At 40.0% G+C, this 288,358-nt stretch overlaps 2 protein-coding genes, 2 long non-coding RNA genes and 1 other non-coding gene across 9 annotated transcripts in view; 2 read left to right on the top strand and 3 right to left on the bottom strand.

Moving 5' to 3' along the window:
* Nucleotides 1-23,470, bottom strand: part of LOC123590286 (histone PARylation factor 1) — a 30,045-nt gene extending 6,575 nt beyond the window's left edge. The window contains exons 1-6 of the mRNA XM_045463271.1: nt 23,349-23,470; nt 18,768-18,927; nt 16,317-16,506; nt 15,058-15,156; nt 6,964-7,114; nt 1,718-1,805 (exon numbers count right to left, since the gene is read on the bottom strand). Of these exons, the coding sequence (XP_045319227.1) occupies nt 1,718-1,805; nt 6,964-7,114; nt 15,058-15,156; nt 16,317-16,506; nt 18,768-18,927; nt 23,349-23,396 (736 nt within the window). The 5' untranslated portion in view covers nt 23,397-23,470. The remainder of the gene's footprint in view (nt 1-1,717; nt 1,806-6,963; nt 7,115-15,057; nt 15,157-16,316; nt 16,507-18,767; nt 18,928-23,348) is intronic.
* A 38,556-nt stretch (nt 23,471-62,026) lies between these two features.
* Nucleotides 62,027-62,136, bottom strand: LOC123596561. The gene has a single exon (XR_006711736.1). It is a non-coding gene; the product is annotated as a U6 spliceosomal RNA (small nuclear RNA).
* Nucleotides 62,137-96,126: 33,990 nt separating this feature from the next.
* On the top strand, nt 96,127-241,678 carry LOC123590277. The gene is made up of 3 exons (XR_006708699.1): nt 96,127-96,297; nt 111,128-111,243; nt 241,593-241,678. It is a non-coding gene; the product is annotated as an uncharacterized LOC123590277 (long non-coding RNA).
* MFAP3L (microfibril associated protein 3 like) lies at nt 221,117-278,513 on the bottom strand. 5 transcript variants are annotated; one of them, XM_045463188.1, is made up of 5 exons: nt 278,399-278,513; nt 277,978-278,077; nt 254,828-255,247; nt 240,996-241,828; nt 221,117-221,560 (listed from the first exon to the last, which is right to left on the bottom strand). In XM_045463188.1, the coding sequence occupies exons 3-5, from the start codon at nt 255,114-255,116 to the stop codon at nt 221,456-221,458; spliced, it is 1,227 nt and encodes a 408-aa protein (XP_045319144.1). In that variant the 5' UTR covers nt 255,117-255,247; nt 277,978-278,077; nt 278,399-278,513; the 3' UTR covers nt 221,117-221,455. The 5 variants fall into 5 exon arrangements, with proteins under 5 accessions (XP_045319144.1, XP_045319127.1, XP_045319150.1 ...); XM_045463171.1 differs by lacking the exons at nt 277,978-278,077; nt 278,399-278,513 and adding an exon at nt 277,308-277,427; XM_045463194.1 differs by lacking the exons at nt 277,978-278,077; nt 278,399-278,513 and adding an exon at nt 258,238-258,258.
* LOC123590281 lies at nt 242,710-247,738 on the top strand. The gene is made up of 3 exons (XR_006708701.1): nt 242,710-244,586; nt 245,706-245,896; nt 247,312-247,738. It is a non-coding gene; the product is annotated as an uncharacterized LOC123590281 (long non-coding RNA).
* Nucleotides 278,514-288,358: the final 9,845 nt, after the last annotated feature.

Raw genomic sequence — 288,358 nt, 5'->3', positions numbered from 1 at the left:
TCGAACTCACGGACCGCGAGATCGTGACCTGGCTGAAGTCGGACGCTTAACCGACTGCGCCACCCAGGCGCCCCGAGGGTACTACAATTTAATACTTACCACGCCTTAAGTTTTAGTGACTCCTGTATCTACAACATTCTCAGCCTTTCCCAAACAAGACCATGATTCTACTTTATAAAGCTGCAAATGCACTAGCACACAGGTAGGCAGAAGATTAGAGCATAAGGAGAAGACTGAACAGTAAGTAGCTAGAGCCTATATGCCTTCCCCATTACAGATGGATCACCTCTGACTTCAAAGAGGATAGGGACAGAGTAGCCTGTCCAACAAATAAAGCGTGGGCTACCTATGTAATTAAATTTTTTCTAGTATCCATATTAAAGAAATATGTGAAACTAACATTAAGATATTTAACTTAACCCATTATATCCAAATAGTAGCATTTCAACATATAATCAATATAAAAAATTTTGTTTTTATTTGTTTTTATTTTTATTTTTTTTTTAAATTTTTTTTTTCAACATTTATTTATTTTTGGGACAGAGAGAGACAGAGCATGAACGGGGGAGGGGCAGAGAGAGAGGGAGACACAGAATCGGAAACAGGCTCCAGGCTCTGAGCCATCAGCCCAGAGCCCGACGCGGGGCTCGAACTCACGGACCGCGAGATCGTGACCTGGCTGAAGTCGGACGCTTAACCGACTGCGCCACCCAGGCGCCCCAAAAATTTTGTTTTTAAAGTTAAACGAACTAAAATCAAGCAAAATTACAAATCTAGCTCCTCAATTGCGCTAGCCACATACAAAGTGCTCAGTAGCCATGTGTGGCTGGTGCTTATCATATTTATTATACAGCTCAGCCATATTCATTTTCCCCATAGAAGTCCCCGAAAGTGGTAGGGGCATGGCAAAAACAGTTACACATGAATAGTCGTGATAGATGACATTCTAATCTTGGCTGGAGACTGCACAACAAGGTTTGAGAACAGCTGCTTTAGAGAACTGATTAAAAATGCAAATTTCCAAGTGCCAACCCCAGAGACTATAAACCAAGGTGCTTAGTTCTGTTCTGAGAAATGGATGACCAATATTATATGTGTTGGGCAGGAATACTTGGTTCTTCCTTGAGGAAGTGCGAATTCTGCTTTCTCTCTAAATATTATCCCTCTAAGAAAAGGATGGTAAATAAAGGAATGCCAACAAGGCTCCTCAAAGTAAGGGAATGGAGGAGAGGAGAAAGTTGAGAAGTGATTTTTTCCCCCTTTATTCAAAATAGCAATAATTAGATTTTGTGTATAAACAGTCCATTTTCAAAGAGTTTTTGTACTTATAAACAAAGTAGTTCAGGATCTCGGGCTTCTGAAAGCTAAACAGTCTTATATACCGATGAAAATTTTTTCAGATAGGACTAAATTTTGGGCAAGCACTATGCTAATAAGCACCTTACACACGCTTTACACTTCAAACATCCCTATACATGAATGGTATTCACCATTATTAACCATTTTACAGATGAAAAAGACAAGGTTTAGTGAGGTTAAAAAATTTGCTTGAGGTTACACAGCTATAAACCCATTTTTAATTCAGACGTGACACTAAAACCTGAGCTTGTTCTTTATCCCTAAGATTTAGTGACTGTCCCACAAAAGGCATACTTACTTACCTACTTCTCAATAGAAGGAAAACCTTCCTCATATGTTTACATAAGAAATACATTACCATCTGTTTCAGGGAGTTCTCTGTACCCAACATCATTTTTATCTACTGGGACAACCAAGCCTGCACCATGGAAGGTCTTTGTCACAACCTAAATTTAAAAAAACATAAAATCAATTGGTAAACAGACAAAATAGACATGGTAGATAACAACGACAAACTCGCCAAAATAAATGCATACACACAAACCCTCAACACTTCACAAAAATTTTTAATGTTTGTTTATATTTTGAGAGAGAGACAGAGCACAAGTGGGGGAGGGGCAGAGAGAGGGGGAGACGCAGGATCTGAAGCAGGCTCCAGCTTCTCAGCTGTCAGCACAGAGCCCTGAGCTGAAGTAGGATACTTAACCCAACTGAGCCACCCAGGCACCCCAAACCCTCAACACTCCTGTCCAAATGTAACATTGAACATTTTATTTCAGTAAATTTGGAGTCCACAGCAAAAATTTCTTCAAAATTAGCTAAAAGCCAAATCCACGAAGAAATGACAGAGCAATGAAAATGGCTTTTACTAATCGTGGCATCCACACAGAAGTCTGTAGCCTGATTTGATAAGGAGGAATGCCAATGCATCCTATCCAGAAGAGGCAAGCCAGAATATTGTTTCCTCTTAGGCCCATGTATTTTCTAGGTAGGAAGCATAAGGAACTGAGCCTAAGAGGACAAGGAATAGTTTCTCTTAGCAGGAAAATGTGGTGGAACAGAATTCCTCTTGTCCATCTTGCCAAGTTCAGGTCCCCCATTTTCACCTGGAAAATTCAAGCTTGTTTTGCAAACTTCCCCCAAATAGAGCAGTTTCCAGTTTTGTGGTGCCCTTTCCAGAAGCACAATAACATAACTAGTGATCTTTTATTAAGTGGTAATCTTCAAAGACAAGAACAGGCCCAACCACAACTACCACCAAAGCCCTTCCCATCGACATTCTTCTTTTTATTCACAACAGTGGCCTTATTAGGTCTTTCCTCAACAAAACAACCACTTCAAATGTTACACTTATTTGTGCAGGCCAGTGAAAATTCCCAAGGCAGAAGGACACAAGCCCAAAACTTGTTCATTTTAAAGTCTTCTCACCTAAGTCTCTATATCTTAAAACCTATTTTATATTTCACTCAGATGACCCCACTCTCTTGCACCTTTCATTATCTTTCTTTTTTAACATTTTTTAAAATGTTTATTCATTTTTGAGAGAGAGAGCTCCCGCGTGCGCATGCAAGTGGGGGAGGGGCAGAGAGAAAGGGAGACACAGAACCTGAATTAGGCTCAGGCTCTGAGCTATCAGCACAGAGCCTGACTCTGGGCTCAAATTCACGAACCATGAAATCACGACCTGAGCTGAAGTCGGACACTTAACTGAGTCACCCAGGTACCCCTCATCATCTTTAAGTAACAGAAGGGACAGATTATTCAAAAGAAGTTCTCAGGAAACAGCTCACCATTTGGAAAAAACAAAGTCATATTTATATCTTACTCTTTATACCAAAATAATCTGCAGTTGGATTTCAGGATTAAATGTAAAAATAAAACCATAAATCTACTAGAAGAAAAGGCAAATATTTTTAATAATTTTAGAGAAGATTTATTTATAGATTTAACTACATAAAATTTAAAAAGTCATGTAAAAATCAAGAATAAAAGATACTCATAACAAATACCTGCAATAAATATAATAAAAATAAGATTAACGTGGGGTGCCTGGGTGAGTCAGTTAAGCATCCGACTTCAGCTCATGTTATGATCTCACGGTTTATGAGTTCAAGCCCCACGTCGGGTTCTATGCTTAGAGCTCAGAGCCTGGAGCCTGCTTTGGATTCTGTGTCTTCCTCTCTCTCTGCCCCTCCCCCACTCATGTGCTTGCTCGCTCTTTCTCTCTCAAAAATAAACAAACATTAAAACAAGATAAGAGTAATGTCTTCAAACTATAAAGGAGTCTTAAAGGGAAAAGACTAACATCCAAATTAAAACACAAGTAAGAAAATGTAAATTCTAACCCTGACAGAAAAATGGCCAACGTTCAAGCAGTTCACCAAAGAAATACAAATGGCCAGTAGATAAGTGAAAAATATTTAACGTCCTTTATAATCAAAGAAATGCTTATAAATGACATATCATTTTATGCTCATGCAAAAGGAAAAGGCTAATAGGGACTGCTAACACACAGCAGTGGCAAAAGTATAGGGAGAACAGGCACTCCTACATTGCTGGTGGGAATGTATGTACCCTCGCTTAACTTGTAGTGGGTAGTTTCGCAAACAAAGAAAATAAAAACTCCACAAAATGAAAATAAAAACTCCAACAAAGAAAAACAATACACACACAGCCACTTTAAATGACTATGGACCCGGCAATACTACATCTAGTAATTTCTGAGGAAATAACCAAATGAGTGTGCAAAGAAAGGTGTAATAGTTATATATGGCCAGGTGTGTCCTATTTGTGAAAAGTTTTAAGCAACCTAAACTATGAACATAGCACAGTGATCTACAGTCACTCAAATATTTATGAAATGGATCTTCAATTTAGCAATATGAAATGATAATCAATTTTAAGTATAAAAAAGGTCATAAAACAGTATTGATAATGAAAGAAAAAGAAAGTGATATAGCTACTAGCTTCATCTTCTACTCAGGCTAATGCAAAACAAAACCATGGGATGGATATATTTTCACATTTTTCATAGATGATTAACTGCACCTCTTTTCCATAAAGAGGTATCAATTATTAGCAAAGCACCAGAATCCCAGTTTTATTATGAAGACTAGGGTTACAAATTTAGGAAAATCTTGGGCAAGGGTGGGGGATATTCTGATGCATCAGAATCAGAGGATGGAATGACAGAATGATGTACTCTCATTTTACAGCAACATTAAATCAGTGTTCATTTTAAAAAATGAAATCTAGGTATAAAGGTAAAATGGCATATGGCCAATCAGTAAGATGGTGTGGAAAGAAAGCTAAATATGAAAGACGTGAATTTGGGTCTCAGGTCACTTAAGATTTTCGACAGGGAATAAAGCCTCTGTAAACCTCGATTTACTGATCTATAACACAGGATGAGAATTCCTTTGCTGATTTGTTGCAGAGGTCGAATGAGGTAACTCCTAAGGGCTTTGTATTCCAAAGCACCATAAAGTACCATTAAGAATAAAAACAATGATTTCTAGTGTAGCATATAGTGCACTAGTATGCCAGAATGGATATATTACTCTCATACAGAAGGACAAAATCACTAATTCACATATACGAGTGGAATTGAATTTTTTGAAACTAGAAATATATTAATTAAATGAATATCTGACAGCAGAAGTTCTTTTTAATAGACAAGGAACCAAAAAGCAGAATCATCAACGTATTGTATTTGGGAGGATAAAATAATGGTTGTTTTTTAAGTTCTGTTTTTCCCTTTATGTTTTTACCAGCTAATGTTATGGAAAGAAAAACATGTACTAAAAAGAAACCTCATGGGGAAGGGAGCCAGGATAAATACACCTATGAAATTTAAACTCCAATTATATCTTATAGTTATGGAGAAGAATTAAATCTCATTTGAAATAAATTACAGTTGATGGTAGAAAAATAAGGCTCTGATGAAAGAATTTATTATAAGCTCTTCTGTCCACAAATATGCAGTATTTAGTCAAGCAAATTAGGAATACATAATTACAAGGCAAGAAATGCTACCGTTCCTGGGGTGCCTGGATGGCTTACTCAGTTAAGCGTGGGACTCTTGGCTTGGGCTCAGGGCATGATCTCACAGTTTGTGAGTTTAAGCCCCCATCAGTCTCCTCTCTGATAGGGCAGAGCCGGCTTGGGATTCTATTTCTCCCCCCCCCTCTCTCTCTCTGCCCCTCCCTTGTTCACTCTCTCTCAAAATGAATAAACTTAAAAAATTTTAAGGGGTGCCTGGGTGGCTCAGTGGGTTAAGCATCCGACTCTTGATTTCAGCTCAGGTCACGATCTTAACAGTTTGTGAGTCTGAGCCCGGCACTGGGCTCTGCACTGACAGTGCGGAGCCTGCTTGGGATTCTCTCTCACCCACCCTCCTCGTCTCTCTGCCCCTGCCCCGCTTGCTCTCTCAAAATAAATAAATAAACTTAAAAAAAAAAAAATACTACTGTTCCTTTCACTCATCAGGTAGGAGAGGCTCCCTATGTAAACTAGGAAGGGAAAATGGCAACATAACATCTTGAAGTAATTTAAAAATACCTCCATTGCAATGACTTTCATTCAAATGTACATTTTTAGAAATTATTTCTGGTCTCTAGGATTAAAGGAAGAATTGCTGAGACTGCAGTTTAGTGAGTGTAACTTATCTGAGTATCACCCCTGCTGCAGAAGATTTTCAATGACAAAATAAATACATTTAACTACTTAGTTACCAGTACTAGTTTATCCAGAAATAACTAGAACTAAATTTGGCCTAGAACTTTCAGATGAACCGGCCACAGTAGATAATGCTGGGAGACGGGGGTGCCCTCATTTCACAGTGGTAAATGTCCTTCTTCACCCGAGGTTATAAGAATAAAATCCTATAGAATTCTCATTTACCCCAAAGCAGAATTCTTCTGTCTTGTCCATTAACTTACTCTGAAATTTGTTAAGTGAAAAACCAAAAGGATTCAAAACCCAGAAGTCTTTGCCATTTACAAAACACTCCACTCACACTGCAGGTGTTAGAAGTGAAGCAAAAGGAAATGCTGATGGGGTCAGTAAGGAAAAAGGAGATAGGACTGCTTATACACACATTTGCTGCAGAAAATGGACAAATCTTAATACACATTGTCTCTCAAAAGGAAGTAACTTTGAACCCTTAACTAAACCACTCTAAGGCAGACCTTTACAAAACTATTCCCCAGAAAACACCTTGTACTAAAGCAACCGCCGTTAGTTATTAAAGAAATTTAAGTAAACGCAGTACACAAAGCTGCTTTCACTCAACTGTATGAAATGAGTAACTGGTAAAACAAGATTAAAAGAGTGAGAGGTACTGGCATGAGCTGGTAACCAGAGCAGCACTAGCCCATCCTGGGAAACAACTTCTGAGAACCACCCAAGCAGCCCTGCTCACGGGCTGTCCTCTCTCTAATGACCCAGACAGGGCAGCCCCACAGGAGCCCCTGAGGGGGTATCCAGCTCTTCTTAGGGTGGGGCAGGAGAAGAGAAGGCTAATGTGCAGGTGGGAAGGAATCAGGACAGGAAAATCTCTATTAAAAAGCAAAACAGTCTGAGACTGACAGATTTAAACCATACTTTCTTATCTCTCTGTTTCATCTTCATGGTTCTCTGTTCCAGTGAGTACCCCAGTTCTCTGGCTGCTTCTGTGAGTTTTTCATCTATGTTTTTCAAGAGACTAGTTTTCTTTTTATCTGTTACTTCCTTAAGTTTTTTCATCAGAAATAATCTGAAAAAGAAGTAAAAGCCCTCATTATTATTCAGGCCACTGTACTAAGTATACAGATCTTGGGAAGTTAAGGGAGTATGTTAGAGACATCCAATTCCATGCAAGAAAAAGACTGCAGTTCTCTCAAATGTCTAATAGATTTCTTCAAGAGAAAAACAATTATTAATAAAAAGCTACCAGTCACAAAAACAGCAAGCATGATTCAAGTCTGCATGGTCTCTATAATGTATTGTCTCTATAATAAAGATAAAAGACTAGGGTGCCTGGGTGGCTCAGTCGGTTAAGTGTCTGATTCTCAATTTCAGCTCAGGTCATGATCTCACAGTTTGGGAGTCTGAGTCCCACATCACTGCTTGAGTCAGTCTGTCTGTCTATCTCTCTCTCTCTCTCTTGCTCTCTCTCTCTCTCTCCCCCCTTCCCCTGCTTGTGCTCTCTCTCAACAATAAATAAATATACATTTAAAAAAAGATATGAGGTATTTAAAAAGTTGAGATTAGGGGGGCCTGGGTGGCTCAGTCGGTTAAGCGTCAGACTACAGCTCAGGTCATGATCTCATGGTTCGTGAGTTCGAGCCCTGCGTCAGGCTCTGTGCTGACAGCTCAGAGCCCGGAGCCTGCTTCAGATTCTGTGTCTCCCTCTCTCTCTGCCCCTCCCCTGCTCATGCTCGCTTGCACGCTCTCTCTCTCTCCTTCAAAAATAAATAAAAACATTAAAAATAAATAAATTAAAAGGTGAGATTAAACCAAATTTAAGCCATATTATTGATAATAACATACAGCATACTGCCTTGGAGAAGTGTGGTAGGACACAAGAAAATAGTAATATGGATACCAAAAAGGATTTTTTAAAAGGAGCCAGAAGATACTTGCAATACTGAGGATCAGCAGACTTTTTCAAACTGTTATCTACAAATTTGTGTTATGATAAATTTAGAAAATGTAAAAGGCAATAAAAGCTATTTTATAAGCTTATACAAAAGCACAATTCAAAATAATTTTAAAGTATGTGAAAAATATCATACATCAATGCCAGTTAGGGAAATAATTACGTTTTATCATAAGCAGGTTAAGATTTTGCCAGCAGAGCAGAAGGTTCAGGGTAAAATGCAGCAGGAAGCAGCACTCAGCTGGACACACAACTCAACCCCCTTCCTCTATAGCCACCTCCAGACTCTCAAAAGGAAACTTCCTTCTATTTACTACTAACATCTGACAGTTTGCTATGGCTGTAAAGAGTTTGAAACATTTAGAGTGGGTATTCTTATCCCCATTTTACAAATAAGGAAACAAGCACATAGGATAATCAACTTACCTAAATTCATAGAATTAGTATGAGTGGACTGAAGTGCAGAGAAGCCAAGACCACCAAAATCATTGTCTTCTGATTACAGCACACATATTACACCTAATGTTACCTTCAATCTTAACCAGCTGTGTATCAAGAGAATGTATTTACATTAACCATTATAAGCAAACTGATCATGTCAGTTCTAGGTAAATCAATCTTTATAGTTTCCCTACCCTGTGTGGCATATGGGCATACAGGCCTTCAAGTACTCTGTGCCACTTGCTTTCATACTTCCATGCACATACTGTCCCCTTGCCTAGAACACTCTTCTTCCCATTCTTTGTAGTAAGTTCTTATGCATTCATCAAGGTCTAGGTAAAATATCCTCTCAATGAAGACTTCCACCACTACTTAAGGTACTTAGTATCTGTCTTCTCATACTTAATCACATTATTATGACTATTTCTGTATCAGTTTATTAGGCTTTGGTCTCTCAGCTTCAAACCTACTCTCCAATACTTTGCTTTGTGATGCCTAAAGTTGCAATATGCAAACAGAAACAATCACTGTAAACATTTGTACTCTGTTACATTAAATCCAATGGGATACTCTGAACCTTGAATAAATCCTTCAGTGGTGTTTGCAAAATACTGGTTCACTAAGTTATGCAGATCTTACAAATATTGAAATTTTTCATTTTATCAAATTCTCTCCATTACAGAAATTGAAGATGACACAAACAAATGGAAAGATATTCTATGCTCATGGATTAAGAACAAATATTGTTAAAATGTCCATACTACCCAAAGCAATCTACAGATTTAATGCAATCCCTATCAAAATATGAACAGTATTTTTCACAGAATTAGAACAATCCTAAAATTTGTATATAACCACAAAAAACCACAAATAGCCAAAGCAATCTTGAAAAAGAAAAACGAGGCTGGATGTATCCCAATTCCAAATTTCAAGTTGTATTACAAAGCTGTAGTGATCAAAACAGCACAGTACTGGCACAAAAACAGACACAAATCAATGGAACAGAACCGAAATCCCAGAAATAAACCAATTATGTGGTCAATTATCTTCAACAAAGGAAGCAAAAATATGCAGTGGGAAAAAGACAGTCTCCCAACAAATTCTTTTACATGCAAAAGAATGATACTGGACCATTTTCTTAGGCCATATACAAAAATAAACTCAAAATGGCTTAAGGACCCAAACATGAGACCCTGAACCATAAAATTCCTAGAAAACAGGACAGGCAGTAATTTTTCAGACATCGGCTAAAACAGCAGCTTTCTAGAGGTCTTCTGAGGACAAGGGGGAACAAAAGCAAAAATGAACTATTGGAACTCCATCAAAATAAAAAGCTTCAGCACAGCAAAAGAAACAACCAACAAAACTAAAAGACAACCTACAGAATGAGAGAAGGTATTTGCAAATGACATATCTGATACAGGGTTGGTATCCAAAATACATAAAGAACTTATAGAACTCAACACCGAAAACACAAATAATCCAATTAAAAAATAGGCAGAAGACATGAACAGACTTTTCCCCAAGGAAGACACAGAGATGACCAACAGACACATGAAAAGATGCTCAACATCACTTGCCGTCAGGGAAACACAAATCAAAACTACAAGGAAGGGTGCCTGGCTGGCTCATTCGAAAGGGCACGTAACTCCTGATGCCAGGGTCTTGAGTTTGAGCCCCATGTCGGGTGTAGAGAATACTTAAATAATTTTTAAAAACCTACAATGAGATATCGCTGCACACCTGTCAGAATGGCTAAAATAATACAAGAAACAGTGTTGGTGAGGATGTGGATAAACAAGAACTCTCATGCACTGTTGGTGGGAATGCAAACTGGTGTGGCCACTGTGGAAAACAGCATGGAGGTTCCTCAAAAAAATTAAAAATAGAATTACCACATGATCCAGTAATTGCACTGCTTGGTATTTACCCAAAGAATACTAATTTGAAGGGATATATGCACCTGTATGTTTGTTGCAGCATTATTTACAACAGCCAAATTATGGAACCAGCCCAAGTCTCCACTGATAGATGAATAAAGATGTGGGGTGTGTGTGTGTGTGTGTGTGTGTGTGTGTGTGTGTGTGTGTTTATACATATATATAATAAAATATTATTTGGCCATAAAAAAGAATGAAATCCTACCATTTATAACAACAACATGGATGGATCTAGTGGGTATAATGCTAAGCGAAATAAGCCAGGCAAAGAAAGATAAATACCATATGATTCCACTCATATGTGGAATTTAAGAAACAAATGAACAAAGTGGGGGGGGGGGCCAAAAAAATCCCCCAGACTCAACTATAGAGAATAAACAGATGGTCACTGCAGGGGAGGTGTGGGGAAGGGGAATATGCGAAGGGGATTAAGAGTATACTTATCTTGATGAAAACTGAGTAATATATGGAATTGCCGAATCACTATTGTACACCTGAAACTAATGTAACGCTGTATGTTAACTACACTGGAATTAAAATTAAAAAAAAAAAAAAAAATTCTCTCCATTACATCACAATGTGAAAAAATCACGTTCATTAATATTACCACCATCTCACTAAAAAGTCTTCAGGTAGTGAGAAGCAATTAAGCTCACAACGGTAGTTACAAGCTTCCTTAATTCTAATTTTTGCTTTTGAAATCTCAAATTTTATCACTGACAACAAATACAGTCACAGTTGTTTTCTTTGGCTCATTTGAGAAAATGTCTGCCAAGTACCCACGTCAGACTATCCAGACTTTGTCAGTCACTCTCTCAAATAAACGAGAAAAGTTCAGCTCCCAACTGTATCTCTTAAGGCCGTTTTCCTTGAGATAAACGTTAACATTTGAGGATGCAGAAGGGCTTTCCACGTGCTTCCCATCACATTACACAAAATGTTAAACAGATTGTGTACTCGATGGTAGAGATCTAATATCTTTACTGCTTCATCACTGACATTCTTAGATGACATTCGCATTATATTACTGCTGTGAATGACAACTGTAAATCTGGTGCCATTACCTTGATTCCTGTCAAGGTATCATCAGTATTACCCACCATTACCTTTATGCCACTGATGCAAAAATGACGTATTATCACAAATAGTTTTGACCTCAGAGTCCTCCTAAAAAAGCGTCAGGCACCCCTGGGAGTCTACATACCAATGTTTGATAACTGCTTTTCAGGTTCAAACCTGAATATACATCAGAACCTCCTGGGTTAATGGTTAAAAGTACTTTGAGCTAGTGTTTGAAAAATCACTGCCTACAGTAACAAATCCATATGACCCTGTATAGAAAGGCAGGGTGGCAGAGACCATGGGGGCAGCAGGCAAGAAGAAAAAAGATTATTTAACAAGTTGACCCATGATCTATTGGCCACATTTATTATTTTACTAAGTACCAAATGTTTTACATAGTATTTGTGCCTGCACAAAGTAAGCATTCATCAAATGAATGTTCATTCATTTCTAATGCCCATTTACACTTAATTAAAATTACAGAAGTATAATTACGGATTACATTTAGATACACTTATAACATGTATTTAAAAAAAATATTCCTGGAGTGCCTGGGTAGCTTAGTTCGTTGTGCGTCCAACTCTTGGTTCTGGCTCAAGATATGATCCCACAGTTTCCTGGGTTTGAGCCCAACGTCGGGCTCCATGCTGACAGTGTGGAATCTGTTTGGGTTCTTTTTCTCTCCCTCTCTTTCTGCTCCCCACCCCCCTACACTGTCTCTGTCTCTCTCAAATACATAAACTTAAAAAAAAAAAAAAAGTTTAAAAAAATTTCCTGAGTGTTATTCGAGATGTACTGAAGTGGCATCTCTAGAAGTAAGACCTACAGAGCTTAAGGTAAAGTACTCTTAACCATAACTCATGAGGTCCTGATATGCAGTCAGGTTTAAAACCATTAACTAGCAGTTATCAAAGAATGGTCTGAGGACAGTATGGGGTCCCTGAAACCTTGCAGGAGGTCTTTGAGGTCAACACTATTGCTATAGTTATTTTAGAGAAAAACAAAAGAGAGAGAGAAAAAAAATCATTCTTTTTTTTAAGTTTGAGAGAGAGAGAGAGAGACAGAGAGAGAGGAGAGAGCACATGCACGGAGGGCAGGGGCAGAGAGAGGGAGAGAGAGAATCTCAAGCAGGCTCCTTGCTGCCTGCACGAAGCCCAGTGTGGGGCTCCAACTCATGAACAGTGAGATCATGATCTGAGCCAAGATCAAGAGTCAGTCGCTTAACCAACTGAGCCACCCAGACACCCCAGTATTAAAATTCTTTAATCTTTACTAATGTTTGGTGGCTGAATTTGCATCTCTTTGGTATTAAATTCTGCACAAAGAGAACTAGTTTCCCTGAGCATAAAAATGTTTATTACAAATAGTCTTCCTTAAAAAGATCTTACTCAGGCTGACAAAGAAATAAACTAAGTGCACTGATTGATTAGTTGATTTAAGTAAAGGAAGGTGCCAATAAACTAAAACAGTTATAATACCTGAAAAGTATTCTAACCTTTTACTTCTAAACTGAGATAAATTATTGAAGGTAGAAAACATTCTTTGTGTGAAATAACATTAGGTACTCAAAGAGTTCCTGGTCTTCACCTAAATTATACAATTGTCACCAATTTTTGTTTCCTTTTTGGTGTTCTCCAATAAGCTAAAACAAAACAAAACAAAAACCCCCACAAAAACCAGAACAGTCTTGGATTATTTTACTACTGTATCTTTCTTTTTTAAAAAAGAATTTTAGGTGATGGGGCACCTGGAGGGCTCAGTTGGTTAAATGTCCAACTCTTGATTTTGGCTCAGGTCTTGCTCTCATAATTTGTGAGTCTGAGCCCCGCATCAGGATGTGTGCTGACAGCACAGAGCCTGCTTGGGACTCTTTCTCTCCCTCTCTCTCTGCCCCTACCCCATTCACACCATCTCTCAAAATGAACTTTAAAAAAAGATTTTTACTAAGACTAATGAAAAGTCCTGCATTTTTGCGTGCCAAATTATTTGTAGAATGAATAAATTATTTATGCAGCATCTACTGTGGGGCAGGTACTGTGCATAAGGAAAAGCCTCCACTCTCATGGAACTCGTATGTTAATGCAAGAGACAGGTTAATACAAGTAAATGGCAACAGTTTCTAATAAAGATAGCACCAATTTAAATTGAATAATCTGAAGAGTTTAAAAGAATATATAAATTGTAAATAACAAGAAACACTGTGGAAAAAACTGGGAGGTATCAGAAAGACAAACAGCTTTTTTTCTGACATCCACCATATAGTTGCTCTTTCAGACATACCAGTATGCACGCAGCAGTCTAGAGAGGGCACCTGTTGACTTAGTTTGAATTGTTTACTGGAAATTTGCACTACTGAGTCACAGGGAATAGAAGTCTTTTCAAGTAGGGTATGAAAAGAGGTCACACAAAACATGACCTATTTATATGGAAGGTGACAAAGATTGCTTTCTTCATTTTATTACAATGTAAACTGCACAGCTGCTGCCAGACAGCTTCAAATCAAGTCTGTGGCTGGCACAGTATATGGACTGGCTCACGCAGCTCCATTCAAAGCCCCTTTCCCACAAGAGCTTGCTACATTTCCCACACTACTCTTCAGCTCCGGCTCCACAGGAGGCCTAGCTCCTCTCAAACAGATACAATTCCTTGAAATCTGAAAGGCAGAACAGATACCAGGTGGAGGCTGTGCGTCTGTTTCCAGCAGTGACTCATTAGAGGCATCAGACTATTCAGGAGCAGCTACAGCTGAGATGTCGGTGCCTGGTCTTCAGCTTCTATCTGGGCTGAGAGGCGGAGGCAGGGCAGCCCTTTTACTCCCACAGGTTCAATCACAGACAATGACTGACGAGAACGACCTGTGGCAGCAGTTCTTGACCGCTCCCCAACAGCGGCACAGCTATAAACTCCACTGCCGAGCCAGCTCTGCCACACAACTGGCACGTCTGGAGGCCCCACTGGCCCTTCCAAAAATTTTATGAGCGCCCGACTTTCTTTTCTTTAATTCCAGTATAGTTAACGTATGGTGTTATATTAGTTTCAGGTGTACAATATAGTGAGTCAGCAATTTATGAGCACCTGCTTTTACTGTATTAAATCTTTGAATTGTACACAATGGGTTCTTTTAATGAACTCTTAGTGATGGTGTTTAAAATAAAATGCCTAAAAATCTTTTGATTTTGCCATGGGACTAATGAAGTCAAGATTAGATAATATTTTCCTTAAAGTAATTTGTTTTATAAGATGGGTACTTTTTTGGTGAAAAGTAGCCAAATAGAAGTGTGGATACGTGTCTGACTTCGACTCAGGTCGTGATCTCGCAGTTTGTGGGTTTAAGCCCCACAATGGGCTCTGTGCTGACAGCTCAGAGCCTGAAGCTTGCTTGGGATTCTGCGTCTCCCACTCTCTGCCCCTCCACTGCTCACACTCTGTCTCTCAAAAATAAACATAAAAAAAAAAAAAAAAGTGTGGATAAGAATATCTGCAAACATCATGGAAGTGATCTCTTGAAATCTAAAATTTTGTAGTTACCTCAATGTGCCTCAGTGATGGACTGACACAGTACAAAAAGTATAAACAAATATTATAAATAGGAGAAGGATTAAAAAATTTTCTTACTTGACCGCAGCAAACACATTATCTCCACTTTGAACAATTATGCAGTTTTTCTTTGCTTCATTTGTACCAACATATACAGGAAGTTCATCAGGAGAATCCCTGTGTAAGCAAAAGATATTAAAAATTTAGTTGCCCATCATTTATCAGGCAAATAGAATTTTAGACCTATAGACAATTTATGTCTGCAGGTTTTTAAGAAATTGGGACAAATTTGCCAGGTTTAAGCTCTAAGTTTCTTAGGAATATCTCCAATAAATCTTGCTCATATAACAGATCTAAAATTAAAATTCTTAGGACCTAGTTACTTTTATATCTAAATACAAAGAAAGGGGGAATAAGGCCTGTCAAAAGTAGGGAAAATTACAATCCTCTCTACCTTAGTTTTATAGTCTGTGAAAAAAGGTAGAGAAACAAAAAGAAACAGGACAAGCAGAATTATAAAACATGAGAAGGACAGGGATACAATTCATATATATAATCAAATCATTTTACTTTACAATAAAGGATACCAATACACAGCAATGAAGTGACTCAGCCAAGGTCCTAGTAAATTAATGGCAAAGCCAGAAGCAGAATCTACGTAACCCAATTCCCAGCCCTTTGTGCATTCTACAGTACCACACTTCTCACTAGGCAGGTTTCCTCTACTTCCTGTATTATCCCACAGTCGATCTTCAAACAGCATCTCTACTGATAGAAGTGGCCAAGGTATTTTTTCTCTCTCAAGGTACTTCTATTTCTTAATAGTCTAAGCATTTTGCATATCCATTTAATCCTTTTAACATTCCCATTAAGTATGTACAATTATTATCCTCACCTTACTAGAGGAAACTGGGTAAACAGAAACTGAGTCATAGAAAATCACAATCATTAAAGGTGGCTGGCACATGGTCACTCAGATAATAGAACCAGTCTGACTCCATAGCACATTCTTATTTCTATGGCCCCTGGAAGCACAGGGCTAATTTACGCCACGACAGCTGCTCTAAATTAACTTTCTTGGGCCACAAGAGTGTTTCTGAACCCAAAAGGTAAAAAAGTTTATAACCACAAAGGAAAAACCAGTGAGGTTCAACCCTGAAGAATTCACTCATCTTAGGGTAGGCTACAATGATATTATCAAGAACATTAAATGCCTATGTATCCACCAAAAAGAGGAAAACATGCCCTTCACCTTGAGTCCAGTGAATGTCTACTTATATTCTTATACTATGTATACAGCCCAGTAGCTGTATTTTACAGAAGAAAAGATCCTTTACCTGAAATACCCCATGTGGAACTGAGTTTTATTATCTCCAATAATAATGGTCTGGAACTCAGGAGGATCATAGTAAAATCTCCAGTGAAGGTTAAAATTCAGGTTTGCTGACTTTTTCTTCATTTTATGTTTTCCGGCAAGGATATCATAAGGACCCACTAATCGAAGTCCAAGGCTTGTGGAAAGTGAATCTATAAAGTAAGTAAGTTTATTGAGACAATAACTTTCTGAAGGCAGACAGGAAAGGCCTTTCATTCATAAACTATTTCTAAGAAATTTTCTTAAAAAAAAAAAAAAGAGCTTCTAAAATCAAAGAGCTTCAGTTACATTTGAAGACATACATAATGAAAAATCAGAGCAATGAAAATGTGGCACTCACATTTAAGATTCTCTCTTAAATTTACAACTGATTACATTTCAAACATTTCTGCTGTCTCTTATTTTAGACAAAGCCAGACTGTTTTGTATTCTCATGGGCATATTAGAGCTTCAAGTACTTACATTGTCTCATTACTATGTTGTTATTAGCCTCAAATGTTTGTAGCACACCCATATTAAGGAAGAAATAAGATGGACAGTAAGTGAATGTGCATGGAGGGTAAATAATTTATTTAATAAAAAATATATTTAATGAAAACATTTCCTTTCCCTTCTTCCTACACCTCAGCCAACTATCACTCTCAATTCCCTTGCCTTTGGCCAACCCTAATTCTGGATGATTGCATCTCTTCTCCAACCACAGATCACAAAGGGAGAATGCTACATAAAACCAGTCAGTGTGCATGTCAAACATATCTTTTTATATCAGATGGGTCCTTGTTGCTTCTTTAAGAGAGAATAAGCACTCCAGGCAGGACCTGGATATGTAAGGAGATGGGGATTGAGAGAGGAAGAAAATTCTTGGAAGAGGTGACAATACAAATAAAGGCATAGAAACAGTTTATTCAGAGGGGAAAAATAGTTCAGCTTATTTGGAACTTAGGGTAGCATACACTGATTTTTTTTAAGTTTATTTATTTTGAGAGGGGAAGAGGAGGGGCAGAGAGAAAGAGATGGAGAGAGAGACAGAATCCCAAGCAGGTTCCATGCTGACAGCTCAGAGTCCAATGCGGGGCTCGAACTCAAACTGCAAGATCATGACCTAAGCTGAAATCAAGAATGGGACACTTAACCAACTGAGCCACCCAGGTGTCCCTACGCTAATTTTTAAAGTAACAAAAAACTAAAGTCATCCATCTTATTAGCCAGTCAAACCTTGTTTAGCCAGGAAAACCTTGTTTAGCCAGGAAAACCTTGTTTTCCTCCTTCTATGAACATACAGATATTTTAAAGACAATTATGCTGTTTTATAATGGTTGTTTTCCATTCTGTCCTCAAACTTTCTGAATATTTTTCCATGCTATCAAAAATTTTTTCCTAATCTTTAATAGCTGTATGATATTCCATTATTGAGACATTAACCATTTCTAATTTTTTTTACTCCTCTAAACAATGCTTCAGTGAACATCTTTGCTAATACATGTTGTACAATCATATTTTTAGAAAAGTTGCTGCACACTTTAAGTGTTTTGCTGTATTGCCAAAATTGTTATCTACCAATACACATTTCCATCAGCAGTATATGGGAGTGCTTCTCTCCCACCTGTTAAAACATATAAATAGCACAAAATGGTGAAAAGTAACTGTCACAATTATCAGTTTTTTGTGCATTCTTTCACAGACAGTACATAAGCACAGAGAAAGTACATAGGAATACGTGTGTCCTTGACTTCTAAAAAATATATATGAACGGGATGGGGGGGGTCACCTGGGTGGCTCAATAGGTTAAGCGTCCGACTGTTGATCAAGATATCACGTCATGATCTCACAATTTGTGAGTTTGAGCCCCGTGTCTGGCTCTGTGCTGGCTGTGTGGAGCCCGCTTGGAATTCCCCCTCTCTTTCTGCCCTTTCCCTGCTCGTGCTCTCTCAACATAAACTTAAAAAAAAAAAAATACAAATGGTAGCATACTCTACACATTTTTTTTTCACTTAACATATTTTAGGCACAATACTTTATTATATAAAATCTACCTTGTTCTTTTAAAACTATGAATATCCATCAATAGATGTGTTACTGTTTAAGCCATTTCCCACTTTTGTTTCAATAAATTTGATTGAAATGAACATTTTTAGTTCATCTAACCGCCAAGTTCCTAGAACTGCTAAGTCATACTAAAACTCCTGCAACAAATCAAAGTACTTGTTTTCCTTTAAACCCTCATCAAAACATGTTGTGAAATTATTTACCTTTGCCAGTATAACGGGATAGTCACATATTATAGCATTATTTTTCTATTTCTCTTAGAAATATCTTTGAAAAAGTTCCTTTTCTATGAACTGTTTAGATCCTTGTTCCAGTTTCCTACTGTTTTTTCCACTCGGAGAAGCAGAATGATTCTGGAGCAACTCACCAGCTGGCTTTTCAGGATCAAGCTCTTCACAGAACTTCCAGAAGTGATAGAAATCTTCAGGCAGAGAAAGCTTATAATGATTTTCTACTTCTTGTCGAAGGTCACTGGAGACATCAGCTTCACAGGATTTACTCTTCTTCACATCAACTGTGTTTTCACACTGAAAGTCAGTATACAAAACTTTGTTTCTCCAAAAGTAATTTTGGCAGCTTTCCTTGCATAACAATATTGCTCATTTCTGTTCACCCAACTCTGAGATACACATTTTCCTTAAAACTCTACAAATGGTATTTCTGAATAAAATCTAGAGATTCTTTTGGGCAAAGAAAAAAGGAAAACAGTTTATAATATGCAGCAGTCAAGAAGGATACACACAGTAAGTCTTTAAGTATATTTCTCTAAGATAATTGAAATACAAAAAATAAAAAAAAAACAAGTATAAAAGGTAAAGAACAGGAAGGGGAATAAGGAATAGGAAGGTTTTGCCTTCTTTGGGTAAATAGGTCATCATGCCCTTTAAGTAGATTCAGTAGTTAAAACATTTCAGAAAAAGGTCTTTAACACCAGGACTAAGCTATGACACTCATCTTTTAATATCCCTGCAATATGGTCATTATGTAAGTATGGTAGGTTTTATAATGCCTACTTGATAAATTTCCATAAAGGTTATGGTTAGTTGAAGGTTACGTATCTTTAGTTTTCTCAGTAGCAGTTTTTTTCTTTCTAGGAACCTTGATCCTTTCTTTTTGGATTAAGTTTCTTTTTACTCTTCCTTTCCACCTGTATCAGTGCTTTTCAATTAGGCGCGATTTTGCCTCCCAGGGGACACACTTAGTAGCCATAAATTTAGGATAGGGTGCCACTGACATTCAGTGGAATAGAGGCCAGGGATGCTGTTAAGCATTCTACAATGCACAGGGTCAGCTCCCTCAACAAACACTTACCAGGTTCAAAATGTTCATAGTGCAAGGCTGAGAAATTCTAACCTAGACATTTCTCAGATTTTATTTTCCCAGTAGGCTCAAGTTTATCGATGTTACTTTATGTATCAAAGTCTATAAAATTTATTTATTGATCAGTTGACACACACAAGAATGTTCTTGGGTCGGCTCAGTCGGTTACGCGTCCAACTCTTGATTTCAACTCAGGTCATGATCTTACAGTTTGTGAGTTCCAGTCCTGATGGGGCTGCGTGCAGCCTGCTTGGAATTCTCTCTCTCTCTCTCTCTCTCTCTCTCTCTCTCTCTCTGCCCCTCCCCTGCTCATGCACAGACACATACTTGCTCTCTCAAAATAAACATTTAAAAAAAAGTTCTTGATAGCGCTGTTTCTAAGAGTAGGAAATGCAACAAATGAAAATGCCTATTGACATGAGGATGTAAGGTTATAGGATTTCAAACAGTGGAATATTCTGCTTAGTGAAAAGAAAAATATAGCCACACAGAATATAGATCAGTCTTAATACAATGTTGAATGAAAGAAAAAAGTCCTTGAAGTTTATATGCAGCATGATAGCCTTTTTATGACACTCAAAAACAATAAATAAGTTTGAGATAAAGCTATAAAAAGAAGGCAAGACAAAACATAAAATTGAGGATGGCAGCTACATAAATGGGGGTGACAGGAAGCCAGGCAGAAAAGATAGATGATGAACACAAGTATAGCTATTGTGTTTTAGTTCTTGGGTAGGGTAAAGGGTTCACAGATATTTTTTATATTATTAAATAAGGTAAAGAGGACCATGCATTGACCAATAATTTTTTTTTAATGTTTATTTATTTTTGAGACAGGGAGAGACAGCATGAACGGGGGAGGGTCAGAGAGAGTGGGAGACACAGAATCTGAAACAGGCTCCAGGCTCTGAGCTGTCAGCACAGAGCCTGATGTGGGGCTCGAACTCACGGACCGCGAGATCATGACCTGAGCTGAAGTCAGATGCTTAACCGACTGAGCCACCCAGGGGCCCCGGTCATAAAACAATTTAAATTGAAGAAAAAGGCTATTGAAATATGCATCTAGGAGCACCTGGGTGGCTCAGCTGGTTAAGCATCTGATTTCAGCTCAGGTCATGATCTCATGGTTCATGAGTTCTAACCCCACACTTGGCCTCTCTGCTGTCAGTGCAGAGCTCGATTTGGATCCTTTGTCCCCCCTGTCAGCTCCTCCCTTGCTCCTGCACTCTCTCAAAAATGAATAAACGTTTAGGGGTGCCTGGGTGACTCAGTCGATTAAGAGTCTGTCTGACTCTTGATCTCGGCTCAGGTCATGATCTCATGGTTCATGAGCTGGAGCTCCACACTGGGCTCTGCACTGGTCAGCGTGTAGCCTGCTTGGAACTCTGTCTCCTTTTCTCTGCCCCTCCCCCACATGTGCATGCTCTCTCAAAAGAAAAAAATTTTTTTAACGAGTAAACATTAAAAAAGAAAAGAAGGGGTGCCTGGGTGGCCCAGTTGGTTGAATGTTCGACTCTTGATTTAGGCTTGGGTCATGGTCTTGCAGTTCCTGAGTTCGGGCCCCACATCGGGCTCCATGCTGACAGTGTGGAGCCTGCTTGGGAATCTCTCCTTCTCTCTGCCCCTCCCCTGCTTGCTATATCTCTAAATAAATAAACATTTAAATACATTAAAAAAGAAATATGGATGCAGAAATGAATGTTGATAATAATAGTAAAGATAACAATAAAAACAATAATAAATAATAAACGAAACTTATCATGCACTTACCATTTGCCAAGTCACTGTTCTAAGCACTTTCTATAAATTAACTCATTCAATCCTCACAATTGCCTTATGAGCTAGATACTATTATCCACATTTTACAAATGAGAAAAATGAAGTAACTTCCCTTACGTCCCTAACTGAAAGTAGAACGGTTAAACCCAGATGAGCTGGCTCCAGAGCACAGATTCATCCACTTTATGCTGCTTCTCCAATTACATACAAAAGAGTAAGAACATATGGGCGCCTGGGTGGCTCAGTCAGTTAAGCGTTGTACTTTGGCTCAGGTCATGATCTGGCAGTTCGTGAGTTCAAGCCCTGCCTGGTCTCTGTGCTGACAGCTCAGAACCTGGAGTATGCTTCAGATTCTGTGTCTGCCTCTCCCTCTGCTCCTCCCTTGCTCAAGCTCTGTCTCTCTCTCACTTAATAAATAAATTAGGAACATATCAAGTCCTGACCTATCCTCCCTTATGTTTTCACAGCAGTCTTTGGTTATGCTTTCAAAGACTGGTTCAAACTTAAGATGTTAGAAAGAAAAGTCTTAATCTACCTTGCTGAAAGACAGTTTTGCTTAATGGTTAGGTTGCCTGGGTTGACTCTGGACTCTTCTGCTTTCCAGCTGTCACCTTAGCGAAGTCATTTAACCTGTGCCTTATTTTCTTATCTACAAAAAGGGCATGTAATACCTATATCACAGGTTTGTTAGGAGGAATAAGCTGTTTGTGAAAATACACAGTAGTTGTAGCAGATAATAAATACTAGCTATTACTGTTAATTATGGTCTCTATAAATTCATTTTCATCTTTGTTTTATTTCTAATACTATCACTCAAAGCAGTTTATAGCACCTTCAATGGGAGATAAAGATTTTTTCAGCTTTGTCTTACCTCACACGCTAATTTAGTAACCTCAAATCCCCAATAACTAGAATTTAGTGCAGCTGTCCTCTTCATTGGCTACACTCATCCTTTACCCCTGTGTTCCTAGAAAGCATGACCCAATATAAATAATGCTCAGAACTTGGCCCTCTAACAATTAAGCGAACACTGTCCTGCTTTATCCAGTTTATAATCCAGAGGGAGTCATTTTTCTGAAAACTTTCCTTATCACAATGACATTTCTTTCCTGCCTGAGTCTCCTAATTGCTACAGCAGTAAGGAACTTCTGAAATCGTAGAACAGGATGCGAATTTGCATTTAATTTATGCCCCGTCCCCCATTAGTGCCTTTATAATCAGGTCCCTCTTTCCCATCTACCAGACTCCAGTCAGACAGAACTCCGCTGTGCCCAAACATCCTCTACACTTATTTCTCTTTTATTTCTTACCCCTTATTTCTCTCTCTGCCTTAAAAAGCCATTTCCAGCTTAAGTTGTCCTAAAAGATTTCTTTAACAACCTCCTGGGACTTAGATCCTCCTTCAATGTTTCCCCAGCACTTTCTACGCAGCAGCGTTACAATACCAAACAACAAAAAAAAGTTAAAGTAAAATGTTCATCTGTGCCAAGTTGGGGGCCATACATGGGGGCAGTGGCAGCATGATTCATCCTGAAACCGCGGCGCCCGGGCAGAGCCTGGCATATAATCAGTTTCCAATCAACATGTTGCCGACTGAACGACTGAACCACTGGTTGTCTTACGCGGCTTCCCCCAGGAACCGCAGCACCGGGAGGAGCGCACAAGAGGAGAAAGGACTACTTCTCTGGTCCAATCCCCAGCAGAGCGGGAAATAGCAGCCAGGGGCAGACAGTCGTTCCCAGGCACACAGCAACCACTCAATGACCACTGGAGAAATGCAATGTGCTGCCCCTTGGTGCCCTATTACCCAGAGAGCTCGGCAGAGCTCACACACCCACTGTGGCAATACCTGCTGCCCCTCCCCGCCGGGTCTGCGTTTCCCGCCGCCGCCGGCCATTCTGTAGTCGCAGTGCCTGTGGGCTCCCGCGTCCCGCCGTTGCTTCCGAGGGCCGCCAACTGCTTCCGGTTCAAGAGACACCAATCAGAAACCCTGTGCTGCCAGGGCCACGCCAGAGGGAAAAGCCTCCGCCGTTGCCCCGCCCCGCCCCGCGAGGCCCCAGAGGAGGACGGCAGAGGCCCCGCCCACTTTCCCACAGGGCGCGGGGGGCGGTGCCGCTTAGATCCACCCTTATTGCCTCACCGCGCAAGCTGCTGTCGCGCAGACTAGCTGCAGGGATGCTCCTGAGACTCCAGAGTACCGAATTTGGATCCGTTAAGGTGATCCGGACTTCCTCTTTAGGTGTTTACTAGTGTCAAGGCTGGATGTATGGCACTGCCATCACCCAAACCCTCGTTTTTCCTTGATTTATATTTATTTAAAGCATTAAATGTTGTCTTCCTCTTTTCCATCTCTCTACCTTCTCCACTATACTATTGCTACCTAACAGTAACTCTTATTCTCAATTATCTCTCAGAAGGAAATCAGTTTCTCTCATTCTTTCTTACAATTTGGACTGTGTTCTCTACACCCTGCTATGCAAAGTGTACCCCCAGGAGCATCAACATTAGCATTTTGAGGAGAGCTTGTTAAAAATTCGGGACCTAGGGTGCCTGAGTGGCTGAGTCAATTAAGCCTCTGACTCTTGGTTTTGGCTCAGGTCATAATCTCACGGTTTGTGGGATCCAGGTCCATGCTGACAGGCCACAGCCTGCTTGAGATTCTCTCTCTCCCACTCTCTCTGCTCCTCCCCTGCTCCCAGGTGTGCATTTCCTCTCTCTCTCTCTCTCTCTCTCTCAAAAATAAATGAACTTTAAAAAAATTCAGAATCGCACACTTACTTTCTCTAAAAGATAAATGAACTTAAATTCAGAATACCACACTTACTGAATCAGAATCCGCATTTCATCAAGATCCCCCATTGATGCGTGTGCACATCAAAGTTTGAGAGGCACTGCATTCAAATGATCTCCTGGTGCCTCCTCCATTGCTGACATTCTGGAAGGTCTTCTGCCTCATTCCTGAAAGGATTCTTTATTTCCTGAATCTCTATTTTCCCTTTTCTTGATTTTATACCATAGCTTTGTGGAACCTATCCTCCGTGAGTGATTCCCTCCCCCTTTTCATTAGACCTTGCATGTCTGTACTGTCTTTATTCTGGCTGAGTATAGAATTCTCTGTTGAAAATAATTTTTAGTCAGAATATTAGAGGCCTTGCTTCACTATGTTTTAGCTTCCAGTATTGTCATTACCTGATGATTCCTATTCTTTATAGGTAACTTTCTTTCTTTCTTTTTTTCTTTCTTTCTTCCTTTCTTTCTTTCATTTTTTTTTTTTTAAACAAGCTTAAGATTTTTTTTTTTTTTAAGTTTATTTATCTTTGGGACAGAGAGAGACAGAGCATGAACGGGGGAGGCGCAGAGAGAGAGGGAGACACAGAATCGGAAACAGGCTCCAGGCTCTGAGCCATCAGCCCAGAGCCCGACGCGGGGCTCGAACTCACGGACCGCGAGATCGTGACCTGACTGAAGTCGGACGCTTAACCGACTGCGCCACCCAGGCGCCCCTCTTTCATTTTTTGAAAACAAATTTCTTATCTTATAATTCTGGAAGTCACAATATAAAATCAGTCTCACTGTGCTAAAACCAAAGAATAGGGAGACATTTACCTACTTCATCCTCAAGTAATTTCTTTATGTGTAACCTGTTTCTGTTTTGTTTCATCTCAAGAAGTTTTAGGATTTTCTCTTTATTCCCAATGTTCTCAGACACCGTCATGTATCTTGGTTATGGGTGTTTCCTCATTTTTATGGAGCTGGTATTTGGTAGGTTGTTTTTGATCTTGAAACATATGTCTCGGTTCTGGAGATTTTTCTGGTGTTATCTATGGCTAATTTTCTCTATCTTCCCCCTTCCTCATTGTATGTCTTCTTTTTTGGAAATTCATTATTCAGATGTTTGACCTTGAATGATGTTTTTTTCTTATTTGTTCTATTTTCTATCTCCTTTTTCTTCTTGTTCTACTTTCTGGATAATTTTCTCGATTTAATTAGACAAATATATCAAATTATTATTATGGGTTTTTTTAAATGTTTATTTTTGAGAGAGAGAGAGAGAGAGAGAGAGAGAGAGTGTGTGTGCAATTGTGGGAGGGAGACAGAGCATCCAAAGCAAGCTCTATGCTGAGAACAGAGAGCCCAATGCAGGCCTCAAACTCACGAACCCAGTAGATCATGACCTGAGCTGAAGTCAGACTCTTAACCGAGCCACCCAGAAACCCTGATATCAAATTATTTTTATTCTTTTATTATATAGGCATGCCTTGGAGATACTTTGGGTTTGGTTCCAGACCACAGCAATAAAGCAAATATCACAATAAAGTGAGTCAAATGAATTTTCTGGTTTTCCAGTGCATATAAAGTTAGGTTTATACCGTACTATAGTCTACTAAATATGGAATAGTATGATGTCAAAAAAATGTACACCCCTTCATTTAAAATATTTTATTACTGGGGCGCCTGGGTGGCTCAGTCGGTTGAGCGTCCGACTTCGGCTCAGATCATGATCTCATGGTCTGTGAGTTCAAGCCCCGCATCAGGCTCTGTGCTGACAGCTCAGAGCCTGGAGCCTGTTTTGGATTCTGTGTCTCCCTCTCTCTCTCTGCCCCTCCCCTGTTCATGCTCTGTCTCTGTCTCAAAAACAAATAAAACATTAAAAAAAAGTTTTTAAAAATATTTTATTACTAAAAAAATGCTGATTATCATCTGAGCTTTGAGTGGAATCTTTTTGCTGGTGGAGGGTCTTGCCTCAATGTTAATGGCTGCTGATGGATCAGGGTAGTGGCTGTTGAAGGTTGGGGTGGCTGTGGCAATTCCTTAAAATAAGACAACAATGAAGTTTGCTGCATCAATATGTTGCTGGGTGAACTGGGGAGATCTCTGGGCCCTGAGGCCTCTGTCCAGCCCATGCCCAGGATGTTGCTGGAAGCTCTTGGTCTCATTGCAGGAAAAGAATTCAAGGATGGACCAGACACATTGGTTGAGTGGCACAAGTGAAGAGTCTATAAAAGAGACAGTACACTCTGGAGCTGTGAGGGTGGGCAGCCTCAAAGAGAGCTGCCTCCCCAGGACTGGTCTCTATCCTTTATTGACAGTTGTTAACTAAGGCGTGGAATATTTATTACCTGGGTAGGGGATTTTTTGGGAGCAGGGTTTCATGTATTTTCTCCCTTACTTGGTCAGGGTCTCTGGCCTTCTTTATCTTGGGTCTGTCTGGTTTGATCTAGCTCCTTGTGGCTTTGTTTGTGGAATGCTACCAGGACAGGTTGCTAACTTTTCTGATAAAGGGCCTTGACTTCTCCTTTGCTGGCCTCCAGGCATCTTGGGAAAGTCTAACTACCTGCCTACTCTGGAATTCCCCCCTCAAGGGCCCTCTGGGCCCTCAAAATCCTCCAAGGGAAAATGGGTGACAATCCATCTTATGTAACTACTTCATGCTGGTATGGGGCATTGACCCTGCCAGAGGGTTCCAGAAGTCCTTGCTATCTAGGTTTTAGGAAACCTGGAAGGACAGTGGAGTAGAAGGAAGCTGTAGATTGTTCAAGGGGGTGTTGGTAGGCTTCATCTTCATGGGGGATATAGGTTGGAATGCCTGGCACATCATCATCTGGAGATGAGATTGTTGGAGTCTGGAAAAGACAAATATGACAAGAAAGTTAAACAAGGTCCAAGAAATAAAAGTGACAATATAGCCACTAGTGGACCTAAAAAGGGCAAGAACCAGGGTATAGATGGAAGCACCTCACATACAGCACTCCAAATAGCACTAGAAGTATCAGCTGCTTTGGTCATTTGATGGAGCCTTTTGGCTTGGTCATATAATTTTCAGATGTTGTCTTCCATCTGTCCAGTGCTGTTGACGTAAGTGCGACATATTCTGTTAATGACAACACATACCACACCTTGTTCAGCCGGTAAGTAATCCAAAACCAGCCTGTTGTCCAGAACCACACTGGCCAAAGACTGGTGTGGCTTGGAGAGATCTGAGCAAGTGGATGCAGTGGTGAAAGTGAGTTTATCTAACATTGCTGTCAGATTTTGAAGAGTGGTTTCATGGAATACAAATCTCCCGCAAGGGGCTAGCACCAAGGGTACCTGCTATTCCAGCCAATACAAGGCCTATTGCCCTTCAGGCTTTAATGTGGGATCAGGTAGAATTACATATGCAGACTCCTGGGGGAACCACACACCCCGGTGTGTAACTGCCCCAATGTTTGAGGTTATCAATGCAAAGAAATCCTCAGGCCAATACGGGTTGGCTCCTGTGGGTTGTGAGAAGGATGTCCACAGATAAGGAGATAATTGGGAGGGGCATGTAAGGTTATTGGATAACTCACTATTTCCAGATTCTGGAGCTGCAGGACCCACCTGGAATAGTTATTGTGTATGCAGTGGGGGTGGAGAAGTTCTAGGGAACATATAAATGTAATTGAGAAGGGTAAAATTAGAATCATCGTCAATGTGGAGTGGTGTCCACGTGGGCCATGATCTAAAACATGGGTATAATATTGGGGTTTCATGTGGATAGCCGGATCTGGCACAAGTCCACTGGGTGGTATCACAATCTGCATTATTTTAATTTTCTTAGCAAGCATACTACGTTTTGTGCTCAGCACATTAAACTGAGATATTGGAAATGATTTGATGGTCCATGATTTAATCTTGAGTTATCCTGTGAGGAGGCGGTGTTATTTGCAGCTGACCTATCTTTTGGATTTGTCTGTGATGTTATTTGGCAGCATGGACTCAGAACTTAAGTAAAATCAGGGACTAATTCCTGAGATGTCTCGAGTAATGAGAGTGGATAAGTCCACACATGTTCCAATTTGGGTCAACAAGCATCTCTTCTAGGGGAAGAGAACTAGGCCCAGTATAGTTTTTTTTTGGAGGAGAGTTATACTGGGAGAATGAATGAGATAAAACAAGGTGTAAGAAGTGTCTTCTTGAGAATGTAAATGGCAGATCTAACAGCTGGAAAGGTTATTCCCCTGGGAGATGATTATGTTGGAAAGATTTATGAGAGAGTTTTCCCTCTACCCCTGTGAACCTGTGCAAGTTAGAGCGGTGGTGAGAATAAGATAAAATGTGATTTTTAGGACTATGTCTGAGGATTAACAAGGAAATCAATTTAAAGGTCCATGTAGGCAAAGGTTTGCAATGAGGAGAAGCAGTAAAAGAAAAATAAGGCAATAGCTAACAATACAAAACAAATATTCATAGTAAGATGTCAACCACTTACCTTTTTGAAGATGTCTTGTAGATCTCCCACAGGCTTAGGAATAGGATGGAATTTCTTTAGTCTTTGGTTGTGGGGAGCCTGGAGCCACTGGTTTTATTCTAGACAAACTAACCCAGCTAGTTACACCTTGAAGCTTCACTGCTGTTAGCGTGCGAAAAAGTCCTTAGCATTGGGACCTGGCAGAGCCCCTTTCATTTGGGGTCTAATTGATCTGAAAGTGAGCACTTCCACCAAGTTTTTAATAAAATCATGTCCCTTGTCCCCTGGCCTGGTCTGGGCAAGGACAGGCTCTTTCTTAGGCATGAGCAAAACTTTGTTGCTATAGTTTATGATACCCTGCTGTATCTGTCCTAGATCGATTAAATGTTTTATAAGTCCATGCGTTTCTGAATCAAGCAGCAGATCTGCTGGAACGAAAGCTCTCCCATACAGCATTTCAAAGGCGTTAAGTTGGAGGACTCTTTTTGAGGCCATTCTCATTCTCAAGAAGGCTATGGGCATGAGTTTTGTCCAGGATTCTGAGGTTTCCTGGCAGTTTGGCCAAGATTGTTTTAAGGGTTTTGATTAAATCAGCCAACCTTTCCTGAGTATTGGAATCTCCAGGCAGCATGGAGGTGGTAATGAATTCTCAAAGCAAAAAACAACTGTTGAGTAAGCTTTGCAATAAAGGATGGGCTATTATCACTCTATGGAGACTTTGGAAGCCCAAAGCACAGGATAATTTCCTTTAATAGGACTTTTAATACCTCTTGGACTTTTTCTGTTCTAGTAGGATAAGCCTTTATCCAACCAGTGAGGGTGTCCACAAAGACCAGGAGGTATTTATATCCCTGAGATGGGAGCATTTGTGTGAAGTCTATCTTCCAGCCCTCTTTGGGGTGTGTGCCTCGCCTTTGGATGGGCTGGAGGAGTGGGAGGTGGTCTAAGCCCTCCTCCAGAGGTGTTCTTATAACATAGATCACAGGCCTTGGTGATAACTCTTCCTTGATAATTTGTGACACGCCAATTCCTAAAAAGACTCTATCAACTAAGGAGGTTAATGCATCTCTTCCCAAATGAAAGAAGTTGTGTGTTCCCTTGATAATTTTCCATTGTGATGCCTAGGGAAGCATTACCTTTTGGCCTTGTGTCCACCATCCCTTAGGATCTAGTTGGTAGCCTTTCTGCTGAGCCCAGTTATTTTCCTTTCTGTACATTGGGGCCTTTGTTGGAGGATTGGCCCGTGAGGGAGTAAGGCTGCCCGTCCGTATTGGGAGTGCTGCCAGGACTCCATTTTTAGCCTCATTGTCTGCTCAATTGTTTCCTGCAATAATATCAGTGTTTCCCTTTTGATGACCCCTGCATTGGATGATGGCCACTTCTGGAGGTTCCTGTACTGCTTAAGAGATCAAGGATCACTTGGTGATGTTGTACAGGGGGAGTATTTGGCAGTTAAAAGCCCCTTTTCTTTCCAAATGGTAACACAAACATGGAGAACAAGAAAGGCATACTTACAGTCAGTGTAGATGTTAGCTCTTTTGTCCTTTCCTAGTTGTAAGGCTCTAGTGAAGGCAATAAGTTCAACCTTTTGTGCCAATGTATTGGGGACAGATCTCCTGCTTCTATGACCTGGTGAAAGTCTACCTGGTAAAGGTCTGGCTCCTTTAATCCCTTTTAAAAAACTGCTGCCATCAATAAATCATATATTGTCTACGTTATCAAAGGTTGGTGTTTTAAATCTGGCGTACTGGAGTAGACCTGTTCTGTGGTTTCCACACAGGAGTAAGTTTTCATCTCCTTTGCGTGGCAGGAGAGTAGCCAGGTTAAGAATTTGACATAGTTTAAAGGTCACCTCTCGAGTAAAGCCAGATACTAAAGTAAGGTGCCCTCCTGTTAGCCAATATTTCTTTTAATATCTAGGGCTCCCTGTAACTGGTGTGGAGTTTATACTTCCAGAGACTGACCTAAGGTTAACTGGGTGGCTTCCTTTACCAGAAGTGCAGTGAGCAGTGACTGCCCTCAGGTACCCCGGCCATCTGGCTGCCACTGTGTCCAGTTGTTAGAAAAATAGGCCACTGGTTGTGGGGTTGGCCCTAAGTTTTGAATAAGTACCCCCAGGGCCACCCCTTGCCTTTCAGCCACAAACAATGTGAAGGGCTTTTTGAGGTTAGGAATTTTCTGTGCAAGGGCTGTTGTGAGCAGGCTCTTATTTTTTGAAAAGCCTCTTGTGTTTTCTTGTACATTTAAGCAGGTCAGCGTCTGGCCCCTTTAAACCCTCATACAAGGGCTTGGCTATCCGTCCAAACCTTGGAATCCAGATTTGGCACAAGCCTGCCATCCCCAGAAACATTCTAAGCTGCTTTTTTGTTTGTGGTGGGCCTACATGCAATATAATTTCTTTGTACTTCACAGAAAGTACCCACCTTCCCAGCGTCAGAACATCCCCCAAATAAGATACTCCTCTTTGGAAATAATGGGCCTTTGTCGGGGCAACTTTATACCCTCGTTCTCCTAGGAAGTTTAGAACTTAGATGGTATTTTATCTGATTCTTCCTTAGAGGGGCTACAGATGAGTTCATCATCTGTGTATTGCAAGAGAGCTCAGTGGCTAGAGTGAGCTGACTGCTCTGGCAAGAGCATTGTCAAATGGGTGGGGACTGTCCCTAAAGCCCTGTTGCCAGACTGTCCGGGTATATTTCTGAGTTACATGGGTAGATAGAGTAGTCTATTTAAAAGCAAACAAATACTGAGATTTCAATGTAAATGTATGCAAAAGAAAGCATCTTTAAGATCCAGGACTGTGAACCAAGTGGTGCCTTTAGATATCTGGGTTAAGAGTGTAGGGATTAGGCCCAATAGGGTGGAGAGGAAAGACAGGCTTATTTATTGCCTAGAGGTCCTGGACCATCCAGTATTCCCTGTTTGGTTTTAAAATTGGGAGAATTGCAGGGAGACTGGCAAGGGACTAGAAGGCCATGTTTTAGGAACTTGTTTATTAAGGGCTAGAGGTCTCACTGGGCTTTAGGTTTAATGGGTTACTGGCATTTGCAGGGGTATTCTTGTCCTTTAAGGTGATTTTTGCAGGTATCGTAAATATTGTTTTCTTGGAATTTCTTTGTTCCACATTTGGGGATTAACTTGGTCCCAGATTTGTGGGTAATATTATCAGGAGGGTCTTCCTTGAGTGGGAGCAGAGGGGGATGCAAGCTAACTGGGAAGAGGGCCCTTGTTTCTGGGAGGTTGAGAGTAGCTCCAAGGGTGAATAAGAAATCCCTTCCCAGATACATGCACCCCGATGTTTATAGCAGCACTATCAACAATAGCCAAATTATGAAAGAGCCCAAATGTCCATTGACTGATGAATGGGTAAAGAAGATATGATATATATATATATATATATATATACACACACACACACACACACACACACACACACACACACACACACAATGGAAGGTTAGTCATTAAAAAGAATGAAATCTTGCCATTTACAACAACGTGGACTGACAATAAGTCACTCAGAGAAAGACAGCATACGATTTCATTCATATGTGGAATTTAAGAAACAAAATAAATATAGTGGGGGAAAACAAGAGGCAAACCAAGAAAGAGATACTTAACTGTAGAGAACAAACTGATTGCTACAGTGGGGGGTGGGGATGGGTTGACTAGGTGATGGGAATTAAGGAGAGCAATTATTGTGATGAGCACCCGGTGTTGTATATAAGCGTTGAGTCATTAATTTCTACACCTGAAACTAATAGTACATTGTATGTTAACTATTTGGAATTTAAATAAAACTTGAAAAAGAAAGAAAGAATGAAATCCCTTCCCAATAGGGCTTGAGCATTCTGGCATGACCAGGAACTTATTATGAGTTACAAGATAATTTCCCCATGAACAAAGTAGGGGTTGGGTGAGGTATTTTGATTTTTGCTTTCCCTCTAACCCAATAATAGACTGTGCTTTGGAGGTCAGGGGTCCTGAATGGGAAATGACTGAATATGTGGTTCCTGAGTACATCAGAAATCTGACAGGCTTACCTGCCACTTCAAGAGTTACCCATGGTTCTTCCCTTGGAATATTGATGGTCTTTGTTGGGACCTCTAGGAAACTTGGGCCTCATCAGTCACTTAGAGCCGTAACTGGTGAGGGATCAGATCTTGGCTCCCTTCAGACCCCAGGGCAGTCCCTCTTTCAGTGCCCTTTGCATCCATATAGGGGGTAGAGCACCTTTGGGGGCATTCTTGTTTCCACTAGTCCAGGCACCCACAGGAGAAACAAGCTTCTTTATCTTGTGGTCCTTTTTGGGGTTGGTTTGGGTGGCCCTGAGGTGTATCAGGTCCCCTAATGGCGACAGCTAAAAGTCTAGCCTGCCTTTGTCCTTGTTGTTTCTTCCTTTCCTTCTCAGCCTGATTTCAATTGTTGAAGACAGGGAAGGCCACATCTATAAGCTGGTTAAAGGGAATTTGGGGCCTAAAGTGATCTTTTGGAGCTTTCTGTGATTATCTGCGGCTGATTGGCTTATGAAGTGGGTGGATTAATTGCCCTTCTAGAGTGTCTGGGTCTACATTAGTGAATTTTCTCAGCCCTTCCACCAAGCGAGATTGGAAGAGGCCAGGATTTCTGCCTGGCTTTTGGGTCATTTCCCTGATATTGTCATAATTCACTGGCTTGATAATACATCTTTTCATGTCCTCCAAAAGACATGGTACCATGTGGTCCCTAAAGGCTAGTCCGTGCTGCCTTTCCTGAAAATTCCAACAGGGTTGGAATCTGAGGTACTACTGTCATTCCTACCAGATATCTCTTAGGCTGGACAGCATGAAGGGCATCTACATGAGTTTGCACTTCCGCCCAGATGCAGAATGTTTCCTTCATGGTTCAGCAGAGAGAGAAGGACCTTAAGGTCCTAACAGGTTAGGTCAAAAGACGGAATCAGGCTCCAGAAGTCCTCAGTAAATTTGCTGGTATCCTCAGAAAACTGACCTAAGTGCTTAGGGCACTACCTGAGATCTGACATTGAAAAGGAAACATGCACTCTTGTGGTCCCCTGAGGCCCACCTTCACTTCCTTAAGGGGGCACAGCTGCTCATTCTCTTGACCTACTCTGGTAAAGGAGGATAGATTGGTTGGTAGGGGGTGGGTGGAGGAAGTGGGGTTGGGGGAGTGGTGGATAGTTGCTCAGGTAGAGCTGACAGCATTAGGGTGTTACTCTCCTGTCTTGGGTTGTTGCCCAAAGGGAGCTACTGTGAGAGTTTTTTCCTTAGAGTCAAGTCTAAAAGGCCCTTCCTCACTGTGCATGTTCTATATTTGTTCAGGTCATCCCTGAGGGCTGTAACGGCCTGGACATATAGGATCTCTGCCCATTTTTTCTGGCCTCTTACAGAAGAAGTTAAGTAGAAATATAGTGTTATAGTTAAGACTTCCATTTTCTGGTCAGTCTTCCCCATCTTTTAGCCTATACTGAGGCCAAATACTGTTACAAAAGAGGATAAGCCTTTTCCCCTTTCTGTTTTTTTAACGGAGGTTGATCCCAGTGTCTCAGAATGCATCTCAGAAGGGAGTCTTTGGGGATGGAGGTGGAACATCTTATTGCCTTCAGGGAGAAGGCTGACTCCTGTGATGAAACAAGGAGCAACAAAGTAAGGGCTCCCATTATTAGAAACCTAGAGTCCTATTTTCCTGGGGAAGGTTAGCTCCCTCCTTCTTGGGAACCTGATAGGATCTCAGATGTGAACTCTCCTGGAGAGTTCTGATGGCAAATGGACCAACCTGCTACTTCCTTTTTTTTTTTTTTTTTTTTTTTAATTTCTTTACAGAGCACAAGCAGGGGTGGGGCAGAGAGAGAGGGGGACACAGAATCTGAAGCAGGCCCCAGGCTCCAAGCTGTCAGCACAGAGCCAGATGTGGGGCTTGAACTTACGAACTGCGAGATCATGACCTGAGCCTAAGTCGGACACTCAACCAACTGAGCCACCCAGGCACCCCTCAACCTGCTACTTTTGATGGCATCCCCAACCTGCTGTCTGCTTGTCATTCTGTCATCACAGCTGTGGCCAGCATGTTGTGTGGCAACTGTGCTGGCCCTGGCATCTCAGAGCCCATGCTTGGTGCTGGCATCTGCAGTCCTTGAAACGGAAGCCTTCCCAAAGACCTGATAATTTAGCTCTAATGTCCCACGGTGGATACTTTGGGAATAGGCATCATCATCATGACTCCAAGTTCTCTGAATATCCCACTGTCTTTGTTCTGATAGGCCTCTCAAACAGTTGGTGACCAAAAATGGCTACCAGGGTTGGAAGTCCCTTTCATTGAATATTTCTTGTCTGACCCATAGATATCTGTTGATCTCTCCCACTTTGCTGTCAGTTCCTGTGAAACTAACCTCCCCCCCCCCCCCCCCCGCCAAATCTCTGTATCCCTGAATTATTTGGGTTGAGTCACATTTAATTAAGTGGTGAATAAGGCAGACTCACAGGAGTAAATCTCAATAGCTGGGGTCCTTTGCCAGGGAGTAAACTGGTTTATAGCCTATTTTATGGTATCTTGCACAGATACAACAGTCTGAGCGGGCGGGCAATCGTCCAGGACCTTTGCAATAGCGGGCAAAACTTCTCACGGGACCTAGTGCCCCCTCTAGGGGCAACATCTCAACAAAGAATATTTTGGAAATAAGAATGAGAGGAAGCAGCTGAAGCTAGACAGAGGTGAAGGTCAGGTCAGAGTGTCCCATGTCTAAGAAACAGATTTTGCAGAGCTAGAGACAGCTTGGGAATATTAGTCACCTAGGGATTGATGTAATGGATCTTGGTGTACTGTTTGTGAGTTGGTGGCCATGAATCACTCTTCTATGTATCTCAGTTTCTCCCAGCAGCTGTGTGAAACTGCCACGGGGGCTCAGATCCCTGGATGATCGATCAGTCCTTATGTGTGCATCCCTGGGTGAGCCAGAAATTAATTACCATGAGAGGGGGTTCCCCATAGGACTGCTACACATCTCCAGGAATGACCTCAGACACTTCCCCTAGGTTCTTAGTTGCCTAAGAACACCTTTCTATGGGATGGACCAAGTGTGCCTTTCTTCTTTGGAGCTGAAAATCAGTCTCTCATAAATGCTCCCAGACTGTCTGCTTCCCAGGTAGATTGGAAAGAAAGAGTAGAACAAAGGAGGTATGGTTCCTTCTTCTTTTTAAAAAATGTTTATTTATTTTGGAGAGAGAGGGCGTGCTGGGGGTGGGGCTGTAGAGGGAGGGTGGGAGGGTGAAGGGAGGGGCAGAAGGAGAGGGGAAGAGAGGATCCAAACTGGGGTTTGTGCTGACAACAGAGAGCCTAATGCGGGGCTCAAACCCACGAACCATGAGATCATGACACGAGCTAAAGTTAGAGGCTTAACCAACTGAGCCACCCAGGTGCCCCAAGGAGGTATGGTTCTTGAGCAACTTTCCAGCACAAGGGAGGTAAGAGTTGGAAACTCACTGATGAAGAGTGTCACTCAACATGTCTTTTTGTGGTCACAAAAAGATGTTGCTGGGTGAACTGGGGAGATCTCTGGGCCCTGAGGCCTTTGCCCAGCCCATGCCCAGGATGTTGCTGGAGGCTCTTGGTGTCATCGCAAGAAAAGAAATCAAGGATGGACCAGACACATTGGTTGAGTGGCACAAGTGAAGAGTCTATAAAAGAGAGAGTACACTCTGGAGATGTGAGGGTGGGCAACCTCTAGGGAGAGCTGCCTCCAGGATTGGTCTCTATCCTGTATTGACTGTTGTTAACTAAGGTGTGGAATATTTATTACTCAGGTAGGGAATTTTTGGGAGAACAAGGTTTCATGTCTTTTCTCCCTTACTTGGTCAGGGTCTCTGGCCTTTATCTTGGGTCTGTCTGGTTTGATCTGGCTCCTGTGGCCTTGTTTTTTTTAAATTTTTTTTTTTTCAACGTTTATTTATTTTTGGAACAGAGAGAGACAGAGCATGAACGGGGGAGGGGCAGAGAGAGAGGGAGACACAGAATCGGAAACAGGCTCCAGGCTCTGAGCCATCAGCCCATGGCCCGACGCGGGGCTCGAACTCACGGACGGCGAGATCGTGACCTGGCTGAAGTCGGACGCTTAACCGACTGCGCCACCCAGGCGCCCCTCCTGTGGCCTTGTTTATGGAATGCTACCAGGACAGGTTGCTAACTTTTCTGATAAAGGGCCTTGACTTCCCCTTTGCTGACCTCCAGGCATCATGGGAAAGCCTAACTACCTGCCTACTCTAACAGATAGACTCTCCCTTTCATTTGAACTCTTAGAGACCATTGTAGGGTTATTAACTGACTTGATTTCAATATTGTGTCTCAGGAAATAGGGAGGCTTGAGGAGAGGGAGAGAGATGGGAACAACCAGTCAGTGGGACAATCACAACACACACAACATTGGTTAAGCTTGCTGTCATATGGGTTTGGTTCATGGCACCTCAAAACAATTACAATAGTAACATCAAAGATCACTGATCACAGATCACCATAGCACGTATAATAATAACAACAAAGTTTTAGATGTTCTGAGAATTACTAAAATGTGACACAGAAACACAAAGTGAGCAAATGCTGTAGGGAAAATGGCGCAGATGGCCTTGCTAAATGCTGGGCTGTCACAAACTTTCAATTTGTTAAAAAAAAAATGCAGTATCTGCAAGTGCAATAAAGCAAAGGGCAATAAAATGAGGTATGCTTGTACTTTAATTTCTAAGTGCTCTTTTTATTTTCTGTTCTTTTTATAGCATCATGTTCTTTTTTTTTTTTTTTAATGGATGTAGTGCCTCTTAAGTCTGAAGACATAAATTATAGAGTTTTTAAAATGTTTTCTACATAACCCTGCATTGATGTTGATTCTTTTCAGTCTTTTTTTGGTTGGTTGTTTATATGTGGCTTCTCTGTCCTTTATGCAAGAGACGTTTCTCAGCTGTGTGGTGGTCCTTGGTGTCAATTCAAATATAAAAGCCCTGCTCTACAAAGGTGCTTTGGGGACATGGGCAAGGGCTTGTCATCTGCTGAGCAAATTGTAAGATGATGGGGCAAGGGCCCACTTATTTGTCTTCTTCCTGAGAGTAACCTTCTCATTACTTGCTTGGGGGATTTACCAGTTTTCTTGGAGCCCAAAGGGGAAAGGAGGCTGGAAATCTTGATAATTTCTGTATATATACCTTCACCTAAACCTCTATTCCATATGGTATCTTTGTTTTCAGCTGTGGCTGGTATCCCTGAATCATGGTCCTTCAGGTTTGATGTCTCAGAAAAGAAATAATTCTGCAGGTTCCAGGTTGGGAATGTGCAAGTGGAGAATGTTTCCCTGACCTTGTCTGGTGTGGTGGGGAATCTAGGAATCTAATTGCCTCCAGGACTTTTAACCTTCTCTTTTCAGCTCACACCATCTGGGATATCTGCTGCTTTCAATTCCTGAGCCTTTGTGAGGTTTTGCAGTGTCAATTAGGTTGCTTCCAGGCCTTGCCTCTGAAAACACTTAGGTTTCATTTTCCTCTGGGCTGTATGAGTCTTCATCAGTCCATCTGTTTAGTGCTGTATTAATTTCCTAGGGCTGTCATAATAAATTACCACAAACTGGGTGGCTTAAACCAATGGAAATTTATTTTCTCACAGTTTTGGATGCTAGAGATCTGAACTCAAGGTACCAGAAGGGCACCTGGATGGCTTAGTCGGTTAAGCCTCCAACTTTGGCTCAGGTCATGATCTCATGGTTTGTGAGTTCAAGCCCACCTTGGGCTCTGTGCTGACAGCTCAGAGCCTGGAGCCTGCTTCAGATTATGTGTCTCCCTCTCTCTTTGCCCCTCCCCTGCTCATATTCTATCTCTCTCTCTCTCTCTCTCTCTTTCTCTCTCAAAAATAAAAAAAAAAACATTAAAAAAAAGGGGGGTATCAGAAGGTTGGTTTCTCCTGGGGACTCTGTGGGCTCCATGACTCCCTCTTAGCTTCTGGTGGTTGCTGCCAGTACTGGGCATTCCTTGGCTTGTACATGCATCACCCCAGTCTCTGCCTCCATCAGCACATGGTGTTCTCCCAGGGCCCAAATATCCCTCTTTTTAATAAGGACACGTTATTACATTAGGGTCCACTCTAATGGGTGCCTAAATGGGATGTCTCCGTATCAGATGGGTGCCCCAAATGTGGGGCAACGATCCATCGGGTGGAAGCCAGTGGTGGGGGAGGTGAAAGAATTCACCCAAGGCAGAACAAAGGAGGAGGTAGAAGTTTATTTGAATATACCACAAGGGAGTGACAGGCAGGACAGCAGGGGAGAGACTATTGCAACAACAGCAGGGGAGAGACAACAGTGGGAGGGGGCTACTTTAAAACACACACACACCTTTTTTTTTATTTCAGAGAGAGAGAGAGAGAGCACGAGAGTAACATGGGTCAATCCCATGACCCTGGGATCATGACCTGAGCTGAAATCAAGAGTTGGATGCTCAACCGACTGAGACACCCAAGAGCCCTTTAAGGAGAGAGGGTGAGGAGGTATGGCCATGTATGGAATATTCCCTTTTTTGGTAACTGTGCCTAGTTGTCAATAGCCCATTGGTCAGTTGGGGCCTATGGATATTTCAGGTTGGGTCCCCTGATGGGCCTGTCTGTATTTAGCCAGGTGGTCACCATAGCCCTTTCTGTATTCCATTGCTCAAGTCTGTTTGCCTAAAAGTGTCTCCCACAATTATAACCTCATTCTATCTTGATCATATCCGCACAGATCCTATTTCCAAATAAGGTCACCTTCAATGTATGTTTTGTGGGGACACAACTGACACATGTCATTCAGTTTCCAGATTAAAAAAAAATTTTTTAATGTTTGTTTATTTTTGAGAGAGACACAGCACAAGTGGGGGAGGGGCAGAGAGCGAGGGAGACACAGAATCCGAAGCAGGCTCCAGGCTCTGAGCTGTCAGCACACAGCCTGACATAGGGCTTGAACCCACAAATTGCAAGGTCATGACCTGAGCCAAAGTCAGACGCTTGACCAACTGAGCCACACAGGCATCCCCAGTTTCTAGATGTTTGTGGGCATTTTTCTGTTGTCTCTTTTCCTCTTATCTTTGTTCTTGTGGGTCTATACCTCCTAACTTTCTTTTTCTTTACCTCCTCAGTTTTTTAAGTTTATTTATTTATTTTAAGTTTATTTATTTATTTTGGGAGAGACAGAGACAGCATGAGTGGTGGAGGAGTAGAGAGAGAGTGAGAAAGAGACAGAATCCCAAGCTGGCTCCACACTGTCAGCACAGGGACCGACATGGGGCTCAAACTCACAAACTGTGAAATCATGACCTGAGCTGAAATCAAGAGTTAGACACTTAACTGAGTGAGCCACTCAGGGACCCCAGTTTATTTATTTATTTTGAGAGAGAGACAGCACACATGAGCAGGAGAGAGGCAGAGAGAGAAGAGGGATAGACTCACAAGCTCATAGTACAGAGCCTGACATGGGGTTTGAACCCAAGAACCTCTAGATAATGACCTGAGCTGAAATCAAGAGTTGGAGGCCGAACCCACTGAGCCACCCGGGCGCCTCTCCTCAGTTTTTGTTTTAGTGAGGTATCATACAAAGAGGAGGAAAGTGGATATTTTTAATATGCTGTGTTAACTGGAGGGTTTATTACTGCTATTTTTAGTTGAATCCTACCAGATTGGCAACTGAAACCCATAAACATGTACTTACTATGCATACTTTCAAGTTTACAACCAAAACTTTGCCCTGAATAATAGTTCAGGTAATTTTGTTTTTTTTTTTTTTAATCGTTAAGATAATTTTGCAACCATTTTTGATAGAATGTAAATGAAGTTTCTTTTTTAATTCAACGTTTGAAATTTAGTGTCTTTCATTCAGTTTGCACATTTATTCCACAATAATTTTATGGAACTGATTTTACCAAATTTGGTGTACTTTTTTAGAGTATCAGTGCCCACCATCCTGAAACAAAGCAATTATTGATAAAGGTTTTCAATTATCATTAAGTATTTTATTTATACAGGCACAGATATAGCAATTTTTGACTTTTTGACAGGATTCAGTGAGATTTAGCATATCAAATTGTTATATAATAATGTAGTATTTACCATACACTGGTACTTTTCTTTATGCTTTACATGTATTGACTGATTTAATCCTCATGTCAATCCTTGGGGAAATTACTATTTTTATAGCTAGGACAGCTAAGACTCAGAGGGGTCAAATGGGTTGTTCAAGTTCACACAGCAAGCATGGAGGTGGAATTCAAAGCCAAGTAGTTTGACAGTCCAGAGTACTCTCAACACTATGTAATATTGGCTCTGTAGCAATCAGTGGGATTTAGACAGCTACGTAATTGCACTGAATGAGATCTGTAGTTCAGAGAAACACTTGTGTTTTTAAAAATTCTATATGAATTAACATAGGAAATTCATATGTAAAGGATGCATCTTTTTGGATATAGCCTTTGAACATCCCCTTCTCAGGAAGGTGAACAGAGCTTTGGGTCCCTTTTTTTCCAAAAAAGAGGAAATGAGGCTATACAACAATTAATTAGTTTCAGCTGCCTTCTTTAAGTTGGTTGACAGATTGCTTTGTCACTACTTGGGGGAAAATAACTTTCTTGCTTCCCAGGATGTGGGAGGAGGTCCTGAAAGGACGTGACCTCTGTTTGACTCTCAGGCTAGAGCTGGGCAATCAGAGGCTCCTCATCCTTTCTTCTGTCCTTGGAGTGTGCATTATGCTTGCCTTTCCACACTAGCAGCTGCACCAAGGACATAGCCTTAAGATAGTAATGTGGTGTTGAGACCATCTGGATGTGTATGTGACTAAGCCCATATAAGGTCTCTCTATAAACTTCAAGATTCTGGCAAGCAGTTGCAGAGATCTGCTTGTCTTGCAGCCATCCAAGACAAACCTCATGTGTGAGTTCCCTTGCTTATTAAACCTGCCACCTACCAATTGAGTGGTTGTGGTGCACTCTGACTGGATGGGGGCTCGGGGCACGGGTGGTGAAAAGATCTGCCTGAGGCAGAACAAAAGAGACAGAAGTTTATTGAATACCCGGCAAGGGAGCAGTGGGCAGGACAGCAAAGGAGAGACTGCCATGAGGCGATGGTGAGGGTCTATAGTTATAGGGTGGAGTGAGGAAGTATGGGAAGCTATGGAATTTTCCCTTCTTTTGGTAACCTTGGGAACTGTGCCTGGGTGTAAGTAGCCCATTGGTTAGAGCCTATGGACATTTCCAGGTGGGTCACTTACTAAGCCTGTTTGCATTCAGCTCAGTGGTCACTGTGGGTCCTTTTGCCTGGCTCAAGTTTCCATTGCTCAAGCCTGTTGCCTAAAAGCAGCCTCTACAGTAGTCTGTCTCTTATTATTTTTAAAAATGTTTTTAAATTTATTTGGGGGGAGGGGCAGGGAGAGAGAGGGAGAGAGAGAATCCCAAGAAGGCACCATGCTGTCAGCACAGAGCCTGACATAGGGCTGTATCTCACAACTGTGAGATCATGACCTGAGCCGAAATCAAGAATCGGATGCTCAACCGACTAAGCCTTCCAGGTGCCCCTGCCTCTTATTCTTAAGAAATAAAAGTGTGTTAGTGAGACAAAGCCAAGTTTCCCTCAAATTAAGCTACAATATGTCTATAGATTTGTATAAGATTGCTGACCTTGCTGGGGGAGAAAATTATATCTATTTGGATTATTTTTCTTTTTTTGCCAAATCGGGGTGATGTAATTATCATCACCATACTTTAAAACAGATGTTTTATTGTTGGTGTTGGTGCTGGTGGGCTTCTGTAGAAAAATCCTCTATATGAAGAAAGAAGTGATTGGTGATTGCTAGTGATGTGGAAAACGTTGGGGTTTGGAGCCTATGCCCTGGAAAGAATTCTTGAGACATATTTGGTGCAAAAAGGTGGTTTTATTAAAGCATGGGGACAGGACCTGTGGGCAGAAAAAGCTGCCCTGAGATTGTGAGATTGCAAGGAGTGACTGATTACATACTTGGGAGTTGGGGAGGTAAAGGCCAGGGGGGAAGTTTCAAAAAAGACTTTCATATGCTGAAGAAGATTCACAGGAACCTGGAGGCTTAGCTATTGTCAAGCTAAGGTTGTTTTTCCTTCTAGCAAAAAGCATTAACATTAAGACAGTAGGGAGTTTCTGGAGGAATGAATATATATATTTATATATACTCTGCCAGCCTCAAGTATTTGTCATTGGGCTGCAGGTTATAAGTAAATTTAATTTTATGTACATTTCCTTCTGCCTTTGTTTCCCACATCAGGCAGGACCTTTGATTTTCCCTTAAATAACTATCATACACACACACACACACACACACACACACACACACACACACATTTAATGAGAAATGTTTGTAAAAGAAGGTACATGGACATGGCGCTGTAGAATTCTAAAGAATGAAAATTCAGATATGGGCTACTAGAATTATAGAGTGACAAGTAAAATAAATGTCAAGATGGCATAGTTCCAGGTTCTAAAACCAAGTAAAATGATAAAAAAAAGACAAGGATCCTAACTACAATACAGTTTGAGAAAACACACACACACTGCTGCAGTAGTCACAATGAAATGGAGAACTCTTTTACAGCCAGAAGTTGCTGGGTTTAGGTTGTAGGCTATTAGTGATGAGGTGTTGGGGTGATGGTGGGGGTTCATGAGGTTTGGGGCTGATGGCCAAGGAAGAATTCTTGAAGATGTCTTTGGTGCAAAAAAGGTGATTTTATTAAAGCACAGGGACAGGACCAGTGGGCAGAAAGAGCTGTGCTGGGGTTGTGAAGAATGACTGGTTATATAACATGGGGTTGGGGAGGTAAAGGCAAAAGGAAGGCCTCCAAAAGGACTATGATATGCTAAAGACGACTCCTAGGATACCTGAGGCCTTGCTGTTGTCAGGCTAAGGTTGTTTTCCCTCTAGTAAGGAATTAACATTAGGACAGTAGGGGTTTCCTGAAGAAATGTTATACTCTGTATTTGCCTCAAGTATTTGTCTATGGGATGCAGGTTATAAGGAAATTTATTTCTACCTGCCATTTCCTTCTTGCCTTTGGTCCCCATATCACTATGGAGGGGTGATGATGTTGGGGCTCTAGGAAACTGAATCTACAGGTTTCTGAAGATTAGGCTATTGATAAGATTGCCTTTTCTTGTAACTTACTAAGATATTTGTAAACTGATGGATATTCTCGTACTGTAGGACTGTGATCTGTATCACTTAACCATTTGTTTTCTTTCCTTTCCTTTGTTCTTGGGCAGCCAGGAGTGCCTGAGGGATATCACACACATCCCACAAGGGAGTGGGGTGGTGTGAGGTGCGGGGGCATGGGGGGGAGGGGTGGTAATGCTAGCTTGTATTTTGCGCTCAGCCTGCCTTATGGTCCCTCGTCATTAGTGAAACGTGGATTAATAAAAGAATATGTAATCAAGCATTCCCATGTATTCTTTAAAAGAGTGACTGATGCTATTATTCAGCTAACTTTAAGCTCCTGATGAAAGAAATTTTTAACAAGTATTAAATAATAAATTTTTACATGCTTTCAAGACCACAGATGTCATCTAGCTTCTTAAATAAACACTTCTTGCTGCATTTGTTCTGAGAGCTGCTGCAAATTAAAGACAAGACAGGATGCCACTTAGGATCACAGGTCTTGGGACACAGCCATAGTCGGCATTGAAGCAGTATTCAGGGCATGACAACCACATAAAGTGGCACAGGTGTAAGAATTACATCCTTAGACAAATCAATTCATAGGGCTCCGAATGGGGGAAATCATTCATCCTAGCAATCAAGGATGAGATGAATCCTGGTGACTAAGGCCATTGCCCACCTCTGGAGAATGACACCAGCTTTGAGAAGGCCCGGAGCCCCTAGGGCATTTAGATACCCAGCCTATCCTATAAAAAGGACTCCTTTCAGGAACTATTGATCGTTGAAGACCCAGTTAGGGACATCCAGGTGACTGTGTTAAGTCTGGAGGAAATGGAGAGGTGGGAAGGGATAATTTTTGTCTAAATTGCCAGATTACAACACAGCAGAAGCTTCAGGCAGAGTTGATCCCAGGCGGCTGCTACACTGATGGGCTGCAGATGAGCTGTTACATTAACCTTTGACACCACACGCAATCCTCTCTGTGACCACTTGACCCTGGCAAACTACCTGACTAATCAGTAACCAAACTCTGGTCTGCCTGACTATGCTTGATGGACATCAGTAGCCCTGAGACTGTGTAGCCTTTAGTTAGCACTAGGTGGATGATCCAAACACATCCAAAAAAGCCTTCAAAGGGTCCCAGATCTTCACATATACACTGGATGAAACTGATTCACCAATCCAATTTTTATATCTTGGAATCTAGTTCCCAGAACAAACAAGCACTCAATATTTGCTCACTAAATATTAGTTGAGTGGCTGATCTGCATTAGTATTCAGAATAGCAATCACCATTATTAAATAGTTACTCATCCTTCCTTTCCTCCTTTCCTCATTTATTCGTTTGAAACATTTATTAAGCAGCAGTTATGTGTCAAGGCTATGTTAGGCACTGGGGAAACCAAGATAATGCAATTGCTCTGTTCCAGGAGCTCACAGTCTACTGAAGAGTCCTGTAGACTTCATGTAGTCAGCATTCCTGATATTCACATCAAAGAGGTATAAAAAATATGTAAGTCATTATCATACCCCAGTCTTCCAGACACCCTGCTCCAGATCAGTCTCCTTAAAATAATGACTCCAACCATTTTATTCTTTGAGTATCACAGAGTTGATCAGACCTAAAATTCTGAGCAAATGTTGTTACTGTCAGGAAATAATAAATGACACAACAACAAAAGGCAGTTTGGAAAAAACAAACTCAGTTGATACAAGTTTACTAGTTGATGTTACAGGGAACTTCACAAGCAGCGGCCAAGATCAAGAATAGGGAAAATAGCCTGGAAATAGGAGGTGGAGCAGTTACTAGAAGGATCCAATCAAATTCTAACAATAATATCTATCTTGTATAAGGCTGTTCTCCTCACCCGCTAAGTTAGTTTTTTCTGAATATAAATTTATAATACACATTAATTTTAGAAAATTTGAATAGTGTGAAAAAATAAAAAGATAATTACTATATCCCACCTCTTAGGAGCAAACTCAGCAAATATTTAGTATATTCAGTGTTTTCCTACATGTTTCTTATATTTTTTTACATAATTAAGATATACTACACATACAATTTTGTAATTGCTTAAAAAATTAAGCTTTATAACAAATACTATTAAAATGATTCATAAATATTTCAATGGCTACATAAATATGCCATTTGACAACATAACTATTCTCTTAGTAGTATGTTTCCACTATTCTAATTTTTCATTACTCTAAATAACTATGGTCAACATCTCAATACATAAAGCTTTAAAATATTTTGGAATATTTAAAAAATTTTTTTTCTTTTTAAAAATTTTTAAAAAATTTATTTATTTTGAGAGAGAGAGAGAAAACACGAGTGGGGGAGGGGCAGAAAGAGATGGGACAGAGGATCCGAAGCAGGCTCTGTGCTGACAGAAGCAGTATATGAGAGTGCTCTTTTGAAAATAGCATTGAATATTTTCATTAAAAATAATTTTTGCTAGGGGTGCCTGGGTAGCTCGTTTGGTTGAGCATCCAACTCTTGATTTCAGCTCAGCTCAGGATCTCACCATTGTGGGATTGAGCCCTGTGTCGGGCTCAGCACTGAGTTTTGAGTCTGCTGGGGATTCTCTCCCCACCCCCACCCCCTGCCCTTCCCCTGCTTTCACGCACTGTCTCTCTCTCAAAATAAATAAATAAACATTAAAAAAAACTTTGTTAATAGTTTTGTATTTCTTTTGAAGTTGAACAGAGATAGGTAGGTATCCACCAAAAGTTTGTGCCCACGTTTCCTTACCATTAATGTGTCCTAGGTAGGCGGCAGATATCCAGGCAGGCACTTTACTAACGCTGCATCTGAGTATGGCCAGGTGTTTAACCGTTGCTGATGGAATGTGAATAAAAGAGATGTATGTCATCCAGGCCAGATTTTCTCAAGTGTGTGTGCCTTCTCCACTTTTTCTTCCCCCTCCGATAACTGGATGATGAGGCCCTCGGGGATATAACAGAGCCACGATGTAGAAGAAACCTGGATCTGTCAATCATTGTGGGGAGGAAAACCACCTGACAGGGACAGCTAACTTGATTGAACTGCTTTATGAGCAAGAAATAAACTTTTATAATACTGACCCATTAAAATGTCAGCATTGGGGCGCCCGGGTGGCTCAGTTGGTTAGGCGACCGACTTTGGCTCAGGTCATGATCTCGCAGTTTGTGAGTTCGAGCCCCGCGTCAGGCTCTGTGCTGACAGCTCAGAGCCTGGAGCCTGCTTTAAATTCTGTGTCTCCCCCGTCTCTATCCCTCCCCTGCTCACGCTTTGTGTCTGTCTCTCAATAATAAATAAACATTAAAAAAAATTAAAATGTCTGCATTAATTTGTTATGATAGCTAGCATTGTCCTCTCTTATATGGGTATCCACATAAAAGATTATCAGATATAGAAGGCAGCAAGCTCTCCTTTTTATTATTTATTTATTTATTTATTTATTTATTTATTTATTTTTAAATGTTTATTTATTTTGAGTGGGGGAGGCTAGTGGTGGAGGAACAGAGAGAGAGGGACAGAGAGAATCTGAAGCAGTCTCTGCACTGTCAGCACAGAGCCTGACACAGGGCTTGAACTCACAACATGTGAGATCATGACCTGAGCCGAAACCAAGAGTTGGACACTTAACCAACTGAGCCACCCAGGCACCCCTCTTCTTTTTTATTTTTTTTAACTGTAGAAGCCATATATATATATATATATATATATATATACATGTCATAATGAACATAATGATTTACTTAAAAATTAAGAATAAAGGGGTGCCTGGATGGCTCAGTCAGTTAAACATCCAACTCTTGATCTCAGCTCAGGTCTTAATTTCGGGGTCGCAAGTTCAGGCCCTGTGTTGAGCTCCACACTGGGCATGTAACCTACTTAAAAAAAAAAAAAGAAGAATAAAATTGATGTTGAGGCACCTCAGTGGCTCATTTGGTTAAGTGTTGGACTCTTGGTTTCCACTCAGGTGGAATCTTATGGTTCTTGGATTTGAGCTCTGCGTCAGGTTCAGGGCTGAGTGTGGAGCCTGCTTAGGCTTCTTTCTCTCCCTCTCTCTCTGCCTCTCCCCTGCTAGTGCTCTCTCTCTCTCAAAATAAGTAAATAAACTTAAAAAAAAAAATTGAATAAGAGGGGCGCCTGGGTGGCTCAGTCAAACTTCCAACTTCAGTCCAGGTCATGATGTTGCAATTTGTGGGTTCAGGCCCCGCATCAGGCTCTGTGCTGACAGCTCAGAGCCTGGAGCCTGCTTTGAGTTCTGTGTCTCCCTCTCTCTGCCCCTCCCCCGCTCGCACTCTGTCTCTCTCTCTCTCTCTCAAAAGTAAATAAACATTAAAAAAATTTTTTTAATAAAAAAGTAAAAAAATATTTGAAAGAGAATAAAATTGATGTCTAACACCCATTGCATTTTTGTATACCCATCTATCCACCCATCAGTCTGTTAAAATATCATTTAACAGATATTCACTGGGTGTGAGATACTGTGTGAGATACTGTGAATTGGTCTCTGTAAGTTCCTAGACATATCCACAAAACCCCAAGATGATTTAGCCACTGTATACCACCCTACCTAGAATCAGTGGAAGTTCACCCAAGCAGACTTACCAGGAGCTCTTTCCTCAGGAAGGAAGTGAATTTTCATAATTATCCAGTTCATGCACTTCGGTATAGGTTACATCAGGGTTGGAAAGAGGGCGGCCATTGCACATGAGGGCAGTTTATGGGAAGAGGGTTCCACAGGCCGGAATGAACCAGTAATGTACTGGTTATCAGAGTGGTCCATGGAAGCTTTGAGGCAAGAGAGATAAGAAAGCATCATTAGAGAGGTAGCCAAGACTGTAAGATGTGTGGAAAATTAGATGAGAAGTAGGTCTTGCAGTTGTGTTTCAGGTCCTCAGATATTCAACAGGCAACATAAAAGAAACCTTCTCTGGTCCATAACAAGGAACACCAGTAAATAAGTCAAGTTTAGAACAATATGTTTGTTTTCTTTTCTATTACTTTCTGGTTTTGAGTTTGTATCTTGATAAATTGAGGTCTGCTGTCTTAGTCTGTTCGGGTTGCTATAACAGAATTTTGCCCTTACCCTGCACCGCCCCCCCCCCCCAACTTATGTCTTTATCATGTGTCATCAACTCAAAAGTCTAAGTCCAAAGTCTCATCTGAATATCTAAATCACATATGGGTGACACTCAAGATATGATTGATTCATCTTGAGGCAAATTCCTCTCCAGCTGTGACCTGTGAAGTCAAATGTGTTATGCGCTTCCAAAATACAATTAATTACAGGACAGGAATAGGATAAACACTCACATTCCAAAAGGGGGAAATAGGAAAGAAAAGGCTTGAGCAAGTCCAAACTTCAAATGTGAAATTGTTATACCTTGAGGTTTGAAAATAATCTTTGACTCGATGTTCAGCCCTATAGGACCTTTGGGTTGGAGGTTCTGCCTTCCAGACACACAGGAGTGTGGAATTTGCCAGGTGGAATTTGAGTCCCCAAAGCTCTGGGTGACCCTGCCTCTATGGTTTGCTTGGCACAGCTTATGTTGTGGTTCTTATGGATTGGCGCTGTGTGCCTGTGGCTCTCTTGATTGGGACTGCACAGTGGTGACTACCAGTCTGGGGTAATGAGGTAGTATTCACCCTCATGGTTCTGCTGGGCATTGCCCTAGTTTGGGCTCTCTGTGGTGTCTCCACTTCCATTGTGGTTCTTTGCCTGGACCCTGAGGTTCTTGGAGGCATCCTTAGAAAGAAATCTAGGAGAAGGCAACCATGTCCGCTAGGCTTTGCTGAGCCCAGCTTATGCTTCACCAGGGCCTGCTGGACCCCAGCCTGGGGTGCAGAGGAATAGGGTGTTGGAGTGGGGGGAAGCAGAGCCTATGCTGTAAGATGGCACCTGGCGGTGGTGGCCCCTCTTTTGAAAATGTTCTGCCCCATTGTACTCTGAGTCTGTACAGGAGGGGCAGTTCTGATGACCTCTAATGCCTTTCCATTGTCTTGGATATTGGTCTTGGCCTAAAACAATAACAGAAGATAACAGATAACAGAAGTAACAGAAAATATAAATATTAGGTCTTTGACCCTGGTTCCTGCACAGGGCTCCTGAAACCCTTGTAAATTGCTAAGTAATAAGAGCACCATGAGCATTTTTTGTTCTAATGAGGTGACTCTGGGTGGGCTCCTAGATGTGAGCTGATCACTAGAAAGACCAAGCCATGGTTAGAAGCTTGGAACTTTCAGCTGAGCTGGAAAAAGAGTTAATAACTGATCATGCCTAATGTTAAAGAACAGAAATTCAAGTGAGTAAATTTGAATATCTAGTTGGCTTTATTAAGTGATTTATGAATCATGGTAGCATCCCTTCTAGCAAGTAGAGGGGAGCTCTGAGGAGTTGAACAAAATGGAAGGTTTTTATGGGAAGTAGGATAGGGCACTAAAGTCATTAATAAAAGAAAAGGAAGGATTGTTCCAAGCAAGATCATCTTTCCTTAGGGGGAAGTCTTATGCAGATTACTTTATATTCCTTAGGGAATTGAGAGGGCCCTGGCGACAGATTGCTTCATTGGTGCTTATCAGAAAATTCCCGACTGACCACTTAAGATTTACATTTCTGGGCGAGGTTGAAACTGCAGTTAGGTTAGGTATTAAGCTCTGGTTTAGTGACATGGCCTGAGTGATGCCATTTTGGGCCTGTGGTTTTATTTTTAACATTATGTAAGGAGACCTCCATAAAATTCTAGTAGTAGAGGCTTCCGAGAGCTTCCACGTTGGTGAATGAGTAGATACTGGGAGGGCGGCACACCCCAACTCCACAGGGACAGAAGCTTCTGTACTCAGGACCCTCCCAGACCTCACCCAATTCATCTCTTCGTCTGGCAGTTCTTCTGTATCTTTTATCATATCTTTTAATAAATAGGTAAATGGTAAATAAGTGTTTCCCTGAGTTCTGTGAGATGTTGTCAAATTAATTGAATCTGAGGAGAGGATTGTGGGAACCTCAGGTTTATAGCCTGTTAGTCAGAAGCAAGGGTGACAGTGGAGACTTGTGATTGACATCTGAAGTGGGGTGGGAACAGTCTTGTGGGAATGGGCCTTTAATCTGTGGGATCATATGCTATCTCTGGGTAGTGTCAGAATTGCGTTAAGTTATAGGACACCCAGCTGGTGTCTAGAGAACTGCTTGGTAGGAGAAATCCCCCCCACATTTGGTGTCACAAGTGTTGTGAATGTGGCAGTAGTGTTAGAGTAAGGTAGACACACAGGAAGGAAGACTGGGTGTTTCCCAAACAACTTGTGTTTAGATGGCTGACTAATCTCCCCATTATCTGGAAGAATAGCTCCAAGCCTCTGTGGAGATAGCTGATTGATATATTTTTTTTTTTTTAAAGGGAGGTTTTTTTTTTTTTTCAACGTTTATTTATTTTTGGGACAGAGAGAGACAGAGCATGAACGGGGCAGGGGCAGAGAGAGAGGGAGACACAGAATTGGAAACAGGCTCCAGGCTCTGAGCCATTAGCCCAGAGCCCGACGTGGGGCTCGAACTCACGGACCGCGAGATCGTTACCTGGCTGAAGTCGGACGCTTAACCGACTGCGCCACCCAGGCGCCCCAATAGCTGATTGATATTAATCTCTTTATCAAATTTGGCCATGCATTATGTGTTTTCTCCTGAATAGGCTTTTTCCCATTTTTTCCTATATAGATGGGGTGATAATTTTCCAAATCTTTAAGTTCTGCTTCTCTTTTAAATAACAATTCCATTTTTAAGTCATTTCTCTCTTCTTGCATTTTACCATAAAGCAGTGCAAGAGGAATCAGGCCATTCCTTCTATACTTTGCTTAGATATTTCCTTAGCCAAATACCCAATTTTATCATCACTTTCCAGTCTACCTTCCATAAAACATATGAACACAATTCAGCCAAGTCCTTTGCCACTTTATAACAAGGATGGTCTTTGTTCCACTAATATGTTCCTCATTTCCATCTGTAATCTCATCAGAATGGCTTTTCTTGTCCATATTTCTACCAATGTTTGTTCAGGATTATGTAGGTATTCTCTTAAAAGACTGTGGCTTTCTCTTCTTTTCTTTCTGGATTCATACCAGAATCAACCTTAATGGTCTGTTCTTGGCAATGTAGACTTTTTCTAGCATGCACCCCAAAATTCTTCCAGCTTCTACCCAATACTTGGTCCCAGAGCTGCTTCCACATTTTTTATGTGTTTGTTAAGGACATTACACTCTTGTTGTCAATTTCTGTCTTACTCTGTTTGGGCTGCTATAATAAAATATCACAAGTTGATGACTTATAAACAGTGTAAATTAATTTCTTTTAGTTCTGGAGGCTGTGAAGTCCAAGATCAGGGTGCTGATAGATTTGATGCCTGGTGAGAATACACTTCCTCATTGATAGCCATCTCTCATTATAATCTCACATGGGAGAAGAGGCAAGGGAGCTTTCTTATGCCTCTTTTATAAGGGTACTAATTCCTAAACACCATCCAAATACCCCCCTCCCACCTCTAATACCATCACACTGGGCATTTAGATTTGCAACATATGAATTTTAGGAGGACACTGATACTCAGTCTACCGTATCTGCCAGATAAATTGTTTCTGGATAAATGGAAACTTCTTTTCTCATTTAACATTTGGGAAATTTGAGTCATGGAAATAGGTGGTTTTCCTTTTTTAAGGTACACATATTTTCTCACTGCTGCAATAGCTCCTAAATTCCAGGCCTTTCCTTCTGTTAAACTACGGCCATGAAATTGATAAAAATGACTTCAGACACTGTCTGCAAAATAAAGAGGTAAATTCTTTTCCTTCTATCCTTAGGCTTTATTTTCTCTTTCTAAGGGAATATATATTTGTCATAGAGCTGTTTATTCCCAGGGCTCTTAGACTCAAAGCACATTGCCATGGCTATAGCTGCAGTAAAACTGCTTCTTTATATGCTTTTCTGCTTAGATCAGGGAAATTTTGTTGGATTAAATTAGCCACAGGAGGGCTCTATTGCAGTTTCTGGGAAAAAAAAAATCTACAGTTGTATTTTTCTGGCACATAATTGTATCTCTGTAGTTTTCAGTGGGTCAGACCTATTTATAAAGGTGGAATAAGAAGCCAGGCTATGTAGCCCAGGTACATTTAGAATGTTCATTAAAAATTTCAAGGAAATTTCTAGAAAACGAGAGTATACTTCTGTTGGAAATAGCATAAAAATGAGGCTTGGAATGATAAACTCTGATTTATTTATTTTATTTTTATCTTGGGCATTTAAAATTCCATCATAAGGGGCGCCTGGGTGGCTCAGTCGGTTAAGCGGCCGACTTCGGCCCAGGTCATGATCTCGCAGTCCGTCAGTTTGAGCCCCGCGTCGGGCTCTGTGCTGACAGCTCAGAGCCTGGAGCCTGTTTCAGATTCTGTGTCTCCCTCTCTCTGGCCCTCCCCCATTCATGCTTTGTCTCTCTCTGTCTCAAAAATAAATAAACGCTAAAAAAAAAAATTTTTTTTTAATTCCATCATAATAGTTCATATTTAGGATATGTAATTTATAGGTGTTTGATGCATGAACAATACACTTGCAGTTATGCATTTTTCTTTCTGTCAACCCAAAAGACTTTTATTATAATCCAGTCTGACAGGCCAGATGTTGCATGTCTTTATTTTCATCTATAACAGTGCTTCCTAACATGTGTCTACAGGACGATAATAGCTATTACAAGAAGAAAAGTATGGGGACTTCCAGGTGAAATAAAACTGAAGGCAATTCCTTACTGCAGAACTTACCAGTACCTCTGAATCTCCTAAGGAGGCATTTCGTGTATATTTGCTGCTCTTCTTTAGTGACTGAAAGCAAGGTTTCAAACATTTCTATATCAGAAAAAAAAAATGTCTGAAAAGAGAACCCCAAATCTGAGACCATACCTAGAGAAATGGGGAGAACCCCATGGGAAATATAAATTATTCTATGCCTGATGCTTTTGGAATTTCCTCCTGTACCTCAGTCACAGGAAAAGACCTACCAACCCCTGTAGGAGTTACAGTATAGGGCCAGACCCAGTAACAATCTAGACACTCCGAGTTTTAAAGTTCTAACTCATTCTGCAGCTGTTAATGGCTGCACTTACCATTTCATTTCTTTCCTTAAAATTAAAAAAAAAATTAATGTTTATTTATTTTTGAGAGAGAGAGAGAGACAGACAGACAGACATAACAGGAGTGGGAGAGGAGCAAAGAGAGAGGGAGACACAGAATCCAAAATAGGCTCCAGGCTCTGAGCTGTCTGTACAGAGCCCAATGGCGAGCTTGAACTCATGAACCACAAGATCATGACCTGAGCCGAAGTTTCACATTTAACCAACTGAGCCACCCAGGCGCTGCACCCCCCCCCCCACTATTTTTTAATGTTTATTTATTTTTGAGAGAGAGAGAGAGGGAGAGAGAGAGAGCAAGTGGGGGATGGGCAGAGAGAGGGAGACACAGAATCCGAAACACGCTCCAGGCTCTGAGTTATCAGTACAGAGCCCAATGCAGAGCTTGAATTCATGAACCCCAAGATCATAACCTGAGCCAAAGTCGGATGCTTAACCAACTGAGCCACCTAGGCGCATCTCATTTGTTTCTTTTTAATTTGGAAAAAGAAAAAAAGATAGTAGCTAGGTAGTCTAGTAAATGCAAAATCTCAGTGATATGACTATGTTTGAGGATTAAAAGTACATTAGGTCTAGGGCGAAAATGGTCATGTAGGAGAGAGTTGAAGGAGCAGCACAATTAATTGTTGTGTTTTGAAGAAAACTCACTAGACCCCCTCATTTCGCAAGGATATTACTCTCTATAAGTCAAACATAATGATAGATAATATACACCTAAAAAAAATAAAAAGACTTTTTTATTGGCTAAATGGCAGCTTATATCACACTTCCTAAGACCTCACTGAAAATCATAATTGACTGTTTTTCTCTGAGCAGATAAATGAGTTTTTCTTAGTTGTGATGGATCTTTCCTCTAGGTCACCTCACTGTTATTCTCTAGTATTTCCCCTCTCTCACATGTCTCCCTGCTCACACTCTTACCCTCTAAACACACTACAAGATTAAAAAAGCAGCCTGCCCTACTGAAGACTTTTGATTGGCATTTTTATTTATTTGGGTTGTGGAAAAGGAGAGTCATGTCATGAGGATGAGCTGTCCAGACACCTGAATGCAGGACTGTGTAAATAGAAACTCTCCTCATATAGGAGTTGTCAGATCAATTCCTAGGGGCATAAGAAAGAAAGAGGTGAAATAAACACAGGCTTGAATTCAAGACAAACTTGTTGTGGTCAGCACTAGGGGAGATGGTAGACACAAATGGGACAAATAGCTGCCAGACATGCTCTTCTGTTAGAGGTTCTTCCTAAAAGCTACTCACATTTGTAGATAATTGAGTCCACGTTCCATCAAACATTTCTGTCATCTTCCAATACCTCATACTGAGCTTATTCCCCCCTGTCAAAATGGGATGTCCTGTTAGCCCATTCTTTGACCACCCTTTACCTTTCCTCACTTTGTTTTCTTATTTGTATTATTCTCCACCTCCACCTCCCATTTTAGAAAGTACTCTCCAAGGTTCTGAAGTAGACAATGTTTGAGTCCCTGATCTTCTCTTCTCAGCTATGGGAACTTGAATGAAATTACTTGATATCACTAGCTTTTAGGTTTCTTATATGTAACTACAGATAATAATAGTACCTATTTTGTAAGGTTGTTGTAGCGTTTAATAGAAATATGTGCATAAAACACCATATTGAGCTATTATTATTATATGGCCTTCAAGTTTCAAATTCACATTCTATGTCCTCATGAAGTCTTCTCCAATCCATGTTGGAAAAGATAGTTTCCTTTACTAATTTCCTGCAGCATTTACTATTCTCATGACCATAGGGTCATAGTATACACGGTGTTGTGGTCTACTTATTTGTGTGCATGTTTTCTCATCTGAACTAGATGGAAAATTTCTGAATGGCAGAGAGCTGTCTTTTGCAGTATCCTTAGCACAGTGCTCTGTAAATAGAAAACATACAATAAATTGTAATTAAATCAAAAGACCAGATGGGTATTTTATTTTATTTTTATTTATTTTAAAAATTTATTTATTGTTTAATTTACCTCCAAGTTAGTTAGCATATGGTGCAACACTGATTTCAGGAGTAGATTCCTTAATGCTCCTTGCCCATTTAGACCATCCCCCCTCCCACAACCTCTCCAGCAACTCTCTGTTTGTTCTCTATATTTAAGAGTCATTTATGTTTTGTCCCCCTCCCTGTTTTTATATTATTTTTGCTTTCCTTCCCTTATGTTCATCTGTTAAGTATCTTAAATTCCTCATATGAGTGACGTCATATGATATTTTTCTTTCTCTGACTAATTGCACTTAGGATAATACCCTCAAGTTCTAGCCACGTAGTTGCGAATGGCAAGATTTCATTCTTTTTGATTGCAGAGTAATACTCCGTTGTATGTATTTATATATATATATATATATATATATATATATATATATATATATATACCACATCTTCTTTATCCATTCATCCATCGATGGACATTTGGGCTCTTTCCATACTTTGGCTATTGTCAACAGTGCTGCTATAAACATTGGGGTACTTGTGCCCCTTCAAAACAGCACACCTGAATCCCTTGGATAAATACCTAGTAGTGCAATTGCTGGGTTATAGGGTACTTCTATTTTTAATTTTTTGAGGAACCTCCATACTGTTTTCCAGAGTGGCTGCACCAGTTTGCATTTCCACCAGCAGTGCAAAAGAGATCCTCTTTCTCCTCATCCTCACCAACATCTGTTGTTGCCTGAGTTGTTAATGTTAGCCATTCTGACAGGTGTGAGGTGATATTGCGGTTTTGATTTGTATTTCCCTGAGGATGAGTGATATAGAGCATTTTTTTCATGTGTCAGTTGGCCATCTGGATGTCTTCTTTGGAGAAGTGTCTATTGATATCTTTTGCCCATTCTTCACTGGATTATTTGTCTTTTGGATATTGAGTTTGACAAGTTCTTTATAGATTTTGGATAATAACCCTTTATCTGATATGTCATTTGCAAATATCTTCTCCCATTCCATTGGTTGCCTTTTAGTTTTGTTCATTGTTTCCTCCACTGTTCAGAAGCTTTTTATTTTGATGAAGTCCCAATAGTTTATTTTTGCTTTTGTTTCCCTTGCCTCTGGAGACGTGTTGAGTAAGAAGTTGCTGCAGCCGAGGTCAAAGAGGTTTTTTCCTGTTCTTTCCTCTAGGATTTTTATGACTTCCTGTCTTACATTTAGGTCTTTCATCCATTTTTGAGTTTATTTTTGTGTATGGTGTAAGAAAGTGGTCCAGGTTCATTTTTCTGAATGTCGCTGTCCAGTTTTCCCAGCACCGTTTTCTGAAGAGACTGTCTTTATTCCATTGGATATTCTTTCCTGCTTTGTCAAAGATTAGTTAGCCATATGTTTGTGGGTCCATTTCTTGGTTCTCTATTCTGTTCCATTGATCTGAGTGTCTGTTTTTATGCCAGTACCATACTGTCTTGATGATTACAGCTTTGTAATACATCTGGAAGTCCAGGAGTGTGATGCCTCTGGCTTTGTTTTTGTTTTTTTTCTCTCAAGATTGCTTTGGCTATTTGGGGTCTTTTCTGGTTTCATACAAATTTTAGGATTGTTTGTTCTAGCTCTGTGAAGAATGCTGGTGTTATTTTGATATTGCATATTCATATTGCATTGAATATGTTAATTGCTTTGGGTGGTATCGACATTTTAACAATGTTTGTCCTTCCAATCCAGGAGCATGGAATATTTTTCTATTTCTTTTGTGTATTCTTCAACTTCTTTCGTAACCTTTCTATAGTTTTCAGTGTAAAGATTTTTCACCTCTGGTTATGTTTATTCCTAGGTATGTCATGGTTTTTGGTGCAATTGTAAATGGAATCAATTTCTTGATTTCTCTTTCTGTTGCTTCATTATTGGTGTATAGGAATGCAACCGATTTCTGTGCATTGATTTTATATCCCGTGACTTTGCTGGATTCCTGGATCAGATATAGTAGTTTTTTTGGTGAACTCTTTTGGGTTTTCTACATAGAGTATTATGTCACTGCAAAGAGTGAAAGATTGACTTTCTCCTGGCTGATTTGGATGCATTTTATTCCTTTGTGTTGTCTGATTGCTGAGTCTAAGATTTCTAATACTATGTTGAATAACAGTGGTGAGAATGGACATCCCTGTCATGTTCCTGATCTTAGGGGGTAAGCTCTCAGTTTTTCCCCACTGAGGATGATATTAGCAGTGGGTCTTTCATATATGGCTTTTATGATCTTGAAGTATGATCCTTCTACGCCTACTTTCTTGAGGGTTTTTATCAAGAAAGGAGGCTGCAGTTTGTCAAATGCTTTCTCTGCATCTATTGAGAGGATCATGTGGTTCTTGTCCTTTCTTTTATTGATGTGATGTACTATATTGATTATTTTGCAGATATTGAATGAGCTCTGCATCTCAGGTATAAATTCCACTTGGTCGTGGTGAATAATTCTTTTAATGTATTGTTGGATCTGGTTGGATCTGACTAGTATCTTGTTGAGGATTTTTGCATCTATGTTCATTAGGGAAATTGGTCTGTAGTTCTCCTTTTTAATGGGGTCTTTGTCTGATTTTGGAATCAAGGTAATGCTGGCTTCATAGAAAGAGTTTGGAAGTTTTCCTTCCACTTCTATTTTTTGGAACAGCTTCAAGAGAATAGGTGTTAACTCTTCCTTAAATGTTTGGTAGAATTCCCCTGGAAAGCCATCTGGCCCTGGACTCTTGTTTTTTGGGAGATTTTTGATTACTAATTCGATTTCTTTACTAGTTATGGGCCTGTCCAATTTTTCTATTCTGTTCAAATTTTCTATTTCTTCCTGTTCAGTTTTGGTAGTTTATATGTTTCTAGGAATTTGTCCATTTCTTCTGGATTGCCCATTTTATTGGTGTATAATTGCTCATAATATTCTCTTATTATTGTTTGTATTTCTGTAGTGTTGGTTGTGATCTCCCCTCTTTCACTCTGAATTTTATTTATTTGGGTCCTTTCCTTTTTCTTTTTGAACAAACTGGCTAGGGGGTTATCAATTTTGTTAATTCTTTCAGAGAACCAGCTTCTGGTTTCATTGATCTGTTCTGTTTTTTTGGTTTCGATAGCATTGATTTCTGCTCTAATCTTTAATTATTTCCTGTCTTCTGCTGGTTTTGGGTTTTGTTTGCTGTTCTTTTTCTAGATCTTTAAGTGTAAAGTAAGGTTGAGGTATCTGAGACCTATCTTCCTTCTTTAGGAAGGCCTGGATTGCTATATACTTTCCTCTCATGACTGCCTTTGCTGCATCCCAGAGGCTTTGGGCTGTGGTGTTATCATTTTCATTGGCTTTCATGTACTTTTTAATTTCCTCTTTAATTTCTTGGTTAGCCCATTCATTCTTTAGTAGGATGGTCTTCAGTCTCCAAGTATTTGTTACCTTTCCATACAACAGCCAGTGTTCATCCCAACAAGTGCCCTCCTCAATGCCCACCACCCACTTTCCCCTCTCCCCCACCCCCAAAATGGTTTAGTGTTGATCTGGCTACATTTCAGGGATGAGAGATGCAAAAAAATCTTCCATGTTGTTCCACCATCTTGGCCCCTGCCAAATGGGTATTTTAATGAATTGGCTGAATGGATCATGATTTAGGTAGTCAAAAACCAGTTTGGCTGCTCTTAATCCATCACTCACGTGGAAGAATAAAAGTGTTGGAGCAGTAAAAAGGACTTTTGGAGAATTCAGCTCCTGGGGACCCAAAGATATCTAATGAGTGAATGCTTAGGTGTGGTAGTGGGTGTCCAGAAAGGAGAGAGCAGCAACAAGCCCAGCATGCCTTATCCAAGATGCAAGACTGTAACCTTTTAATTAAGATTGAAATTTTAACTTATTGCACCATCCTGTACATATTCATTACTGAATAAAGAATAATTTTTAATGACTTGACATTGCTGGAAGACTTTTTTAATTTGAGACTGATTAAAAGAGTTTTTATCCAAATACAAGGGGAAGAGCTTGCCCCAAGAGTGAATTTGTTTCTTTTTTTTTTTTTTTTTAACGTTTATTTATTTTTGAGACAGAGAGAGACAGAGCATGAACAGGGGAGGGGCAGAGAGAGGAGGGAGACACAGAATCGGAAACAGGCTCCAGGCTCTGAACGGTCAACCCAGAGCCCGACGCGGGGCTCGAACTCACGGACCGTGAGATCATGACCTGAGCCGAAGTCGGATGCTTAACCGACCGAGCCACCCAGGCGCCCCCCAAGAGTGAATTTGAATGGTCATGTAGGAAAACAAAGTTGTTTTCTGATTTTACTCCAGGGGTCCCACTGCTAACGTAATGGTTTTGAGAAGTGGACTTAGTGTCAACCTTGGTTTGTAGAACAGCAACTAGAGGTAAAAGAACTTGCAGAGAAAGGTACAAAAGCTGTTAGAGGGAAGTAGAGGTCATGAAAGGGTGACCTACTCGTTGCAGAAAGGGAAAGAAATGCTGTTGCACGGCCATCAACTCAATTCCATCCAATGGCCTTGATTGATGTAGAGGATGTGGATGGTTACATATATGCGTATCTTTTACTTCTCTCTCTTCACCCCACACTGAGGGATAGATCTCGCTCATCTCCTCCTACAGTCGCCACCTTGAGTCACTGCCCAGCTTTTGCTTCTTGGGCCCTATGGCACAAAGCAGGAGCAAGCACTCTAATTTACCAGACCAATTTATCAGGAAAGTTCTGATTCTCCCAAATCTTGATTAGATTGCTTAAAGAAAAAAAAAGTTTCTATTGAGATGTAATTGTCAGTTGCTATGGTATTCTGTGCAAATACAAGTTCTTTTATTCTGTGGAATGCTTTCAGAGAAGTCATCACACAGTGTCTGTCACAGAATGAATTGCTATTAAAACCAGTTTGTTTATAGGTTACACCTCTAGCTGGCAAGCCCTTGAGATTTTATCATTTATATTAGCTGCACCTGAGATCCATTTGAGACCAGCACTCACAAATTATCACACGTGAAAACACTCTCAGTTAAGTGTTTATTGGGATGGGCTTGGGGAGGAAAAGATGCATTTTTGGGAACTGGCAAAGATAGGAACTAGGTAAACTTGTTTTCTTTCCATGCCAAGGGATTTGAGTTATAATTATGGGAACAAGGTTTGATTATAGCATCTGAATAAGTGGCCAAAGGTAGTAACTAAGTTGATATGTTTTTTTTTTCATCTCTTTGACTTCCTTTTTTTTTTTTTTTTTTGGTTCCTTATTATTGCCTCTCCAGTCCCCACTGGCTCCTATTATTTCCTATTTTAGAGACTTGGCAGAGTTTGTAATTTCTGGGTAGTGGCCCCTATTCCAGATTTTCTGTCCTTCTATGGTAATTTACCATTGCCAAAAGAACAGCTAGGGAAGATATAAATCCAGCTCAGGCTATTGAAGAGTGTTAATGGCCAAATGCATGACATTTGGGGCTTGAGAGAACTGTTTTTTAATTGTGATGGGAAAAATAAACTTTGGAAGATAGTAGTGTGGCATAGGTCTGTCTCAGCTTGAGCCAGAGCCTACGGCATTAATTCTCACTAGGGATTTGGCTTGGGGGAGAGTGGTATCTGCGGTGAGGGAAAGATAGGAATGCCAAAGACAGCCTGATATTTGTTAAGCAGTAACATTTCAGAGCACAGATTCTATAGACAGAAGGCATGGGGTCAGGTCCCAGTTTTAGCATTTAGTGCTTAATCTCCTATACTCCATTTGCAAAATGTGAGTGTTAGTAGTAAGTCTCTTTCAGGGGTGTTTCAAGTTAAGCTGCATAAAAGACTTCAAGTGGTGCGTGACACATTATGTCTTTTGTAAGTGCCAGCTAATAATATTATTATGTTTCTTTAGTCCTCTGCAGTGGACTCCTTTCTGAGCCAGGTAGGGAGAGGGACTGCAGGAGGGATTCTGGGAGACCCAGGGACTCTGGCAGCACTGTGTTTATTTCCAATCAAAAAAATGTACCCTAGAGAGGGAAAAAGAACTCTTTGCCTGACACTTTGAGGAACATACCAAACATGATTCTTTTTTTTTTTTTTTTAATGGAATGCTTCACGAATTTGCATGTGATCCTTGCACAGGGGCCATGCTAATAATCTTCTCTGTATCATTCCAGTTTTAGTATATGTGCTGCTGAAGCGAGCACCCAAACATGATTTTTGATTCAGTGACAACCCTGGGCTTTAGAACCTTCAGGGTTTCCTTTGGGAACATCAGGAGACAGTACAGCTTTCATGGTGGGACGAGCACCAATGTCCTTTTTGGTAAGGCAACCAGTGCTGGTGAGGGCAGTTGAAAGGGAAGAACTGGAGAGGCCTGTTTGTGCACACAGAAGTCAAGCCCTAATGCTCTCAGAGATCCAATAAGGGGCACCTTCAGGTGGCAAAAGTCCTGTATGCAAAAGCTGGCAAAGTCTTGGGAAACTCCAGTTACACAAATAAAAGAGATCTCACCAAATACACTGATTCTCAGGAAGAGTGTCTTGAAGACTTTTACATCTTTTCTTACTATCTTATCTTTTTTAAAAAAATTTTTTTAACGTTTTTATTTATTTTTGAGACAGAGAGAGACAGAGCATGAACGGGGGAGGGGCAGAGAGAGAGGGAGACACAGAATCAAAAGCAGGCTCCAGGCTCCGAGCCATCAGCCCAGAGCCCGACTCGGGGCTCGAACTCACGGACCGCGAGATCGTGACCTGGCTGAAGTCGGACGCTTAACCGACTGAGCCACCCAGGCGCCCCTCTTTTTTTTTAATTACAAGGAAAAATTGATTAGAAAATTGTCTTCTTTTTAATGGTTCAGGTGAAGTGTCATATGAAAATAGCATTTTTTTTCTATCAAATGTGATCTCTTGATATTTTATCTTTACCTGCTACCTAAACCACATGGTTGTTTCCACAATATCTGGGATTTCAACATATTATTAGTTCTGCCTATGGGAACTGGAAAACAGGCTGAGAAGGTATTTACTTACTGCCTCTACTCAGGGTTTCGAGCTCATTCTTGTGGATGCTGCCTTTAATTTACCATCCTTGCCCTCCATCTTTAAAAATTTTTTTTTAATGTTTATTTATTTTTGAAGGAGAGAGAGACAGAGCATGAGCAGAGGAGGGGCAGAGAGAGAGGGAGACCCAGAATCCCAAGCAGGTTCCGGGTTCTGAGCTGTCAGCACAGAGCCAGACGTGGGGCTCAAACTCACGAACTGTGCCTGAGCCGAAGTTAGTTGCTTAACTGACAGAGCCACCCAGGCGCCCCTTGCCCTCCATCTTTAATATTACTCAATTAATAGTGTCATTGGAAATGCTGACACAAATATTGTTAGCAAAGCCAAGATAATCATTGGAGCAATGATTGATACCTCTGTGCTTGCTGATGATATAATTTACTTAGCAGGTTTCATCTCAATGCTAGGTAAACATAAAGCTGGTATGAACATGAGCCTGGGTATGCATCTGTCATGTGTTCCTTGTTGAATGAATGAACTGGCTGTTGGTGCCTGAGGATTGATCTTGTCTTTGCCTAGTCAGGCAAGATCTGTGATCAGTGTCTTAGAGTTTAGCATGTAATTGCTCTCTAAACAATTGCTTCATACATTCTAGTATTCTTTTTCCAGGTAGATGATCATTTCTTGGAAGCAAGAGTCTTTTTACACTTCATAGTTATTTCTGCAGTATTTAGCACAGTCCAGAACATATAAAGGCTTAATAAACATTTAATTGCTTCTGGAAAAAAAAAAAAGGTGCAGCAAAGGAAAAAAAAGAGTGCAACCAAGCAAACATTTTCTCCTTTCAGTTCAGGTAGCATTTATATTCCTCTTGCTCATATGCTATTTCTGCTGTAAGAAGGGATCAGCCTCCTCTATTTCCCTTACTTCTCCACACCTGCCGTCAGAATGTGGCTGATGTGGACTTTTTCCACACTAGAGAAGATACTGCTGCCATGTCGATAATATTGAAAGAAGGAGTGAGGATTTATAGGAAAGTTGGTTGTAAGAAACACCCTTTGCATTGTGAAACTCAGATCTATTGTGAGTCAGCAGTGATGGTGAAAATACACAGAATGCAATGGCAGTCTAATGGGGCTGAATAACATCAGACTGATGCATAAAATGAACATGTGGTGGAACAGAATGCAGAAATGAGAAACAAGTTTCTACAGATGGATCCTTATTAATTTATACAATAAGTGTACCTCTTTGTGTCCCCATTTCGTTGGAGCAAAGTTTTGCTAACCATGCAAATATAGACATTTACTTGCATAATTTCCCTTGTGTATTTTTACATACACTACATTTTGAAAATGCAATTGAGAATTGGATTTTTCTCACAATTGCTCTCTTTTACTGTTTTGACACAGAAATTATTGTTAATAGGCTTCTCCATGAGGATTATGCCTTTCTTTCCAAATGTTGAACACAATGTTAAATGAAATGAGCAGGCCACGCAATTCCTTAAACACAAAAGCTATTCAGCCCTCCTACTCTTCTACTTCTGTGCAAGTGCTCCCTCTCAATCCTTTTCTTTTTCCTTCTGACTTTTACCAGTTCTGGGCAGGAGATCTAGGTCTGTTGATACCTCTCAACTCCCATCTGGGGGTGTGTTTTAGTTTCTGTCTGCCATAATAAAATACCACAGACTGAGTGACTTAAACAACAGAAATTTATTTTCTCACTGTTTTGGAGGCTGCAAGTCCAAGATCAGGTGCCCACAGTGTTAGTTTCTCCTGAGGCCTCTCTGTTGGCTTGCATTTGGCTGCCTTTTCACTATTTCCTCATATGGTTGTCCTGCCTGTGTTTTCTGTGTCATGATCTTCTCTTCTTCTTTTTTTTAATGGTTACTTATTTTTTGGGTGCCTGGGTGGTTCAGTCGGTTAAGCGTCTGACTTCAGCTCAGGTCATGATCTCACAGTTTGTGAGTTCGAGCCCCACGTTGGGCTCTGTGCTAACAGCTCAGAGCCTGGAGCCTGCTTCAGATTCTGTGTCTCCCTCTCTCTCTCTACCCCTCTCCCATTCATGCTCTGTCTCTCTCTGTCTGAGAAATAAATAAACATTAAAAAAATTATTAATGTTTACTTATTTTTGAGAGAGAGAAAGAGGGGCGGGGGGGGGAGGGGGAGGATCCAAAGGGGGCTCTACACTGACAGCAGAGAGCCTGAGTAAGGGGCTCAAACTCATGAACCATGAGATCATGACCTGAGCCAAAGTCAGACACAACCAACTGAGCCACCCAGGCCTCCCATGATCTTCTTTTCTTATAAGGATGCTAGTTATATTGGATTATGGCCCACCATTATGACCTCAATTTAACTTAATTTAACTTAATTATCTTTTTAGAGGCACTGTCTCCAAATGCAATCACAATCTAAGGTACAGGAGTTAGGGCTTCAACATTTGAATTTTTCGGGGACACGTTCAGCTCATAACATGGTATTACTTGAAAATGTTGTGCCTGTCTAGTCTTGTTCTATTTAGAATAAAGATACATAAGGTCCATGCATTATTTTTGAAATATTAGAATTAGATGCATCTTTCAAATACATAGAAATTATCTTGTTCTCTTAAATGATTAAACTAGTAATTTTCAATGAAGGCAGGACAGCTCCTGGTAGCATTTTAGAAATTTTTTGGAAGTTTTTGGTTGTCACAATGATTGAGGGTGCTACTATGTAAGGCATAGCATCTGATTATTTTTGTAGCAGCTGTGTATCAAACTACATTTTAAAAATTACAACGTGTGGCACACCTGGGTGGCTCAGTCGGTTAAGCGTCTGACTTGTCTCAGGTCATGATCTTGCAGTTGATGAGTTCAAGCCACACGTTGAGCTTTGTGCTATTGGCTTGGAGCCTGGAGCCTGCTTCAGATTCTGTCTCTCCCTCTCTCTCTGCTCCTCCCTTGCTCTCACTCTGTCTTTCTCTCTCTCTCAAAAAGAAATAAACATTAAAAAAAAGACTTTAAAAAATTAGTTTGCTTTCTTTTTGTTTATATTTTGTCATTGTAAAATAAATTACATTTTATAATTTATATTATAATTAGGGCATTATATTAATTCGTAGGTAAGTTACCTATGAATTTTATATCAATATCATAATGGTGGTATTATAAAATATTTGTTTTAAAAAAGAGGTGTTGGATGGGGTGCCTGGGTGGCTTAGTGGGTTGACCATCAGACTTCGGCTCAGGTCATGATCTCACAGTTTGTGAGATCGAGCCCCATGTTGGGCTTTGCACTGATAGAGTGGAGCCTGCTTGGGATTCTCTTTCTCTTTCTCTCTCTCTTGCTCGCTCTCTCTCTCTCTCTCTCTCTCTCTGTCACTCTCCTGCTCTCTCCCTGTCTCTCAAAAATAAATAAACATTAAAAAAATTTTTAAAAAGAGGTGTTGGGTTTGATAAGGTTGAGACTCTCTAACTAGATGTTAACTTTCTTAAGGGCAGGGATATCTCTTACTCATTTTTGTTTCCCAAATTCTAAACCATCTATGGTACACAGAAAGTGTTCAATATATAGTTGTTAACTAAGTGAATGCTTTATTCAGATATTCTTTTATTGTTACCATTGTGGAAATGTTGAAAAAGGAGACATTTTAATATCTATCACAATTAATGTTTTCACTGATTTTTGAATACCTCTGGGTAATTTACTATTCATTAATAAATGGGAATAAAAGGCACACGGGATTGGTCATAGTGGTAGAAGGGGAGGCAGAAACTTACATATCTTAGTGGCCAGAGGACAAGAAGATTTCCAGAAGGAGGGCAGTATTATATAACTCAATTCGTTGTTTTTGTGGAGATTAGTTTATAGACTGAGAATTGCCTTGGTTTGCAATCAAATGAAGTTGATTTTGAATGTTTCCCTAAGTGGAACTTCTTGTAATCCCCATCCTTTGAATTCTCCAAAGAAAGGAAAGAGGAAAGATGATTAGGAGTCAGGCTTAAGAACCTCCTATTCCTTACTCCTTAGTAGGAAAACAAGCAAACAAATAAAAAAACACCAGTTTCGTAATTCCAGTGTCACAGTTGTGTTCCCTGGTTAGTCGACTTTGAGTTCAGCAGGTAGAAAATTGATCAGGGAGTACTCTCAAGATTTACACCTGTAGATGAGAAGGAAGGGTAGCAGGATTGTGCAAAGGAAGAAGCTGAACTGTAATGGAATCTTGACAAAAGTCTCAGTTGATCCCGGAGGGAGCACTGAAACCAAAGCTGTTTTGTTTTTTATTTTTTTTTAATTTTTTACTTTTTATTTATTTTTGTTTTGAAATTTATTGTCAAATTGGTTTCCATACAACACCCAGTGCTCATCCCAAAAGGTGCCTTCCTCAATACCCATCACCCACCCTCCCTCCCACCCCCCATCAGCCCTCAGTTTGTTCTCAGTTTTTAAGAGTCTTTTATGCTTGGCTTTCTCCCACTGTAACCTCTTTTTTTTTTTTTTTTTTCTGTTTATTTTGTTTTATTTATTTATTTATTTATTTATTTATTTATTTGAAATTTATTGAACCAAAGCTGTTTTGAATTTTTCTAGATTTCAGGGGTAGAGGTTGGACTTTTATTATTTTTTTTATTTTTAGTTTTTTAATATTTATTTATTTTTGAGAGAGAGACAGAGACAGAGTGCAAGCAGGGAGGGGTAGAGAGAGAGGGAGACATAGAATCCAAAGCAGGCTCCAGGCTCCGAGGTGTCAGGACAGAGCCTGATGTGGGGCTTGAACCCACAAGCTGTGAGATCGTGACCTAAGCTGAAGTCAGATGCTTAACTGACTGAGCCACCCAGGTGCCCCGAGGTTGGACTTTTAGATGCCATACTGACTGGTCACTGGGAGCAGGCTGCCCCAGGAAGAGAGTATGACCTTGAGTGAGCTGACTTTTCTCAGTTGAGAGTGATCTGCAGAGAGGGACTCAAATGAGATCAGTGAGCCGCCAGCCCTCCCAGCAGTCGGGGGCCTGGGGACTGCAGTCCTGAAGGGGCATCAGGCAGACTCATCACAGTGTCCACTTCACCTCAGATCTGCTTTCCCAGAATTCTGCTTAAAACTGGCAAGTGCACAAGAGATTCAAGCTTGCAATATTCAATGTTATAAGTAAAATGGGGTCGTGATACGGTTAGTCTGTCTCTGACTTGTGAAATCTTCCTATCTTCTCTACGGTCTTGGTCTTTCTTTCTTTCTTTCTTTCTTTCTTTCTTTCTTTCTTTCTTTCTTTCTTTCTTTCTTTCTTTCTTCAAGACCAATATGAAGAATGAGACATATATTAACATCTAAAAATGGTCAGTTTAATGCCCCATCTAAAGCAGATGGAAGAACATTTCTTTCCTGTCCTAACAAAGGTAATTTCTCTCCTATATAGAATTGAGGTGATAACGATGTATGATTCAGTGTGGGAATTGTCAGGACAATGAAACAATTTTGCTTAAACACTTTCCTCCAATCTGAGTTTGAAATGAATTACCAAGTTAAGCCACCAAACTGCATACTCAACTCCTTGTTCTCTTCATATTTCGTTTTCTGTTTCAACCGGAAGTTTTATTTTCTCCCCTCTTCTTGTCAGATACTGTTAGGGAAATCCTCATGTAATGTCCTTAGATGATCTCCCACATTCAAATATGTTTTCCTCAGCTGAAAGACTTAGGCTCCTCATTCAAACTAATTCCAGCTCTCAGACAATTTAGAAGGCTGGTGTTTGTTTTCCTGACTAGAAGCTTTCTGCTTTGGGGCCAGAAAATCTATTTTGATTTCAATCCCAGCAGCTGAACAATTTGTGATACAATGGGCATAAAATAAGCAGGAAATTCAAAGTAATATTTCTCATGGTTTCGTTTGGCATAGGGGGCTTTCATTCTCTCTTCACACTAAGCATTTCTATCTATACAGAAAAACATGAATTCTCTTTTCACTTCCCTTCATTTGTAGACCAGAATTATGGTCTACAGATTATTTTATATTGAAGATAATGTTCAAAAAGACATGTCCCATTTGTGTCCTGCTCAGGGCTTAAGCTGTTTCTTGAACATCCAATGTGTTAAACATAAATGTCTTTATTGGTTGGTTGTCTCTTTCTATTCAAACCTTAGGCTTTGGTTTTTCCATGTCAGTTCTCTTGGTGTGACTTTGGAAGGCAGACAACCTTAGGGTCGTAAAATGACACAAAATAGGACCTGGCAGGGCACCCAGCAGCTTCAGAGAGAGGAGGTGGCGGAAGCTGCAGATAGGTATTTTTCTGTTTGGCTGTTTCTCTGACTCTTTAATTCAGCAGCATTTGTGAGATTCACCCAGAGTTTTGCATATAGGTGTAGATTTTTCACTGTCTTTGCCATGTTGGGGGTCGTTTTAAGCCTTCTTTTCCCCTACCTCTAGCTTCTGTTTCATTAGCAAATGCTGGTCAATGTAATCTTCCAGTATATTTCTAAAATCTTTCTCCCTCCAGCCATCTCCTCAGACCCCATCCAGGCTCTAGCCAACGGTACTTGCTGGACTGCGACAGTTGTATTTTGATGAGTATCCTCACTTCCCCTCTTGCTTCCCTCCAATCCTGTCTACACATGCAGCCAGTAGGACCCCCCCCCCCCAAAAAAAAAGCAGATTGTAGCGTGTCATGTTAGTCATGGACTTGAAACTTGAGAAACATTTCATGGATTCGCAGTGTGTATCCCAGTGGGGATAACGCTCAAAGCCCATAAGTACGTAGTCTGCGAGGCCCTGCAGGACTGGCTTCTGCCTAATACTGCCCCTTTACCCTCTCCTGCCACTTTCTCCAGCCCCATTATGTGTGTCCAGTTCCTCAAAAGTAAAACACTTCCCTGTTCTCAACTTCGATGTATGCTGTTTGGGGCGGAGGGGGGGATGTTATCTTTTCCTACTTGAAATAGTTTCCCACCCTTCCTTAATCTGGCCAATTTCTACTCAGTCATTTCTCAGAGAGGCTGCCTTCCCTGATGTACCTGGTTCCATTAAGTCTCCTTGTCATTTTCACTGACAGTGGTTGCCACATCCGACATATTACTGTATGATTGCTTAACGCTTCTCTTCCCAACGAGGCTGTGGGCATTTATGGGGGCAAGTCTGTTTTGGTTTTGTATCTGCAGTGTCTAGCACAGTGCCCAGTATGTAATGGCAGCCCCCAAATATTTTTGGAATGAACAACTAGTTAAAATGGAGTTTCAGGGAGTCTGACAAAATTTACCAGAAAATGTATGAAAAGGGACTTTTCATTCACACCCTTTGACCTGAGACTTCTTTATCTGAAAATAGATAAATTTGGTATCGGGATTTCTGAGCACATTGTACCACAACAAGTCAATGTAGGCAACCATTTGCTTAATGAGCTGCTTGGCCAAAGCTCAACCTTTCATTTTAGAGAAATATAGCCCTTAAATTAGAAGCAGCATGAACACTAAGCCAGAGTTCCAGTCTGAAACTTTCAAGCTGACTACATCCATATGAATCACATCTATAGGCAACAACACTCATCCCAGCCCCCTGTTTATGCTCTCCTTCTCCACCACTGTAGCAGATAGACAATATATAATTTAGTAAGTAAATGTGCAGCGAATAAAATGACAGGTTAAGAAGCTGATCAAACTCTGGATTGCCGATGGCTTCTTAGGCCACAAGAGGGAGCTGTTTAAATTCTTGTTAAACATGAACAATTGAAAGAAGGGATTTGGCAATCACGAGGTTGGCCAGATGGACACCTATTTATATGATATTGACTCTGGAATTCCACTTATTTTTAAACTATAAAAATTTCAATTCTTTTTATCTGCGATGTAATTTGCATTTTAAATGGTGTTGTTAAAGGCAGAGAATTGTTTTTGCTTTAAAATCTAAGTTTAATTTAACTAGTGTGGAAAGTATAAGTATTCAACTAAGTGACCAAGAGATGAAAATACCTTTCAAAGTTAATCTTATTTTCTAAATACTTAATAAACAGCCTTAGGAAGGAAATAAGCTTTTCTTTAAAAAGTTGTGGTTTCTTTCAGGAATTAGTCTAGAGTCTATTTAAATATGTAAATATCTGTGCAAATTATCAGATTTTTAAAGAAAATTTTTTTATGTTTGTTTATTTTTGAGAGAGAGAGACAGAGAATGAGCAGGGGAGGGGCCGAGAGAGAAGCAAGCTCCAGGTTCTGAGCTGTCAGGGGCTTAAACTCACGGTGAGATCATGACCTGAAGTCAGATGCTTAATTGACTGAGCCACCCAGGTGCCCCAGTCATCACATTTTTAAAAGAAATGTACAAATTGTGGCTTGAGAACTTATTTCTTAAGAACACTAGAGTCTAATTATAGACATATTTACATACCATGGATTCAATTATACGGTAGCTATAGACGTGCCAACATCCTGTTCACCCAGAGAATGCAGTTGAACTGCCGAAAGGGACAGGACCCATGGGCAGAAGTATCTTTTTCTAGTGAGAAGCTAGTCAGGGGGCCATACGTGCATTGTTCGGCATCAAATGATGAATCGTAATAGTAACACCACCAGTAACATTCACTGGGTGTTTATATAGGCTGCTGGGCACTCTGCTATAGCCTAGTTCATTAATTCCTCACAACCTTGTGAAGTAGCCACTAATACTATTTTTATTTTAGAAATGAGAAAACTTGAGGCTTAGAGAAACAGTGACATCACAAAGCTATTGAGTGGAGGAGCCATGACCTGAATCCCCTTCCAGGGTTAGTTTCCCTAAATGAATTCTACTCAGTTGGCAAATCTGACTGTGGGTCAAATCATTGGTCCTTTGGATAGAATGCTTCTCACCCCATAATGGGTTAAACCTGTAAGTCATTATCCTTATTTTGAACACCAAGATTCTGCCAAGATTCTCTTCTTCCCCTAAAATGTTTTGTCCTAGGACGGGAGAGGAAAGATTTTATAGTTGTATAAAGGGCAGCTCTATCTGCAATGATTGTCAGTAAATAGAAAATGTGTTGAAGATGCTGGTTTTCTGCTGATTCACCCATGTGATGTCAAGCTACATGGAAACACAAACTTACCTGAATCATGAAGAACACACACCATTTAATGCTAAAAGAGAAGTCATCAAAAATACTCTAAGCACATGACTTTTTAAAAAAATTCCTATATTTTCCTGTAGTTGTCTAGAGCCTGAGTGTGTGTTTTGAGTAAATATTCAAGCATGTCTATTAGCAGAAATCTAAATATCATCTTTCTAGCTCAAGGTGGGGCTGTGGCTCATAAAGTACAGGGGGAGTAGGAAGGTCTGAATCCTTTTGTTAATGATTGTCTGTCATCTGCCTGCATTTTCTCTTTACTCCTACTCTCAACCCTATTCCTAGCTGGGCTCTTTCAACACTTGAAAAGTACTGCTGATTTTTCTTATGAGAGTATGAGAAAATGGCATTCCTGAATATAAAAATAAATTACCCATTCTCATTCCTTAATTTTTTGGTAATGTCTCCTTAGGTCTCTATTTAAGTTTTCCTTAAGAACTAGGCACAGAATTTGAATGAGTTTTTAAGAAGGTCTGAAAATCATAGTGCCTAAAGATCTCTGTATTTTCTATTGTTAATATAGGGTCAAGCTTGCTTGCTTTTTAATTTCAGTGGTTGACCAAAAGTCGGCACCAGGACTGAGACTGGGACATAATTTAGACCTCAGAAACATGTGTTCAAATATGGTAGCAGATATGAGAAAGCTCTCTGGAAACAGGCTGAGGGTCACATTTTAGGCATCTATTCCCCATAGGATTGCCAGTTTAAAAACAGGCTGGTCAATTAAATTTGAATTTCGGATATGCAATGAATAGTTTTTTTTTTTAGTATAAGTATGCCCCAAGTACTACATGGAAGATATTTTTGTTCAAAATTATTCATTATTTAGGGGCGCCTGGGAGGCTCCGTCAGTTAAGTGTCTGACTCTTGATTTTGGCTCAGGTCATGATCTCACAGTTTGTGGGTTTGAGCCTTGTGTTGGGCTCTGTGCTGACAGTGTGGAGCCTGGTTGGGATTCTCTGTCTTCCTTTTTTCACTGCAATCTCTCTCTCTCAAAATAAATAAATAAACTTAAAAAATTATTCATTATCTTAAATTCATATTTAACTGGGCATCTTATATTTTTATTTGCCAAATCTGGCAGTTCTGCTTTTCCTCTCCCTGCCGCAATAGTTAGTGGAGCTTAGTGGTTCAGAGCATAGGCCTTGGAACCAGAGTGCTGGGATGACTTGCTAGCTGTGTGACCTTCAGCAGATTACTTAGCTTCTCTGTGCTGAGTTTTTCTTATCTGTGAAATGGGGATAAGAATAGAATGCCTCCCCTCCCCCACCTCAGAGTTCTGTCAGCAGCATTTGGCACAGAGCACAACTTCCTTTACCAAAATAGTTACACTTCTTTTATGAAGGTTTCTATGTCATCAGAACTCTTTCATTCACCTATTTTAAAGGGTTGTAGATGATTGAAGATACAGCATTTTGTCCTATAACTGCCGAGGAGAGGTCTTTGAAAGGTCCTCAGAAAGAGGGGGTGGGAATGTTTATCTTTCTTCTTAATACTCTGATCACATACACTTTTGGTTGAGCTTATAAATTTATTCAAAGATCCTGAGCCTAGAGAAAGTGAGTGACTTGGTCAAGGTCAAGCCTCAGCGGTATATCAAAATGAAGGACCTATTCCTTGGGTAGGTGGGGCTTGAAAGCTGGAGGTAAGGATGTATGTGATGTATGGAGGTAAGAAGCCTCTTGTCATCTGTGTGCATGTGGTTGCACCACTCTCTAGGAGGCCAGACGCTCTCACTTACCCACAGGTAATGGCAGGGAAGGCATAAAGAACTCCCTCACTGGGGTGTGAGTATGGCAGCAGGCTCAACAGCCCCCCAGAGGCACCTGCAGGAGTTAATGAATCTTCCCAAGAGTTCTTGTTCACCCCCAGGGGAGAGATTTGAGTACCAGGGAGAATAGTTATTCATGTAGAGCCCCAAATATGTTAGAGGGACTGTTGAATATAAATTCAAGGTCTAATAATTTTTATTGTCTATTAATAGCTGATATATTGAAGGTTTGTGAACACTGAATATTGAGAGCTATATGTCTCCAATATTGATGAGGCTTTCATGCTGTCATCAGTTTTCAACTTGGAAATCATTGAAAACAGGACAACAAGAAATAGAACTTTTCTTTCCATCCTATTATTTACACTAAAGATTGCTCTGTGGGGCCATCAGAATAGCATGCTACAATTCTATTTCAAGCAAAGCCTAGAAAAGAGAAAAGAAAGCTCAGCCTATTCTTTGGGCTTAGCTTTGTCCAGAGAGGAAGAGGAGGACGAAGACCAAGGCCAGATGTGAAAGTCTGTCTGCCCCTTAGACATGGAAGAGTCTAGAACCAAGGCTAGAACCAGAAGATATTAGAAGTGGAGTGAGGCAGAGCTGTAATATTCTACCACCACCTGTCAGCTCACAGGCAAGGAAACCCAAGCCCAGGACAGTCTGGAGACTTCCACAAGGCCATATATCTGACTAGTGGAACCTTATTGTCTTCTTTCTCTGGTTGTTGTTGATTTGTGACTGTGGCTACTCTCCACAAATGCCAAGCTGATATTCTCTGAGCACTTTGAACCTGCTAGAGGAGAGGAGCTGGAGGAAGGATGCAGCACCCTCACAGGGCTGTGTGTACCTTCAGAAAATGGGGAAATGGGTGGGATTGTCTTAGAGTCTGGGTGGTTTTTACAATCAATTTATCTCTTCTATGAAGTGTGCATGAGTGGGTGATGGGCATAGTAGGAGGAAGTTGGGACAGGGAGAGTTTCAGTGGACACCATACAAGAGAACAAACTGGTGGTTATCAGAGAGGAGGTGGGTAGGGGATGGGTTAAAATAGGTGATGGGGATTAAGGAGGGCACTTGTGATGAACACGGGGTGTTGTATGGAAGTGTTGAATCCCTATATTGTACACCTGAAACTAATATTACACTGAATGTTAACTAACCAGCATTTAAATACAAACAAAAAAAAGAAGTCTAAGATGGTATTCTTGCCCATGCAGTCTTTATAACTACTTGAGGGAGGCAGAACAATCACACGTGGAACCATGAGAGGGTGATGACTCACTGTGTTACAGGCAACCAACTCTTAAGTGATGTTTAGAAGCTAAAATGTAGCCCATTTTCTGATCCTCAGGTGAAACAGCTTCTGTGAGTCACTCCAGGGAGGAGAGCTGTTTTGTCTCAGTAAAATGTCATGATGTGGCTTGTAAGGAGACTAGGAGTCTTAAATACACAGGACTCCTATTCAACTGTAGTCCACAAATTTTTATAAACTTAAAAGTTTTGTTTGTAAATTGCTTTCCTACAGTTATATGAGGAATATGCTATAAAATATTTTTCCAGTGGAATTTTCATCATGCTTACCATTTTTTTTTCTTTTTCATTTTTTTCTTTTTCAATCAGTTTTTAGATGTCTACTCTTTCCTCTCTTTCCTCTTGTGTCTTCTAGGGCCAGACATATGTTTGTAATAGGATCCTTTAGTATCACTTAAATGCTAGTTGAAGATTCTGTGCTGGATGCTGAAGGTTTTACAAAGATGAGAAAGACATGCCTTTCCCTGATGGCACAAGATGCCATGGGGGAGGAGAGGGCAGCAGAGAGGAAGGAAGAAGGAGGGGATAAGACAGGTACATAGATTCCTTTACCTCAAGGCAGGGCGTCAACAATGCCATAAGAAAGGTATCCAAATATGCCATGTGAACCAGAGATTAAATCCACTTTGGGGCAACCTCAAGATGGAAAGAGAAGAACTGGGAAAGACTGTGTGTCAAAGGTGGCATTTGAAGAATGAGTAAGCACAATGTTGCGAAGTGATGAGTGGATTAGGAGTGAATGAATAGCCCAGTCTGGCTGGAAAGTGGGTTATTTGAGGGGGTTGGTGGAGATACGACTGAAAAAATGCTCTGAGAGTACTTTGGTTGAGGAGGCGTTTGGACTTAAGCTGATAGGCAACAGCAAAGCCTTGAAAATCCCTGAGTAAAGGAGTGATATGCAGTAAATTAACTACCACTGCTTTTCTGCGTAATGCTTTTATTAGAAGTAAACAAATGGCAAACAAGCTAGCTGATATGGAGATCTTACGTAAAGAAAGGCTAAGTTGTGTTGTAGAACTAACTGTATCTCTTATACTTTCTACAGGTTTGTAACTTTATATATAAATGTTCGTATTAATGGCATGAGGGCTATAAAGTACTATTTATGAATCATTGAAGGAAGATGCGTCAAGGTAGATGAATCAAGGAATTGTGCTAAGTGAAAGATGTCAGATTCAAAAGATTATACACTGCATTAATCCATTTATATGACATTCCTTTTTTAAAGTCTATTTATTTATTTTGAAAGAGAGAGAAAGCAGGAGTGGGGAAGGGGCAGGGTGTGTGTGTGTGTGTGTGTGTGTGTGTGTGTGAGAGAGAGAGAGAGAGAGAGAGAGAGAGAGAGAATCCCAAGCAGGCTTTCAGCACAGAGCCTGATGTGGGGCTCAATCTCATGAACCATAAGATCATGACCTGAGCCAAAATCAAGAGTCAGATGCTTAATCGACTGAACCACCCAGGTACCCCCATTCATAATGACATTCTGAAAAAGGCAAGACTATAGAGATGTAGAACAGATCAGTGGTTACCAGGAGTTAAAGGTGGGCAGAGGGTATGAGATCATGACCTGAACCAAAGTCAGCCGCCCAACTGACTGAGCCACCCAGGTGCCCCATGTTAATTCATATTTAATTAATGAGAATATTAATTATCTAACTATGGTTGTAAGAAAAAACTTGCTACATATTCTCAAACACTCAGGAATTTTATTAGAGATCACATTAGCCCCATTATGTAAATAGATGACACTCATGAATAGCATATTAATTGTTTTTACAGTGATTGCTCTTGAACTCTTGCATTTTGATATTTTTAACACATTCTTCTTCCAATCTTGTTTATGTTAGAAATTTGCTTAATAAACTTTTTCATTATAATCATATTAAATATAAGCCCCAGATCAGATTGGATCTCACAGAGTTTGATTTAATGATATTCAAATAAGTGAAGTGTGTTTTTGAAATCTGGTTGTTATAAGTACTTTTCTATCACTAGGGAATCTCAATGATAGTTGACCATTTTTTCAAGGTATAATGACTACAGCATGTAATTGAAATCAAAATTTCAAGTCACATTATCAGTGTGCTGAGGATGGAAAGTAAAGGGCTTTGTTGTTTATTATAGACCAGGATAAAAAGGACTGACCTATTATAGTTTAGAAGTTCCAAAATGATTTCATTCTGTTTCCTTTGAAACTTCTTCCTAGTTACTCTAACTCACTGTTTTTGACTAAAATAGTGGTTGATGACTCTTTTAAAATAACACATTGCCTTTTGACCTAAACCTGCATTTACTTTGTAGAATCATAGGTTTTAGAATCTGAAATCTGAGGTGCTGTGCTCTTCAAGTCCATCATGATTACAGTTTGCATGTCAATAGGGGTGGTACTCCCAGTCAGACAGGGGCCCCCAACCAAATCTAACTTCTTTGAGGGTCAAATGGTGGTAGCCACAAAATACATAATGTCCCATGGCCTGGGATGGAATGACCAGTTTGGATGTCCATTGATGTTTTCACTTTTGTTCTCGTGAATGACTGTCACTGTTATAAAGGGCACATATATGTTAGAGCTATTTTAAAATTAGTAAAATTAGGTTGTGGAGATTTTAAGGTCCTTATAATGTTCCAGGACACTGTCTTCATCAGACATAATTTGAACACCTTCACTTGTAAGCTTGGTTTTCTATGTCATAGTTTCTATGTCTGCCCCATTGTCATTGGGAAAAACCCTGCTTGAGCCTTCATTGTATTCTGACTGCCCCAGCCCCCCACTCTGTGTTCATTCCTTCATTTACAAGCTGCAGAGCTCACTGAAAACACATGTGTATTTAAAACTCTCCAATGGATTCTTACTGTTTTCAGGATAAAATCCAAAATCCTCAACAGGACTCAGAAGGCTGGAATGATCTGGCCCTTGGCTGCTCTAACAGGTGCATTCTTACTGCTTTAATTCTTCACTGTGTTAGTTCTTCCTTCTGCAGAGTGTTGGCACAAGTTGCCTCCATCTGGAACGTGCTTTCTAGACTGCTCTTTATATCCTTGATTGAGTGTGCCTTCCCAAAGGCAACCTCCCTGAACTCCCAGGCTGAGTCAGTTTCCTTTGGTATTAGTATCTTTTATTTCTCCTTATCAGCACCTGTCAAAATTGCAATTGAGCAATTATGAAATTATTTGTTGATTGTCTTCCCTGATAGAATTAGCCCCACACTCCTAGGGAACATTTCTGTCTTGTGTACTGGTGTTTCTCCAGAGCCCAATCAAGTGCCTTGCTTATAATGTTTGTGCAATGAATATTTGTTGAGCAAATAACTGAAAAACCAAGGCAACTGTAACTTTAAGTAAAATTAATTTTTTTAAGTTGGTGCTATTTATTAAGTCTGGTGATTAAATGAGAAGTGGCACAAGTTGATTTCAGCCTGTATGTCTGTGGGTCTCAAATATATTGTGTACATGCATCACCTGGGAACCTTTATAGACATGTAGCTTCTTAGACACCATTCTCAGAAACACCAATTTCTATATTTGGTACAGTGGCCAGGAGTCTGCATGTGTAATGAGAATCCTGGGTGATTTTGATGCAGGTGTTTGAGAACCACTCTTTGAGAAGCACTGCTGTGAGGCAATGCTTTTCACATAAAACCAGCCCAAGGGTTTGGATATGGTGATCAAATCCACTATGGCCACCTTAGAAACAGGTTTGCAATCTTAAAGAAAATTTAAAAATAAACCTCTTATAATTGAGCAGTAATTAAGAAGTGGAGATAATTGAAAGTCATTCATCATAAAGTTGGGTTAGAATGCTGAATCTAAGTAATGAATCAAAGGGCCTGTTACTGTTAAAATTAGTAAACCAATGAATGTTGATATATGTAATAAATATGTAAATCATTTATGATGACAAAATACTAATCTTTCCAAATTGATCCTTTACAGAAAACCCAAGTCTTTCTCCCACTTGCCCATAACAGCATGGGCAGCAGGGATACATAGTTCTTCTTGACAACTATCAGTCCACTGTCTCTACTCTCATCTCTGGCACATACACCAGTGTGTGTGTTTTAGGCAGGGTGGCGATGGTTTTATACATCTTCTAGTATTATCACCCATTTCCACGCCGGGTGATGGTGATTCAAGTATCAATGGCAAGAGAAAAAAATCCAGAGGAAAAGATTATGGTTTTTACTCTTTATTTAAGGTTGTTCCACCTAGGGCAAATACCAGGGCTGATTGGATCTTCTGGGCTTTTGTTTTAAAGGGATAATGGAAGAGGAATAATACGAAGGGTACAATTAAAGGAACATGCTGCTTCTGATGGGTCTGTTTCTTCATTACATGTTTTGTTAGAGGTCCCATAAATACATTGTCTCTCATGTGTTTTCAAGGACTTTTAACATGGTAATTATCTGGGCAAATTACCATCCTATTTAAATTAAGCATTCTTAAGGAGATCAATTCACTGTCTCCAAGCTAAATTCCATGTAACAATTATCGCCTGAGAGATTTCATGAGAGCTCCCAGGTTTGTCAGTGCTTTGTACTAATGATCTGATTCCAGGACTCGGCATCCAATTTGTATCACATAGCCTGCTGGTTGCATTTTGAGTTAAAAGAAGAAAGATGACATCAAAGGTCGTGTTTGAACCGTCACTGTGAATATCTCTGTTCTACGATGCATTTGTATTTAAGCCTTTGGATCGTGAGATAACACATTTGTTGAGAAAACCATTGTTTCTTCTTGGACTTCTCTATCAATGCCTCTCTAAAACAGTAATTGTGTGTGTGTGTGTGTGTGTGTGTGTGTGTGTGTGAAAGAGAGAGAGAGAGAGAGAGAGAGAGAGAGAGAGAGAAAGAATATAGTGAAATAGCCTTTATATTTCATTAACTCTTTTCAATGAGATGATCTCTTTCATTTAGTTGGAGGCCTGCCTCTGAAATGAAGATGTCATTGGACATGATTCATCATTATCCTTAAATTTATCCATAATAATCTTTCAGTTAGCTGGTGTTTTCAGACTATTAAATGTCATGGGGTGTCTGGATGGCTCAGTTGGTTAAGCGTCCAATTTTGGCTCTGATCATGATCTCACAGTTTGTGATTTCAGGCCCTGCATCGGGCTCTGCTGACAGCTTGGAGCCTGGAGCCTGCTTCAGATTCTGTGTCTCCCTCTCTTTCTGCCCCTCCCTTGCTCTCCCTCTCTCTCTTAAAAATAAATAAACATTAAAAAAAGAAAAGTCATTGGAGGGACAATATGGCAGGATCTGGTGTTCAGCTAGGAAAGATACAACCCTGGGAAAATAAATTTCCCATGTACTTTTCCATTCAAACTAACCTCTTTAATCTTCGAGGGGCATGGCCACCCTGCTGGAATCCTAAGCCCTTTCTGTTTGATAGAGATCAAAAGCTGGGGCAGTGATAATGGTGGTGGGAATAAGCATATAAGAACTATAGCCGGCATAGGTGTGAACAGGCCTTTTACAAGCAAACAGGCCTCCTGTGGGGTAGAGAGCCTATTTCATAAATTTGGGTTTCTGAGGAAAAAAGATCTCAGGCTTCCTTGTATCAGTTTTGCCAATGAGGAGCTATCCAAGGTGCTAGACTCTTCCATGGGAGCTTGCTGACCATTTAGATCTGACCCTCTACAGCTGTTTTGCTGCTCTGCTTGCCCTGACACTTGCCATTTTGTCAAAAAGGAGTCAATGCCTACTGCCTGAACCAAATTCTTTCCTGCTTGACCTGGTTCGACCTATGCCTGACCTGGCCTTACTTAACCTCTGCCTCACCTGACCTGTGCCTGTTATAGCTGTGACACTATCTGCTGTGACAAACACCCTTGTTATACCCTAAGTCAATGGTTCCCAAACCTGGCTGTGCATCAGGGTCATGAATAACATGAATCAGAATCTCTGGGAGTGGGTTCTGGGAATTTGAGGGTCACTATGCTAGATTAATTTCTTGGTTTTCTTACCATGTTTTATTAAAATTTTTTTTTTTAAGTTTATTTATTTATTTTTAGAGAGACAGAGACAATGTGAGTGAGGGAGGGGCAGAGAGAGAGGGAGACAGAGAATCCCAAGCAGGCTCTGCGCTGTCAGCACGGAGCCCAATGTGGGACTCAAAGTCATGAAACTGTGAGATCATGACTTGAGCAGAAACCAAGAGTTGGGTGCTTCACCAGCTGAGCCACCCAGGCACCCCACCATGTTTCCTTTTTTTTAATGTTTACTTATTTTTGAGAGAGAGACAGAATGAGAACGGGGGCAGGGCAGAGATAGAGGAGGGCATAGAATCTCAAGCAGGCTTCAGCCTCTGAGCTGTCAGCACAGAGCCCGACTGGGGGCTCGAACCCATGAACCACAAGATCATGACCTGAGCTGAAGTCGGGGGCTTAACTGACTGAGCCATACAGGCATACCCTGCCCCCTGCCACCATGTTTCCTTTTAAAGATGAGTCTAATTTGTCTGATTTTTCTCTTTCATTGAATGGAAAATATAGTATCTAAATTTTTTCAGAGGAAACAGGTTTGCAACGTTAAAGAACATTTGTTTCTTCCCAATTCCATTTGTTCCTACTGTTATTTATATTACAAATATTGGCATAGTAAATGGCCATGGGCATAAATCATTATCTCCATCCCTTATTATTTATTTGCCTAGCATAAATTCCTAGGCATGTGCTAAATGGAACCAAGAATATTGATGTCAAGATAGCTGTAGATAGTACCTACTTGCTCTTAAAAATGGTATCAATTTAAACAAAAATTTCACCATAACCTCAACTGCACTGAAGATTGTTATTAAAATTTCCAGAAATTTTTAAGTAAAAATCATATTTTATTTTAATTAATTTGTCTTTGATTATTAGGGAGGTTTGATTTTCTTGATCCAAGGCTTCAAGTAAAGCTAGGCTCTGCCCCTATGTGCATATGACTTGGTTCCACTTTCTGGCTTTCCTTCTGACCAGAATTATGCAGAACTCTCCCCTTGTCAATAGAGTAGTTCACCTGGTTTCCCTCACAGCCTACCCCTCTTGGATGATTCTCTTTCACTCTCTTCCTATAACCATACTTTTCCTATTCATTGACCTCAGTCTTTGCAAGATTATACCCTTTGGTGTATTGAAATTCTTTCCTTCAGTCAATAGATTTTTACTGCATGCTTCTGTGCCATATATTGTTCTAGACTGAGAGAAAACAGCAAACAAAGCAACAAAAATCTCTGCTTTATGGAGGGGGGGGAGCAATAAAAAAATTAACATAGTAGCTTAGATGGCTGTAGGAAAGGGGTGATAGGAAAGTTAAGGTGGAGGGTACACTGTGTTAAATACAGCAATCAGGGAAATCTTTCCTGAGAAGATAATGTTTGAGTAGATTTCAAGCTTTCTTTATGTTTAGAAGGAGCAAATTGTGTCATTGTCTGGGGAAATGATCTTCTAAGGTGATGGAACACCAAGTACAAAGGCCTTGGGGCAAAAATGTGCTGGTATCTTCAAGCAAAAGGAAGTAAGACAGCATTTATACTTGAAAGTCCTGTTTTGGAAAGATTTGCCTGGCTTGGGGTGCAGGACAGATTAGAAAAGAGGATAAGACAGAAATTTCTAGTGGTCACCAATGTCTGTTATTTACTCCAAAGAATACAGATAGATTTCATTTCCCTGGCTCGTTTGAAGTTAGGTGCAGCCATGTGGCTGAGTTCAGGTCAATGGAATGCTAGTGCAAATGATAGGATTCACTCCAGGCCTGGCCTACAGAGACCATGTGCACTCCTCTGTCTCTCTTCCTTTCTGCAGCAACTCTAGGGATGGTACACCGATGATAGGCAGAGCTGCAAGATGAAGGATATGTTGGGTCCCTGACACTCCATGTGGAAGGTCACCTGTAGAAAACTTTCCTTAGACAGTTGGTATGTGATTGAAAAATACACTTTTTTTTCTTTTTATTAACTATAGTCATCATGCTGTATATTATATTTCTGGGAGTTATTTATTTTATGACTGGAAGTTTATGCCTTTTGACCTCCTTCACTCATTTCTCCACTCCACAATCTCTATCTCGGGCAAACACCAATCTGTTCTCCATAGCCATGAATTTTTGTTTGTTTGTTTGTTTTGAGATCATATGGTATCTTTCTCTATCTGAATTATTTCACTTAGCATAATGTCTTCAAGATCCATCCATATTGTCTCCAATGGTAAGATCTTATTTTTTATGATGGAATAATATTCCATTGTATATATATACACCATATTTTTTTTATCCATTCATCCTCCAATGGATATTTAGGTTGCTTCCATGTCTTGGCTATTATAATAATGCTGCAGTGAACATGGGGTACATATAGCTTTCTGAGTTATTGTTTTCATTTCCTTCAGATAAATTCCCAGAAGTAGAATTGCTGGAACATAAGGTATTTCTATTTTTAACTTTTTGATGAACCTTCATACAGTTTTCCATAATTTCTGCACCAATGTACATTCCCACCAACGGTGCCCCATGCTTTACTTTTCTACATGTCTTTGCCAACACCTGTTATTTCTTGTGTTTTTGATAATAGCCATTTTGGCAGGTATGAGGTGATATCTCATTGTGGTTTTAATTTGCATTTCCCTGATGCCTAATGATGTTTAGCACCTTTTCATGTACTTGTTGGTCATTTGTATGTCTTCTTTGGAAAAAGTCTATTCAGATTCTCTGCCCATTTTTTAATTTGATTTTTTTTTACTACTGAGTTTATGAGTTCTTAATATATTTTGGATATTAGCCCCTTCTCAGATACATGATTTGCAAATATTTTCTTTCTCAGTAGGTTGCCTTTTTTATTTTGTTGATGGTTTCCTTTCCTGTGCAGAAGCTTTTTAGTTTGATGTAGTCCCAGTTGTTTATTTTTGCTTTTGGTCAAATCCAAGAAATCACTACCAAGCCAGATATCAAAGAGTTTACCTCTTATTTCTTTTATGAGTTTACGGTCAGGTCTTACAGTCAGGTCTTAATCCTTTTGAGTTAATTTTTGTGTATAGTATAAGATAGCACATCAGTTTCTTTCTTTTACTTGTGTCTCTGTTCAGTTTTTTCAGCACCATTTATTGAGGAGACTCTTCTTTCCCCATTGAATATTATTGGATTTTTGTTCATAAATTAATTGACCATATATATGGGTTTATTTCTTGGCTTTCTAGTCTATTCTATTGATCTGTGTGTCTATATGCCTATACCATATTCCCAATTACTATAGCTTTGTAATATAGTTTGAAATCAGGGAACCTTATGCCCCCAGCTTTGTTCTTCTTTCTCAAGATTGCTTTGGCTATTCGAAGTCTTTTGTGGTTTCCTACAAATTCTAGGATAATTTGTTCTATTTTTGTGAAAAATGCCATTGGAATTTTGACAGGGATTGCACTGAATCTGTGGTTGTTTTGCAGTATGGATATATTAACAATATTAGTTCTTTCCATCCATAAGCATGTAATGTCTTTCTATTTATTTGTGTCTTCTCTGATTTCTTTTATTAATACACTCTAGTTTTCACTGTACAGGCCTTTCACCTCCTTGGTTAAATGTTTTTATAGCTATTTTATTCTTTTTGATGTAATTGTAAGTTTTCTTAGTTTCTCTTTCTGATAGTTTGTTATTACTGTAAAGAGATCCAACAGATTTTTGTATATTGGTTTTGTATCCTGCAATTTTACTGGATTTTTTTTTTGTTCTAACAGTTGTTTTTTTTTTTTTTTTTTTTGTGGAGTCTTTAGGGTTTTCTGGATATAATATCATGTCATCTGCAAACAGTGACAGTTTTACTTCTTCCTTCCCAATTTGGATGGCTTTTATTTCTTTTTCTTGCCTAACTGCTCTGGCTCGGATTTCTGATGCTACACTGAATAAAAGTGGTAAGAGTGGGCATCCTTATCTTGTCCCTGATCTTAGAGAAAAAGCTTTTGGTTTTTCACCATTAAGTATGATGTTAGCTATGGGCTTCTCAAAGGTGGCCTATATTATGTGGAGGTACATTCCCTCCATACCACTTTGTTGAGAATTTTTATGACAAATGGATGTTGAATTTTGTCAAATGCATTTTCTGCATCTTTTGAGATGATCATTTGATTTTTATCCTTTATTTAGTTAATTTGGTTTATCACATTGGTTAGTTTTGTGGATGTTGAACCATTTTTGCATCTCTGGGATAACTCCCACTTGATCATGGTGTATTATCATTTAATGTAGTGTTGGATTTGATTTGCTAATATTTTCTTAAGCATTTTTGCACCTATGTTCATTAGGGATATTGGCCTGTTTTCTTTTCTTGTGGTATTTTTGTCTGGTTTTGTTATTAGGGTAATGCTGGCTGAAAAACAAACTTCTATTGTGTTAAATCATGAAAATATGATTTTCTCCTAACAATTTTTGCAAATAAAGTAGGAAACCACAGACAAGATGATTAGCTAGAAGTTTCTTAAGGGAGAATTATCCCTCTTTCTTTGAAGAAACTCACAAAGACTTAAGGGATGTAGTAAGATAAAATCACTTAAAAATAAGTAAGAAAGAGTAGAGAAAAAAACAAGGTAGGAAAGTAAGATAGAATAAATGTAGTATCCAAAAGATTAGGTAATAGGGGCAGATAGAGTGGTTGCAGTAGGAACGGAGAAGAAAGAAATGGAGTGAATTCATGGCTATTCATAAGAAAGAATGGAAGAATGAGTGGTGTCTTATATATGTAAGTCAAAGATGACACCATGGTTCTAGGTTGGAGTGTCAGCAGTTTTAGTGGGATATATGCAGTGAAATAGATGTTTTTAGCATATACTCCACTCAGACTGCTTTGGTGGAGTGAATCAAGTTCTCTTTTTGGTTAAATCCTATTTAAACTATTGGACACTATTTAAAATCTTTGGGCAAAATTTACATGCCGTTTCTATCTTAATTCTCTCTTGATACCACTTTTTTCTGTTTTGATTTTTAATCCTACCTTGCTCAGCATCCTTCAGAGGCTCCTCTTTCTCTACTGCTACTTAACTGTGGGTGTTTTCCCAGATTTGGACATTGGTCCATTTCTTATTATTCCATCCCACAAGGGGTTGTGTGTGTGTATGTGTCTGTGTGTGTGTGTGTGTTTATATACATACACACACACACACACACACACACACATATATATATATATATATATATATATATTTTTTTTTTTTTTTTTTTTTTTTTTTTTTTTTTGTAAAGGACCAGATGGTAAATATCTTAGGCTTTGTGGGCCATATGGTCTCTGTTTCAATAACTCAACTTTGCTGTTGTAGTGTGAAAGCAGCCATAGATACTATGTAAACAAATGATCATGACTATATTTTTATAAAAATGTATTCACAAAATAGGCAGTGGGCCAGATTTGATCCAAGAATCCAAATTTGATAACCCCAAATTTATACTGTCTTGTTGGTAAGATGTCAACTCCTATAACTTCAAATACCATCCATGTGATAATGGCTCCCATATATATTTCCTTAGCACAAATTTATCTCCTAAACCCCAGAATACTATGTTCTACTTCTTACTAGACACCTGAATCTGGAAACCCTTATTTTTAGTTTGGAACACATACCTGTTTCCCTCACACTCCTCAATGAAGCAATATGTGTTCTTTTTCCTGAATTCAGAATCACAATGAATCATTTCCTCACCAGCTAGTCCAAACAGAGACCTGTGATTTATCCATCATTTCTTCTCAGTCTAATTCAACAACTTCCTCTTTTTTTTTTTTTTTTTTTTTTTACTTGAGAGCGAGAGAGAGCAGGGGAGAGGGGCAGAGGGGGAGAGAGAGAGAGAGAGAGAGAGAGAGAGAGAGAGAGAGAGAGAGAATCTTAAGCAGGCTCCACAACCAGCATGGAGCCCAACTCTGGGATCATGACATGAGCCGAAATCAAGCGTTGGATGCTCAACTGATTGAGCCAAATTCCCTCAACAACTTCCTCTTTGACCTCAACCCTGCTCTCCATTCTTGCTCCTTGAAACCTATTCTTCAGTCTGCTTCCAGAGTCATCTTTCTAACACATAATATGATTAAGTTCCTCCAATATTTAAAATTTTCAGTGAAGCGGGGCACCTGGTTGGCTCAGTTGGTTGAGTGTTCAACTTCTGCTCAGGTCATAATCTCATGCTCTGTGGGTTTGAGCCCCTTGTTAGGCTCTGTGCTGACATCTTGGAGCCTGGAGTCTGCTTCAGATTTTGTGTCTTCCTCTCTCTCTGCCCCTCCCCTACTCTCTCCCTCTCAAAAATAAATAAACATTAAAAAAATTTTTTCAGTGAAACCTTAGAATAAACTCCAAACTCCTTAGCATGGCTTTCAAGACCCTCCATCATCCAGCCCCTGCTTACTTTTGTAGCCTTACTTCAAGTTGTCATCTTGCAGCCCACACTATAGCCACAGTGAAATATGGGGAAGATCTCAGATCTTTCAACTATACGTTGTGCTATCATGTTTAGGCCTTTGCACATGCTGCCTTCTGTGCCAGGAACACCTGCCTTCATATGCCAATGACCCAGACTAATTTTCCTGTAGCCACTCCCACTCCTTTCTCTGGTATCCATTCTCATCAATCTCCAGCCTTGGGTTTTCTTCTGGAAGATTTCCATGGACCCTTAAGGGCAGATCCAGGTTTTATTGGGCATGAAACTTACACAATGTCAGGATTCCTCTTTATGCTCAAGAATACAAGAACATCTTTTTTTTTCTTTTCAAAATTTACAAAAATGTATGACCATATGAATATCTTAGCATGTGAGTATATTGCCTTTATCTCTCCTGCTATGGGCTTCACCTGTATGTTCTCATCAATGCCCTGGACATGTCACCTTCACAACTCCTGTCAGACAGCACTGAATACACGGTCTGTTCATTTCTCTGTGCTCCATGCTAAACTATAAACTCCTCAAGAACTAGTATGATGTGCCCAGCACGTAATAGGTTTTTAATAATTGTTAGTATAGTAAGTGAAAGTGTCAATGAATGCATGCAGGGTATACAAAGATAGGTGGAATCCTGCCTTGACTTCCAAGTTGTTTATAATGCAGTAGTGAAGAGAAGGTCATTATCAAGGAGATGAGTTGTAGAATACATAGTTGTTCAGAGTTTAATGTAAAATCCTTTGCCTATTAAAAAATACCCAAAGTGTATTGAATTCACATTCTAAGTTTCCTTTTGATTACCACAGACATTCAAGAAAATGCTCTAGTTACTATAAGTCTGATTTATTTTATTGCATCAATATACTCAAAATATCATTATTCTTTTTCATGATTACATCTGAGTATGGAGAAAGAGGTGAGAAGTGCTAACATCTGGCCAGGAGACCTGGTCACAAAATGTGAATATAGCATATATTAAAAGACAAAGACAATATGTTTGACGGATTATAAACTGACGGGCTTGAAAAGGGAAAGTGAAGAGAAAAACTTTCAGCTATGAGTCTTACTTTTTCTCAACCAATATGACATTATAAAATAAATGATTTAAATGTGAAATGCTGATAACACTGAAGCATTGCAATTATAATTAAATTATGTACTGTATATTATTGGATCAGGAAATGTATCTAATGTCAAGTGACAAATGGCATGCTCTGTGGCTTTCAGATATGAAGTGCATTTTATAAATCAGGAATTATTAGAAATTCTTTGGGTAAGTTAGTAAACCTAATAAAACCTGGGATTCTTGAGCTGAATCTCTCATCTCTTCCCTATATACATACTCTCAAGAAAGCTTATGGTTTTAAAACCTATTAATATGCTAACAACTCACATACTAATACTTCTTGGCCTCACTTCTTTACTGGATTCCCAATTGTCTTTAGACTATGGATACCCAATGGTCTACTTAACATGTCCACTTGCATAGCTAAGAGGCATTTCAAACTTAATATATCCTATACAGAACCTCTGATTTCCCCCCACTCTACCCCTTTTCAGGAGATGGCACCACTTCCATCGATTACACTAGCACCAAACCAAGGAAGAGATCCTTTGTTTCTTTCATTCTCTCATTCCCCACAGTCAATCCATCATAAAATCCTATTAGTTCTGTCTTCAAAATATACCTCATATCTTCATGCAATCAACTCCTGATTAGATTTTTGCAACAACTTACTAACTGATGTTTTCACTCTTGTTCCTATAATTCATTCTCTATATAACAGAATAATCTGTTTTAAAAATTAAAGTATAGTTGACACACAATGTTACATTATTTTCAGGTGTACAACATAATGATTCAATATGTTATATATTATGCTATGTTCTCCACAAGTGTAGCTATCATGTGCCACCATACAACACTATTAAAATACCATTGACTATATTCACTATGCTGTACCTTTAATCCCTACAATTTATCCATTCGATTAATGGAAGCCTGTACCTCCCACTCCCCTTTACCCATTTTGTCTATCTCCCTATTCCCCTTCCCTCTGGAAACCGTCAGTTTTTTCAGAGTAATCTTTTTATTTAACTTTATTTAGCTTTTAAAAAACATTTCAGGGGCGCCTGGGTGGCGCAGTCGGTTGGGCGTCCGACTTCAGCCAGGTCACGATCTCGCGGTCCGTGAGTTCGAGCCCCGCGTCGGGCTCTGGGCTGATGGCTCAAAGCCTGGATCCTGTTTCCGATTCTGTGTCTCCCTCTCTCTCTGCCCCTCCCCTGTTCATGCTCTGTCTCTAACTGTCCCAAAAATAAATAAACGTTGAAAAAAAAAATTTAAAAAACATTTCAAATATTTATTTATTTACTTATTTATATTTAAATCCAAGTTATTTAACATACAGTGTAGTTTTGGTTTCAGGAGTAGAACTCAGGGACTCATTACTTAGATATAACACCCACTTCTCATCCCAAGTGCCCTCCTTAATGGCCATCACTCATTTAGCCTATCTCCCCATGCACCTCCCCTCCAGTAACCCTCGGTTTGTTCTCTGTATTGAAGAGTCTCTTATGGTTTGCCTCCCTCTCTGTTTTTATCTTATTTTTCCTTCCCTTCCCCTATGTTCATCTGTTTTGTTTCTTAAATTCCATATCTGAGTGAAATCATATGGTATTCATCTTTCTCTGAATGATGTATTTGGCTGTGTATAATACACTGTAGCTCCATCCATTGCAAATGGCAAGATTTCATTCTTTTTGATGGATGAGTAATATTCCATTGTATATATATACCACTTCTTTGTGCATTCATTAGTTGATGGACATTTGGGCTCTCTACATAATTTGGCTGTTGTTGATAATGCTGCTATAAACATCGGGGTGCATGTGCCCCTTTAAATCAGTATTTTGATATCCTTTGGGTAAAAATACCTAGTAGTGCAATTGCTGGATCGTAGGGTAATTCTATTTTTAATTTTTTGAGGAGGCTCCATACTGTTTTCCATAGTGGCTGCACTCACCACAGTTCCACAGTTTGCATTCCCACCAGCAGCATAAGAGGGTTCCCCTTTTTCCACATCCTCACCAACATCTGTTGGTTCCTGTGTTAATTTTAGCCATTCTGACAGGTGTGAGGTGGTATCTCACTGTGGTTTTGATATGTATTTCCCTGATGATAAGTGATTCGAGCATCTTTTCATGTGTCTGTTAGCTATCTGTATGTCATCTTTAGAAAAATGTCTATTCATGTCTTCTGCCCATTTCTTCACTGGATTATCTGGTTTTTTTGGGGGGGGGGTTGAGCTTGATAAATTCTTTATGTATATTGGATATTAACCTTTTATCAGGTATGTCATTTGCATATATCTTCTCCCATTCCATAGGTTGCCTTTTAGTTTTGTTGATTGTTTTCTCTGCTGTGCAGAAGATTTTTATCTTGATGAGGTCCCAATAGTTCATTTTTGCTTTTTTGTTTCCCTTGCCTCTGGAGACGTGTCTGATAAGAAGTTGCTATGGCTGGTGTCAAAGGGGTTACTGCCTGTGTTCTCTAGGATTTTGATAGTTTCCAGTCTCACATTTAGGTCTTTCATCCATTTTGAGTTTGTTTTTGTGTATGATGTAAGAAACTGGTCCAGTTTCATTCTTCTACACATTGCTTTCCAGTTCTCCCAATACCATTTGTTGAAGACACCATCTTTTTTCCATATGGGATATTCTTTCCTACTTTGTTGAAGATCAATTGACCACAGAGCAATCTTTTAAAAGTATAAATCATATCATGTCCCTTCTCTCCTGATAAAAATTTTCCAATGGCTTCCCATCACAAACTTCCTACATGAGCTGGCTCTCGCCCACCTCTCTGACTACATCTCCTTCCTCTCTCCCCTGCCCTTTTTCACTACATTCCCACCACATGAGTCACACCAAGCCATCTCAGCCTTAAGGCTTTTGCTTTTGCAGTGTTCTCTTCTCCATATCTTCAAATTTTGGGCTCTTATTCTTTAATAAATAATAAGAAAAAAATGAATGTTACCATTTCAGAAAGGTCTTTCCTTGTTATCCTAAGTAATTTCAACCATATCATCTCTTTTTGCTTTTTGCAAGTATTTACCACTAATTGAAATTATTATGTTCATTTATTTGTTTCCTAGTTTAATGCCTAACAATCCCCACTGAACTGTAAGCTCCAGAGGATAAGATCTTTACCTATTACTCACCTTTCTATAGCCAGTGCCTGGAATAGTGCTTGGCTCACAGTAGGCTCTCATTAAAATTATTTGTTGAGTGAATAAATGAATGCCTGAAGAACAAATGAATGAACGAATGAAGTGCCTAGCCTATGCATAATCTTTGTACCAGGGTTTGGCTTTTTATACAAATGGATAGAATGATCATTTATGCCATCTGTATGTCTGTGGGAGGAGCAGCTTGGTAGAGTGGGGAAGACAGGAGCTCTGGAAGACAGACCTGGGTTCTGAGATTTGGTTCTGTCTCTATCTCTACCTCTCTCTCTCTCTCTCTCTCTCTCTCTCTATCTCATCTATCTCTGTGTGTGTGTGTGTGTGTGTGTGTGTGTGTGTGTGTGTGTGTGTGTGTACACACACATTGTGCAGAATAATGATTAATTCCTTAAAGGATAACTTTCTAGCATGAAACAGAGTCCTTAACAGTTTTATTTTATTGATATTAATTAGTATTAATAGGGTAGATTTATAGAGCTCACATAAAAAAATGATCTCCTCTTAGAGATTTAACCCTGGGGGATAAGAACCAACAAGTTTGCCATTCAAGAAGTCCCTGAAGTTTGTGATTAACAAATAGGTCAAGGAGGAAGGCATCGAGGGACACTTTCAAAGTACTCTTAAATCCCTCAAATGTCAATCAATAAATGGAATCCTCCAAATGAGGCCATTTCCACTTAGAAGACTGTTGTACATTTGCAATATTTTTCTCTCCCTTTTCTCCCAGAAGAGCTAATGAGATGTATTTCTTTAGCAGCAGCTCTCAGGCAAGCCTGTTAGTGACTTTTAATTAAGATCAGTTTATTCTGCTCCATATTTTGAGAGTTTTTCTTTTGGCATTTGATAGGTGGACTAAATTACAAAATTAGAATTTTACTTTGTAAGGTATCTTGATATTATTTAGTTCAAGCTCCCTTGTGCATCTTTCTCATAGATATGAAAATTATACTGTCAATTTTTAATACCATTTTCAAGTCTTAGAAGGATTATATTTTTTATCAGGTTTATAAGGTTTTATCAGGTTTGGGGAATTAATAAGAGGCCAATATAAGTATATGCTTTTTCACAGAACTTCAGGTTTCCTATACTATATTACTAACTTAATATTTCTATTGGTGACCCCTGTTTAATTGCACAGTAAGAATATTTCCAAATTTCCTCAGCTAATACACAGAGCAGAAAATCAATTTTATGACCAACATTTGACTGAAAAGAGAAATCAGAGTATAAATAATTATTACCATATAATTCACTTCACCTTCTAAAGAATTCAGTTTGGAAGATATTGTTATATCTCCTTATTCTATACCTGGAGACTTCCATTATATATTTCCATATTATGTATAATATGGTTATGTACCACCACATTATTTGTGATGAAACTAATGGTACAGAGAGCTTTAATAACTTGCACAAAGCCACACAACTAGCTAATTGGCAAAGGCAGAACTCCAAACTAGATCTGACTTTCTGCATTAAACTTTGATGGTTCTGCCCAGTCAGAGAGCTGAAAGGGATTTGAAGATGACTTAGTCATATGACTTCATGAGGACCCTGGGGCTAGAGAGACTGTGCACAGCTCTCAGTCACACACAGCTGGTTGGTGGCAGAATTGGAGCCAGAGTTGGCCGTCTTCTGACGATGGAGCGTTAATGCCTCATGAGGTTGAATGAGGCCAGAATGAAGGAAATGGGAATGTAGGGATGTGGGAAAATCGTCCATACTTTATTAGCAGTATTAGCAGCAAAGGAGATGCAATCAGATTTGCATTTTATTTTATTTTAGTTTTTAGTTTTGCATTTTGGAAACATCTCTCTAGCATGGCATAAAGAATGGGTTGAAAGGAGCAAACAGGTGAGAAATGGTAGGGCATATCCTAAGACAGTGTCATGGGGGCAAAGCTAAAAGGGATGGATTAATGAGGTATTTTAATATATTCTTTCAACGAGTGGAGAACAGAATTGGTGGCTTAAAGCAGACCTGGGATTAAAAATTGGATTTTCCTAGCCTGTGAATAGCAGCAATTTCAGTGGCACTTTTTTACACTTTACTGCTGTGTTTTATTTAATTTTGTCTTCTCAGATGGATGGGAAGCTCCATCCGTCTTGCTCATGATTATAGCTTTTGTGCTTAACACAATCCTTGACACACAGTAAGCACTTAAATGCTGTTCAGTGAATTAAACGAATATTTCAGCCTTCTGAGATGTTTCAGGAATGAGGCAGTGTCTTAATGGATATTTAACAATTTAGTGGTAAAGCTTTATCCTTCAGCTTGATGGTACCTAAAAATATTAAAGTTCAGTGTCATAAACAGTAAAGTGAGTATAAATTTTCTTTTTCCATGATGATTCTTACATATTCAGTTGCTCGGTCACTTTCATTTTCATGGGTTATTAGATCCTCGAGAGTAGCAAAATGCTGTATTCGTCAGATAACAAGGTAATGCCACTCCACCAAGACTATCCCAACCTCCCAGTTAAGAATGGGAAATCATGGGGGAACCTGGGTGGCTCAGTCATTTAGGCATCTAACTTCGGCTCAGGTCATGATCACATGGTTCATGAGTTTGAGCCCCAGGTGGGGCTCTGTGCTAACAGCTCAGAGCCTGGAACCTGCTTTGGATTCTGTGTCTACCTCGCTTTCTGCCCCTCCCCCACTCAAGCTCTGTCTGTCTGTCTCTCTCTCAAAAATAAACATTAAAAAAATAAAAAAACACATTTAAATAATAAAAAAAGAATTGGAGGTCCTATAATTCCACTAGTCATGAAAGATGTAAAGAAATGTTTTTGCAGCCTGCAGACTTAAGCCTTATTTTTAGAATAATTCTAAGGAGCAGAGCATTAAACCTTTAGGTTTCATAGAAAGTATTCAGCAATTCTGGGCAATGCAAAAGAAGTATAGAGGAAGAAATGGTCCTTGTTCTCAGGTACAATATTAATAGGTTCTTATCTGGAATATATTTTTTGCTATTAGGAGATCTGTTTTCTGAAAACAGATCAAACGATGCTGGCAAGAATAATTTAGTAGATGAAAATAAGGGAAAGAGCAAGAAGTATTGATCAAAGAGAAAGTGTTACAAATAAAAGGCTTTTTCCCTGAATGATAATAATAAAAAAAGATGGCATTTGACTGAGCAACTAACTGATAATCTGGACTACTAGCAAACCTCTGATTTTTCCAGTGCATTAGATACTTAAATTGATCATGGGAAAACATTGTTGTCATTTGCACATTTATGATAACTGTTCTTTATTACATGCTCAAAAATATTTTGGACATTGCAGCTATTACAGAAAATTTATTATATCTCTTTGATTCAAGGCAAGAACAGGCATATTTTATTTTTTGAGACATTACAAAGAGCAGTAAAAGTAATATAAATATACTGCAGTGAATCAGAAGAATGGAAGTAAGTATAGAATTAGGGAATCTACTTTGTGTCCCTAACATTAATTAGGACTGACTGCATCCATACTGTCTCGATTGAAGAGCACCAGTATTATGTTTAAAGACTTTAAAGGGAAAAGACTGCCCTGTTTCCACAGTGTTTTCAGTTTAAATAAAATTGAGGGAATTATATGAACCAGCTAGAGCTCACATGGCTAAAGTATGAAGTGTCCTCAGGCTTTATCATGGTACCTCCCTGTCTTAGTCCAGTTGGGCTGCTGTAACATTTTCATACACTGGGTGGCTTATAAACAACAGAAATTAATTTCTCACAATTCTGGAGACTGGGAAGTTCAAGATCAAAGTGCCAGTAGATTCAGTGTCTGGTGAGAGCTCGCTGTGTTCTAACATGGTAGAGAGAGGTGGAAAGCTCTCTGGGGCCTCTTCTACAACGGCACTAATCTCATTCATGAGGGCTCCGCTTCATGACTCAGTCACCTCCTGAAGGTTCTACTTCCAAATACCATTATACTGGGAATTAGGTTTTAACATATGAAATTTGAGGGGACTCAAACATTCAGTTTGTGGCAGTCCCGTAATGAAGAAGGATGTGTGTGACTCTGCATGTGTGCGTGTATGTGTGTGTCTGAAGAGTATGCGTGTGTGTTTAACTGAGACCAATGCTCCTGTACAGGAACGTGAGTAACTGAGAGCTGACTATATTATGATTACTAGCATTACATCATTACATTATGATTACCATTAACAAAGGCTGAAATCATAACAAGGACTTGGAATTCTCTAAAGTGACTAAATTAAAATTGCCCATATGGGTGAGGATGCATAAATATCTTTTATAGGCAGAATAGCTGGCTGTCTCTATGGGTTTGATACCATTCGGTGCAGTTAATGTGCGGTATCCCGTGCAGATCTTACAAGAGCCCTAATGAAGTTGCTATCACCTGTCTATTGAAAATTTAAAAAAAAGAAAACTGAGGGAAGGGTAAGTTAAATCCCTTGCCTGAAACACACTATTTGTTAGAGTCAAGCCAGGTTTGAACCAGGATGGACTTGCCTTAGAGTTTTAAGGTTTTGAAACACTATTGTTCTCTACCTCCTAGGAACTTTTTGATGAATTACACCAAAGAACATTTGTGTAACAATGGTGTGTAGAACACTGGAAAGGCGTCATGATAATTTGGTAAGTGTCCTAGGATCCAGCAATAACTCTCGAAGGCTAGCTAGGGGGGGTACTTCACTGATTTTGAGCACATTCCTAGAACTGACAGCACATGAGGAAGACGTCAGCCATGAGGAAGCCTATAGAGTTTGAGGAGAGGCATAGAGCCACTTTCAGTGTCTTTATTGGTAATGAGATACAATATGTTTTTTTTTAAATTTTTTTTAACATTTATTTATTTTTGAGACATAGAGAGAGAGAGAGCATGAACAGGGGAGGGTCAGAGAAAGAGGGAGACACAGAATCTGAAACAGGCTCCTGGCTCTGCACAGAGCCCGATGCGGGGCTTGAACCCACAGACTGTGAGATCATGACCTGAGCCGAAGTCGGACGCTTAACCGACTGAGACACCCAGGCGCTCCAACAATATGTTTTAATAATCATGAGCACGGTAGGGGAACAAGACTTCACCAAAACAACTGTTTATATTTTTTTTCTTAGTTTAGAAAATGTATTTTGTAACATGAAAGATTTAGTTGACTTTGCTAATTTAGCTGTAAATTTTCTCCTTTTTAATTTTATTTTTAATTTTTTAAAATTTACATCCAAATTAGTTAGCATATAGTGCAACAATGATTTCAGGAGTAGATTCCTTAGTGTCCCTTACCCATTTAGCCCATCCCCCCCCCCACGGCCCCTCCCATAACCCTCAAAACGTTTGTTCTCCATATTTATGAGTCTCGTCTGTTTTGTCCCCCTTCCTGTTTTTATATTATTTTTGTTTCCCTCCCCTTATGTTCATCTGTTTTGTCTCTTAAAGTCCTCATATGAGTGAAGTCATATGATTTTTGTCTTTCTCTAACTTCACTTAGCATAATACCCTCCAGTTCCATCCACATAGTTGCAAATGGCAAGATTTCATTCTTTTTGATTGCCAATAATACTCCATTTTGTGTATATATATATATATATATATATATATATATATATATGTACACCACATCTTCTTTATCTATTCATCCATTGATGGACATTTGGGCTCTTTCCATACTTGGCTATTGATGATAGTGCTACTATAAACATGGGGGTGCATGTGTCCCTTCGAAACAGCACACCTGTATCCCGTGGATAAATGCCTAGTAGTGCAATTGCTGGGTCGTAGGGTAGTTCTATTTTTAGTTTTTTGAGGCACCTCCATACTGTTTTCCAGAGTGGCTGCACCAGCTTGCATTCCCATAGCTGTAAATTTTCAATATGATCACTATGTCATTTATGTTGTATCTCAACTAAGGAAGGTGTTTTTCTAGTTTTTAATTTTGTAAAAACAACATATTTCATTCATCATTTTAGATACTTTGGCATTTTTACTCCCCTTTTCTGTTCTTTAACCTTTTTGAGATTGGTCTTAAAGAAAGGTAATTTATGTCTTAAAATTATCATTTGAATAATCAGTATCTCGGTTGTGAAGTAATAGCCAAGCTGGAGTTCTCCATTTACCTAGCCACCAGGTTTCCACAGGTGTAGTTGAGCCCTACAACTCCATCCCCACTACCCACACCATCCTGGAGCACTCTGATCGTGCCTTCACAGTAGACAATGAGGCCATCTATGACATCTGTTGTAGAAATATTGACCACCCAACCTATACTAACCTAAATAGGTTGATAGGTCAAATTTTGCCCTCTATCACTGCTTCCCTCAGATTTGATGGAGCCCTGAATGTTGATCTGACAGGATTTCAGATCAATCTGGTACCCTATCCTCACATCCAGTTTCCTCTGGCCACATATGCCCTACTATCTCTGCTGAGAAAGCCTACCATGAACAACTTTCTGTAATAGAGATCATCAATGCATTCTTTGAGGCAGCCAACCGGATGGTGAAGTATGACCCTCACCATGGTAAATACTTGGTTTGCTCCCTGTTGTACTCTGGTGATGTGGTTCCTAAATATGTCAATGCTGGCATTGCCACCATCAAGACCAAATGTACCCTCCAGTTGTGGACTGGTGCCCCACTGGCTTCAGTGTTGGTATTAATTACCAGCCTCCCACTGTGGTACCTGGTGGAGACCTTGCCACAGTACAGTGAGCTGTGTGTGTTGCTGAGCAACACCACAGCCATTTCTGAGGTCTGGGCTCTCATGGACCACAAGTTTGACCTGATATATGCCAAGCGTGCCTTCGTTCACTGGTATGTGGGTGAGGGCATGGAGGAAGGAGAGTTTTCTGAGGCCTGTGAGGACATGGCTGCCCTTGCGAAGGATTATGAGGACGTTGGTGTGGATTCTGTTGAAGGAGAGGGCAAGGAAGAAGGAGAGGAATACTAAAGTTAAAAAAAGGACAAAGGTGTTACTTTTACAGAGAAGCTTATTCTGTTTTAAACATTGAAAAGTTGTGATCTGACCAGTTAATTTGTATGTAGCAATGTATATTCTCACATACAATTACTGACCTGTGCTTTAAACACAGTGCTTTGTTATAGACCCAAGCTGTCCATTTCTCTGATGAGTTTGAATACAGTATTCCCTGTCATAAATGAGAAAAAAAAAAGAGAGAGATGCCCTTTTTGTAAGCTATCTTCTGGGTCTGACATCTAAAGCACTTTGTAAAAATAACAAATATCTTACCATTTTTGGCCCCTGAAAGTGGTTTTCAATTAGTTAACAATATATTCTGGCTAATATTTACTCCATGTTTTAAGTATGGTATAATATTTCTAACTGTAACAATACTAATAGAATATTAGCTAATATTTTATTGATAGTTTATATTTCTGTTCAAGGAATCTTACCTTTTCTGATGTTTCCTTCTATGTGGAGGAAACTCCACTCATTATAAAACTTCTAGCTCTTTCCATCCTCTCATTAGTGTCTCCCCAGGGAAGAAGAATGATTTAATCTGTTTGGTGAGTTTAGAAGGAGAAATTGGGCACATGTAACTCAGCTTCTTCCTCTCCCCCTTCCTCAGGGGAGAAAGCTGCCTGCTGGGAGCCAACATTCTCCTCAGCTTTTCCATGCCATCAGGACAGGCTTGAGGTGATGTAGTTTTGTCTGTGATTGGACTGGTGAGTGTCTCACTCTAGGATTTGGTATTAGGAAGTCTGTCTGCCTGCAGATGTAATCTTTGTCCATCAACCTAGGCTCTGTCAGTAAAACATGGAATATTTTGACAAAAGCTGACTCTTTGTCTTATTTCTCAATTGGTTCAGAACTCAGGGTGATAGAGAGGTCCCAGTTGTCGGACTACCTCACAGCCCCAAACATCTCTGTGTCAGCGGGCCAAGTCTTAGGACATTAACAAGAAGTGCAGTTTGTGAGAACAAACTATATGTGAGGATTGGGGTTTCTAGCTTGGTGTGTGCCTTTAGCCTTGGTGACTCTGTAGGTGCTGAACATGTTTGATTTTCACCATGGTGAGTCGCTGAAACTTGACGCAGCTTTGTCCCCCGTCAAGAGGCCACTTATACAGGTGATCATGTTTCTGTAGAGGTAGGGGTGTAGGCGCCAGGGTTTACGCTGAGGCATGGGCCTTTGGCAAATGTGTGAAGATCTTTGAAGACAGACTGCTGAGGATGCAGGTTTTATTTTAAGCAAGCAAGGCTGAGGCAAGCATTTGATTACAGTGAAGAGTCTTTCCACTGGGCCTTTAGCTGTTAGGGAGCAGGATGATATTTACCATTTGAAAAATGCAATGCAGCTGACATTTGCATGAGCCAAAGAACAATAGTGAGGGTCCACCTTGGCGCTAACGTGCCAGATCTCAGTAGGCAGTGTGTATCAGCTGCCCTAATTTCTGTTCTTGTGTTGTTTTGACTAACTTCACAGCCAAAGAAGGGAACAACTGATCTTGAATTCATGTGGTTTTTTCACAGCACAGGAAGCCAGCCATAAAAGACTATAGACTGGTTCTACTGGTATGATGTTCAAAAGCCAGGCATAACTGATTTATAATGACAGATACCAGAATACCTGGTTTCTTTAGGGGGCTATCAACTGAATGGGAGCTCAGAGGAGCCTTCTGGGTTGTTGGAAATGTTCAATACCTTGATCTAGATATTGGCTACTCAGTTATATATATATATAGATAAAAATTGATTGAAGTGTGTACTTAAGGGGCGCCTGTGTGGCTCCATCAGTTAAGCATCTGACTTTGGCTCAGGTCCTAATCTCACGGTTCATGAGTTTGAGCCTTGTATTGGGCTCTGCACTGACAGTGCGGAGCCTGCCTGGGATTCTGTCTCTCTCACTCTCTCTCTCTGTCCCTCCCCAACATGCACTTGCACGCACACTTACTCTCTCTCTCTGTCTCAAAATAAATAAACTTAAAAAAAGGTGTACTTAAAAGTTGTGTACTTTATTATTTTTCAATTTCAAAAGAAAGAATTTATCTGGATATAGATGCGCACGGAGGACTTCTCAGTGAAAACTTATCAGCATGTCCCCAGTCTAAACTATGTGCCTCTTTTGGTCCCTTAGGTTCCATAGACTATACAGCCTATTGGGGGAAAGATCTTATCAGATTCTATAATTTCTTACCATTTCCAAGTTTACTTTTAAATTTAAATTTATTTATATTTGATGCCTTCTTGGTTCCTTTTGGCTATTCTGGAGACTCAGCTGGTGGAAGTGGTGGAAGAGACTCATCAGGTGTAGGGTGCTGACCCTAACATACCCATGAGTGTTTCCCCATGAGTAGGTCATGTGTAGGGTGTAGGGTGCTGACCCTAATATGTTACTGAGTGTTTCCCACATGACTAGGTCAATCCAAGGTTGGTGTTTTAAGTGTCCCATCTTCTAGTAGGTTGAGTCCTCTGTCCCTGGGTCTGCACCAAACATAAAATATATACGCTATATTGCAAATTCCTGCACATATCAACACTCATCTAAACCAGAGGCTGGCAAACTTCTTTATAGCACCAGATAGTCAATATTTTATGCTTTGTGGGCCATATGGTCTTAACTTTTCATGAAAGCAGCCATAGACAACACATAATACAGACAACACATAAATAGATGAATGTGGCTGTGTTCCAATAAAACTGTATTTCCAAAATCAGGTGATGGGCTAGATTTGGCCCATGGGCCAGATTAGGTGGACTAATGCCTGGTCTAAACCATGAAATCATCCTGAAAAATTGACAGGGAAGAAATTATTCCGTATTTTTTGTTTTGTTTTTGCAAATAAGGAGACTGAGGCTTGGCAGACTGTATGAGCTTCCTGGTTTATTCATAGACTAGTGAGTGATTTCCAATGAGAGCTCAGATGAAGAATTATATTCGTGGCACTGACATGGGCTGTGTTTAAAGCCCTGTAGGGTGAGGGGCATGTCAGATAGTGCTTAACATTCAGTTATTAATATTCAATAACTATTTTATTATTTGAACAATTTTGTGTGAATTTGGGCCTTGAAATGGCTTCCTAATCAGGCTTCTTCATGAGGTTATAATCAGGCAATAGGCAGTGTGTTGATAAATAGCAAATGAGAAATCAAAGCTAAGATTCTGGTCTTTTCCAAGCTAGCTGTGTAACTCTAAGTCACTTAACCACTCTGGATGAAGCTTCATGTAGGACTCATTCCTAGGTATCTAAATTTTAAAAAAGGTCACCCAAAGAAGGCAGCATTCTAACTTCAGTGGAGCCAAATGATACACAGATGAAGGAGGTGATTCAGGAAAGCATCTCAGATCAAACCATATCACTATCTTTACCTTGTTAATTAAGAGGTCCATGTGATGTAAAAGTCCCTGTCAATTACATCCCATCCTTCTGAAGCCAATAACAGGGCAGAGAGAGTTTTTTTCAGATCAAGAAATAAGATTAGAGGAGACTGGGTGGCTCAGTTGGTTGAATGCCAGGCTCTTGATTTTGGCTCAGGTCGTGATCTCATGGTTCATGGGATCAAGCCCTGAGCTGGGTTTCGCACTGACAATGTGGAGCCTGCCTAGGATTCTTTCTCGATCTCTCTCTCTCTCTCCTTCTCTCTCTGCCCCTCATCCACTTATGCTCACATACTCTCTCAAGATAAATAAATGAAATTCAAAATAAAAGAAATAAGATTTGTCATTGTTAAATACTCTCCTCATCAAAGGATGTAAATATACACTTCCTTCTCCTTAGTGCTTCTGAGCTCGGCCCAAGAATTAATAGACACTCATTTGTTCCATAGTTATGTAAAGGAACTGACAGGAAATTGTTTGAACTGTTGCTTTATTGCCTTTGCTTAGATTTTATCCATTAAACCAGAATTCACAAAAAATGTATGCTATACCATGGTGACCCCAGGGGCTGCATGTGAACTGTTCATGGTTATTACTTTGTTCTTGGGATGCCTCTTAACTTTCAGAGGATGTTAAATGTAGCAAAGATACTTAGGAAAAAGGAAGGAGAAAATTATGTTTTTGTTGTCTAAATTATCTGTTTCCTTGCTGCAAAAAATATTTCAAGGGGAAAATATTTGCTCTTACATTATTCTTCATTATGAAAGAAATGCTCAGCCAGTCTGAACATCACAGTGTCACTGGGGACCTCCATGGGGAAGTGAGATATAAGGAAAGAGAATGACAAAGGGGTGATGAAAATTCACTTCTTCCTTCATGAGTTCTTTTAGGGCCTCGTAACTCACTTAGGGCCAGTCCTGCAAGACATAAATACTCTTCATTTGCCTACTCTAAGGGCATCTTGATGGAAACATATTGACTATTTTTGTTCTCCTCCAAACTATTCCCTATCTGAGGAATCTTGCTCATGTATTAATCTGATCATGTCCCTCAGTTACTTTAAAATCCTTCAAGTGTTCCTCATTGCCTAGAGGAAAAGGTATATACTCCTCAGCTTGGAACATAGTCCTTTCATGATCTGGCTCTCATCAATGTTTTAAATATTCTATTTCCACATGCATCTTGAACTGTAGCCATTCCAAATGGACTCTAGCTCAACCTGCCAAACTATTTCCAGACTCAGTGCCTCTGCCCATGCTCTGACTTCTTAGAATACCATTTCTCTAAGTATCTCCCTAAATCCACAACCACTCTGGCTCAGATATCACTATTGGGAGAGCTTTTTGACTTTCATAGCCTGAGATAGGAATTTTCTCCGTATGTCTGCAAAAGGATAGATTTTCCTTGAGTGTCAACCTCTCTCACGAGAGTTAGTGTCCTCTAGCAAGGTCTATTCACTTTTGTATACTTAGTGCCTTACATAGTGTAGAACTTTTTAAATTAAGTTTATTTATTTATTTTGAGAGAGAGAGGGAGAGAGAGAGAGAGCCCAAGTCGGGTAGGGGCAGAGAGAGAAGGAAAGACAGAATTCCAAGCAGGCTTCGCACTGTCAGCACAGAGCTCAACTCAGGGCTCGAACTCATGAACCGTGAGATCATGACCTGAGCTGAAATTAAGAGTCAGACGCTTAACCAACTGAGCCACCCAGGAACCCCCCTACATAATGTAGAATTTAATAAATGTGTGTTAGAAAGAATGAATGACTATTTTTTTTGGAGAAAATAATTTTAGATTTCTAACATCTTGCTTCATAGTGTTGATATTACAAATAGGGGTTTTATTTTTGTGTGTGATTTTTAGTTTCACTTTAAAAATTTATTTTATTATTTTATTTTTTTATTTAAAAAAATTTTTAAATGTTTTTACTTATTTTTGAAGGAGAGAGAGAGAGAGAGAGAGAGAGAGAGAGAGAGACAGAGCATCAGTGGGGGAGGAACAGAGAGAGAGGGAGACACAGAATCCAAAGCAGGCACCAGGCTCCGAGCTGTCAGCACAGAGCCCGAAGCGGGCCTTGAACCCACAAACCGCGAGATCATGACCTGAGCCTAAGTCAGATGCTCAACTGACTGAGCCACCCAGGCACCCCCAAAATTTATTTCTAATTAAGGCAAAATTGACATGTATGTATACTTTTTTAGATGTCTAACATAATGATTTGATATTTATATATAGTGACATGATCACAATAAGTCTACTTAATATTTGTCACCTTACATAGTTACAAAAATTTTTTCTTGTGATGAGAACTTTTAAGATCTATTCTTTTAGCAACTTTCAAATATGCAGTGCAGTATTGTTAACTACAGTCACTCTTCTGCCCATTACATCACATGACATTTATTTTACAACTGGAAGTTTTTACCTTTGACTCCCTTCACCCATTTTGGTCCCCCACCCCCACTTCTGGCAACCACCAATCTGTTCTCTGTATACACATAGGAGTTTTTAGAGTATAGAGACTAGTCTCATTCATCTTTGTGTTTCTTCTTTTTTTTTAATTTTTTTTTTAACGTTTATTTATTTTTGAGACAGAGACAGAGCATGAACAGGGGAGGGGAGGGGCAGAGAGAGAGGGAGTCACAGAATCTGAAACAGCTCCAGGCTCTGAGCAGTCAGCACAGAGCCCGACGTGGGGCTCGAACTCACGGACCGCGAGATCATGACCTGAGCTGAAGTCAGACGCTTAACTGAATGAGCCACCCAGGCGCCCCCATCTTTGTGTTTCTTCTACTAACCTAGTGTCTGGTGGTAACACTTAATAAATATTTGGTGGATGAATGGAAGAAAGAGTGGTTAAATGGATGATGTGGTAAAACGATCCAATGGATACCCAGGGCTCAACCTCCATTCATCACTGTATATGACAAAAGAAGTCCTGAAGCCTGTCTGCAATGCCAAAGTCTCAGAGCTCCTCTCTCTTTGGGTGAACGTCTAATGAGATGACAAAGGAGATCAGAGCTATTGCTTAAAAGCTGGCCTGGGGTTAACATAGTAAAACATGCACTTGTGAAGGTCTTAGTTCATTTATTTATTTAACAAATATTTGTGGAACCATGAATTCTAATCTGAAGCTTATGAGGCCAGATGTATATCACAATTCAGATTTTTTCAGATTTTAGAATAGTAATGTATCACGTAGTATGTAAAATGGGGTGTAGGGCAGCACCGTGTAATAAAGTCCATTAATATTTCTGCAGAAAAGTGTATTTACTTTCACAGTACATGGTAGGATAACTGAAAACTGTAAATAGGCTTATGCCAGCTCAGGTCAGGTTTTGACTTCAAATGAGTTTGGGTCAAATCCATTTTTGCTGCCAACTGTGTTATGAAACACTTTCCAATTTCAGAGCTTTTTGGGTTTTGGAATTGTGGATAAGGGATTGTAGAGCTGTAACAATGTTCCTTTGAAAAAAAATTTCCTTCAGAAGAAGAAATTTAGAAAAGTATCCAACAAATATATACTCCATCAGCGATTCCCAGTATGGTTTATTAAATAAAAGTCATCTCAAGAGATATTATTAACATCCAAAGAAACAATGAATTTAAGTGTATTTTTTATTAAAAGATAAACCTTGATATCTCATGTGTTATTCTTAAGCAGTAGGAAAGTAGATTAGTGGGATAGAGGGTTTCTAATTCCAGAACAGCTGTTTCTTGCAGTATTTACTATGGGAAAATAAAATCATTGAAGGGCAGGGCCAGGGGCAGCAGTCAAGGAACAAAAGGAAATAGCTGCAATTAGAGGTTGTGCTGTTCCAGGGTCTGGTAATTAAATTTTCACTGCACCTGTGAATGCTCCAGAATTATAACATTTTCCTGTCATTTAACACTGGACACTCATTTATCTCTGCAGGGTCCATTCTTTCACAGCCTAAATAAATAAATAAGCAAGTAAGTAAGTAAGTAAATAAAAGTAGATACAAGGAACAACTATATTGTGTAAATGACAGAGAACAATATTTTCTCAAAAAATTTAAGCCTCATTGTCCCTCTCCAGGTAGTGTCTAGAATCTTACCACTAGGTGAAGCCCTCATTAAAAGCTGTTAAGAAAGGGACGCCTGGGTGGCTCAGTTGGTTAAGAGTTCAACTTTGCCTCAGGTCATGATCTTACGGTTTGTGAGTTTGAGCCCCTAGTCAGGCTCTCTGCCATCAGTGCAGAGCCTGCTTGGGATCCTCTGTTCCCCGCCCCCCCCCCCCCAAGCTCTCTGCCCCTCCACCTCTCACGCTCTCCCTCTCTCACAAAAATAAATAAACATTGAAAAAAAATTTTTTAAAGCTGTTAAGAAAAATACACAATATTTCCTTCAATTGTTTTGGTTCCTAAAACTCTTTAAACTGTTCATCTCTAGTCTCCAATTCTCTTGGCTTTTGTGGGGAAATGAAGACTCTGTAGCTGAGCTCCTTTTTCAAGGAGCTTCTTCAGACCTTACCAAGGCGTCCTGTTTCACAGAGAGGAGCTTGACGCACATGTAAATCGTGCGTCCTCACATGGATTGGGATTTTGTGACAGTTGAATGGTGCAGAGATCATTGGATCTCAGCAGTCTCTCCCTCCTGTTTCTTCTTGTCCTGGTTTCCTCTGTCCCTGCTCACCCCACCCTGCCTGGCCTGCCCTGGCCTGCTCACTCCATCCTGTCAGCCTCACGCTCTTTCTTCATTTAGCCTCTGCTTTGATCAGTGACGGTTCATTAACTGAAATCGTCAGGGTTGACCTGGAGAATATCTTGAGTCTTTTACCAAAACAATATTTTTCTCCTTGCACCATCTTCATGGAATTGTCAGTCAGTCTCTGTTCTGAGTTTTCGCATAAGACCAGACACAGCTGATTCTCCTTGTTTATGTTGATAGGAGGTTAACCATGACAAAGGGAAGAGAAGGAACTTTTCCCACCATACTTACACTTAGAAGGGGCAACAGGGAAGATAGATGCAACCATTTTTGTATAAATATTCAGACAAATAAGAATGCACAGCATACAATCTGCCCCTCCCCCATCCCGCCCTGGGCTTCTATCTCTTCATTTGCAATGATGATACTGAGACTACTTTTAGGAGGAAAGAAAGGATCATCTGTGTTCAGGGCATGTATAGAAAGGGAATTTTTTAGAATTTAAGCATTGTCTCCAGTAAGAGATGAAGGGCTTTGCCCTCGTATACAGATTTCAGGGGTCAAAATAGGTGGAAGACTGACTTTCACAGAGTTGGGTGATCTTGATAGAACTAGACATTCATCTATGTGTGAGGCTGGCCCTCACTGAGAGCATATCTCTCTGGGCTCCCAGCAAGAGCCAGTAGTAGAAAGTGTCAATTGCACTGGGAACAAGCTTGTACTCAAACTCTTTCATAGAAGGTGTCACTTATTATTGAGCATTTGTTAAAATTTGAGCACGACTCCCAGGTACCGAGCTAAGCAGTTCACATGGATTCTTTAATCTCATTCTCACGATGCTTCTATGAGAGGGAGACGGTTAATATCTCCCATTGGGCAGACGGGGCCCCTGCGGCCTAGAAGAGTTCAATAGCTCCTACAAGGTCACATGGCTGCTCAGTAGGGACCAGGCAGGCTGTCCACAGAGCCCCACACTCAGCCCTGTCATGTGTGTGGTGCAGGAAAGCTCTGAATCATAACCTTTTGCCTGATCCTGTGCCAGTTGGAAGACAGAAGAGGGCAGAGGATAGTGGCAGCTGAAAGAGAAGATGACCTTGGTCTTTTGACACATTGAGCTGGAAAGGCAGTGTCTGTGTTCTTAGTCTGTGTAAACAACTGTCTGATAATAAAAATGCACAGATCAGTGAAAGCAAACATTTTAAATAACCCTGCAGAATGGAAAGAGAAGCAAAGTGAATGGATGACTCTTTAGGCTTTGTCAATCACTGTAGGCTGAGTTACTTGTTTTCTAGACAATACAGAAAACTGGTGCCAGGGTGGGGCCTGAAGTCTGCCACATAAACTTTGACCTCGTTTTCTTTACACATCTTAACAAGTTTGACAATGTAAATAGTTGAACAAGAAAAACAGGATCCAGGTCCAGGTGGAGGGTAGGAAGCAGCAAGTGAGGAAGTGGAGCAGAGATGAGAGTTCGGCCCTCCCGGGAAGGAGGTCTGGGGGCTCTTAACCTTCCTTGCGGGTACAGACAATTATGCTTTTTCTGTTTTATTTAAAGTGCTATAATACTAGAGGTTCAGTTGTCTCTTTCAGTTAAGATTGCTGCTCCTGGGGCACCTGGGTGGCTCAGTCGGTTAGGCGGCCGACTTTGGCTCAGGTCATGATCTCGCGGTCCGTGAGTTCAAGCCCCGCGTTGGGCTCTGTGCTGACAGCTCAGAGCCCGGAGCCTGTTTCAGATTCTGTGTCTCCCTCTCTCTCTCTGACCCTCCCCTGTTCATGCTCTGTCTCTCTCTGTCTCCAAAATAAATAAACGTTAAAAAAAAAAATTTAAAGAAAAAAAAGATTGCTGCTCCTAAGCCCTTTAAGAATGGAAATTCTGCCCCAGACATGGGTTGAGAAAATTCTGGAGAGAATGAGGTCTAGCAGAAGCTGAGTGGAATGGGTTCTATGAAGGCAGCTGGTCAACCTGAATTGGAGACTTTTCTGCGGCCAGAGGGGAGGAAGGGATGGAAGAGGACTGGGAAGGAAATCAAGTTATTGTCCCGATTCTGCTAGAGGAAGAACAGCACAAGAAAACCAGTTCCTTGGTTCCCATTCTTTCCAAGTTTTATGTATTTCACAAATGCAGTCTATTTAGGATTTTCTTGTACGATTTATAATTTAAGACTGAAATCTCTTTTGAGTGGGAGTCAGTGTGTAGCTGATAGTTACTAATATGTTGCGTGTGTCCTGTCAGGAAGTCAGCATCACTCTGTTGCAGTAAAGCAATACTGAGAAACATTTCGTGGCTTATGGCTGCGTTGAAAGTGGGTACACTTTGGCATCAACAGCCTGGGGCTTGAATCTTGGCTCTACAAGTTACTACTTTTTTGTGTCCAGTCACTTTCCAAATCTCTCAGAGGAAAATGATTTCCTCATTTGTAATTGAATTGAATTTAGTTTAATTTAATATTTAATTTAATTTTTTATTTAAAATTTTTCCTGATTAAAGAAATTTTTTTTAAGTTCATTTTTTTATTTTGAGAGATACACACATATACTTCTGGGAAGGGGCAGAGAGAGAGGAAGAGAGAATCCCAAGCAGGCTCCATGCTGTCAGCATGGGGGGTAATGTGGGGCTGATCCCACAAACCGTGAGATCATGACCTCAGCTGAAACCAAGAGCTGGATGCTTAACCAACTGATCCACCCAGGTGCCCCATAATTTTTTCCTCATTTTAAATGGACATAAAACCCACCTTGAGTGATTGGGATGGAGATGAAATGAGGTGAATAAAAGTGCCAAGATGTTCAAGCACTAGTAGGTATTAGTATCGGTGAGCAGGTCTCTGACAAAAACAATATTTAGATCCAAATTGTAAGCTCCAACTTAAAGCTAGCAAAAGGAAACAGAGCATGAATATTTTAAAAATCATTTATGTTTGATGTAGAATGCATTGTATATCTTTCCTCAAGCTGATTTACCTTGCTCATTACCTGCCACTCTGGCTAGTATGGGACTAGCTTCTTTCTCAGCCACTGCTGATAGCTTGTTTGGTAGGGATGGTGGCCTGGAAAGTATTTTGAATAGTTTGGGGATAAATGTGTTCAGGGAATTCAGCTACAGTGAGAGTGAGCCCCAAATTAATTATCTATAAAGAAGAAATCTTTTGGAAGTTTTTTTTTTTTTTCTTCTTTAGATGTTCATTGCTTACTCTTAGTCTTTTTCTCACTTGTCTTGTGCTCTGTAATCTTGTCAGGACTAAAACAAGTTTTCTTCCCCTGACTGCTCACAAATTGCAATACAATTGTGTCTCTTTGATGTTATACAGCATGTTGTATCCTCTCCCATAGGCACCGGGAGATTCTGTTTTCTCAAATTTCACTTTATCTCTTCTATAATATCCAGGAGAAAAATGAAACCACAGCAAAGTGTTCTCATTGATCAAGAATCCTTTTAATGACTACCCTTTTGCTTCTTGGCAGTGTGATCTCTTGGCTCTGTGACCCTTAGGGTTTAGATCATCATTGTCCAAACCAAAGTAACACTCTGCAGTGCTTTAGAAATTGAAAGGCGCCTCATTTGTTTTGGTTCTACAAAATGCCCTTTCATATTAATAAGCAACAAACAAACAAATAGAACCTGGAAGGTTGCCTTCAGCACCCATTGCTTGCTTCCTACCCTATTATCCTGGGGTTGTAAATTCTGTACAATACACTTGAGACACCCTATAAACCGCAGTGATTACGATAGAACACCTCTCCTCTATCACTGGATTGGTAAACAGCTACACCCCAAATAAATTAGTTTTAAGTCTGTATAGCCCTTCAAGCTCATGTTGAATAAGTAATTCACACAAAAATGACAAACAGTGGCTGTTACATCATCTTAGAATGCAAATAAGTGGCTTGTGTGAATGTGAATGGGAACAATTACTGCCGCCTTATGTGGTAACATACTTTAAGCTGAAGGGAGCCAGGGAACTTGTGCTGCCACCTCCCTGTGACCAGATACTGATACCCTTTTTCAAGCATCATCCTCAAGAGAGCCTTGTGGAGAAAAATGTAAGGCCTTTCATCGATCGAGTCTTTGAAGTCTCTCTGTGATGAGGCCACTACCTTCTATTTTATAGTAGTTATTTATAAAGAAAAGTCTTGTTTTTAAAGTAGATCTAGAAAATGAGCATCCTGTTTAAAACTCAGATGCCCTATTTGTAAACTATCTTGTCTACACCAGAGGGTGGAGAGAATGGCTTTCCCCCCTTAGGCCTGCCAGGCAAAGCCTTGTTAATGGCTCATAGTTGGGCCTGGATCACACATAGATAGGATTTTGACCTGGAGTCGGACTCATCAGTTACTACGTGGTTTACAAAGAAGTCATCTGCTGTAATGGATATGTCTTTAGCCCTTTACAGGAAAAATTAAATGCCTTAGTTCTTACAGAAGGTATATTATTTCTATTACATGTCATTTCATTCTCCTATGAAGTAGGTATCATCTGTTTTCACAGATGAAGAAATGGAGGCCAAAAGTCAATAATCTGTCCAGTTTCACACAGCTGATCAGTGGAAAGACTGGGGTTTGAATTCTAATCTGTTTGACAGGTAAGCCCATGTTCTTTCCTCTGGGAAAGGTCGTTTGTGTGAAGTTCAGGGCGAATAGGAAATTAATAAATTATTGTCTCCATCATCAAAAAAAACTTACACTCTCGTTGGTGAAATAAGACGTACAAACAAGTTACAGAGAGAAGAGATTAAATAAGTTTAATTGCATGCAAAAATGTCAGTCAACTGCTTTAAACTATGTACTTCACTTGGCAGGCCATCCTGTCCTGCCATGCAATATAGTTTGTCCAGTAGAGCAGAGAACTGGCAAACTACAGCCTGGGGCCAGATCTAGCCATGCTCATTTGTTTATGTACCATCCATGGCTGCTTTCTTGTTACACTGGAGGGGTCAGTCACTGCACCCAAGATCGTATGGCTCATAAAGTGGAAAATATTTACTATCTGGCCCTTTACAGAAAACATTTACCAATCTCTGGTGTAAAGTACAAAAATGCACAAATAGCAGTAATGAACACATAACAAATGAATATAGCAGAATAAGCCATCTGCTAGAATGAATGTCTTCAGTTTACACCTTTACAGGAAGAATTAAATGCCTTAGTTTTTACAAAAGATATATTATTTACATTACATGTTATTAAAATTATAAATACATAGATATTTTAAGACTGGCAAAAATATATGGGTTCTGGATTAGTTTACCGATTGATTGATTCATTCATTTATAGCTATTTCAAGTAGTAAGTTTTGTTGAAAAACTAAAACCAAAAATGAACAGGAGAAATGATAGCATGCCTCACTCAAAACATGTGTAATTTTAATGAAACTAGTAGCCAAGTGCAAAATGAAGCAGGATGTTAACCCTGATGACTGGAGTTCACATCTATTTATTTTACATATGGGGAAATATTTTACATATAGATTGCATTCTCTTGGCTCTATAAACAACATCCTTAATTACCTGAAGGCTTTGCATTCTTCAGCCTGGTGACTGTTTTTCAAATTTCATGTAATGATTAGTCAGAGTGGAAAAACAGGAAATAGGGCAACAGTGTGACACAGAGGAAGTGGCTCAGGGAGCCTGGAGTTCTAATATTGGCTATGCAACTCACTGGCTAAACCAGACATTTAATCTCTCTCTGCCCTTATTTCCTAAAACCTGCACATGGAGACACACAGCTTGTGTGTATGGGAGTAGGGCCTCCAAACTTTATTCCTACCCACCTTCTGTCTGAAAACCTATTGTACCCCTCCCATGTCCTTGGGATCCTTAACAGCAGAATGAACCCAAGTGAGTTATTAATTTCAGTATCTGTTTAGAGACTGTTCTAAAAGCATTCCAGCTTCTTCCTGGCTGTAAAGGGAGGTATTTTAGGGGGTTGGTTGGGATGAACCAGGAAAGAGGGAGGCCATGGGGTGTTAAGAACTAAACTCTTCACTGTGTGAACATCTGTTGTTCCCCGTAAGCCTGGTTAGGGAAGAAATGGGAAGGGAACCTTCACTCTGATCTAGAGAACTTCTAAACTCTCCATTTCCAGAAGTGTCTGCTCCATTCAGATGACCAATCAGGGCCTGGCTTGAGTATCCAAATCACTCAGTATGGTCTAATCCAACTTCTACCAGATATGACTGGTCAACCTGAGGCCCTTGGCCTTCACCTGTAAGCTGCCTGCTCCAATGAGTTTGGAAACTTAGTTCCTTGGAATCTGTGAATACCTAGCCTGAGAACTCCCTTCTTAAGTACCATGGTCACTGTTCTTTGTCTCTAGTGTTGAGCTGGGCTCTTAGATTTCCTTTTAGGGTTGTTTTCTAAATCCCCAACAGGGTTTCTGGTCCTGACTTTTTCTTAGCACTAGGGGAAACTGGCCTCATTTGGCTAGTCCTTGTGAAGTCTGGTGGGCTTTCAGTTCTCTTTCAGGACAATTCTTCATATGAGAGAGAGAAAACCTAGTGTATTTTCCATAAGGGATTATTTGGGAGTTGTTAGTTTAATGTTTTTCAGTTCGTATATATCATAGACTTTATTAACTGCTTATATTATCTGTTGCTGAGGGAGGTATATAAAATTTCTATGAGACTGTAGATATGTCAATTTCTCTTTGTAATTCTGTCAACATTTTGCTTTGAAAAAATTGAAGGTACAATTTGGATGCACACAGGTTCGGGATTGTTATATCTCCTTGGTGAAATTTTCCTTTTTATTAATCTTTTGTTTCCTACCATTTGTTTTCGCCCCAAAGTCTATGTTGCTTAACATTTGCCTGGTATATCTACTTTTTACCCCCTACTTAGTCGTGATTCACTTTATTTTGCTGGTATAAAAAACATGGGCTTTGCCACAGCAAAATTTGGAGTTCTCTGCAATGACACTAAGTGTGGATTTTAATTTAATTTTAAATTTAATTTTAATTTTTTTTTAACATTTATTTATTATTGAGAAACAGAGCATGGGAGGGGCAGAGAGAAAGGGAGACACAGAATCCGAGGCAGGCTCCAGGCTCTGAGCTGTCAGCACAGAGCCCAATGCAGGGCTCGAACCCACAGACTGTGAGATCATGACGCAAGCCGAAGTTGGACACCCAATCTACTGAGCTACCCAGGTGCCCCAACACTAAGTGTAGGTTTTAAAGATGATCAGGGAACTGATCAGAAGGCTGATATTCCAAGGTCAGAGTAAGAAAGCTGTGTCTTGGAGATGGCATTAAATGTGGCTTTAGCCAAGCTACCCAGGGTGGTGGCAAAATACCTTTGATTAGTAGCAGCCTGGTGGGCAAAGGAACAGAGACGTTGTCATAATGGAAAGAAAGGATCAGATGCACAAGCACAGAGTTACAGTGCCTAGCCACCTTGCAAGGAGAGAATAGGATTTGCTGATTTGTTTCCCTGGTGGTCTTGTCTCAGATAATGGATGCCTTGTCCAGATGATGACACCGTGTAAAGCAGTTGCTACCTCCTTGGAGCATTTGACATCTATATCAATGAGTCATTATGGTTCCCAGTAGCCAAGGATACCTTGGAATTGGGCTTACGTGTCACCCCTTTATGTCTCTGAAAGAGTGCTATCTTTAGTATCTCATTCTCCAGAAATGACCCCAGAAGGAAGTCAAGGAAGGAAAAGAAAGAGATCTGCTCCAAGAACTTCATCATGTCCTCAACCAGATGGCCCAGTTTGTTGTCCAAGACCAGTTCCTGTCCCTATCCTTTTCCTCTCTGCCCATCCTAAGCACCAGTATCATCTGTAGTCTTTAGCCTTTAGTCATTTCTCAGAGAAGCCATAGTGTACCTTTTCTATTCATTTATTTCCACTTTTCTGTATTCATATGTTTCCAATGTGTTTTAGCTTATAGCTGATTTTTTTTTTTAATTTTTTTTTCAACGTTTATTTATTTTTGGGACAGAGAGAGACAGAGAATGAACGGGGGAGGGGCGGAGAGAGAGGGAGACACAGAATCGGAAACAGGCTCCAGGCTCCGAGCCATCAGCCCAGAGCCCGACGCGGGGCTCGAACTCACGGACCGCGAGATCGTGACCTGGCTGAAGTCGGACGCTTAACCGACTGTGCCACCCAGGTGCCCCAGCTTATAGCTGATTTTAAAAGTTTGATATAAAAATATCCTCTTCTGAACTATCAAACTTATCCATTCATATTTATTATGACTATTAATACACATGATTTTATTTATTCTACCTCCTGTTTGTTTTTATTTTACCATTCCTTTTTTTTGGCTGCTTTTTATTTCTCCTTCCTTAATTCTCTTTATCACTTCTTTTCCCTATTACAGTTTTGATATATGTTTTATCTCTATTTTTGTGTTAAACTTTAGAATTTTAACATGTGTGTGATTGACTTAACAAAGACCAAAGTGATATCTCTACCTTTTATGAGAACTTTAATTCTACTTTCCCCACTTCATTTTCAATATTATTTCCGCCCCCCCCCCCCCCAGTATTTTAGGTCTACCTTGCTTGTAACCCATCTTTAATGTTGTTTTTCTGTTTTTTGTTTGTTTTAAAGAATATACTTATCTAAATTTACCTTATGTTTACCAGTGACATGGCTCACTTTTCCTTCAGCTTATTCCTTCCTTCTTGGTCCAATTTTCTTTATCTTTTGATTCTTTCCATAAAGATCTGTAAATGATAATTTTTTTGAAATTTGTTTTTCTGAGTTGCACTATAATTCTTCAATCATAGCTTAGCTGGGACTAGAACTGTAGGACTTTGAAGACATTAGGAATGTTGCTATTGGAAAGTAAATGTCATAGCTTTGCGGGTAATTTGTCTTTCACTCTGTTTTTGTTACTTTTATGGTTTGCTCTATCTGTGATATACTGTGGTGTCACTACCATTTTTCCAAGTGTGGGTTTACTTCTATTTATCCTGTTCTGTGCTCAGAGAGCCCTTTAAATCTGAGGACTTAACATCTTTCTTCCATCTTGAGTCCTGTTTCTTCTGAAACTCAAAGTTAAAAATCTCTCTCTCCCTGTCTCTCTTTGTATATGTGGGTGGGTGTGCCTTTCAGTTGTATAGTCTACAGTTATTAAACTCTTTTCATACTTTTTACAATTTCATTTTTTGTGTTGAATTCTAGTGTTTCTTCAGATCTGTCTGAGCTGCTTAACCTCTCCATTAATGTCAGCGATTATATTTTTGCAAATCAAGCACTAAATAAATGTTAGCTATTTTTATCCTTCCTTTATTAACTTCTAACATACTTATTGTGTAGTGTGTAGGTTGTTCTAATGTCTTGTGTTCTTGGATGTGTTCATTTTCCTGTGGTTGCATTGGCTGACTTTCCCGTAGGGTGGATTGTTTCTTTGTGAAGTTTGTAATTTTTTAATGATTGGCTCATTTTTAGCTGTTTGTTTTTAAAGTGGGAAACTCAAGTGTTTTTTTGGGTTCATGTCTATTGGTTCTGCTCAGGTTATCACTGGTTTGAGGTAGATTTTTACATTAAATTCTCAACTCTGGAATTTAGACCTGCCCATGGTGCAAGGCTGAAGTTTTTTCCAGGACCCTTTTTTGTATGTATGTATGTATGTATGTATGTATGTATGTATGTATGTGTTTATTACGCATGTGTGTGTGTACCCAGAATTAAAGATTTTGTGGGATTTGGAGTCCTTTACTCTCTATGTCTGCATGGTAAACTTTCAGTTTGCGACCAACTGTTCATTTGGCCTTTTCTCACAATTCAAACAAACAAAACTCGTTCCTTATCTTATTTATCCTGAGGATGGTAATGAATTGGCCCAGGAGCTATTGAAAAAATAAAAGCCAAACCAAACCAAAGCAAAACAGAAACTGACTGCTATAGGACTGATGTAAATAATAGACTTTCTTGTATGAGATACTTAGCTAAGCCTTATATTCATTAACAGTGAAAATGGAGTTAAATTTTTTTTTATATCAATTTGGAGCTTTGAGGTAGTGAGAATAATCTGAAATGATAGGCTTGCTAAAAATACCTGGCATTGTGATTTATTTAGATTTTTTTTTTCTTACTGCTGTCAATAATTAGGTGGCTGTTTCTTAACCTTTCTTAGCGACAGAAAAGTACACTTACATGCAAAGATTTCTATAAATTTTCAGGGAGTCCATGGACCTCTTGGAGCCCACACAAAGACAACAGGTAAAGACTCTTTGAATCATGTGGCATTTGAGTTAGAGTTAAAATAAATTCATCATATTTTAACACCCTTAGAGTTTCTGAGGGGCTTCCATTCAGGGCACCCATCTTCTCCACCCAGTATCCCAACGATTTCATAATAAAAAAATAATGTGTAAAGTCTAGGGGCACCTGGGTGGCTCAGTCAGTTAAGCATCTGACTTTGGCTCAGATCATGATCTCATGGTTTGTGGGTTTGAGCCCTACATTGGGCTCTGCACTGACAGCTTGGAGTCTGAAGCCTGCTTCAGATTCTCTCTCTCTCTGCCCCTCCCCTGCTTGTGCTGTCTTCTCTATCTCTCTCAAGAATGAGTTATCAATAAAAAAATGTGTAAAGTCTAAAATAATCTCCTTATTTTGAATAAAGGTTAGGTTGGAAGATATGGACTAATAGGGTGCCGAGTGTTTGTCCTAACTGAACACCAGGATTAGCCTGATTTACCCACCTGTACCCTGGCAGTCTGGACAGGGCTGATGTCTCTGCCTGGGAAGTACTAAGTACCAAGTACTTAGGGTAAGTGTTAAGGCAGGGAAACACTAATAAGTAAGAAGGCAGGGAAGATCAGAAGAATAGTCCTGTTTTCAGAGAAGGAAAGGAGTGGAGCTCAGCTATAGATCAGGTATATTTTCCAAATTTACCAATGGCAGAGAAAATAAATGATAGAGAGAACCTTGGGGAGAATCCTTCCAGGTGAAGACCAGGAGAGGGCATATTATTTCCCCTCAGCAACTCTGACTGTAGATGACAGGTGCTAAAGTATATGTAAGGGGGACTAGACAGCTTAAAAATCTGCTATGAAAAATCCTCAACAGGAGTGATTTATACTCCATTTTGCTTCCCCAAAATGGATGGTGCTGGCTGTGCAGCTCTACAGGCCAACAGGCACATGGGGAGGCTGATTATGAAAGGCATGTCCCTGAAGTCACTTTGTCTCCTTGGCAATATGTTCTGTGGCCACAGCTCAGAACACAAACTTCCCAGGTCCGTTGTCCTTATGATGAGAAATTGCGTGCAATTCACCGAATACCTTGAAGGGATACTCTTCTTTATTCCCCAAGTTTACATTTTTAAGGAGTTTATAGTAGGATTCCAGGGGCTGATAAAAATCACAGAAAGGTCAAATCTGTCTATCTTAGCACATTATCCTTTTAGTTGGATGCTAATGAGGTGAACCCATTGCTTTCTAAATTTTATTTTATTTTAGATTTTTTCAAGTTTATTTATTTATTTTTTTTTGGGGGGGGGGGAAGAAGGGGAGGGACAGAAAGAGAGGGAGAGGGAGAGAATCCCAAGAGTCTCTGCATGGTCAGCACAGAGCCCGAAGTGGGGCTTGAACTCACCAACTGTGAGATCATGACCTGAGCCAAAATCAAGAGTTGAACACTTAACCAAGTGAGCCTCCCAGGTGGCCCATAAAAATTTATTAATTAAAAAAAACTTCTTCTTATTCACTTTCCTGAAATTTTAATTTTTTCCTCATGATATTTGGCTTATACTCCTTTAAGCCAAAACCCGTGACCACTTTACACTATTTCTCACTGTCCCCTGCCTTAGGTCCTTTACAAACTTCAGTCCCTTTCTCCTCTTTGATTCTCTCTCATCTTTCTCATTTAGTGACTCATTTCATTATGTCCCTAAAGGCCTGTGAAAGAGGTCATGTATCTATTAAGAACCCTTTAACACATGGTGTGGCTGGTGTGGATCTGAAATCTTTGGCTCTGATGTCACTTAGGTTAGCATTACTGGGGCCCAAACAGCTCCGCTACCTTTGGAAGGACTCAGTGCTTTTACAAACCAGGACCGCAGAGCACAGCCTTGAGTCCCTCTGTCAGGACCCCTGCCACTCATGCTCAGTAGTAAGCACTGAGTTGTTAGGGTTAATACTTGTTTAGAAGGAAACTGAAATGGCGTTTCCTGGATTCCAAGTCCCTCTTTTGGTTTCATTCCTGACAGAACTCCAATTTTTCTCAGACTTCTAGCTTGCTCCCTAAAGCAATATAGGAACTTGGTGCAAGAGGCAAATGTGAAGTGTAAGTTTTGAGGTATTTCACTCTATAGTTTTCAGTTGAGTCTTAACTTTATTTTATAGATGAGGAACCTGAGGCTTAAAAAAAGTGGAGGAGCCTGGATTTGAATCTAGAACTATCCGACACTGAAGCCAGTTCTTTGCACTGTTCTATGCTGCCCTCTTATTTTAATCTTTCATGATTTTTTGAGGTTGGGTCTCTGTTTATCTTCACATCATGTCAGTCAAGACAGGTTGTAAGAACTGCACTACATCATACCCATATATATATTTTTAAGTTTATTTATTTTGACAGAGAGAAGGAGAAAGAGAGGGAGTGCACGTAAGTGGGGGAGGGGCAGAGAGATTGGGAGAGAGACCATCCCAAGCAGTCCCTGCACTGCTGGCATGGAGCCCCTGATACAGATCTCGAACCCACAAACTGCGAGATCATGACCTGAGCCAAAGTCAAGAGTTGGATGCTTAACCAACTGAACCACTGAGGCCCCACTGTACCCATATTTTTATCTAAATAAACCATGCGGGAACTATTTCCTACCTAATTTCAAGTCTGTTCAACCCATCTCACAAAGACTTGTTCACTGGCTTTCAGAATCTGGAGAGGAAGCACAATTTTTGGTTTTGATTTTGTAGAAAGGACAGATTTATGTTTATTTAGTTTCCATAATCCTATTTGGGCAATTACAATATAAAAATTATATATATATATAATGACTTATCATACATTCTCAATGTAAAGAATTGAAACAGCATGAGACATTTAGAGTAAAATATCAAAGTCTCCATTTATCATCAGTGCATTAGGTTTTATACCTATTTCCAGATGTAACCACTGAAAGCAGTAAGGTATTTATTGTTCCATGGGGCACCTGGGTGGCTCGGTTGGTTAAGCTCTGACTTTGGCTCAGGTCATAAACTCCGGGTTCATGAGTTTGAGCCCCACGTCTGGCTCTGTGCTGATAGCTCGGAGCCTGGAGCCTGCTTCAGATTCTGTGTCTTTCTCTCTCTCTGCCCCTCCCCTGCTTGTACTCTCTCTGTCTCTCTCAAAAGTAAATAAACAACAATAACAAAAAGGTATTTACTGTTCAGCACTTTATATTAGCTTTATGTGCATATACACACATATACACTGTATTTATTCATTGTTTAAGGTGAAGTTAGATTATGCTTATTGTTTTGGATTTGCTTTTTTCGCTTAATAATAAGTCTTGAAGATGTTTACATGTCAATTCAAATAGATCTACCTCATCCTTTAAAAAAAATTTTGTTTTAAGTTTATTTATGTATTTTGAAAGAGACAGAGACAGTGTGAGCGGGGGAGGGGTAGAGAGAGAGGGAGAGAGAGAGAATCCCAAGCAGACTCTTCACTTGCAGTGAGTTCGATATGGGGCTCAAACTCATGAAACTGGGAGATCATGACGTGAGCTGAAGCTGAGAGTCAGATGTTTAACAGATTGAGCCAAACAGGCACCCCTACCTCATTCTTCTTAATGGCAAAATAGTATCCCATTCCTTATTAATACTAAAATTTCCTAAGGTGTGTTCTATGGTAAAAAATAATTGGGAAATACAAGATCAAATGCAGTTAACTAGAGTTCTTTACTATAGGCTACCAGAACCTTAAGTATGGTAATGTGCATGGTAAATCTCCAAAAGGGTTTATCTGGATGGAGTGTTTATCAAACTTAATGTGTTTGTCAAACTTTAATTTATTTGCTTTAAAAGCTTCTTCAGGGTAGATACTGCTTGCATGGATGCGGCAAATCTAGGAGGTTAGGCTAATACTTAAGATGCCAGATTTTAGCTGACTGGACCCCAGGGGTGCAGTAAACAGGATATAATTTAACAGGAATTAAATGTTGCACACTAGTTTCAAATATCAGCAGCATAAGTATAAAATGTGGATTAATGATTTTTAGAAAAAGGAAAGCCTTTACAATTGTATATGAATGCAAGTTCCAATATGAACTATCAAGCTGATGTGGCTGCTTAAAAAGCTAATGAAAATTTAAGATGCATAACTGGAATTGCGGTGTTCAGATCAGCCAATGTAATTATTTCACCATACTCCTGTTGGTCCAGCTTTGACACCTCAGCTTCTCATAGGGAAAGCTCCACCTCTTAGCACCAAGAGCCAATAAAATACCCTTGCCCTTAACTATGAATCATCCTTGGAGAAGGAAAGAAGAGGGCAGAAAGAACAGATAGGAGCCTGCAGATAACTTAGAAACCCAAAACCATACTTTACATAGACATTTTAGTTTGAAAGGGTTTTCTCTTACTTCTCTTAATTCAATGCTGTAGATATTATTTCCTTCATTTTACAGATGAAGAAATGAGCTTTAGCCACAGCTAAGTCTTTTTTTTTAAGTTTATTTATTTATTTTGAAAGAGAGAGAGAGAAGGGGAGGGGCAGAGAGAGAGGGAGAAAGAATCCCAAACAGGCTCCCATTGCTGTCAGCTCAGAGCCCGACATGGGGTTGGATCCCACAAATGGTGAGATCATGACCTGAGCGGAAATTGAGAGTCTGATGTTCAACCGACTGAGCCCCCCCAGGTACCCCAGCCAGAGCAAGCTCTTGACCTTACTTCCTTTGATGCCAAGTTTAGGTTTTTTTCAACTATACCCCCATCATGTTTGTATATGTGTATTTTTAAGCTTTCCTTCCTGATTATCAAATGCTTCCCAACTTCACTGTCTGAATTTTTGCCACTCTCCCAGAATACTCTGGATAGCAATTATGTTCATTCAAACAAAACTAATCTGATTTCTGACTACTCACACACTCTACACACTTTTTTTTAATGTAAATGATGAACTGGTCACTGACAACTGGATTTGAATGTACTTTTCTAATTTATTCTTCCACTTCAACTTGGTCTCAGCTCTTTGCCCCTCAGATGGGGATTTGTTGCTATCCATTATTTCCAGACCCTACCTTCAGAAATCATCCCTATCACTTAACAAAAAGTCACTCAATTACTTAGTTGAGGTGGCTGAATGCTTATTTTTCTGTATCTTGCTAGCTAAGAGTAGTCAACATTAAATTTTCTGGAGTGGTCTTTGGTGGTATCCACTAAATCATTAATGGCATAAACAAAAAAATAATAACACTAAAAACTAAATATCAAAGTAATGATGAGTAAATTTTAAAACATTCTACTGCCAGTAGATAAAACCTGTTTCTCCACAAGATACTGCTGTTTTATGATTATTAAAATGTTGGTACAATCCCAAGATTGTTTTTCTTCCCTTTTTGAAATCAGTTTAATGGAAAACACACAAATTTATGGTTCATAAAAATTTCAAAAAAATATAATTTCTGAAAGTAGATAAAAAACTTTCTTTTATTTTCCTGCATCAACAATTTACATTTTTTTAAATCAAAGTTTACAATATATGTTCTAAACAGATATACTGGTTCTTCAACTGTGCAAAAACATTTTATTCCACATATCACCTGAAAGAAGTGTTAATAATTGAACTTTTTTGTAAACTTCATGGAACTGAAGTTTAAACCTCAGAAACATATAGATTTTTTGAGAAACATTTAATTATATTTAAAACAAAGAATATTGGAAGATCATGGAAACAGATTGAAAACTGACTTCTTTCTTCTTTTACAAAGTGTCCAAATAGCTCTAGTGCTTGTGACTGGCATTGACATAATTGATGTACCAAATCACCTTTAAAATATTTACCCAAACATTTTGGGTACCTTACATAAAATCTCTCAAACAATGTCAGCCCATAATTTGCTATTAAATGTAACTGTATGCTAGGTGCTGTGGGGGAAGCAGGAAGCTTAAGGTGATGTCCCAGAGCATGAGAAACTTTAATCTAGTTGAAGAGATAAGGCCATGCCTGGCAACAAAGTTGGAACTCATTACATAATTGTTAATCAAACCAAAGAATTTTTCCGCATCCATCAAGGAAGCAACTCATGTAGTGCAGACATTAAATGAGAAGGAAAAGTAAGTTTGTGTAGAAGGTGAATTTTGAGCAGGGCTTTGAAGAATGGGGAGGGTGGCAACAGCTAGAGAAGATTATGGAAGTCCTAACAAGGAAGTGAGAATGGCCAGAAGGAGAAAAGGGAAAGAAAGAGATACTACGGGGCGCCTGGGTGGCGCAGTCGGTTAAGCGTCCGACTTCAGCCAGGTCACTATCTCGAGGTCCGTGAGTTCGAGCCCCGCGTCGGGCTCTGGGCTGATGGCTCGGAGCCTGGAGCCTGTTTCCGATTCTGTGTCTCCCTCTCTCTCTGCACCTCCCCCATTCATGCTCTGTCTCTCTCTGTCCCAAAAATAAATAAACGTTGAAGAAAGAGATACTACATATTTGTAATATCCTGGACTCTGTTTATTGTCTCATTTAATCCATACAGCAGCCTATGAAAGGAATAATGTTTTGCCCATTTTTCATCTTCAAAATGAAAGAGCCATTTTGGGTCACCATCAGTTTATCCTATTTGCTAAGCAGCACACCTTCCTCATCTATATAAATCTTTTTCATATTTCATAAATGTCATTGAGTTTGGCCCTTTGTTAACTTGATTTATGAGGTCTTGGTTTCCTCATGGCAATTATTTCCAAATTTATGAATGAACAGTCTTGTCAATGTGGACCTGTGCCTAAGTAATTACAAAAATGTGGTTTTTTGGCCTCTGCTGGAAACCCTTACCTTCCTATGACTTGGCACATGCCCTCTTCCTGAAAAGAGAGATATTTCACCAGTCCTCAATTCAGCTCTGGCATTAATGAAAGTGCAGAATAGCTTTCAGTAATTAGTTAGAACCATAAATTTTGTTTAGCTCACATAGGTAACTCTGAATTGGCTATATTATATAGAGATGGATGCCACAGAAATTTGCACGATATAGGTAGACTTCATTGAGAGAGTAGAGTCCTAATGTCCCTTCTTTACTGTCTATCTTAACCACCTTCATTTTGTTTCAAGCTTACTTAGTGACTCCTGCTATGGGAACCAAAGGCCTCTAATGGGAATTCAGGTTATACTCTGCTCTAAATTTCTTTTCTTTTAATGACTTCTCTATGGGACTTTCAAAAATTCATCTTCATTATTACCAGGAGGGGCATTCTGCATTAGTCGATGATTATTTGTCTATCTTCAGAGTTCATACACTTTTAACTACATTTTAAAAAATTACCTAATTTTATGCTGTGGCATAAAAATCTGTGCTGTCAAATAATTCTTTGAAGTGATATTTTTATAAATTTATTTTAGAAAATTTTAATGTTTATTTATTTTTGAAAGGGAGGGTAGGTGCAGAGAAAGGGAGACACAGAATCTAAAGCAGGCTCCAAGCTGTCAGCACCGAGCCTGACACGGGGCTTGAACCCACGAAACATGGAATCATGACCTGACCCGAAGTCGGACACTTAACCGAAGTGATTCTTTTAAACGATAATAATATAATTAATTTCATTTCAGAAAAAAACTTCTGTTGACAATTTATTACTATAAAAATATTGTGGACAGAACAGAGAAAGTAAAAAAGACCCTGAAATCTGGTGCATATTCTTTCATAATTTTTCATGCAAATAACAAAAATGTACACATAAATGGGATTATATTTTCTGTAATTTGCATGTGGTCTCTCAATAAGCCATCATAGACATATTTCTGTAACAATACATAATGATTTATTTTATGCATTTGAATGCTGCATAATATTTTATTGTATGTATCACAATTTAATCCTATTGACAGAAAAGTTGGTTGTTTCTAAGTTTTCACTTTTTAAAAAAATTTTTAATGTTTTGTTTATTTTTGAGAGACAAACAGTGTGAGTTGGGGAGGGGCAGAGAGAGAGGCGGACACAGAATCCTAAGCAGGATTCTCTCTGAGCTGTCAGCACAGAGCCCAAAGTGGGCCTGGAACCCACAGACCACGAGATCATGACCTGAGCTGAAGTTGGACACTTAACTGACTGAGCCACCCAGGTCCCCCTAAGTTTTCACTTTTTTAAAAAAAGGTGTCATAAATTATTTTATATACACGTTTCATCTATTTCTTTACACTTATCTTTCAGATAAATTCCCAGAAATTGAGTTTATGGATTTAAGGATATTCAAATTAACATTTTGATAGTGCTAATTTGCTCTCTAGAAATTTTATGCCAATTTATATTCTAACATTATGTAAGTGTATCTATTTCCAAACACTCTTTAGCACTTGACATTAAAGTTTGTCAAAATAATTGGCAAAAACTTATACCTTGGTTTTGTTTTCATTTGTATTTGGTTCTTATTGATGTTGGGCATATTTTTGTTTGATTGATGTCCATTTGTATTTCTTTTATGAATTGTATATCTACATTTCCCCCCACTGCTTTAACAGAGGTGTTTACCGTTTTCTTATTTTTAAGACCTCATTGTATATTATGGCTCTTAAGTCATTGCCATAATGTTGCAAATATTTTCTTTAGATTTTCATTTGTCAATTTTATTATTAAAATATGGCAATTTTTACATTTAAATTCAATATATGTGGGATTTATTTTGATGCAATAAAAGAATCTAACCTATTCCCCCTCCCCCCCCCCCCCCCCAAATGGCTCAGTTTCCCAGCATCATTTATTGAATGATTCATTATGGTGGATTGATTGCAATAATGGCCCCAATTTTTTCACTCCTCCTTGATTCAAGCATGTTTTAAAAGTTTATTTATTTATTTTGAGAGAGCAAGAGAGAAAGTGTGTGCAAGTAGGAGAGGGGAAGAGAGAGAGGGAGAGAGACAATCCCAAGCAGGCTCCATGCTATCAGAGCAGAGCCTGACATGGAGCTTGACCTCATGAACCATGAGATCATGACCTGAGCCAAAATCAAGAGTCTGATGCTTAATAGACTGAGCCACCCAGGCACCCCTCCCTGTATCCAAGCCCTCCTCTACTGACTTCGAGCTTAGACATATGACTTGCTTTGCCCAATGAAACAATAGCAATGCAAGCTGAGACTTGAAAAATGCTTGTGTATTGAGGCTTACTTGTTTTCTGTTCTTAGAACTCTTATGTTATATAAAGCAGCCCAGGTTAGCTTGCTGGATGATAAGAGACATGTGGCCTGATCTCCCCTGTCACTCTCAGTGAATCATAAGATATATGAATGAGACCAGTCAAAACCAGTCATCTCCATCTAGCCCATCAGCTGACCACAGACCCAGAAGCAAGCTCAGCTAAGATCAGCCAAGCCTGGCCTAGACCTAAAGAACCACCTAGCTTACTCCAGCACAAACTGCCAAACTACAAAATTATGAAGTAAATAAATGGTTCCTATTTTAATCTGTTGCACTTTTGGGTGATGTGCTTCTCGGTGAAAGGTAACTGGTACATACATCCGTCTTCCCCATACTGATTTAAATACCACACCTTTCATGCTCTAAATTCCCATTTCCATACATGTTTGTTTCTGAGCTCCTATTCTGTTTCTTTGATCTATTTGCTTCTTCCCCTGGTAATTTCACACTTTAAAACTTATTGTAGCTTTGGGTCACCTGGGTGGCTCAGTTGGTTAAGCGTCCGACTTCCGCTCAGGTCATGATCTCGCCGTCCATGAGTTCGGGACTCACATCGGGCTCTGTGCTGACAGTTCAGAGCCTGGAGCCTGTTTCAGATTCTGTGTCTCCCTCTCTCTCTGCCCCTACCCCGCTCATGCTCTGTCTCTCTGTCTCTGAAAAATGAATAAACCTTAAAAAAATTTTTTTAATTATTGTAGCTTTATGGCATATTTTACTATTTGGTGTGTTCATTTATCACCCACTACCATGATTATTCCTTTTTATTTAGAGGAAACTTGTCAAATTATCAAAAAAAAAAAAAGTCTTGTTAGGATTTTATTTTAATTGCATTAATTTTTTTGGAATATTTTGAATTTTAGTGCAGAAGTTTGTGAAGTTTCATACCCACTTTATGTTATTTAGCAACATTTAACATTTTTCTTCATAATATTGTATCAGTCAGGGTTTAACCTGAGTAGTAGAGCCAGGAGGAAGTATATATTAAAAGATTTATTGCAAAAAGTTGGTTTATGCAATTGTGAAGCCTAGCTAGTCCAGTCTAAATCTGTCAGGCCATCAAGAGGGGCAGGACAGGCTGGGACTCCGGGGCCTAGGCTGAAACAGCTATTCACAGATAGAGTTCCTTCTTTGGCAAGACTCAGCTCTGCCTTTTAAGGCCTTAAATGGATTGAATGAACCCACTCAGGTTATCTAGAATAATCTCCTTTACTTAAAAGTCAGCTGAATATGGACTTTTAGTCATGTTTACAAATGCCTTCAAAGTAACGCCTAGATTAGTGTTTGATTCAATACTAGGGATATTAATTTAGTCAGGATGACACATGAGAAACACCATAACATTTATATTTTGTGTTTTCTCGTTTTAGGCTTTTCATTATATTTTCTGTTCATTTTCAACAGAAAAACAAGTTATTTAAAAAATGTTTTTCTTGTGCCTTATACCCATAAGATTTTTATTGTTTACTAGTTTTTTTTTTCTGTTTTCAAACACAAATATTTTCACTTGCAATATTTTTGTTTTTACAATATTTTCCTGCTTTACTTCATTGGTTAGAACTTTGAGAAAAGTCTTTTTTTTTTAAGTTTATTTATTTACTTTGAGAGATAGGTAGAAGAGAGAGAGAGAATCAGCAGTGGAGGAGCAGAGAGAGGGAGAAAGAATCCCAACAGGCTCTGCACTGTTAGTGCAGAGCCTAACACAGGGCTTGAACTCATGAACTGTGAGATCATGACCTGAGCTGAAGTCAAGAGTCTGATGCTCAACCAACTAAGCAACCCAGGCTCCTCTTGAGAAAGATCTTGAAGGATAAAATAATAAGACTTCTGCTTCTATGGACCTTGAAGGTATTATACTAAGAGGAATAATCAGGCAGAGAAAGATAATCGTATGATCTCACTTCTATGTGGAATCTAAAAAACAAACAAACAAACCCAAACTCATAGAAAAAGAGCATATTTGTGGTTATCAGAGGTGGGGGATGGGGATGAGAGTAGTCAAAGGTACAAACTTCTAGTTATAAGTTCTAATGATGCAACGTACAACATGATGACTATAGTTAACGCTGCTAGATGGTATATTTGAAAGTTGCTAAGAGACTAGATCAGAGAGTTCTTATCACAAGAAAAAAAAACCCATTTTTTCTTTTCTTTCTTTTGTATCTATATGAGTTGATGGATGTTAACTAAACTTCTTGCAATAATCATTTCACAATATGTGTAAGTCAAATCATTGTGCTCTTTACCTTAAACTTACATTATATGACAATTACATATACGATGATTTGACTTAGGATTTTTCTACTTTGCCATGGTGCAAAAGCAATATGCATTTAGTAGAAACTGTACTTTGAATTTTGAATTTTGATCTTTTCCGTGGGTTAGCAATATGTGGTATGATATCGTGATGCTGGACAGTGGCAGCAGGCCACAGCTCCCAGTCAGCCACGGGATCACAAGGGTAACAACTGATATACTTACAATCATTCTATACCCGTACTACCATTCTTTTTTTCACTCTCAGTGCAGGTGTTCAATATATTATGTGAGCTTTTCAACACCTTATTATCAAATAGGCTTTGTATCAGATGATTTTGCCCAACTGTAGGCTAAGGTAAATGTTCTGAGCATGTCCAAGGTAGTCTAGGTTAACCTATGATGTTCAGTAGGTTAGGTGTATTAAATGCATTTTGATTTAAGATTGTTTTCAATTTACGATAAGTTCATTGGGATGTAACCCCATCATAAGTCGAGAAAGGTTTTATCTCAATAATACTGGGGGAAAAAAAGAAAAATGACTAGTGACCACTGTTCCTGATAGAATGACCCAAGGGACAGTACTATCAAGTAAATTTGAATTTTTTAGTTCAATAAAAGGCTCTGACCATAGAATAAGGGTGGGGTTGCGGGGGGGGGAAGACTCTGCTTGTAGGAGTTTCAGACTAGGTCATTTAGATTAATCCTTTTTTTGGAGCCAGATAGCAAAATTTGTGTAAAATGTAAAAAACTTCTTAAAAGACTCGAACAGCTAAGAAGATGGTAAGGAATTACAGGAAAAGAAGCTAGAATTTGAGCCAGGTGTTCAGGTCCACTTTTGCCCAGAGAGTGTTTCCTGCTCAGGAAGAGACAGCAGAGATGAGCTGTTTTTCAGGAGCTCCATAGGGCTAAAGTTGTAATCCAGGGCCTCCCAAGAGTAGATGCCTTGGTAATACATTCTTCAGTTGGGGCTGGCCTCTCAAATACTGGCCTGTTGGTGTAAAGAGAATCAGAATCTAGTTCTTGCATAGACGTCGACCCAGATATCAGCAATCTTAGTGGCCACTAAAATTCCAAGCCTATATATATATGTGTGTATATATATATATATATATATATATATATATATATCTCACATCTTCCTTATCCATTAAACAGTTGATGGACATTTAGGTTCTTTCCATAATTTGGCTATTGTTGTTAATTCTGCTATAAACATGGGGGTACATGTGCTCCTTTGAATCTGTATTTTGATATCCTTTGGGTAAATACCTAGTAGCGCAATTGCTGGGTTGTAGGGTAGTTCTATTTTTAACTTTTTGAGGAACCTCCATACTGTTTTCCACAGTGGTTGCACCAGTTTGCGTTCTCACCAACAGCATAAGAGGGTTCCCCTTTCTCCATATCCTCACCAACATCTGTTGTTTCCTGCATTGTTAAATTTAGCCATTCTGACAGGTGTGGGATGGTATCTCATCATGGTTTTGATTTGTATTTCCCTGCTGATGAGTAATGTTGAGCATCTTTTCATAATGTCTGTTAGCTATCTGTATGTCTTCTTTGGAAAAATGTTTATTCATGTCTTCTGCCCATTTCTTAACTGGATTGTTTATTTTGGGGTGCTGAATTTGATAAGTTCTTTATAGATTTTGTGTACTAGTCCTTTCTTAGTTATGTCATTTAGAAATATCTTCTCCCATTCCATAGGTTGCCTTTTAGTTTTGTTAATTGTTTCCTTCACTGTGCAGAAGGTTTTTTATCTTGGCAAAGTTCTAATTGTTCATTTTTGCTTTTGTTTCCCTTGCCTCTGGAGACATGTCTAGTAAAAGTTGCTGATGGCCAATGTCAAGAGGTTGCTGCCTGTGTTCTCCTCTGGGATTTTGATGGTTTTCTGTCTCACCCTTAGGTCTTTTGTCTGTTTTGAATTTATTTTTGTGTATGGCGTAAGAAAATGGTTCAATTTCATTCTTCTGCATGTAGCTTTCCAGTTTTCCCATTATCATTTGTTGAAGAGACTGTCTTTTTCCCATTGAATATTCTTTCCTGCTTTGTTGAAGATTACTTGACTATATAGTTGTGGGTCCATTTCTGGGTTTTCTACTCTGTTCCATTGATCTATGTGTTTGTTTTTGTGCCAGTACCGTACCGTCTTGATGATTACAACTTTGTAATACAGCTTAAAGTCAGGAATTGTGATGCCTCCAGCTTTGCTTTTCTTTTTTTCAAGATTGCTTTGGCTGGTTGAGGTCTTTTGTGATTCCATACACATTTGGGGATGGTTTGTTCTAACACTGTAAAAAAGGCTGTTAGTATTTTGATAAGGATTGCATTTAAATGTGTAGATTGCTTTGGTTAGTAGAGACACTTTAACAATATTTGTTCTTCCAATCCATGAGCATGGAATGTTTCCATTTCTTTGCATCATCTTCAATTTCTTTCATAAGTTTTCTACAATTTTCAGAGTACAGATCTTTTACCACTTTGGTTAGCGTCATTCCTAGGTATCATGGTTTTGGTATAATTGTAAATGGGATTGATTCCTTGATTTTTTTCTTCTGCTGCTTCATGATTGGTATTAGAAATGCAACAGATTTCTATACATTGATTTTATATCGTGAAACTTTGCTGAATTCATGTATTAGATCTAGCAACTTTTTGGTGGAGTTTTGGGTTTTCTGTATAGAGTATCATGTCAACTGTGAATAGTGAAAATTTGACTTCTTCCTTGCTGATTTGGATGATTTTATTTCCTTTTGTTGTATGATTGCTGAAGCTAGGACTGCCAATATTATGTGAAGCTAGGACTTCCAGTGGTGAGAGTGGACATCCCTGTTCCTGACCATAGAGGAAAAACTCTCAGTTTTTCCTCATTGAGGAGGATATTAGCTATGGGTCTTTCATATACAGCCTTTATGATATTGAGGTATGTTCCATTAATCCCTACTTTGTTGAAGGTTTTTATCAAGAATGGATACTGCATTTTGTCAAATACTTTTCCTGCAACTATTGAGAGGATATGATTCTTATTCTTTCTTTTATTAATGAGGTGTATCATGTTGATTGATTTGCCAATATTGAACCAGCCCTGTAGCTCAGGAGTAAATCCCATTTGATTATGGTGAATAATTCTTTTATTGTAGTGCTGAATTTGATTTGCTACTATCTTGTTGAGAATTTTTGCATCCATGTTCATCAGGAATATTGGCCTATAATTCTTCTTTTTAGTGGAGTCTTTGGTTTTAAACCAAGGTAATTCTGTCCTCATAGAATGAGTTTGGAAGTTTTCCTTCAATTTCTATCTTTTGGAACAGTTTAAGAAGAATAGGTATTAACTCTTCTTTAAAGGTTTGGTAGAATTTCCTTGGGAAGCCATCTGGCCCTGGACTTTTTTTGTTGGGAAATTTGTGACTAGTGATTCGATTTCTTTTTTTTAAATTAATTTCTTTTTTTAATTTACATCCATGTTAGTTAGCATATGGTGCAACAATGATTTCAGGAGTAGGTTCCTTAATGCCCCTTACCCATTTAGCCCATCCCCCCTCCCACAATCTCTCCAGCAACCCTGGGTCTCTCTGTTTGTTCTCTATATTTAAGAGTCTCTTATGTTTTGTCCGCCTCCCTGTTTTTATATTATTTTTGCTTCCCTTCCCTTATGTTCATCTGTTTTGTATCTTAACGTCCTCATTTGGGTGAAGTCTTATGATATTTGTCTTTCTCTGACTGACTGATTTTGCTTAGCATAATATGCTCTAGTTCCATCTACATAATGGCAAATGGCAAGATTTCATTCTTTTTGGTTGCTGAGTAATACTCCATTGTATATATATACCACATCTTCTTTACCCGTTCATCCATTGATGGACATTTGGGCTCTTTCCATACTTTGACTATTGTTGATAGTGCCTCTATAAACATTGGGGTGCACCAATCTATCCCTTGGATAAATACCTAGTAGTGCAATTGCTGGGTCATAGGGTAGTTATATTTTTAATTTTTTGAGGAACCTTCATACTGTTTTCCAGAGTGGGTGCACCAGTTTACATTCCCACCAGCAGTGCAAAAGAGATCCTCTTTCTCTACATCCTCACCAACATCTGTTGTTGCCTGAGTTGTCAATGTTAGCCATTGTGACAGGGGTGAGGTGGTATTTCATTGTGGTTTTGATTTGTATTTCCCTGACGATGAGTGATGTGGAGCATTTTTTCATGTGTCGATTGGCCATCTGGATGTCCATTGGAGATGGAGAAGTGTCTATTCTTGTCTTTTGCTCATTTCTTCACTGGATGATTTGTTTTTTCGGTGTTGAGTTTAATAAGTTCTCTATAGATTTTGGATACTAACCCTTTGTATTTGGATATAACCCTTTATCGTTATACTAATGATATGTTGTTTGCAAATGTCTTCCTTCACTGTGTAGAAGGTTTATATTTTGATGAGGGACAATAGTTTATTTTTGCTTTTGTTTCCCTTGCCTCTGGAGACATGTTGAGTAATGTTGGTGTGGCTGAGGTCAAAGAGGTTTTTGCCTGCTTTCTCCTCTAGGATTTTGATGGCTTCTCATCTTATGTTTAGGTCTTTGATCTATTTTGAGTTTATTTTTGTGTATGGTGTAAGAAAGTGGTCCAGGTTCATTTTTCTGCATGTTTCTGTCCAGTTTTCCCAACACCATTTGCTGAAGAGACTGTCTTTATTCATTGGATATTCTTTCCTTCTTTGTCAAAGATTAGTTGGCCATACATTTGTGAGTCCATTTCTGGGTTCTCTATTCTGTTCTATTGATATGAATGTCTGTTTTTATCACAGTACCATACTGTCTTGATGATTAGAGCTTTGTGGTACAGCTTGAAGTCTGACTGATTCGATTTCTTTGCAGTTTATTGTTCTGTGTCCTTGTTGATTTTCTACTTAGATGATCTGTTAATTGATGTAAGTGGGATGTGAAAGTCCCCTACTATTATTGTATTGTTATCAATGAGTTTCTTTGTGTTCATTATTAATGGATTTATATATTTGGGTGTTTCAAGTTGGGTGCATAAATATTTCAATTGTTAGATCTTCTTTTGGATAGACTCCTTTATTATTATACTACCCTTTTTCATCTGTTGTTACAGTCTTTGGTTTAAAATCTAGTTTGTCTGATATAAGTATGGCTACTCCAGCTTCCTTTTGATGTTCATCAGCATAATAGGTAGTTCTCCATCTCCTCACTTTCAATCTGCAGGTGTCTTTAGGTCTAAAATGAGTCTCTTGTAAACAGCATATAGATGGATCTTGTTCTTTTTATCCATTCTGATACCTCTGTATTTTGATTGGAGCATTTAGTCCATTTACATTCAGAGTGGGTTATTCATAGATATTAATTTAGTGCCATTGTATTACCTATAAAGCCATTGTTTCTGGAGATTTTCTCTGTTCCATTCTAGTCTTTGTTGTTTTAGATTTTTCTTTTTGACAAAAAGAGTCCCCTTTAATGTTTCTTTCAAGACTGGTTTAATGGTCATGAACTCCTTCAGTTTTTACTTGTCTGGGAAACTACTTCTATTCTGGATGAAAGCCATGCTGGATAAAGTATTCTTGGCATATTTTTCTCATTTAGCACATTGAATATATCTTGCCACTCCCTTCTGGCCTGCCAAGTTTCTGTGACGAGGTCTACTGCTAACCTTATTTGTCTTTTCTTGTAAGTTAGGGATTTTTTCCCCCTTACTGCATTCAGGATTCTTTTCTTATCTCTGTATTTTGCAAATTTTACTACGATATGTCTTTGTATTGGCCTGGTTTTGTTGATTTTTATTTATTTATTTATTTATTTATTTATTTATTTATTTATAGAGATTTTTAAAATATGTTATTTATTTATTTATTTATTTATTTATTTATTTATTTAGAGAGGGAGAGAAGGAGAAAGAGAAAGCAGGGGAAGGGTAAAGAGAGAGGGGGAGAGAGAGAATCCTAAGCAGGATGTCAGCACAGAGCCTGATGTGGAGCTTGAACCCACAAACTGTGAGATGATGACCTAAGCTGAAATCAAGAGTCAGACCCTTAACCGACTAAGCCACCCAGGCACCCCTGTTTTGTTGATTTTGATGAGAGTTCTCTGTGCCTCCTGGACTTGGATGTCTGTCCCCAGATTAGGGAAGTTTTCAGCTATAATTTGCTCAAATAAACCTTTGTTTATATCCCTCACTTCTTCTGGGGCTCCTATGATACAAACATTATTATGCTTTATGGAATTGCTGACTTCCCTAAGTCTACATTCATGATCCAATGATTTTTCCTGCTTTCTTCTTTTCAGCTTCATTATTTTCCAGAATTATGTCTTCTATATCACCGATTCATTCCACTACTTCTTCCATCCTTGTGGTCATTACATCTAGTTGATCTCACATCTCAGTTATAGCATTTTTTAGTTCAGCCTGATTAATTCTGAGGTCTTTTATCTCTGCATTAAGGAACTCCCTGGTGTCTTCTATGCTTTTCTCAAGCACATCTAGTATACTTAATATTGTTGTTTTAAGTTCTGGATCAGGCATATTACTTATATCTGTTTCAATTGGATCTCTGGCTGTGACCTTTTCTTGTTCTTTCTTTTGGGATGAATTCCTCCTTAGCATTTTTTCTAGGTCTCTGTCTTCTGTGTGTTAGGAAAGCCTGTTATATTTCCTGCTCCTGGGTGGAATGACTTTATTAATAAGAGGTCATACACTGTCCAGAGCCTGGCGCTACAGGAACTGCTTCTGGTATATGCTGTGTGCACTCTGCTCTTATGTTTTGGCTGCCCTTTCCCTCAGGTCAGTCCTGTGCAGAGTTTCTCCTTGCCTGCAGTGGGGAGTGTTTGGACCTAGTCCAGTGCATGTGCACTGGTCTGCTTGTTAAAATAAGCCTGATCCAATTTCCCCTAAGCTGAAGCTTTGCAGCACTCTATGGTCTATATATTTGGTGCATGTGGGGGATTGTGCTGGTCTTCTGAGGGAGAGATCCTCTGCTCTTGTTCTCAGGCACACTTGCCGTAGTTCAGAAGCACCTGTAGAGTGCAGGGGGGCAGGGCTTGATGTAAGCAGCTCAAGCATCCACTGAGGGTGCTGTGTTGTTCACTGAAATCTGTTGGTACCAATGGGCAGGGGAGAAAAATGATGCCATCCCACTCCCTCATTCCCAGAGAAGGGAGTTTGTGCCCACCACTGTCCAGTAATCCCTCAAAGAAGAGCGAGAAATTTTCCCTCATTTGTACCAGGCATCCATCAGATCCCTGCCTTCACTGTCAGGCTGTCTGCCTGCTCAGCAGTGCAGTGCCCTTGTGTTTTATATCAGTTACACTGGCTAAATTTCAAAACTCCAAATTTTAGGGACCTGGCATGGCATGGACCTTCACTAATCCTCTGGAGGAGGGTCTCACTGCATGGGGTTCATGCCAGTTTTTTCCAGAAGGGCAGTTGCACAAATGTGCACAGCTGCTTGGAATTTATAATAGAGCACAGCAAGAAGTTGGCATCCAGGTTAGCTGCCCTTAGCATGTGTCTGCCCTTTGCTAAGGAAATGGGCATTGCATGGTTCCCTCTGGCTCTTTTGTTCCTTGAGTTGCAGTGCCACCGCTCCCAAGTGTATTCCAAGAAGGGGAACTGCCTTTCCCAGTGCAACCCAGAGGGTCCTCAAACCACATTCCCATGCATCTGCTCTACTCCACAGGAGCACCACTACACCTGCCAGGCTCCACACCTGCCACAGTGCAGACATCTACAACTTTAGTCTGTGAGCTCCACTGGTTGAAAAAACTCATGATAATCAGCCCCTTTTGTTTTGCCAGTCAATGGTTTTGGGGAAGTGTTTTTCTTGTGCAATCCCCTGTATACTGCCTGCTCTCTCCCTCTCACTCTCCTCCAGCTCCCCTCTGTAGCACCCACCATTCTTTTTTCCCCTAGATCACATCTACACACCTTCTACCTTCCATGATGTGGCCTCTTTTCTGCCTCTAGTTATGTAGTTTGTTCTCTCAGACCTCAGATGGATTTCTTGGGTGTTCAGAATGATTTGATATTTATCCAGTTGTGTTAGAGGGACAAGACTCCACACCTTCCTTCCTCCCTTCCTACCCTAAGATTATTTTTTAAAATCCCTATTATCCTTTTTTGTCATTTCATTTTTTGAAGTTTAAGTTGATAGTCTGTTTAGAATTTATTTTGAAGTAAAGAGGAAGTAATCTAATTATTTCCCCGAGATGGCTATAATAACTTGTAAAACATGACTTAATGAATCTTTTATCTCAACTGATTTGAAATACTGCTTTTTATTCCCATTTTTATTTTGATCTATGTCTTGACTTTCTGATGTATTCTGTTGATCTATCTTTTCATTGCCAAAATCAAGCACTTTGGATTTCTCTAGATTTATAACACATTTGAATATCTATATTTTCTATTAGTTTATGATCCTGACATTATTATTATGTTTATTTCTACTTCATTTCATTATGGTTTCATACTGTTTTTCTTTCAGAATTACTGTGATTATCTTTGCTTAGTGCACAGTAAACTTTTATAAATGTTACATGTGTAGTTGCAATAGAAAGCATGTTTGCTGATGAAAATTTTCATGTATAGCTTTGAGGTCAAGAATGAGAACTGGATTGTTTCTATCTTCTGAATTCTTATTTGTGTGTTTATTTTCTGAAAGCTCATTCATATTCTGAGAGAGGTATGTTAAAATCTCAGAATATCATTCTGGATATATCACACTTCAGCATTTTTCCAGCTTTTCAATTTTTTAAAAAGTTTATTTATTTACTTTGCGAGAGACAGAGACAGTGAGAACTGGGGTGGGGGGGGTGGAGGGGTGGGTGCAAAGAGAGAGGAAGAGAGAGGGAATCCCAATCAGGCTCTGCACTATCAGTGAAGAGTCCATTGTGGGGCTCAGACCCACAAACTGCAAGATCACGACTTGAGCCGAATCCAAGTGTCGGACGCTTAACCAACTGAGCCACCCAGGTGTCCCACCAGCTTTTCAATTTAATGCAGTGTCACTTGGTGCAAAAATATTTCTGATCATTATGCTACTTTGGTGGGTTGTAACTGTTATCAATAACTGTCCTTTCAATCCAATTAAATTCTTTTTTGCTTCAAGTCACTTCTGTTTTCTTCCTTCTTGCCTTAGTTTGGTTATATTCTAATCTATTCCCTTATGTTAATGTATTTATGTCATTTGACTTAGGTGTCTTTTATAAACATATAGCTGGACTTTGTTGCTGCTATTAATATAGGCCTTTAACTGATCCTTATTTGTTTTGACTGCTGGCATGATTGGTCTTACTTCTGCCATCATATTTTAGGCTTTTTGTTCTGTGTTTATAATGCTTTCTTGAATTTTTCCCTCGACCCTTCCTGGATTTATTACATTTTCTTTCTTTCTTTTGTAGTAGACTTTACTTTTTAGAACACTCTTAAAGTTCATAGAAAATTGAGCAGAAAGCACAGAGAGCTCCCATATACTCCTTCTCCTCCACCCCTCCACGCCACAGTTTCCCCAATGTTAACACCTTGTACTGGTGTGGTACATTTGTTACAATTCGTGAGTGAATATCAATACACTATTATTAATTAAGGTCCATAGTTTACATCAGAGTTCATTCAGTGTTGTATACTTCTATGGACTTTGGCCAGTGCATGATGGCCTATATTCTCCATTATAGTACCCTACAGAATGGTTTTGCTGACCTGAAAATCTACTGCGCTCCATCTGTTCTTCTCTCCCCCCTTCCCCCCATCTCAAGACCCCAACAACCACTGATCTTTTTATTATCCTTAAAGTTCGCCTTTTCCACATTGTTATATAATTGGAATCATACGTTGTGCTTTCTTTTTAAAAGATTTATTTTTTCTTCCATTAAAAAATTAAGACTATATATTTTTAGAGCAATTTTAAGTTTACAGCAAAATTGAAGGGAAGGTACAGAGATTTCCCATAGACCTGCTGCTCCCACACATGCCTAGCATCCCCTTTTTATTATGGTTTCTTTATTCCTCTTTTCCCTGCTCTAGAGGTCTGGAAATTATATATCCTGAATCTATATTACTAGTAGATGTGCCAACATTTTATTAATCATTTTGTAACTATGCTTCTCAAGCAAAATAAAAATTTAAACTATATCTGAAAACTCCCCTATAACTGGATGAAAAGTTAAACATCCCTTACTTATTCCTTCTTTTTCTCTTTTCTCAATGTCCAAATTTAGTTAAAATAATCTGAATTTTTACTTCCAGTTTGAAATGAAAATGTTTAAATATAGTCTGTTCTAGTTAAGAATCCTTTCTTAACAATTGCTTTAAATATTACAAGTACTTTATCACGTCTACTTAACAGTAAGTTTTACTGGGTTCGCAGCTCACTGCTTTTTCTTTTATACCACATCTTTCTATTTCTTGAGGTTTTTATTCTGATTCATTATTATTTCACAGACTACTTCTTTGAGTAATTTTTTTAAATAAAGGAGGTATAAAAGAGAAGCTTTCTGGGTCTCCCTGTGCTGAAACTGACTTTCCTTTGTCTTCATGGAGGAGTGATCTTTTTACCTCAGAGTGCTGTCAGTGTCACCCCACTATCTCTTAGCATTTATGTAGCAAATGAGAACTTTGGTGTCAGCCCTAGTGTCTTTCCTATGAGATAATTGTTTATTCTGAAGCTTATAAGATTTTCTATTTATCCTTTGAATTTCACATTTTTCATCAGGATATAACTAGGTATGAGTTTTCTTCCATCAGAATTTCCTTTAATATGCCAAACTTATCCCCGCCTTAGAGGCTTTACACCAGCTCTTCCTTCTCATTGGAATGATCTTCCTCCACTCATTGCAAAATTGCCTCCTTCCCATCATTATGCCTCAATTTAAACCCCTCAAATCCTTCACTGATCACCATATCTAAAACATCTTCTAATCATAGTCATTCTTGGCCATATTTATTATTCTGTTTTATTTCTTCATAGTAGTTATCATGGTCTGATATTCTTGTATTTATTTATATGTGCTGATCCTGCACCCTCCCCCCCCCCCCAGAAAACTGAAATATAAATTCCATGAGAGCAGAGACCTTTCCTATTTTATTTACTGTGTAGCTTTGGCTCTTATAATAATAGTACACAGGAAGTGCTGGATGAATGACAGAGAAAAATATGAAATAGCAGAAGTTGATTTTCCTCTTTCTAGGATTTTCCACAAGATTTTCCATGTAATCAATTCTCTTTCCTCTATTTAATTTTCCAGTCTCCTAAAACTTCGTCCATTCTTCTGGTCTACTTCAAGGCTTTTGGTGAGAAGTAACTACACACACACACACACACACACACACACACACATACCTGCAAGAGGGCAAATATATACACACAGAATGAAACTTCATGGGAGAACTGAATTATTCAGTTGATTTAATAAAGTTCACAAAATCTCTGGAGTGTGTGGTAGAACTCCCATCCTCTGTTACACATTATTTAAATTATCTGAAATATGATCCAGTTTTTATTCTTGTTTACTGCCTAGTCATAGTCAAAGAGTATTGAATGGTGCTTTTGTTGTGTCTTGCAACTATGATTCAACAGATATCAGGGTTATATTGTAAACTGATCTGCTTTGTTAGAGATTTAGTTTAATATGGTTTGGTTCGACCAATGTAATTAGACTTTGGCAATGGAAGTTACTCTCAGAAATCTAATGTTAATATTAGAGCCATTTTCCTCAGCTATTATATCTGGAACAAGTGGTTATGACTAAAAATTTGTATTTCTTACACTAGTGTTTTTTGTTTACCACATCACTATCTTGTTGAAAGGACCAGAGTTGAAGTTAAAGCTGTTTTGGGTAAAGTTTTGCAATGAGAAAGTTCTATTCTATTGGTAGATACTAGGTGTGCTATAAATATGTTGAAAGTATGAATATAGGTAAATAGTAAAAAGGGTTCAAACAAATGATTAGTTATTCTTTACTTTTTGTTATTAAATCTTTCTGGGATGATTAGGGATCTCACTGAGGACACAGAAGGAAGAAAGGTGAACATGATGGGAAGAGAAGAAAGTGCTTATGCTTGGATAAATATGAGCAATGACTTTATGTTGAATTTATGCAAAATTCTCAAGATTTGTTGTTACTCTATAAAGCCAATTTGTTATAGGGATTGCTGAACAGGAAATGTAATAACTGTATCAAAACTAGTAGTCATTAGAGCTATTCACTAAATATACCAGTTCTCTGTCTGCCAGGCATGTGGTAGAATCATATTTCCTGGTGCCCTTGTGATTGTGTGGGCTTTGAGACCACTTGTGGACAATGAATTCAAAGCAGAAATGACGATGAGAAATGTCATGGTTAAGTCAGAGCATTTCATTAGTGAGGTGAGACCTTCTAAAACTCTCTTTTCTTGGGGTGCCTAAGAGGCTCAGTTGGTTAAGCGGCTGACTTCAGCTCAGGTCATGATCTTGCAGTTTGTGGGTTCAAGCCCCACATCGGGCTCTGTGCTGACAGCTCACAGCCTGGAGCCTGCTTCAGATTCTGTTTTTCCATCTCTGCCCCTCCCCTGCTCACACTCTGTCTCTGTCAAAAATCAATTGAAAAAAAACATTAAAAAATTTTTTTAGAACATCTTTTCTTCTGGCATGGTTATTAGCAGGGGTCCTGATAATTCCTTCTCCATTAGTCTGGGTTCTGGAGTGAGGGTGATAGTGTTCTCAGCTGAGAACCAAGAATCACTGATCATATATTGACCATATATTGTGAATTAGAAATAAATATTTCTTGTTTAAGACACTGTGTATTGGGGTAGTTTGTTAGTGCAGCATAGCCTAGCCCATCTGACCAATAACAGAACATAGATAACCTACTCCAAGGGAAAGCTTTACTTAATCTCTTATTTTAAATTCTATTTCTGAACCCCAGTCTCTCACTCCCAATTCTCTGTTTTATTTCTTATGACCTTCCAACAGCTTTTGGATTTTACTTCAGCATTCAATCTTGAATTTTACTGACTTGCCCAACCTGATGGACACAGATAAAACACATATAACTTTCTTATAACTTTAACAGTTGAGGCATGTATTCTGTCTTCATCTTCCATTTCTATCATTTACTCATTTCTTCATTCATAAAACAAAATACTGAGCATTTTCTATGAGCCAGTTTTAACCACCAGGATAAATGGCAAACAAAAAGTCAGAAATTACATTCTATTTGGAATGCTAACAATTAATCAAATAATTATACAAATAAATGTAAAATTACAACAGTGCTAAGTGCTATGAAAAAGAGATATACACATTATCTGCCATCTGTCTATTGATAATAATGAAACAAATGAGACAAAATGTTTATAATTAGATCATGTCCATATATAGGAATGATGGTATACAGAAAATTTTGTACTATTTCCACAACTTTTCTGGAAGTGTGAAATTCTGTCAAAATTAAAAAGGTTTTTTTCAGGGTACTAATTGGTGTGATAGGATGTACCTTTACTGGCCACAATCATCTGGGTTGGTAATCTCAGTTTAGTATTTGATTCAAACTCTTGACCAAATTGTATTCTTTGGAATTGCAGTCCCTATTTCTATATCTGTGCTAATCATTGTCCCTGCAAAACCTGTAGCACACACATGGTAATAAAATGAAAGAAAATCCATTTTAAATTGCACTTTGTGTTAAAGTCAAAAGCTTTTCCCTTTTTATTGTTTTTAAAAAGTGATATATAATAAATGTAGGCAATCAGGCAAATATACAGGAGACCTAATAAAAAATGAAAATTACTCATCAGTAATCAGTCACTGACAATTACTATTAACATTTTGGTCAATTTCCTATCATATACTTTGGTTTTCATTGAGCAGTATTAACTATCTGTTGTATTGCAAACCCTGAAACTTAGTTGCTTAAAATGATAAACACTGGGGTGCCTGGGTGGTTTAGTTGGGTAAGCATCTGACTTGATTTTGGCTCAGGTCATCTCACAGTTCATAAGTTCAAACCCAACGCAGGGCTCTGTGCTGACGGCACATAGCCTACTTGGGATTCTTTATCTCTCTGCCCCGCCCCCCACATGGTGCTCTCTCTCAAAAATAAACTTTAAAAAATAAACAAACAAAAAATAATAAACACTATTTCACAATAATCTTAGCTGAGTGGTTGTGGATCAGAGTTTCTAATGAGATTGTAGTCCAGTTGTCAACTGGGATTGTAGTCATTTATAGGGCTGGAGAATCCATTGGCTCCCAACCATGTTCATGTGGTTATTGGCAAGAAGGCTCCTGTTTCTCACCAGGTAGGCTTCTCCATAGAGCTAGTGACATGGCATGGAAGCTGGCCACCCACAGTGAGTTCTAAAAAAGAGAGAGAGAGAACAAAACAGAAGCTATAGTATTTTATAACCTAATCTGGAGAGTGACATATCATTTCTGCTGTATTCTACTGGTCATACAGGCTAACCCTAGTACAGTGTGGGAGACAAGGGTGTGAACATAGTACAAGGGTGTGAATACCAGTGGGTGGGAAACAGTGATGGACCGTCTTGGAGACTGGCTACCATATCACATTCTATCCCAAGCATTTTTACCACATTATAGAATATTTCCTATGCCCTTGTTTTAATGAAAATAATATTTAATTTATCAATAATTCAATCTAATTACTGTATTAATAATAATTAATAATATTTAATTGTATTATATTGCTGTAGGCCTTCAAAATCATATATAAAGGGACATTACAAGTTATGAGGCTGTTATTTTTTTTTAATTACATGAGGGGCACCTGGGTGGTTCAGTTGGTTAAGTGATTCTTGAATTTGGCTCTGGTCATGATCTCACAGTCATGAGATCAAGCCCTGTGCTGGACTCTATGATGAGTGTGGAGCCTGCTTGAGATTCTCTCTCTCCATCTCCCTCTGCCCCTCCTCCACTTGCTTGGATGCACACACTCTTTCTCTCAAAATGAAATGAAATGAAATGAAATGAAATGAAATGAAATGGAACAAAATAAAATAAAATAAAAATGACACGGAATTTATTCATTGAACCCAATCAGTGCTGGCCTTTAAAAAGCTCACCTTGGGGAGTTTTGAACTTACTTCAGTGGTGTTAGGCTATTGTCACAAACATGCTTGGGATTCTTTTGAAATTACGGTTTGATTCTTGCAGCATATTACCTTCAATCAACTCAAAGGTGATATGAGACAGTTATGTTAACAAGCAGAACATATGTTGAATTTATTCTTGTTCTTCTGCTGTTCAGTTGCAATACTGAACCAGATGTATTAGTAAAAAAAATGTGTTTCTAACACTTAACTACAGCTTAACAAGATGATATTTCTTTGCAAAATAAATCACATTTGAATGAATTATGTATGGAAAGCACATGCTGATTCAGAGACTTCAGCTCTGTGGGCTCTGAATGTGCCCTACCCTCTGACCTTAACTTTCATGTACACCCACCTGCCCAGTGAGTATCCTGAACTTTTTTCCCTTTAAGTATAGTTCTTGGAGGGGCACCTGAGTGGCTCAGTCAGTTAAGCGTCTGACTTCGGCTCAGGTCATGATCTCGTGGTCGGAGAGTTTGAGCCACGCGTCGGGGCTCTGTGCTGACAGCTCAGAGCCTGGAGCCTGTTTCAGATTCTGTGTCTCCATGTCTCTCTGACCCTCCCCCATTCATGCTCTGTCTCTCTCTCTCTGTCTCAAGAAAATAAATAAACCTTAAGTATAGTTATTGGAATAAGTACTATATTTACGGAATTTGTATTTATATAAACTTACATCTTCCAAAGTGTAATATTGTATTCACATTAGCCATCAATTTTTTTTGCCAAAAGGAAATCATGGATTATGAAAGCAACATTAGGACAGAATCAAATCTTATTTGACTTTGTTTCCACATGGTGCCTAGCACACAGTAGGTACTTAGTACATGTTTGTTGAATTAATGACACATTAAATCTTGTGCCATAAAAAAATGATGCTTGAGTTGATGATGCTTAGCTAGCAATCTAAATCTTAAAAGCAATCATGCTGATACTTGGTGCCACTGTTTCCTTTTTTTCAATTCTATGTTGTGGTATTATAGAATTTATTCATTTTTTAAAGACTTTTTAAAGACTTTTTAAAGCATTATTTGGGCTAAACGTTTATTCATTTTTCAGAGACAGAGACAGGGTGCAAGTGGGGGAGGGGCAGAGAGAGAGACAGAATCCGAAGCAGGCCCCAGGCTCTGAGCTGTAAGCACAGAGCCTGACATGGTGCTCAAACTCACAAACCATGAGATCATGACCTGAGCCAAAATCGGATGCCCAACCAATTGAGCCACCCAGGTGCCCCAAAAGCTGGAATCATATTGTAACTTTCCCTGAATTTGTATAGCTTTAGTTGTGCCTTTCCCACCCTAAAAACTATTGCATTTATTGGTTTTCTCCACAACACCCAGAAAGATGCATGTGTGTACCGTATATGTAATCATAGTCTTTCAAACAACTACTCAGGGGGTAGGATGAGGCAGTGGGGAAATAAGCAAATTGCTACCATTCTCCAAGAAAGCCAATGTTATATTAGCAGTTCTATTTTGAAGGAGGAAAATAATCCAATTTCAAGGCTGGCATAAGTATTAGGCTCATCACTCACTCACTTCCTTACATAGGTGGCAGAAAATTCTGTGATTTCATGCCAAGCCCTCCAACAAAGACACAGCATGGCTTTTTGCCTTACTTGGTTTCTTCCTATTTTAAAGTGAAAATTTATACTTCCAAAAAGAATTACAGGCAGCTTCCAATACTGAAACATTGAGACCAGACCATTAAAAATAAAAACAGTTCAAATCCTAATGAAAGGAATGGAAATTCCCTATAGGAGTTCTATAATGAGAAAAGTCATTGGTGCCCAGAAACATTGAGTATTATGCATTTAATGAGGCTTTACTGAAACCTTGGGGAACTAGCCATTCTCTCAATGTAAATGAGCAGTTCTGTCAGCATCATCCTCAATCATTGGTTACCTCTCTGTCTTTCTTTTAAAATTTAACTTTGCACTTATAGAAAAGTTGGCAGAGTAGAACAAGAACTCTTGAATACCCTTTACCAAAATCTATCCGATTGTTTACATGCTCCCCTATTTCCTTGCTTGATCATTCTCTCTCTCTCTTTCTCCTTCCCCCCACCCTAACTCTACACACACACACACACACACACACACACACACACACACACACACACCTTTTGGGGGAACTATTTGAGTGTAAGTTTGAGACATCATGCCCTTTAACATGAAATACTTTAGTGCTAAGAAAAGGACATTATCTTATGTAATCAGTACAATTATCAAAATCAGAAAAAATTCACAGTGATATTATACTTACCTAGCTTATGGCTCTTACTCAAATTTTGTCAATTTTTTGGCTTATGTCCTTTAGAGTAAAAGAAAATAAAAGTTTTCTGGCCCAGGATTCAATCCAGGAAGACATGTTACATGTTGTTTTAATATCTCTTTAGTCTCTTTGAATGTGGTACACTTTCTTTGTCATTCTTTGTGTCTTTCATGACCTTAAAAATTTTGAAGAATATTTTGTATAATGCCCCTCAAGTTGAGTCTGTGTGGTCAGATTTAGGTTATGTTTTTTGGTGAGGATATCAGAGATGTGATGCTGTGTCCTCCTTCATGCAGCATGTCAGGAGGCACGTGATGTTCGTTTGTTCCAATGTCAACTACTTTTTTGAAAGTCTACCTTCTATTCTGTGATGTGAGGCAAAATGGCAACTTCTGAGACTTTTGGACTCACAAGTTAAAGGTGGCCCTGTACTAGTTATTCTCCATTTGTCTCCATCCTGCATCCATTATCTCCCCTTCATTGCTTTACTACATACCCTGGAGGCTGATTCCTGGGGACTGTATCACCTGGGCTTGTCTGCTTCTGGCTTCTTAACAGACTCAACCAATGGAGAATGCTAACAGGAGATCACAGTATGAGGTCAAGGAATTTATTACCCTGGAATCTTCACTGCTTTGCTTTAGCTGCATATCTTTGGCAGTGGCTACCTCCTTCCATAGTTTCTGCTCTACTCCAACTCCACTTGTCCTCTCAGCCCAACAGTGGTAGTGGCTTCCTGCTGATATTAGTCTCTAGGTGCCTCAACATGCCTCGCTGGTTCTCTTAACTGCCTATAGGTCTAAAAGCAGTCCTTTGATGAAGATTCTTCATTTTTTTTAAGATCTGAGTTGAATTCTGTTTTCTGCTAGTTGATGAGAATATCCTGAATAAAATGATCTGCCATTTTTGCAGTATTTAATTAGAACAATAAAAGCTTAGAAGAGAAATAGTTAAATATTTTATCAGCACATATCCCAAGTTGATAACAGATTAAACTTTAGTCCAAAGGTTATGTCCAATAATTATTTATTTGATTATAGAAACCATAAGTATTTAGATTTACATGGCATCTTTCCTCCAAAGAGTTAAAGGCTGGCAACCAAAGACAGGTAAGATAATTCTAAGTGACAGAGCAAGGGCCAGTTGTAGAATCAAATACAATTAAACCAATACAGATATAGCATTTTGCAATTCAAAGTGCTTAAAATACTCATTATCACATTGCTTCTTCACAGGGATTCTGTAAGACAAGTGCTGTTAATATTGTCACCAGTTTATAGTTGTCCAGCTCTGAGTTACTACTACTCGTCAAATGGGCAGAATGTGTCTCCCATGCCCTGTGTTAGGGCCTGTTGTCTCCTCTAGGATCCTTCACTCTCCTCCAAGGTACTTTCTCCACTTTATAACACCTTTTACTTTGTCATAGTCTCTTACTTTTAGTTATCTTTCCCTGCTGATGTGTTAACTGATATTTAAGGTAATAGCTGATAATAATTTAAGATGTCACCTATCTTAGGGGGGCTCTTAGTTTTAATGGAAAACTCTGAAAGAGTTCTCTACTCAAAGGAAGGAAGATTTAATGGTGCAGTCACATTTGGTAATTTGATATCACATTCTGGAATAATGAAATCCTACATACCACCTATTTATAAGGAGAGTCTGGGTGTGGCCACCAGAAGTACAGGGAATATGGTGTATACCTACCATGAGATACAGCAGATAGAGAGGAAGTACTTTGGGTTTGCTTCTTTCTTTTTTCCTGAAGACCTATTTGCTTTCTTGTGAGGATGTAAGGGATTTCGAGATGAGGTCCCTGAGGCATCTGAGCCTGGTTGTGTGATAGTCTAGGCTCTAGCATCCTATATTCCTTTAATTTTTAAGGGAACAACAGGAAGGGTGACAAATGGATGGCTCCCATCATCAGAACATTAGAATGGAGAACCATTTACTCTACTTACTGTTCTCAAAGAGTGATGTATAAATGAAAACTTGGAAAGCCACTCCAAAATCCTGCTGGCATCTTACTCTCCCACAAAACTGTCATAAAGAAGGAAAATTTGGGTTTTGTAAAGCATTCCTTTTATAATGTGTAGCTGTCTTCTTGGTTACAGTAGGTAATTTCTCCTTGGTTAGGAGTATAATGTTTATTGGGTTTAGCATAAAATTCCTGGAATGGATAGAGAAAAAGTTTGAAATGTTAGGTTTTCTTTTCTTCCTTATTTGTTAGGAACAGCACCCAAAGGGCTTAGGAATAATGATGGTATTTCTCCTATCCTGTTTTTTGCAGACCCAAACAAATGGAGGCAGTGCAGAAGCAATCTCTGTCCTTAGCTCCCAAGAACCTTAAACTATGTGTCATTCCCGAACAGTGCATGAGGCAAAAAGCCATGTCTGTGGAAGGAAAGCAGGTCATAACAGAAGGGAGATCTACGTTGTGCCTGGGGAGAGTGGGAAAGACTAGTTATCAATGAGCAACTCCTTGTACTCCTACCCTGGACCCGATCAGAATATTCGAAACTGATACCTTGCCAGATGATCTGAGCCATATCATCCCAGCACTTTTGAGAAATATCTCTTTTTCACATAAGGGAGAATTAGCTACCTTTCTTTCACCCAATGGTGGTAAATGCATAAATAACTTCCCTTGGGATTTGCAGATAGGATCAATAGTTTGTTTCTTTTCCCCTTACTTGACATGAAGGTAAGTTTCTAAAACAATTTTATTCCTTACTGCTGACATCTTAGTATATGTTGCTTTCATCCTTCATTTTTCAGCATCATGAGTGAACACTCATTCTTTTGACATTGGTCAATCCAGTCTCAATTCCAACCCCAAGCATTCTGCATTCCCAATCAATGTTTCTACATCATTTATTCAGCAGTGACCCAGAAACTGCTGTATTCTAAATTCAGCCTGTGCAAAGTTTTAGTCGTTTCTTTCCATGTAAAAGTTAAAATTTAAAAAACAGTGAATGGTAAGAAAAGATTAATTTAATATAAACCTAACACAGAGACAATACTGCCCATAGCTTTGCCATCTGGGGTTTTCGTAAATTAGATTTAGATTATCTTTTACAAACTGTAGTTCACCTTCAAAGAGGCCAAATGCTATTTCCTGTCAGTTTTCTTAATTACCTGTCAAGCATAATTCCCCGTTTCTGAGCCTAGAACTGATTACAGTGAGGAAGGCATAAGCCACAGCTGATCCTGCCATCATTTACTAGCAAAACAAAGTGGCTAAAATCAATGTATTGCTGCTGTCAGCCAAATTTTAGAATAAAATATTTAAGGGGCAACTGTTCTCTTCTTCAGAAAACTATACAGATGTAGAGGTTCCTTATCGTCTGGGGTTTCCAGATCCACCCCCCCCCCACCCTCTGATTAAGAAATCCCTTACATATGAAAAAAACTCCCCCTGTCCGGATGCAAGGACTGGTGAGTCATGGAGCCCAGAGAAGCACAATAGTCCATTATTAGAGTCAGAAGATGTAGGTGTTAAAAAGGATTGCAAAAAAACCCCAGTCCTCACTTTCAGCCAGCCTACACATATCCTGGCTGTGAATCTCCATGGCACATTCAAGTTCTCGGAATGGTGCTCATTTTAGTCTTATGATTCAGAGTTTATGCATATTCTTTGAAATCCTATAGGGGTAGATGGTATACAAAAGCAGAAAGCAAGAGCTGAAAGAGCAAACATCTCCAGTGAAGGTAGGGGAAAGAGAGGAGAGAAGAAGAAATAATAGCATCTTGAGATTTTCCTCTTGTTGCTTTGTGGGTGGAGTGACATCTACTTCTGGTTCCATTTATTTCTCACTTTGAGGAGTGTCTGTGATTTTTCTCTGGGGGAGTGATAATATTGATTTGGGATATCTCCCTATATTGAATTATGCCAGCTTCTCCTTGAGAAGTTATGAATCATTCTGCATTGTATGCTTCCATTCACCTACCCTTGAGAGAGAGGAGGAAAGAAGAAGAATATGCAGGTATTACAAACTGGACATATCCACACATGAATGTTCATGCTGTTACCTCTGATGGAATCTGACAGGTCTGTTCACTGACCTTCCCACTCCTCTTGTGCATCATGCCCCACCCTTGCCTCACTGGGAATGGTCTCTGAGCCACTCCTGTGTACAAATGCCATTCACCCTTCCAAGTTCAACTTAGGTCTCTATCGTCCACAGTGCCTTCCACCGACACTTCTGGACTCTTTTAAGTCATTATTGCACAGCTTCTGTATATGTTTCTTACTTGTTTTTATTTTCCACCTGGAATGTAAGCAATTCCAGGACCATATTGTTGATAAATGTCTTTTATAGTCACACAGCAGCAAGCACAGAGCACATTGTGGGCTCCTCAGTAAATACTGGTAGAAAATGTGAGTTGTAAAGAACACTTAGGGCTAGGAATTTACTGCCAGAAAGAAGAGAAGGGACAAGAAGGGATGCAGAAGGGGTGGGAAACTCAGCCTAAAGCCACCCAGCTGACCATTTGCTTATGAAATACCTTCACCTGTTCTTGGAGAGAGTGGAATGTGTATTTGTTTTCCATATCCAACAGCTGAAGGATAAAAACGTCCCAGTTTAAATCTCTTTCTCCGGCATCAATCTGGTCTCTAACTGGGTTGCTTTTCTCTCGGGTTTAGTTCTCCAGGGAGTAGGTTGGGAGACACTTGTGCTCCTGGATCCAGGGAGTCCTGGTGGGGGAAGCATTGAGAAGGCAGTGTCTGTGTCAGCAGGGGGAGGGTGGGGTCAGAGGCTCCCCCTTCACCTTCTCCACCTCAACTCCCTCCAGGGATTTTAGAGACTGGGAAATTTTCCTTGATAATGTTTAGTTTCTGAAAGGATGTAAGAAAGAAACATTGGGGGCCAATGTCCAGAAAATACTTTGCCCTCCTAGAGAAACTCTAGAAGGTGCTTGCCCTGGAAGGTGTAGCTATGACTGTGATTCTGAGTTAATCTTGCTCCATGAGGAAAAAAAAAAATCAAGGCCCAAAATCTGTTGGGATAATGGCCATGAGCAATGTTATAAGCTAAAAGATATATTGATATAGACGTACACACACAAATATAATATGTACATATTTACATATACATGTATAATTGATATATTATATGATATATCACACATATAGGCCTACAGGCAGTTGACAGGTAGGAGATGAGGCAATGAATTGATCAGTAACTTTGAGGTCTCTGGTATGTGACCTGCACTGTGCTGTGTGCTCTGAAGGGTAAGTATAACAAAGCAAGCTGTCTAGATTGCCCTGCCCTTACAATTAGTTTTTTAATAAAGAAAAAAGGCAAAATATAGCTTCATGGGAATATCTAATGATTTTGGCCAGAGAAGTACCTCAAAGCAGCACCAGTAAGAACAGAAGATGTAAACCACTGAGTCAGGGATGCACAAAGTCCTATGTTTGAATGGGGTCAGACCCTGCGCATGAGGAGGAATTAGTGGGTGATCTGAGAAGATTCTTCTTGCCCTCAAGTCGTCTCCCTAGTGGGTTTCATGACAGTTCCCCTGTTTTATCATTTGAAATTCCTGCTTTAGTTACTATCTCAGTTTCCATAACAAAAATAAAGCACTTACTACTGAAGCCCTCTGTTCCACTGTTTTCAGCCTTTTAAAGCCTATTTTCTCCTGGCGTGCACAAAGCATGCTCTCCTTTAAAGTTATTTCATATCTTAAAATAAACAAAATAGGGGCGCCTGGGTGGCTCTGTTGGTTAAGCGTCCGACTTCAGCTTACATCATGATCTCATGGTTTGTGAGTTCAAGCTCCACATCAGGCTCTGTGCTGACAGCTCACAGCCTGGAGCCTGCTTTGGATTCTGTGTCTCCCTCTTTCTCTGCCCCTCCCCTGCTTGCTCACTCTCTCTCTCTCTTTCTCTCTCTCTCTCTCTCAAAAATAAACACTAAAAAAAATAAACAAAGTAGTGTGACTAAAAATAAAGCAAATATTTTATTTTAATCACTTTTTCAAGCTACCAGGCCTTCTCACGCTTTCCTGATTGAGAATCACTACATAGATGCACATAGACTGTAAACTCGGTGTGGAGATGGACTTTTATCTTTTTCGCTGCTGTTTCCCCAGCTCCTAGGTGTATCCAGAGCACTATAGGGGCTCCGCGATGAAGAAGATCAAGACACAAAATTGGTGGGGATGTTGTATTTACCGAGTAGTGGAAGCCATGGGGATGTGTCTTGGAAAGTCTGTTCTAGTCTTCTTTAGTCAACTTGGGGTGGTGATTTCCAGGGAAGACTCAGAAAGCTGCCCTTAGCAGAGGAGGTACAGGCTCATAAATTTCCATAGGGGAGAAGGAAGGACAGCAGTAAAAAGCCACCGATGGCTATGTAGCTATAAGATTGTCATCAGGGAAACAGACTGTGAGTCCTAGGGCAGAGGCAGGTTCTGAGCAAGTGAGAGGGGAAATTGCCTCCTCTGGGGACGGAGGTGAAGCAGGGACTGGTAGGTGGCTTTGGAGTGAAACAGATGATCTCACTGCTCCCAACTCCTTAGCTTCTTCTCATGTATTTACAGTAGGATCCAGGGTTCTTTCCATCAGCTGTACCTCCAGCCTCATCTCCTGTCCTGCTCCCTCTTGCTGATTGTTTAACCCCACGTCTCTGCGATTGTTAACTCCGGCATGCTACACCCACCGCCACCCCCTCAGCCTTCAGTCACACTCTTCCCTCTGCTTGGAAGTCTGCTTCCCCTGAAAGAGGAAGAGGCCTTCATTCTGGCCTGCTTGGGCGTTATCTTCCCTGAGAAGCCTTCCCAGGGCACCTCATCCAAAATGGCGCCCCTTGTTCTGTCACTGTCCTCTCAATCTGCTTCATTTCCCTTTGTGATAATCCTCATTCCCTGACTACACAACTGGATCTAGATCTATTTGTATATACACACATACACACATATTTGTCTATTGTCTTTTTCCCCTACCTGAATGTAAGCTTCCTGCTATATTACCAGGTCCTAGAACAGTGCCTGGGTCATAGAAGGCATCTATCAAATATTTGTGGATTAAAGGGCTGAAGAGATAGGACTTTGAATCTAGGTCTGGTTATTTATTGGTCGTGTTCACTTGGGAAAATTACTGGACTTCTTTAGCCTGGCTTTTGTTATCTGTAAACCATGTGGATTACACCCATTTTACTAGATTATTGTCCAATTATAACATATATAAGCCCCTAGTACAAAGTCTGGTACATAGCAAATGCCCAATAAATGATGAATATGATTGTCAGCTTGGTTTAGGATTTTAAATAATCTGTGCTTTCCCATTTACAACTCAGAAGTGCTTTCTAGCTTGCATCCTGTTCTGTAACTTTTCTTGAACTAAGAGTGCAAAGTGGTGCTGAAGCTCCTGTTTAGAAGTATAATGGAAATGCCAATTTTAGTGAGATGATCAAAGGGGAAAAAAATCACAAACTTTAGTTTTTCTTAAAAATGACATATCATCTTTTCCCAGTGGAGGAGAGATGTTTTGACCTTCTTCTTTATTGTTTCAGTTTATGGGAAGAACATATGAGTGAGCGTATGTGTGTGTGTCTTGTAAGCTCATTTCTAATCAGCCCCTGGGAATGCTGGATCTGAGAAACACTTTGTCCTTCTGAGGAACAAAACCCTTCCCAGGTAAATGCCCTTGGAACATGTGTTTATTTGTTTTGATTCTTGGGTATATTGAGGGATGGCAACAGTCAGGAAGTATTAAAAAAAAAAAAGAAATCTAACAATAGAAGCAGCTCAGTCTTTGTCAGCGCATTTTTTCTAAAGAGACAGATGATACTTGAAAGTGTGGATGTGAAGACCTGGTTTATTTATTTAAGCCACTATGTATCTATTTAAACAAAAAGACCCATGAAGAAAATCTAATGGATGAGAAAAGCAGAATTTATTGCCACAAATATATTAGGATGTGCCAGATAAGATTAATATTTTCTTTCCAGAAAAATGTTTTCTATCATGCAGTGTTGCGTAGTTTGTGTTTATTTGAGAGTTTGTATCTTGGGACATTAGTCACAAGAGTTACTACTTTCTTTTACCATGAAAGATAAAAAGAAAATCTTGGAGATATGGTCATGGGAAAAATAAGGTAAAGAGGGGCTTGCTTGCTGTAGAAAACATTGCTTTATAAATAATTGATGTACAAAATTTCTTGAAACTGGAAAAATATCGTATATGGAATTTCTCGTTTTATGAAAAATCAGTGAGAACATTATTTGCTAAAAGGGAGCATAAAACTATAATGGTTTTCTGGCTTTGATGATTAAAATTTTTACTTATTTCACATAATTCTCACTTCTCAGATTATTTAATTTAACATTTATTGTCTTTTTTCCTCTACTTTCCTATCTCCCAAAAGATGGGATTGGCTTATCTTTTGTTTATGAAAACAATATCTGATGGAGTCCTGGATTGAAACTCAAGGTCTCACTGAACATCTAGCAATTAATTGTACCAGCTGTAATGTTGGTATATGGTCAATGGGAATGCTGATTAACTGAGTGACACTGGTACGCTTCTGTTCTTCTCCATGCTTCTCTTATTTATTCTATAGGAATAAGATTTTAGCTAATGAAATTATTCATTAAAAAGAATTTAAGTAGCCAAAAAAGAAGTAATGTTTATGCAGCATATTTCTGAAGAGATAATTCCTTGATTCTGTACTTGCTTTATGGAAAGAAGGACAAAAGAAAGACTTGGCAATTGGATTGTGTCCTGTGATATAAGGGCAGCTGTCAGGCTAATCCCTGGTGACCTCAGAAGATAAAAATGGGGTGCCAGCAACAATGGTTCTTTCTGACAGAGGGCTTTAGCCCCCTCTTGTCCCTCACTCTGCTGACCCTTTGGAGTTGTGTCCGATTCTCAGAACCTCAGGCCCAGGTCCTGGGAATTGTGGGATAGAGGAAGGTGGTATGATGTAATAATTTTCAATTTTCTTTTTTTAAATTTATTTAAATTTTAAATTCTCAGAACCTCAGGCCCAGGTCCTGGGAATTGTGGGATAGAGGAAGGTGGTATGATGTAATAATTTTCAATTTTCTTTTTTTAAATTTATTTAAAAGTTTTATTTTATTTTATTTTTTAATTTAAACTCAAGTTAGTTAACATACAGTATAATAATGGTTTCAGGAGTAGAATTTAGTGATTCATCACTTACATACAACACCCAGTGCTCATCCCAACAAGTGCCCTCCTTAATGCTCATCACCCATTTAGCCCCCACCCACCTCCCCTCCAGCAACCCTCAGTTTATTCTCTGTGTTTTAAAGTCTCTTGTGGTTTGCCTCCCTCTCAGTTTTTATCTTATTTTTCCTTTCCTTCCCCTATGTTCATCTGTTTTGCTTCTTAAATTCCACATATGAGTGAAATCATATGATATTTGTCTTTCTCTGACTGACTTATTTCGCTTGGCATAATACACTCTAGGTCCATTCACATTGTTGCAAATGGCAAGATTTCATTCTTTTTGATGGCTGAATAATATTCCATTGTGTGTGTGTGTGTGTGTGTGTGTGTGTGTGTGTGTGTGTGTACTTACCCATTCATCAGTCGATGGACATTTGGGCTCTCTCCATAATAATTTTCAATTTTCAATACTGACTTTTGGTCTAGGGTAATCATTGTGGAAAGTAAGAGCAATTCTTGATTATGAAGTTCAAGATAAATTAATAGCTGACATTTGCTCATATGTTTCTGTCTGACATCTGGAAACCAAGTGTTTATGCCCATGCAATGAACATCACTTTAAAAAAATTTTTTTAAATGTTTATTTATTTTTGAGAGACAGAGAACGAGCAAGGGAGGGGCAGAGAGAGAGGGAGACACAGAATCCGGAAGCAGGCTCCAGGCTCTGAGCTGTCAGCACAGAGCCCAACGTGGGGCTTCAACACACAAGGTCTGAGACCATGACCTGAGCCGAAGTTGGATGCATAACCAACTGAGCCACCCAGGCGCTCCACTTTTGATGCACACAAGTCACATGTTATGAGAATAAAATAAAAAGCAGGTAATTACTGAATGTAGTATTTTGGAGGTTTGATGACCATGGAAGATCATTTGGCACAATTTCTACAGTCGTTTCTTTGGTTTTGTCATTTTTATTTCTTGTCTGGATAACTGAATTAGCTTTGCACTTGGACCTCTTCCTCAATAGCCACTCCCAGCTGTCCTCCATACTGCTGCTAGAGTGAACTTCTCAAAACACAAACTCGATCAAGTCACACTTTATTTAAAATTCTGCACTGGGTCCTTATCACTATTAGACTGAAGTCCAAAATTCCTTAACAAGGTGTTCAGTGAAATCAGGTTTTTAAAAATTTGTTTGAATTTGAAAATTCTATTGGGAGGGTTACCAGCAGACAGAGAGAGAGAGAGAGAGAGAGAGAGAGAGAGAGAGAGAGTGTGTGCACGCATATGTTTATTTTTGCCTTCTGGGGATGGAGGTTGGAATTTATCTTTGGGAGATTCCCTTTGTTTAGAGATACCATTCTGATAGTCACTTTTGGTTATGCAGAATAATAGAAGTAGTAACGATGTAAATATTATTCTTGTGAATGGCTGAAACTGATGAGATATTCCAAGTGAAAGTGCTGCAGAGTGAGATATTATATGCCCTATTTAATAATATAATACTTACAATGAATATTTATGGAGCCATATCCTATGTGCCAGATACTCTTCTAGGCTTTTTCTGTATGTTGATTTAACATTCATACTAACTCTTTTACAATCCCTTACTATTGACAAAATAGATGCACAGAAAGGTTCAATAACATGCCCAAGGTCACATAGACAAGTAACTGGTAGAATTGGGATTTCAATCCAAGTAGTGTAATTCCAAAGCTCACATTCTAAAGCTCTATGCTCTATAGCTTCCATTATGTTAGCAGGGCTAGGCTCCTGCAGAGTTTAAGACATTCTTCCCACCAGCAAATCTGGATATATGGTGGATTATTTTTCTAAACATTTGTGTATGGGAAGTAAGATCTTCAGCTAGATCATGAATGGAGAAATATGCTGTTTTAATCTCTTCAAGCCACTCTGGAGGAAAGACTATAAAAGTACAGTGCAGCCAGAACCAAGATGTCAATGTCCCATGTTGATATTACTTAAGAATGAATCACTCAGGGGCGCCTGAGTGGCTCAGTCGGGTAAACATCGGACTCATGATTTCAGCTCAGGTCATGGTCTCTTGGTTCACTGTCAGCATGGAGCCTGCTTGGGATTCTCTCTCTCTCTTTCCCCTCACTCTCTTTCCCCTCCCCCTTTGGTGTGTATTCTCTCTCTCAAAATAAATAAATAAATAAACATTAGAAAAGAAGAATGAATTGCTCAGATATTAGATATTGAGAACTATCCTGTGGATACTTCTTTTTATCTTATTTGGTCCATCTTATTTTACACTTTTGAGAGTAAAAGGTGGTGTTTTATTTGGAGAGGTTGACTGTTCCTACTGTCAGTCATTCTGGGGAAGATAAACCAAAGATAGGCACTTGAGAAATTTTTTTTTGAAGGTGCTCACTGAATTGGACCTAGACTGATAATGTGGGGTTTTGGTGAAGCGGGGTATCCCTTAGGTAAAGATTGAACTATCCTGAGTACTCAGTAGGGATTTAAGGATTGGGTTGGGCCTCTGGGCTCTAAGATCAGTCCCTTCTATCAACAGTTGTAAATAAATCTGTTTGTTACACTTTCCCCTGAACATCCCAACCTTTCGTTAAAGTTTTGTTAAGGGTCATAATGAGGTATGGTGACTCTTTTCAAGACCAGAGAAGAATTGGCAAGGGCCCCATCTGTCAATCCTACCATTTTCTTGTTCTCCATGTGGAACAATTAGATTTCTACCCAACGTTGCACATTCTTTTAGGCCTCCATGATTGTCCACATGCTAGACTTAGAGGCTGTAATGGCAAATTTTGTGTATCAGTTTGGCTAAGTCACAGTACCCAGATATTTGGTCAAATGCCAGTCTAGATGTTGCTGTAATGGTATTTTTAAAAATGATATTAATATTTAAATGAGTATACTTTGAGTAAAGCAGATGATCTTCATACCTTGAGTAAAGGCGGTGGGCCTCATCTAATCAATTGAAGCCCTTAAGAGAAAAGACTAAGGTCCTAATAGGAAGAGGGAATTCTGCCTTCAGATTGCTTCCAGACTGGAGCTGCAATACCAACTCTTCCCTGGGTCTCTAGTCTGCCAGCCTTCTCTGCAAATTCTGACCTGTCAACTTCCACAATCACGTGAGACAATTTCTTAAAATAAACCTCTCTATATGTGTATAGAGAGAGATTCTCTAGAGAATCCGGAGAACTCTGGAGAACTCTGAGTAACACAAAGGCCCTTTTGCCCATCTCCCAATCCAGTTCTCTTTCTATTACACCTTGCTTCCAATAGCTGAAGCTTACAAATTATTAAAAGTGTAAAGAATCATGGCAGTGTTCATTACAATAGAACTAACAACTCAAAGAAATTATATTTTCAGGTAGTCTTTCCTCATAAAGAGTACTTGGAGATGTGCCTCTAATGAAGTGATTTCAGAAGAATATTTAGGTTATCCTGCTAGCAACTCATTCCTAGGGGTTGTGGGGATGTGATTGTTTTGTTCTTTGGACATTTTTTAAATTAACATTCATTGATTACTTTTTATGTGCCAGGCATTGTTTAAGGTGATAGGGCTACAACAATGAACAAGACACAAAAATTCATGCGTTTACAAATATTGAACTTTATTGGGGGAGCAGACAATAAACAATATAAGTAAATAAAAGTATAATATGCCAATAATCAAGGAATCTTGTTCATTTATGCATGTTGAGTGCAGTACAAGCATGCCACATCTAAGGGAGGGCCATGACATTGTACACATCATGGCTTTATATATTTATTTCTACAGTGTTCTGGCAGATGGAAATCCATGTCTTGGAGAAAGATATTTTTTTTTCTAATTTACACAAAGGTACTGTATGGGCTAGCAATATCCCTGTTAGTAAGAGTGAGCGTGTTATGAGGCTCCTCCAGACATTCAGGTAAGATTTGATGGTGGCATGAATTAGGAAGGTGGCGGTAGATGTGGTGAAAATCCTGAGGTCAAATTCTGTAAATATTGAAAGTAAAGCCAAAAGGATTTGCTACACATTGGATGTGGGGTGTGAAGGAGGGAATAGAGTTAAGATTGCCACCAGGGTTTTTGGTCTAAGCCTCTCAAAGAATTGAGCTGTCCTTGACTGGGGTGGGGACAACTTCAGGAGGAGTTGGTGTGGGGACAAAGGCCAGCAGCTGGTCTTTGGACCTGTAAGGTTGGAATGTCTGTTAGACACCATATGGAATGTTATATAGACAGTTGAATAGAATAGATGGATACAAGATAGGGCTGGAGTACAAGAAAGAGGCCCAGACTAAAGATATAAATTATGTTTTTATGAGAGCTACTGCGAATCATTATTTGCCTTTTATTTTTATTTATTTTTTGTTTGTTTTTTCATTATTTGCCTTTTAATGGTTTATATGGCGTTAGTAAATATATGACTTCCACCGAACATTAGTAACAAGTTCCTTCCTACTTCACACTTCTCTACCTTTAAATATGAACTGAATAAATAACATTTGTTTTAGTTTGCAATTCTGCCCCTGAAAAGCTTGCAAAATACCTTGAACAAATTATTATTGGGAGTATCTACTTTTATAAACTTGTGAAATTAAAACTGTTAACTTTAGAGAGAAGAGTAGATAGTCACTGAATTTTCCTATAGGGAATCTGAATTTGACCATATATGATAACTCATTTGGAAGTATTTTATATGGCAAGAGTAAGAGTCACTGTGGTTAGTATGTGCTGTTATCAGTTACCACAAGAATCTCTCGAATACTAATTTTAGGAGCTTATAAAATTGGCAAAACAAGACTATATAACGCAAAAAAGCTGGGATGTTTTACAACACAAAGGAAATTGGCCATCTATGTCAGTAAAACAATTTGTGAGAAATGGAGGGCAATTTATAGGAATCAGCTATAAATATGCATGCTGCCAAAACTCTTCACTATCCCCAAGTAGATTATCTATTTGCAGATTTTCTGCAGTTTCATGACCTGTGATTTGTGTTCGTGGGCAGAAGAGGATTGTAGTCCTGGCACACACAAGTTGAGTATCTGTATGTATCAAAGTGCTTCCTAGAGGCCATTTTTATTGATTTCAGGACTGTTTATAGTTTTGAAATGTTTTCACCTCTGGCCCACTACCTTGCACAATCAAGTGCAGTTCAGAGAGCAGATCACTGCAGGCAACTTGATGTGTTCCAGAATAACTAACTCCATGGAGGTCATACTTTCAGCTTAATAAGTAAGAAATCCAAACTAAATTTTTGGTAACAAAAGATATCCTGTTGGTTTTCATTTTGATAAATCCAAGTGTTCATACCTTGACATCATCAGTCTTTGATTTTTTAAAATATTTTTTTAATGTTTATTTATTTTTGAGATAGAGAGAGTGAGAGAGAGAGTGCAACCGGGGAGGGGCAGAGAGAGGGAGACACAAAATCCAAGGCAGATTCCAGAGACTGATGGGAGGTGGGCATGGGGTGGGGGGCTCAAACTCGCGAACTGTGAGATCATGACCTGAGCCAAAGTCCGACACCTAACCAACTGAGCCACCCAGGTGCCCCTATTAGTCTTTGATTTTAAATATCAGTTAATCTAATTGAAATTACAATACAATAGTTAAGTAGCCTTTTATAAATCCACAGTTTAAAAAATTCAATGGTTAAAGTGTAAAATTCAATGGTTTTTAATATATGAGGATTATGCAACTATCACAACTATTTAATCTTCAAACATTTTTATCCCTCCTAAAAGAAACTCAATACCCACTAGCATTCACTCCCCATCTGCCTTCCTTCAACCAGCCCTAGGCCACCACTAATCTCCTTTTTGTTTCTATGAATTTGTCTATTATGGGCATTTTATAGAAATGGAACCGTATTTTACGTGGTTTGTTGTCACTAGCTTTTATCAGTTAGTATGGTGCATTCAAGGTTCATCCATGTTGTAGCGTTTCTCAGTACTTTATTTCATGTTGGTGACTAATTATAGTCCACTGCACGAATATACCACATTTTATTCATCTCTTCATCAGTTGAGGGACAATTGGGTTGTTTTTTATTTTTGGCTACTATGAGTAATATTGCTATAAACATTTGTGTACAAGTTTTATGTGGTTGTGTATTTTCATTTCTTTTGGGTATATACCTAGGAGTAGAAGTGCTGGATTATATGGTAACTAACTTTTTGAGGCACTGCCAAATTGTTTTCAAAAATATAACTTGACTTTCAAAATGCTGCCTGTACTTCCATTCTCTGTTAGACTAAATTTTTTCGTTAATTTATACATTTTCTAGGTATTGTTGTTACATGTATACACATACTTTGCAAAGTTGTCACCGTACTTGTGTCTTGAAAATATTGGAATGGCAAACTGCTATGTTTTCCCAGTCAAACGAATTTTTAGGGAACTCTTTCATTTTTCTGGATCTGCACACAATGAATGCAGTTAAAAAATTTCCATTTGAGTTTAATTTGATTTACTTGCTTTTTGAATAGGTACTAGAGCCACATGGTTCAAAAACCTGGAGGTACAGTAAGGTATGCGGCATATCGTCTCCCTCCTACCTCTGTGCTACAGACCTCTAGTTTCCCTCCCTGGAGGCAACAGTGTTATTTATTTCTTATGTAGCCTTCCAAGGAAGGCATTTTAATGCAATTTTAATCTGAAAAGAAGAAACTTACAAATGAGTACATGGGAATATAAGAATTTTGTTCTAAACTTAGTTTGGTTAATGAAAGAACAGCATATGCCTCAGTGATGACTTTCTTTCAAGGTTGAATAGCGATAAAGAACTTACAAGTTTAATAATTGTCTTAAATAGCTTGAGGACATAATCAAAGCAGTCTACGTCTCCTTAACTTTGAGTTTTGCCCCAGGAACCAATCCTTGACCCATGACCTTCTGGTTATTATTTCACTTTGCCTACATTCCCCAGACTTACAGCCTGCTGATTTTATCAGCTCTAACTGCTCTAACTGCTTCAAATGCTTTACTTTATCAAAATCATTTTCAAAAATCTCCAAAGCTGACTCCTGCCAGGCTCCTAAACCACATCTCATACCTTGCTCTTTTCTTGCTCACAAGTTCCAGGCGCAAACTTCTTTCAGTCCTTGAGCAAGTAGGCTCTTTCTACCTGAGACTTTCCACCATCTACTTACAAGCCTTTCTCTTTGCGGGGAAGGTTTTCTTTTGCTACTCTGTGACTGACTCCTTTCTGCTCTTCAGATCTCAGCTTAAACATGGCCTTCTCTCACCATCTTAGCCGAAATTGACCTCTTCTTTTTTACTGTCCATTGCATTTGACAATTGATTTCATTAATAGTAATCATAGTGCTTGTTTATTTTCTACTTAATTGTCTGGAATCATCTATTCTAGAATAGTCTGCGGTCTAAAACAGGGTAGGCAAACTATAGTCCAACTCCTGCTTTTGTATGGCCCTGGAGCTAATAATTGCTTTGTATTTTTAAAACACTGTCTAATATTTTAAACAATGCAACAGAGACTTTGCATGGTCTGCAAACCTTAAATATTTACTATCTGGACCTTTCCACAAAAGTTTGCTGACTCTTGGTATAAAACAATGGGTTTCAAAATGACCTATGTACTTCCAAGAGTCTACAAGATAATCCGGTGGGTCTTAATTGTTTATTCTTTTGTTCTTTTGAAGTTATATATTATGTATATTTTATAAAGTGCATAATTTTTGGTATAGTAGTATGTGCATGTAATTTATAAAATAATATGTATCTTTATATATTGGGGCTGTTACTCAGAAATTTTTTCATAATGAGCTTATGTTACAAATTATAGAGACAGTTTACTAAAGTATATTATTTATGAGGACAGGAATCACTTTCTCTCTTTCAATATTCCCATCATCCAAAACACAATATATTTTTTGAAAGAATCATGGCGGCAGACTTACCATTTATTGAGCACATATTAAATTCTAGGCATTAACTAAGCTCTTGGTATACAATATCTTCTCTAATGATCACAACTACCCCATGACCCAAGGCCTGTTACCCATATTTTACAAATAAGGAAATTGAAGCCCAGCGAGGTTGAACAACTTCCTGAAGATCTTAATTGCTAATAAAAGGTGGAAGTCAAGTTTAGCTGCCTGTCTGACTCTAAAGCCAGTGCTTTTCTCAAATTTCATCCCTTTGGATTCTTTGTCTTAGAATGTTGTCACATTTTCAAACCCTTGAGGCCTTGAATATTAGCCTAGAAGGATTAACCAAGTTTCCCACAACAGTCAGTAGACATGAAGGGGCGTGTATATTTCTAGTAGGATAATCACCTTCAATGGTGTGTTGTAAGCTCTTTAAGTGAGAATTGGGGTATCTGAATTTAAGTATGATTCTGCAACTTACTAGATAATTCATTTAACTTCTATGAGCTGATTTTTCATCTATGAATTGGGGGCTTAATAATAATATTTACCCCAGAGGTAGTTTTAAGAATTAAATGCATGTGAAAATGGTTGCATATTAAGGTCTATAAAATAATTAGTCCTTCTTATTTAGTCATATAGGGGTATACTTTTTATACTATCATAGTTTTGACTATAAAATGTTTTCCTTAACAAACCACCAGGGTAACTGTTCAAAGGAAGAGGTACCACTCTGGCATAGGAACGAATCAAAGTGCCGGTTAAGTTTGGCATTCCATTTCTAGGCTTTTTATAAATCCAAATTTATTTGATCTAATCGAAAGTACACATGGCTGCTATCTGTGGTGCAAATTTAAAAGAGAAAACTGTAGTATTATTAATCAGCATCTCCTTTGCCCACATATTGGAACTTGGAAGAACATAAGGCTTTAATTGTCTCACTGATAAACATTAGAATTAAATTGGAAGTTATTTAATTTAGATTTTTTCCAGAGTGCTCTCATTTATCAGTTTTAAATTTAAAATTCTTCAAGATTTCTTTTTAAAAACCACAGCTCTTTCAGATAATTTTATATTAACTTATAAAATAAAACCCAAAGAATATACCACGTTTTCACTTCAAATAATCTCTTTCACACATTTTAAATACTGAGCTCCCCAGGCCTTAAGCTAAATCTGAAATAAAAACTTTCAAAAGGAAAACGAATCACATCCAATCATTCTCACAGAGTTCTGAAAGTTTTGCCATGGACCCTTTATCTTCTGTGTCTTCTGGCTTTTCTTCCCCAAGGTCCTTTTGCAGTAGAAACAAGGACATAGTTTTCTCTTAAATAACTGCTTTTGTCCTGCCTCTAGTTTTAGAGAAGTGTGTAGAAACTCTCAATATGTGGATTATGTTTACCAAAGCTTGTAAATATTTATAGATCCCTCTTTCCTCTAAATGGTTGTACCAATTATTGCCTGATGGTCCGTTTAGTGATTAATCGTGTTCTGCTTGTGACAGATTTTCTTTTTTGACTTAAACCATTATTTCATTGCTATTTAATTTTACATGAATCTGTCTTATTTTCTCTAATTGCATTTCAGAGTCCTTAAAGACCAGATCCACTTGCTTATTTTTGAATTCCCATAATGTGGAGCAGAATACCTAACAATAGCATGCCATTTGGTATCAGACCTGAACTGAGCTTTATTTATTTTTTGGGGGGAGGGGGGAAGGGAGGGAGGGAGGGAGAGAGAGAGAGAGAGAGAGAGAGAGAGAATGGAAACAGGATAGCAGGGGGAGGGGCAGAGGGAGAGAGAGAATCTTAAACAGGCTCCACACCCAATGTGGAGCCCCATCTCACTACCATGAGATCATGACCAGAGCCCAAACCAAGAGTTGGACACTTAACTGACTGAGCCGCCCAGGTGCCCCCTGCCACTCTTTTTTTTTTCTTTTTTTTGAACTGAGCTTTAAACCCAGCTCTTTCTTTATTACTTATGTGGCTCTGGTCAATTCTGTTACCTTGATGAGCCAGTGTTGTCATCTGTAAATGGGAACGATAATACTACCTTGTGTGGTTATTAATAGGATTGAATCGTATGATTGTGTGATGGGCTAGGCTGCAAGACTGGATGCTCCAGGGCAGCCATCCATGTGGACTGTGATGTGCATGGCACTGTCCGGTTAGAGGGCCTAATACATATTAGATACCCAACACATGCCAGTTATTATTGCTATCACTAAATCCCATCCACTAGATTTTTAAAGTATAAAGAAGACAATGCCAGCAGACACAAAGTTGAGCTGTGTAAGTTGGCAGTGAAAGAGTTGCCTTTGTCTAGGCATTCAAGGCTTCATACAGATTTTAATTCTGTAGGGATAAATCAACCGTTTTGTGAGGCTGCACTTACTGTTTCAGTAAGTTCCCTATAAATAATCAGTTCTATCTCTCTTTCATATGATATGAGATTGGGAGGTGGACAAGAAAGGAACTCCTGAGTCAACCTGATCCTCTGACCATGATCTCTTGTCTAGTCTGTCTTCATAGGTTTGGTGATATTAGCCTGTGCTACTGAGGAAAGATGGACAAAGGCTTACAGTGAGGTTTGGAAATTTTCAGACATTTGGAATGTGATGACACTCAGATTCTTGATCCAGTTTTTATGGCCAGCAATTGATTTCGTTCATCACAGCAAAGAGAATAAAATTTGGATGGGATTTAAGACCTGGTGAATGAAATATCTGAAACTACAGGTAGATTTTTAGTAAGTATTGAGGATATAATAGATATTGGTGTAAAGTCCTAAGGATAGTCTTTGTTTAGTTGAGGAAAAGGAAAGAAGGTGTCCTTGAATAATTCTTCAGAGTTGCAGAGTAAGTGACTTTGGTGGAGCGGGCAGAGGGGTTACATAGTATTAGATTAATGTCACATCAGTGCATCGTATGAAAGAAACTGTAATGCTATTAAGCAGTTGCTAAGAGCAAATTACAGGAAAATATTAACTGGTTAATAGAATCATAGGGTAATGGAGCTAAAGGCACTTCCAAAGATGATCTGGCCCAGCCTCTATCTTCAAGCCAGGGAATGTCTAAATCATACAAGACAAAAACGAAAACACAAACAAGCTCATCCTTATCCAACCTAAAATTTGGATGATTAATTTAGATTTGTATTTTCTTTGCCACAACCACAGACTGATGCTTGCAGTAATGGTGTCATGTAGGTGGATGACAAAAAGCAAGGCCAACTTTTCACCTCTCACTATGCATGTTCTTTGTCTAGGAGAAGCAGTGAGGTTCATTCATTCAACAGATATTGAGCATGAAGCTCTGTGACAAGAGCTGAGGATGCAACAAGAGTAAAATGGAATCCCTGCTCTTATTCCATGTGCTGCCTACTGGGATGGGAGCAGACAAATAGAGAGGTGTTATTTACTAGGTGGTGTGGCAAGTGCAGTAATATTTATTAAAAACATGTGAGTATATCACATACTGGGAATTGTGCTAAATGCTGCAGGCACCTCGCTTCATCCATTCTCACCACTACTGGCTGCGTCATAAACTTACACTTGTAAAACAACACTTGAAGGGCAAACTTTTCTTTCTGGCTGGAACCTTCTTTATGGCAAATCCTAAGTTCTTCTGGCTGATGGCTTAGCGTAAATTTATGATCAGTCCTGCAGGTTTTATATCTTGTGAGATATAAAGGAGGTATTTCAGGCTTTTGAAATTTTTTTCCCCTCTCTCCTGCTTTTAGATTTTCAAGACTATTATGTTTCTGTGGGTTTCAAAAATCCTTTTCTGAGCTCTTTCTCTTTGCATTTTTACAGTAACAATTCTAATTCTCCCTAAGGCAGATGGAACCTTCTGGTTGAAGAAGTGAAATGTCATATGCAAGAAAGTGGGGAAGAAAAAGGAATAAGAACATGTTTCAACATGTCATGTTTCTTTTACAGTATATATGGAAATACATGCCTACTTAGATAGTTATTGACTTCAGGATTCAATGAACATCCTCATCTAAAGATATTTATATTTTAACTGCAGATAATTTTTTTTTTTCGAGAGGGTACAAGTGAGCAAAGGGTAAAGAGAGAGGGAGAGGGAGAGGGAGAGAGAGAATCCCATGAGGGACAGAGAAAGGGAGGGAAAGAGAGAGAGAGAGAGAGAAGCAGGGCTCACCGGAAGCAGGGTTTGTGCTCACTGGAAGCTGGGCTCGTGTTCACCCAACTTGGTACATGAACTCACAAACCATGAGATCATGACCTGAGCCGAAGTCAGATACTTAACCGACTGAGCCACCCAGGTGCCCTAACTGCAGATCATTCTTAAACCTACATAACTCTTATACCATAGTTTAATTAGAAGTGTGGAATTTCAAGCATCAATGTACTAAGTAGATTTTTAAATGTTTTAAATCAATTTTTCTCCTTTGCAGAATCCACTGAGCTAATGATAGCCTATATAAAATTGTTCCTTTATGTAAATTAGTTAATTTTCAACCTTTATTACAGCTTCTATAAAATGTTCACAGGCACTGCTTGCTCTTCTACATTTCTACGTTTGACTCTCTGCATATCCTACTACGCATATGTATGATTATGGTTCTCTAAAGTAATCATTATACTGATGATAACGATCCAGAATGGTCATAAAGATAGTCTCTGATTACATTTAACAGCAAATATAAAGACACACATCTTCCTGCTTGGGCATATTTAATGGTAAATGGTATGGTAATGAAGTAGACAGCCATGATGGCCAATTTGGTCAGTCTGGTACCTGAGTAGAATAGAAATTAGCCCATGGGAACAGAAACACCTTCCCATTGCCTTTATTGTATTACTGGTCCATCACATACTGCTCAGGCTCCTAAACTGAGCACTTATTAATCAAAAGAATGAGTTTGGATCCTGAGGCTCACATTTGTTATAAATGCAAATGCATTTTCAGGTATCCTAATTAGCAAGATGTCTGTCAGGGGGACCCCTGAATCCTGTGCTTTCTCCTCTCCTCTCACCATGGCTTTGAGTGGACTGCATTGTGCTGGCTGTTAAAATCCTTGATTGAATACATTCTGTTCCAGAACTTGGACAGACTGGGTGAAGAGGGCCTGAATGAAAGTATATTCTTATCTGTTCTTTGGATCTATACTCATTGATCTCTCTCAGTCTTTGGTAGGATTGTCTTCCTTCCTGGATGAACAGGAACAAATTTGGGAACCACTTGAAGTGACACAATATGAAGACCATGGAAGCTGCATGTGTGGCTGGGCACTTAGAGAATGTGCTAGGGAGAGCATGGTTAGGTAGTATCTGTCTTCTTCCTGAAGTCCAGGTTATATCTGTAAACACACATTGCTCTGCTTCTCTTCTCCTTTCTATCTGCCTGTTTGTGTTTCTTCCCCTCTCTCGTCCCCTTCTCCATCATCCGATAACCATGTTACAGGATGGAGTGAATTTGTGTTTGCTCTCCAGACAGCATGAGAAACAGCAGATGTGCTACAGGATCGGCGGGGAGAGGTATAGTGCTCACTGCACTGTACCAAGAATAAACAGGGAAATTTAATTACCATTATTACTATCATTTTATTTTAATTCCAGTTAGTTAACATACAGTGTTATAGTAGTTTCAGGTGTTCAATCCAGTGATTCAATAATTCCATACATCACCTGATGTTGATCATGACAAGTGCACTCCTTCATCCCCATCACCTATTTCACCCATCCCCCCACCCAATTCTGCTCTGGTGACCATCAGTTTGTTCTCTAGTTAAGAGTCTATTTCTTGCTTTCTCTCTCTCTTTTTGCCCCTTTGCTCGTTTTTCTTTCTTAAATTCCACATATGAGTGAAATCAAGTGGTCTTTGTCTTTTTCTGACTGACTTATTTCGCTTAGCACAATACTCTCTAGGTCCATCCATGTCATTGCAAATGGCAAGATTTCATTTTTTATGGCTGAGTAATATTCCATTGTGAGTGTGTGTGTGTGTGTGTGTGTATACAGTACCATAATACTATAAGTAATGCTGCTATAAACATAGGGGTGCATGTATCTTTTTTGTTTTATTTTATTTTTTTAATTTTTAGAGAGCCTGCACATGTGTATGTGGGGAGGGACAGAGGGAGAGGGAAAGAGGAATCTTAAGCCAGCTTCACACCCAGCTTGGAGCCTGAGGTGGGGCTTAATCCCATGACCCTGGGATCATGACCTGAGTCAAAATCAAGAGTCGGATGTTCAACTGGCTGAGCCACACAGGCGCCTCAAGGTAGCTCTATTTTTAGGGTTTTGAGGAACTTCCATTCTGTTTTCCACAGTGGCTGCACCAGTTTGAATTCCCACCAACAGTGCACGAGGGCTCCCCTTTCTCTATATTCTCACCAACACCTGTTGTTTCTTGTGTTGTTGATTTTAGCCATTCTGACAGGTGTGAGGTGATATCTCTCGTTGTAGTTTTGATTTGCAATTCTGTGATGGGAAGTGATGATGAACATCTTTTCATATGTCTGTTGCCCATCTCTATGTCTTCTTTGGAGAGATGTCTATTCATGTCTTCTGCCCATTTTTTAATTGAATTATTTGTTTTTTGGATGTTCAGTTTTAGAAATTCTTTATGTATTTTGAGATACTAACCCTTTATCAGATATGTCATTTGCAAATCTCTTCTTCCATTCCTTAGGTTACCTTTTAGTTATATTGATTGTTTCCTTTGCTGTGCAGAAGATTTTTATTTTGATTTAGTCCCAATAGTTTAGTTTTCTTTTGTTTCTCTTGCTTCATGAGACATATCTAGAAAAAAGTTGTTATGGCTGATGTCAAGGAGGTTACTGCTTGTGTCTCTTCTAGGATTTGTAATGGTTTTAGGTCTGACATTAGGTCTTTGCTATTTTGAATTTATTTTTGTATATCATGTAAGAAAATGGTCCAGTTTCTTTCTTTTGCATGTTGCTGTCCAGTTTTCCCAACACTCTTTGTTGAAGAGGCTGTCCTTATCCCATTGGATATTCCTTCCTGCTTTGTCAAAGATTAATTAACCATATAGTTGTGAGTTTATTTCTGGATTTTCCATTATGTTCATTGAACTGTGTGTCTGTTTTTGTGCCAGTACCACATGGTTTTGATTACTACAGCTTTGTAATATAACTTGAAGTCTGGAATTGTGATGCCTCCAGCTTTGCTTTGCTTTTTCAAGGTCACTTTGGCTATTTGGGGACTATTGTGGCTCCATACAAATTTTAGGATTGTTTGTTCAAGCTCTGTGAAAAGTTCTCTTCAGGGGCGCCTGGGTGGCGCAGTCGGTTAAGCGTCCGACTTCAGCCAGGTCACAATCTCGCGGTCCGTGAGTTCGAGTCCCGCGTCAGGCTCTGGGCTGATGGCTCAGAGCCTGGAGCCTGTTTCCGATTCTGTGTCTCCCTCTCTCTCTGCCCCTCCCCCGTTCATGCTGTCTCTCTCTGTCCCCCCAAAAAAATAAATAAATATTGAAAAAAAAAGTTCTCTTCATATTTTGATAGGGAATGCATTAAATGTATAGATTGCTTTGGTTAGTATAGACGTTTAATAATATTTGTTCTTCTAATCCATGAGCATGGAATGTTTTTCCATTTCTTTGCATGTCTTCAATTTCTTTCATCAGTGTTTTGTAGTTTTCAGAGTACAGGTGTTCCACCTCTTTGGTTAGGTTTATTTCAAGACACTTTACTTTGGGTGCAGTTGTAAATGGGATTATTTTCTTAATTGCTCTTTCTGCTGCTTCATCATTGGTGTATAGAAATGCCTCAGACTTCTGTACATTGCTTTTTCATCCTGCAACTTTACTGAATTTGTGTATCAGTTCTAGCAGTTTTTTGGTGGTGTCTTTCCTGGTTTTCATATATAATATCATGTCATCTGCAAGTGCTGAAAGTTGCATTTCTTCCTTACCATTTGGATGTCTTCTCTTTCTTTTTGTTGTCTGATTTCTGTGACTATGACTTCCAATACTATGTAAAATAAAAGTGTTGAGAGTGGACTCCTTGTCTTGTTCCTGACCTTAGGGGAAAAGCTCTATTTTTCCCCATTGAGGATGATGTTAGCTCTAAGTTTTTCATATATGGCCTTTATTATGTTGAGGAATGTATCCTCTAAACCTACTTTGTTGAGGGTTTTTATAATGAATGGATGTTGTGCTTTGTCAAATGCTTTTTCTGTGTCTACTGAAATGATCATATAGGTCTTGTCCTTCCTTTTATAAATGTGATGTATCACGCTGATTGATTTGTGAATATTGAACCACCCTTGCAACCCAGGCGTAAATCATGGTGAATTTTTTAAATGTATTGTTGGATTTGATTTGCTAGCATTTTATTATGGATTTTTGCAACTATGGCTTTCAGGGTTATTGCCCTATAGTTCTCTTTTTTAATGGTGTCTTTATCTGTGGTGTCTTTATCAGTTTTAGTATCAGGATAATGCTAGCCTCATAGAATGAATTTTAAAGTTTTCCCTCCTATTCTGTTTTTTTTTTTTTTTTTTGGAATTATGTATAATAGGACATCAAAGCATGGGAGGCCAAAAACTGATAGAACTCCAAGGAGAAATAGGTGACTCCACAATTAGAGTTGGAAATTTCAAACTTTCTGTCAGTAATTGAGGCAGAAAATCAGTGAAGACATAACTGAATTGAACAGCACCATCAACCATCTGTATCTAATTAACATCTTTAGAACACTTCATCCAACAACAGCAGAATACACCTTATTTTCAAGCCCACACGGAACAAACACCATGATCAACCACATTCTGGGACATACAATACACCTGAATAAATTTACAAGAATAGGAATCATGAAAAGTATGCTGTCAGACCACAAATAAATTATGCTAGAAATCAATAACAAAAAATAGCTGGAAACTGCCAAAATACTTAGAGACTAAACAGCACATTTATGAATGACACATGGGTCAAAGAGGAATTCTTATGAGAAGTTAAATAAATCTGATTAAATAAATTTGATAATAATAGGTATTAACTCAACTTTAAATGTTTGCTAGGGGTGCCTGAGTGGCTCAGTTGATTAAGTGGCTGACTCTTGATTTTAGTGCAGGTCATGATCTCACAGTGCATGAGTTGGAGCCCTGCATCAGGTTCTGTGTGGACAGTGTGGAGCCTGCTTGGGACTCTCTCTCTCCCTCTCTCTCTGCCCGCCCTGCTTGTGTTCTCTTGTCTCTCTCTCAAAAATAAATAAATAAACATTTAAATGTTTGGTAGAATTCACATGTGAAGCCATCTGGTCCTATACTTTTGTTTGTTGGGAGTTTTTGATTACTGATAGTATTTCTTTGCTGGTTATCAGTTTATTCCTAGGTATCAAATTTTCTATTTCTTCCTCTTTCAGTTTCTGTAGTTTATATGTTTGTAGGAATTTATTATATTGTCCAATTGGTTGGCATATAGTTTTTCATAATAATCTCTGATAATTATTTATATTTCTGTGGTGTTTATTGTTATTTCTCATCTCTCATTTGTGATTTTATTTATTTGAGTCCTTCCTTTTATTTTCTTGGTAAGTCTGGCTAGAGGTTTATCAGTTTTATTGATTTTTTTATTACTTATGATTATTTATTTTATTATTTTATTTTTAATTATTTTTTAATATGGAATTTATTGTCAAATTGGTTTCCATATAACACCCAGTGCTCATCCCAACAGGTGCCGTCCTCAGTGCCCATCACCCACTTTCCCCTCCCTCCCACCCCCCATCAACCTTGGTTCCCTCCCTCTCTAACTCTTTTTTTCCCTTTCCCCTCCCCCATGGTCTTCTGTTAAGTTTCTCGGGATCCACCTAAGAGTGAAAACATACGGTTGCTGTCTTTCTCTTTATGACTTATTTCATTTAGGAGAGTGTTATGCTAAGTTTTATTGATTTTTAAAAATAACCAGTCCTAGTTTCATTGATCTGTTCTATTGTTCTTTTAGTTTCTATTTCATTTATTTCTGCTCTAAACTATATTATTTCCTTCCTTCTGCTGGTTTTAGGTTTTGTTTTTTTTCTAGCTCCTTTAGTTATAAGGTGAGGTTGTTTCAGATACTTTTTGCTACTTGAGGTAGGTCTATATTGCTATAATCTTCCCTCTTAGAACTGCTTTTGCCACATCCCAGATTTTGGACCACTGTTCTCATTTTCATTTGTTTCCATGTACTTTTTTATTTCTTCTTTTATTTCCTGGTTGACCCATTCAGTGTTTAGTAGCATGTTATTTAACTGCCACGTATTTGTGATCTTTCTGAATTTTTTCTTGTGGTTGACTTCTACTTTCATAGTGCTGTGGTCAGAAAAGATGAATGATATTACTTTGATCTTGAATTTGTTGAGGTTTGTTTTATGGGATAATATGTGATCTATTCTGGAAACTGTTCCATGTGCCCTTGAAAAGAATGTGTATTCTGTTGTGTGCTGAAGTAACTGTTAAGTCTATCTGGTTCAGTGTTTCATTCAAAGCCATTATTTCCTTGTTGATTTTCTGTTTAGATGATCTGTCCTTTGATATAACTGTGGTGTTAATGTCCCTTGCTATTATTGTATTATTGATTACTTCATTTATATTATTATTAACTGTTTTATGTATTTGGGTGCTTTCATAGTGAGTGCATAAATATTTACAATTGTTATATCTTCTTGTTGGATTGTTCCCTTTATTATTGTATAGCCTTCCTTACTCTTATTATAGTTTTTGCTTTAAGGTCAATTTGTCCAATATAAGTATTGCTACTCTGGCTTTCTTTTTACATCCATTTGCATGATAGATATTTCTCCATACCCTCACTTTTAATCTACAGGTGTCTTTATGTCTAGAATGAGTCTCTTAGAGGCAGCATGTAGATGGGTCTTGTTTTCTTATCCATTCTGTCATCCTATGGCTTTCAACTGGAGCATTTAGTCCATTGCATTCAAAGTACTTTTGATAGACACATATTTTTTTTTGTCATTTTATTTCTTGTTTTGTGGTTGTTTCTGAAGATTTTCTCTCATCCTTTCTTGTCTTTCTCTCCTGCTTGGTTTGCTAAAATTCTTTAGTGATATATTTAGATTTCTTTTCTTTGCATGTTTATTGGTGGTTTTTGATATATGGTTATCATTAGGTTTGTATAGAACCTCTTCTGCATATGTTAGTCTATTCTAAGTTAATGGTCAGTTAAGGTTGAATGGGTTCAACCCGTTTCTCCTCAACTCCCATGTTTTAGGTATATGTCATTATATTTCATTTCTTTTTTTGTGAGTTTCTTGACTCATTTTTCACAGAAATATTCATTTTCACTGCTTTTGTGTTTCCTACCTTTATACTGTGATTTTTTTTGGTCTTTCCTTTCCACTCAAAGAGTCTCCTTTAATATTTTTTTGCAGGGCTGATTTTGTTGTCACGAACTCCTTTAGTTCTTGTTTGTCTGTTTTTGTTTGTCTTGATCTCTTCTTGTATTCTAAATGATAGCTTTGCTAGATAGAATATTCTTGGCTGCAGGTTTTTCCCATCCGGTACTTTGTAAATTTTTTTTTTAACAGTTATTCATTTTTGAGAGAGACAGAGTGGGAGCAGGGGAGGGGCAGACAGATAGGGAGACGCAGAATCAGAAGCAGGCTCCAGGCTCTAAACTGTCAGCACAAAGCCCAATGTAGGGCTTGAACTTGTGAACCAAGAGATCATGACCTGACTCCAAGTCAGATGCTTAACCAACTGAAACACCCGGGTGCCCCCACATCCAGTGCTTTGAATATATCATGCCACTCCCTTCTGGCTTGCAAAGTTTCTGTTGAAAAATCTGCTAGGCTTATGGGTTTTCCCTTGTAAATGACTGACTTCTTTTGTCTTGCTGCATTTTTCTGTAGCACCATATTTTGCAAATTTAATTACAATGTGGGTCTGCTTTTGTTGATTTTCATGGGAGTTCTCTGTGCCTCCTGGTTCTGGATATCTGTTTCCTTCCCCAGATTAGGGAAGTTTTCAGCTATTATTTCTTCAAATATATTATCTGTCCCCTGTTCTCTTTCTTCTTCTTCTGGGCCTCCTATAATATGAATGTCATTATGTTTGATGGAATCACTAAGTTCCCTAAGTCTTGTTTTGTGTAATTCTTTTTTTCCTCTCTTTTGTTCAGCTTGATCACTTTCCATTACTCTGTCTTCTTGGTCAGTAATTCATTCCTCTGTGTTTCTCATTTCACTTATTGAGCCCTCTAGCTTTGCTATATTATTCCTTATCTCTGTATTAAGAGTCTTACTCATGTCTTCCACTCTTTTCTCAAGTCCAGTGAGTATCCTTATGATCACTGCTTTATATTCTCTATCATTCATGTTACTTTTATCTGTTTGGCTTAAATCTCTGGTCATGGCCTTGTCCTATTTTTCATTTGGGACACATTTCTCTGTCTCCTCATTTTCTCTGTGTCTGTTTCTCTGTGTTTAGAAAGTCTGCTGTGCTTTCTGCTCTGGAATATAGTGACTTTATGAAGAGGGCGTCCTGTAGTGCCTTGCACTGCAGTGTCCCCTGTTCAACAGCACTTCAGGAGAATATCCTCTGTGTGTTGCTTGTGTCCTGCTGTTGTGTCAGAATCACTTTTCATTTCAGTGCAGTCATCTGCACTGACTCTCAGCCCCTTGTGGGCTGTGCTTGGTCTCTGTGGTGTTAGTGGGACCCGGGCAGGCCAGCTCTAAGGGGGCATGCCCTCTGGGCACTTGGGAGCAGAGCAGTAGTGTTAGCAAAATTTGTGTTGGGCCACTAGTCCTATTGCCAGATCCCCTGAAACGCTGCTGTGGCTGGGTGCCCTGGGGCGGCTGAGTGCTGTGCCCCAGCAGCTGTGCACTGAGTGGCTGGGCGCCTTGCACAATGGTGGCTGGGCCCTGCGACCTGGCTGGGCAGCACTCTCACGCAGCTTTAACAGAATTTGCCCTGAGGCTGAAGCTACAAGTGTCTGTGTAGCCCCACTTTCCACAGGTGGCTCTGTGTTTATACTGGGGTACTGGGTGGGGGGAGGAAAATGGTGCCTTCCAGCTCCCTCATTTTCAAAAATATCTCCCAACCCACCCTGAAATCAGTATGAACACATCTGTCTCCCATCTGCCCCCCTACCCTGCACTGTATAAACTGCCATTTTTACCTTGCCTCTCCACAAGCTGCTGTCTCTTTAAGGGCGACAATGCAGCTATCCCTCTCCCTTCAGTCTCACCCAGTGCTGAGTCAGCTGACGTTTAAAGCTCCACATCCAAGTCCCACTGGTTTTACAAACTCACAGAATTTAGCCCCTCTGGATTTTAAGCCAAACATTTTGGGGATTAGTCTTCCTCATGTGAGTTCCCTGGTATGATGGCCCGCTTCCCTGCCCTCTCTGCCCATGCAGCTCCTTCGCTCCTGCCAGAGGCTCCCTCCAATTTCGGACCTTCCTAACCTTTCAGCTACAGTTTCTTCTTTATATTTAGTTGTGGCATTTATTCTGCCAGTCTTTGGCTTGCTCTCTGGTTTATTGACTTGGATGTGGATGATATCTGGTTGAAAACGTAGGACAGGGTGAGCTCAGGGTCCTCCTACTCTGCCACCCTCCCAAACTCAAAAAACACCACCTACCATCATTATTATTTATTACAGTGTGTCCTACCTATATGGTCATTGGTCTAGTGACATTTCTTTTTTTTAATTTTTTAAAATTTGTATTATTTTTTTAATATTTATTTTAAGAGAGAGAGAGAGAGAGAGAGAGAAAATGAGAAGCAGGCTCCAGGCTCTGAGCTGTCAGCACAGAGCCCAATGTAGGGCTCAAACTCACAGGCTGTGAGATCATGACCTGAGCTGAAGTCAGAGGCTTACCTGACTGAGCCACTCAGGCGCCCCTCTGGTGACTTATTTCAATGGGACAAGCAAGACATCTTAGACCTAAAATATCAAGCACCCAAGATGGTTATGATTTCGATACTATTCAGAACCATAGGGTAAAAACAAAAACAAAAGCCTTTTAATTTCACCTCCAAATGTTCCTGAATTTCTTCTTCTTTTTTTTTTTTTTTTTTTTTTTTGGTGAGAAATGGTGGTGCTGCATAAGTCTGGTTGACTCTAAGTGGTGCTTCAAGACTTTTAGCTATTTACTTGGATTCTTGAGGTCCAGGCAGTCTGCAGTCCTTTTGTGAATTGCATTAGGAAGAGAGAGGAGACAGAGATAGAGATGGAGATGGAGAGAGGTGGAGATGGAGAGAGATGGAGAGAGGGAGGGAGACAGGTGGAGAGAGGGAGAAAGGGAGAGAGAGGGGGAGGGAGGTACTGCAGAGCATAGGGTGATGGGAAGGAAAGTAGTGAAGGAACTGAAATCAGAGTCTGGAATCAGAATGTACGTCTTATCAGTCTATAGCATGATTCCACTTTGGCCAGGTGATCACCGTGCTGATGCTTGCTATAATTTCTCTTTTAAAGCACAAAAAGAAATAAAGTCTTTAATAGCATTGTAAGGCTGTGAGTTAGAAAACAGGAAACAAGATGCTCCTGCTGCTCTTGGGGCCTCAAGTTGTTCCTGCAATATAGTTGTGACATCCCTGAGGACATGTGTGCTACAGAATACCACAGTCCAGGTGCTGGTATTTCAGTTGGCAAAGCTCCTGCCTCTGCCTCAGACTCTTTCTCCTGCCGCCCAGGCTCCAGACAGCGACAACAAAACATTGCTCTGCATGGTCATTTGTTTGAAAAAAATAGCTTTAGAACTGTACCTGCTTTATGGTTCAGCCATTGTCTAGCCATCAAGAGACCAACTAGAGAAAAAAATTACTTAGCAAGATCAAATTTCAAGCCAGCATCATTCCCCATAAGGAAAACCACGAATTCGGCAAAAGGGAAGGCAAAGCGGAAATTCACCTTCAAAGCTAAATATTGTACCCTGGGCCAATTGTAACTCTAACTCATTGCGAGTTTAATAATCTCCTTTATGTCTCATTAAATCTGAAGTTAAGTGGTTAGCAAAAGATCTTGACTTGTTAGATTTTTCTTTCCTTACAGATTACATTCTTATAAAGAGAGATGAGTTACTGTTTTAAATGTTTCCCACAGTTGGATTCAGAAAGCCACTGTTTTATTAGTCCTAGACTGGAAAAACTAAGTTCTTGTTAGGGGGTGGAGGAAGCCAGCCTCACAGCGGGCGGGGAGAGGGATGAGTGGTAGAAGGGCGTGGCTCAGAGCGGGAGCAAAGCAGCCAGATTGCCTCAACCCCAATCCCCAATGCAGGGGCCCAAGCAGAGGCGTGGGAAGGAAGAACCCAGCCAGACTTTGAATCTCCTGGATGGTTCCGCCTAACAATTTCATTTTGCCTCAGGGGGGTACAAACTTTCAGAAACAAATATTTGCTGAGCACTTCCTGGGTGCAAAATAGAGAGACAAAGAGAGGCAACAAAAATAAGAGAGAAAATATTTGTGTAATGACAGTGACCACTCAGAAGAGCACATTTGTCACAGGAATGGGACAGACCAAAGTGCTTCCCAACTTTTTTGAGCTCAGCCACTCTTTTTTATTTCGCTTGAATTTAACTTCATTACATTGATAAATTAACTTTAGTTAATATAGTTAAACTCTCTATGTAAATGTGAATATTTAACAAGCCATTAATTTGAACATAGCTTTTATGTGATGTAATTTCATATATTGCAGAGTGCAGTTATTATCAAAATTAGTTCTGGAGTCAGCTTCAAATTAATCCTTACTAAGCCATAGCCAGGTGTTGCTAAGAAAATCACATTTGTCAGGGTGCCCTTTGGGTCCCCTATTATTTTTGTCCAGCTGGCACCACAATATTTGCTGATCTTCTATATTATTCACTGTCTTCTATATTATTCACAGTCACACGACAGTAGTTCCTTTTCAGTATTAAGCATTTGGGGGGATCTCCACATGTAATACTTAATTGAATTATTTGTTGACTGAGGAAATATATATATTTATATAAAGCTATTGTGAAATCAGAATGCTTTTCTTTCTTTTAACATTTATTTATTTATTTATTTATTTATTTATTTATTTATTTAGAGATACGAGAGAGAGAGAGCGGGCGTGAGCACGCACACACATGTGAGCAGGAGAGGGGCAGAGGCAGAGGGAGAGAGGAAATCCCAAGCTGGCTCCATGCTATCAGCACAGAGCCCAATTTGGGGCTTGATCTAATGATGGGGAGATCGTGACTTGAGCCAAAATCAAAAGTCTGGATGCTTAACTGACTGAGCCACCCAGGCTCCCTCAGAATGCTTTTCTTGATCACAATAATGACATATATTTGAAAGTGGTAGAAAATATACGGGTGAGACGTATTATTCATGTGGCTTAATGATAAGATTGGGGGGCATGTAGATTCACAGACCACTTTATAGTAATGTCAGGCCCCAGGGGCAACCACTGCAGGGTTTTGACAGAGAGAGTACCTTTAGCTGGCTGCCTGGGGAACAGGCCTCCCTGTTCCTAAACTTTGCCCCATAAGAATGTGGTGTCACATTGTCAGATTGCTGAGCATGATCTAGAAGCTGTTGCTACTCTCTCTGTAATGGCATTTGGGGAAAGGATGGCTGTTCTACTGGCCAAATGTGACCTTAGCTGGCTTTGGAATTTGAGTGACTTGAGCAGTTTCTCCCTCTGGAACCCTGGAATGCTTATAGTAATCTCTTTCTAAACAGAATTTGCACCTAATATTGGCTTCCTACTCTTTAAAGCAGGACCCCCCCACCCCCATCATATTCAAATTTAGCCTGCTAGAAAGGCCTACTAAAAAGAATCCGGTATAAAATGTGTTGCTTAGGATATGATGGAGCTCTTTCCCTTGAGGCAGAAAGTAGTAGATACCTTGGGGTCATTGTCTAGCTCACACTGAGGACCTCCCAGCATCGGTGGAAGTTCCATGTGACACTGTCCCCTGCCACAAGCTGGTTGGTACACGGTACATGCTTGACCCCAAGTGAACCTAAGTTTTTTACCTGGAAATTTAAAATTTGGACCCGAGAGACAGAGTCTGGGAGTTTTCAGAGCTGAGTCACGTCGATGACAGCTTTCTAAAGAGGAGGCCATGGACTTTAACTCATCCTTCAATTCCATGGGCTACTCCAGTATCTTCCCAATAATTCCCTAACTTAATTTTTTTTTTTCTTAAGCTAAGCAGAAGTGGGTTCTGTTATTTGCAACCTGAAAAACTTTAATTACGTAAGTGTTTTGGGTCAGGGAAGTGGATTATCCTGTTTGGGACTCTATGTTAAGTCAGTTGAAAATGTTAAAGATTCTTAAAATTGAGAACTGCAGCCCACATATGCATCATGAAGTTGTGGGATTTAGCCTAACCCAGTGGGAATCTGAATAAATAATAATTTATGACCAATCTTGTGGTTTTTTTAAGAGGTGGATGGGGAATAGCTGTTTTTCCTTTTGACCATTCCCAGCTACATAAGACTTTCCCATGTGCAGAAGGTTTTTTTCACTGACCCCATGGAAAGCTCATCTAATGGTTTGGCATCATTAGACTTGACCACGTTTGTCTGGCTTATACCACTTCTACTTGTTTATTAATTAAAAAAAATTATTTAGAGAGAGAGAGAGAGAGTGGGGGAGAGGCAGGGAGAAAGAGAGAGAGAGAATCCCAAGCAGGCTCCAAGCTATCAAACCAGAGCCTGATGTAGGGCTCAAACCCACAAACCATGAGATCATTACCTGAGCCAAAGTTGGACACTTAGCTGACTGAGCCACCTGGGCCCCTGGCTTAAAACCACTTTTAAAGGGGCAGTGCTTCTTATCTCTTTCCCTAGCAATCAGGACTGTTTTTAGAAGGAACGAGTAAAAAAGGTACCTTATTTAAAGCACTAATTTTATCTTGGTAAGTGTAAAAAATAGAAACGTTATTTTTTAAAAAGGAGTATACATTTATGTATTGTAATTATACCAATAAGGTAAAAAAAAAAACAAGTATTTATGTTAGAAGATTTAAGAGGAAATAGAGCAGGTGCTGGTAGCTATTTGAAGCAAAATTACTCCCTTCCCCATCATTTTCTCCACTTCTCGAGACTTCCCATAATGTGGTATCATTGCATCTATAATAATATGTAATGTGTTTTGAAAACATAGAACGTAGAATAAACAAACACACCTAGTCCACTTTAAGATTAAAAAACTAAAGGGAGAGAGGGAAGAAAAGAGGGAGGAAGGGAGGCAAGAAGACAGGGGGAGAGAAAGAGAAGGGGGGGAAAAAGGAAAGGAGTGAAATTGGACATTCTCAAGTATTGTCAGATTGTCAGAAAAAAAGAACCTGGTAAAAAAATAGTCTTGAAAAACTTTATTTTATTTATTTATTTTATAAAAATATTAAAAAATAAATATTTTTAAGTGTTTATTTATTTATTTATTTATTTATTTATTTATTTAGAGGAAGCTGGGGAAGGGCAGAGAGAGAGAAAGAGAGAGAATAATCCCAAGGAGGCTCCACACCATCAGCAGCTCACGGCCAAACATGGGGCTTGAACTCAGGAACCGTGAGATAATGACCTGAGCCAAAACTGAGAGATGCTTAACTGACTGAGCCACCCAGGTGCCCCTGTCTTGAAAAACTTTAAACTTTGAATTTTGGTCTTGAAGTACTAGGGAATTTTTGTGTTTATTTTCAGTTTATGAATGACTGAGTTGTATTTGTGTCAACATTAAAAAAAATGGAATAGAAACTAATGCACCTTTTTCTTCAATGTAACTGTTTGCAATGCTTGAGGCTCCTGGGATTGAAGCAGCTGCTGTTCAGAGAACTGCCACAGGTTTTAGATTACAAGGTCATTTGAAGAGTTGTCCACTTTATCTATTTGTCTAAAATAGAATTACATTACATGAACAACAAAGATACACGAGAGAAACCCCTTCTAGATTAGGAAAAATGGTGTTAATAAGGAACCTTTTTTAAAAAGTATAGTTGACACACAATGCTACATTAGTTTCAGCACAGTTTACAACCTAGTAATTCAAGTTTATAGGTTATGCTATCCTTACCACAAGTGCAGCAATCATCTGTCACCATACAACACTATTACAATACCACTGGCTATATTCCCTATGCTGTACCTTTAATCCCTGTGACTTATTCATTTCATCACTGGAAGCCTGTGTCTCCCACTCCCCTTCACCCATTTTGCCCTTCCCCGATCCCCTCCAGCAACCATCCCTTTGTTGAAAACAGCAAAAGAAAAGTTATCATTCAAATCCATAGATTTCCTCCCTAATGGTCAGCCCTAGTATTGGAGAAGAATACCAAAATCATGTAGCTCTTACATATAAAATAGGGGAGAGTTGAAGACCAGTATTTAAAGTTAAAATGGAATGCACATGAACCTGTGGCTCTATCTGGTGAGAAGAAATGCATAACATTAGGAAACTATAAAAACACCATCCAGGGAGGTCAATCTCTGGTTTGTAATATGGGTGAGCATAAATCATCCCAATTCCATTAATTACCATCCTTTTAGAGCACTCCAAGTCAGCACATCCTGTCCTGTGGATGATTCGAATGTGCAGGATGGTTGTAAAACACTTCTTTGGCTAATATGGATGATGACAAGAGGAGGGTGTAGTACCATTACAGTCCTGATCTCTACAGAACATAACAAATACCTAATAAATACTGTGATCAGTGGAGTGCCATGTGTCTCCATGCTCATCAGAGCTCATGTTTGTTTTTGTTAAAAATTTATGTCATAGCAAGAGTGTGAAAGATACCTATAAAGCTCTTTTAGCTGTTGAAAAAAATATTCTGGTTTAAGCATGGTGCTATTATAATCAAGATCACAATTTTGATCTCCACATAGTCCAATTAAATAAAACAATCTAGTTCACATTTATAAACTGAACCCCCAACTGGGACTGGCCTTTTAAGCAATGTGCATCACTAAACATAAGATGACTGGGCTATAGAATGTTTATGACGTTTGCCTGTCACAATTACTGGAAAAAGCAACATGAAGACCTTGGTCTTATGTTTCAAGGACAGCACATTATTGACAATACAGTGAGAAAGTGCTAGACCTAGGTGCAATCCCAGGCCACTTACCAGCCATGTAACCTTGGGCCCTCGAACTGTGGTTGTTCCATCTGGAAAATATATATAATAGCCTCATTCCTTTATCACAAGGGTGTTGTGGAGAATAAATGAAACAATGAATAAGAAATATCTTTGTAACCCTAAAGTGTTTATACAAGTGGAAGATACTATTAATATTTATAGCCTAAATGCTCAGAGATTTGTTAAGAGTCGCTGTTATATGTTTGTTTGGTTTTCCCCGGGGGTAGCTTTAAAAAATGTGGCCTGCATTTCTGTGATGATGGCATTTAGACCTCTGCTTCATCAAAGTCAGGGACAAACTTTCATAAATCCTTCTTCTTTATTGAAACAGAAACCCCAGTGTCTCCAGTGGCACATTATCAATAACAAATACTCAGTTATTATGAATAAGCATGAGGCAAAGTTGATGGCCACTGCATAATTACCCTTCCACATAAATTACATTAAAAACAACATTGTGGGGGCGCCTGGGTGGCGCAGTCGGTTAAGCGTCCGACTTCAGCCAGGTCACGATCTCGCGGTCCGTGAGTTCGAGCCCCGCGTCGGGCTCTGGGCTGATGGCTCAGAGCCTGGAGCCTGCTTGGGATTCTGTGTCTCCCTCTCTCTCTGCCCCTCCCCCGTTCATGCTCTGTCTCTCTCTGTCCCAAAAATAAAAAAAAAGAAAGAAAAAAACAACATTGTGTAACTCCTGCAAGACAATTCTGGCTTTTAGGGAAGTCATTTTTAGTTAAGAGGTTGGAGAGTAGAAGAGATGGGCAGGGCACATGCAACTGCCTTCCAATGAGCTGTAGAATACAAAGGAAAAGTAGGGGTGAGCATTGCCTTGATTTCCATTCTATACCCACCCCTTCATTCTGCACAGCGGTGTCATAAATATTAAAGCCACCAACAGAGAAGCTTTTAATTCTTTTCCTTCCGCTGAAGTAGGCTTCATCTTGAAAGTCACACAAGATCTCTGAAATTATCTCTTTAAAAAATTAACTTGGTGCAGAGAGAAGCACTTCTGACCTGAAGGTGGGAGGGAGCAAGGTGTATCTTCTTATATCCACACTTTAAACTTTGACACTGTTGAATAAATTGCCTAACAATTTAAATACTGAGGGGAAAATGCCATGGTTAGTGAGAAATAAAGCATATAAAAGTTTGACTGCGGTGCCTGAGTGGCTCAGTTGGTTGAGCATCCAACTTCAGCTCAGGTCATAATCTCACGGTTTGTGAGTTTGAGCCCCACATCCAGATCGCTGCTGTCAGCGCAGAGCCTGCTTCAGATCCTCTGTCCCCCTCTCTCTCTGCCCCTCCCCCACTTGTGCTCACTCTCTCAAATAACTAGACATTAAAAAAAAAAAAGTTTGACCAATGACTGATAATATAAAAAGGAGAAAAATCTCCGTGAACTGGGAAAGGTAGTTCAAAATCAGGCTGGGTTAAGGCTAAGCCACAAAGGCCAGCCTTCAAAGCCCTTAAATCTTTGCGGAGCCTCTGGGTACTAGGCTGGAATATCAGCATCCAGATCACAAGAAAAGTGCTGCCTTGTGTTCTGAAATATGTCAGGAGGTGGGGAAGCAGATAAGCTCGGCCAGGCAGAAAGACAGCTTCTCATTCCTTTTTAAAATAATCAATTATTAATTAACTAATTAATTAATTTTTAAATTTACATTCAAGTTAGTTAGCATATAGTGCAATAATGATTTCAGGAGTAGAATCCAGTGATTCACTCCGTACATATAATATCCACTACTCATCCCAAACAGTGAGCTTCTCATTCCTATAAGGACTCATGCCAAGTATATTTTCCTCAGGCTTTTAAATAGAAAACTCTAGTTTCTTGAGATACAATGCAGAGTTGCTGCTGCAGAATTAATGTGAGGAAAAGAATGGGGTTCTTGCTGAGGGAGGCATTGGACCTCCTTTGAGGATGGCTTCAATTTTGATGCATTTCTCATGAGAGGGAGAAGGGGATCCTTCCCTTTTTTTTTTTTTTCTGGATACTATGCTCATTAAATCATCTTGTAGACTTGACTCAAATATAGCCTTAGCCCCTACAGTTGGGGAAAGATAAAGAGAGTTTCCATGTATTTTGAATAAGGTCTTTTGCTTGAAGTGGGTATTAACAATATTGATTTAGGTGCTTATTTAAGGGTATACATGTATGAGATCCATGAGAATGCTTGCCAACACCTAATGTCCATCAATAACCAAGAAAGTATGGCATATGCTTGCTTTGACATTTCTATTCTCAGTTTTTTATATTAATGAATTAATGGTTGATTTTTACAGATAGTTGTTAGGATATCTCACAATGATAATTATGCTTGTGGTTATTTTCCACAACCTAGATTAATTGCTAGGTCATTTAAAAAATCATAAAGCTCAGGGCGCCTGGGTGGCTCAGTCGGTTAAGCATCTACCTTCAGCCCAGGTCATGATCTCACGGTTTGTGGGTTCAGGCCCCACGTGGCACTCTGTGCTGACAGAGCTTGGAACCTACTTCAGATTCTGTGTCTCCCTCCCTCTCTCTCTGCCCCTCCCCTGCTCATGCTCTCTCTCTCTGTCTCTCTCTCTCTCTCACTCTCAAAAATAAATAAATATTTAAAAACAATTTTTTTAAATCATAAAGCTTCTGGGGATGCCTGGGTGGCTCATTTGGCTGAATGTCCAACAAGGCTCAGGTCATGATCTCATGGTTTGTGCGTTCAAGCCCCACGTTGGGCTCTATGCTGACAGCACAGAACTTACTTCAGATCCTCTGTGCCCATCTCTCTCTGCCCCTGTCCCACTCATGCCGTCTCTCTCTCTCAAAAATGAGCATTAAAATGTTTTTAAAAATTCATAAGGCTCCTTTAAGACTATTTTGCAAATAATTCCACTATAAGTTCAATTTAATACCTCATTTTCTGATGACTTTTGGCTATGATATATACTATGAAAATAGTGCAATTTTATATGAAAGCAGTATCAGCTTTTTTCTAGGATGAGGTTAGGAACTGGATATTATTTGATGGTATTTAGCTAGAGGAAGCCTCCTCCTGTGTGGTTTTCAAGGGAATCATTCACACAAAGGATAATGTTAAATAAGAAATAGTGTATTTGCCTTTTAAAAATGTTTTTGAGTCTGATCTAAGCATGATATTAGCACCTACTCTCGACATGAATAGTTTCATGGAAAAGAGGTTTAGCAGTGCAGTATAAAGGATGCAGGTAACTTCAGAGATTCTAATAAAAGAAACAGTTTATTACTGGCAGCTCCCAAGGTCATGGTCTCAGAGAGTTCAATATTAAAACAAGCCTTGAGAGAGAGAGTTGTGTGACCAATGGGTACTCTCTAGCTTCTTCCTATGTATATTGTATACAGGTAGGGACACAAAAATACATGCAACAATTTGTATAGGGGTAAAATCCTGGACTCTAGGATCATATGCTTTTGGTCCTAATCAAAGTAACATTCCTTGTTTTGTGATGTCCATGCTACTAAGATGGTGTATGTGGCTTACACCAGAGGCCAATGTGGAGCTTTTACATCTTCAGAATCCTAAAAATTGAACTTCTGCCCCCTTCACCTTGGGACAGCTATGTGATACAGGAACCTCTGACTGCATCATTGAAGCAATGATTAGCCAGCCTGCATGCAAAAATAAAGAAATGGCCATGGTGACTTAATTGATCCTTCTATGTGGGCCTAACTGAATGTCTAAAAGTTATCTTAAAATTAACGTGTTCAAAACAGGAGTCTCCATATCCAACCTCTATTTTATTTTCTTAATAAAAAAACTGTTTATTTTTGAGAGAGACACTGAGTGGGGGAGGGCTAGAGGAAGGGGGACAGAGGATCTGAAGCAGGCTCTGTGCTGATAGCAGAGAGCCTGATGCAGGGCTTGAACTCATGAGCTGTGAGATCATGACCTGAGTGCCTCCTAAGCTCTATTTTAAACCTGCATATTGGGGCGCCTGGGTAGCTCAGTTGGTTAAGTGTCTGACTCCTGCTCAGGTCATGATCTCACAGTTTGTGTATTCGAGCCCCACATAGGCGCTGTCTGACAGCTCAGAGCCTGGAGCCTGTTTTGGATTCTGTGTCTCCCTCTTTCTCTGCCCTTCTCCAGCTAGTGGTCTGTCTCTTTCTCTCAAAGATTAAAAACAAAAAAAAGTTAAACCTGCATACCCTCAAGCTTTTCCTGTATAGTTAATAGTACCCAGTTGCTTGGGCTAAAAATCTGATTCACCCTAATTTCCTCCTTTTTCCTACTTGCATCCACAGTGCCTGGTACATCAAGAAGTCCTCTCGATTTTACCACCAAAATGTCTTCTGAATCCATACCCTTCTCACTGTTTTTACACTACTATACGATTCCAAGCCTCTATAATTTCTGCCTGGATTACTGGGACAGTGTTGTAACTTTGGCCCTGCTTCCATTCTTGCCTTCTTGCAGTCATTCCCAGCACCAGAACCAGAGCTGGGGTTTGAAATGTAAATCAATTCATATCTTTTCTTGTGTAAAATCTTCCTGGGGCTTCCCACTGCATTTAGAATAAAATCTCAACCTCTTAGCCAACCTGGCCATCATGGTCCTTATGGTTCTTCATGGTCTAGTGTCTGTCTGCTTCTTGCACCTCCTCTTGACCATTCTCCATGCCACCCCCTCCTCTTGACCATTCTCCATGCCACCCCCAAGTCTCTGTGGCCTTGCTTCATCTGATCTTTGATTCGTTTTTATTTAGGCTAAATTAATGCCTCCTTAAAGAGGCCTTCTCTGACACCTCAAACTAAATAAGCCACCTGTACCCCAGGACTATTACTTAATTCTATTTTATTCTTAGTATTCTTTAATATAAGATGATCCCATCTGTTGATGTACATATTGTTATCTCCTGTTGCAATGGAAGTTCCAAGTCTATTCATTGCCACATCCCCAGGGACTAAAACGGTGTTTGGCTTGCTCTATAAAACAAGCATTATTTATTGAGGTTTTCAGTAAATAATGGTTTAATAAGTGAGTAATCTTAAAAAGTCATCCCGCCAAAGTAAATGTTGCCCACTCAGTGTTCTGCAGTACATTGGACCAGTGGATTTGGCATCCTTGCCTTTTGGGAAGAATCAAGACAGAAAGTGAGAGAGATGTGAGCACATGGGTGAATATTTTCCTATCACTTTAGACAAAGCAGTTAATAAGGAAGCACTGAGTTCCTGTTGTATATTAAGTAGCATGTGTTAGGTGCTGTTAAAGACATATAAGTTATGGAACATGTTGGGTAGTGGGATGTGTGTGTGTGAGCAACACAAATTAACAAAACGAGCATTATTTGCTAATAAGTACAATAGGAATTTAGAGGGAAAGATCACTGTGAAATGCAATAGTTGGACTAGGCTTGATTGGAAAAAAGGAGGATCATTCTGTGGCACATGTGCACAAAGAATCTGAAAAGGCAGAGAAGAGGAGAAGGTCTTCCCAGGTAGAGTACGGGTCATAAAGGAAGGAAAGGAGAAGGAAACAAATATTGCTTTGGGCCAGATTTTGCTGTTAGAAAGCCAAGAAGAGACTGGATTAGCTTCTGCTCAAACTATGCATATTTAGAATGCTCAAATATTTAGAGTCCACAAGGATTCAGACTGGGCCTATAGAAATAAGTCAGTGGGATGGAAGGTGATTTATTAGAGCATTCTTTTCCTCTCTAAGTCTCTGGTGGTATTTTTCTTGGGGACTGGATTTCATTCATTAAACAAATATTTATTACCTGCCTCCTCTGTAGCAGGCACTGTGCTTGTTACTGGGGTTCAACAGTAAACAAGAGATCACAGTCCTTGTGCCCAGGAGCTTAGAATCTCCCCAAGGAGATAAATAATACGTGAATAAATTCATAATAATGGTTTGAGTAAAATTTAAAAATTGTACATTTCAGGAAAAGTCTTTTATACCAGTAATTTGGGAAGAGGTAGAGGAAGAGGATGGGTTAGAGAGGAGAGGATGCTATTAAGAGGTCATTTGCGAGGCTCTTTGCGGCAGTGTGTTACGAAGGATAGTAGCCTGGCTGCCCCCTTTGGTAGTCTGTGATAAAACAAAACTGCAGCTGCAGAAGGTGCAGTGACAGTGGTCCCAGGTGAAGGCTCTTCTCTCTCTTTTTGTCTTTCATTCCCTCCCTCTCACCTTTAGACATTGCTGTCAATTTAATCACAGTGGTGGAAAAAGTACAGAAGCAATGAACAATGCATGATAAACATATGCCTGATAACAATGTATGCTATTGGGAAGAAACTGGTGAACATGATTATAAACATTTGGAGGGCAAATGTCAGGTGGGAGCTCTTCATTCATGGTCTGGAGAGGTACGGAGAAGCTGTTCACTAATTTTCATTGTTAGAATAATGGAGCCCTCCTCACAGGAATATCCATAGCCTCCTCCAAGACATTGCCAATCATGGGCAGTTAATAAATGATCAATGATCTGGTTCTGACAGAAAGAGATTCCTCAGAGAATTGTGGAATGTTTCAGCTTTACCTTAGTCCTTTCTCTTGCATTTTGGATTATAATTCAATGACAGTTGCTTCTGCAAAGAGAGTGATTCAAACACTCCTTGGTTATGTAGATTCATGTTTTATCCTGGAGTATTACCCTAACATTTTCATGGTAGGCTTTGAAGGTCTATTTTCATAATATACACAATATGTTAAAAAGGTAAGTTCTCAAATGTAAAACCAACTCTAAACAAAGCCAAATACACTTTGTCATGATTGAACAATTACCAATGATCAGATGTCTGTCACACCATTTTATTCTTCCTGTATTAGTCTGCTAGGATTGCCATTACAAAATACCATGACTGTGTGACTTAAACAACAGAATTGTATTTCTCACAGCTCTGGAGGCTAGAAATCCAAGATCAAGATGTTGGCAGGTTTGCTGTCTTCTGAGACCTCTCTCCTTGCAGATGGTTGTCTTCTTTCTGTGAAGACATGGCCTCTTCTGTGCATGCTTCCTGATGTCTCTTTGTGTGTCTAAATTTCTTCTTCTTACAAGAACACCAGTCAGATTGGATTAGGGCCAACCCTAATGGCCTCATTTTACATATATTTTTAAAATGTTTTATTTATTTATTTTGAGAGAGAGAGACACAGAGAGAGAGAGAGAGAGAGAAAGCAGGGGAAGAGCAGAGAGAGGGAGAGAATCCCAAGCAGGCCCCACACTGTCAGTGCAGAGCCCAATGTGGGGATCGAATCCAATGAACTGTGAGATCATGACCTGAGCCTAAATCAAGAGTTGGATGCTTAACCAACCAGGTGCCGCCACTAATGGCTTCTTCATTTTAATTAGTCATCACTTTATAGACCCTGTCTTCAAATGCAGCCCCATTCTGAGGTACTGGAGGTTAGGAATTTGACATTTGAATTTTGAGGGAACACAGGTAAGGGAACAATCCTTACCAATCCTAATAAGTAGTTTTGGTCCTGCGAGACAAAGTGTGGGGTTCAGAGAATCTATAGAATACTTCCTCTGGGGCAGTGGGTGGCATCTCACCCATGCTCCTGGAGCTCAGTGATGAAATGAAAGAGTGCTAATGGGAACTTTTAAAGTTCTGCATTTCTTTTCTGTTATTTCCTGAGATTCTACAGAAAGAAGAGGCCCGAGCTCTAATTTTGTTCTGATCTGAGAAATCAAGTTGGTATCCTGCAAGATTTAATTCAAGGAGAAGGATACTACTTCTAGTTGGTGGATGATGAAAGCTTTGCATGACAGGTGACATTCCAGCAGGGCCTTGGAGAATGGACAGCAGTTAGATATGAAGAAATCAGAGTGTAAGAGGCAAAACAAAGGCCTTGTATTGTGGGAAAATGTGACATGTGTAAGGATGTTATTTCTTGCAAATCTTGCAAATACGTGAGGCATTTTATGTGAGTTATTATTTTGAATTCCCCTCAGAACCTCTGGGAGCTAAGCTAAAGAAGAATTTACAGTCCTTTTCAATGATGAGGAAACAAAAGCTCGGAGATGTTGAATAATAAGTAAGAAAGATAGGATTGAACACACCTGTCTGACTTCAGGGTTCTTCCCACAAGGAGGCACATGTATTAATTTTCTACTGTTGCTGTAACAAATTACCACAAACTTTATTTTAAACAACCATAATTTATGATCCCACAGTGTTTTAGGTCAGAAGTCTGGGTGTGTTCAATGGATTTTCAGCTCTGCGTCTCACAAGACTGAAATCAAGGTGCCTGCTGGTCTGGGTCCCCATCTGTAGGCTCTGGGGGAGAATCTGCTTTCAGCTTCATTCAGGTCATTGGGAGAATTTGACTCCATGTATTTATAAGACTGAGGTCCCTGTTTCCTGGCTGACTGTTGTCAGTTGAAGGTCATTTACAGCTCCTAGAGGCTGCTTGCATTTCCTGTTTGTAATCCTCTTCATTGTCAAAACCAGAAATGGCAGACAGGTTGTCATACTTCCTGTCTCTTTCACCTCACAGGAATGATGAGTGCAGAACCCTTGTAGAAGGAGCAAGGGGGTGGGGCTGAGGAAGGATGGCTGGGAGGGCCATCAGAGTTATGGGGGTGTCCTTTTATAGGCCCATGGGTATATGGGCTTTTGTTGAATCACTATTTTTCATATGTTATACATATTTTATAAGTATTAGTTTTTATTTATTAACACTTAATAAGTTAAAACTAATTGTAAGCAAGTTGGCCCTTTTTTTGGGGGGAAATGGACAGTTCATTTCTGGCAGGAAATTTTAGATGTATATCTACTACTCAGATGTGCAATGAAAATACAGTAAAACCTTGAATGCTAATTTGTTCTGCGAGTGTTCTGAAAGACGAGCAACAATTTCTAATAAATTTTAACTTGATAAACGAGCAATGTCTTGCAATATGAGTAGTACACAACATCAGATGTCACGTGGTCATAACTGACCCAACGGTTCTTGAAATTCGCTTTGATATACAAGTGCTTTGGATTACAAGCATGTTTTTGGAATGAATTATGCTCACAAACCAAGGTTTTACTGTACAGTTCTTTAGTCTCTATAATCTAATTTTCATCATCCACTCTCATGCTACTGGGTGGAGATAAGCAGGGAAAGCAGGGGCACAGTCAGGCCTTTTAATAGGCTCTTCTATGTCTATAGGTTTCAGTGGTCTTTTCCACGTGGCTCATTCTCTTGGGCAATGTTCATTTTTTAAATGTCTTATTTACGTAGGTAGGTATGTATGTATGTATGTATGTAAGTATGTATGTATGTATTGAGAGCTAACAAGCAAGCACGAGTAGGGTAGAGGTAGAGAGAGAGGGACAGAAGATCCAAAGCAGACTCTGTGCTGACAGGCTGATAGCAGTGAGCCCGATGTGGGGCTCGAACTCACAAGCCATGAGATCAGGGCTGAGCCGAAGTTGGAATCTCAACTGACCGACCCATGCAGGTGCCTGGAAATGTTTAGTCTTTCAGATGTTTTCCTTCTTCCTTTAATTCTCCTGGAAATCTAGGGTCTGGGTGTGTGACATGGTGGCAAAGGGAAGGGGTTTCTAGCCTAGACCCTCTTGTCCTCTGGAGCCTTGCTGATGTTCACTGGGGGCTACTGGCCTTGCCTGCCCCAGGGCCTGTCTGCCAGTTCCCTGAGGCAAAGGGAGGAACTTCTGATTTCCTCTTGGCTTCATCAGGTCCTGGTGATCCTGCCGATCCCTCCCCTGCTGATTCTGTGAGCACTAGAGGCTGCTCTGAGTCTCAGCTACGTCTCCAATAATGCCTCTGGAGCCTCTTCAGAGGCTTTCCCCTTGCCATGACAGCTTCCAGTTCAGGCCCACTGCTCTCAATTCACTTCCTCTCACCCTGGGGTATGAAAGAACTTTCCCTCATTCCACCCAGAAGCTGAGGGCAGTTCAGGGGAGGTAACTCAGGCGCTGCTCCTCATCAAACCAGGTGGCCCTGCCTCTTCCCATTCGGCTGTAGCTCTACGTGTTGCCTGGGACCACCCTGCACTTCTCTGGTTTTAGCTTTCCCCTCTGTTTGTGTGATATTGCTTCCCTTCAGGGGATGGGTCTAGAAGGGAGCAGTCATCCCACATTTGTCTGACCCTGGTCTCCCCAGTCCCTGCTTGCTCCTTTAAATATTCTCTCGGGGCAGAAGGAGTGGCCGGCCATTTTCTCTGATCTTGTAGTGACTTCTCCATGCCCTCCTTCATCCCACCTCCTTCCCTGGGCCTGGGAGAGAAACTGCCACAGGGAAAGGGAAAATGCACAAGTTTTAACTTCCTAACACCAATTTTTGAGCATTGAAGGATTTTCAAGCTTATTTGTCCAAGGACACTTCTGCCTTAGTTTCCAGTAAATAAACCCATTTTAAGCTACTAGTAAGAAAAGAAGGCCCTTTAGGGAAAGTCAGTCAAATGTAGAAAGTGGGACAACCACTCACTTGTGAAATAGCAACCGCAGCACTTTACACATCTTGGTGATCTTCTTTGATCTTTATGCTTGGCCTGGAAGGGAATAAAATACAAGTGGCTAAGGACTTGAACTTGTAAATGAGGAGACTTTCCCTTTTGTGCAGTAAGTGGGCAGGTAATTTGATCTTCACTTTACACCAAAAAGCAAAAGAACTCCAGACAATTCACGAGTTAAATGTAAGAAAATTAAAGTGTAGAAAAACTAGAAAAATAGAATTAGATATTTATCAAACATCGGGAGGGGCAAGGACACAGTAAACTTCTAAGTGGTGATAGAAGTCATGAAGAAAAGAATCAGCAGAATTGACTGTATGAAATTAATTTTTAATTAAAATTAATTTAATTTTTACTTAATATTTTATCTATAATTTAACATTTTCACATACAATTATCATTAATTATATTTTAGTTATATTTTATTCAATTAAATATTAATTTAATCTTAATTTAATTTTTCAGTGTTTATTTATTTATTTTGAGAGAGAAAGAGAGAGAGAGAGAGAATGATCAGGGGAGGGGCAGAGAGAGAGGGAGAGAGAAGATGTGAAGTAGGATCTGTGCTGACAGCAGAGAACCTGATGTAGGCTTGATCTCACCAACTGGGATCATGATCTGTACTGAAGTCAGATGCTTAATGACAGAGCCACCCAGGTGCCCCTCTTAGTTTAATTTTTAAATTAAATTTGCTTTATCCTAACTGGCTGTTCATGAAATTGGTCACAGGCAAACTGGATTTTAAGGGAATTGGTTTGGGAGAAACTGGTCAGCTCCACCTCAGGGGGCATGGTGGTGGGAACAGAGAGAGAAAGAAAGAGATGTGAATAATGTTGCTGGAGGCAAAGACAGGATTGGTGACCAAGTAGTTACAGAAGACAGGTAGGAAGGAGGAGTCAAGAATGAATCTGAGGTTTTGGACCCAGGTAGCTGGGAAGGTAGTGGAACTAATTAACCCAATTTGGGAACCAAGGGAGAGGACCAGTTTCGCTACTCCAAGTTGAAATTGCTAATAGTCATTGGTTCTCAAACTTTGATTTGTATTAGAATCACTATAGGATTTGTTAAAACACACATTGCTGAGTCCATCCATCCTTAGAGTTTCTGGTTCAGTAGGTATGAGTTAGGGCTTTAGTATTTGCATTTCTAACAAGTTCCCGGGTGATGCTATGCTGCTGACCAGGGGCCATCACTTTGAGAATCACCATCTAGTTTTTGGGGCGGAGATGGTGGGAGGTATCCAGTAGAGAGGGCCTGGAGAGAGATCACAACCAGACAGAAGGATAATAATTGCTCCCATTTACTGTAAAGCTTCCCATTGGTATGTCAATAATGGATAAGTATTCATCATCCCCCGGGGGAAGGGCTACAGGGTGGGTAGGGGCTGGGGGGGGGGGTGGGATGGAGAGTCCAGAACCCTTGGGCCAATTGTCTTTGACCTGAACAGCCATCTCCATTTACCCCAGAGTGCATACAAACATTATCATTTTGCTTATGTAGGCAGTGATATGAAAAACTGTAAAACAGTGGAAAGCACTGATTTGCTGAGTGCTTATTCTGTGGCAGACTCTAGTGATATCCCTATGAGCAAGATGCTATTATTACCCAGATTTAAGAGAGGAGAAAATGTGGGGGTAGAGAGGTTAACCCACTTCAGTGGTTCACTTCAATGTCATATGGCTGGTAGTTGGCAGATTCAGGATTAAAGCCTTGTCTGGCCTATTTCCAAATCTGAGCTTCTAATCATTATGTCTCTTAAAGGATTTGAACATAATCTGCATAGAGGTGATATTTAAAACAATGATATTGGATGAGACTACCAGGGAAGAGGGTTTAGAGAGAAATGTTCAAGTATAGTACCTTGGGGAACATCTATGTTCAGGGCATGAGGGGAAGAAATTGAGTTCAGAGTATAACACAGAAATGAAATAATCTAGAGAAAATTTCACTAGTGTCATATGCCTTGGAGCTGTCAAGAAAGAAGAAGACAAAGCAAAGGCCACTGAACTTTGAGACTAAAGTCATTGTTAACCTTTAAAGGAACTGCTCCACCAGAGAAGTAAAGATGAAAAGCTCTGTGTTTATCTGTTGGTGATTAACAAACAACTTCAGACATAGTGTCTTAAATTAATAGCATCCTTTATGGTTTCTCACATTTCTGTGGGTTGATTTAGTTCAGCTGGGTGGTTCTTCAGCTCCACCTGGTGTTGACTGGGGCACTGGGAGGCTGAAGTTATCTGGAGGTCTGGCCAGAAACATCCAAAGTGGCTCACTCACGTGACTGACAGTGAGTGCTGGCTTTTGGCCAAAGAGTATTGGTTATCCAATATTGATGTAGAGTTTATCCATGAGACCTGGATTTCTCCCAGCATAGCAGTAGGATTATAATAAGATATATTTCAAGTACATAAAAGTCAGAGCTGTAGATCTCTTAAGTCCTAGTCTCTGAATTTAACATTATTTCTACCATATTCTAATAGTAAAAGCAAGCCACAAGGCTAACCAAGATTAAAAATCCAGATTCAGGGATTGGAGAAATGGACTCTACTCAATGGGAGAATTGGCCAAGAATTTGAGCCCATTTTTAATTTACCGCAGGGTGGGTGATGACAAGGTAGATGTAGTTAATATATACTATTTACCTTTCTTTTTTTATGAATATAACTTATTGTCAAATTGGCTTATATACAATACCCAGTGTTCATCCCAACAAGTGCCCTGCTCAATGCCCATCACCCATTTTCCCTTCTCCCCCCACCCATCCATCCTCAGCTTGTTCTCTGTATTTAAGAGTCTCTTGTGGTTTGCCTCCCTCCCTCTCTGTTTGTAACTATTTTTTTCCTGTTCTCTTCCCCCATGGTCTTTTGTTAAGTTTCTCAAGATCCACATATGAGTGAAAACATATGATATCTGTCCTTCTCTGACTGACTTATTTCACTCAGCATAATACCTTCCAGTTCCATCCATGTTACTGCAAATGGCATGATTTCATTCTTTCTCATTTACCTTTCAAGAAATTTTATAATAAAGGGGAAAAGAGAACAATGGTGGTTGAGAGCACAGAGATTTTAGGGAAGGGCTTTTTTAAGGTATAGGTTGAAATATAGATTATGTAGGGCTATGTGCCAATATGACCTCAGACTTGCAGCCTAAAACCACAATTATTATTTTATAGTTTCTATGTATCAGGAGTCTAGTCATGGCCAAGTTGGGTCCTCTGCATTAGAATTTCACAGAGCTTGTCATTTGGGGCTGCAGTCTCATCTAATACTCAACTGGGGAAGGACCCATTTCCAGGCTTTTGTAGCTTTCAGCAGCACTCAGTTCTTTGTGGGCTGTTGGATGAAGGACCACAGTTTTGGGCGCTATTGGCTAGAGGCCACCCTCAGTTACTTGCCATATAAGACGTCCCAGCATGCACTTGCTTTCTCAAAGCCAGAAAGAAGGAATGGGTGTCCTTGAAAGACAGGCATTATGTATTTTGATCACATACATGTAATCATGTACATCCTGTCATGTTTGCCATATTCTAATAGTTAGAAAGCAAGTCACAAGTCCTGCCCACAGTCTAAGGGCATAAAACACACAAGGTCATGAATACCAGGAGATGAGGATTATAGGGGCCATCTTAGAGTTGGTTTGTGACAGAAGACTTGAATTTATTTATAGTCTGGAAAGCAATGGCCAGAGCACAGGAAAAATCAATCTTTAGAGATAGGGCAGGGATGACTGGTGGACAAGGGTTAAGGTCACATGTAAGTTAGATTTGGAAAGGAATATTTTTCATTTTGAATATATAGAAAGAGGGAAGTAATTGGAAAAGGTAAAAGAAGTTTTAATGTGTGAAGAAGGGAAGTTTCTAATAGAGTTCTCATCAGAAAGTTTCCACGAGAGTGGACCCTCCTGATAAATATGAGGTGATATTATTTACTGTCCTGAGTATTAAGGGGAGATTCGTACTTTGAGGAAAGTGGAAAATATTTGAAATAAGTACTATGGGGAATGTTATAGATGTTGATTAGAAGTGAAACTAGGGAGAGAAAAAGATAATAAACAGCAGACAGGACTATATTATGTTTTTCATCATGAATTGATTTAGAACCATTGACCAACAATAGGAGAGATGTTAAAATGATTGATGATGAGGTTTAAGCTGTGGAAGGAGGCAAATGAGGTCACTTATTCTTATAAGTGAAAAATGCTAAGAACAAAGAGTTTGAAGGGTGTGAGATCTCCATGGAGGCAAATATTAGGTTCAATAAGACTAAGAAAGTGGCATAGCAAAGAGAATTTTTAAAAATCTTAATCTTATTGGAATTTCCAGCAAAATTGGAAACACTCTCTTCTTGAAATATTCTCCTCCATAGCTTCCATAATATGCACATTCTGGGTTGTTTCCCACTTCTCTGGAGTCTTGATTTTGTTCAGCAACTCTTGATCCTCTCTTCATCCTTAGGGTTTCCCCCCTAAGCCTGCTTCTCTTCTTGTCCTCTCAGGGTGATTTCATCCACTCCCATGGATTTAATTACTCTCTAAAGGCTGCCAACTTCCAAAAGTTATGTTTCCGGTCCAGATTTTCTCATTAGTTTTAGCCTATGCCCAGCTGCCTGCATGTCCCACGGGCACTGAAGCTGGACGTTTCAAAAATAGAAAGCATCATTTTTCCCTCTCTCCTTGCCTTCCCCTTCCTCCAGTGTTCCCTATTTTGGAGAATGGCACCAACACTCACTTATTTGCTGCACTAGGAAACTCAGTGTCATCCCTGACACTACTCTTTTCTTTACCCCATAGCCATCAGAAACACTTTACCAGTCTCCCCTTCTATGTTGTCACTCTTCACTCCAGCTACCATCATATTTTGTCAGCTTACTCCATCAGTACCTCACTACTTCTAATGTTAATCCTCTACAACCTGTTTTCCTCCTTGAGTCAAAGGGAACTTGCAAAATGCAAATCTTATTATATCAATACACCCATGCTGACACACACACACACCACTTAAAATCCTTCATTGACTTCCTATTGCCCCTGTAATAAATAATACAGGATAAGATTTGATGAGAACTTATGTACTGAGAACTTATCAGTACTAGGCACTAGGATTCACAGTATATATGTCAAAGAACAAATCTTTAGAATGAGCTTTTAGGACTTTAATTATCTGGACCTAGTGTAGCTCTTCAGCCATATCTCTGTCTATATTGCCCTCTTCACTTGGCTTATTCCAACTCATCCTTCAGGAAACAGCCTAGAGTTTACTAACTCCCTTGTTCTGGGTTCAACTTGTCTTATGGAACAATGAACTTCGTACATTCTATAGTATTAACCTTCTTATTTTTCTTTCTCCAATACTATTCTGTCTTATTAGTTATTGTACCTGAAATATCTTTCACAATACCTAGCTCACAGTAGTTGCTCAATAAATATCTATTGAATGAACGAATGAATCTAAGAGTCAAAACAATTCTAAACATTGATAGAATTTAAAGGAGTAGCTCTGTGTGTGGCTCCACAACTTTCCTTATCTTTTTCCATGTTAATAGCCATTTTTCATGCTTAAAAAATAGATATCTAATATTCAAATGTGCGTTTATATTAGGAAGTTATGAAATCTCCTACTATTATCCACAAGTCTTCAGTAGGATCCATAATACAAGAGAGCTTAGAATAAAAAAGTGTTTGGGAAGAAATACAGGTTCAACTGTATTCCTCAACAGCTGTATTTCCCAGTTGAGTGATTAAACTGTGCAGATAAAGGCTCTAATTCAAGAAGTGAGGAATGAGTGAGTTCTAGAATTGAGTAGAAGAGAAAATGGTAGTTAGAAGTGACTAGGCAAAAACATAATCCCATGAAATCCATGGAGACATTGGGAGGGTCAGAGGATTGCCCAGACTATATGAACTGGAGATTTGAGCCAATTTTATTTTAATCTCAAAACACAAAGTGACCCCAATTGACACTGAGTTGTGAAAATCAAATGTACATCTATGATTTTCTTTATCATTAATGTTATGACTGCAAACCATTTAGCATTGTCTTTACCTACATGGAACAATAGAAGGGAGGGGGAGGAAGGATTATCAACACATTTGGGAAAGACAGTGTATTTTTGAGAGGATTCAAAGAAAACTTTTGTGAATGAGATAGTTTTAAGTCCTTGTAGAGGAGCTCAAAATAACGCATGCCATACCCTTGACAGAGTGTAACGTTTGGTGTTGTAGAAGGCAAGGGATATCAATTTTTTTGTTTTCTTGCCAACTAAATGTATATCTTTCTTCACTTCCCTTTTTTCATAACTTCATCTCTTTGTTATTTTAGATATATGTATTTTAGATATATGTATTTATTTTAGCAATGTATGGGCATTACTAATGCTCACCACCTGGCATCCCATCCCATTAGACTGGAATGGTAGGAAGAGTTTTTGAGAAGGTATGCATATCCTGCCAGGGAGATCAGCATGGGAGATAAGTGAGGGCAGTGCTTCTCATAATGAGGTCCCTAGTCAAGTAGCGTTAGCATCACTTGGGATGATGTTTGCTAGAGATGTGAATTCTCTGGCCCCAACTAGGATCTACTAAGTCAGAATCTCTGGGGGTGGGCCAAGCAATCCATGCCTTCATAGACTCTTCAGGTGATCCTGTTATGCGTGAAATTTTGAGAACCCAACTGGGCTGGAATTTTGCCATGAGTCATTTAGTAACCATATGTGATAGGTGCTTAAGGTTAATTTTCTGCTCTCCTCAAAAGGCTTACTACTGAGATGTCTTTGGAAGTTAGATTCTTTAGGTAATGATGATGAAAAACATATCTGTAGATCATTGAATAGTAGCCTGAGAAAACACAATGGCTGCCAACTAGGCTGTTTATGTGGAACACAGTTCAGCTAACGAAATTCCAGAGTACTTGAAGCAAAGCAGGGGGTGCCTACTACCTCTCTAACTTTCACCTTCACCATCCCATGTCTTGCGTTCCATCATTTTTCTAGTGTAAGCTATGAAAATCATCCCACTTCCATTTTAACATTCACCACAATACTCACAACATAAATGAACCTCAGTTTACTATTAAGTGTCTGGGTTTCCTCTAAGCTGCAGAACAACCTTTCTCCTGGCATTCTTGCCTCCACAGGACTACAGATTAAGAAATATCTATAAGCATGCTCCTCCTGGGCTTACATTTAGTTTCCCTGTTGATATTGGGTAGGAGGGAGTAATGGATAAAAAATGGTGATAGTTACTTTTGCTCTGAGAGAAACTGGAAGGCATGACTTCACCAAATATTAATCATTATAATTTTGTGTGCTATGTAATGAGAAAATAATATATATAAATATACACATACACATATAAATATATATATACACACACACACACATATATATACACACACACACACTGTGTGTGTGTATATATGTGTATATATATAGCTACTACATATATATATAGCTAATACATATATATATATAGCTAATACATACATATATATGTATATATAGCTAAAAATACAATATGCTTGCTGGTATAATATAGATGTGTATAAAATACATATAAGTAGATGAGGGGCAATTAATGGGGTGTCTGGTCCTTGGCATGCATGATGTTTTACATGCTATTAAACTCTTCCAGTAAAATCCTATGATATATAGTTTTACATTATTTTGCATATATTTTTATTTATATCACATGAATGCCACATTGAAGCACCCATATTTTAAGTAGATAAAATACAAGCTAATTCAATGCATGACAAATTGTGATAAAGTGTTAGTATATGTTTTCTTGTCTGTTACCTAAAACTGGATTTAAGGGGGTGCCTGGGTGGCTCAGTCGGTTGAGCGTCCAACTTCAGCTCAGGTCACGATCTCGCGGTCAGTGGGTTCGGGCCCCGCGTCGGGCTCTGGGCTGATGGCTCAGAGCCTGGAGCCTGCTTGGGATTCTGTGTCTCCCTCTCTGTCTGCCCCTCCCCCGTTCATGTTCTGTCTCTCTCCGTCTCAAAAATAAATAAAAACGTTAAAAAAATTAAAAAAAACAAACAAACTGGATTTAGGCCTGAAGTCATAAACAACCAGGACATGTATTACTACTATTTTAGGATAAAGAAATAAATCTTAACCAATATCCAGAACATTATCTAATTCAATGCAGAAGCTTGGATTCCCAGTACCTAATCACATAGATGAAGCTTCATCTATCCTAGAAGACATGATATCTGAGACTTGTCTGACTATGTAAGAAAATAGAATTCTATGAAAGAAGAAACAAAAGGGTGCAGAGGACCACTTTATATAGGAAGGTCTGGGAAAGCTTCTGTGAGGATGGTTACAATCCCAGTGTATATATGTGATTACACCTTACACTTGTATGGTTCACGGCCTGGCGCTGCCCCATAAATCCCAATCTCAGAGTCTGTGATGTCACTTTGGAGTACAATTCATGTTTACTTCAATCTCGGCCCTTTTACATACTTGTTGACTCACATGGTTTTTTAAATTCCATTTATAGAATTAGACATTTGAGAAGTGGCAAGATTGGTTTGCCTGTAGACACTGAATCAAAGATTTTCCTCAAACCCAACAAAATAAATGAAGCCAGAATGAGGCTCCTGCTTGGCATTTAGCAGGGATGGCACAGATTTCCCCAGCACAGCACATGGCGGAACAAGTGAACAGCATTCCCTGAAGTATTACCAGGAGCTCTAAGCTACAGAGTCGAGCCAAATCAGGCTGCTAACCCGATGGAAAAAACTTGGTGTGAATATACATATATATGTTACATGTCTACGTGAGCATATAATATCGTATCTATATATAGTTAGCTACAGCTGGCAATGAAAACAAAAACTCTGCACTTTCTTGGCTTACTTGAACTGAATAAAAATAGAGAACAATATGGAAGCCACCGCTAGTTAAAGGGTGTGTGCATATCCCATGAAAGAATCTGTTAAGAATTTTACGGTCTGACCGCCTCTTGGTTTGGAAGCCAGAGGCCAGCTTCCTGTCATGTTCTGTACTAATTTAACAAGGATGACTTCAAGGAGGGCTTTGTGCGCAGGCACAATTTAGGGCCAAGAAGAAAAAAGAATTTTCTCTAATCTAGTCCAAATTAGGTGATCCCTTGAAGTGAACAGCCCAGTAAATAGTAGGTCCTGGTGTGGTAGGGGCACGGAGTCTGGGGTGAACAAATGCACAGAAAATGGGTGTGTACATTTGCATGTGTTAAACATATATACAGATACATAAGCACTGCCATTTGTTCGGTGCTTATAAACTAAAATTATATCTTAACTCTATCATAATTTAAGTCTACTCTATTTGACATCTGTACTCTCTAAGAAATGATTTATTCAATAAACATACAGTGAGCATCTATTATATGCCAGGCACAATATTTGGTGCTAGCATACAGAGGTGAATAAAGCCTTTGTGGAACTCACAATCCAGTGAGCGGGACAAATACAAATTATTATTCTTCACTGCTATTGAGTGCTATAATGTTGATCTATACAAAGTCACTTGGAATCATAGAAAATTGTTCCAGTTACTTTGCTGTGTAATAAATTAGCCCAGGATTTAATGGCTTGAGGCAGCCATATTTTCATTTCTCATAGATTCGGTGGGTTAGGCATTTGGAAAGGGCATAAAAAAGACAGGAAAGAAATGGCGTGTCTGTGTCCCACAATGTCTGGGACCCAACCGGGAAGGCATGATGGCTAGGACTACTGCCCAGAGTGTGTACACAGTACCTCTCCATGTGGCCAGGTTTCCTCGAGGCATGGCAGTCTCAGGCTCCAAGTGCGTGTGTTCCAGGAAACAAGGTGGAAGCCCAGCTTCGTAAGACACTGGTTTCACTTCCGCCACATACTCTTTCAGATGAAGCAGCTACAAGTCCACCCAGAAGCAAGAGGAAGGAACGTAGACCCTAACTCTCAGTGGGAGGAATGTCAAAGAATTTTGTGGCCATTTAAAAACTGCTGTGAAAAGAGAGTGCCTTACTAGCTGGGGGTGTCAGGAAAAGCTTCACAGAAGAGGTGGTATTGAAAGAGGAATGGAAATTTGCCAGGGGAAGTGGAGTGGGTAAGAATTACTTCTTCAGAGGGAACAAAATCTCTCATGCTTACACCTACACAGGGAACAAAGAAACATAAGAAGGAACATGAAGGGTGACTTTGAAGTGGATCAAGCATCAGAGGAAAATCAGTCTCATTGCTTTCAGACACCTTGAACACATCAACGTGTCTGGGCTGCTAATGTAACTCAACAATTGTCCATTGATTCTGAAAGCATATACATTCATTTGGGAAAGCTTCGTGGAGCAGATGGGTTTAAAGTGGAAGTTGGGAGGAGACTCCTTTTTCTTTAACAAACACAGAATACTTACTCTTTACCGGTACTGTACTAAGGACATGGCAATTTCAACTCACTTAATTCTTAGCACAGCCCAACAAGGCAGCTATTATCTCTCATTTACAAATTAGGGAATTGAGTCCCAGAGAGATTAAGTAATTTACCCAAGTTCACATGGCCGGCCAGGGGTGGACTGAGGATTCCCAGCAGTCTGGACACCTCACCCCTACACAAGATCACCCTTTAGACAGTTGGAGGAGAACAGTGGCTGAAATTGAAGGCCACACCGAGGGCTTGAATTTGGTCTGTGTGGTAACTGCGAGCCACTTAGAGCATATAAAATGGCAATAAAGGTGGTCTAAATTGTGTTCGCATAGCTAGTTATTGGCTGAGCCAGGTAAGAAGACAACAGTCTTCTGCTTCTTGTTTCAGTGTTCTTTGCTATTCCCCAAAGTTCTTGTGCCTGGAGAGAATATTTCATGCTTCAACACTATTTCTCAATGTTTTAAATAATGATTTAAGAGCTTGGGCTCTTGAAGAACAAGCAAGCAATGGGTGGCGGGGGGAGGGGAGCGGTGGATGGTAACTCACGCCCTGCCATACAGGATTTATCTGCAAGATACTCTCCATGTTAAGTCAAATCAGTTGATTTACCTACAGGAGGCATTTTAAGGGTAATAATCTAGAATAATGCAAAGCATATTTTGTAGTTTGACTCTCAAAGATAAAAAGCAATATATAATTAGAAGCAGTTTAATTTCTCCATCAATTCAGCACGTTTTTACTGCCATGAGCTATGGCTGACCTGATATTCTTCTGTGTGGTGTGGCACAATTTAAATATACATGCTGACATCAGGAAAGACAGCATTAATGTAGGCAATATGTCTGAACGAAAACACCATTATATTATTAAAATGAAAAATGGCTATATCAGCAGAGTATTAGGGATGGAGGCTGAGTAAAAGAACATTAACCTTGCACTCAATTTTAGTCTCACATCTCTGACTCCCTCAAGTAGTTATTAGAGAACCTAAGATGCATAATAGTTTAAAAAGTGGGGGGAGGAACACTATAACGGCTACCTTAGAAAAATGGTAGGAGCGGTTGGCAGCTTAATTTCAGGCTTTGTGGAAATGATTTTAAATGGACATTGTGCTAATCATTTTCTATAAAAAAGTAGACATTTTACTTTTGGATGACTTTATCCTTTCACTGAGATATATTAAAAAGTGATAGGAATAATAAAAACAATGAAAACCATAACATCAAACCCATGTCTTAAAAATGTCCACCAAGGGAGGCAGGGGGGTTCCTGGGTGGCTTAGTTGGTTAAGCATCCGAATCTCGATTTTGGCTCAGGTCATGATCTCGTGGTTAGTGGGTTTGAGCCCCACATCGGACTCTGCACTGATGGTGAGGGGACTGCTTAGGATTCTCTCTCTCCCTCTCTCTCTGCCTTTCCCCTGCTTGCGTTCTTTCTTTCTCAAAATACATAAATGCACTTTAAAAAAATTCCCACCAAGGAAACTCGTGTAAAAACACTGAATTAGGTTAAGTTAGTTTTAAAATTGATGATGGCTTGAAAGAGCAAAGCAGTAGTTTTAGAATTTGTATTTGGAGTGTAGAAAGACATGACATGGAGGAAAGTCAGGCTCATTTTGGCAGGAGGTATGCAGTCCTTGGGCTGGAAGTTGGTGGGACCAAAGTATTGTGGCCTAATTGTATAAATCATCACACAATATATATTTTTGGTGAGGTTTTTCAGTGTGGTTAATCATCACATAACCCTAAAAACTATGGTTCCCTGAATGTATGTATATGTGTTTTTTACTAAACATCTTTTTCTCCAATGAAATGATCTGTACAGTTTCCTACCCTGACTCTATTTCTGCCTGTAGCTGGCAGCAGAAATGCAGAAATCAAAGTATCCAATACTGGTTTGTCAGTCAGACCAGTAGCCTGCACAGTGTTCTCCTTTTTTTCTTTATTGAGCCCATTATACATGGTTGTTTTTTTTTTTTTTACGTTAAAAAATTTTTTTTAATGTTTATTTATTTTTGAGAGAGAGAAAGAGAGACAGTATGAGTGGGGGAGGGGCAGAGAGAGAGAGGGAAACACAGAATCCGAAGCAGGCTCCAGGCTCTGAGCTGTCAGCACAGAGCCTGACAAGGGGCTCGAACCCACAAGCTGTGAGATCATGACCTGAGCCGAAGTCAGAGGCCCAACTGACTGAGCCACCCAGGCGTCCCCCCCTTTTTTTAATGCAGAGTAAAAGAGAGCCGAGAATAAACATTTGTATGCCACAGGCCTTCTCTACAAACTGTTATTTAAAAAGGACATTTACACACACTGTACTCATCTCTTGAAAAAGCTAATGAGAATGTTTACTGATTCCTAAGCTGTAATTTCAAAGACACAGTGGTGAGAAAACTGATATACAAGTATTAAAATCATTCTTGGTCTTATGGCATTAAGGTGACAGGGAAAGATCACATATTCTCCTCTTTTATTAAAATTTTTTTTTCAATGTTTATTTATTTTTGGGACAGAGAGAGACAGAGCATGAACAGGGGAGGGGCAGAGAGAGGGGGAAACACAGAATCGGAAATAGGCTCCAGGCTCTGAGCCATCAGCCCAGAGCCTGACGCGGGGCTCGAACTCACAGACCGCGAGATCGTGACCTGGCTAAAGTTGGACGCTTAACCGACTGCGCCACCCAGGCGCCCCATCACATATTCTCCTCTTGACTCGAATCTATTAAGACTCATTCTGGCTTATTACAGACATTTGAATTTCTGTAAATTCAAAAATCTTTCTTGCTGACAAAGCTAGGTGCCACTAGCAATGGGATTTAAAAAGTTCCACTTAGATGGACTTAGAACATATATACAAGAGAAATCAAGCATTCCTTTTTATTTGTGGTTATCTTGGTAACCAAGAGTTGAAGAAGGGTTCATCACATGGCCAGGGCATCGAAATCATTGCTGTTCCCCAGCACTTACTCCCCAAGTTTTTCATACATATTAAAAGTTGGCTACTATCATGGTTTTTCCATGCTGAGGCCAAACACAGGATGTTTGGAAAGAGATTATTATTCAGGAGGCTGTTTTGGAAAGGAGTTTGTTTTACCTTGCAGACTGAATTGCTTATAAGAAAATGAGGCTATTTTTGGATCCCTTTTCTTTCTATTAATGTCAGCTCTGTTGAAGCTCTTTGATTCTTCTACCCTGTTGCTTAGAAACATTTTATTAAATATTGTCAGTACTTCAATCTGATCTGATTTAAAATGTTGCTTTTATCTGTCAATGTGGAAGGAACTTTTGCTTTGCCATTTCCCCCCAGTAATTGTATTCTAAGTTATTTATAGTTATTAATGTTTTATTGACAGAAAAATGATAGGTCAGGGTAAGCCAGTATCTCTGGTGTATCTATTTCAAGGGCATTGGATGGGGGTTGGTCTGGCCAAAGTTTGTGATAGGCAAAAACAGTAATGATGGGGTGTTCTTAACATTCTTCGTCTCTGACCTTTAGAACCTAAGAGGAGGCAGATAGGGGATTCAAAAACCTCCATTTCCAAGGCCTTCCAACCACCCCTACTGGATCCAATTACCATCATAACCTGTCACCATCTACCTGAAATTCTACTGTTAGTGGTATTTCTTGGATCTTGTTTAACAAGTCATCAGGTTCACAAATGCTTGATTAGTTTGAAAATTGAGCTAAAATATACTTTGTTTTCTCAAATATAAATAAAAGCAATGACATAGCAAAAAAAAGCTATCAGGTTCAAACTTACTTGGAGATTTGTTGAATAGCTGGATGAAGAGGGATGTAAGATAGGAAACTAGTGAAAGCAGAGGCATCAGGAATGAGGAGGGAAAAATGAAAGGGAAGGTGGAAAACTGACAAAACAAAGATTATATATTTCACCTCCCCTCCCCCCGCCCCACATTTAATTTGGCTTGATTTCCTCAAATTGCTACTTCACGAAAGGGTTAATTGAGCCAGTAACTCATTTTAAATCTGAACTGCTAGTCTGGGAAAACTCCAAATGCTGTCTTTAAAAGTAACACTCAACTTATACCTTCTGAATGATGACACACCATTTGTTATTAACAGGTACCTTTCAAATTAATATACTTAATTTGTATATTACAAATTGTACATCTAATATAATATCTACTATTAAAAAGGATTTTAGGTGGTATAGAATTGTTATCTGAAGACTTGAAACTTAGTTAAAACCAAATGAAACAGACTTTCCAAATGGCCACTACAATTAATACACGCACATTTCACATTTATGTAGTGACCCCTATACTTCATGCTCCCTGTTAGATAAAGGGCATTACCATGTTATACCATGGGCTTGCCTGTTCTGATTCTAATACTGTGTGTAATATTTAATTCTCACTGTTTCAGAATCTCTTATCCTGCTGGGTGATTGGCTTCAACTTTAAAGCCCTTGACCTAAAATAGTAGTTAGTAGCTACATCTAAAATCAACGTTTTATACTTAAAAAGCTCATTACTATAACATATGCAGTAGGTCAGACTTCCTTAAAGAAGAATAAAATTTTATGGGTAAACTGATAATGCTTAAGGAACAATACTTTGTCCATTTATGAGAGGGTTTCTAACTGAGAGCTGCTAATGGGGGCACAAGCTAGGAAGAACATATTCAAACTAATTGTAATTTGATTATGTCAATATCACTTCTAAAAACAAATAGATCTCAAGCCATGATTCAAGCAACAAAAGCTAATAATAACTTGGTGTGGAATTACTATTTTTGTCCATATACATCTGGGTGGTTGAAGCAGTCTGATTGTATGATTAGGCACAAGTCCAAGCTGTAGAAATACTATGGTCCAAAATAGTTATGTGGGAAACCATTGGAAATGTGTCTGAGTCTCTGAGAGATTTTAACCTGGTGAATCAGTACATTTCTCCCCCTGATAGTTGATGTTTATACTTCAGTGGCAAATAAACACACAAAGAAACCAAAAAAGCATGTTTTCTAGCATTTTATACTAATGGCCATAATCATGGCTGATAATATTATATAACTCTAATATTCTGGGGAGCTCATGATGTTTGACAGTTATGTTTGTCCACTGATCCTTAAGACAGGTAGGAAATACAAAGGTAATGGCAAGATATTTCTAGGCAAAGAGGCATCTGAGTGGAAAGCTATTCATAAACATTAGTATGTAGATATGTGGGATTTAAAAACCTGAGTGTTTGTGTTAAATGTTTCACTCTATGTATTATAACTCTGGACTTTTAAGTTTCATGAATAGTCAAAATGTACAGCATGTACTCTTTGTTTCTTTTCTTCTTTTTCTTCTTTTTTTGTTGTTATTTCAACTGATTGCTTGTTTCAGTGCTCATAGATCTGGGAGTCTGAAAAAGAATTGTCCTTTGATAGCTTTAGTGAGGTACTGCTTATGTAGCCTGACATACTGAAGATAGATGGAGTTTTCACATCTGTTTGGGGCTTCTGGAAATTTCTTCCTCTCCAGCGGCAACTGAAGCAATCAAAATGCCGGATCAGAGAAAAGAAAAAAGTATGTATGAATGTAATTTTCATAGACCCAAGATTCTATAGTTGCAAAAACCATGAACTGATTTCAGGGATGATAACAGTAATAGGAATGCTTTAGGTTTAAAGCATTATATGCTTTATGCGTATATGGTCAGTTGATTTACAACAAAAGAGCCAAGAATATGCAATTGTGAAAAGGATAGTCTTTTTAATAAATGGTTCTGGGAAAACTGGACAGCCATATGCATAAGAATGAAAGTGGATCCCTATCTTACACCATACACAAAAATCAACTCAAAATGGATTAAAGACTTGAACATAAGACCTGAAACCAGGAAACTCAGGAAAAAAACATAAAGAGTAAGCTCCTTAATATCAGTCTTCACAATGAGTTTTTTTTGGTTTTGACACCAAAATCAAAGGCAAGAAAAGATAGAATATACAATTGGGACTACATCAAATTAATAAGCTTCTGTGCTACAAAGGAAACATCAACAAAATGAAAGGATGACTTATGGAATGGAAGAAAATATTTACAAATTATATCTCCAATAAGGGGTTAATATCCAAAATATGTAACAAACCCACACAACTCAATTAAAAAACAAACCCCAAACAATCGATTTAAAAATAAGGCAGGGTGGCCAGTCAGTTAAGGATATGACTCTTGATTTTGGCTCAGGTCGTGATTTCATGGTTCATGGGTTTGAGCCCCTCATTGGGCTCCACGCTGACAGTGTGGAGCCTGCTTAAGATCCTCTTTCTCTCTGCCCCGCCCCTATCACTAGCTCTCTCAAAATAAATAAATAAATAAATAAATAAATAAATAAATAAATAAGTAAATAATAGGCAGAGGACCTGAATAAACATTTTTCTACAGAAGACATACAAATGGCCAACATGTATATGAAAGTATGTTCAAAATCACTAATCGTCAGGGAAATCCAAATCAAAACCACAATGAGATACCATGTTAAAATGGCTATCATTAAAAAACAAGAGATAACAAATGTTGGCAAGGATGTGGAGAAAGGGGAACACTTGTGCATTGTTGGTGGAAATGTAAATTGGTGCAACCATTATCAAAAACATTATGGAGTTTCCTCAAAAATTTAAAGATAGTGCTACCATATGATCCAGAAATTCTACTTCTGGATATTTATCCACAGGAAACAAAATCACTATTCAAAGAGATATCTACACCCTCATGTTTATTGCAGCATTTTTAATAGTCAAGACATGGAAACAACCTAAGTGTTTATCAACAGATGAATGGATAAAGAAATGTGAGAAGTAGAAGAAGGGGAAAATGGTGGCAGAGTGGAAGAACCTAGGCTTGCCTCATCCCACAAACACAATCAGATAACTATCAAATCATCCTCAATACCCCAGAAATTGATCTGAAGACTGGCAGAACAAACTTCACAACTAAAGGTAGAGAAGAGGCCATATCCAAGAAAGCAGAAAGTACAGAAATGTGGTTCGGGAGAGAAACAGAGTGTGGCTGCTGGTAGGAAGGGAGCTGTAGTCACAGACAAGGGTGGGAGACAGACTGACACACAGGGGAGCACATAGGGAAAACAAATCCCCATAGCAATTGGCTTGGAAAGCTAGAGTGCCCAAATTTTGTGAGTTCTTGAAACAAGCAGGGCTCAAAACCTAAAGTTTTAAAGGCAAATGCTTGGCTCTGGGAAAGCTCAGGGGACATAGGGGCTGCTCTTGGAGAGAAGGAAGGGCAAACAGTCTGTGGACATACAACATGGAAACAGCAATCTGAAGAGTGCCTGGGGCACAGAGTGGGGAAATTATTTGCACATCTCAGAACATGTCCCAGAGAGTCAGCATTCATGAAGAAACCCCTCCAGGAACAAATGAACTGGTAGGCACCATTTCCTTGCCCTGCACACCAGAATAAACACAGGGCCACATATGGAAACGAGTGCAGCGCTGACACTCGCTACCTAACTTGCTTACACTAAACCCTGCCCTTCCATGCTCTGGTGGAAACTTCCTTCCCAGTAATGCTTGCCTCAGTCTCAGGTGGTGGGCCACTTCCCCCAGAAGACTGGCCCAAACCCCTGCCAACAATATGCCTCCTGACCTAGGAGTTCTGCAAAGCGATGGTTCCAGTGGTGGCAGCAACAGGTCTCATTCCACAGCAGGCCAGAGAACACCTAATTAAAATGCCACATTCAGGCCAGGGACCAAACACGTCCCACAACAGGCAAAGATAGCATCTGCAGTTGACTGGCCTGAAGGATAAAGCAGCCAGGGCACAACGCAAGAGTGCAGGCAACACACATTAGATATACTCCTGGAAGCCCTAGGCCCTGGGGAACAGGGAACACTACACTGCAGGACACTACAAGACCTCCTTTGCATAAAGACATTACCCTCAAGAACAGGAGACAGAGCTGGCTTTCCTAACACAGAGAAACAGGCACAGAAACTAAGACAAAATGAGAAGACAGAGGAATTTGTTGCAAATGAAAGAAAAAGACAAGGCTGTTGGCAGGAGATCTAAGTGAAACAGAAGTAATATGCTTGATGGAGAATTTAAAACAAGGATCATAATGATACTCACTGGACTTGAGGAAAGAGGGGAGGACATCAGTAAGACCATTAATATAGAGAAAAGTAATAACATAGCAGAGATAAAGGGCTCAATAAATGAAATGAGAAACACACTTGATGGAATGAACAGCAATATGGAATAAGCAGAGGAATGAATTAATGATCTAGAAGACAGAGTAATGGAAAGCAATCAAACTGAACGAAGAGAGGAAAAAAGAATTATGTAAAATGAGAATAGACTTAGGGAACTCAGTGACTCTATCAAATGTAATAATATTTATATTCTTGGAGTCCAAGAAGAAGAAGAAGAAGAAGAAGAAGAAGAAGAAGAAGAAGAAGAAGGCTAGCTAGCTAGCTAAGGGGGCAGAGAATATATATGAAGAAATAATAGGTGAAAAATTCCCTAATCTGGGAAATGAAATGATGTAAAATATGACACTATATATCTAAAATGTGGGGAGGAGAGGAGTAAAGAATGTGTTTAAACTTAATATAGACTATTATATGCAGAAGATGTAATATGCAAATCTAATAGTAACCACAAAGCAAAACCACTAAATAAATGCACAAAGAATAAAGACAAAGAAATCCAAATATATAACTAAAGAAAACGAGCAAACCATGAAAGAGAGAAACAAGAAAGTATCAGAGAAAATCTTCAGAAGCAACCACATGACAAGTAATAAAATGGCAATAAATATATATCAATAATTACTTTGAAAGCAAATGGATTGGGGCGCCTGGGTGGCTCAGTCGGTTAGGCATCTGACTTCGGCCTAGGTCATGATTTCACAGTCTGTGAGTTCGAGCCTTGCATCGGGCTCTGTGCTCACAGCTCAGAGCCTGGAGCCTGCATCGGATTCTGTGTCTCCCTGTCTCTGCTCCTCCCCTGCTCATGCTCTGTCTCTCTCTCCCCTTCAAAAATAAATAAAAAACATTAAAAAAATAAAAAAAAAGAAAATCATTAAAAAAAAGGAAAGCAAATGGATTAAATGCTCCAATCAAAAGTGACAGAATGGCTAAAAACAACAAGAGCCATCTATATGCTGCCTATAAGAGACTCATTCGAGGCCTAAAGACACCTGCAGATTAAAAGTGAGGAGGTGGAATACACAAAAATAAATTCAGAATACATTAAAGACCTAAAAATCCTAGAAGACAGCACAGGCAGTAACTTCTTTGACATCAGCCATAGCAAATTCTTTCTAGATATGTCTCCTGAGGCAAGGGTACCAAAGCAAAAATAAACTATGGGAAGGGACTACTTCAAAACAAAAAACTTCTAAAAAAAAAAAGCTGCTGTACAGTGAAGGAAATAATCAACAATACTAAAAGGCAGCCTACAGAATGGTAGAAGATATTTGTAAACAATATATCCAATAAAGGGTTACTATCAAAAATATATAAAGAACTTATAAAACTCAATACCCCAAAAAATGAATAATCCCATTAAAAATGGGCAGGAGATATGAGTAGATTTTCTCTAAAGAAGACATACAGATGGCCACAGGCATATGAAAAGATGCTCATCATCACGTACCATAAGGGAAATGCAAATCAAAACTACAATGAGATATTACTTTACACCTGTCAGAATGGCTAAAATCAACAACACAACAAATAACAGGTGTTGGCGAGAATGTGGAGAAAGGGGAACACTTGTGCACTATTGGTGGGAATGCAGCCCCTGTGGAAAACAGTACGGAGTCTTCTCAAAAAGTTAAAAATAGAACTACCCTGTAATCCAGCAATCACACTGCTAGGTATTTACACAAGGAATACAAAAACACAAGTTCAAACGGATACATGCACCCCTATGTTTATAGCACCATTATCTACAATAGCCAAATTATGGAAACAGCCCAAGTATCCATTAATTGATAAATAGGTAAAGAAGATGTGGTGTGTGTGTGTGTGTGTGTGTGTGTGTGTGTATAACTGGAATTTATTTTTTTTTTTTCAACGTTTATTTATTTTGGGGACAGAGAGAGACAGAGCATGAACGGGGGAGGGGCAGAGAGAGAGGGAGACACAGAATCGGAAACAGGCTCCAGGCTCTGAGCCATCAGCCCAGAGCCCGACGCGGGGCTCGAACTCACGGACCGCGAGATCGTGACCTGGCTGAAGTCGGACGCTTAACCGACTGCGCCACCCAGGCGCCCCTATAACTGGAATTTAAATAAAAACATAAAAGAAAATGAGGAGGTAGAGAAACATTTATCATGCAAATGGATGTCAAAAGAAAGCCAGAGTAGCAATACTTATACTGGACAAAACAGACTTTAAAACAAAGACTAATAAGAGCAAAGAAGGCTGTATAATAATAAAGGAGACAATCCTACAAGAAGATATAACAATTGTAAATATTTATGCACCCAACATAGAGGCACCCAAATTCATAAAATGGTTAATAACAAATATAAAGGAAGTAATCAATAATATAATAATAGTTATTATATGTGGGGATGTTAACACCCCACTTACATCAATGCACAGATCATCTAAACAGAAAATCAAAAGGAAAACATGGCTTTGAATGACACACTGGACCAGATGGACTTAACAGATATATTTGGAAGATTCCATCCTAAAACAGTGGAATACACATTCTTTTGAAGTGTACATGAACATTCTCCAGAATACATCATATATTATGCCACAGAACTAGTCTCAACAAATTCAAGAAGATCAAAGTAATATCATTCATCTTTTCTGACCACAATGCTATGAATGTAGAAGTCAACCACAAGAAAAAATCCAGAAAGACCACAAATACATGGAAGTTAAATAAACAATGAATGGACCAGCCAGGAAATGAAAGAAGAAATAAAAAAGTACATGGAAATAAATGAAAGTAAAAGCAGGTCAGTCAGGAAATAAAAGAAGAAATAAAAAAGTATATAGAAAGAAATGAAAATGAAAACACAACAGTTCAAAACCTTTTGGCCGTAGCAAAATCAATTCTAAGAGGGAAGTTTATAGCAATACAGATCTACCTCAAGAAACAAACAAAAATCTGAAACAACCTAACCTTACACCTAAAGGATGTAGAAAAAAGAGCAACAAAGCCTAAAACCAGTAAGGAAGGAAATAATAAAGATTAGAGCAGAAATAGATGATATAGAAACTAAAAAAAACAAAACAAAACAATAGAACAGATCAATGAACTAGGAGCTGGTTCTTCTAAAAAATCAATAAAATTCATAAACCTCTAGCTAGACTTATCAGGATAAAAAGAGAAAGGACCCAAATAAATAAAGTCACAACTAAGGAGAAGTAAAAATCAAGACCACAAAAATACAAACAATTATAAGAGAATATTATGAAAAGCTATATGCCAACAAATTGGACAACCTACAAAAATGGATAAATTCCTGGAAACATATAACATACCAATACTGAAACATGAGGAAATAGAAAATTTGAACAGACCGATAACCAGCAAAATAAAGAATCAGTAATCAAAAACTCCCAACAACAAAAAAAAGGAATGGCTCCACAGGTGAATTCTACCAAATATATATATATATATATATATATATATATATATATATATATATATATATATATATACCAAATATATATATATATATACCAAATATATATATATACCAAATATATATATATATATATATATATATATATATACATATACATACATTTTTAAATGTATTTTTTTATTTTGAGAGAGAAAGAGAGAGAGAGAGTGCATGAGTGGCGCGTGGCAGAGAGAAAGGGAGAGAAAGAATCCTAAGCAGGCCCCATGCCATCAGCATTGGGCCTGACATGGGGATTGATCTCAAGAACTGTGAGATCATTACCTAATCAAAATCAAGAGTCAGACACTTAACCCACTGAGCCACCCAGGTGCTCCTCTACCAAACATTTGAAGAAGAGTTAAAATTTATTCTTCTCAAACTATTTCAAAAAATAAAGAGGAAGGAAAGCTTCCAAATTCGTTTTTTGATGGCAGCATTACCCTGATACCAAAACCAGATAAAGACACAACAACAACAAAAAAAGAGAACTACAGGCTAATATGTCTGTATTAGCTAATACTAATATTAGCTAATATTAGCTAAGGACAGGCTAATATCTCTGATGAACACAGATGCGAAAATCCTCAATAAAATGCTAGCAAACTGAATCCAACAATACATTAAAAAAATAATTCACCATGATAAAGTGGGATTTATTCTTGGGTTGCAAGAGTGGTTCAATATTTGCAAATTAAGCAATGTGATACATCGCATTTATAAAGAAAGGATAAAAACCATATGATAATTTCAATAGACAGAAAAACATCTGACAAAGTACAACATTCATTTATGATAAAACCCTCAACAAAATACGTTTAGAGGGAACATACCTCAACATAATTAAGGCTATATATATATATATATATATATATATATATATATATATATATGAAAAACCCATGGCTAACATCATCCTCAATGGGGAAAAACTGAGCCTTTTCCCTAAGGTTAGGAACAAGACAGGAATGTTCACTTTCACCACTTTTATTCAGCACAGTAGTAGAAGTCCTAGCCACAGCAATCAGACAACACAAAGACATAAAAGGAATCCAAATTGGTAATAAAGAAACAATACTTTAAGTATTTGCAGATGACATGGTACTATATATAGAAAATCTGAAAGACTCCACTAAAAAACTGCTAGAACTGATAAATGAATTCAGTAAAGTTGCAGGATACAAGATCAATGTACAGAAATCTGTTGCATTTTTATACACCAATAATGAAGCAGCAGAAAGAGAAATTAAGAAAACAATTCCATTTAGAATTATAACCAAAATAGTAAGATACATGGGAATAAAGCTAACCAAAAAGGTGGAAGACTTGTACTCTGAAAACTGTAAAATACTGGTGACAGAAATTGAAGATGACACAAAGAAATGGAAGGACATTCCATGCTCATGAATTGGAAGACAAATATGTTAAAATGTCTATACTACCCAAAGCAGTCTACACAGGTAAGGCAAATCCCTATCAAAATACCAACAGTTTTCAAAGAACTACAACAAACAGTCCTAACATTTGTATGGAACCACAAAAGACCCCAAATAGCCAAAGCGATCTTGGAAAAGCAAAGCAAAGCTAGAGGTATCAGAATTCTGGACTTGAATTTATATTACAGAGATGTAGTAATTAAAACAGTACGATACTGGCACAAAAATATACACACAGTTCAATGGAACAGAATAAAAAATCCAGAAATATACCCACGACTATATGGCCAATTAATCTCCAACAACGGAGGCAAGAATATCCAATGGGAGAACAGTCTCTTCAACAAATGGTATTGGAGGATAAAAATCCTAGAAAAGAGCACAGGCAGTAACCTTTTTTTTAAGTTCATTTATTTATTTTGAAGGGCGCCTGGGTGGCTCAGTTGGTTAAGTGTCTGACTTCAGCTCAGGTCATGATCTCGTGGTGTGTGAGTTCGAGGCCTCGTCTGGCTCCGTGCTGACAGCTCAGAGCCTGGAGCCTGCTTCGGATTCTGTCTCCCTCTGTCTCTGCCCCTCCCCGACTTGCACTCTGCCTCTTTCTGTCTCTCAAAACTGAATAAATGTTAAAAAAAATTATTTATTTATTTAGAGAGCATGAGCAGGGTAGGGGCAGAGGGAGAGGGGGAGAGAGAGAATCTCAAGCACTCTCTGCACTATCAGTATGGAGCCTGATGCAGAACTTGAACTCACCTGAGCCAAAACCAAGAATCGGTGTTTAACCGACTGAGCCACTCAGGTGCCCCAGGTAGTAACTTTTTTATATCAGCTGTCGCTAGATAGGTTCCCTGAGGTAAGGGAAACAAAGCCAAAAATAAGCTATTGGAACTACATCAAAATAAAAAGCTTCTGTACAGTAAACAATCAACAATACTAAAAGGCAGCCTACAGAATGGGAGAAGATATCTGTAAACAACATATCCAATAAAGGGTTAGAATAAAAAAAATACATAAAAATCTTATAAAACTCAATACCCCCAAAATGAATGATCCAATTAAAAATGGGCAGAAGAGGGGCTCCTGGGTGGCTCAGTCTGGTTAAGCATCCAACTTCAGCTCAGGTCATGATCTTGTGGTTCACGGGTTCAAGCCCCGCGTTGGGCTCTATGCTGACAGCTCAGAGCCTAGGGCCTGCTTTGGATTCTGTGTCTCCCTCTCTCTCTGCCCCTCCCCTCCTCATGCTCTGTCTCTCTCCCTCTCAAAAATAAAGAAGCATTTAAAAAAATGGGCAGAAGACATAAATAGACATTTCTCCAAAGAAGACATATAGATAGCCAACAAGCATATGAAAAGATGCTGATCATCACATACCATAAGGGAAATGCAAATCAAAATTACAATGAGGTATCACTTTACACCTGTCAGAATGGCTAAAATCAACAACACAAGAAACAACAGGTGTTGGAGAGAATGTGGAGAAAAAGGAACACTTGTGTACTGTTGGTGGGCATGGAAACTGGTGCAACCACTGTGGAAAAGTTTGGAGGCTCCTCAAAGTTTAAAAACAGAACTACCCTAGGATCCAACAGTTGTACTACTGGGTATTTACCCAAAGAATACAAAAACACTAAATCAAAGGGATACATGCAACCCTATGTTTATAGCATCACTATTTACAATAGCCGAGATATTGAAGCAGAATAAGTGTCCACTGATTGATGAATGGACAAAGAAGAGGTAGTATGTATGTGTGTGTACACACACACACACACACACACACACACACACACACACACACCTAGAATATTACTCAGCCATAAAAAGAATGAAATATTGCCATTTGCAATGACATGGATGGAGCTAGAGAGTATAATGCTAAGTGAGTAAGTCAGTAAGAGAAAGACAAATACCATATGATTTCACTCATATGCGGAATTTAAGAAACAAAACAAACAAGCAAAGGGGAAAATAGAGGGAGAGAGGCAAACCAAGAAACAAACTCTTAACTATAGAGAACAAACACGGTTATCAGAGGTGGGGTGGGAGGAGATGGGTGAAATAGGTGAAGGGGATTAAGGAGTGCACATGTTGTGATGAGTACTGGGTGATTAAAATAAAAATTTAAAAAGAGAGGGAGAGACAGAGGGAGATTTGACAGAGGGAGATTGGAGTGATGCACCATAAGCCAAGGATGCCAGTAGCCACCAGAGGCTAAAAGGTACAAGGAACAGATTCTCCCCTAGAATTTCCAGAAGAGGCTGGCCCTGCTTACACCTTGATTTTGACCCAGTGAAATTGACTTCAGACTTCAGGCCTCCAGAAGTGTGAAAGAATGGACACTGGCTTGTATGCATTTTTGAATATTTGTATACAAATTGTCATGTGAGTTCTACTTAGTAGAATTTCTACTGAGTTCATACTTAGGAGTAGAATTGCTTGGTCATGTGGTAAGTGTAGAAACTGCTAGACTGTTTTGTGGTTGATTTCAGACTTCTGGTCTCTAGAACTGTAAAAGATAAAATAAATTATTGGTGTTTTAAACACCAAAAAAATGATAAAGCTTTAGAAAGAAAGAAAGGAAGAAAAAAAGAAAGAAAGAAAGAAAGGAAGGAAGAAAAAGAAAGTAAGATGCAGAATATTATTTAGTCGCAATAAAGAAGGAAATCCTGCCATTTGTGACAACATGGATGAACCTTGAGGGCATGATGCTAAGTGAGGATAAGTCTGACAGAGATACTTTTATTTGCGATCTATAAAAAACAACAACTGTAGAAACAGAACAGATTGTGTAGAAATCTGTAGAAACACCCAACAGATTGGTGGGTGCCAGAGGTGGGAGATATAAGGGTGAAGTTGGACAAAAGGTACAGACTTCTAGTTGCAAGATAAATAAGTCCTGTAGATGTAATATACAGCATTGTGTCTACAGTTAGCAATACTTTAGTGTGTATTTGAAAGTGTGCATATAGTCAAGTAGTTGTGAAGGAGTGGTTTTTTGTGCAGCAAAAGATAACCAGAACAATGCACTGCCTCTGTGACTGGAGGTACAGACAGACCCGGCAACTTTGTAGCCCTACAATCACCTGTGCCAGCACAGCATTATGACAAAACCTTTGCCATTGCTGGCCCTGGAGGAAGAAAGGATGCTTCCACAGGCCACTACCTTCCTATCGGACCTCTAAATATGGTGTGTCTTATTTGTGGAGCCATGTCCTAGCTGCAAAGGAAGCTGGTAGAGTATTTGGCATTTCAGCCTCTAGAGTGAGAGCTACCCTCTGTCTCATGAGGTGGTGGATTCTTCAAACACAAGAAGGGGCGTAGATACCGAGGTGCCTAAAAGAGTGGCAAATGACCACCATGACATGCACGGCCAAAGCCAGAGTGGAAGTAGGCAGAATGAGCTGCTTTCTGCCAGACTCTGCTGACAGCACAGGCTCTGGGCCGCGGAAGGCTGGTACAAAGGAATAGGCCTCTGAGAGGAGGTGCTGTGCTCTACTAGAGGCAACACTTTAGGGTCATTACACTATTTCACTTCATTTTAGTCCTTGGACTTAAAGTTGGTACTGAATGTCCCCATCTTACAGACTCCCTAGATCATATCATTACTGTGATCAAAGTCCTCCAGTGGTATCCCATCTCAAATTAAAGTCACAGATGTTAATTTTGCTGAAAAAAGGCCTGGGAGATTTTGCCTCTCCCTCCCTGTCTTACCTCTTGCCGCTCCCCATCACTAGCTCACACTGGATCCATGCTGTTCCTGGAGCACACTGAATACTCTTCTCTCTAGGGATATTGTACTCATTCTTCCCTCTGCCTAGAAATTTCTTGTTCAGATATCCACTTTGGCTTGTTCTCTCAATTTCCTCAGGGTTCTGCTCAAATATTACCCTATTATTGAGACCTTCACATAAAGACCACTATATATGGATGAGGGACCTGTCCCCACCTACCACACTTCATTTTCTCTTTACCCTACATTATTTTTTGCCTTAGCAATAAATAAATAAATATTCTAAGAGCTGGGACTTTGCCTTGCAGCACTTCTAACACCCAGAATAGTGCCTAGCATGTACACTACTAGGCATTTGATAACACTTGTGAAATGACTGATCATGGTCATCATGATTATCACCATTATTCTGTGGTATCATATTTTGATTTGGGTATATTGATATATAGTCTTCATAGTGATGTATGAATAGAGGAGAATGGAGAACAGTAAGGCCAACAAATAGGCCAGGGTGTCCTTGATCACCTGGCTGTAGTAGCATTTGCATATGAACCATTGAGTTGATACAAAGCTGTCTATTAACTTGCTGGTAAGGATAAGTGGTGTCCAGTCAGTTGGATTTAGAGACTTAGGCATGAATTTTTCAAGGCTTTCATATTGTCTCATGATGGCAAATGCACAGATCTATCAAATTGACATGCTAAAAGTACCATGTGCATTGACATGAAGATACCAAGAGCTCAGCTGTGTTTGCAGTATTTATCTAACTCAAACCTTTGACATGTATCAGCCATCCCTAATCAAGTAAGAAAATTCTCAGAGGCACAACAAATGGAAATGAAAATTGAATTCATGGGTAAATACTTTCATGAATCTGAGATGGACACGTTTAAACAAACCCAAGACAGTCTAATTCATCGGCATGCTTTTATCAAGTGAGTGTAAATGGAATGTCACAGGAGATAGGACCAGTAGTTCTTTGGGCTGCAGAACTTGTATTTCTATTCTAAACCACACCATAATGATCATTAGTCATTCATGATAGAAATCAATGATTCCACTTTTCTGACAGTGTTTGTTCACTGTTCCCAGGAACTGCCTTCTCTCTTCTCTCAAGAGGGCATTTAGAATTTGAAGCTCTTTCCCTTGGCTTGTTTATTGTGTACTGTTCATTTGCAGAGTGGCCGCAGTATCCCGTGCCAGTTTGGCAGCGTGAGGAGGGTTTGCTCTCACATTCTCCCAAGAATCAGCGCTAACTCTCTGGTGACTTTGAATTCCGTTCCAAACGTTGGCCGTGGCTGGAGAGGCCAAGAACTTTATTCCAATCAGTTCTAGTTTCTATGGCTACGAAAGTCCCCTGAAAGAGTGACAGAAAATAAGGGCAGATTGTTCTCAATTTCTGAATTCACTGATATGTTAAAAAAAAAATCCACCCTCTGAATCCATTCTCAAGTTGATTATTCTCTTTCTCTTTCCCCTCCCTTGTCCTCTTTCTCTCTCTTTTCTGCTGTTAGGATTATGACAAATTCCACTGGTTGTCACCCACTACCATTCATCTGTCTGTCTTCCTTTTTAATTGAACCCTGATTTTGCTCACCCCTCTTCACCCCTCTTCATAGTTGTGGATTTCAGGGGGAGATTGGCCCTCTAGACAGGGTATGTATTATGGTTGTTATAAACCACAGCCTGATTTAGGGATGGGCATTTCACTCAGTCCTAGGCAATGAGGTGTGAGAGGAAGTTTGCTGGGTGCACTTAATAAGGAAGATTTTCCTTCCTTAAAACAAAACAAATTAACAGGAATCTGAAGAAATGGCCCTTTCTTATTTCCTGTTTCCAAACAGCAAGTACGAACAGACCATGTCTGTAGTTGCTTTTGCTATGTGGGTACTATGAGGGAACCCAGATAAAGGACTATGGAGAAAATGGTACTGCTGAAGCCTGGAGAAATCTTAGTACTCAATTATGCTGATGATTTAATCAATCTGGGACACTCTCCAGAGTTCTTGTAATTTGAGATTAAAAAAAAAAATCCTAATGCTGGCTAAATCATTTGGAGTTGAGCTTTCTCCTATGGCAGCCAAAAGCATCTTAACTGAGCCATGTCACTTCTGGTTGTTTGCTCAACATGTCTTTATAATTCTCCTCTCTTTACTCTTTTGGGGACTAATGAACAACAATAAGACTTTCTAGTATTTAATAAGTCAAGATATTAAATATGATAAGTTTGTATTTTCAACAGAGGACAGATTATTGTTTCTGTTCTTCGAGTGCTACAAAATTCAGTGTTATTTTATTTTCAATATACAAAATGCCACTGCATATTCTCCTATCACAGCAGGCTCTTAAAGTCGTACTATGTGAAGGAGTCCTGTTACCCGTGGGAGAGTCTGTGTTGGGTGAATAGAGGCCTCAGTTCTTGAGTTCCCCACAAAAGATTTATGTTCAAATAAAGGCAAGAAGAAGGAAGGTAGCAAGCACAAAGCAGTTTATTAAGGACGTACACTCTAAAGAAGGGAGAGCAGGCAGGCCTAGAGGTGGTAACTGCCCTGAGGCCACAGAGGTCTTTTCTTTTTGTGTGAGCAGGGTCTTGAGTCAGGGACAGGGATGGTCTCTAATGGAGGCTGCTTCCAATCTTTTGGGGGACTCCTCCCACAGGTCAGGAGAGGGAGTTTTTGACTCTACAAGGTTTGTACTGAAACTGTCATGGCAGCCTTCCCCCACGGGAGTGGGGGCTAAAACCACAATGCAAATGTATTATAATGAGTCTACAGGTTACCCAGGGGCAGAGGTGGACGAGGAGAGCATATCCTCTGAACCTGGGGCTCTTGGTCTGTTAGCCCCAGAGTCTTGGAAGCCATAAGGCCAGGATGTTGAGGGGACTTCGAAGCCACATAGTGAGGATGTTGTGTCTCCTGGCTTCTAATGTGTCACCTATTTATCACTGCCTTTGCCCCTGGCTCATGTCTAACTAACTGCCTACTCTTTTAGTCCAAGGACAAGAAGATATTTAATAATTCCAAATGTACTGAGGGAAAACATTTCTGTCAAATTACATGTTTATATGCTTCTATATGTCAATTTTAAGGAGCTAAAAAGGATTTTTTTTAAATCACATTAATAACTTTAATTGTTCCAAATGTTCTATTTTCTTAATGTTCTCCTCCCTATTTCTGCTAATGGCACTATAATTCTCTTAGTCATCCAGGCTTAAAACCTCCAATTTATTTTTGGCTCCTCCTACTCTCTTACTCCAGAAACAACTGTTGCCAAGCCCTCAATAATGCCATCTTAGAAATAAGATTACCTCCCTTCCGTGTGCTCTACTTTTCATTGCCACTAACCTAGTTTACCAAAAGCCTTCTGAACTGCTTTGCAGAAAGCCTCCATGTTCTCTCCATTCTTCTTTCTAAAGCAGAGATCTGTCATGCGTACTCTGTCCTTAGTGTGTCTAGATTGCCCCAGGAAAAAGCCTGAGCACTATATGCTAGCATTCACGGTCCGAAGAGCTGACTCCAACCGACCTCCACCTTCCTCCTCACCACTGTCCTCTTAAGATTCCATGTGCTAGACCAAGAAGGTCCTTTATTGCCCTTTATTGCTTTGACCCCTCATCTCACATTGAGTTTCTTATCTTCCATCTGTTCAAATCCTAACTACCCTTCAGAGAATCTGAAATGACCTTTTTCTGTACAAAGATCTCCTGATTTCTCCCAGTCAAAACTGTTGTGCTCATCATCCCCTGGATTTTACTGGGATTTCATCTCTCTGTTAATGAAGGCATTTATTACCTTTAACCATCTATCATAGTTATTTACTACATATATTATGTGCTTTCTAAAAAGATGAAGTTCTTGAGGATGGAACTGGATCTTGTTCATTTTTGTGTTCATCTTGGAGCCTAGTATTGCCTTGATTGTAACAAATAGCCAATAAATAGTACTGAATTACTAAATAGTAACTGGCTTTCTGTTCAATCTTGTTCTTAATCACCATCTGATCAATTAAAATGTAATAAAATTTTAGAAAAAAGGGAAATTGCTTGGCTTAGTCAGTTGGTCATGAATCATATGAAGGAGAATTCTTTTAAATGTTTTTAATGTTTATTTATTTTTGAGAGAGAGAAAGAAAGAGAGAGAGAGAGAGCGAGGGAGGGGCAGAGAGAAGGAGACACAGAATCTGAAACAGGCCCCAGGCTCCTAGCTGTCAGCACAGAGCCTGACATGGGACTCGAACCCACGGACCATGAGATCATGACCTGAGCCGAAGCCAGACACTCAGCCTACTGAGCCACCCAGGTGCCCCTGACATGAGGGAGAATTCTTTTTTTTTTTTTTTTTTAAATTTTTTTTTTTCCAACGTTTATTTATTTTTGGGACAGAGAGAGACAGAGCATGAACGGGGGAGGGGCAGAGAGAGAGGGAGACACAGAATCGGAAACAGGCTCCAGGCTCTGAGCCATCAGCCCAGAGCCCGACGCGGGGCTCGAACTCCCGGACCGCGAGATCGTGACCTGGCTGAAGTCGGACGCTCAACCGACTGCGCCACCCAGGCGCCCCTTGGGGAGGGAGAATTCTTTAAGAGGTAATAAATTCAGAATTATATTAACATATTAACTACAACCAACATAGATAACTTAGTTTTCCATTCCAGAGATATTCTTAATCTGGAAGACAGTTTGAATAACACATAGGCTTCAGCATTATTCTCCAAATTTATAAGTACTTTTTGGTCTTTCATCTGAAGATTATTTTTTGAATTTTACAAAAGAATGGTTTTGTTTTACTGGAAAACACCACTTTTCAAGGAGTCCAGAGCCTCATGCATCAATATCAGTATGAAGGATACTTTTATTTAAAAAATACCTAGTTCTTCCCTAGGCAGACTTTTCTGCTTATCAAGGTTAGTGTGCTGCAGTTCACTGGTAGGTATCATGATGAGATGCATAATTACCTAGTCAACAATGAACACAAGGGGGTTCTATTGAATTTCTGGAATCTAATCTGCTGGTCTGCAGAAAAACAATGCAATGCATACCCATACGTGAGGGGGGGGGAGAAGTTCTGAGAAATACTTAGGATTATTCTCCACACATTCTCACCCTTAATTTTTTTCTGCGCTTTAGTTTAAATTTAATACACAGTGTAAAATAGAAGTAGATCTAGAGGCTATTAGATCGGAAAAACTATGGTAAATGCACCCTATTCATTTTCATGAATGTATTGCTTATTGGGTAAGAAGATAATGTAACCCAATGCCAGTAGGATTTGTTCTGACTCAGTTTAAGGACAGATTACAAAGTAAGCACTTGATAATTGCTGAAATTAAATTCCTGAGTATTTAGCAAGAACAATTAAGATTTTATTTGTATAATAGTCTCATAACAGTACAAACCAACTGGGCCTAACTTCAATCCATAGCTGGATCTAATGGTTCCTTTATCAAGTGGTGATAAAGAGGTCAAGTGGAGCTCAGAGAAACACAGCAAATAAGTAGAGAGAAGTGATTTACAAAGAGGGTTCAAAAGGATTTCTACTGTGTCATTAAATAATACCTAGGGTCCAGCCTCTCGTGACTCTGCAAATGCTAGAAAAGAGGATTTACAGTGAGACTGGGCAGACTGATGTTACATAAGAAGGCAATAGCTGAGCCACCCTGCCAGATGCCAGGTCAGTGGAGCACTCTGGGATCCTGGAACTTTCTCAGATTCACACAGCAGTGATTATGGATCTAGGCCATTCAGGGGAGCGTGAAGAGTGGCTGCAAATGGACTCTAGCAGAAATGTTTGGAATCTGGCCCTGAATTCAGCCTTCACTACTGCCTCTAGAATGTTATTAAACTTCAGGATGGAGGGTAGTATTAGCACCAAGACGAAGAACTGGATGATTTGGTTATGAGCGCGTTTCTGTCTGGATGGGGTGTCATGGAAGATGTGACAGGGGATAGGTAGATTTTCATGGTGGCATTTATCAGTCCCACTACTGCAAGATCACATGTGTGTTGTATTGTGATGTGGTTCTGCCATTATACGACCTATCCTTTTGATTATCTATGGTTACTGTTTCTGAAAATGACCAGAATGGCTCAGATCCCTGTTGGCACTGTTTTGTCTTCCTTGCTTGCCTCTGGTCGCCAATAGGGTGCTGGGTTGTATGTACATGTGTGTGTGTACACATGAACACAGGTGCAGGTGTGATGGGGAAGTGGGGTACACAGGTACATAAGCAGTTTATCACATAGGGAAGCGGTTCAGGGCCTAATAACTCAAGGCCTCTTAGACAAGTTTGCTGAGTGTCCCAGAGAACAAGGATGAACAATGATGATAATGTTCTGAAGCTGGTAACAATGTTCATGGTGTGGGTCAGTGGAGGGTAGGCTCAAGAAGGAGAGAATGAGAATCAGTTTGTAAGGTCCAGGGATGAGGACACTAAGGAGGAAGTCAGGCCGGTGGAGATAAATGAAGCCTAATCAAATAGGAAGTTTGGAAAGAGAGGTGGAATTAAGGAAATATGCAGGCTTATCTTTCAAAGGCCTTTGTAAAATATGGAGGAAAAGTTAACTCATAGCAATGAAAGCAATTAATGTTTGGGCATTTTTGTGTCTTAGTGGATACATACGGTGACCAAGAATGGGGGGAGGGGCCAGAGATAATTAAGGCGTAAATGTGAGTAAATGCTAGTATCTCTCGGACATTCAGTAGTTGCCTGCGTAAATTTGAGCACCACACGGCCTGTGAAGCAGCTGGCTAACTTCAAATAGGAGGAAAACAAAAGTGTCCATTGCCCACTGGGGCTGAGGCCAGAGCTGGGTAACTGGTCCAACTTGCCACGTAAGAACACCAAGATGAAGGGGCATGCAAAGCTAAGGGGAGATTGGGTTTCTCTGAGGAAAGAGGAGGTAGGGGAAGAAGTGGTGACTGAGAAGATGAAGCAGCAGCAAGCTGCAGAAGGCCTCTATCTCCCCATGAATGGTGTGAGTGAACGGTGGCCCTTCACAAGCATAGGCACTGGCTGTGTAAGGAGAAATGCGCACGAGCAGCAGCAGAATGTGCAGGCTCACTATTTTGCAGTCAGTATATGTATAAGCTGGTGTGGTGTGCCGATTATGTTTATAACCTCCGCCCTCTCAATCTTGAAATAATTCCCTCTCTTAATGAGTCCCATTTTCCTGCTCCTACAATGAGGTCAATGTGCGGTGTCACCCTGTTTGTGCCTTGAGAGCAAATCAGGGAAGATAAGGACCTGATCATGTAGGAAAGGAAAATTGAAACTCAGCAGCTGTTTGGGGTTACATTTCCATCAGAGCTAGTCCGCCTTGGTGAAGATTTACTGAGGGGGTAGCGCAAGCTCCAGGAACTGGATCCTCTAATCCTATTTTTCACTAGAGTGTTGGTTTGTTTCTTTTGAGGTGAAAGAAACCTAGAACAAAACCAATGGGATCTGAACGGTTAATGTATTAACCTATAACAGGGATGCATTGACTGTCCCCACCAATATCTTCACTGCAGAAAAGGCATGGTTTTATTCTGTTCCATCTTTCAGTGACTGTAAAGTTCTTGTGGAGAACATGACATGTAACGACATAGAAGTAATTTCAATGTCACAATTCATTTCTCTTGAACTCACTGCAGATTTTAATTGTGGAAAATTGTCTCACCACGACACCAGTAGAGTGGACAAAAGACTTTTAAATAACTCTTTTAAATATGAGGTTAAAGTGTGAGAGAGAAGAAAATGGGAAGACATTTAAAGTTATATTCTATTCATGAGAAAAGAAATCTACCCAGAAAAACCATCCTGAGAACAGGGGAGTCTGTACAAGTAGGTTTTAGGTTCAAAGAGATTCTTCAAAATGCACTTTTTGCCCTTCATGAGGCCCTATAAATGAAGATAGTTATTCCAATCCCAATAAATCCTAATTAGCTAGAAGACATATTAGTTTTTACTTAATTAACGTTTACTAAACATCAGTAATCCTTAAGGTTCTATGGGAAGCACTGTGGCAATATGGGTGCGAGTCCTGTTTGTATAGAATTCACAGTCTAGTAGCTAAAGAATTTAGTATAGTCTTGGGGAAATTACTTCACTTTTTTTGTTTTTTAGAACATGGTATCATCTATTAGGCTAACCTGCCTGTAAGATGGAGGAAGAGTATGTATTGTTATGGAGGGGAAACCAAAGAAAAGTCATAAGGGTTTACCCTGCTTTATCTAACTATTTTAATAATAATATAAAAAGAAAAGACAGGAAATGTTACATCCCACTGTTTTTTAAGGACTAGAAACAATTTTGTTAAGACTGTGAAATACAGCATGTGCAGAGAAAAAGAGCAAAACTTAGAACAGAATAAAATTGAGCATTATAGTCAGAGTAGGGCATGTAGATTTTGTGTTTAATCCTGAGGTTTGAGTGGAAAATACAGAATAGTAATGTTACCGCTATGGCAATTGTAAAGAACATTTTTGAACTTTGATTGAAATACAGCATCCTAATTAATACATCATGCTCAAAATAAACAAGTATTTGAAAGATGCTTTAATGTTGCTACTCAACTGAAAGCCTGCCCTCCACTACCACTGGGAATAATTTTTTAGAAATGATTTAATAAGTTGATTTTTAAAACAGGACACTGCTGGGATACCTGGGTGGCTCAGTTGGTTAAATGTCCAAGTTCAGCTCAGGTCATGATCTCAGATCATGATCTCACAGTTTGTGGGTTTGAGCCCCACATCAGGCTCCGTGCTGACAGCTCAGAGCCTGGAGCCTGCTCAGATTCTGTGTCTCCCTCTCTCTCTGTCCCTCCCCAGCTCATGTTCTGTTTCTCAAAAATAAGTAAACATTAAAAAATTTTTCTTTTAAAACAGGAAACTGATGATTAGCTTAGAACTCAATGCTTTAAGCACTGAAGCTCATGTCATTGAGGAGACAACAAGGATTAAAACTGAAGGGATTTTTTTTTTTTTACTAGAAATTAGATGAATATAATTTTCTATGATTTTAATGACTGATTTGTGTAAGCTAATGGATATACTACTTTCCATATTTTAAAAATTCACTGATGATCTGGGCATGGCTAATCTTGAGTAACAGTGTGAAAGGAATTCTTTTTTTTTTTTTTTTTAAGTTTTCTCATATTTCCCTTATGCAACTCCTCTTATGCTTCTAAGATGTCAGCATGCAGCTTTTTGGCTTCTCTGGCCCTCCACCCAGGGAGGATGCCCTTCTGGAAGTCTCCTTGGAGACAACATCATTCTTTTCTTCTACCCTTTCAACACTCCTTGCCCCTTCGGTGCTCAGATTTCATCTGGTTGTTGGGTAGAGTCATAGGATTAAACCAATGCTTACTCTGTATTCACGATGCCTGACAGAGGCTAAAGGTGATTACGTCTAGGGTATTTGTGTAATAAGAGAAAAATGGTACTCTGAAGGAATGAATTTTTCATGATGCCATTTCAGCGGCTTTGAGTGAGGACCTTTCAAGACTCAAGTGACCCTGCTCCGGAGTCTGTCTCCTGCACATTCCCTTGAGTTGGGTGGGCAGAGGATCTTCTCCCTCAACAGCATGGCCCATGGTCTTAATCTCAATATTTGAGATGTCACTGGCATTATTAGGGTTTTACTATGGCCCTTGATGCTTAATATAACATCAGAATCAATATTATGGCCTAGGTGCTTGGCATTTAAATTCTAAGTCCTGTCCTGTCCAAGAGGGAAGGATACAAGGCTGACAATATTGCCAGTATCACAGAGGTTGTTTGAATCTTTACTCTTGATTTTCCTTCTACCTCCCTTAGTTTGGGGATATCTTGGGTGGTGGTGAGTACCAGACATTTTAGATACTGGAGGGACTACTTTTTCTTCCCTTGAGACTTGTTTTAAAGTTTATTTATTTATTTTGAGAGAGAGACAGCACAAGCAGGGAAGGGGCAGAGAGAGAGGGAAAGAGAGAGAAGCCCAAGCAGGCTCTGTGCTGCCAACAAAGAGCCCGTCGTGGGGCTCAGTCCCCTGAAACGGTGAGATCATGACCTGAATCAAAACCAAGAGTCAGATGCTCAACTGACTGAGCCACCCAGGCACCACTTCCCTTGAGATTTTAAAGACATGGAAAAACCATGCCCTTATTCTATGTTCAGTGTCTTTTGGTTGCAAGAATAGTTTAGGGTGCCAGTGGGATGTTCAAGAGCTCCCCCACAAAGATACTGTGACCTATTGGTACTTCAGATCCCGTACTTCTCAAGTGTTTTCTAGAATTTCAAATATATGGCTGTGCTCTTCCTTCATGTTTCAAAAGCCATCTCTCTGTCTTCATTGTGTCCTTTCAAGAGGGACAGGAAACCAGATAGGAAGTAACTGACAGATTTGAACATAGTTCTATGGAAAAAACACACTTATTAGAATTAGTTCCAGACACGTTTCAGTTATCTAACTGAGTTTACGGATTAAAAAAAAAAATGTGTTCTGGGGCGGGACAGGAGCAGATGTGGTTGTAAGAAAGCAACGCGAGTGATCCTTGTGGTAACGGCATTGCTCTGTATCTTGGCTGTGGTGGTAGATACACAAAATACATACATGCAAATGAGTACATGTAAACCTGGGGAAATCTGATGAAGATCACTGTTGCTACCCTTATTGTGACAGTGTGCTATACAGTTTTGTGAAATGTGACCATTGAGGGGAACTGGGTAAAGGGTACCTGGGATCTCTCCATATTGTTTCATACAACTGTAAGTGAATCTACAATTTTATATCAAAATAAAGTCTGAGTAAAATGTGTTTCATGTTCTAGACTCAGAGTATTTTGAAAGATAAAATCCATACATGCAACATAAAAGCACACACACATGTTCACAAAGAATAGTCAAGGTTTAGTCGCCCCCACGCCCCACTCAGTGGATACAGACAGTTTTGCTACCAATTGGAGACAATTTTGTGTTTAGGCAAAGCACTGAATCTAAATTTGATGTCATAAGGCATAGCCATTCTCTTTAGATCTCATATAAAGAGGACAAGTGTGACTATATTATGATTTTCCTATCCTGGTGAATGTAAATGTTTAATAAAGAAGGAAAATAATCTGAAGGTTCATAATTCTATATTTGCATTGATTTTTATATTGAAGTGTTGAAAAAAATCTTATAAGGAAAATGTTTAAAAAGGCAGTCCAAATCCATATGTAAGGACTTGGAAGAAACGAGTTGCATGTTTTAGGTATTCTTACATTGTTTTACACTATTCAGCCTTTCCTGGTCCACTTGGGCTGCTGTGACAAAAATACCATAGACTGGGTGGCTTAAACAACAAAGATTTAGTTCTTTTTTTTTAATTTATTTTTTATTTTTTAAATTTCTATTGAGAACAGAGAGAGGCTGGAGAAGGAGTAGAGTGAGGGAGACAGAGGATCTGAAGCAGGATCTGCAGTGACAGCAGAGACCCTGATGTGGGGCTTGAACTCACGAACCCTGAGATCATAACCCGAGCCACTCAGGCACCCCTAAAGATTTAGTTCTTAATGTTCTGGGGGCTGGAAGTCCAAGATTAAGGGAGGGGAAGATCAGTGTCTGGTGGGAGTCTGCATTCTGGTTCATAGACAGCTGTCCTCTTGCTGTGTCCTTATGGCAGAAGGGATGAGGGAGTTCTGTGGAGTTTTGTTTTTTTTTGTTTTTTTTTTTTTTTTTGAGAGCACAAGTGGGGACGGGGCATAGAGAGAGGGACAGATGATCTGAAGTGGGCTCTGTGCTGACACCAGCAAGCCTGATGGTGGGGCTTGAACTCACAAACCGTGAGATCATGACCTGAGCGAAAGTCAGACGCTCAAATGACTAAGCCACCCAGGTGTTCCTATGGGGTCTTTTTTATAAGGGCACCAATGCCATTCATAAGAGTGTCATGCTTCATGACCTAATCCCCTACCAAAGGCCCCACCTCCAAAAACCATCACATTGGGGATTAGGATTTCAACATAAGAATTTTGGATGGACACAAATATTCAGTCTATTGGAAGCATAGCATATTAATGTTTTATTCTTGTGTTATAAACAGAATGTCTTCCATTTTTTTTTGCTTCAGATTAAGAAAAGCATTTATAGATCATCCAGCTTTCTGCTTTTTTAATCACACTGTAAATCTATCATTGACTCCAAATGATTGGGAGTAAACTGTCTGATTAATAAAGTAGTCTCATTATCCAGAGTTAGTGAGCTTGTATGAAACATAGCAATTTCCAATTTCAAAGGACTCACAGACAGTAAAGTGTATTTAACTCAGTCATCTACAACTCATTGTGGAATGAATAGTTAACATGATACAAGAATAATACATATATATTTTTAATTTGGGGTTAAACTTTTTTTTTCAAGATCTGGCAGGGTTTCAGAAGTATCATCAATCACAGTAATTATTGTGATGACCAAAAAATTAGGAACATTATAATCTGCACATTAAAAAAATTAATGATCACAGATGCTCCACATCAGCTGTCATTTTTTGTATTTCCTACAAATAGAATGTACTTAAATCCTCTGCAATTTTTGAAGGTGTTAACACTTTCAAATCTCTTCTTCAGATGAAGACATTTCTACAAATATGATGCCAAGTCATAATTTGTGTAATGTTTCAGTTTTAAAATAATTTCCAACATAACCGGCATTGAAATTTACTTCTTTTATGTTAAACTGATAAGTGTCTACTTCATGGTAGATGCTTTTTTTCATGGACTCTATTTGTTCTGTAATACAGCATTTTACTTCAAGCATAGTAACTTCGTCCTCTGGCAGAACAGCTGAGGTAATGCCAACAGGGAGGAGCGTGGGAAACATCACCCAACAATAGGGACCCTCTGTAGAGCTAGGACAGAGAGTCCTACCTCTTTGTCCAGACACACTTGTCATTTTTGCCTTTGGTGTAAAAACCTTGATGGTTAGAATTAGGAATCTTCTTGGGGCACGTGGGTGGCTCAGTTGGTTAAGTGTTCAACTCTTGGTTTTGGCTCAGGTCATGATCTCACAGTTTCATGGGTTCAAGACTGGCATCAGGCTCTGTGCTGATAGCACAGAACCTGGTTGGGATTCTCTCTCTCTTTTCTCTCTCTCTGCCCCTCCCCCACTCTCGCGGTCTCTGTCTCTCTCAAATAAACTTAAAAATAAATAAATAAAATCCTAGTTAAAAAAAAAAGGATTTAAAGCTTTGGGGAACTTTGTTCACCTTGCCATATGCCTAGGTGGAAGAAGTGTGTGACATCAGTAGACATAATAATCAATCAGACCTAAAACCAGAGGTGCCAATCGCTTCAGGGGTCTCTATTAACACATCAGCTTCATAGGAATCATGGAGAACTTCAGGAAGTAGATGTTATAGAGCATCTGCATTGAACAAAAAGTCCTCTAATTTTGCTAGAGTGTTTTTTTTTTTTTTTGCATAATTTACTGGGACTCCTATTCCATAATGAATCTTAAAACATGAATAATTGTCAGAAAACCCACCCCACTGGTAGAGATTTGTTTTTTGAAAATAACGTATATATACAATTCTTTCAGTTGTTCTAATAGTCTTTCAAAAGTATACTAATATAATGAGGCAATTCATCTGCTGGTTGATTTGCTTTTTTCTCGATGCCGAACCACCCTTTATTCAGTGAGCTGTAGCCTTAGGACATCTCAGGGGCTGGGAAGGCGAGCACCTGATTCACCTGAATTCTGCCTCTAACACCCCCCCACTGCAGAAACCATTCACTCAAATGGGGTGTGTGCCACATGGCATGTTAATTAGCCATATCAGGAGCATGCCGCATTTTTGCAATCCTTTTATATGAATACATTTACAATTTTAGTTTTGTGTTGACACTAAAAAGACAATTTTATTGTGGCAGGACTAACTCACACTTTTGGCTTCAGGGAGCTCAAGGACCAGTGTGGTAGCGCTTTTAAAATTCTTGCCTCAGTGCTTAAGACCCAGCCACGATGGAATATGCTGCTACATGAGGAACGAGTTCCCCGTTTGTCAGAGATTTTCAAGCAGAGCTGAACTACTACATGTAGGCACATTGTAGAAGATACGTAAATTAGATAACTTCACATTGATTTTCCAACTCTGTGACTGTAGGCTTCTTTGAAAATCATGCAGATTAATATTAATCCGTATACAGCTCTTTTGATTAAGGCCCATGCAGAACATGGCATTCCAAAACCTGCAAAAAAAAATTTAGCAACTATTTGTTCTGGGTCTGAAAATAGGCGTCAGTCAAAATTACCTGGTTAGCATGAAACTTTCCTATTTACTCTTTCATAATGATATGATTGTTAATTTTTCCATTAATGCCAGCATAATACTCAGTATGGTTTTTTGTTTTGCTTGGGAGAACCTGTGGATGTTAAGTTACATGTATAATTTATTGGAAAACTCAAGTTACTTTGTCTCTTTAGTCTACAGTAAATTAGTTTCTACCCTTTTTGTCTTGCTTTCCTATCTGGTAGTCCCATCTGGTTTTGCTTATGTGTCCCATATCTCATCTGAGAGGGATTCAGTTTTTGAAGCTGATTGTCAAAGGGACCTACTTAGCATTTTTTGAATTTGGCCTGGATTTGGTATTGTCTACGCAGATCTATTACTTATACCTTCTGTGGAATGTTCTGGGTATGTGAGTTTCCTGGTTTTTTTGGATTCTCCAGAGTATGCTTTATATTACATGTTAAAAATCATTTCCTGAAACAGATAAAAATACATTGCTATAAAGTTTGTTAGGATGGAGTTAAGGTTTCTGAATTTGGATAAAGTTTGTAGTTAAAAAAAATTATTTGTGGGGCACCTGGGTGGCTCGGTTGGTTAAGTGTCCGACTTCAACTCAGGTCACGATCTCGCGGTCCGTGAGTTCGAGCCCCGCGTCGGGCTCTGGGCTGATGGCTCAGAGCCTGGAGCCTGCTTCCGATTCTGTGTCTCCCTCTCTCTCTGCCCCTCCCCCGTTCATGCTCTGTCTCTCTCTGTCTCAAGAATGAATAGACGTTAAAAAAAAATATTTGATTTTTCCTTTTCTCCCAAGATACGTCATGGATGCAAAAGGTAGGGAAAAGAATTGGTTGGGAATGCAAGCTGGTGCAGCCACTCTGGAAAACAGTATGGAGGTTCCTCAAAAAACTAAAAATAGAACTACCCTACGACCCAGCAATTGGCACTACTAGGCATTTATCCAAGGGACACAGGTGTGCTGTTTCTTAGGGACACATGCACCCCCATGTTTATAGCAGCACTATCAACAGTATCCAAAGTATGGAAAGAGCCCAAATATCCATCAATGGATGAATGTATATAGAAGATATGGTGTATATATATAATAGAGTATTACTCAGCAATCAAAAAGAATGAAACCTTGCAATTTGCAACTACGTGGATGGAACTGGAGGGTATTATGCTAAGTGAAATTAGAGAAAGATAAAAATCATATGACTTCACTCATATGAGGACTTTAAGAGACAAAACAGATGAACCTAAGGGAAGGGAAACAAAAATAATATAAAAACAGGGAGGGGGTCAAAAACAGAAGAGACTCATAAATATGGAGAACACACTGAGGGTTACTAGAGGGGTTGTGGGAGGGGGGATGGGCTAAATGGGTAAGGGGCACTAAGGAATCTACTCCTGAAATCATTATTGCGCGATATGCTAACTAATTTGGATGTAAATTTAAAAAAATAAAACAAGTTAAAATAAAAAGAAAGAAAAAAAAAAAGAATGAGTAACGGATTTCCTATCACTGGAAAGAATAAATCATATGCCACAATCACATGCCCTTCAGGTGGGACATGACACAAAATCCACACTCCTGCGCAAATCCTTTATTAAAGCAATGATTAAAACACAGGATGGAGCACATGGTGTTTTGTTTTGCTACTAGAACATCAACTTAAATGCCATTTGTTTATATCTTTAAATTATTTTTAAAAAGTGAACATTTATAGTTCACAAATCCACCAGTTTGACATTTCTGCCCAGATAAAATTTTTCATCTTATTTTCCAATTTTAACAAAGGACATCCAGAACTAGAGATATAGCAAGCCAAACATAAGTGCAAGCAAACATCTTCTTTGACCCTAACTCACTGTAAGCAGCTCTATGGTGTCTGACAGATACATCTGAAGGCTTTTATTACTGGTTAAATAAAATCAATTTATGCCAGAATATTCTTAGAACTATTTGTTTTCTATTTTTACATTCTCTGAGAGCTTCAGTTTTGATTGTGGTATTCTAAATATTAGCCCCCTTCAAAATGATATCTCTAAACTATCTCAAAGATCATTACCACCCTCATATGTATGATATTTTCTTGTATAACAGACACGCACTCAGTCCTTTGGAAAACATATTAAACAATTGTTTTGATTTCCAATCCCCCACCATTGATTTGTTTAATCCAGACCTGATTAATCACTGTAGAAACCCTAAAAAAGTCATTGGGGAAATGAATTTTGTTATCTACTGAGGGATTTTTAAATGAATAGGTGAATGTAAAAATGGCTAGTGTCTTGAAGATGTCAGGTGCTCAAAAGATGTGTGTGAACATACAATGAGATTTGGTAGGTTTAAAGAGTACCAGTAAATTAGCTTAAAAAGCAAGAGTAGAAACAGGGATTATAATCTTAACAGAATGCCAAAAGGATCTGTGAAATAGGTACAGAACAGTAGCTGAACTGTGCCGAATATAAAATACAGTATCTGAAAGATAAGTTAAATGCTCCATTTTCTTACCAAATGAAACACTGACAGGAAATCCCCTGTTAACAGAACCTCAGGGGCTGCCATTTAAGAGTTAGCACTGATAACAACACTGGATTTCGATCTACGAATAAAAGGTGGCTGATTTGCCTCTCCCAAACTGTTTCTCCAATGGCTGGGATGGGTGTTTTTGCAGGTAAGCAGATCTGTGTTGGCTGCACTACACTGAGAGAGTGCTTGTTCAAAACATGCAAATATTCTTTGTGCCTTACATTTACTTCGTGTGCTAAAGAGCTGAGCAGACCCTAGATCACCAATAAATAACAATCTAAGCATTAGACTTAAAACATGTCAGCAGTCCACTAAATAATTTACATAGCCAGAGTTCAATTCAGTCTTTTCATCAAATTGCTTTCTTATCTCACATTTGCCCTTCAAAGGCAAGCTTGAACAACACAGACTTCTACAGTTAAAAATGAAACAAACAATAAAAAAGATAAAGATAGGAAGGAGATTCCAGAATCCATTGTGTGGGATGTCAAGACCTTTTAGCCTTAGTTTTGAAAAAAGGAATGCTCATAAACATCTGAGACAACTCATTCTGGATGTAATGGCACCATAATGCTTGGGATGGGTGAGAACATTCAGCTATTTTTAGAGCAATTTCTATACGTTATACATCACATTTGGTTCCTAGAGATTTTAGTCAAGTATTAGTATTTCTTTTTGCTGAGTATGATATACAAAAAGATGAGAACAGTAGATGTGCCCTAAAGATATGAAAATATAATATATAAAACAAAACCATTATAAATTACATAGATTTTCAGTATAAAATTGTGTTTTTTTCCATTTAGAATAAATACCATCCAAGGTTACAGATCATCTAAGTGAATTAAATATGCACACGTATCTGAATCATTTTCAGAATTTCAAGGAAAGAAGTTGCTAGAGATATGACTCAGAAACCAGAGACTGATGTTGAGAATGACTACATAAGACCCAAAGGACGTGGCTTGGGATTTAGCGTTAAGCTTTTAAAACTGCCCCAAACAGCCTGACGCTCATGCGTGCACACAAGGACACACACATACAGCCATACGTCTATGAATTTCTATGAAGCTGAGCAGTTTATCTTTGAAAAATCAGCTGAAAGTCACAAGGTCTTCTACATTTTATATTCTAGAAGGAGAGAGCCTTTCTCATTTCACGAAGAAGATGTAGGATGGATAGAAGAGTGTAGAATTTCTGGAAGGAGAAATCTCCATTGTAAACCAACCTCCTTTTAGGTTGGCTATGATTCTATCAAGAGCTTTTTGATGCCCTAAGAGGGGAAAAGTTTGGAAAAATCTATATAATAATAATAATAATCTCCCCAGTCTTAAGAAGCTAAGACCAATCTGGAACATTCTTTGGTCATAAATTCCTGCTCCTGCTTCATTAAAAATCTGCTGATTTTAAAGTTTTTATTTCTTATCAATGTCTAGATAGAACTGATGCCTTTCCATGTGGAAATATGCACATGGGTTTGGGTGGAATAACTGAACACAATGCAAAAAAGTTCACACAGTATCACAAAATGAGCTTAAATTTCAGTTGTTGTTTTGGGCATATAGATCCGTAGTAAGATTTTGCTGACCTCCATAGCAAGTGGAAAATGTTTATATTCTTAGAGTTGGAGATAAAGGTGTTCTGCAACCCAAATACATAAAATCCTAATCCAGAGAGCCCACATAGGAGTCATGCTTTCTCTTGACTGCTGTACTACTAGTTGCTTTATGTGACCCCCCCCTCCCCCCCCCCCCCCCCCCCCCCCCCCCTGCCAAGACCCTTCTAACTAGATGCCAGCAGTTCATTCCTGGACAAGTTTGTCTAACCAAACTCCATGTCTTGTTAGACTGCCTTCCACACTGGTTGTCTATGAATAAAGAAGCCCGTCAGGCTACCCCTAAAGCCAAACCCACTGCCCTCAGCTGCACAGCCAAATACATTTGTTGTAAAATTTTGGGCAGCAAAAAGCATCCAATCTCCTGTACCCATTTTGGCTCGCAATGTTGTTTGTCTCTTGCAGCAGGGACCTATCTTGGGAGATTACAAACTCTGTAAAACAATACATGTCTGAGCTAGAAGGGACCTTGTGACTCATCAAGCACAACCCCCATATTCTTCAGATGGAAAAGATTAAGCCCCAGAGAAGGGAAGGGAGTTGTTCGAGATCACTTACTAGATAGTGACAGAGTGAGGACTAAACATCTGGGTCTGCTCCCTCAGTACCAACGTGGCCCATGTAACCTTCAACAACACGACCCCATCACTTGATGTGGCCATGACCCCTACAACAACTTTAAGGTTACTCCCCCTGCTTCTAAGTGACAATGAAATATTACTCATTCTCACTATGGTTAAATTTAAACTATAGAAGTGGTCCTAATGATGTTTTGGGAGAGAAGATCCACAACTTGCTTAAAATGCTATGATTATTTAAAACTGATCCTCCTTGAGTAAGTAAGGCAGCATAAAAAATGTTAGCTGAACCCAGAGATGAAAGTGAAAATCTGTTAACTGGAAAGAGAGCAAGCACGATGATATTGATGTGGTTCTGTGAGAGAGTGAGACCATTTAAATGGTGCTCAGAGCCTATCTAGTCTGCCCCCTCTGACAGATAAGGAAGCTGAGACCCATACCTGCCCAAAGCCAGGCAGCTAGTTATTGGCACAGTCAGGTAAGGTGTTGACCTTTGCATAGACTGACTTTTTCTCCTTTCCATAACATCATTCAGCCTCACATATTACTGCTTTCTTGTGAGACTAAAAAATAATTCAATAATTTGGCGTGAAATTTGATGACACAGTTCCCTAGGTCATTACTCCAACCTTTCACTCTCCCCTTCAAGACCAGCAAGTTAGCTACGTGGTTCACAAAGCGGACCTGGTTACACAACTTCACAGATCTTTATTTTGCTGCCCTGAATTAAGTGTTTGAGTCACTCGATGGCATATGGCCCTCCAAGCCCTTCTGGGAAGTCAATATTCTACAACCTACAGGGATTCATCATATGCTGCTGTCTTCAGAAGCAATACATTTTCCAGATAATCAGTTTTTGTTTGTAAGATGATGTTACTTACACATAGAGAGCAGGTTTCATGGGTAATACAGGTATATTTGACCTTTTATAATTTCCCTCCACCAAAAGGCTCTCAGAATCGGACAGGTAAACACATTTGTTTTTGGCTAATAAAGTGCTATTCCTGGGCAAAATTTTTCTCAGTTTCACAATAGCAGCTTCGTTGGAAACAAAAAAAGTGATGTATGAACACAGGCCTGGGTAGTGACAAAAATAATGAGCCTAGTAACTACTCGGGAACATTACAGGTGACTTGTAGGTATCAGCCCTGGCACCAGTGACTGATACCAAAGCCTCTGAGGTAAGTATTCTAGGGGGAAAATAAGGACAAAGTGGCAAAGAGGACCAAACCGGAAAGAGCAATTAGTATTAATGTAACAACAACTACTCCATTATAAAGGAACAGTGAAAGGAATAAAACTGAGAAGAAAGTGCAACAAACCCATGTACGTGCATTTGCTATTGTAGCAGACCTATAATTTTTTTTAAAGGAAAAGCAATGCGGTGTGCATTGGACAGGGCTCTTGAACTCAGAATATCTTATAGTAATATTCTCTTTGACAAAAGGGCATCACCCATTAAGGTTATTTGGCAGAGAAGAGCCTCTAAAATTCATATCGCATGGACAGACACCTTCCGTCCAGTATTACCAATTCTGCACCCTGATGTTTCTCACATCCTTTACTGTGGGGGAAATTCCAGTCATGTCATAAACTGCACTCAGGTGTTTCCCCTTTTAAAATGGCGTCACTCCTACCTAAGGGATGAGAGTCTCCTGGTAAGGCTTAGCGGCGAGTGCGTACTACATCTGCACTACAAGGAACAGCCCCTGATTTTCTTGATATGCATAGCTTTTCATGGTTGATATTAGACATGGCTTTCATAAATAATGCAGGTGTTTCTGTCCTGTGCCACTGCTGGCTCTGAAGTTTCCAAGTGAGCTGGTGGCAGGACTCTATCTAATACCTCGATAGGCGTTGACTCTTCAGACGTTAGCTCTGTGGATGTTACATCTGTGGAAGGCTCTGCAGTTTCCGGGGAATGGTCGGCTGACGGTTCTGTCTCCTCTTCATCTTTGACCTCAAATTGCACACCGTCTTGGTCATCCACGTGATCTTTTTTGGACTGTGGGTGCACAGACACCTTGATGGCAATTTGCTGAGGCTGCTCGTGCAGCGATGAGGCGTCTGAGTCAGCAGTGGGGGAGTCACTTCTCTTCAGGGAGTTTGGGATTGTGTAAACCTCATCCCTGTCTGAAGCCTCCTGGCCTTCTGGAGTGTGCCGCACAAAATTCTGCCCCTGCTCCTCAAGCCCGACCACCTCCATGATTTCCTCCATGATGGTCCTGCAGTTCATAATGAGGGGAGGCAGAGGCACACTCCTGGCAAGCTCTTCGATATAGCGTGCAAACTCCATGGTTTTGAACTGGGTGACTTTGGCAAGCTCTAGAGTTTTGGCTGAGGTGATGATGGGGATCCGCTTGGCAATCTCAAATGCCTTTTGCAGCTTCTCTGCGCCTTCTGTCCTAAAGAACTCATTGATGGCTTTCTCGGTCTTCTTCAGGTGACTGCTCATCATGCACAGGCGGGTGATATTGAGGACCATGACAACGGTGAAGGCCACAAGGCAGACGACCATGTAGTAGACGCCCATGTCTCCAGAGGTAAAGATGACTCTCAGGGTCACCGTGTTGTTCACAGTGCCATGGATGTTAGAAGCAACACATGTGTATTTACCTCGGTCTGAAAAAGACACCTTGGTGATGTTCAGGAGGCCGCTGTCATGCATCTGCCATTTTCCTGTGGGAAAGAAGGGGGGAAAATTCAACCGAGGACACACAGGTCATATTAAAGTGTCTACAAACTCTCACATTACTAAAAACATCTACTGCCGCCACTGCTACTACTGCTACTGATACCGACAGTGAGCAATTACTACGTGCCAGCCAGTGACACAGTGACGTGCGTTAATGCTTTTCATCTCCACAACGACTCTGTGAGGTTGGTACTCATACCGGCTCCATTTCACAGGATGAAGAAACTAAGGCACGGTTAGATTAGCCCACCTTCCCAAGGTCACCAGTTTGGAAGAAGTGGGAGAGCAGATGAACTCAGGGTCGAAAGGCTATACTCTTAACCCCCAAGCCATGCTACGTAATTCTACAGCCTCGTGAAAAGTAGGAAAAATAAACAATCTGGAAAATACTGTGCTCTTATTAAAGAATTCCTTAAACATAGCATCTGGTTTTCTAACCTGCCCACGAGCATGATGCTATTGAATATATATGTTCATTGAGGGAGTTTAATGCTTCTAAGAATATAAAGTATTTTAGGATCAACATAAAGTCTGGAGTAAGCCAATTAAATTATAATTGTTTACCTGGGTTTCTCATATTTGAGGTTGAAGTTATCCTTGTATGACCTCAGTTAATTCAAGCATAACATGTCATTAATTTTGAGAATTTATGATGAATTGTTTATAGTACTTAAAAGTTACAAGCTAACAATGTGAACATTCAGAGGCTGGGTATGAATTAATACCAATTTAATGTTTTAGCTTTGCAAATAAATTATAGACCCATCAAGTCGAAAATAAGCCTCACATAATGGAGAATGCATGTTGATAAGTGCAGTTCTATTTCCTTCTCTGGCCTGGAAAGGAGCTAGTGTTGCCCCAGGGATGAAGTTCTGAATCAGGGGAAACTCTTTCATTGGGATTCATTCTTTGTCTGCCTCTGTACCCACAGGTCATTAGAGGTTTGGCTTCTAGGTCCTGGGTCTGAGGCTTTCTGAAAGCCTACCTATACTGTCCTATAGAGATGGAAGGGTCCAGGACAGTTCTCTTGGGAGCTCTGAGGAGCAGACAGGGAGATATTTCTCCATAAAAGCACTCTGGCTCCACAAGCCAACTAGAGGAGCCTCTCCTGAGAGATGGAGCAGTTCAACATGTAGTTTTCCTTTTAAGTACCTATTATCAAATTGTATTTTCACTTGTTTCTTCTCCTTCTGGCAGTGACTTCTAATTCTATTTAAAAATGTGATATTTCCCAAAAGCAACAAGCAACTTGTTCCCCTCCTCCCCCCCTTTTAAACTTGTGAACACGTAAGTGACTACAGTCTCAGGGCACTATGGGCTGAAGCAAGAGAGGGCCTTCTTCATTCCAGCATCTTCTACTCCTAGGAACATCCTTAAGGAAGCTAGGGTGGAGCGGTGAGGTGCCTTCCGGGGACCTGCGGCCCCTCCTACCTGCTAGGCACGCTGGATCTGGCAGGATGCCTCTTGTAGGTGCTGTCCTATTACTCTTTCTGAAAGAACATCTTGGAAGAGTGGTTCCTAGTGTCCCCGAGTAACCCTTTTCTAACAATTCGGCCAGTGTCTTTTCCCCAAGAGTAGAAAACACTGGTTTGGAAAATCTAGTGAATTTTTGGTTTCTTGTGAATGTGTGTCAACCAACAAACCTAAGCACCCAGTCTGTGAAATCTTCTCTCGTTTAGATTGGGCAGGCCTTCCACTCCCTTCATTCCCCGAACGTGGATTTTGATACTTCGGCTGCAGGTTTGTCCAAATGTAGAAATAATCTGGGGCAAGGGAATCAACGTATTATCAATTTATATTTTTAACATGTGCATGTTTCATAAAGGTGGACTACAGCGGGCATAGGCAAACTCGAGTTGACTGGAAGCTTATTACGGATATAGAAGGTATTTGGTTCCAGAAAATTACAGACTATACTTGTAGGAGTTTCTCAAATTTACCTTCTTTCTTTTGTTGGAAAATATAACAGGAACTAGGATGGAAGAAGGTGAGGTGAGGTTATTTATATGGGGAGTGGTAAGGGTCAAATTGTTCAACTCCTAACCTCCCATGGCTGTTCCTTTTATGGAGGAATTACCTCCAAAGTAGTCTGAACCTGGGAGTAGCAGAAGAGCAGAAAAGACCACTAAACTAAGAAGGCAGGTATCTGATGGTATTATGAACAGCTTCTCTTCACACCTAAATAATAATTTTAGTGATCACTGTATTCTGTTATGGGTCACAAAGCAAGTCTTTGGTAGCCAACAGACACACACATGTATGCGTGCGTGCACACACACACACACACACACACCGCTTCCAAAGACTATAATGTCACAGGAGCTAAGGTTATCACCTCAAAGGTGATGTAAGTCTGTATCACTTCTTTTTTAAAGGCTGATACTAAGACTCTACATATTTCCTCTCAGTCTCAGCTTGACCACTGGTTAGTGAAAAATAAAGATTTCTGTGTGTTCTACCAGATGCAGCCCTGAAAACAACGAAGATGGCATAGATTGCACTTTGTGGTCCTCCCACATCAGCTCTGCACCCAGGCTCACGAACAATTTCCATATAGAACCCATCCAGCTGGGATCATCTTGAGAACGTTTTCTGTGTTGCACGTTACCATTCGCCTCAGTCTACAAATATCTTGCCCTGAGACTCATTCTGGAAGGGTCCTGGCTTTAGCTTTAACTTTACTTAAGAAAACAAGAACACCCACAATGACTGTCATAGGAAACCATCAGTGCTCTTCATGAAGTGCGTATACAGTGCTGTTCTCGTGTATTTTAGATGGTAACTGGGCATGTCAAAGTTGTGCTGAATTTTCACTAAGCTGCATCACTTTAGCACAGATAAAAACCTAAAATGTCGGCAGCTGATGCCGAGTCAGATCTACACGCAACGATTCTGGAGGATATAAAGAGGCGGATGTTAAACCGTGACTTTCTGAATATATTACCAAAGATTACGTGTAAAATATTTCCCTAATGCCCTTGACAGTTGTTCACTAATACATGCCCTGTGCCTTGCTCAGATTGTAACCCCTCGAAAGCCCTTCCTCCACCTCCCGTCATCCACTCTGGTCCTGTAAGGTGACCCTCACCTGAAGGCTTCACCCTAAAATACTGACACATGCAGTAGGAGAAGGGCTGCTAGAGTTTGCCCAGGAATCTGTCACAGTCTCCCCGAGAAACTCCAGGCACAAGAATCGCACATGAAAACCTCCCACGTGGGAGCAGAAGTAGTGTGGTGACAGTCTCTCCTTTGCAAAGAGAAAAGCTAACAGATGTTATTTCTTAGCTGTACTGCAGTGTGTATTTTATGCTGCGCACACACACACACACACACACACACACACACACAAAAGCTGACATTTTTAGAAGGGCAGTGATCTTTTTTTAATCTTGTTCAAGCGTTTAGTCAACAAACATTATTGAGTAAATTGCGTTTGCAGCAGGTTCCACGCTCGACTGTACGAATACAAAGATGAGTTAGACAGGATCCCCGACTGAGAAAACCATCCGGCCCAAGGAGGGATGCAGACGGCAACAAAGGACCGTGGCTCACTTGGCAAAGTGCCGACCCAGGGCAGTGGGGTGGGAGCACCAGCTTCTTGGAGAGGCTTGGGGAACCGGGCCAGGATGAGGGCGGGCTGGGTGGTGCAGGTGGCATAGGAGCAATAGAGGGAACCCAGGCTGTGCTGCTGCAGCTGACAAACTACGTCCAAAACCAAGAAGGGCTAGGGTGGGGACAGGGCCAGAGAGGAATGCAGGGCCAGAATGTTCAAGGGCTTTGTATTTATCCTGTGGGAGAACAGGAACCCCTCACCCTACAGGACTTCCCCCTGACAAACAGGCCTTATTTCATTTCTTACAGCTGCCATAGGACCTTCCCACAGGTTTCCTCTCTGCCTGGAAAGCTCTCCTCCCTCCCGCCTCCAAGCCTTGCCTCACCCCTTCTTAGCCCAGTTCAGACACCACCTCGCTGTCACCTCGCTACCTGAGAAACCTTCTCTGACCCCTGACTAAACCAGTGAAGAAAATCAGAAAGTCCAGAAGCAGATGCCGGTAAGCATGGGAATTTTAAAAATAAGGAAGATATTTTAAATCAGCAGGGAAAGAATACTGGGATAACTGACCATTCATTTAAAAGAAAAATGAAAATGGAGTTATGTTCCTATTTGATGTGATACATAAAAATAATTTCCAAGTATTCTGAAGATCTAAATGTAAATTAAAAGTATAAAATTAGGGTGCCTGGATGGCTCACTTGGTTAAGTGTCAGACTCTTGATATTGGCTCAGGTCATGATCTCACAGTTCCTGCTTGGGATTCTCTCTCTCTGCCCCTCCCCTGCTTACATGCTCTCTCTCTCAAAATAAATAAACGTTAAAAAATATTTAAAAAAAAATTTTTTTTTCAACGTTTATTTTTTTGGGACAGAGAGAGACAGAGCATGAATGGGGGAGGGGCAGAGAGAGAGGGAGACACAGAATCGGAAACAGGCTCCAGGCTCTGAGCCATCAGCCCAGAGCCTGACGCGGGGCTCGAACTCACGGACCGCGAGATCGTGACCTGGCTGAAGTCGGACGCTTAACCGACTGCGCCACCCAGGCGCCCCAAAAAATATTTTTAAAAAGCATAAAGTTAATAGAGGATATAAAAACATTTTTACAAACTAGGGATACAAAGTCTTTTTAGGCATTTCAAGAATCCCAGAAACTATAAAGGAAAACAATAATAGATTAGATTTCTCCACAATTAAAATTTTTACACTATAAAATATGTCATACTAAGTAAAAGTAAAAGCATATGACAGAGTGGGAGAAAATTACGAATATTTGACAGACAAATGCTTACTAGGTATGAAACATAAAAAAAACTATAAATCAAGACAAATAACTCAAAATAAAAAATGGGGAAAGGATACGAATGGATAAATCACAGAAAAAAAGAAATATGAATAGTGTCTAACTATAAAAAACATAACTTTTTTAAGAGTTTATTTTTGAGAGAGAGAGAGAGACAGTGTGAGCAGGGGAGGAGTAGAGGGAGGGAGACAGAGAATCCCAAGTAGGCTCTGTGTTGTCAGCATAGAGCCTGACTCAGGGCTGGAACTCACGAACCATGAGATCATGACCTGAGCCAAAGTCAGATGCTTATCTGACTGAGCTGCTCAGGCGTCCCCCAAAACATAACTTGCAACCTTTCAGAGTGCCAGAAAAAGAGGGAAGACACTGATTATATATTATGTTGCTGAGAGAACAGGGTAAGGGATGCTTACACACGTGGCAGTGGGGAGTCAGGTTGGTAAAACCTTTGGAAGGTTGATATGGAGGCATCTGTCAAAATTCAAAATGAATGTAGTCTATGACCTACTTGTAGACTTCTTGAAATTTCTCAAATCAGACAAGCCTAAATTGACTGAAAAAATATTAACGAATGTAAAAAAATCAAGGTAATGAGAAAAATCTCCTTTTCAGGATAGTTTTTCTACAGGGACATGGTTCCAGAACTTTCCCCTCCTGCCAACATTCTCTGGGAGAAGCCATAACCTTGGTCCCAAGCCAGGAAGGTGGCTGACTTGGTACCACTGTGCTCGCTGTGGGGCACACACACATGGAAGAGGAAGTTGCTCCAGACACTACAATGTCATGTCAACAGGACAGTGTCAGGTAGACTGTCCAGTAATGAGAGAAGCAGATCAGCAGCCTCATATGGCTACAGTCATATGATGGGAGTCACTGTGGCTCAGTGTGTAGCCAGTGTATGGCACTGGATCAGAACTATGGCTCATGCAAATGACTTCTGACCACATTACTGCTGTACAGAAATGAACAGCACTGATACATTCTGGAACTAAAGAATCATAAGGAAAGTGAGAACACAACCTACAAAGATACTATAATTACAGCTTCCTTCAAACACCATGTCTACTACAATCCTAAATTTCTCCAGCTTTTCCTGAGGATCATGGAGCATTAGAAATTAAAATTATGCCCAAATACTAAGCTCTTAGAATTTCCCCCAAATTACTTATTCGAAGATAAGGATTTCTTTTTTCTTTGGAGATACCTTTCTGTGAATGTGTAAATAAGCTGATGTATGGTTTGTCTATGTCCCCAGTGAGTGGCATGAAAAGATTAAAACTCTGTTCACAATCCCAGTGAGGTACTTAGGCTCTTGAGCTTTACATACCTATGGTTTTTAAGGAGGAGATTTCAACTAGCCAAAATAAGTAGGTTTTTTTCTTTTTTTTTTTTTAAGTGTATTTATTTCTTTAGAGAGAGAGTAAGTGAGGGAGGGGCAGAGAGAGAGAGAATCCCAAGCAGGCTCAGTGCAGGGTCCAATATGGGGCTTGAACCCACGAACCACGAGATCATGACCTGAGCTGAAATCAAGAGTCAACGCTTAACAGACTGAGCCACCCAGGTGCCCCAATACATTATTTTCTTGAAGCCAACTTTAAAAATTTTCATGTCAGTTAAGCGTTCGACTTCTGTGCTGATAGCTCAGAGCCTGGAGCCCGGAGGCTTCAGATTCTGTGTCTCCCTCTCTTTCTGCCCCTACCCTGCTCTCTCTCTCTCAAAAATAAACAAGCATTTAAAAAAGTTAAAATAAATTTAAAAAATTCATGTGGTAAGAGTTCCAATAAATGTTTAGGTAAACATAAATGAAGTACAAGATTCACCTGAATATCGCATCGAATCAAGTCTTCAAATAAGAACTAGATGCACGTGTGTGTAGGTGTCTATAAATGTGGTACTTATCCTCCAATATGTGAAAAACAGACCACTGAAGAGAAAGAATCCATGCCTTTTTACAAAACATAATTGAAAACAAATTTAGCACTGCATGGCTGCACCTGTTACAGGCTTCTGCAGTAGATGATGGCTCCGTGAAGCCACTGCAGACTCTGGTTATAAACACTGCAAGCCGTAAGGGCTCTTATGCACCACTCCCCCAATCCTCCCAAGAGACCTCTTCAGAGGCTACCAGGGCAGCTCTAACAAGCTAGTTCCTACATCATGTGGAGTAAAGGTGGCCTGGGATAATACAGGCTTAGTTCAGCTTTCAGCTCAGGAAGGTGGGGGTGGAAGGCTATGCTGTTCACAGCCTGGAGTTACGCTATGCTTAAAGGTATAAATAATATCTGAAAAGATTACCTACTGTCTTTTCACTTCCTGGCAAAGGAAACATATGACCCTCCAGCTAACTGGATCTGGTGATCTTAATTTTTAGTGCCAAGTAATTCCACGCAGGCTAGCAAGTCTTTTCTGAGAACAGCTACAAGTGGTTTTCCAAGACAAGGGCACCCTACGCTGGGTTCATATAAATGACTTCCATTTTGGGAATTTCAGCTGTCATCCTTATCTGAGGTGGATCCAGAAGGGTCTTTTCACAGCTAAGACTATAGCACTCTGAGTTCATATCCCAAATGGAGCATAACTCATCCAAGAAAAACTATAAATGGTGGTTAGTTATCAGGTTGGCCCTTGACATGGATCAATTTGGAAAATGAGCCATAATAACTTAAACTACTTTTATGAAAGAATACATAATGGGTTCAAACAACTGACCTCAAGATCTACTTTGGAATGATTCTTTAATTAGCAGAGGAGTGCTTCTTTGCGTTAGATCAGGGTCCCTGAGCTTTGACACCATTGACATTTTGTGCTGAGTAATTCTTTGTAGGGGTTTATCTTGTGCATTGAAGGATGTGTCGCAGCATTCCTTCCTTTTACCTAGTAGATGCCAGTAGCATAATTTCCCCCACTTCCTTTCCCTCCTCCGCCAGGTTATGACAACCAAAATATATCTCCAGACTTTGCCAAATGTCCTCTGGGTGGAACACAGGCTCCCGCCAAGAACCACTGAGTTAGGCAGATGTAAAGTTCATCTTGTGTATAACACATTTAGTAATGTCCACATACGCTCACTGCTTATTCAGAGATAGAAGCATGTTGGATATCAACAGGTCCTGTGTACTCAAGAGTGATGGTGGGGCAAGGGGAAGCCTCTGATGAAGGAAAGGATTCCAAACTTGCTACCAAGGCAGTCTCAACATTGTTTTGAAATTTCAAATAACTTTTTTTTTTAAGTTTATTTATTTATTTTGAGAGCAAGTGAATGAGCACAAGTAGGGGAAGGGCACACAGAGAGGGAGAGAAAAAAATCCCAAGCAGGCTCTGTGCTGACACGGGGCTCAAACCTGAAAACCGTGAGATCATGACCTGACCGAAATCAAGAGTCAGATGCTTAACTGACTGAGCTGCCCAGGCAGCCTGAAATTTCAAATAACTTTGAAAGGCTATAAATTTTTTTATATTAATTCAATGTTTTTAAGGTTGAGAGATTGAGATAGAGAATAAGAAGTTACCCAAGAAATTATTTCCTGTCTTTTCAAAACACACTAGATTATGAAATAGAGATTTAGGCACTTGGAATCTATGGCTGCCAAAATATAGGGCGATATTACCAATAACAATAGCAGCAGTTGCCATTTACTGACAGCTGGACATGTTCCAGGTCACTGTGCAAAATGTTTAATACACAATAGTTTATTCAAGACGCTCAGCCCCACCTGCTAGTAAAAAAGGATTTTCTCTATCTTACAAAAACTGTGGCTCAGAGGAGGTAAGGCACTTACTCAAGGAAAGGCTATTGTGGGATTTCCAGTAATGTATTCCTAATTACACTAATTTTATTTCATGCCTTTGGTAAGTTGATTTTTCATCTCAGATATTTAATCTACTAAAAGAAGAATTCAGTGTATTTTCGGTAGTTAATGCACTACTTCACGCTGATCTCAGAGGTAAAGGATGATTTATATTTACCGTGGGAACTGACCCTTCTTAGACGTGCATTAAGTAAGGAGGTCATATACTAACTAGTCTGAAAACAGGGCTGGCACAGGCTGTTGTCCCTTGCAGAAGTAGTGAACAGGCATTTTATAGTCTATTCCAAAAATCTGAAAAGTGGAGATGAATGCAAATAAATAAATAAATGCAAAACTTATGGGGCTCCTGGGTGGCTCAGGGGGATGAGTGACCAACTCTTGGTTTCAGCTCAGTTCATGATCTCACTGTCATGAGATCGTGCCTCCCCTCCCCCCGCCCCACCAACCATGGAGCTTCGAGCTGAGTGTGGAGCCTGCTTGAGATTCTCTCTCCGCCCCTCCACTACTGGTGCGCACATATGAGTGCTCTTTCTCTTAAAAACAAAAACAAACAAACAAACCAAAACCTGTAATAATGAATTCCACAACGCTAAAGTAGCAGAGGTGACAATTGGGAACTTTGTGCACTTTGGCTCCATTTACTCTGTGCATGTTTTACTTTAAAAGACAGTCTTTAGTTATTTTTGGTGGAAGAACGCTGTAAGGGTGTGGAGAACCAATCCACAGAAGTCTCAAACCTAAGTTGGAAGAAGAATTTCAAACTTAATCGCTAACAAGGCAGATTGTGTTTGGCAAGGCCTCTGCTGGCTGACTTTCCTGAAATGCTCGTTATTTATCATCAAAGGTGCTAATGTGCATTTAAATGGCTTAAAGTCAGAGTACGAAGCCATGGCAAAAATACGCTGGCTAATTAGTACCTGAAATAACTGGCACTTTTTTCATAATACTTTCTGACAACTGTTTATTTCTACTCACCTCAAGCAAAAGGACCTTGTGGTAATTTGTGGTTATGCATGTTATTGGAATTCTGAGCTATTTCTGTAATATGGGCGGTGGACTACCCCCAAAACATGTCCTTTGGTGAATGGCCAGAAAAAGAAAAGTCCTCCTCCAGAGACAGATTACACATTAGCCTGTCTCGATCCTCTGGACTTGAAGGAATGAGCAGCAGGGAAGGGCAGTGAAGCAGTTGACGCTCCCACCAGTGACGGGCAGTAGCCCCATTCTTTCCAGGACCGGCAGGGCTGGCATGAATAATAGCTCTCTCACTTTGTCAGCATAAACGAGAAATGAAGTTGGTCCTTCCTAATCACACAATGAATGGTGATGTGCTCCTAGATCGAGTCACCAGGTGATTTTGATGCTTTGTGTGTGTGTGTCACATATACACGTGACAGCACATATCCTGACACTGAAACTGATGTGGGTGATGACCATGCATTTTCCATCCAGGAAGGCTTCTCTCATTCGCTCAGTCTGGGTTGGATGCTCTTCAACATTTTTCACCTAGCAAGACCCAAAGAGTGAGCAGATGCTGGTTGGACACAGAGGGAGAATAAATACTAGCTTGTCCACACTCTGGCTGTGTAATATCCTCTCTGTTCACTTGGTCCCTCATCTGTATACATGAGGATTAATAATATCTACCCGTCATGCTTACTGTAAAGATCAGAAATGGTATCTGTAACTTGGTATACGAGGGCTTAATCAATGGTTGGGATTGTTAATGAAAATTACATTAGTTTTTTTAGTTTGGTTTTAACAGTAGTCTATTGTATCTAGGTAATGTTCTGGGATATTGGCATCATTTTTCATAGTATATTCATTCAATCACCTCTTTGTTGAGTTATAATGAAACACTGCTCCATTTAAACTTCTAGACTATTAGCCTGACAACTGAAATTTTTGTCCATGGTTATAATATGGGCATTTTCCCCATCAGAAAGAAAGAGTTAAAGACTTATGGGTCCTCTGATAGGCCATTTGAGCACTGAAGTTCTAATATTTCATGACGAGGAGTGTCATTTCTGCTATTTCTTATGTCTTGCTTGGTTGTGAGGTACAGTGTTTTGTGTATTGCCCTGTGTTCCTGACATTCTGGAATCACTATTATTATGCACTGCAGTACAAAGGCTGAGCTGGAACATCAAGTACTAGTATCATATGAGTTCTTTTTAAAAATCTGCAGTGCATCCTCCTTATGAGATTTGAAAACGGCTAACTGATTTATCAGCAAGACTGCTGGCTGCAAACACAATACAAATGCTGGGTTCTGATGGAGCAGTTCTCTGTGCCACAAAGGCTTTTGCTGGCTTCCCCTGGTTCTGGGGTTCTGGGCTTCTGCAGTCTGCTACTATGGACCACCTGAGTGCCACAGAACAAAAGGAAATCGAGCCATGTGGCTTCCATCTAGTCCAGCCTCCTAAGACACAGATCGAGAAGGCAGGTACAGAGTGTGCTTGCCAAGCCCGCGTTAATAGTTAGAACGACCTTTTCAACTGAGGCAACATGTGATCTCTCTGAAGCAGAAAGGCCCTACTTTAGGACTGCAATCAAAATGTGGTGACTGAAATTCAGGCCCCAGCACTGTGGTTCCCACAATGTCTCCCTCTCTAGGACTCAGGGGTTTAGTGCCCCAGCTCCTTGGTACCGGTGATGACCCGTGCTTCAGTGTCCATGTGAAAGGTAGATTCAGGTCTGGAGTCCTTGTTCCCCTCAATTCAGTTCCCTTGTTATTCCCCGTGGCGGCCCAGCTCGCAGAAAGATCTGATGGAGTATGGGGACTTGAGTGTGTATATGTTACCATGGTTACTGCCCCCTTCACAAGTGTGGGATCACTTGCTTTTGACTTGGAGTCTGTGAGGAAGGAATGGTAGGGATGGAAACCAACTGTGGGCTTGGGGTGCTGGTGTCTCTTCTTCTCACTGTCACTAGTGAAGGTTCTAGTCACAGCCATTAACTAACAGTGGGACTTTGGGAAAACGTGGGTGGAAGAAGAGATTTGGATTACACTGTCTCTAAGTCCCTTCCAATTTAAAAATTCTATGGCCTCAAAATTTTACTTGGTGGGGATCGAGGTCCACTCTACCAAATTAAACAGACAGACATACATGTAACATATGGTATTTTCACTGGAGGGAGGAAGCTTTGTCATGTTGTACATCCCTGAATGGTTAATTCAAAGCAATGTGAGAGTGCTACAATGAAACCCCAGATCCCAGGTAGTTGGACTGCTAGTGGCCTTAACCATGAGGGACACAGCGGTGAGCCACAAGTATGTAATGGCAAGAAAACTCCATTTGCTCAGCTCCTAAGGAGACATAAGGTATTAGCTTCCATTCTTTTCCAGAGTGAGATAAAATGAAGGAAAGAGATTAAAAACGTAGGTTTTCTTGGAGCAGAAACTCTCTGGGGATTATTCATTGCTTAAAGGGCTGTGGATGGGAAGTACAACATGAATGAAAGGTGACAGAAACTAGTAAGCTGCTACTTCAGAACAATGATCTTTTTACTCCCCCACCCCTACTTCACACAGTAAATGCTTTAGAAAGTACATTAACTCCTTCAGGCCAATTAGCTCAGGCTTGGGTTTTCAGACAAGTACTTCTCACACCTAAAACAAGAAGTGTAGTTATTCACAATGACCCAGTCAATCCTCTCTCTGGCCGAAGTCTTTCCTGAAGCAGGCTCAGTGCTTATGTAGGTGATTCACATTTTTTTGGCCAGAAACGCACTCATTAAAAACTAAGCATTCCCCTACTGCCACATGTTATTTCTTGCTACTGAATCTTCCGTCTTGGCCTCAGCTGCAACAATCTAGAAACTTCAGCCAGGTCTTCAGAAGCACAGAATGATCTCAAGTCGTGGCTGAGAACCTTGCACGGAGACGTGTTTTAAGAAGTGTGGTCTTTAAATCCACAGTCAATGAATTAAACTGACATTTAACCATAAACACCTGCTATATTGTTTACTGGACCCAGCTCCATGACACAAAATAAAACTCCCTTATAAATGGAAAGTACACTTATGGAAAATCCATTTTACATTCGTCCCTATAACATTTTGTATGCACTATGTTACAAAATTCCAAGAGGCGTTTTAAGACTTATGTTTGCCCTGTCTTCCAAGTCAAAAAGTGCAAACTATGAAGTAATTAGCGATTCGAATCCTTAAGAATATATATTTCTCCCTCTTGCCTTAGAGAAAGAAGGCAAAATGAGATCCTTAAATCACTTGAATAGAAACAACTAACATTCAGAGTGCGGGTTCCAAAGTCCATGTTTATATCTTATGATATTTGATACAACTTGAAAGCCTACCTCCTCCTTTCTCCTCGTCTTCTGTCAGCAGCTTGCCAATGGAATTATACCACTTGAATTGTGGCTCAGGGATACCATAAACACTACAATTAATCAAGGCACTGTTCCCTTCCTTGACTATGATATGGTCAGTTCTGGCAATGATTACAGGCACAGAGCCCAAGACAATGTCAGTGCCATTTAAAGTGCTATTAGTCACACTCTTAGCAGCCGCTAGAGTGGATACTAGGATTAAAAAGGGCACAGTAGGTAGAAAGCACACAGGCAGATGGTTCTTCAGTCGATCCATCTTCTTTGCTTGCTCTATAAGGCAACAGAGACGGTTTGCCAATGGAATCTTCTATTGGACAACACGCTGTTCAGAGCAGGCCATGGGATAAACCTGTCCTGGATCCATAGAGTTGGTTCTTGAGTAAGAACCTGTTTAAAAAAGAAAACAAACCCACACACATAAATATTAGCATTCATACTTTAAAAATATTATTTATAAAATGCTAGAAACCCAACTAAAATACAAACCTACATAATTTTTAAACACAGATTCAGAAGCTGTTCCAAATATTAAATTACATTTTTCACAGAAATCATAACAATATAATTTTGTTATTTTTGCTACTGAAATATATAGCTCTTAGTGGGAACAAATATACACTTTGTATGTTGAATTTATATTGCATTACTTCCGAGAGTTCCAAAACCAATTCAGGCTTCTTTCATTAGGCATTATGAGGTCTCTTTCCACCCCATCACCTATCGCTATTGCAGATGACCCGACTGTTCCCCTGGGGCCTTCCTCAACTTCTCCTCCAGTGCACATGACTTCCAGTTTATTCCAGTGGTCACAGCTTGGATGTTGCCAGGATTTGGAAGGGCTCCACCAGAATCAGTCTGGCATTCTCCTAACTCACCATTATGGCCTTCAGGATATGCCTTCCCCCTTTCATGCAATGCCCATGCTCCTTTGAGCTTCATACATCCAGCTCTCTCTGCTCCGCGTAACTGTTATCTACCAATTCCTGATTACTCACTGGATTCCCTGGTTTCAATCTTCATCTGTCTCCCAGAGGCAGGGGAACATCAGTATGAATGGGGTGACATTATGGTGGCTACACTTCTTAAGTTCAAAGATCTAACCTTCACCTATGTCTCTATCCTCCATTTCATCCACTAATCACATAAGCACACCCCGGATCTTTCATCTCTCCAAATTCTAAATTCTGAAATTCCAAGTAATTCTGAAGTTCTACACAACCATCTCTAACTGCACCCTACCATTCTTCAGATCTCTTACTCTCCTCACTGGACTTTCTAGCCCTTCTATTTCCCCTCTGTCTCTATCTCCACCCCCTCCCCACTCGACCTGCCTGCTCTACTTTGTCTCAGTCTAGATCCAATCCTGTAGACCACAATCCCCAATATCCTCACCTCTTGTCCTTCTGCCACAACTACCCTGCCAGTATACAACTGTGATCAAGCCAGTCACTTGGCATCCTGGCTCCTACACCCAGGAGGCTGGAGACCACTGGAGAGAATCATACAACCATGCCATTATCGCCAAACTAAAGGAACCATCTCCAACCCCAGCCAGGCCCTTGGTGACATTTGGCAATCTGTGTATCAGTGCTCAGGTAGTTCAGTATCCTTTGCACACAATGCCTACAGACACTTTCAGCTTCTGAATCAAATGCTTTAGTCCAGCTGTATTCTTTTTTTTTTTTTTTTTAATTTTTTTTTTCAACGTTTATTTATTTTTGGGACAGAGAGAGACAGAGCATGAACGGGGGAGGGGCAGAGAGAGAGAGGGAGACACAGAATCGGAAACAGGCTCCAGGCTCTGAGCCATCAGCCCAGAGCCCGACGCGGGGCTCGAACTCACGGACCATGAGATCGTGACCTGGCTGAAGTCGGACAGTTAACCGACTGCACCACCCAGGCGCCCCAGTCCAGCTGTATTCTTAAAAGACAGCTTTCTCCTACTAGGGTGTGCAGCCAGGAATTCCTACTTTCCCACCTTTTGGAAAGAATCCTCGGCATCTTATCCTAAGTCCCTTCCCCATGCCCGCCATTTACTCCTCAAATGACTACATTCTGTATTTTGCCTGAAACAAACAGCTCTTGCCCAAGTCACCAGTCACTCCTAGTTGCCACGTTTTCAGTCTTTCTCTTGCCAGATCTCTGTGGCAGTTGCCACTATTAATTGTTCTTTCTCCTGGGTTCCACATTCTGCTCCTCCCAACTGCTCTCATTATTCTTTACTGATTTTTCTTCTTCCCAGTCCTCAAAAGTTAGTCAACCCCTAGAATTTCATCATTGGCCCTCCTTTCTTTTTACCCTCAGCTCTTGCTAAAGTTCCATTCCCATGCCTTTATTACCACCTACAACCTAATAACTCTCAAATCCATGCCCTCAGTCCTGACTCCTTCCCGAATTTCTGACTGGTATTACCAACTGTCCACTGAACAGCATTACCAGGATGTTTTGCAGGTAGCTCAAAGCTAACATTCCCAAACCAAACTCATCTGCTAACTATGCTACATCTCCCACATCCCTTGTTTCAGTTCAGGGCACCACCATTAACTCAGATGTGCATGGATATAATCTTCAATTTGACTACTGCCCTCCTTCCCTCAGAACATAAATACAGGTTGCTGATTCCACCTCTTAAATATTGCTCTTATTGTTCCATCCCTTGTCTCCTCTGAGTGAGCCTCAGTTCAGCCTCCCTATCTTCTCCATTCTCACAAATGGTTGTGGTAGTCTTCTATATAATCTGCCTGCCTTCAGTTTTCCCCAGTTCGCAATCCAATCCTATAACCATTTTGCAACACAAAATCTATGGTGCCGTTACTTTACTCAGCAACATTCTGTGTTTCTGCCCTGTCTCCATGATAGAATCCTCACTCTTTTTATTACCTTATTATATTATTACTAATTACTGAACACCAACTATTAGGCAGACATTATTTAGGTCCTAGAGATAGAAGAGTACACAAGACAGATCTTTCCTGTGATGCGGATATTAGATTCTCGTGGGGAGAAGCAGACAATAAATAAATACCATGTAAGTAAGAATTTCAGCTAATGATGCATGCTTTGGAAAACACACTATGATGTAGTCAAGTGCTGAGTTAGGCAACCAAGGAGAACTTCACTGAGGAGGTGGGAACTTCACCAAGGAGATGGCCCGAGAGCTGGAGCCTCTTTAGGAATCAGCTGCACCTAGATCTGAGAGAAGAACATTCCAGAAAGAACAACAAAAGCAAATGGAACACTATAAGATGGGTCAGAGGAGTAGACAGGTCCAGATCACCTAGGACTTTGTAGGACCGAGTAAGGAATTTAGATTTTACCTAACATTCACTGTCAAAGGAGTGACAGGATATTATTTTTAAAAATCAGCTTTGGGGTACCTGGGTTGCTCAGATGGTTAAGCGTCCAACTTCGTTCAGGTCGTGATCTCATGGTTCATGAGTTTGAACCCTGAATCGGGCTCTGTGCTGACAGCTAGTTCAGAGTCTGGAGCCTGCTTCAGATTCCGTGTCTCCCTGTCTCTCTGCCCCTCCCCTGCTCGCCCTCTCTCTCTCTCAAAAAAAAAAAAAAAAAAAAAAAAAAAATCAGCTTTACTGTGGTATAGTTTACAAACAATAAAATGTGCCTATTTTAGTATACATTTTAGTGAGTATTGACAAATTTGTACACCCAGGTGACTCCCACAATAAACAAAATATAGAATGTTTCCATCATCACCAAAAGTTCCCTTGTGCCCTTTCCCAATGGTAGTTTTTACACTGATCCATTCCAGTATTTTTTTTTTTTTTTGAGTGTATGTATGGCATGAGGTAAGGACCGAGGTTCATTTTTTCCCTGTATGGATATCCAGTTGTTTCAGCTCTTTTTCTAAAAAAGACTATCATGTCTTCAGTGGATTATCTTGCCTTCTTGTCAAAATCAGTGAATCTACTTATAAACTCTTTATTCTGTTCCACTGTTTATGTCTACCCTTGTGCCAATACCATACTAAACTTTCTGTCTGCCTCATTTATCTTTACATCTGAACTGCCTGAAGTTATCCCTGACAATAAGTTACTGAATACATGAATCTCTCTCTAAAGGCAGAAATAATTATTCTAATTCTGTAGACAATAAAACTGAAGAGGTAAATAAATTAGGGGTGATAAATCAGCTTCAGGCCATATATTTCTTCAGTGGGAAAGACAAAAGAGTTTTCTTAGTGCTGGAGACTTCCATACTCCCCTGTGGACTTGAGTGCCTTCCTGCCCCAGGAAGGCCAACACATTTTTCCACCAGCAAGAATTGTGGTCTAAGGGAGATAGCATGGGTTGCACCAGCATGACACATACCCTGTTATGACTTTGTAAATGTTTTCTTGGCTAAACTTGTGGTTTCCTTTTAACAGGGAAGTTGTAAAGCTGATCTATTCAGTACAGAATGGTTGTTAAGAGCATGGCCTCAGGTTGTAGGTAGACTGGCTCAAGATCTGGGATCTAAACACTCTAACTGGCTACATGTTTCTGGCCAAGACCTCACCAAGTACAGGACAATTATAAAGATTCATGATCAAATGCACATAAAGCACTTACCTAATGTTCAGCTTGATAAACAATAATTATTAGGATACTGTATATAATAGCATCCTTTGCTGAAATTGTGCTTCTCAAGTTGACTTTTGTTATAGCATTTAAAGGGCATACCTTGTTCTTGGATTTGTTTAATATATCATTGGGTGCCCTCCCACCACCAGAAGCAATTACAAATGATTTTCAGCACTGGGTCCTTTGGCAGGGACTTGAGTCTGAAAATACATGAGCTGTCCCTCTGGGCAGACACTGCACTGAGCATCTTGAGTCACTCCTCTGTGACCCCCTGATGTCTACGCCAGAGCAGATGCCTGACTAAATAGCTTAGGGGAGAATGAGAGACAAGACAAAGTATGAAGTAGTTTCTAATAAGTGTGTGTAGTAAATATACTGTAACATTTTTTTTCCCCACAAGTAGGAAGAAGGCAACAAGTGGAGGATCACACTAAGGTTTAAAATGCAGAACCCGAGGGGTGCCTGGGTGGCTCAGTGGGTTAAGCCTCCTCCGACTTCAGCTGGGGTCATGATCTCACAGTTTGTGAGTTCAAGCCCCATGTCAGGCCTTGTGCTGACAGCTCAGAGCCTGGAGCCTGCTTTGGGTTCTATGTCTCCCTCTCCCACTTGCTCTCTCTCTCTCTCAAAAAAAAAAAAAAAAAAAAAAAAAAGATAAAAAAAAATTTAAATACAGAACTTGAGAACTGTTTTCAAACAAAGGCTGGCTGCTGTGGTTTTCTACTTTCACACACATTGTGCCAGCAAGAATGAACAGGATGGAACAGTCTCCTCTTCTATATTTTAATAATGTCTGTGGGCACTTTGGGTTAGAAACACAGTACTGTTCCAAAGCTTAACTAGTTCCCTCAGAGACCCTGGCAGGCATGGAGTGGGGGTAGGGGTGGGGGGCAGAGGTCTTGCTTTTATGGCAGGGATTTCAGTTAACAAACTCATTCCTCCCTCCCCCATCTCACTCCCATCCTTTCCCACTTTGAAAAGTTACCAAGGCACAGAAAGTACAATGTGTAATTTGTAGGTTGTTTGTGTCAGTGCATTTTTGCTCTCAAACTCTCTGTGAACATTTATTTTTGAAAACAGAGTGTTTAACTCATCAACGTTAATGATTTAAAAGGTTTTAGTAGGAATTCACCAGATCTCATACCATGCCCTTTCAGGTCATTTTTTTTTTTTAAAGTATTTTTTAGGTATTTACTTGAGTATTTATAGCTGGGCACACTGCTAGGGGTCTGGGACAGGGGGTAGGGTGTGAGAGTGCTACAAAGCTCAATAAGCCATAGGCCATGTCCACTTATAATCTACGAGGGAGAGAGATCCAGCTGATTTCAGTATGTTCTCCAGGTGCAGTGAGCTTAGGGGTGGGTAGGCAGAGGAGGTAGAAGGCTGATCTGGGTGAGGAGGCTTGGAGGAGATGTTTGTTGATAGCCTGCCCAGCATGCATTCCAAATCCCACCTTCCCCCTTCCTACAAGCCTCCATGGCTCTCACAGCCTTCCCAGTTCTAATCTTCCACTGCACCTGCAGCTTGTACCAAACTTTTAACACTCCTCCTTGGCATATGATCTTGCATTTTTTTAGTTCTGTGTTGAGGAAACTTCTTTTCAATTGCAAGGAGAGCTCTTTCATGGCAGAAACTCTGGCATATAGCTCTGTAAAGTATCCTTAATACTGGGCACCCACAGTAATGTGCACACACGTGCTGCATGAAGCCACACTTTCTTGAAATTCAATGGCAACTGTTTCAGAGTAAACTCACAATGTGTTACCAGAAGAACATAAAGACACCATGTCACTTTGGGCACTGGAGAAATATTCTACAAATGTACTCTGTGTAGCTTGTTGGATTTTACAGACAGCATGGCGAAAAGTTCAGTTAATAACACTATAACATTGTGAAAGACATTTTAGCCACCAAAGAATAAACCACGAGTACTATAATCCAGCAGCTTAAAATGCAGTCAGTCCTTCAAAATACAAGAACAAAGGCCACAGAGTCCAAAACCAGGGTTTAACAAAAGCTACAATGGACAAATTGTTAAGCTTCATGTGTTTGCTCATGGCCTTTGGGAAAACTTTCATAGAATACTTATGTTCTATAAATAAAACAAAAGAGAAAATATTTAGCAAACATCTAATGTCCTTTTTTAATTCAACCTCTTCCCTACTTCCCGATTGTACTTCATCTTAAAAACGTGTAATAAAATGCTTTGTTGGATCTTATTTTTGTTTCTTCACCTATAATAAAACATGACTATTGACCATGTATTTCTGGAGTTGGGAGGAAAAGGGCCCCTTGTTTAAGGGTGTTTTGGACTAAATGAATATACATTATTGTTTTTTCTTGGCACTGTTCATGCTGGCATTTCCTCATCAACTACGATGAGTAATTTTATAGTTACATAACTGGATTTTGTAACAACATCTACTGAGAGTTATCACTTTTTTCATTTGTACACAAATGAGGCCATAGGCACGAAGGCTGCCTTTTAGTTTAAAGCACGCTCTTGACAGGTTTCTACTCATGAAGCAAGAAGAAATCCCAACTTCATGTGAAATGAAGAGGGACACTAATATACTCATTACATCATAAACAATAACTTTTTAAAACTGGTAGCCAACTGAGGCCATTTTGGTTATGGCCCAATTTTGGACTCCCCTAACTTTTTTAAAGATCAACATATACTGAGTTTTTAGGTAGTTAACGTGGTGTCTGAGTATGGACTATGAGAATCCAAAGTCAAAAAGTCCAAACCATTTGTAGAAAAAGAATGTTCCTGTAGCAATTACTACTGTCCAGGATCAAATCATTTAAGTGCTAAATCCACTAAGTTTTATCTCAATGTCCATCCAGTCATATTGCAAAAAGATTCATACTGTCTTTGTTTCTTCCTTATGAATGGTCTAAAATCTATTTGTGCAGAGATCCTTGATGCCTCTAGTAACACAAAGATAATTCCTGACTCAGGTGGCAAATGTGATCATTATATGAAAGTATGTAAGAACACTGTCTTTGGGTTACTTTTAGAAGCACCCGGACAGGTCAGTTCAATCCAAATCAATACACATTAATGGAGAAATTTTTCTGTGCCAGGCACACTGCTAGGGATGTGAAATACAAAGTTAAGACACAGTCCTTACCCCTGTCATCCACAAATCTAGTGGGGGAAGAGAGAAATTGGCAACAGTTAAAGACAATGTGATAATTGCCCCATCGGAGAGAGGTCAAAGATCTGCTGGGGTACAAGAGAGGAGACCCAAGTGGTCTGGAAGGGCCAGGAAGAATAATCTATAAGAAGTGGCCCTTTAGTTTAATCACAGAAGAATTCACTAAGTAGGCCAAGGAGAGAAGCTGACCCAAAAAGGAGGAAGAGCATATTCAAGGAAATCCTGAACGGAGAGAACCTGGCACAACTGGGGAAATACAAGGAATTAGGTACCACTTGGTGGTATGCAGCAGGGGGAAGGTCGGCTGGTCCAAATAATGAAGGGAACGGTATGTGATACCACGGATGGGGTGCACTCACAGGTTTTGGAAGGGGGAAGTGACACGGCCAGTTCTGTGTTTAGAAAGATCACTTTGCTCAGAGTGTGGCTGATGATGGAGAGGTGGCTAGGGGCCTACTATAATATCCAGGAAGGACAGAAAGAATAGGGCCATGGACTAAAAGCAGTGGGGAAGGAAAGACGTGGGCAGATCCAAAGGAAGTACAGGAATTAGAAAGTACGGGACTGAATGACTGCCTGACTACACAGCAGGTGAAAGTAACCCCCAGCCCTGTGGAGTAACAGTGCCTATGGTCACACCAACAGCTCTCTGAAGAAAGGAGTGTTTCGTTTGCTAAGCAGTGCCTGGCACTGCGTGTGGAATCCACATGAACACACGAGTTAGGAATTTCAACCAACAACTCCCTGGGGCTGCAATGCCCAGTCGCTTTTACACTTGGATGAAGGCCTGTCTGCTGGCCGTGTGGCTAAGCGGAGCCCGTGGTGGCCCTTGCCTGTTCCACTAACCTCTCCTCCTGCCTTCTCTCTCTCCTGGCCTTGCAAGTCCTGGCTGATGGAAGGTCTGTGAAGGCAAGCGACAGCAGTGACACTTAAATTTACGAACTGTCACAAACTGAGAGCTACACGGCTGCATATCATGGGAAGAAGTAAGGCTGTCTCATGAAAGCAGCCGGCCCCTGGAAGGAAAAAGAGACAAGAGGCTTCATGGCATTCTTGGCACACCCTTTGTCTATTAACTGCGTGGCATTAGGATAATTTACAGCTACTTACTGGGTAGAACAAGATATATACCCTGACTTGCTGGACCGCTGTGAATGGCCACCAGATGAGCTCTTTAAGCTCACTGGAACAATTCAGAAGGAGCTAGAACAAAAAGGTCTCAATCCTGTCTTATCAACTGCACTAATGATAAGGCCTCTACAGGATTTTATGCTTTGTTGTTTTTTCTATACACCAAAGGCACATACTTTTCAAAAACTGATCTGTTTTAAATCACAGTTTTTCAAACCTGAAAATGAACTCTATGCCGAGAGATGCCATCTTTGTAACACTTTATTTTTGTTGGTGCGCAACGTTAAGGAACCACTCTTGGATCTTCATCACAATTTTCCTACGTGTGTGTTTTTCTGATTAAAAGCAAGGCTGATATAAAATAAAGTTCTCGGAAATATAATGTTTAAAAAAAGAGGACGAGGGAAAGAACTACAGTAAAGGTTTTCCTACACAGATACGATTAGGCAAGATAGAAACGGGTCTATCATACATATTTGTTCACATCACTAGAATATTAGAGCTGGAAAAACTTAGATGTCTTTTTATAAAGGTTTTCCTTTATGCAAGATGAGGGAGGCCCAGAAAGGATGAGCGACTGCCCAGGGTCACACGATTGAGTGGCTCAGAACCAGGATAAAAAGCTCATGCCCAGAATGGGCCTGAATGACCTCGCAGTCTCTTGGTTCCAAAAAGGCACTGTTTGACTTATCCCAGTGGTCGAGACCTGCATTGAGCGCTATTCTAATCACAGTATATCTTTTGGAAGAGTTTACTGATGCTTCAGTGAATATTTAGTTTCTTCAAATTCTCATTCTAAGTGAATAGGCTAAAACAGTTTTGGGCCCAATGAATGCAAATCCTTAGTTGATCAGAGAGATATTTCCTCCAAAATCTGATGGTCCAGGGAATAAACCCAACCTGGGAGATGAATACAAATAGGACAGATGCACTGGTGGATGGTGCCTTTGTGCTACCAGCCCAATACCAAAAACACGTTACAACGCCGATGAAAGGTTTAAGACACTGTCTTGGCATTGTTTTTTTCAACCTCTGACACACTCATTATCAGATTTTATACATATATAAAGCCCAAAGCTGGTTCAGAAGCACCTGTTTCTGTCTTTTTCTTCCTGTCCCTGTCACTACTTTTTCCAGTATCTTCTCCCTTTAAAAAAATGTATCCTTTCAAAATATTTTCCCTACTCACTTGGAGTGTGTATATACAGAAATTCCTATTTTCTTTCTAGTACAATTAATTTATGTCACTGCTAATCTATAGCACTATTTCTGCCAACTTTCAATTCTTGTTTTCATTTCATCTCAAGCCCATTTCCTCAGAAGTTCCTGATATATTAGTATATTAAGCTAGAGAGAAGCCAGGCAGGGGCTGATGGGCATCTGGTAGCCCGGACACATGGATGAGTGCGAACGCTTCTCTGGCCTGGAAAACTGACCAGGGGATCCATGGTACCAGGGAGATACTTTATCAAGGTGCTGACCCCTCGCTGCCTGCCTGCAGATCCAGGCTGGCCAGCACTCCACCTGAAGGCAGCAGACATATGTCCCCATGCAGCCTGCACAGCACACTGTTGCATCAATCAGGAGGCAATCTTCTTACCGGGCTTCCCTAAATAGGATATACACTTAGAGGCAATTGCAAACAATTACATTTTCTTGTGGGTTCTGGTATATTTTGTAAACTCTTAAGGCCTTGATAGTGAAAGCACCTTTCTCAGTTTCCCCACTTGATGGTACAGAGACAGCTTCCCACCTGGCCAAATGTAATGCACTTGTGGGCAGTTTCCCATAGACATGATATTTACAAAGCGTGGTTGATGATGTTGTGCTTGGGCAGCCAATGATAAAGCTATTTCACTTACTATGAGTGTGAAGGATAGCATTAATAGGACCCAACTAAGACACAGAGTGATGTCTAATAGGAATACATCCAGTGTCCAAGTGATAGCCTCTTCCCATTGGTCTCCTGGTAGCCAGAGAACTGAGATCATAACTTTGCCCATACTGAGCAAAGGGGTGGAATTAGGTTCCTAGGATAAGAAATGGGATGGGCCCTGGGGTTAAGGTTGAGAACGGAAACTTTGGGGTGAGGTGTGAAGCACGCACCAGTTAAGCACTTTAGGATTGATTAAAACCCACAAACTCCTTTCCTCAGTTTTGCCATTAGATGACCTCTGGGAGTCAGCTGATCCCTCTGAGCTTCTGACCTGCCTCTTAGGTCCCTTCCTGTCTACGAGTCTATGACCATGACAACCGGGAGTGGGACAGGGGCTGGCCAAGAGATGGAATGATGAGCGGTGGAGAGAAGAGGGAAAGAGCAAGGAGTGTTTGTGTTCGATGAAGATCCCACCGCAGAGAATTCAATCAGGGCAAAGAATTGTGATTGCCATGCCATTTGTGACTTGCTGACGGCTCAGATACCAGCTTGTGTGTCATATATCACACGGTAACTTGTTCTCCGTAGGGAATGTGACTTCTTGAGTGTTTCTCACATCCTAAGCAATATGATGAAAAAGAAACAGACTCAAGCTCCCAGGGCCTTTGAGTCTTCCAACCACACCCTTCCCACACTGCTGAGAATCAGCTCAGACTCCTGTAGGGCTATACCACTTGGAGAGGGCTGGTTGAGGTAGACCAGAGTCCCCATCTAGGGCCTTGAAACCTTCATTTCACTTGATAATTCACTATAGAAAGGTCTTCTATGTGCTCTTGCAATTTGGGGATATAATCTTTATCATGAAAATTCCACCACAACAAAATGTGATTGTGCTCAAATATATATTGACTGCCCTAGAAACCAGGCATTCATTACTCCCCCCGCCACCCTGCCACCGCCACTTTTTAAATGACTACTAACAATCTGTGCATGGGGAAGCTTCAAAAAAAATTAGAGTGAAACATGAACACTTTTTAAGTTATTACCATGTACATTTCCAAGAGTTCTTCATTCAAGTAATAGCCAGAGAAGGCCTTCCCAGAGCCTCTACAATATTGGACTCCTAGCAGCCTTGCAATCTTCATTTCTGACCTCTCCACCCCTCTCTCACTCCCTGCCAGCCACACGGGGCCCTGCTAATCCTGGAACGTGCCAGGTATACGGAACCCTTGCCCTTACTGTTCCTTCTGTCTGAAACAAGTCCCTAGGATGCCTGCAACGTGCACTCCATACATTTTCTTTCTCAAGTGCCACCTCATCAGCAAGGCCCTCCCTGGTCATCTTACAAAAATTAGTGTGCTCTGCCCCTACCCCCATCACTCCTTGTCACCTTTACCCTACCTTTTTCTTCAAACCATTAACTACCCTGTATGTATGCACGTGTCTGCTCCTACTAAGATGTGAGCTCCTGGTTGGACAGGCTTCTGTGGTTGATATTGTTCACTGTCGCACCCCTGTGTCTGAAAACATGCTTTGCTCATAGCAAGGGCTTGGAGATCTGCTGAGTTAATTTATACTAGTTATGTGCCCTCTCATTTAGACATATTACTAACTTACTGGGCATCTACATTTGCCCTGCATTTCCTGCAAATTCCACCCATTTCTTTTTTTTTTTTTTTTTTAAGTTTATTTTACTTTGACAGAGACAGAGAGAGAGCACGAGCAGGGGAGGGTCAGAGAGAGAGAGAGAGAAAGAGTGAATCCCAAGCGGGCTCCATGCCATCAGCACAGAACCCACTGTGGGACTCAAACTCATGAACCATGAGATCATGACCTGAGTCACTATCAAGAGTCAGACGCGGGGTGCCTGGGTGGCTCAGTTGGTTAAGCATCCGACTTCAGCTCAGGTCATGATCTCACAGGCTGTGAGTTCTAGCCCCGCATTGGGCTCTGGGCTGACAGCTCAGAGCCTAGGGCCTGCTTCAGATTCTGTGTCCCTCTCTTGCTCTGCCCTTCCCTCGCTCATGCTCTCTCTCTCTCTCAAGAATAAATAAACATTAAAAAAAAAAAACCCACAAAACTCAAGAGTCAGATGCTTAAACCAACTGAGCCAGCCAGGCACCCCTCTACCCATTCTTAGAAATTGTGGGTAACTAGGTCTATTCCTCACCATGAAACTGACTTTAAAATATAAACCAATATTTCTCTAAAGGTCGGTCAGTCTTCAGAAACACATCCTTCCTTACACAGAGCCCTGAGAGGCTGAGCTGCTCCAAACACAGCCTATGAGCAGAGGCTGAGGGAATCTGGTCTGTCAGAGGACTCGGAGTCACTGTCTGACATGAGTAATGTATCTGGAGACTGTTTTTTTTTTTTTTTTTTTTTTTTTAATTTTTTAATGTTTATTTTTGAGAAAGAAAGAGAGAGAGAGTGAGCGTGGGCAGAGGAGGGACAGAGACAGAGGGAGACACAGAATCTGAAGCAGGCTCCAGGCTCAGCTGACAGCTCAGAGCCCCATGTGGGGCTCGAACCCATGAACCCTGAGATCATGACCTGAGCTGAAGTCATGGCTTAACCGACTGAGCCACCCTGGTGCCCCTCTGGGGACTATTTTCTATGCCTGAAATACACATTCTTTTTATTGTGGAGATGAAAAGCAAACACCTACTTAATTTATACCTCAAAATGTCGAAACCATCCCTCACTTCTTATCTCTCCATTTGTTTGATTAAGTCCATTCAAATTCACAGTGTAGGAACTGGATTACCCGGGGTTTCTTCTTTCAGCAGAGTAAAATTTCATCTATTTGAAAAAATATGCTCAATAACTGAAGAAGGTGGTTAAAAAAGCTTTTCCTCCTTCCTCCTTTACCAGCTTATTAACACAAAGTGGAATTGCATAATGAATTATTTCTCTGAATCACGTATGCCAAGTGTGTTTCATAGACACTAAGAACTGGATCTTAGTGAAAAACAGATCGGGAGAGATCCTGTAATTCAAACTCGATTTGATTGGTTATTAAGAGCGCGGCAACAATGTCCCTTATGCTCATCTAGCATTCATGGTTCATGAAACAGTCCCACAGAAGGTATCCCATCGGAGTCTCCCACAGCTCCAGGACATGGGCAGCCCCATACTGACAGTGCAAGGGCAGACCCCACGAGTGGAAGCCCCTCACAGGACCTCATCTTCTCTCACTCCAGGGCCCTGGTAACCCATGCGCATCTATCAGGAGTGAATACCACAGCTTGGCCAAACTGTCCAAATGCCATAAGTGCCCAAACGGTCATCATGGTTGTTTAAAATGAATACTTTCAAAATATTGATAATTGTTTTAAAAATTATTTTTTAAAAATTCTGGACGTAAGAGCAATATCTTTCAAAATCTGGTTGAATTTGAATAATCTTCTAGTTGAGTTTAGTGCATATCCTAAGATCAATCTTTCTCCTTCAAAGTTAAGTGTTTTTCAGTGTGACAATATGGAAAATTACCTTAACTAAACAAACACACAAACAACCCCCCCCCCGCCCCCGAACAAAAAAAAACAGAAGAAAGTTGAAAATACGGATTCATTGACTGCCACACGGGACTTCTGAAGAAAGCTTTGCCATTCTCTCAGCTTTGACGGAAAGAGGCCCTGAGCACACTTGCCAAATGTCCTTAATGATTTCTCACCTCTGCAGTCAGATTCATCTAAGTGATAAAAAATTAGGGGCCGGTTATATCAATAAGCTGAACTCAAAGTATTTATGAGGCCACTATTATCAGTTTAGTACCAATTGCTGTGGGGATTTAAAAAATTTAAAGGCCAGTTCTTTACCCTAATGGTGCTCAGAATCTTGGTGATTCTTGCATACAAAGCAATATATAATTAAGCACTAAACTGGGTAAATACCACAGAAATTCAGAGGAGGGGCAGCTGGAGAGGTCACAGAATGTTCCCTGGGGTTGGTCAAATCCTGCAGGATGAAAAAAGGAGACAGGACAGTTTTCTCAGCAGGAGTAATGGCTTAGTTTAGACAAACAGCAATGGAAATAAACATGGCATGCCAATTAAAAACAAAAATCAATGCTATAGTATGTTTTCACAAGGCTCATGCAATGGATCTGATGTGCATCCCCATCTCGAGAACTCGGATATTAGGGTGCTCCTCCAGAAATTATATTAAAAAGGGGCCTTTAGGTCTGATTAGGAAAAATGATAATGAGGGCTCTGGGACAGTTGATCCATTACTTACAAAGTAAATCTAAACAGAAGTGAAAGAAGAGGAGACAGCCAGAGCATGGAGACAGGGATGAGCTGCCCTGGGAGGGCAGAAAGGAAGCAAAAATACACTATAGGTCCAGGGTTCAGTTGCACAAGGAGTAATGTTCTGCCCTCAGTAAAGTATTGGTAATACTCAAATGCCTTCTGGCAATTAACTTCAAGGTCCTCAAAAGTGTTTTAAGATGGAGAAAACTAGGTTATCTTTGGGAGGTCTAACAAAAGCAAGTAATCTAGGGTTGTTCAAACCTTGAAAGAAAAAAAAAAAAACTTCTCTCTGACTTGGGACTGATATCGGGCATGGCAAAAAGGTGGGCGGGGAGAGGGCAAGAACAGAAGTATAGGCATGATTAGTAACAGCAGTACAGCCCAGCACCCGGCTTTGGTAGGGAGGCAGAAATCGACTAAGTGAAGTTAACAATAGCAGCTGAGAAGCAAGAAAGCTCCATGGTTACCAGATGTTTGATCCCTCCCATGGCCATCCTGGGGTGTGAAGACCCAGAAGGAAGTCCTGGGTGAAACTGAGAGCCAAACACTAATGCAGTCTTTAGGCAAATACATCCCCACGCTGAGGACCAGGGAAAGTGGGTTTTGCATCTTTAAGAAAACATAGTCCCTACACATCTACTTACTTCTTTACGGGGGAGCTTGGCCACTGAGAAGAAAGGAATTAACTGGTCAACTTCAGATGGTTCCCACTCTCACAAATATTATAGAGCTCTTGCTAGTTCCAAGAGGGTACAGAAAGGTATAGACCCCGGAACAGAACATCCCATCTTCTCTAGGAGAGGGGCTGCTTTAATGAGCTGATGAGAATGATGTGAATTAGCCCCAGCCTGGGCCCTCCAGTCCTGAACCAGAAGGGACCCATCAATGGGTAATTCTGGAGCACTTTATTCCAACCCATTTATTTCCTTAAGGAGCATGCAGCTTTCCCTTCCACTCTTCCTGGTGCCATCAGCCAACTCAAATCCTCAATGGAAGGGAAAGATCTTGAATTAAATTTAAACACCTGCTCAGCAAACTTCCTCTTTTGCATGGATTACAGAGTCAACTTCAGCCCAGCCTCTAAGACAGTTGCCTTCCAATGCAGAATTAGGGAAGTCTACCCCACGTCAACATGTCAACATGGTTTCAGTCTCATTAGCATCCCCAAATCCTTCTGCCCAGAAGCTGATGAACCATCAGGGAATCAATTTCTTCTTTCTCTGATGCCTCCCTTACAAAGTACGTGCCCTGCAAAGAAATTCTGATTTCCTCCTTCACGCACAGCTCTGCGTTTGGGCTTTCCTGCTCCTCTGCGGCTTTAGGTCTCTCTGGTTAAACACACGCAGTGGCAGTCAGTCCCTCTGGTCCTGCAAAGTCTGGTGCTCAGCAGGAGAACCCTTGAGACAGTATGCCTTCCCACACTTCTGCGGTACTTGACACAGATAATGCAATCATGTGGGAGCTGCTTCAGATGCCTCCTTTCCTTCCCTGCCCACATGACTATCACATCCCTGGTTTGTCCCAGGTTTACGTGCTCATCATCTCTGACAGGCACCACCCTAGCAGACTCCTTCCTCACTGACCTGCCTTTAGTCTCACCTGCCTCCGATCCACATTCTATGTTGTTGCTGAAATCAGCTGACTATAAAAGATCTGACTTAAAACATATTCGATGTGTTTGTCAGCAGTATAAAACTAATGTCCTCGAAAGGACATACATGATCCTTCATGATCTGACTCCTATCCACTCTTTAACTGCACCTCTGGAGTTTCCCCTGGCCCTCCCCTTTCCTGAGCTTCTTGTATTCCCCACAGCACCTCTGTGCCTCCAGCTGGCCATACTTTCATATCCTTGCACATCTGGCAAACCCCAACTTGGTTTTCAAGTCTTGGTTCAAGATCCCTCCAGGACTCACCCCAGATAGCCCTAGACACCCCTGTTTTCACTGACCTTTACCCATACCTTCATATTTTTTCTGCAATTATTTTCGTGCACATCTGTCCCAAAATTAGATAAACTCTCAGGTCATCAGTATTTGTTGAATGGATTGATGAATTAATTAATGAGTGGATGAGAGAAACTTCTCTGAAGATACAGATTTGGAGATATTGGTGTGTGGGCCAGTGGTACAGTCACGAGGGAAAATAAATCACCCAGAAAGAACATAGAAAACCAGGGAAAGAGAAATAAAAAAAAATTAAAAAAGCACGGAGAAAACTAGGGGCTTGTATCCCAGAGACCAAGGCAGAAGAGATTCAAGAAAGAGGGAATGGTTTGCACTGAGCTAGTCCTTTACAGTGGTAAACGATAATTATCACATCATTGTATAAGGACATGTGGGTAAAAATCTTATAAAGTTATGCAAATGGAGGCTACACAATATAGACACAGTTTTGTTTTTATTAAGATAATTCTTAATCATGTCTCACGGTTTCCAGTTTCAGATTTTGCCAGCCCACTGTTTTCCCTTACCATGTTATCTGAAAAGTGTATTTTTCTCTTATTAATTTTTTTCTAACATATAGTTTGGTTTGAATTCAGAGCCACTCTTGTAACACTAAGGTGGATTTCTTCAGTTTAGGTTTTCTGGACACATAGAGATGTCAACCGGATCAGACTAGAAGTTTTTATACGACAGAAATTAAGCCCTTGTACTTAAGAGAGAGTGAATAAATAAATATGCTTGGAAGGAATGACTGAATTTCTTATATTTTTAACACAGAAGTTCGGTCATCTAGGATCATACTATCATCCATACCCTGGCCAATATGGAGCCCATGGCAAACACTGCGAAACACGGCCAAACATGGCCATTTTCCCGCTAAGCCTGCAAAAGCCCACAACACCCCACAAGCTACTAGCAACTGGTCAGAGCTGGCCCAGGTGACTTGAGACAGTACATCATCTCAAGTTCACTGCATTAGATTTGAGCTTTCCTAGTCCTCTGTTGGTGTCTGCATGGTATACAGCCAGCAGAGCAGCTGTCTGCTAAGAGGAAAATGGGCAGAAACAAAGTAGTTAAAATGTGACTTAGCCCTTCTGCTTTACCTTTAGGACCTTCCATTACAGACTGAACAAAAGTTTCTTAAGCTAATGATTTCACACACACACACAAATGCCATTGTAGGTCAATTCAGAGAAGTGAATTACAGAACACGCTACTTCCCGTTCTGACCACCTCTGGCTAGACACCTTTGTTAAATGGCTGTATGAAACTCATACAGACTGAACAAATTTTCTTAAGCTAACGATTTCACACACACACACAAATGCCATTGTAGGTCAATTCAGAGAAGTGAATTACAGAACACGCTACTTCACGTTCTGACCACCTTTGGCTAGACACCTTTGTTAAATGGCTGTATGAAACTCGGGGTTTAGCCATACATTGCTTTTTTAGGAAGATAAATCTGGCAGTAGTCTGTTATTGCATGTTCCTGTTTAAAAATGCTTAGCTGGTGTCCCATTGTTTATCTGTATGTAATAGGATAAAATCCAAACTCCTTTGCATGGCATCAACTTCACCATGAAAGGACCATTACATTCTCCTCCTGCCTCTGTTCATTATTCCATCATACCAAGTCTTCTTTTCTATGACACTAAGTTATAAACTTGGTGACTGTAACATACAAATGTATTACCTTTCAATTATGTGGGTTAAAAGTTCAAGATGGATCCTACTAGGCTAATCAGAGAGTTGGCAGGGCTGGGTTCCTTCTGGAAGCCTTAGAACAGCATCTGTTTCCTTGCCTTTGCCAGCTTTTAGAGGGTGGCTGAATTCTTGCTTTGTGGTTCCCTTGCACCTTGAAAGCCAGTAATGGCCAGCTGAATCTTTTGCACATGGCATCCCTCTGACACTGACTTCTGCTTTCCTCTTCCACCCATACAGACTCTTGTGATTACACTGGGCCTCCTGAATAATCCAGATAATCTCTCCATCTCAAAAGCTTCAACTTAATCACATCTGCAAGGTCCCAGAGTGGACAGCTTAGGGGGGGCATTATTCTAATTACCATACTGGTATTCCCTCTGCCTGTAGAGTTCATGTGTCTGCTTAGAAGACTTCCACCCAAATTCCTCAGGAATTCCTTAAGCTCCTGTGGAAATGTCACTATTTTCATGGGGGCCTCTCTTCCTCCAACCCAAGAGGCTCATTTCTCTGGTCTCCTCAGTCGCATGTACAAATACCTCTTCCTGAAGCACTTACCTCACACTAGAGTTTATTTGTCCTCCAGTATGTGTCTCTGACTAGATTCTGAGTCACTAAGTCTTATTTGTTTCTGCAGCCCCCGGGGCCTACCTATTAAAGGCTGTGGGGAAGAAAAATGAATGTTATATTTTAATGAGTGAAGACCTTGGGTGGAGGCAGAGGCAAGACAGTATGTTTGGAGTACAGCTTAGAAACTAGTTCTGACAGCTCTGAACTGGGTCTTATCACATCATCAACCAAACCCCTTAATCCTTTAACCATTCCAGGGAGGCACTGTAGCAAACTTAAACCATTTGCATCTAGGGATATTTCTAACTTTAATGTGAATTGACATGGATCACAAAATGTTAAATTTTTAGTGTCTTCCTGGGCATGGCTGGAAAAGGGCAAGCTGCACCCCCAGTGCTTGGTCAGGTTAGGGAAGTGATGCTATCCGAGTGATTTCTGAATTCCAAAAGAATGACACTCGTCTAACAAACCTGACTGTACTACGTTGGAGGTTAAAAGCAACTTTGCCACAATATTTATTTGGTATTTCAGTATCTGGAAGCTCTTCATTAAAAAAAAAGAAGAACAAAAAGCTCCAATTAAGCAAAGTTAAATAGCCTCAATTATTTAAATCGCAAGCCAAATGAGAGGTTGAATAAATTATGGTCACACGAATGGGGGGATATCTATTTTTTTAAATGTTTTATTTATTTTTTGAGAGACAGAGAGCGTGAATGGGGAGGAGCAGAGAGAGAGGGAGACACAGAATCCGAAGCAGGCTCCAGGCTCCGAGCTGTTAGCACTGAGCCCGATGCAGGGCTCGAACCCACAAACGGTGAGATCACGACCTGACCCGAAGTCGGATGCCTAACCGACTGAGCCAACTGGGGGGGGGGGTGGGAAGGAGGGGAGTGGGATATCTATTTTTAAAGGCCAATAGTTTGCTGTGAATCTCCAATGTCACTAACAACACAGTACAGTATAGAAATCTGAAGACATGGAAATAAAATGAAAAATGACGTGCCTAACAGTTTAGCTGGAAGAACCCAACAGGGACAAAAAAGAAGCAATTATCACCTGTTTCCTGATTGGGATACAAAGTCTACCCTCCTATTTTTTTCTTCATTAGTAAAACCCTTCATTTTCTTCGTTAATAAGACCCCTCTTCAACCTAACTCCTTTCAGCTGTGTTCATTTTAGTTTGGGGGACTCCATCCTCTGGTGGAATCCCTGAAGCCAGAAGCAGTGTTTCAACGTGCCTCTTGTTAAATTTCATTGTTTTTTCTAACCTTGAAAAAATGAGATGTTTGGATCCAGAAGAGTCCTACTGATCTGCATTAGAGCTTACATTCACCAAGAGGAAAACTAAAACCTTGCTGCTTCCTCTAGGTCAAGAAGAGCCCAAGGCTAAGGGGAGACATGACCGACTTCCATTGGAGAATGCAGCCAGAGAACACGACCTGTGTACTGGGTAAGTTGCACATATACTCAGTACTTCATGGCAGACTTTAAATGTGATGCATTTTTATAGAAAAGGGAAGTACAATTCTCAATATTTGCGCTGTTTTCTTTCAAACTTCTAAATTTTTCTATGAATGTATTTAGAAGTACATTTAGGAGCAATGAACACCACCAGCCAAACTCTTTGGCTAAAATGGAGGAAATTGGTAGAAATACTAATCATATTCCTATTGTTGTTGTCTGGACATTTCAAGCCTTCCCTGTTCTTAAATCTTGCTTATGTATAGGCAAAAGCATAAAGGCCACTGGGGAAATCACTCAGAGTATCTGGAATTAGAGCTGGAGCCATCTCAGGCCAAAACAAACATTAAAGGCTATTCACAAACCAATGAAAAGTCAATGCACCTCCAAAGCATATTAAGGTCTGTCAAGAATGCAAACAAATTTTATAATAAGCTTAATAAAGAAAACAACTGAACCTACTAAGTGGTACTTATGGAAATAGGCTTGAGAATATAGCCTTAGAGGTAGAACTGGTTCCCCCTAGAACAAGAATTGTTTACCTTACTCCTATTAAATCCAATAATCCAAAGAGTGGTAATGGTACCAACTGTTTTAGGAAGAGCCAACAGTAGAAACTCCAGTGGGATCTACGAACCGCATTTTTCTGTAAAATGCCAGTAGAACCGCATAGTTCTAACGTTCTCTTTTCCTAATATAAATCTTTTTCCATCTTTCATTTCATCCTGAACAATCTTACTATGTTCAGCATAGTAGCAACTGAAAAAAAAAATGTGTTTCATCTAGAAGCAAAAGTGAGAAACCTTTACAAAAAACACTGAGCTTCTCCAACGCTAGATTTCCAAGTTCTTAATATAAGCTAAGATAACGCAAAATAAAGACTGCCACTGTAACCAAACTTTTCTGCTACCAAGTATCCTTAAAAACAAGGACAATTCAACCATAATAGATTATTTTCTACAGCGTGAGCAGATAATGGACCTACAAACATTCTTCCTTTTTTGCTGGCTTGCTTTATAAATCTTGCAACTTGCAAGCTCAAGTTGTTTTTGGAGGCGAAGGCAAGTTAATGGTCGAGCTTAAAATAAATAGGCTTTGCAATTACTTTTTTTTTTTTTTTTAACCAACGAAGCACGTTTCCCCATTCCACGCCATGAAGCAATTCGATGTCAACTTGCTATGGAGTCAAATGCGACAAACTCCGAGAGCTCCAGTCGCGAGGCGGCGGCTTGCTGCACCCACAGCTTCCCGCACTCCTGCAGCATCAGGACGCGGCACTCTCTCGGCTCTGGGCGCAGAACCCAAACTCCGGGCCTCCCGGCCACGGGACAGTACACCCTACCCCCGTCCCGGGGAAACTGAGGCACGGTGACCCAAGCAATCTGGAGTCTGGCGAAGGCCCCCGCCGCTGCTTGGCGTTCCAGTGGCCCCGGAGGTTTGGGAGGCTCCTCGGCAGCACACTGTAGACACCGCGCTCCTCACCGTAGGAAGATTATGGCACAAGCCCAAGAGGTGGCTGTCCCCAACCCACCGGCCCCCGGGGTCCCGCCCCGCACGGATCTCGAAGCATCCTGCGACCCCCAGGAGCCCGCTTCTGGGACCTCGCGGCGCCTCCAGTGCGCAGCCTACGCCTTGGGCTTCGCCAGCCTAAGCGCCCGAAAGTTCCGCGGCCCCAGCGTCTGCAGCGACCCGGCCGCCCACCCCGTGCGGGGCTCCCTGCCACCCGCGCCCAGTCGCCCCATGCTGTCCCGGCGCCCCTGCTAACCTGACGCCGCCGCGCCACTCAGGTGGCCGCCGTGCGCCTCTCGCCATGGCCAGCCTGCGAGCTGTCGCCGCTCCGCGCCCCGCGCCCGACGCCCGGCAGCACCGACTGCGGGCGAGCCGCCTCCGCCAGCGCCTGGCAGCGATGCGGGCTGCGCCGCGGGCGGCCGAGAGTGCGGAGCTTCCCACCTACAGGAGCCGGAGCCGGCCGGTGCCGAGCATGCCCAGTGCGGCTCGCCGGGCGGCGCGGAGGCGCGGGGCCAGGCGGGGTGTCGCCGCCGGGTTTTCGCTGCAGCCACCGGCGCGGGGCGGAGCTGGCGGCGCCGGGAGAACCTGTGGGAGCCGCGGGACACGCCCGCAGAGGAGTGGGGTGGGCTGGGGGCGCGGAGTCCCTCATTCAGTTTGCGCAGCCTCCCGGGGTGGGACTCCGCTGGCCCCGGGGCCCCGCTCAAGCACTTCTTGGGTGTTGCTGGAGCCGAGGGCACTTATTTCCGACGCTGTGGTGCTTGGGCAGCGTGACTGATAATTGTCAGGGGGCAGGGCGCTCCCAGGGCTTCCAGCGCAACTTTTCTGAGCGTCGCGTCGCCTTGTTGTTTAGGGACACCCGGGAACAGGTTTCCTAGGATCCCATCCTGGGATACCGGAGAGAGCCAACGTCCAGCCCCTGAACTTACCGTGTCTCCAAGGCCACCTGTCAAGCCACTTTGCAATTAAAAGCTTCTTTTGTCTCCCCGGGTGACTCTGCTGTCAGTTCTAAAGCCCACACTGAAGAAGCTGGAAGAAAACACAGCAGGACGTTCACTGGTGGCTTCTGAGAGGTGGGGTTCCAGGGATTTTAAATGTTCCTCATTTTCGATTATTTGTAGGTTTCTATGTTTTCTCTAATGAACGATATGGTGCTTTTTAAAGAAGGTATGTTATTCTAAAATTATTTGTGAGTAACGCCTGAAGAACTTCGGCGGCACGACCCTGCGACATAGGCAGCGCCCCCCGCCCTCCTCGTTTTCTTTTTAGACGAGGGAGACAATTTCTGGGGGCTGGGCCAGGCTCCTCCTCCCTGGCTCCTTTCGGCCCGCCCCCTTGGCCACGCCTCACCTCGATCCTTTTACTCCAGTACCGCCCCTTCTCCTTCGGCTACTGCGAAAACTAGGAGAGGTGGATTTTCAACACTGACGTTCCCCGTGGCTCTTGTAGCCAGACTGGGCATGTTCCGCCGCCGGGTCAGGGACTGCTGACAGGAGAGAGGCGTCTTTAAGCAACTCTCAATCTCCCTCCTTCTTCACTCTGTCCTTGGCGAACGAAACAAAGTAGCACCTCCGACCCCCTGCCCGGAGCTCGGACCTGCAAAGTGGGTCAGGACTCGACTGAGCATGCTCAGAACAGTGCCAGAATGCCGCACGCGGCTGCATCTCGTTGCCCAAGGTTGATGTAGCTGCGCTCGCTAGTCACGACCTCGAAGGTCAGGAGGCGGGTGCAAACGGCGGGGGGGGGGGGGGGGGGGGGCGGATATTGCCTTGACACCTGGACACGTCGCCCCAGGCTGAATTGGGAGGCGGGGGCAGGGTGCGTGGGATCTGGCTTATAAGTGACTCAAAGCCTGATTTTTCCCTAAAAGATTGAAATTAGAAATCATATTTTAACATTAGCTTTATGGCATCTCCAATAATCACATATTTTAGCTCTAAGAACTTTTCAACCCATCTTTCTTTAGAGAAGTGTAAACCTTTTTTCAAGTATTTAATAAGAACTCTTTACATTTGTAGTAGAACCCTAAATTCTCACTTGTTTTATCAAAGATTAAATGTTTGTCCTCACTTTCAAATAATTCCGCAGGATTATATTCCCCCCCCCCCCCCACTTTGGACAATTCTTTGTTCCCTCTGACTCTCCTGTCCACCTCTTTTCAAATTCTCAGAGAATCTGCAGAATACTCTCTTGCTGTCTTAGATAGGCTTGAGGCAAGTGTGGGAAACTTGCTCTGAATCCTCTGTTGCAGAAGAGAACACTGAAGTGCAGAGGGATAACAGGGAAGAGATTTTACAGGCTTGTGGTGAATAAACTCAAGAACCCAGAGAGAGCCTTGCAGTAAGCCCAGGTGGGGGAGTGGGATACTTTTCTGTTTTCTGTTTTCTATCTGAGGAGGAGAAAGATAGACAGGTGATGTTTGGTTTGAGAGTGGGAAATACCCTCACTAAGGGTTGGCTTCATCTCAACCTTTCCCTCTCATCCAGCTCTGGTTCAGCTTTGGCCTGATGGGAGGCACCGTCTTTAGGTGGAAGGTCACTCCTAGGAAGAACCTCACTGTCTCCCCCTAGACTCTAACTTGTGCTGGGGTCACCCTTATCCCTGAACTTTGAGACTCCATTGTTGCTGGTACCTTCTGAGCACTGCTGTTGATCCCTATAGACATCCACACCACAAATAGTCTGGCTGGGGAAAAGATGGGTAGGACATCTCTTTAACAGTCCATACTGCTATTCAGATGGGGGAACAAATGAAGCTTCCTGGTCCCCAGTCTTCCATGACACAAACCTTTTTTGGTTTTAATACTTTTCTGACTGTTCCTTCTCCTCTTCTTTCTCCAGGTTCTTTTCCTTTGGACCACTCCATTGTAAGTTTTCTGGCCTATGCCCTCTTCTCTTCGGCTCTCCCTAAGGGTGCTCATCCAGTGCTATGACTGTCAGTGCCAAGGTGGTATTCAGTTGGTGTGTGCATATAGGGCCATGGTAGCTGTTGATTGTCCAATTGTTTCTGGTCCATCAGGTACCTGCTCTGATTGGTCAGTATCTATGCCTCACTATTTGTCTCTACTGGTTATTAATATTTTGAATATTATCTTTACTCCTAACATTATATTCCTCTCCAAATCACCCTGCGTTCAGACCTTTATATGTCATCTACCAATCTTAATTGCTATGACCCTCGGGAAACTTGAGCCAAATATGTCTCAAAACAGAACTTATGAGCTGTAGTTGCTCTTCTACTTAAATGTCCTAACTTGGCTACTGGTGTGTGCCCCATAAAAATGAATGCTGTCCTAGATTCATCCATCTGCCTTTCCTCTGTCATCCAGCGAGTCACTGCCCTTAGACATCTCTGACTACAGACCCTCCACCTGCATTGCCTTCTCTGGTCCGTCATCCCTTCTAAATAGGTTCTCTCTCTCTGTGTTGCCTCCAATCTAGCCTTCTTGCCTCCTCAGACTTTTCCTTTTAAGCAAATTATATTTCAGCATATCTGCTAAAAATCTTAAATTGATTCATAGTGCCTTCAGGATAAAGTTTGAAGCATGAACTGGCCCCTGTTTCCCTCTCCAGATTAGTCTCCAGCCAGTGTCTCCTCATGTCCCATATCCTAGTGGATGCAACCTATTTGCTATGGGAATTCCTGCCTCCATGTTCTTTTAGTTCTTTTGTTTCTTCTTTCCTCTTGTTCATCCCTTGGCCACTGTTAAGCCTTCAAGGTCCAGTTCAGGCTGACTCCCCTGTGACCTCCACAAGATGACTTCATCCTGAATACTTCACCTGTATCATATACTTTGTCTTCATTTTGATACCTAACCTTGATTTATTATTTTTTTTTCAACTTCACTACATTGTAGGCGATGTGACAGCAAGGGCTTGTCTCAACTATCTTTGTATCCTTATGTTCAGTTTTTAGTAACATTTTACTTAACAAATGAATGATAGACGTTTGTACCCTTGCGATATTTAAAGTTCATTAATTTTTAAAATTCTTCCTGAATATTGTAAATGGAATGCAAAGAAAAAGTACCAGAACAAAGTCACATCACATACAACCTGCTGAATGGTTATGTTTTTTTGAGCAATATAAGCAAGATTTCAGATTTGACCTTAAACCCAGTGAATTTTTTTCTGGCTCTGGAAATCAGGAAGCGTTTTGTGAGCCAATCTGATTTTCTTGTATTATCAGTCTGTAACTGCTGAAAGCTCAGCATTGTATTGCTAATTAATCCACAAATTCCATTGTTCTCTATCATTGTGTTTCCTTCCCTGGGGTTGTTATAATCCTCTAATTATATAGTTAGTCCTTAGAATAGATTTTGTTTATTTTTTTTCTGTTGAAAGTATGGCACCTCTGGAAAGCAGATTAACCCTTTAGGAATGAACATAATTTTTATGGTTCTACCAGTGCCCATTGTCTTCCGAGAGCTCTTACAGCTAACTTATGGAGGGGACTGACCACTGGCTTCAGAACCCTCCACGGGATGAGGAACACATTACAGACCTCCTGGATAGAATGGTCTATGGGGCAGCAATTTTAGCAAGCCCTGAAGGGGATTCCAGACACTGTATTTGAGAACTGTAGTTCTACATCATGTAATAACTGTCAGCCCAGAACTTCAAGTATCCCCAGTATTGGTTTTCTTTGACGGAGAGATATATGTGAGTGGGAAGGGAATCGGTCCATTTAAAAAAGTGTTGTCCATATTTGTGCTTATTAAATAGCCTTGACTTAGAATCTGGAGAATATAGAAGAGTACGTAGCAAAGTAGCTTCTTGGTTTTCTGTGTGTTGAACCACAGGGGTTTTACTTGGTGACCATGTAGGCCAGATGACCATGTAGGTATTATTCTCCAGCACCTCTTCCCTCAATTCGGCCTTCTTTGACAAAGGGTGACTGGGACAGCAGAAGGTCTGACCTTGTCCCCTTCCTGGAAGAGACAATAAGAGGTTTATGAACCTACATTAGGCTTTTTCCTTGTTCCTGGGAGTCTGATAGGATGCAATTAGGGAGGGGCCAGCAGAAGGGATGCAAGAAAACAAATATGTCTCCCCACAGTCTTGTGATTTGCTGGCCAAGGAGAGGGAAGCTTCCTGAGAAGTCTGAATGAATATTAGAAAAATATTTTCTTCCTCGTCGTGGGTTTAGACTGAGTATTTGTGTTGGTCCTTTGGAGGTGTGTGTGCATGTGTGTGGTCTAACCAGTTAGCCAGCTGCAAAAATCAGGGCAGCAGATGGCGTGCCTGCTACTCACAGGGAGCAGAAGCTCCAGCTTATAGGGTCACGCCCTTCCTGGACCTCCCTGTGAGACAACACTGAAGCCCTGCCCTCCTGGACAGTTTGCCAGCCTGGGACATTAATGGGCATTGTAGTCGAGCCTCCCACCACCACCCCCCCCCCCCCAGGGCTTCCTTGTGGACAATGACTCCCATTTAAGGAAATGAATTATTGGCCAGAGAAGAGATGAATCTAGAAATCACCACCTCTGTGTAGGAGCTTTCTGAAAGGTGGATGGATATTTGCACAGGAAGGTCAGAAGAGGGAACTCCTTGGTAAGAGAGGTGTGAAAAGGAAAGGCTGACTGGGGCCATGGGGTGAGTCCTAGGGAGACCCCTTTGTAAAAACTTGACTTCACAAGGGCCTCTCTCTTGGATTCTGGAAAAGTTCTGTTTTGTGCATAGCATGAAGTTTTGTTCTTCCAGCTTACATTTTCCTTGGGAAGGAAGGAAGGCCAAACCTTCACTTTCCTACGATAGGGTGGAGGAGATTGGTGTTGGGTGACCCAAGTTATCAAATGAACAAATCACTGTCTGACAAGTGGGAAAGCAAACATCCAAAGGAAGACAACATATTTTCCAGGAGTCCTACGAGGACAATCCTTTGTCCCCAACACTTGACGGGGAGGTCACAGTACCAGCTTCAGAATGCTGCTCAGGCACCAAGGGCTCTCAAGCCCAGGTGAGCCTCTGGAGCATCACTGTGACCCCAACTGGAATAACCTGATAAGTCTGTGCAATGAGAAATCCAAAATAAACTCTGAAAGTAATTGTCCATCTCTGTTCTGGTGATTTTCATGCATCTCTCTCTTGAGTAGCAAATATACTAGAGTTCAGAGGGAAGGGAAGGAAATCCTATATTTTTTCTTTTTGTCTTGTGGTTAAATGGGACACCAAAAGTCTCTGTGTGGATACAGGGACTTCTGTGAGGGCAAAGGCTGGGAAGAAGCCCCAAGCTGTGGCTGGGGCAGAGAGGACAGAGGATGAGGTGGAGGAGAGGGAAGTATTAGCTCTCTGTGGGGGCTTACGGGACTTACAGCACCAAGAATGGGGGGAATAAGATGCCAGCCCAGCAGTAGGTAGAAAGAGCTAGCTTTCATTTGGTAAGATTTGAAGGACACTGGAAAGCTTAGAAGCCCCTCATTCTATGGAGATCTGGTTTCCTTTCTTGGGGTCTTCCCCTCTGCTGGGCCAGGTTTCCGTAAAGCAAGGAGCTGTCATCCAAAGCTCAGGCCTTTCCCTGAGAGGCTCCATAGTGGGGAATGTGAAGGCTCTGGACGTCTACAAGTGAATTGTCACCACGGCTCAGGGCTGAGAGGGCCCTAAAATTTACTTTTTATGATGTTACAATGGTGGTTTGAACCAACTCTTGGAATAAAGTTTTCTAACAGATTGAAACTGTTCTTTCCCATCACAAGGATGCAGCTCAGTGTGCTGACCTTCAATGTGATCCTGCCTTCCCTCTTTCAAATAGTAAATGCAACTTCTATATGTAATTAATGGAACCACTGTGTTTGGTTCATTCTCCACCATGGATGTGTGTGCTTATGAATAGTTTTTTTTTTTTTTTCCTCTTAAGGATAGTGTTGGGGTTATGACATAACTGTGGTTATCTGGCTAAGGGATTAAGGTTTCCCATTTGGACCACCTGCTTTTCAGGCATATATGAGCTTTGAAACTTCTCATTAGTAAGTCTTTTCAACCTAATCCAGTATAGTTTCTGCCATATAATAGATGCCAATAAATTTTGTTAAGTTGCATGCTGGATATTGGTGTTAGAACTGCACATTGGAGTATCTTGGAGGCAGGCATTTTAAAATACAAATACCATCAGTTGCTTGGCTGGTCTGAAATGCCATTCAGATTTTAGCCTCTCAGTCTGTATGATATTGATTCTGCTTTTCTTTCTGATGATGTGTTTCAGGAATGTCACCAGCATGTTTCTTTTTGATTTGGGTCAGCTGGCAGAAAGGCAAGGCTGCGGGGCGCCTGGGTGGCGCAGTCGGTTAAGCGTCCGACTTCAGCCAGGTCACGATCTCGCGGTCCGTGAGTTCGAGCCCCGCGTCGAGCTCTGGGCTGATGGCTCAGAGCCTGGAGCCTGTTTCCGATTCTGTGTCTCCCTCTCTCTCTGCCCCTCCCCCGTTCATGCTGTGTCTCTCTCTGTCCCAAAAATAAATAAACGTTGAAAAAAAAAAAAAAAAAAAAGAAAGGCAAGGCTGCTAATAAATTGTGAATGAGTATGGCTGAAAGCATGAACATTTTGAAGGAGAAAGTTACTAAGGAACAGTTAGTGGCTGATTTTTCAGCATCATAGTTTATAGGTTCCCTATCATAATTCCTGCTATTAATTATATGTAATAGCATTTCTACTATTAGTTTCAAGGAGTCTTCATTTTTGCTTTCATAGGAATTTTAAAGGTGGCATGATTTTGAAATTAACCATCCATAAAACTGGAGGAATTTTGTGACTATATTTATGAACTAAATGGGCCGATTTTCTTAAACTGAGCAGAAATTACGATTTGGTGCTCGTAAGGGTAGAAGGTAGGATGTAGGGTGAGGTGGCTCAGAGATACAGTTAAGTGTCATTAATAAGCATAATGACATTGCCTAACAATGACAGGGAGAAGATAGAGTGGAGTATAAAAGGACTCTGCAGATCTGTCTTGATGTGATTGATTTCAGTGATTTATAATTCTGTGTGTGTGCTTTGGTCCATAGCACTAATTATTGAAGATGGACTAAGCTTGAAAGGGGGAATACCCAGCCTGTCTTTAGGAGTCTTCTACTGTTACATGAATATGACATTTAATCACATTAAAAGTCTACTATTGCTTATTGCTCATAAGAGACAGGGTAGATAATGAGTTCACCTAGAGCAGCTCCCTGTCATCCGTGAGCCCTTTACCAGCCTGTAATTTACCTGGCCCTGGGCCCCCACTCCTAAGGGTACCGGAAAAGCCAGAGAACGAACGAGATTTCTGAAGGTGTTAGTGTTAAAAAAGAGCACCAAAACAGTCATCCAGGGGAAAGTCACACTCCCTCTCCCTGCCGTAAGTTCATTTTATAGCTTGAGGTCTGGCATTTTGAAGTTCCTACATACTACAACTACGGACTAGTACTAGGAACTTTGGGGACTAGGGTGTTTTGCTTACAGAGGTCTTAATTTGGATTTCTGTCTGTCTCTTATTTTTGCTTGTATTTACCGTCACACTATTTTTCTTGAGAGTGTTCTTTGCCTGCCTTTCATAATATTGTGGGAAGAGTCGTGAGAAGACTAATGGGGAAATGAGGAGCCCAAGCCCATAAGGGAAGAATCCAAGACACTCCTCAGAGAGGAGCTAGGCTGCAGCTGTCCAACAGCAACCCTGTTGCCCGACTTCCAGGATGGTTCCCAAAGATCACATGCTTCAATGTTTGAACTCATTGATTTCTTATAAGATTCTGGCTCAGGCATAGGTTTCCCTTAAATTGTTAATTAACCTAAAATATTCAAAATGTGATATGACAGGCAAATCAGGAACGCAGAAGTTACCCAGTTCAAGGGTCACTGACTCTTCGATGCCTGCATTTAGTACAAAAATGTACCTTTTAAAATTTGAGATCTACTTACAAATGCATTTAAATTGTTAAGAAACCATATTAAGAGAGTAGTATCGGCAGCTTCAGAGAGGCTGATGTATTATCAGATCCCTTCTTAGGCTTCCCTTGCTCAACATCCTCAGCTTTCCCCAACCCCTGGCTCCACCAGCGTCTCATTTCCTGTAGGAGAAGTCTTAGTCTAAGTGGATCTTTCTTCAGGCAGTGCTAAGGGGGCCAAGAGGCTGAAGTCTAAAAGCACAGGGTCCTGGGGATCTTCTGGGTGCTCAAGGTTACCCTGGATCAGGAGTGTTGTATCCTGCTTCCTGCTCCAGCTCTTTCCTGGTCCCTGTCTTATTTTTGCTTGCATTTACCTTCTGTCATCAGGGTTGAGGATGATAAAAGAATGTAGTTAGAAGTCATTTGCCACTGCTCTTAATCCTCCTCCCTGCTATCTCCCAATCCGTTATAGTGATACCAGGTGGAAGCTTGGTGTTGGGGCTGATATGACTCCCCACCATCCTCTTATCAGCTCTGCTTTACCAAGCATGGGCTGATGCCCTGCTAGTTTTTAGTGCTAAGGCACTGTTACACCTGACTCAGTCCTATTAAAGATATCTAGCATCCAGTGGATCACCCCTGGGGATTTCCTCAGAGCTCCTCAAATGCCAGTAGGACTCTCAGAGCTGCAGCTCGATCTGGACTTGTAGTTTAGAGCTGTGAGTTCCTTGGAAGGTCTAGAGGTGGGGCCATGGAGTGATAGAAAACAGGATTTTTTTTTAAGTTTATTTATTTATTTTGAGAGAGAGCACACACATGTGCATGTGTATGCGTGGGAGAGAGGCAGAGAGAGCAGGAGAGAGAGAGAATCCCAAGCAGGGTCCATGCCCAGCAAGGAGCCAGACTCAGGGCTCGATCTCATGATGGTGAGATCATGACCTCAGCCGAAACCAAGAGTTGGATGCTCAACCGACTGAGCCACCTAAGTGCCCTAGAAACAGGGGTTTGAGAAGGGGGTATATATATCTTCACTTTATGCTCTTATCAACTGAATGCAACTTTTTAATGGAATAATTACCTTTAATATCTGTAAATGCATATTGATAGTTTTAGAGTGAGATTATTTTCTATTTGTTGCATTAACTGTCAAGGTGTATCATCCTAAACATTAAGGTGACTGTGGATCACCAGCACACATATGATGACATGGTAAGTTGAATAATGTTTTTTCAGTTTCAGTATGATTTACTCTTAATATCATCACAATAAATTAGCCATATAATTCATGAGTTTTAGAATGAATTAGATGTAATATTTTGGATCAGTGAAACTAATATTGCGGTAAGAGGAAAAATCAAGTCTAATGCATGCATTTTAATTTATTATAAAACAAATATGCCAGATTTGTCTACAATTCAGGAACATTGCATAATTTATAGTGACAGTTCATTTACAAAAGAACTAGGGTGACTTTTTTTTTTTTTGGTAAGCTATAAAACAAATTGGAGAGTGACTCTTATCCCATGAGTTATTTATAGTGGAAGATTAATAAAACCATTAAGCATGATGAATGAATTTTCAGTGACAGGCTTACAGCAAGAATACATATCAGCAACAATAAAAATATAATGAATTTTATGTTTTTAATCAGTCCAAAGAATTTTCCTAAACATCAAATTAAGTGATTTCATTTTTATCTGGTACAACATTAAAACTGTTTTATTGTGCAAGCTACATTTAACATGCATTGCCTATGTACCCAAACTAATTAAAACTCCTGAGGATAGAGGCCACATCTCATGTTCTTGCAGCCTGCATCCACAGTATTATTCTACACATAGTAGGTGCTTGCTAAATGTCTGTTGAATAAGATATGAACTTAATAATGACTTACACAGTTTTCAAATAAACTAGTCTCCATTAGGAAAAGAGGTATATGGAGAAAAAGGCAACAAATTCATTTTGAATAGTTGTTTGCCTAAAAAAAAATAAAGAATGATTATTTGGTTAGAAGCAAGTTGACATTTGGGGATGTGGCTTCTCTTGTACATCCAGGTTCAGAAATTAGTATATAGTAAAAATTAATCTAGAAAATTTCTTACATTGACCATAATATTTAACATACCTGTTTGAGTATATAATCTATTTCCAAAAAGGAGGGATGAAAGGAAAGTCTCTATACAACTATCTGGGTGTCAGATCCATCTGTTTGGAAGATACCCAGCAAATTCCCAGGTGAATGGAGTCTAGAGGGGAGACATGTAAGGGTTGCTGCTTGACCACAAGATTGATGCCATTCTGTGTTAATATCAAACCTCTGTAACTATAATGTCTAAGAGATGCATAATGCTATGAGGATTAAACATAATAAGGAGTCACATTTTCTGTATCTAATAAGGATCAGATGCTAAAGTCAGAAGCTCCAGTGCCTTTTGTCCTATAAGTAGGAGTTTTT

This window comes from Leopardus geoffroyi, chromosome B1, assembly GCF_018350155.1.
Source record: "Leopardus geoffroyi isolate Oge1 chromosome B1, O.geoffroyi_Oge1_pat1.0, whole genome shotgun sequence".
In the NCBI taxonomy this organism is placed as follows: Eukaryota; Metazoa; Chordata; class Mammalia; order Carnivora; family Felidae; genus Leopardus; species Leopardus geoffroyi.
The sequence above is the reverse complement of the archived record's forward strand: the minus strand, read 5'-3'. Positions and strand labels throughout refer to the sequence as shown.

Bases quoted from the DNA above. Each gene is read 5' to 3' on its own strand.
- MFAP3L (XM_045463188.1), bottom strand. From the start codon at position 255,116: ATGGATCGACTGAAGAACCATCTGCCTGTGTGCTTTCTACCTACTGTG. The intron at 241,829-254,827 runs GTAGGCTTTCAA...TCTTTCCCACAG, and splicing joins AGACGAGGAGAAAGGAGGAG to GAAAATGGCAGATGCATGAC. The intron at 221,561-240,995 runs GTATTAGATAGA...TCACTCTTTCAG, and splicing joins AAGAGTCAACGCCTATCGAG to GGGACTTTCGTAGCCATAGA.